Source organism: Peromyscus leucopus, chromosome 4 (assembly GCF_004664715.2).
Source record: "Peromyscus leucopus breed LL Stock chromosome 4, UCI_PerLeu_2.1, whole genome shotgun sequence".
Taxonomy (NCBI): Eukaryota; Metazoa; Chordata; class Mammalia; order Rodentia; family Cricetidae; genus Peromyscus; species Peromyscus leucopus.
Window position 1 is genome coordinate 46,577,358 of NC_051066.1, and position 288,358 is coordinate 46,865,715.

The following is a 288,358-nucleotide window of genomic DNA, read 5'->3' on the forward strand; positions in this document are numbered from 1 at the left end:
GTGCATACGCACACGTGCACACTCTCACACTCACACACACACACACACATATACACAAAGTAGAAGTAAATTTAAAAATTTTAAATGACTATATCCTTTGCCCCATGAGCTCCCATTATTTTTAAACTAAAGAATGATTAAAACATTGTAAATGCATGAGAATGTTTATGTCTGCACTCTAAATAGTAGCAACAATATGGAGAAAATCTGTATGTTAAAGAGAGCGTGCTAATGAAATAATGGTGTATACTGCCATGAGCATAACTATGTGGAAGACTATAGAAGTGTGATGTGTCTGTGCTAAGTAAAGTAAGCACAGTGCAAACCAGTGTTCACACTAGGACTGTCTCTGTAAAGCCTTTATGCATGTGGATGGTAATGTGCTAAATCAACTCAAGGTGTTAGTGTAAGGAGATGTGGAATGGTTTTAAATTTATTGAATTTTTTCTTTGTATTTTCAATAAAAATAAATAAGTCACTGTATATGTGGTGAAGACTGATTAAGTTTGAGCCAATTGGTTTAAAGCAGTCTGAATCGATGAAATAAATGATATCACGTTAAAATCTGTAATTTTTTTTTTTCTTTTTTGGTTTTTCGAGACCGGGTTTCTCTGTGTAGCTCTGACTGTCCTGGAACTCACTCTGTAGACCAGGCTGGCCTCGAACTCACAGAGATCTACCTGCCCTTGCCTCCAAGTGCTGGGATTAAAGTCGTGTGCCACTGCACCCTGGCTCAATGTGTTTGAATTTAAAAGCCATTACTTTGAGAAGGCAAACACCATTTACATTTGCAGAAATGATTTTACCCATTTTTTTAAAGTTGCCATTTCTCACAGGCTTTATTCTTGATCGTTTAGCAGAACCATAGGACAGTGAGGATCTAGGGTACTTGCTGCTTAAAGACATAATAGCCCTTGTTTGCATATCCATGTCAATATGTCCCATGTCCCTGAGTGTTTGTATTTTCCCAGTATTCATATATTAAAGCTGTAGCCCTCAGTGTATTTGAAATAGGACAAATACTCTGGTAGTATTTACAGTTATGTGATATCCTGAATATAGGCCTTCATCAGGTAGGAAAGTGTCTTTACAAGTCATTAGAAGACCTGCACCCCCTCCCTCATGCCTCACTGTTTACCTGACCTTGGTGGCCATTTCTTCCAGCCTCCAGTTCTTTGGAAAGTACTGCAGTCGCCTGGTCTCTGGTTTGTTGCTATGGCAGCCTGAGTTGACTGATGCAGCTTACAAAGGAGAGGGCTCTTTATATGATGGGATGGAGGTGCCAGATCAGCAAGAGGCAGACAACTCTCTCACCTGTCACCTGTCACCACCACCATCTGTTTTATCTGAAACTCACTGGGTGATGGTGGCACACTCCTTTAATCCCAGCACTCAGGAGGCAGAGGCAGGCCCATCTCTGAGTTTGAGGCCAGCCTGGTCAGAAAAAAAAAAAATCTCTAGGGGGCGGGAGGAGGGAGGACAGGGGAATCTGTGGTTGGTATGTAAAATGCATAGAAAAATCTAATAATAATAATGAAAAAAATCTCTAAAACTCAGAAAGTCAGCCTTGTTTCTTAGGTAACAGAAACACAGCATAACTCCTGCCTCAGAGAAGTCTTCTCAAAGACCAAATCTGCTGATCTCTAGCTCCCTCCCTCTGTGACATACATAGCATCCCATCCCCAGTCAGGGAGTCTGGAGCCATGGCTGGCCAAGATCTCTGGTAATTTGATTGACAAGAGCCGAGAGAAGATGCCATAGTGGCTAAAAATGAAAATGATAATGATAATGTCTCAGAGCCTAGATTTCTTGCAAACCCATCCCCACCTTCTTCAGTGTGGCTCTGTTAGCCTTTGAGCTGGGATTCTGACTTTTTTATTATTATTGTTGTTGTTTTTGAAACAAGGTTTCTCTGTGTTGTTTTGGTGCCTGTTCTGGATCTCACTCTGTAGACCAGGCTGGCCTCGAACTCACAGAGATCTGCCTGGCTCTTGCCCTGTGAGTGCTGGAATTAAATATGTGTGCTACCACCACCCAGCAGATTCTGACTTTTAGAACCAAAAAAGCATGGACTAGTATCAAAGAGGTTTGTCTGTGTGGAGCTCAGTGGTGGAGTCCTTAACTATCATTCGTGAGGCTCTGAATTCAATCTCTCACACCTCCCAAAATTAGAAAAGTACAATGCAATGATATATACTATATTAAAGGGGGGACTGCCCTTTTTTTTAAATTTAAATATTTTTGGAAAGTATTGTTTTTTGTGCTACAACAGTGTGGTGTTTTCAGCAGGAATGGCCCTCATAGGCTCATGACATTTCAGGGAGTCACACCACTTCAACTATTAGGAAGTGTGGCCTTATTGGGGGACGAGAGGGTGGACTCTGAGGTCTCACAAGCCCAGGCCAGCCCCAGTGTCTCTTCCTGCTGCCTGTGGATCTGGATGCAGAACTCTCAGCTCCGTCTCCAGCACCACGTCTGCCTGCGTGCTGCCATGTTCCCCACCATGATGAAAACGGACTGAACCTCTGGAACTGTAAGCCAGCCCCAATTAGACGCTTTCTTTTTACAAAAGTTGCTGTGGTCATGGGGTCTCTTTACGGCAATAGAAACCCTAATTAAGACAAACAGACTACAAATTTAGTAGTAGTCTTAAAACAATAACCAGTGACAAGGTGCCTCAGCTGGTGAAGACACTTGCTCCCAAACCTAACACCCAGAGTTGGGTTCTGGGGACCCACATAGTAGGAGCAAAGAGCTTACACTCATAAGTTGTCCTCTGACCTTTGCATATACACACTGGCCCATGCATGTTCACACATGTAAACATACACGCAAGTAAATAAGTAAATGTTAAAAAAAAAAATCAAGTGTGGGCTATTCATGTTTTATCTCAGCATTCAGGAGACTGGCAGGCCAACTTGAGTTCTAGGCTGACCAACAATGCAGAGTGAGACCCTGTCTCAAACAAAATAAAAAACAATAAAAATATTAATGACTCACTGTGTCAATGTTAGCAACATTTAAAAAATTATTTTATGCTGGGCAGTGGTTGCACACACCTTTAATCTCAGCACCAGAGGCCAGCCTGGTCTCCAGAGTGAGTTTCAGGACAACCAAGGCTACAGAGAGAAATCCTGTCTTGAAAAAAAATTATTTTACCTGGTGGTCTTATTATGAAGCCTAGGCTAGCCTCAAACGCAAGATCTTGTCATCGCTGTCTCCCAAAGAGAATCACAGGTGTGAGCCACCATACCTGGTGCAGTCTGAGCTGGCCTGCCATCTAACCTAATATATCCACCGCTCCCAGGCATTAGGACACCGGCATTTTTAAGGAGCATTTGATAAAATACTGCCTTCCCCTAACTCTAGCATTCCCCTTGGGTGTAGCATAAATCTTAAAAGTTCTTATTCATAAAAACAAACCTGGAGCTGGGTATTGGGTTAAATGCTTGAAAATCAGAGAAGCAGAACAAGTCACAGCTAACCTCACCTCGCCAGTTCCTCAGCTGATCCTGTTTCTCAGACTGGAAGCCTCTGAGTCCTCATCCAAATGGATCTCAGCTGAACTGCTTCTCGAAAGCCTGAAAGCTTAACCAGCTCTGGTTTTCTGGTCCTCACGTCTTATATACCTTTCTGCTTTCTGCCATCACTTCCTAGGATTAAAGGTGTGAGTCACTATGCCTGGCTGTTTCCAGTGTGACCTTGAACTCAGAGATCCAGATGGATTTCTACCTCTGGAATGCTAGGATTAAAGGCGTGTGTGCCACCATTTTCTGGCCTCTATCTAGTGGCTGTTCTGTTCTCTGCTCCCAGATAAGTTTATTAGGGTGCACATATTTTGGGGAACACAATATCACCACACTTTGGGTGAATTTATCTTATGCTTTCTGAAGAGATTCTGATAGAGGGGTTAAAAAAAAAGTCAAAACAAAACATGGGGAGCCAGGCACAGTCGAGAAAAAGCTGACAACATGAATTTCATGTACTACACAGCAGTGGACACAAAAATCTCAATGAAACATTCTCATTACCCGGTGTGTGTGTGTGTGTGTGTGTGTGTGTGTGTGTGTGTGTGTGTGTGTGGTCATTATTAGAATGACAGTTGTCGTTCAGAACGTGAGTCAGGAACTGTTACCTCTTACTTTGGCCCTGTGAGTCAGAACACAATATTCTCTTTGGAGTTTCGCTGGGATGGAAGCATGCTGCCTAACCCTGGGTGAACACTGTCGTTCTAACTGACTGCATCCTGAGCGCATTTTGTGCTGCTTGAGAAATCACGCTGTATCCATGATTCTGCCCGTGTTCCAGCTTTTGTCTGAAATCCAAACCAAACCACAAGACAGTACACCTACAAGTGCCTTGCCGAGGTTGTTGCTGGGCAAGCTGAAATGCCAGGGCTGTATAAAGCAGGCTGAATTAGTGCAGTCAGTAATTATCCGGCCCCCAGTCTTCACTCACCAGCATCAATAGGGCCAGCTGGGCGCATGTAATCTGTGAGCATTCAACAGAACCTGTCAGGCGCTAACTACATCTTTTGTTAGGAAGCCCACAGATAGTCTCTATTTCTAGTTCTTTTCTGGACAGATAGACCAGAAATGTGTTATTTGTAGCTTCCTGAATGTGTCTTGGGTTATTTGTGGCCCTTTGTTTTTGTTGAGACACAGGTCACACTGCCTTCCCAGTCAAGAGATGAGGCCTTTAAGCCATTTGAGACCAATTGGATATGGTTATTTTTAAAACTTTACTGTTAAATATAATAGAAATACGGAAATCTGTGTATATCAGTTATTTTTCTTAAAGGTTGGAAGAACCCCTGCTGACAGAGGAGAAAGGCTGTCATGATGGGAGAAGCAGAGGGGCAGAAGCTTGAGGCAGCTGGCGTCTGAGCCAGGCCACATCTCAGGCCTGCCTTCAGTGGCTACTTCCATCAGCCAGACCCCACTTCTGGAAGGTTCCACAGTCTCAAAAACAGCGACGCCAGCTGGGAGCGGAGTGTTCAAACATGAGTCTGTGGGGGTCACTTGCTCTTCTTGCAGGGGACCAGGGATCGATTCCCAACACTCACTGGTTGTGGGTACTGGGGATTGACTCAGTCCCTCTGTAAGAGCAGTACTTCCTCTTAGCCAATGAATCATCTCTCCAGGCCTTGGAACAGCAGGGCTAAGAAAAAGACGCTCTTGGGAAGAAAACCACACCAGGAGTGTGGGCACAGGCCTCTTAAAAGAGAGTCGCCTTCTCCCACTTTTCTGTTTCCTCCTTTACAACACAAGGCTAGAGTTCATGGAGGCTCAGCTGAGAGGTCATAGGAAGTTTCTACCGGGTGTTTTGGAAGACCAAATCAACACAAAAGAAAAATAAAATTATTTCCTAGCATTTTTAAGTCAATGGATAAACACAAAGTTGCCAAGAGCATTGGTACATACCTGTGATCTCAGTACCATGAGGCTGAGCCTTGAGGACCTCAGGTTTGCTCTCCTGGGCTTCACAGTGAATTCCAGGCCAGCCTGGGCTGACTCGTGAGACCTTGTCTCAAACAAACTAAAAAACAACAGCAATAAACTTGTGCTGTTGAGATGGTCAAAGGTACATGCTGCCAGCCTTAGTTCAGTCCCAGAACCTGCACGATGGAAGGAGAGAACTGACTCCTGAGAACTGTTCTCTGAATGACGTAAGCATGCATGTACACACACACAGAGAGACACACACTCAACACACACTCAACACACACACACACACACACACACACACACACAGTTACTGGTTTTAAACCTCTTTTTTTTTTTTTTTTTTTTTTTTTTTTTTTGAGATGGGGCTCACAATAATTCCAGACTGGTTCTGGTTTTGAACTCCTGAGCTCAAGGAGTTCTCCCACACTAGCCTCCAAAGTTACTGGGTCTCAGGTGTGATCACTTTCCCCAAATTACAGAAGTAAACCTTATTTTTCAGTCTTAAAGAGAAAGTAGCTGTCTGGAGACCTGGCTCATTTGGTAGCATGCTTGCCCAGCCTGCACAATTCCTTGGCCTTTATTCCCCCTGCGTTAAAATAGGCATGGCGGCACATCCAGGGGGTAGAAGCTGGGGGAACAGAAGCTCAGAGTCATCCTTGGCTACATAGAGAGTTTGAGGCCAGCCTGGGCTACATGAGAAAATGCCAAAGAAAAGAAAAAATGAAGAAGACAAAGTGATGAGTCATCACCTGTATCTCCTTAGCCAAAAGGCGGCTCTTGGAGGTTTGGAGCAGGGACGGCACAGGGTTCAGAAGCACCACACATGTAAACATTTCTTCAGCCTCACCAAAGTCGGTGGACAACCGGCGTAGGGAAGGTTTAGATGGCTCAAACCAAAGATGTGCCCAGGAAGAATTACCAGTCATCTGACTGGACACAGCTTCAATTTTTGTGGTTTTGTATTCCTTGTGTGAGATTATTATCCTGCATACCTATCTGGGCATCTTTCCACAATGGCATCTGCCTTCTGTGAACCTCTGTATTTATCTATGACTTATAAATGAAGATGGCCTTGGCCATTGGCTGCGGATGAACTGAAACTGATATTTTTTTCAGTAAGGAAGCTCAAAGTTCAATAAGAAAATAACTAAGAACTTGACAAAACGTCTGTGGAAGGAGCACTTCATCCTGTCTCATAACTCAGGGTCAGGAGACACCGGTTGTCTTTCTCCTTCAGCTCCAACCTGCTCCCACCTTTTGAAGGGTTCTTGGGTGAAGAAGAGAGGAATTAGGAAATATCAGAAAGATAAACCTAGACGACAAGGAGAAAGACAGAGACACAGGATAGCGTCAGGAGGGCCCTGGGTCAATACCCAGTCACCTCCCAGAGCTTTAGTCAAAAGGGCTTTTTATAATATACCAAGGGGAGAGGCAAAAGACCTCCCCCTTGCAAAATCAAAGCAGACTGTACAGCCAAGTGTAGACCCCTCCAAACACCTGGTTAACACACCCGTGACCAAGTCATCTCCTTATGCAGCCCTGCTGGGTAAAGCAAGCCCAGATTCTCTGACCCTGAGTAAGGTCTCACTAGATAGCCTCTGTGGGCCACCACAATATGCCTTACGTTCTTGTGTGACTCTCAACAATGGGAGTGTGTGTGTGGGTGTCTCTGACTCTTACTTGTGCTTGGGACCCTTTTCCTTCTCCTGGGCTGCCACGTCCAGATGTGATGTGAGGGTTTGTGACCAGTCTTATTGTATCTTGTTAGGCCACGTTCAGTGGATATCGGTAGGAGGTCTACTCTTTTTTTTTTTTTTTTTTTTTAAGGGAAACAAAGGAGGAGGAGTTGATCTGGGGAGATGGGCGACTGGCGGGGAGGGAGGGGAAACTTCTTCGATCTGGATATAATGAATGAGAGAAGAATAAACATTAAAAAATAAAAGCAAAAAACCTTAGGTTAAAAAAAAAAACTCGTACTGAGAAACTGGAAAACTTTGACTCTGTACTATATTTTTTAAAATATTTATTTTTATTTTTTTCTTTATGTGTATATGTTTGTTGGAGAAGGGACATGAGGAGGCCACAATAGGATGTTGGCTCTCTTACAGTTGGGCTTACATATGATGAGGAACTGCCCAAAGGGAGGGCTGGGAACCAAACTCCCTGGAAGAGCAGCAAGAGATCTTAACCACTGGGCTATCTCTCTGGCCTCATTATTTTATTATTATTATTATTATTTGTGTGTGTGTGTGTGTGTGTGTGTGTGTGTGTGTGTGTGTGTGTGTGTGTGTCTGGGTCTATATACTCACCTGGAAGGACTGTGAATCGTTTACATCTCCAAAGTCAAGGAAAATGTATTAAGATACAGGAGAGCTGGCAAGATGGTTCAGCAGGCTGGGCGGCGGTGGTGGCGCACGCCTTTGATCCCAGCACTCAGGAGGCAGAGGCAGGCGGATGTCTGTGAGTTCGAGGCCAGCCTGGTCTGCAGAGTGAGATCCAGGACAGCCAGGGCTGTTACACAGAGCAACCCTGTCTTAGGGGGTGGAGAAGGCTCAGCAGGTCAAGGTGCTTGGTGCCAAGCCTGACCCGAGTTTGATTCCTGGAACCCACAGGAAGGAGAAAACTGACCCTGTGGGGTTGTCCTCTGACCTTTATATGAGTGCTGTAGCCCTGCACAATCACACACAAAGCGCTTTGGATAGAGGAGTACTTGGTGAGGATGAGGATGCTCATGGTCCTGCTGGGCCAGAAAAATTCTTCTGCTATGACTCTCCTGGCTTCTCCCCATCTTGCATCTTCCTGGGGAAGAGGGGATGACTTCCTTCCTGATGGTTAAACGGTAAGGAACACGCCGAGAACCCTCCACACAGGTTTTCCTCCTCCTAAAGCCGACTCAGAAGGCTTAGCACTGTTTGGGCGCTGGCCGTAAAGCAATAGATGATCGAGGCTGTTCTCTCAGGGAGCGTAAGGCACGCTGATGCAGCTGGCAATGGCGGTCAAATCGACGTTACTCCAGAGTCACATTTCCTGGGATGTTCCAGGAAAGGGCGGGTGTTGCTGAGGGCACTATATTTAGGGGACAAGCAGAAGCCAGGCAGGCGGCAATAGCTATGTAAATTTTTACACAAGCATTCCCGGCTAAAGGAATCTTTGTTTTTTTAACTAATTACTTATTTTATCTGTGTTGGTGTTTTGCCTGTGTAAAGTTGTCGGGTAGCCTGGAGCTGGAGCTACAGGACAGCTGTGAGCTGCTATGTAGGTGCAGGGAATTGAACCCTGGTCCTCCGGAGGAGCAGTCAGTGCTCTTAACCGCTAAGCCATCTTTCCAGTCTATGGAATCTTAGACTCTAGAGGAGGAGCTGGAGCGCAGGAGTGAACCACACTTGTTGCTCTTTCAGAGGACCTGGGTTCAGTTCCCAGCACCTACATGCCGGCTCACAGCCACCCTTGACTCCAGTTCCAGGGGGTCCCGTGCCCTCCTCTGATTTCTGCAGATACCAGGCACTCCTTTGGTCCACATACATAGACACACATGCAGGCGAAACAAGCACACACGGAAAACAAAAATAAATAAATCTACAAAAATCTTAAAAGAAATAATTGTTTTTGGTTTTGGTTTTTGAGACGGGATCTCTCTACATAGCCCTAGCTGTCCAGTGTAGTTGGGTTATTTTTACTCCGACTCTTTTGCAGGGCCACCACCCAACTTCCATGGAGGCTTATTCTTACTTATGAATAACCGGCCTTAGCTTGGCTTACTTCTAGCCAGCTTTTCTTAAATTATCCTGTCTATCTCTTGGCTCTGGCTTTTACCTTTCTCTGTTTCTGTATATCTTTTCTTTACTTCTTTCTCCATGGCTTACTGTGTAGCTGGGTGGCTGGCCCCTGGAGTCCTCCTTCTTTTCTTGCTCCTTCTTCTCCTCCTCCCAGATTTCCCCTCCTATTTATTCTCTCTGCCTGCCAGCCCCACCTATCCTTTCTTGTGCCTTGCTATTGGCCATTCAGCTCTTTACTAGACCAATCAGGTGTTTTAGACAGGCACAGTAACACAGCTTCACAGAGTTAAACAAATGTAACATAAAAGAATGCAACATATCTTTGCATCATTAAAAAAAAAATGTTCCACAGCATAAACAAATGTAACATATTCTAAAATAATATTCCATAATAGTCCTGGAATCTGCTCTGTAGACCAGGCTGGCCTAAACTCACAGAGGTCCACCTGCCTCGGCCTCCTCCTCCTAAATGCTGGGATTAAAGGCGTGTGCCACCATGCCTGTCTTAAGAAATAATTGAATCTTCAAGGCTCCAGCAATTTATGGTGATTTTGCATTCTTATTAAATACTCATTTTTCATACTTACCTTTTAATTATTGTTTGTTTATTTGAAAGAGGGTCTTGTTAGGAAATTCAGACTGGCCTTAAAGTTGTAATTCCCCCAGCCTCTCATGTGCTAGGATTACAGGTGTACACCACCATGCCTGGCTACATTTTCTTTCTTTATTTATTCGTTTTATTTTCGGTGTATGAGTGCTTTGTCTGTGCACCACATGGCTACTGGTGCCTTTGGACATCAGAAGAGTAGGTCTGGGTCTTCCACAACCTGAGTTTCAGAGGCTTGTAAGCCTCCATGTGGGTTCTGGAAATAGAACTCGGGTCTTCTGGAAGACCAGTTAGTACTCTGAGCCATCTCTCCAGGCCCTACCTATATTTTGTTTCTCAAGGATGCCCTTAGCCTGAAGTTATATGAACTTCAAGTCTCCCCAAACTAGGATGTGTTCAAAAGATAGCAGGTACAGTAAGTACTGTAAAGATGATAGACATCACTGGGACACAGGTACTGTTTACAGGCGGTGGTCAGCCAGGGCCTCTCTGATAAGTTAACATTTCTGCTAAGACCTGTTAAGAACCCTGGAAACAGTAAGCACAGAGGCCCTGAGGCACATGCACTGTGAAGTTTGCTGTATACTTGTTATCCAAAGGGACTTTTCCTAAATTCTTTTCAATCTACAAAATCAAGGAGCCTATTAATAAATCCATGTACTCATTGAGTAATCAATTCATTCTTATTTTATTTTGTTTTATTTATTTTTATTTTATTTTATTTTTTGAGACAGGGTCTCCTCTCTTCATAGCCCTGGATAGTTTATAGACCAGGCTGACCTCTCACTCACAGAGGTCTGCCTGCCTTTGCTGGGATTAAAGGCGTTCACTGCTTGGGCCTTTCCCCATTCTTTAAGTCCTATAAAACATGGATTACTCAGAGACAAAGAGGCCAGGACAGGAAGAACACTCCCCTACCCCCCACCCCCACAACTCGTAAGCTGTTTCTACAGTAAACATGTCCACTTAGTGAAAACAGACAATGTTAGTGCCCAGAGTGTTATTGTAAGAGAAAAAGCTCTGAAAGGGAGGGAGTGGCTGAAAGGCTATTAAATGACCCAGAATTAATAATAATATGCTTTTTTTAAAAAAACAGTTTTAAACCAGTATATCCTGTTTGTTACCTAGCCACCTTCTATAAAGGAATGCTCATTAGAAGCACGGTGACCTGAGTAATCCAAGGACTAATTAACCTGAGGCACAGGGCAGAAGAGCCCGCTCTTAACCCTTTGATCTTCAAGGCCCAGCACAGAGTGGCAGGAAACAGGGCCAGCCTGACCGTGGACGCCACGAGCAAGCCAGGTTCAGAATGTGTGCCGTATGGCTCGGTTAGTGTCAGGATGGTCACCTGGCATGGCGACAGTGTTTCTGAGCCTCAAGCCTGGCATCCTCTGCTTCTGTGGCTTGATGGATATCCCGCTACACAGAACTGGCAAGAAACAAGAGCTGGGTGTCTACTCTAGGACACAGAAGAGAGGCGGTGGGAGCCCTGCCCTTCCCCCTGCCCACACCCCACTGCCCTTCCCCCTGCCCACCCCCCACTGCCCTCCCCCCCCCTCCCCCCCCCCCCCCCCCCCCCCCACTGCCCTTCCCCTGCCCACCCCCCACTGCCCTTCCTCCTGCCCACCCCCACTGCCCTTCCTCCTGCCCACCCCCCACTGCCATTCTTAGTTCATCCAGAACTAAGTTCAAACGACTTGAATGAAATCCAAGACTTTATTCTCTCTTTTCCTCAGACTCAGACCAGATTTCAGGTTTTAGCTTACATTATATTTTCCTGCTCTGTTTTAGAGTAAACACATAATAAAAGATGACAATCTGTGTACAGTGAGTGTTATTTTAAGAAAGTGTAAGCATGTGCCCTGCCCCCCAACACCCCAACAGGTGGAAATTAGCCTGTTCTTTTTTTTTTTTTTTTTTTTTTTTTTGGTTTTTCAGGATAGGGTTTTCTATGTAGCCTTGGCTGTCCTGGAACTTGCTCTGTAGACCAGGTTAGCCTTGAACTCAAATTATATTTTTATAGAACTGTATTTGTTTTCACAATAGTATTTGTATCTTGTCTGGTCTCTCTCTCTGTGTGTGTGTGTGTGTGTGTGTGTGTGTGTGTGTGTGTGTGTGTGTGTGTGTGTGTCGGGGGTGATTTCTGGGTACTGTAGTAATCCTGTAACAACCAGAGAACAGCTTACAGGAATGGGTTCTCTACCACGTGGGTCCTGGGGATTGAACTCATGTTGTTGCGCTTGCCAGCAGATATTTTTACCCACTAAGGCATCTCTCACTGATCCTAGAATTTTAAGATAGAACAAAAGATTATTCAATATAGAATTATTTAATCTATCTAAATGAGAATCTTTGGTGGTTGTTTTGGAGGTAGGTCCCATGTAGCTCAGGCTGGCCTGGAACTCACATACATAGTTGAGAAGGACATTGAACTTCTGATCTTCCCATCTCCACCTCCCAAGTATTGGGATTACAGGTGTGCATGACCACACCTGTCCAAGACTATCTTTATCAGCACACCATCATACCACAGACATGGTTTTCTGATGTTGGGGTGGGAACCCACAGTAATTTATTCTCTCAGTGATGTCTGCCCTGGCTCACTTGTTGCCGTGTAGATGTGGATGCTTTGTTTCCCTAGCAGCTACCCAAGATGTCACTGTGACTTGTTCTGAGTCTTTGGCCAAGTCTCAGCCTCTCAAGCTTTGGAAGGTGAAGGGTGAGTGTGCACCCTTTCATCAGGAGCAAGGGACATAGAGCTACAAAAGTTTGGCCTTTATACTGGGGAACCCAATAAGCTGGCCTCTGAATGGACGTCAGAGCGTCTGTGGGTGGATTCTAATAACACAAAGTGGCCAGAGGAGGAGCAGTAACTACAAAACAGTAGTGACTGCTTTCTCTGGGGATACCGAGGGTCATAGGAGATGGCAGCTTTCTCAGGGAACAATGTCTGAGGGCAGAACATGAGGCTTGATCTGTTTCTCCACCCTTTCAGAAACTCAGCAGCCTCACTCCACAGCCTCCAGAAGCTCAGGTCTCCCTAGCTGCCTTTACTCTTCATTCTATTCAGTTCCAGGTTCTCCTTTTTATGTGCCTTCCAGAGTCTGGAGTTCCAAGTGTGTAATAAGCACGTTTCCTTGTCTTTAGCCTTCCACAGTGTTTCCCTTGACTCTTAGGCCTCACTGTGATGGCTGGCACTCTCCCGAGGACACTGGCCCCCTGTGGCCTTTCTAAGGGGAGCAGTTGTTCCCCATGTTATCTGTGTCCTTCTGGGCCAGAATGTGGCCTGCTGATTTTTCCTCCCTGACACACCGTCGCTTTCTTCAAAAGCCTCGGCTCTGTGTCTCTACAGTCTACAGACATCTCAGCCCCTCGGCCCTTCCTCCCCATGGCTGTTCACACCCTGAAGACTTGGCGGTGACCCCCAGTCTTCCTTTAATCCCTGCTCCTGTCATTTTATTTTTTTTTGGCTTCTTGTCTCACATCCTAGGGTCTCCAGTCCACCAATTTCACTGCTTTTAAAAACTGTTTTGGGGGCTGGGAAGATGGCTCAGTGGTTAAGAAAGTGTGCTGCTCTCCCAGAGGAACCAAGTTTAGTCCCTAGTATCCACATTAGGCAGGTTAAAGGTGTGTGCCACCATCACATGGCTAACCTTTCCAACCTTTAAGCCAGGCGGTGGTGGCAGCACACCTTTAATCCCAGAACTTGAGAGGCAGAGGCAGGCAGATCTTTGTGAGTTCGAGGCCAGCCTGGTCTACAGAGGGAGATCGAGGAAAGGTGCAAAGCTACACAGAGAAACCCTGTCTCGAAAAACCAAAAAAAAAAAAAAAAAATCCAACCTTTCTTCTTTTGGTCCCATTCTCCTGTACTTGACTTGGGGGAAGGGGACAAAACAAAGTGTAAGCATCTAGGCAGACACTGTTCTCGCCACCAGATCCTCCTACATCTGCACCTCCCACGGTTCCGATGATGACACAGGGCAGCGTTGCAGCTTCCGAAGCCATCTCTTGCTTTGTCGGGGATGGAACATGGCGTTATCTCCACTCTCATTGGTTACTAGTCTGTAGTCAGACGTTTTCACCAGACCATCAACTTCCCAATAATGACAGAGACTTACTATTAGTTATGAAAGCTCATAATATCTTAGGCTTGTTTCTAACTAGTTCTTTTTTTTCCCTTTTGTTTTTTCCAGACAGGGTTTCTCTGTGTAGTTTTGGTGCCTGTCCTGGGTCTCACTCTGTAGCCCAGGCTGGCCTCGAACTCACAGAGATCCGCCTGGCTCTGCCTCCCGAGTGCTGGGATTAAAGGCGTGTGCCACCACCGCCCGGCCTAACTAGTTCTTATAGCTTAAATAACCCATTTCTATTACTACAGGCTGCCACTTGGCCTCCTCCTCATGCATGTCTTGCTTGTTCTCTGTCTCTCGGCATCTCTGCCCTCTTCTTTCCAGCTTTTTATTAAATCAATCAGAGAGACACAGTGTACAGAAAGATTATTCCACAACACTAGTTTCTCCTTTTACTATATGGACTTTACCATTCTTAAATTAGCATCCTAAAAACCCTGTGATTAAAAGACAAAACCGAACAAAAAACTAAAAACAAAAGCCACTCAGTTGATCTTAGACCCCCCTTTTAGAAGCATTCTGTTAATTCCCTTTTGTAGAAAAATTTCTCAAGAGAATCACCCGTCTTACTCTAGTTCCAATTCCTCACCCCTTGTTCACTGTTCACTCTACTTTAGGGCTTCCACCCCCACCACAACATGGAAATTCTTACTATCAAATCACCTGTGACTTTTTTTTTTTTTGAAACAAGAGCTCACAATGTAGTCCAGGCTGGCTTAGAACTCATGGTCCTCCTGCCTCAGCTTCCCAAGGGTTGGAGTCACAGGCGTGTACCACCACATCCAGCTGTGATGATATATTGTGTACCCTAATAAAATTTATTTGAAGATCAGAGAACAGAACAAGCCACTAGATTAAACATAGATGCCAGGCAGCGGTAGCACATACCTTTAATCCTAGCACTCAAGAGGCAGAGATCCGTGTGGATCTCTGTGAGTTCAAAGCCACCCTGGATTACATGAGATTGACTCAGTATAGGAGAGAAAACAGAGCCAGGCAGTGGTGGCACACAATTTTAATCCTGGTACTTGGGAATCACACGCCTTTAATCCCAGCACTTGAGATCTCATGTCTTTGCTTGGGAAGCACACATGCCTTTAATCCCAGGAAGTAATATGGCAAGGCAGAGAAAGGTATATAAGGCCTGAGGAGACAGGAACTAAAGGTTCTTTTTGGCTGAGGCCTTTTGGATGAGGACTCAGAGGCTTTCAGTCTGAGGATTTGTGGAAACAGAATTGGCTGAGAGTTGGCGAGGTGAGGTTGGCTGTGGCTCTGCTTCTCTGGTCTTTCAACATTTACAACAATATCTGGATCTTTTTTTTTTTTTATTAAAAGACCATTTTATCATTCATGTTACATCCAGCTTCAACTACAACTTTCGTATTAGCAGATTAATGGGGATGCTGCTCTCATTTTATGTGAGGTCTTGTGAAAACACATCTAAGACAAGTTTTTGATTACTAGATGCTTTCTGTAGCCTTGTAAAGAAGCAGGTGTGTGTCTCTTCTGACTCTGAACTGTGTTCTTTGTGAAGGGCATTCTTGCAGGCGGAGTTTCTCTGTGTCTTAGCAGCTGCTCCCAAATAACCACAAAGAGGCTTAATGTTAATTATAAATGCTCAGCTGATAGCTCAAGCTTGTTACAAACTAGCTCTTACAACTTAAATCATTCCATTTATATTAACCTACATTCTGCCACGAGGTGTTACCTCTCTTTCATCCTGTACCTCCTGTTTCCTCTCTATGTCTGGCTGGCGATTCCTCTGACTCCACCCCTTTTCTTCCCAGTGTCCTTAGTCTGGTTTTCCCACCTAAGCTTATCCTGTCCAGCTATTGGCCAGTCAATTTTTTTTTTAAGATTTTTTTTTCACTTTTTTAAAATTTATTTTTCTGTTATCAGCTTGATACAGCATAAATTCTTATCCTAATTGTGAAATGTTTCATTGAGGCTTGCCCAGTAATTGAGTAAAACCAAAACTTATTATAAGCCACAGTCATCCTAGGGTCCCCCCTGCTAGATAGCCTCTCTGGTTCTGTGGGTTGTAGTATGCTTGTTCTTTTCTTTATATCTAGAATCCACTTATGAGTGAGTACATACCATGTTTGTCCTTCTGGGTTTGGGTTACCTCACTCAGGATGATTTTTTTCTAGTTCCATCCATTTGCCTGCAAATTTCATGCTGTCATTGTTTTTCTCTGCTGAGCATTGTGTATATGTACCACTCCATTGTGTATATGTACCACATTTTCTTAATCCATTCTTCAGTTGATGGGCATCTAGGTTGTTTCCAGGTTCTGGCTATTACAAATAGTACTGCTATGAACATAGTTGAGCATATATCTTTGTGGTATGATTGAGCATTCCTGGGTATATGCCCAAGAGTGGTATGGCTGGGTCTTGAGGTAGATCGATTCCCAATTTTCTGAGAAGCTGCCATACTGATTTCCACAGTGGCTGTACAAGTTTGTGTTCCCACCAACAGTGGAGGAGTGTTCCCTTTGCTCCGCATTCTCTCCAACATTGGCCAGTGTACGCAAGGATTATTCCATAACACATTTCAACAAGCTACTACTACCCTCTCCTATGATCATGAACTCTTGCGCCTTTTTCTCCTGATTTACAAAGTTTCACAGCACTCAGGAGGCAGAGGCAGGTGGATGCTGTGTAATGTCTTTCTGTATGCTGTGAATATGTGTTGCTCTGATTGGTTGATAAACAAAGCTGTATTGGCCAATTGCAAGGCAGCTTAGAGCCAAGCAGAAATCAAAGGAAGAAGAAAGTCAGAGAAGAAAGACGCCAGCTTGCCGCCCAAGGAACAACATACCAGCAGACTAGTAAAGCCATGGAGCATGTGGCAAAACATAGATTAATAGAAATGGGTTAATTTAAGTTATAAGAGCTACCTAGCAAGAAGCCTGCCATAGGCCATGAGATTGGTAATTAATATAAAGCCTCTGAATGATTATTTTATAAGTGGCTGAGGGACCACACAGCCAGGTGGTACTGGAGAAAACTTCTGGCTACAGGTGATCTCTTGAGTTCAAAGTCAGCCTAGTCTACAGAAGTAGTTCCAGGACAGCCAGGGCTACACAGAGAAACCCCATCTTTAAAAACAAAAAACAAAAAATACAAAATAAAAAATTAATTAATTTTTAAAAAGTTTCATTCCAGAAATGTGAGTTCTGGCTATTCACTATGAGATTATGTTTCCTGGCATCTGAGATTCCTTCTGTGGCCCCCCTGTCCTTCTGGAGTAGCCTTATTCTTACTGCAGGTGCAGGTACACAACTAAATCCCTGGCTTTTCACCTCGTGGGCTCTCATCTCCAGGCTTGGGATTTATCATTTGTCTGTAAATGATAGATTGTGACACCTTTTCCAGATTGAATAAATTGTTGGGAGCTGGAGAGGCGGCCCAGCAGTGAAGGCACTTCCTGCCAAGAGTTCTATTCTCAGGACCTACAAGGTGGAAGGAGGGAACGAACTTCTGAAATTAAAATAAAGAAGTGAAAATGTACTAATAATACAAAAGAAAATTTCCCATGGGAAAAAGATTGTTCGGAGGCCGGGTGTTGGTGGCGCACGCCTTTAATCCCAGCACTCGGGAGGCAGAGCCAGGCGGATCTCTGTGAGTTCGAGGCCAGCCTGGGCTACCAAGTGAGCTCCAGGAAAGGCGCAAAGCTACACAGAGAAACCCTGTCTCGAAACCCCACCCCCCAAAAAAAATCTCATTCTAAAAATTGGTGTGGGGGGAAATCAAACATTTGTTTTCTATATCTACACATCAAGGAAAACAACTCAAGAAACTGGTAAACTTCTTTTAGTGTATGGAAGAATTCCAGCTAATGAATGCAGTAGAAATGACAGGCTATCTCCATTTTGACACCTTCATGAAAGACAATTTTAAGTTTCCAAAAAGAGACACTGCGTCTTCTAATGTAGAGAGACTACAACACCACCTGTGAACTATTCTTGCCAAAATACTCAGTGTAAATGGTGTCAAGCCTCTAGACTTGATTTTCAATAACACCTTGTGATACAAGCAGCCAAATCCAGAATGCAACAAACTCTATAGGAACAGGACCTGAGTCCATTAACAAGTAAATGGAATAAAAGTGGAAGATTCCATGCATTACAAACAAAATATATAGGAGGAAATAAAGCAGGCCTGGTGATGTAGGCCTATAATCCAAGCCACCTGGAGACAGAGGTAGGCAGATCAAAAGTGCAAAGGTGGCCTGAGCTACAGAGTGAGTTCAAAACCAGCCTGTGAAACTTAGTGAGTGCCTGCTTTAAAATAAAAAGTGATCTGATTTTGTTGACACATACCTTTAATCCCAGTACTCCAGAGGCATACAGGAGGAGATAGTGAGTTTGAGGCCAGCCTGGTCTATACAGTGCGTTTCAGGCCAGCCAGGACTACAGAGCTACTATGAGAACCTGTCTCTACATAAATAAATACTAAGTTTTAAAGGAGTATAGATATAGCTCTTTGGTAGAGTGATTGCCTAGCATGTTCGATGCTCAAGGTTCAATTCTGAGTTCAAAATACAAAAACAAAGAGCAGGCAACATGTGAAAGCATTGGGCTCTAGATCTGAATAAAACCACTGAAAAGGTATTTACAAGAAAATGAGGAGAATTTGATAACCACTAGATATTTGATGATGACTTCAAATTCAAACATTGTTATTTTGAGTCAAGGTCTTGCGACATACCCCAGGCTGCTCAAAATTGCTGTCCTCCTGCCTCAACCTTCCAAGGGCTGGGATTACAGGTGCCACCCTGACCAGCCTAATTTTGGACAAATTGAAGTTTTTTAATTTGATAATTTTAAATATAGTGACTTAAACAGGGATCCTTATTCTTAAACATATGGTCATAAAATTTTATGGATGATATCAAGATGTGTGCCATTTGGCTTGAAAGAGTCTAGTGAGGACTTTGGGGAGTGGGTAACATATAGATAGAACAAGACTTAATCACTGGCTAATGAATATATGGTTATAGCTATTCAGGGCCTTAGACTATTAATACATTGTACTTTTGAAAAATGCTTGGAAACCTCTACACTAAAAATGCAAGGGCCAGGAAGATGGGTTAAGCGCTTTGCAGTATAAGCCATGAGGGCTTGAGTGAATGTCCCTAGCACCTACCTAAGAAAGTGTGTGTGGTGGCATGCTCTTGTAATCTCAGAATTGCGGAAGCAGAGACAGAAGGGCCTCTGGGGCTCCCTAGACAGCTGGTCTATCCTAATTGACAAGTTCAGCCCAGTAAGAGACCCTGCCACAAAAACCAAGATGGATGCTGCCTAAGGAGGAATGAAGGATTCCTGAGGCTGCCATCTAGCGGGCACACACATGTGCACATGCACCCGAGTGAACATGCATAACACACATGAAAAGAAAAAGGAAAATTAAAAATAGTTTGTAGTTCCAAGTTCTCTCTGAGAATTGTTTCTAAAGTGTACAAATGGTTTATGACAATAATACTTCGTCTGGTTTTGTTCCTTGAGGGACCCCTGAAATTCTCTCAAAATTTACTATGGCCCCTTCAAGTTCATCTGTTGCTTCAGTTTTGTGTTTGAACCATACTCACAAAATAGATTGAGTTGCAGTCCCAGCCTACTAAGCCAGGATTAAAGTTATTTTCCCAGTAGGAGGCGCTGTCCTCAAGGCAAGGTTTAACCTGTGGGCTGAGGCTGCCAGGCCAGGGCTCCCTCCACTGCCCGTATGCTCTCTGTACTGCTCTCCTGGGAGATGTCTGCATCTTGGTGGATTTCTTAAAGTAAATATGCTTCTGGAATCATTTCCCACCTTTTGGCTGCTCAAGTATGAGCCAGAATGTCCTCCACATTTCAAAGTCCCCTCTTGCTCTTAAATTCTTAAATGCTATCTTTCCACTCTAGAAAGGGTGCTTCATTTTCTAATTTCATTACCTTGTTAATGTTCAAGCTTCGCTTGAGTCTGTTATTTTAATGCATATTTGAACACAGAGTATTAGAATTTATGGGGTGTAGTGCAAACTACCGTTTTGAAGGCCTTCTTTGAGAAAAACAATCCCAAATTATGAATACAAAATAAGTGAGAAGATGAAGATTTCCTTAAAATAAATGATAGATAAATTGCAACCAAGATAAACACCACAAATGGCACAAAATCCAGTGGGAAAAATGGATTAAAGTTACCACTAATCCACATCCCCAGCCCACCAAACCCATTTTTAACTATTTGATTACTGTGAATATTTTTATGACAAATTTCCCCAACATTTTAAGCTACGCAGACTTTGACTGTTTTTCCTACAATTGATTTCGCAATGCTTTCTACATCGAGTATAAAGGTATTCCAGTCATTCCTCTAAAACAGAAATCTTCCAGAGAGTTTTACAATCATTTTTACTGGTTTCTTGGGAAATAGTCCCCTTTGAGACAGTGTGTATTTTCCCCCTCTAACATCTTTACACATCTGTGGGCAGTTTCATTAAGCTGTAGGTATGCCTCAGTGGTTGAGCTCTTGCCCAGTGGGTAGTACTTTTGAACTAATAAAGTGTGGAGATCTTGACATGCCATCGAAGGCTAAAAATATTTTTGCCATGCTTTAAAATATAGTTTTTAATCACAATTTTTATTTGTTAGAATTGCTAAAGGATGCATAAATGGATAGCAGCTGAACATTGAATTGTTTTGACCTTGTATGAAATGGTATTAAGAAAATGGTGACTGGCTAGAGACTTGGCTCAGTGGTTAAGAGCACTTGTTCCTGCAAAGAACCTAGGTTTGATTTCCAGCACTCACATGGAGGCTCACAACTTCTGCAGGCATCATGCATGCATGTGGCAAATAGATATGCATGCAGGAAAAGCACTCATGCACAAAAAGTAAAGTAAATAAAAAAAAATTTAAAAAAGAGAAAATGGTGTCATTAGTAGTTAAAAATGCAATGCCTTTGTATGATTCCAACATCTGTACCTGTATGCCAACAAAGCATCTTATAGTAATGTCCCAAATAGAATGACCACCACTACCCTATATCAATTGTGCTCTATAGGTAAAGGGTAATGATCACTCAGACTGTTTAGAAATGTACATGAGGTGTTTCAGTCATGGTGACTGAGGAGTGCTACTTTTAATTCTTCCACAACCACTTTCTAAAAAAATTATGGGGGGCTGGAGAGATGGCTCAGCAGTTAAAAGCATTGACTGTTCTTCCAGAGGTCCTGTGAGTTCAATTCCCAGCAACCACATGGTGGCTCACAACCATCTACAGTGGGATCTGATACCCTCTTCTGGCATAAAGGTGTACATGCAGCTAGAGCGTGTGTGTGTGTGTGTGTGTGTGTGTGTGTGTGTGTGTGTGTGTGTGTACACAATAAATAAATCTTTAAAAAATTATGCAGTTTTCCTTATTCAAAACTGTAGAATCTTCAAATGAACATGCTGAATTCTGATTGTAGAACAATGAAGGTTAAGAGAACAAGACAGACAAACCCCTGAAACTTAACTGGTTACAATGATAGGTTGTGTGTGTGTGTGTGTGTTGAAACATATGTATTTTGAAGGTGATAAGGCGATAATTCACTTCCTTGAAGGTTTTTTGTTTTGTTTTGTTTTGTTTTTCCAGACAGAGTTTCTCTATGTAGCCTTGGCTGTCCTGGAACTTGCTCTGTAGACCAGGCTAGCCTCAAACTCAGAGATCCACCAGCCTCTGTCCTTCCATGAGCCAGTGCTGGGATTAAAGGTGTGTACCACCACTGCCCATCTTTCCTTGAGTTTTTTTTTTTTTTTTAAGATTTATTTATTTATTATGTATACAGAAGAGGGCGCCAGATCTCATTACATACAGATGGTTGTGAGCCACCATGTGGGTGCTGGGAATTGAACTCAGGACCTCTGGAAGAGCAGTCAGTGCTCTTAACCTCTGAGCCATCTCTCCAGCCCGTTCCTAGAGTTTTTTAATGGTGCCTTTTATTATATGCTCATTATGAGAATGGTAGAATGAAATAAGATATTTTTATTTGTATTATTATTTCATTATATTTATTTTTATCTTTTTTTTGGGGGGGGGAGCTGAGGACCGAACCCAGGGCCTTGCGCTTGCTAGGCAAGTGCTCTACCACTGAGCTAAATCCCTAAACCCCAATTATATTTATAATACTTGGAAAAAAAATGGTTACATTTAACACCTTTTCCCTCTGAGCGTTGTGCCTTCGAATTTCACAAATATCAATGAATGAAACTCAGTTTTCATTACTATTTAGTATTTAACTGTTTAATTATTAATTATTGTGATTCCAATTTCTTTCATTTACATAACATGCTACTATGAATGTTCCTCTCAAGTTATTTTTAAGTGTTTATTTGTATCTGCCTGAGTGTATGTCTGTGCACTATATACAAGCAGGACATAGCAAAATATTAGATCCCCCAGAAATGGAATTACAGTAGGCTGGGTGCCTTCTCCAGCATCATTTACACACATAGCACACAGACAAAACACCCAGACATAAAATAAAATAAATCTTTAAAAAAGGAAAATTTAGGATTTTTGTCTCACAGCTAGTATAGACTTGGAAAATATTTATTGAACTTAATTAATCTGAACTTAAAACTACCTGAGCATAATTCTAGTAAATACTTTCCCTTTGGTCAGAATGATGTCTATATTTAATCTATAGCTGCATTTTTTTCTTCCTTCAAATTTTAGATAGTCTATCTTTTTGGGAACTGCCAAAAAGCTCTGAGATAATGACATTATTTTATGAAAATAATTTTTATATTTCAAGAAAACTGAAGGGAAAAGACTATGCCTTAGGAGATAACATCTCTAAAAGGTTAAAGCTGTTTTGCAGAAATTGTACCACCAGGGAAGGGATCCGGATCCAGCAAAACAAAGGTTTTCTGTACTAGATGACCCTACTTTATCTTGAGGGACACAGAAATTGAATAATTTGCCAAGGTCACAGTTTGCAGCGCACAGATGAAGTCAGGCCTGATTCAAGTGTGAAATCTCCTGGAACCATCCTAAATGGTTTAAAAAATGCTTCTTTAACTCTTGGCTTCCATAAAACTATTTTTAAAAGTTGGCCTGTTTGCACTGGGGTGGCAGGAGGCAGAAGCATAGTTTGGGATCAGCCTGGGTTACTCACTGAGGCCCTGACTCAAAACCTTAACAAATAAAAACAGCAGCAGCAGAGGAACAAGAGCCAGGTGACATCTCTTAAGTGGTAGCACTGCTCTGAAGCAGGATTTCGAATCACAAGCCAATCTGTGCTTCAGAGAGACGTTCTGTCAGAAACCAAGCAATTGTTAGGTTTTTTTGTTTTTTTTTCCCCAGAACAACACGATGCAACTTATATACATAAAAATTATCAAAATAGGCCAAGCGTGGTGGCGCACCCCTTTAATCCCAGCACTCGGGAGGCAGAGGCAAATGGATCTCTGTGAGTTCGAGGCCAGCCTGGTCTACAGAGTGAGTTCCAGGACAGCCAAGAGCTACACAAAGAAACCCTGTCTCAAAAAACAACAAACAAACAAAAAAATATTTTAAAAGAAAAGTCAAACACTCCGGGAAGACTCGAATATACTGTCCAGAAACGCTAAAGACAAAGATCTCCACGAACAGACTTCCGGCCATCCTCCCCCCACCCCCCGCCCCCCCAACATTCTGCTGGGCGACTTAGCGATTTCTCGGGCGGGAGGGCGGGACTCCCGGGGATTGTGGGAGGCCGCCGCGCTAGGCGCACGCGCGGGGCGTCGCGCTGGAGGAGCGCGCCCGAGGCCACGCCCACCCGCCCGCAAGGACTGCCGGGAGAGCCCCCATCTTTAAGCGCGTTTGCCTGGCCCGCGGGCGCTCGCTCGGAAGTGGAGGCGCTCCCGTCGTTGTTCTCGAGGCGGCGGTGACCGTGGGGGTCCGAATCCTTGAGGTGAGCTTCGTGGCGGCCGAGGGGGAGGTCCCGAGGCTTGTGCGCCGCGCAGGCCTCGCCTCTCCCCAGTGCGCGGGCCGCGGCCCGTGGCGGTGTGCTGGGCTGCGGCCCGAGGGGGCGCGGGCCGCGGGGAGGCCGCGGAGCGGGCCCCTGCCAGAAATGCGGGCGCCCCGGGCTCTCCCACGTGGCAGGGGCCCGGGCGGGCCGGTGCGGGAGGACGCGGCTCTCGCGGGGCCCCGGGGTAGAGGCTGGCCGCATCCTTATGGCGTCCTTTCGGTTTGTGAGCTGCAGCTCTTCCCTGGCCGGCGGAAGGCGGATGTTCCGGACCTTTCTTTAAGGGTCTGGGATGGTCGGTGCGGGTTAGACGCTACGGGGTTCTGTGGGGACTAAAAGGAGGCCGGAGAAGGGGGGGGCCGCAGTTACGGTCCCAGCGTCGCTGTCTTGGTTTTTTTTTTTTTTTTATTGTTTTTTGTTTTTTTTTGTTTTGTTTTTTTTTTTAGAATTGCCATTCACTTCCTTCAAAGCTGCTTCTGTGTGAAATTCTTTGGAAGTATCTGGCAAAACAGTTCCAAAATTGGTTAGGCCACAGAAGTCTTGCAGGGGCTTCCTAGGTCGTTTTTGTCATTGTTTGCTTTGTGAGGGAACCTAGGTCTCTTGTTGATGGTGGTAGACAGATCGGTGCCTGAAACAGTGAATTCTGAAGTGGGATATGTAGCATGACAAGCTCTTCAGTGGGTCTCCAGGTTATAAGCCAGCATTTTGAGCAGTGTCTCTAGTATACCAACAGTAACTCATCACTGTATTCTAATACTGCAGCCATCCCTGATGAGCTCGTACACTTACTTGAGTACAGTGTAGCTGGGTGGTTTATTTAGTGGAGCGCTGAAAGCTAGCAGTCAGAAGATCCGGTTTTTGTGATTTCTGGCAAACCAATATCACAGCCTCTCTTTATTCCAGGATTGCTGTCAGGCTGTGCAACAGGAAACTGGCCGTAGAGTTAACCGGGATACCAGGCACATCCTCCCTCCCAGCGCCCCCATTTAAAGTTTTTGTGTATCCATGCTCTCGAGTACCCATTTTTCTTATATTCTGTTATATAGTGACTAATCACCATACCTTTTATTTCTAACTACTTTTCATTTTTGCCAGTAATGAGTTTTGGTAGGGCAGCTGTGACTAATTTGAAAAGAAATGCAAACTCCACCAAACAAATAGTACTGAGAGCTATAGGAATATGTGGACAGGCTGTAATATTGATCTGTTTAAAGCTAAACATGGTTGAGAAGTGGTTAAGTGGGTAGTTTTTCCTCTCTGAAGCTTGCTTTACCAACTCCATGAAGGTAACAAAATAGAAGAGGAGGCGTGTGATTTACTGAAAGGAATAGCAGGTTGTTGGCCTTAAGTTTCTTATCCATAATACAGGGTGTTGCTTTTTTGAGATATATGAGAATTCATAGGGAAACACCCTGTAAAATTAGAAATTCTTGAAATTTAATGAAAGAGTGGTGTAATTTTTAATAGTTCTCTTTCTTACCTGTTATATAAAAAATAACCTTTTTCTTCCAGTGTGAGAAATTTTACAGATAGCCACAATGGCTGAAAATGGAGATAATGAAAAAATGGCTGCTCTGGAGGCCAAAATCTGTCATCAGATTGAGGTATGATTTCCTGTGTTGTTAAATTGCAAAATTATATGTTGCTTCAAAAGAAATGTAGGGCCTTAAGATGAAAAATGGAACATTGAATGTCAGTATGTGGGCTTATTTAAACATTTGGCTTAGCTTCAATGTGAACATAGTCATATTATTGGGGTCAAGTTGGGAGACTCGAGAATTACAGGCGCACCCCCCCCCCAAAAAAAAAAAAAAGAAAAGAAAAGAAACAGCCTAGACAGAAAGCCACCAAGGAGAACTCTTAAAAGATTGTGATAAGGATGCTCTCCACAATTGATGGCTTCTGGCAGGGGTACAGGTGGGGAAGGACTCAGTTTCTTTAAGGGGCTGGCCACTGGGAGTTTTACCATGCTTCATTGAGTATAGGGGCAACACAAACTGGACATATTTCTTCCTTTTTTGGGGGGGGGGATTAATCGTAAGGGTGGGGGTCGGGCCTGGGAGGACTGGGAAGTAAATGTGATCAGGGTGCATGATGTGAAATTCCCAAATAATAAAGTTACTATGTTGGAACAAAAACAATTTACAGACATTCCAAAGGTAACACTGCAGACTAGTGTTGCTTTATTTTTGAGACATGGGGTCTCATAACCATTTCTCCAGTTCAATTCCCAAGTCTGTAAAACAGAGAATGGAGGTAATATTTATAAGATGATGTGAAGAATTAATGAAGTGTCTAATATCCAATAAGCTAGCATAAAATTCCATGGTAAAGTACTTGTCAAATAATAGTTTATTCTGTCCAGTTCTTTTCAAAAAGTTAGCATAACTTTAGCAAAGTATGTATTTTCAAAGTTCTGTTAGGATGTCAAATTTAGGCATGATGTTTAGATTGAAGTGTTGTAACAGTAATGGCTGTGTGGGAAATTGTTCATGAATTGTGGTCATGCTATGAAACATTGTTGATGGTGTGTTTTTTGCTTTTGTTTTGCGTCTCTTACCTGTTTTTGTTTTAAATTGTACTCCTTTGCCATTTAAATTATCCTGCTTTATTTTTCTTTTATTTTCCCTTTCTTAGTACTGGGGATCAAACTCAGGAAACTTAGGCATGCTAGGCAGGTATTCAACCAATAAGCTGCGTTTGTGGTCCCCATGTTAACTTTTTAATTACTTTCCTTTATGTGCATTGGTGTTTTGCCAGCATATATGTCTGTGTGAGGGTGTTGAGTCCCCTGGAACTGGAGTTACAGACAGTTGTGAACTGCTATGTGGGTATTGAGGATTGAACCCAGAACCTCTGGAAGAGCAGCCCATGCTCTTAACCTCTGAGCCATCTCTCCAGCCCGTTTGGTTTTTTGAAAAAATTTTTTAGTGTTTTCTTAATTGCAGAGACAGTGATATTTGCTCTCTTTAATGCTTAGAACAATAACAAAGCTGTTGTAGAAAAGAATAATGTTCTTTCCACAGCCTGCAGCCTCAGATCTCTCCCTCTTGAGATATTCAAGGTTAAAAATCTTTCACACTGAGTTCGAGGCCAGCCTTGTCTACAGAGCGATATCCAGGACAGGCACCAAAGCTACACAGAGAAACCCTGTCTTGAAAAAAACAAAAACAAAAACAAAAAAAGTTTCATACTTCATGTTCAAAATAATGTTTTTATTTTTAGTTTACTTTATGGGTATTTTGCCTGATATATGTCTGTGCGCCATGTGCTTGCCTAGAGCCCATGGAGCCAGAAGTGGACATTAGATCCCCTAGGACTGGAGTTATAGATGGTTACGAGCTCCCATGTGGATGCTGGCAATTGAACTTGGGTCCTCTGTGCTCTTAACCTCAGAGACATCTCGCCAGCCCCTAAAATAATGTTTTGTTTTTTAACTTTATTTATTTTCAAGAGAAGTATGAAATTCACAGTAAGATTACTCAGAGATTTTCTAAACATCCCCAACTAGAATAGTGCATAACAATTTTCCCCCTTCCCCCACCAAACATGAGATATGTTTTTAGGGAGTAAAGTTTCTTGTCATCATAATACACCATTAATCCATTCATCTCTAATGTGTAGAATCTTTTAACTGGAACAGTTCTATGATGGATGTTCTTCATCTAAATCTTAGTAAACAGGGCCTACAGGTCGTTCTCCCCCCACCCCACCCCCCTTTTGATACAGGGTCTCACTGTGCATCCCTGGCTGTCCTGGGAAATCTCTATGCAGACCAAACTGCCAAACTGGCCACAAACTCATAGAGATGATCATCTTTCCTCTGCCCCTTAAGTGCAAGATTAAGAGCATGAGCCACCACACCCAGCCTTTTTTTTAAATGGTGTATGTGTCTGCATATGGTTATGTGGACTTCAGAGGTCAGCGGTGTCAGATCCCCTAGAGCTAGAGTTACACTCTGTCCTGAGCCAGCTCACTAAGGTGCTAGGAATGTAACTCAGGTCCACTCTTAAGGACTAAGACATCTCTCTAGCTCCTCTACTGGTTTCTTTAAGATGGAATTCCTAGGAGGAGCTACATTGGCTCGAGCTATGTCATTTTATGCTAGTTTAGTTTTTGAGACAATCTCTCCCTATGTAGTAGTATCTGCTGGCCTGGAAGTTACTTCATAGAGCAATCTGCTCCCAAACTCATTCCACCTGTTTCTGCCTTCCTTGCACTAGGATTAAAGGCATTTTAGTTTAGGCTTCAATTAGTAATGATGTTAGACTTTTTTGTGGGGTTTTTGTCTTTTGCTTTTTTGATACAGGGTTTCTCTGTGTATCCCTGACTATCTTGGAATTTGCTCTGTAGACCAGGCTGGCCTTGAACTCAGAGATAGGCCTGCCTCTGTAGCTCAAGTGCTGGGATTACAGGTGTGCACGACATGTGGTACATGTTTGTATAATTTTCTAAAGTGGCTAGGTATTTTTAATCCTAGCACCTTGGGAAACAGAGGCAGGTGAATCTCAAGTTTCAGAACTTCAGGGAAATTCTGCCTCAGATTGGTAAATGCAGAAGTGATGAACATGAACCACTGCACCTAACTTCCCTTTTAATTTACAGGAATTTTTGTTTTTTCTTTTTTCCTTTTTTGAAGACTTATTATGTATGCAGTGTTTTGCCTGCATGTATGCCTGCATGCCAGAAGAGGGCACCAGGGCACCAGATCTCATTACAGATGGTTGTGAGCCACCAAGTGGTTGCTGGGAATTGAACTCAGGACCTCTTGAAGAGCAGTCAGTGTTCTTAACCTCTGAGCCATCTCTCCAGCCCCGAATTTTTGTTTTTTTCGAGACAGGGTTTCTCTATGTAGTCCTGGCTATCCTGGAACTTGCTCTGTAGACCAGGCTGGCCACCATCTCAGGGATCCCCCTGCCTTTGCCTCCAGGGTGCTGGGATTAAAGGTGTGTGTTACCACAGCCTGGCAAGAATCTTGCCTAAATATGTTTTACTTTTTTCATTCATGTTGCTTTTGACATTCCAAGTAGTCATACTTGGGGTTTTTTGTTTTTGTTTTTCATTTTGTCTGGGGATTAAACTCAAGTTCAAGTTCTCAATCTATTTTTTCCATGTTGATTAATAAAAAGGGTTTGTTTGGGTTTTTTTTGGTGGTTTTTTTTTTTTTGTTTTGTTTTTTAATCACTTATTTGCTTTTATATGCATTGGTGTTTTGCCTGTGTGTATGTCTGTGTGAGGGTATTGGATCCTGGAGTTACAGTTGTTAGCTGGCATGTGGGTGCTGGGAATTGAACCCAGTTACTTTGGAAGATCAGTGTTCTTAACCGCTGAGTCATCTCTCCAGCCCTGAAAAGATATTTTTAATATCTTAGATCTTTAATTATATTTGAGACTTTATTCTAGTAACACATTTATACTAGCTCACTAGCATTTTAGTTTTCTCTTTATTGGTTTGTGTTATACATGTATTATAGTTTATTTAGGAGAAATGCTTCTTAGGTCTTTTAAGTTCAAACATACGTTTTTAAAGAATAGAACTGGGTAGTATAAAGTAGTTTTCAAAATTTTTCATGATTGAACTCAGCATTATACAGTGCTCTAACATCTGAAATACATTGTAATTATTCACAGTATTATTTTGGAGACTTCAATTTGCCACGAGACAAGTTTTTAAAGGAACAGATCAAATTGGATGAAGGCTGGGTACCTTTGGACATAATGATAAAATTCAACAGGTAAGACCTTTTTTTGTTGGTTTGTTTCCATTTCTAAGGATCAAACCCAGGAACTTGGTCCTGTGCTATCATTGAACTGTTAGTTTTGGAGCTAATAAACCCAAAAATCTTCTAAAAGTCGTCTTAAGTTTTCTGTTATTGTTGATAGCTACTACTAAATCTGCTTTTACAATATTTTTATGTATGTACTCTTCAGGCTAAACCGGCTGACAACAGACTTTAATGTAATTGTGCAAGCACTGAGCAAATCTAAGGCAAAACTCATGGAAGTGAGTTCAGACAAAACTAAAATCAGAAGATCTCCAAGCAGACCCCTTCCTGAAGTGACGGATGAGTATAAGAATGATGTAAAAAACAGATCTGTTTATATTGTAAGTGGCTCTTCATTGCATTTCATATTACTTTTATTTAGAAGGAAAATACATGGAGTGAATAAAAATAAAGACTCAGAACATGTTTGGCCCATTACTGTATTTTTTTGCAAGTGTACTTTACTTCTAAACTTTATCATTGTTAATGTTACATTGTTAATTCACATATGTTCAACTTTGTCCTGTTAATAGCTGAATTCTGTAGTAATTTTCATTAGTTAATTTATAAATACATAGAAAGCTTTAAGCACAAAGAGGTAGATTGTATAGTATTATGTACCATTGCCACACTTCAGTTCTTACCATGTAAATAATGTTTTGTCTTTGCTCCAGCTGAGTTATTTTGGAGCAAATCTCAGGTGATTAACTTTATTGCACTGGAGAATAAGGTTGCTAAACAATTAAGAGAAGGGACAGAAAGTTAGATGATGGTTGGTCTTTGGTCTTGGGGGCTCTGCCACCCAGCTCTCAAATCACACATGGAACCTCATTATTACTTATGAATGCTCAGCCTTAGCTTGGCTTAGTTTCTAGCCAGCTTTCCTTAACTTATCCCAACTACGTTTTACCTCTGGGCTTTTCCTTTTCTCTAACATCTGTAAATCTTACTCTTATTCCTCCTCCTCTGGCTGCTCTTTCCTCTTCCCCTAGTTTTCTCCTTCTATATATACACTGCCAAGCAGTCCTGCCTTGCTATTGGCTGTTCAATTCTTTATTAGACCATCAGGTGTTTCAGACAGGCAAAGTAACACAGCTTCACAGAGTTAAACAAATGCAACATGAACAAAAGTAACACACCTGAAAATATTCTACTACAGTTAGACACGTAGGTTTCTGGCTTCATTTCAAAACAGAATAAAACAGAATTTATAGCCAGGTGATAGTGGCGCACACCTCTATCCCAGCACATGGGAGGCAGAGGCAAGTGACTCTGAGTTCAAGGCCAGGGCTGTTACCCTGTCTCGGGGAGGGGGAGAGAATTTATTCTGGCGAGAGTTGTTTACCCAGGAGTCATTATTTGTACTTCTTTTTCCACTTCTCACAGAAAGGCTTCCCAACTGATGCAACCCTTGATGACATAAAAGAATGGCTAGATGATAAAGGTCAAATACTGAATATTCAAATGAGAAGAACATTGCACAAAACATTCAAGGTATGATTATTTGATATAGGCTTTCTAGTTGTAAAATACCGCTTTAAAGAAAATGTCTTTTTTGTCCTTTTATAGGGGTCAATATTTGCTGTGTTTGATAGTATTCAGTCTGCAAAGAAGTTTGTAGAGACCCCTGGCCAGAAGTACAAAGACACAAGTCTGCTAATACTCTTCAAGTAAGTCTTTTTGTTTATGTTTCTCAGACCACATGATTATTTGGAATTGATACAGTGGGATAAAGTATAAACAGCAGCATCCCCTGTACAGTTAGTGCTATTTTCAGTGTGCTCTAGAAATAGTGTTTGTTTGGGTGATTATAATAGTCTTTTGAGACCTTCTGCCTTACATGGATTCTAGTGATTGAACTCAGCTCATCAGTCTTGTGCAGCAAATGTTTTTACCTACTGAGCCATACCCTTGGCTCCCAAGTTTATTGTTTACATTTTGTGTATATTTTTGTGGGGGAGAGCACATGCCATTGCACACGTACGGAGGTCAGAAGACGACAACCTGACAGAGTTGATCTCCTTCTACGTATGGGTCCTTAGGATCAAACTGTAGCCCCAGCTGTGCTGAAACTGGCTCTGTAGACCAAGCTGGTCTCAAACTCATGTAGATTCACCTGCCTTTGCCTCCCGAATAAAACTTAAAAAAAAATGAGGATAGGGCTATGGAGATGATGTAGTCACTAAAGTATCTATCTGCAAACAGAAGAATCTGGGCATGGTGTGGCACAGACAGGCCATTGCTGGAGCTCAGTGGCCATTTGCTGATCTATAGGTTTAGTGAGAGACATGTAGGGCTGGGTAGAAAAGGTAAGGTGGGGGTTGATAGTAGAAGACACTTAACCTTTATCCTCCACACATACAATACCACAAGGGATGGCTAGGCATGGTGATAGGTGCCTGTAATGCCAGTACTCCTATAGTCACAGGTGGGAGGCTGAAGCAAGCAGAGTTGAAGGCTAGCATGGGCTGCATAGTGAGAGCCTGTGGAAAAACTGTTGAACTCGACCATTTTCATGAAGGTAGTCATGGGGTCATCGTATCCTTCTTTGTATTACACAGCTTGTTATTTGATGCCAGCTTTTATAGCATGTGCACTTGGTAGAGTGTGTGTGTGTAACTTCCGTAGCATGAGTTTTTAGGTGATTGTGATGGCAGGAAATGTATGTAACTGCTGGGTGGGGCAGTGCATTCCTGTAATCCCATCTCTGTAGAGGCTCAGGAAGGATGATTGTTGGTTTGAGGCCTGGGCTACATGGCAAATTTCCTGGCTAGTGTGTAATAAGCAGTAAGACCCTGCCTGACTTAAAAATCCCATTACCCACCACCACCACCACCCCTCCAGTAATGTATGGTAATCTTTGTGTAGCTGGGATTTCAAATATTCAAAGTAATTTTTAGCTGGGCCATGGTGGTACATGCCTATAATCTTAGCCCTTGAGAGACAGAGGCAGGCAGATCTCTGAGTTCAAGGCCAGCCTGATCTCTACATAGTGGGTTCCAGGACAGCCAGGGCTACAGAGAGGAACTCTCGCTTGAAAAAAAACAAAAAATAATTTTCATTCTCTTGTCTTTATGAACTTAGTCTGTGTTTTGTATTTTTTAGGGAAGATTACTTTGCAAAAAAAAATGAAGAAAGAAAGCAGAGCAAAGTGGAAGCGAAGTTAAAAGCCAAACAGTAAGTCTGTTGAATTCATGTGACAGAGTTGAATTTCTTAATGCATTGAGGAATTTAGCTAGTGGTTCTGGGATGAGCTGAGGATGAGCTTTGAGCTGAGTGGTAATGGGTCTGTCTGTATTGATAGTGAAATGTTGGCCTCAAGATACCTTGATAACCTGGAAGCCATGTTGCTGGTGTTGTAGAATCAAAAGAGTTTAAGGACTTGCTTTGATGATTAAGTGGGTTGGTGGTAGTTATCAAGATTATTAGAATTCTTATGTAGTTAAGTTTAAACATAATTATAATCACAGCACATTTATTTTTAGAGAACATGAAGGAAGACACAAGTCAGGAAGTACTGAAACAGTAAGTATTGATACCTAATACATGAGAGAATGTCTTCTTGAAGTTGGTGTGTGTGTGTACAGATGCATGCCACTGTGGTTGTGTGGATGTCAGAGGACGGGTTGTTAAGCTTGGCAGCAAACACCTTTACCTGCTGGCCACCTAGATTTTATTATCTATAGATAAGGTCCATGTTAATTTGGCTGGCCCATAATTAGCTTTGTAGACCTGTTAGGTCTCAAACTTGGAGAGAGCCGCCTGTTTCTGCATTCCAGTTGCTCAGACTAAAGGTATGTCCCACTATACCCTGCTAAAATAACTTGTTTAAATATATTTTTTCTATTTTTTAAAATAATTTATTTTACATCTGCAGTTTCCTCTCCCTCTTCTCCCAACCCCTCCCCCATCTCCCCTCTGTTCCCACTCCCCCAATCAACTCCTCCTCTTCTGTTTTAGAAAGGGCGAGTCTCCCATGAGTATCAGTAAAACAGCATATCAAGTTGCAGTAAGACCAAGCACCTCCCCATGTATTCTGGTTAGTCAAAGAGACCCAGTATGAGGAGTAGGGTCCCAAAAGGCCGTAAAAGAATCAGAAGACAGCCTCTGTTCCCACTGTTAGGAGTCCTTCCTCCACAAGAGGACCAAGCTACACAATTGTAACATATATGCAGAGGGCCTAGGTCAGTCCATGCAGGCTCCCTGGTTGTTGGTTCAGTCTCTGCGAGCCCCAGTGAACCGTGTGTGTGTGTGTGTGTGTGTGTGTGTGTGTGTGTGTGTGTGTGTGTGTGTGTTATAATTTTTTTTTTTTTTATTTTGTATGTGTGTTAGGTACCCTCGGATGCTAGAAGAGGGTGTCCAATCCTCAAAATGAGTGGCATAATGTTGCTAGGAACTGAACTCAAGTCTTTGAAAGAACAAGAAGTGCAATTCCTGGCTCCTCCTCTGAGAATACTTTTTTTTTATTTGTGTGTGTATGTGAGAATGTTTGCCATATGTATACAAGTTCCTGGGGTGGGTAGAAAACAGTGCCAGGTCCCCTGGACCTAGAGTTAAGGTGATTGTGAGCCATCTGAGCTGGTAACTGGGTGGACTGGAGGGGTGGGAAGTGCTTTTTTGTTTTTTTCTATGGTTTTTTTCGAGATGAGTTTCTCTGTAGTTTTGGTGCCTGTCCTGGATCTCATCCCTATAGACCAGGCTGGCCTCAAACTCACAGAGATCCCCCTGGCTCTGCCTCCTGAGTGCTGGGACTAAAGGTGTGCACCACCACCGCCCGGCCGTGGGAAGTGCTCTTAACTCCCATGCTCCCTCTCTAGCCCCCTAGAATGAGTTTTTAAGTTATGAGAACTTGACTGTGTACGCATGTGTGGTGTGGGAGTGGACCCTCAGTCCCCATGGTACCCACACCAGGTACACCATGTGTAAGGACTCTAGCCTTGTGTAAGGACTTCTTAGAGAATGTGTGTAAGTGATTCTACCACTGTCATTGCGTTAGTGCTACACAATATTATTAGCAGATAGTTATATTAAACTATCACCTTTAGAAGAAACTAAATAAAGCCATTGCAAAATAGGATGGCAAAGAAAAATACACTGTTATATTACATTAAAATAGCACTGACATCTGTGTTTTCCTTAGTAGATATAGAATGGTGTGAGCCATTTTGGTGAGCTTGCCTTTAAGGAAACCTTTTGATGGTCTTGTATTATTTTTATAGAGATCTCTAGAAGGAAAGATGGGATGCTTACTGAAGTTTTCAGGTGACTTGGATGACCAGACCTGTAGAGAAGATTTACACATCCTTTTCTCAAATCACGGTGAAATAAAATGGATTGACTTTGTCAGAGGAGCAAAAGAGGTTTGTGAATATCTTTGTCCTTATTAGCAATCAGTTTAAAGTCTAAAGAATGTTATCTGTTAGAAGAAAAAAGTACTAGGAATGGTCTTTTTTAAAAAAATATTTAATAAGAAAGTATTATAAAGCATGTTGATTAAAATGGTTCCTACTTAGTCATTTACTTTTGTCTTTAAGTCCTTTTTTTCCCAAGACAGATGGGTAATGTGCTAACTTTGTAACAAGATTTGTAGGAGGCACATGTCATGAAAAGGCATGATGAACCAAAAAAATAATAATAATAGTATAAATAACTTGGTGTCGTTGACTGGAGTTTACTTTCAAAGCATTCCTTCCTAATATTCAGTAAGATGCATTGAAAATAGTAATAACAGATGTGCTAGGTTGGGGAATAGCTTTGAGTAAAGAAATTGTAGATAATTTGACTACAGACTGAAGAGCAAACATTATTTTTCTCTTTGTGTAGGGAATAATTCTCTTTAAAGAGAAAGCTAAGGAAGCACTTGAGAAAGCCAGAAGTGCGCATAATGGTAACCTACAATTGAGAAACAGAAAGGTGACTTGGAAAGTACTAGAAGGACATGTGGAAAAAGAAGCAATGAAAAAAATCATGGAGGATCAGCAAGAATCCCTAAACAAATGGAAGTCAAAAGGAGGAGGTCATTATTCTAATTTTTCATTAGTAGTTGGTTGTTTTGCCTCATCTTTGCTTGAGAAAAATCTTTGTGATGTTTTTGACTAAGTTCTCAATCTTGTTTCTATAGGCCGCAGATTCAATAAAGGAAAGGGGAAGGGAAACAGACCTGCCTATGCTGGGGCACCCAAAGGGAGAGGACACTTTCAGGGAAGGAGACCCAGATTTGATGATGATGACCATCGACGCGGTCCAGGTAAGTCTTTCTCAAGGCTTCTGGGAGTGACATATGTACTTGATGGGACATTGTTTTGTGCATTTATGCTGTTTGACAAGTGAGAGGCTAGTTGGAAGTCTGTACTCAATGAGAAAGAAGAAGCCTTTTTCTCTGAAGGGAAGTTGCTAATTTTTTTAAGTAAGCTATTATTAGTAATTGTAGTCAATATTAATACAGCAGTGGTTACATTGAATTTAACAAATTATTTGTGATTGTATAGGACCAATGAAAAGAGGGAGAGACGGAAGAGACAGAGAAGAACCTGCATCAAAACATAAGAAAAGAGAGAATGGTGCTAGAGACAAGTAGTTTAGTAACAACATTTTTATTCATCTTAGTTAGATTTTAAGCTGCTTTTTGTCTTCGGAAGCTTTTAAAAAGAAAAGCGAATTAGGTCCACTTCAATGTCCACCTGTATAAAAGGAAAAAAATTTTGTTTGTCTTTTTGTTGTTATCCAAATGAAAGTTTTTTAAAATGTATAGTTCTGTTTGTGTTTGGATGATTCAAATATGAAAAGGAAATTGCCTTTGTAATATGAGAATGTATTAGTACAAACTTGTAAAATATATGCTGTATAAAAATAGCCAACCGTTTATTATTTTTTTTCTTTTTTTGCTCTTAAAACTTCACAAAGAACTTCAACTAGAATATTGACTGCTTTGAGTATGGGCTCTTTCCACAGTTAACTTGTCTAAATTCTCAGTCTGGCTTTCTATTTACCCATGCAACTTGCTAAGAGTGGAAAGAGTTATTGCAAAGCTTTTGAATACTGAATGTACACAGGCCACAATTGGGAACTTACTGATTTCTTTTTATGAAAGTTGTATAATGCTGGCAGGTCATATCGAAGCTCTGTAAAAATACAAGCCAAACATTCACCTTTAAAGTGTTAAATGCTGATACGCATAACATTTTATAGTCATCACTTGGACATATTCTCTCTCAGATACTTACGTGTCAAGTTGTGCATGGTGTTCCTGCTGTTTTGATCACTTACACCACAATTTAAGGTTATGGAGAATAGTTAAAAGAATTAACAAGTGGGGAGCGAGTCCTATGAAAATATTATGTATCTATAGCAGACAATATTATGGTATTCATGCTTCAGAAATTTCTTGTCCACATTTTAATAATGCTTAGTCCTAGTTATTTTTTCCACTAACAAAATGAGAGCCCAGTTCTCACATTGCTTTCTAATTTATAACATAAATTCTCTATACTTTCACTATTGACTATATATTCACTACAGTGATATGTTCTATAGAGTCTAACCCTACATACAGGTCATAGCTCTCTATAATGTGTGATGAGGTCATCTAGGAATCTCATTTAGCTGCCAACTAATTCTGTATAGGCTCTGAGGTTGTTAAAGCTGATGGTGTGAAGACCACTTGTGGAGTAACAAAGGTCTGGATTAGTATACCATTGGGACTATTATAAAGAGCTCTGTTTACGTAAGGGACGATAACACCTAATATGACAGGAAGACAGACAGGTCTTTATGAACAATCTAGGTAGATGCTTTAACACCATAGGACCAATTCATGGTAAACTCATGGCTAGGCACGGTGGCATGTGCCTTTAATCCCAGGACTGGGAAGCAGCGGCAGGTTCAAGGCCTAGTCTACATAGTGAGTTTTAGGACAGCCAGAGATACACAGAGAAATCATGCCTCCAGAAAAATAAAAATGCTCCTTTTATTGCACATTTCCCCTGTTTTCTCTTGTGCATGCTAAGCAAGCACAGTACCATACCCCAGTCTTTATTTTAAGCTTCTCAAAATTACTTGGTGACTTTTCTAATAGTTTTCCTGTTGTGATGTTGGCAAACTTGGTCAACGTTGTAAAAAGGGGGAAAAAAGGCATCTCTTATTCCAGTGTGGATGTTTATATTCTGTCTCCCATCAGAAAAGGAAAGGTTGGTGGTGTTCAGTGATTTATCAGTCATAAATCACTGGCATTTTCTTTTCCTTGTGTAGTCTTGGCTATCCTAGAACTAACTCTGTAGACCAGGCTGGCCTCAAACTCACAGAGATCTGCCTGCCTCTGCCTCCTGAGTACTAGGATTAAAGGTATGTGCCACCACCGCTGGGCAATCGCTGGCATTTTCAAATAGTGGATTTCACAGCAGTCCTACCATGTCCAGGCCCATGTTTTTACTCGTCAGGGCCTGGACAACCTAATACCATTGTTTTGTTTGTTTGTTTGTTTGTTTAGAAAATGCAAAAATAGAGATGACACAGGTAAACCTTGGTTAATGTTTACCCTGAGTTTAGTGCATTTCCAACCTACTACGGAACTGGATAACATTCCATAGTATTTGGCCTTTTAAATAATTAGGCTTGTACCTGGGTGATGGTGGCTAATGCCTTTAAATCCCAGCATTTGGGAGGCAGAGGCTGGTGGATCTCAAGAGTTCCAGGACAACCTGATGTACAGAGTGAAACCCTGTCTTGGAAAAAAAAATAATAATTAGGATTGAGATAAAGCTTACCTGCAATAATTTCTATTTTGATTTTCCATTCTGCAGCTTTCTTTTGAATATGCTAAAGACAAATAATATTTTCATGAGTTGATATTAAGATATGATCTGCTAATGTTTGAGATTAAAATTTTAAAATTTTCAATAAAATTAGACTCAGAAATTTTAATTATATGCACACTTTTAAAAACCAGGAATAAGGGGCGGTGGTGGCACACGCCTATAATCCCAGCACTTGGGAGGCAGAGGTAGGCGGATCTCTGAGTTCAAGGCCAGCCTAGTCTCCAAAGCGAGTTCCAGGAAAGGCGCAAAGCTACACAGAGAAACCCTGTTTTGAAAAAAACAAACAAAAAATCCTATTCTAAAAGGGCTGGAGAGATGGCTCAGAGGTTAAGAGCACTGAATGCTCTTCCAGAGGTTCTGAGTTCAATTCCCAGCACCCACATGGTGGCTCACAACCATCTGCAATGAGATCTGGCACCCTCTTCTGAATACATAATAAATAAATCTTTAAAAAAAAAAAGCCGGGCGGTGGTGGCGCATGCCTTTAATCCCAGCACTCGGGAGGCAGAGGCAGGCGGATCTCTGCAAGTTCGAGGCCAGCCTGGTCTAGAGTGAGATCCAGGACAGGCGCAAAGCTTACACCCTGTCTCGAGCCAACCCCCCCCTCCCCCAAAAAAAAAGCTAGGAATAAAGTGATCTTACTGTTTAGCATCTGAACCAAATTACGTAATTGAAAACTGAAATATCCATCAAAAATCTGTAACACAGTGTAGCTTTATTTCATTAGGGAGTAACAGTTCTATGTCCACAGGCCATTCAGTGGCAGGATGGTAGAGAAAAGCATGGTGTGGAGCCAAGTCTTTGGAAGTGCAGTCCTTCTACTTAGTACCTAGTTATAGCAGCCCTGGCTAAATTATTCATTCTGGACCTATCTCATTTTCCTCATCTGTTGAACGATGTGATTTAATCAGAATCAAGTGTTCTAAACAGTGCTCCTACACAGTACCAGAAACACTAGCTATAAGTCTAAATTCTTGAACCTCCTCACATCTATGTATAGTACTCCAGAAAGGTGAGACAGATGTTGAAATTTGGTATCACATACATTTGGGCCATATTGGTAGTAATGTGTCATTTGTAATTGTCATCAAATTGATAAAATACTTTCCCCAATAGTTTAGGTTCAAAAATTTCAAATATTAAAACTTTTTGTCTATTAATATGTGTGTCATTGTCCCCCGTCCCCCGTCCCCCCCCCCCCCCCCCCCCCCCCCCCCCGCCGCCCCAAATGAGTTCTGGGTGTATTTCCTTCCACTGAAGATCAGAAGTTTAGGGGCTAGAGAGATGCTCAGTGGTTAGGTGCATTTGCTGTGTAATGGTGAAGACTGGAGTTAAGACCCTAGTTCCCACAAATGCCTCTAACTATTTACAAGGGGACAGACAAGATTGCTGGGGTTGGCTGGCTTCTAGGTTTTTTCTTGGAGAGCTCGCTTGAAAGGGGTAGAGGGAAGTGTTAAAGGAGAGCGGAGCATTCTCTTCTGGCCTCTGCACACATAGCTGTTGGTCCTCCCTCCTCCCCTCCCTCCTCCCTCCACACAGCTACATAACACAAGGCTTTAGATAGTTACTTAAAACACACAAAAACCATGTTGGACTTCTGTAGGATATAGACTTTAACAAATGATGGTATTATAATTTCGTGGGATCTTAGGACCCTTGACAAATTTGTGAGGAATGGGTTGTGACACTGCATTGAATGCTAAGGCTGGTGAGATTCTATCACAGCATATGGTTTGCTGTGGTAGAGATGTAAGAATGAGTGGGGTAAGTGGGATTAACACCGAAAGCTGTCCCAGGCTTATCTCTTCCACTACTCTGTTATGTCTATGAGCAAAGGAGCAAAAATTCTCCCCATGCTGCATGAGGTTTAAAAAAAAAAAAAAAAAGGCTGGGCGGTGGTGGTGCATACCTTTAATCCCAGCACTCGGGAGGCAGAGCCAGGCAGCTCTCTGTGAGTTCGAGGCCAGCCTGGGCTACAGGGTGAGATCCAGGACAGGCTCCAAAACTACACAGAGAAACCCTGTCTCGAGGAAAAAAAAAAAAAAGATTGAGGCACAATCTACTTTTTAAAAATTTGTTTTCATCAGTTACATCAAATCTATGAACAGCAAGTCAAGTACTTTTAATGAACAGTAAAGGACTGTCTTAATATTTGAAGAAAACTCATTCTTCCTTCCCAGTGTATACAATACTCACCAGATCAATCACTTAAATTGGTTACTTTTCTAAAGGAAATATTTTTTCCCTAAGTGAAAAGCTTAATTAAATCTGACAAAATAATGCTTATAACTTCCCCCCCACCCCCCATGGGGGGAATGGCAATACCAAACAGCAAAGATGGAAGTAACTAAATTATATTTATTTTTAAGATTTGTCTTGTACCACATGTGCCTGGTGCCCTCAGAGGCCAGAAGACAGCATTGCATCTCCTGGGACTGGAGTGACTGGAATCATCATGTGGGTACTAGGAATTGAACCCAGGTTCTTTGCAAAAGCAAGCAGTGCTATTTATTAACCATGAAGCCATCTCTCTAGGCCCTCTACCATTTTTAGGGGTGTGGGTGTGTGTGGACATATGAACATTGAGTACAGGTATATTCAAAGGCCAGAGGCATTAGATCTCCTGAATCTGGAGTACAGACTTGTGAGCTGACTCATATTCTCTGCAAATGCAGCAAGTATTCTTTAACAACTGAGTCACCCTCTCCAGCCCGATGAGGGTTGATTTTAATTGTCAGTTTGACATGCTCTAGAATCCCTCGGAAGAGATGTCAGGGATTATCTAGATTGTTTGCCTGTGGGTAATATTCTTTGTTTTTAGTCATTTTAGTCTGTTTTGCCTATGTGTGTCTGTGCTCTATGTCAGAAAAAAGCATCAAATTCCCTAGTACTGGAGTTAAGGATGGTTGAGAGCCTCATATGGGGTGCTGGGAATTGAACCTGGGTCCTCTGCAAAAGCAACAAGAGCTCTTAACAAGAGCTGTCTTTCCTGCCCCCAGGAGGATTGTTTTATGTCAAAGTGAGAAGAGAGCCCAAGCCTGTCTGGGCAGCCATTCCCTGAGTTTGGATCCTGAATTGTTTAAGTGTAGAGAACAAGCTGGACACTGACAAGCAGGCATTCGTTCTTTTCTCCTGCTCCTGTCTCTAATGCTTGAAGTTCCTGCCTTGACTTCCTGCTAGGATAAACTAAAACCTGGAATTGTGAGCTAAAATAAACCCTTTCTCCTCTAGGTTGCTTTTTGTCAGTATATCTTATGATAGCAAAAGAAAACGAATAATGCAGGGATTGAACTTAGGTTGACAGGCTTACTGGCAAGCACCTTTGTTGGCTGAGTCTTTTATTGACCTACTTAAATTTTTTGAGACAGGGTCTCATGTATCCCGGTTTGCCTTGAAACTCCTCATGAAGCAGAGGACCTTGAGCTCATACTCCTTCCTGTCTTTACTTCTTGAATGCTGGAATTATAGGGGTTGTACCACCAACTTTATGCTGTGATGGGACGCCTTAAATCTAGGGCTAGGGCTCGGTGAGATGGTCTGGTGTGTACAAGCCTAGGCTTTTTTTTTTTGTTTGTTTGTTTGTTTGTTTGTTTTGATTTTTCGAGATAGGGTTTCTCTGTGTAGCTTTTGTGCCTTTCCCGGATCTTGCTCTGTAGACCAGGCTGGCCTCGAACTTACAAAGATCCGCCTGGCTCTGCCTCCCAAGTGTTGGGATTAAAGGCGTGCACCACCACCACCACCACCACCACCACCACCACCACCGCCCGGCTAAGCCTACCCTTTTATAATTAAAGATGATCTGAAATTTATCATCCTCCTGCATCCATCTCCCAACTGCTGGGGTTATAGGCATGTACCAACAAGTAGTGTTACGCCTGTGCAGGGGCTATTAGATTACCATGTACCCCAAATGTACTCCGTTGACCTGGATTTCTTTTTGCTGTGGGTGCATGTGTGTACATGTATATATGTACATGGCATGTAGAGGTCAGGTGGTTCTTTGTTTCTTTCTCATTTGTTCTTTTTAGACAAGCGTGGGTGAAGACAAGGAGGGTGGAAAGAGGGCTCCGCAATTAACAGCACTTGCTGTTCTTCAGAAGACCTGGGTTCAATTCCCAGCACACTTGGCAGATCACAACTATCTGTAACTCCAGTTGAGGGGATCTGATGCATTCTACTCGTCTGTGGGCACAAGGCACACATGTTGTGCACAGACATACAGGCAAAACACACATAAAATTAAAACATCTGTATATATGCAATTTCAGGTAAGAATAGTAGATAACAACTAGCAAATTAAATATGTCAGACACAGATGTAAGTATTTCATAAATGTGCCACATATGGACCTAAGTGTTTCATAAATATTAACTTATTTAATCCAGAAGAGTGTACAAAGTACAGCTTGTTCTTACTTCCCAAGAATATAGGGTCATATAGTATAGATGCTGGTACTGAAGCTGAAGTGCCTTGGCCAGGATCACAGCTAGGATGCAGTGTTTATGTGTTAGTCCAGGGTACGCGGGGTCAGTGTCCTGAATTACATCTTGTACCTGGTATTATAGGTGCTATATGCTGGCAGAAACAATAATGGAGGTCTTTTTCTCTAGCATCTTGTGTGGCATGTGTCTGAATATTCTACAGCACACGTGGCTCTAGAGATCACATTTGGGTAGTCTTCCTTGGCAAGCAAGCCAGGCCGCTGCCCACTGAGCCATCTCACCAGCCTAGGATAGGTGGTTTCTGAACTCAGACCTATTTTGCTTTAGGCCATGTTTTTAAAAATCGACCATTGGGAAGCCAGGCAGTGGTGGTGCACGCCTTTAATCCCAGCATTTGGGAGGCAGAGCCAGGCGAATCTCTGTAGCCTGGTCTACAAAGAGAGTTTCAGGACAGTTAGGATTGTTTCACAGAGAAACCCTTGTCTCCAAAAATCAAAACAAAAAAATTCAACCCTTGGGCCAGTGAGATGGTTCAGTGGGTAAAAGTCGCTTGCTGCCAAGCCTGATGGATCCAAGATCCTCAAGGTGAAGAGAACTGATTCCTGGGGGTTGATCTCTGACTTCCACATGTGTGCCCTGGCACATGCATGCTCACATACATATTTGAAAATAAACCAGTAAATAAAAAGAAAATATGAATTTTAAAATATATATACACACAAGCATATATGTTGGTTTTTCAAGATAGGGTTTCTCTGTAGCCCTGGCTGTCCTGAAACTTGCTGTGTAGACCAGGCTATCCTCAAACTCTTGAGATCCACCTGCCTCTGCCCATCAAGTGCTGTGATTAAAGGTGTGTGCTACCACTTCCTGGTTAAAAATAACAAGATTATGATTTAAGCTTACTTCTCTAGTTGAGGATTTGTGTAAAGAATATACTGCTGTTCTTGCCATTTCCAAAGCAGTCTTCAGAAAAGCCATATCTGTCCCTGTGGAGAGAAAAAAGAAAATTCCTATTTATATTATGTATTTCTTATCAGAGTAGATTAAATGAGTAGGAATTAAGTAGCATTTTTTCCAAACTCCAAAGTTTCTACTTCAAATACGGCACCAATAAAATATTCTGACAGAACAGTGGCTGGAGCTCAGCTCAGCAGTTAAGAGCTAGTTTGCTCTTTTAGAGCATCCACATGGGAGCCCACAACCATCCATAATTCCAGATCCCAGTTTACAAGTAACTGACATCTTCTGACTTCCTCAGACACACAAAGCTACACACAAACATAGGCTAAACCCTCATAGACAAAATAATTCTAAAAACCTTAAACAAAAAGGCTATGGGCTAGCAGGGCTGGAGAGATGGCTCAGTGCTTAAAAGCACTGGCTGCTCTTCCAGAGGACCCAAGTTTGATTCACAGCAAATGTAGCAGAAGTTTCTCTGGTCCTACATGGCCCCACGGTTCTGTAGCTGTTTATAAAATAATCACTCAGAGGCTTATATTAATTACCAACTGGATGGCCTATGACAGGCTTCTTGCTAGCTAGTTCTTTCATCTTAACCTATTTATCTGTATCGCCATGTGTTCTGTGACTTTACCTGCGTCCCATTACTTGTTGCTCCTTGGACAGCAGTTCGGCATCTTCCCCTAATCTCCTTTCTTCTCGCATTATCTCTTTTTGATTTTCCTGCCTGGCTCCATCCTGCCCTGCCATAGGCCAATGCTGCTTTAATTACTAACCAATGGGAACAGCATATAGTCACTTCGTACAAAAAGACACCCTACAGCAGGCATCCACGAGGTGGCCCGTAACTGTCTAACAGTTCCAGGGAGCCAATGTCTTTGCCTTTTTGGGTACTGCACACATACGGTGCAAAGACATTCAGGCAAAACACCTATATACAGAAGTAAAATAAAAATAAATCTAAGCTGGGTGTGTCGGCACATACTTTTAATTCTAGAACCCAGAAGGCAGAGGAGGGAATTTGAAGCCAGTCAGGTCTACACAGTTCCAGGAAAGCCAGAACTACATAGTAAGACTCTGTCTCAAGTAAGTCTTTAAAATAAAATCTAATAAAACCAAAATTAGGCTGTTTGGTTAGAAAAAAATAGGACTAATGTAAATTTTAATATTCTAAGTGACTTAGAGGAATGATGAAGAATTCAAAGTAGTCACAGTAATCTTAGTGGTGTGGTGGCTTAAACTGCATGTTTTTTTCTTTTTCTCGCTGACTTCCTATCTTGCCCACAGTACACATACAACCACAGTAAATCCCTATGGGCATATTTTGAAACTCAAAGGCATTAATAACAAGTTTTAGAAGCTGAGAGTATCTGGCTTAGTGATGGGTAGCATATGTTCAGCATGTGTGAGATCCCCGTTTTAGTACTTTAGTTCCCACAAACAAAAACAAAAATCCAGTTTCTAAAAGAATATGTTTTCAAAGTTTCATAAGCATGGGGATGAATCAGATCATTCCAGTTATTAATCAGAAATGATAAGATACATGAACACAAATCTATGAAAATAAAGATTAAAGTTTCCAATCAAATACGAATTTTAATAAGTAGAAAAGTGATTGGCTAATAAACAGTAGTAATAAAATCACTTAACCTAGGTCACTGCTCTATAAATATGTGGATTTACTGCATTTTTATTACTAACCTTTGTTATTTTTGGTTCCAAAGGGAGGATTCATAATTACTGTATCAAATAATTTGGACATTCTGTTTGATAATGAGTGCACATCACACTGGATCATATCAACATTTGTTAATTCAAATTCTTCCACGTTCCTATTAAATATTTCCAATGCATCTTCATCTATGTCAAATCCAACACACAACCTATAAATATAAAATAAAAAAGACAACTTACAAGTTCCTAGTAAAAAAGTTCCTAGTTATTTTACCATGCAGTTTTCAACCCAATTAACAAAGTTTTTTTTGTTTTTCTTTTGTTTGTTTTGTTTTTTAAAACAGAGTTTCTCTGTGTAGTCCTGGATGTTCTGGAACTCGCTCTGTAGACCAGGCTGGCCTCAAATGCACAGAGATCTGTCTGGCTCTGCTTCCCAAGTGCTGGGATTAAAGACCTGCCCCTCTGCCTGGCTTGATTTCTTTCTTAAAAGTAAAGTTTTGATCTTCAGCCTACTCAGAATGTACTCAGTATCAAGTTCTCACCCTACCCAGAGAGTCCTATGATTACAGTGCTGCAGATCCTATATACATTTACTGAAGCCGCACCATATCCAAATAGCAAAAAAGGATCACTTACCCTGCTCCTAACATGGCGGCCCCGATGCTAAGTACTCCACAACCACATCCTAGATCTGCAACCACTTTATTTTCAATGTCATCATATGTATTATGGATTGTATAGAGCATGCATGCTAAAAACAGTAAAAATCAAATAGAATATTAGTCAATAAGCTAGCAAATGTATTACTAATGTCTAATACAAGTGGCTCTAAAATAATGTCCTCCCCCAGCATATAACTCCAGATTATTTGTTTTCCAGTTTATTTTTTAAAGATGCAATGTAATAACTTGGTATTTAGGAAGAGGGGCCAGAAAGGAAGGTAAATACACCAGTGGTTCCCAAATACTATAGGACTGTGTCAAGTTTCTGCTAGTAATGCCAAGACTGGAAACATTTCAGAACATCTGCTCGACACAGATACATAGATGCAGTTTTCCTTTGATGCTGAGATGTGTTGATGAAAGACTAAGTTTATGAACGATTAAATAAGTCTACCATTCTTGGTCAAAATATAAGTTCAGTGACCCTGTATTATGTCTCCAAAACTATTTTGAAATTTTACTGATCTGAGGCTGGCAACATGGCGCTCAGTGGGCAAAAGTACTGGATTCAAAGCCGAACAACCCAAGTTCAATCTCCAAGACAGATATGGTGGATGGAAGTAAATAACCAACTGCCAGAAGTTCTCCTCGGATCCTAATGAGGACCAAGACTTGTGCAACCCCCAATAAATAAAGGGCACAGAACTTATTTGTAGTATGTTTATCACCAGAATATGGGTATCACAAACTTCTACATCCACAATATAGACTTAGAGATGCTGTTTTTTTTAATTTGTTGTTTTGCCTACATGGATGTGTACCATGTGTCTGGTACACACAGAGGCCAGAAGATACTGGATACCTCCTGGGATTAGAGTTACAGACAGTTGTGAGCTGCCATGTGGGTGCTGAATTGAACCCAGGTCCTCTAGAAGAGTAGCTAATGTTCCTAACTGCTGAGTCATCTCTTCATCCAAACTTAGATGTAATATCAATAGATGCACATATTCATAACCTATAACAGAGACCTGATAATAGAACAGTGATCAGGGCAGAAATAGCTGAGATTACATAAAGTTATTAAATATAAGACTCTCAAAAATACAGTATATTAAACATGAATAACACCATCAATTTTTCCTTGTGTATATCAGAACTCAAGAAGGACTGCTAGCTCTTCCAGAGGACCCGTGTTCAATCCACCGCACCCACATGGTGGCTTACAACTGTCTGTAACTCCAGAATCTGACACCCTCACACAGACATATACGCATGCTAAACACAAATGCACATAAAATGAAAATAAATAATTTAAAAACAAAGAAACTCGCCAGGCGGTGGTGGCACACGCCTGTAATCCCAGCACTCGGGAGGCAGAGGCAGGTGGATCTTTGTGAGTTCAAGACCAGCCTGGTCTACAGAGCTAGTCCAGGACAGGCTCCAAAGCTACAGAGAAACCCTGTCTCGAAAAGCCAAAAAAAAAAAAAAAAAGGGGGGGGGGGGAGGCTCACCACCATGCCTGGCTTTCCCTCAAAGAAAACAAAGAAACTCTGTCTGGAAAAAACAAAATCTAAAACACCAACCAAAAAAAAAAAAAAAAGAATCCATAGGGCTGAAGAGTTGGCTCATTGGTTAGGAGTACTAGGTTCCATTCCCAGCACCCACACATTGGTTCATAATCTCTGACTTCTATAGGCACCAATCACATAAGTGGTACCCATAGATACATGCAGGAAAAAGTTATAAAATAGTTAATAAAAATTTTTTAAAAACCAACTATGGGGGGCTGGAGAGATGGCTCAGAGGTTAAGAGCACCGGCTGCTCTTCCAGAGGTCCTGAGTTCAATTCCCAGCAACCACATGGTGGCTCACAACCATCTGTAATGAGATCTGATGCCCTCTTCTGTGTACATAATAAATAAATAAATCTTAAAAAAAAAAAAAACCAACTATGGAATATTTGATTACTGTTGCAGGTACTTTGAAACTCTTACGAGCACACTACAAACTAGGTGTGAAAGAACTTTTTTTTTTTTTTTTTTTGGTTTTTCAAGACAGGGTTTCCTTTATGTAGTTTTGGTGCCTGTCTTTGAATCTTGATCTATAGACCTGGCTGGCCTTGAACTCACAGAGATCTGCCTGCGTCTACCTCCCAGTGCTGGGATTAAAGGCGTGTGCCACCACCACCCTGCTCAAGAACTGATATATTTACTTATTTATTCATGTATTTATTTGTTTTGAGACAAAATCACTGGCCTGGCTGGCCTGGCTATGTAGTCCAGGATGGACTTGAATTCACAAAGATCTATCTACCTGCTTCTGACTCCCAAATGCTGGGATTAAAGGTATCTTCCACCATACCTGGCCTCTAATTTTTATTTTTTAAAAATTAGATTTCATGACAAAACCCTATAACCAGAAGGCTGTAAGAAGGTACACTGAGAAAGCCAGGGACTTGCTTGGTAGGTGGCTGGCTCATTCTGTACTGTTCTTACCCTGCACGCATTAGAACCTGAGTTCAGATCCCCAACAATCATGTAAAAGGCCAGCACTAAGGGGAACAAGACAGGATGGTCTCTGAGGCTTGCTGGTCAGCCTTTTAGGCGAAGGGGTAAGCTCTAAGTACAGTAAGACCCTGACTCAAAAAAACCTATGGAGAGCAACTGAAGAAAACACCCAGTGTTGACTTCTGCCCTCCACACACGCAGACACACAAATGCACACTAATACAGAACAGAGAAAACTGGTCTTAATCTGAACACAGTTTAATGCAAATCTTTGGTTGCAGCTATGACAATATTTTAGAGTTAAACACATGTATTCTCCATGAGTTTTATTGGCAGCTTATGAACAACTATTTTGGAATTGAAAGATTTTCCCCTTGCAGGTATTTCCAAAGGAATTTGGTTTTCTTCCCTGCTACTCTGTAACAAGTGTCACATATGAATGGATTCTGCTGTGTTCTCTCCTACATTTTCAGTATCTATCTTTGGCATCAAGCAAGAGGCAATTTGTTAAAATCAAAAGGCACCCTCAACTTTACATAAGCATGTAACTGTGGTTTCTGTGTCTACAAGACAGAGAGACACAACACAGGAATCCTTGTTCTTGACGTCAGTAAGTAATTTATCCATATTAAGCAAATATTTAGTGAGCTCCTAACTGGTACCAAGACTCTGTAGACACTGAAAATTCAGGTATGAACAAGACTAACAAAATTCCTTGATCCTAATCGTTTACAGCGTGATGAAAGAAACATAAATAAATAAAAATAAAAAGCTATGTGACACTCAGAAAAACAGTAAAAAGATAGCGTGGTAGAGTTGGGCGGGTCTGTACGTTGTAATGTCAAAAACCTACTTCTCTAGAACATCGTTAGATCCAAATCACTACTTATTTTCATCACGAATTGGGCAGGAATAACCCCAGACGAGGGCACATTGCCCTACCTGCAATGTGCGGCCTGGTGGGATACTGTTCTAGAAGTAACTTGGGTTTTTCGAATCCGTCCACTTCCTGCAGGCGACTCTCTAGTTCCTTAAGCTTTAACTTCTTCATTGTTTTTATTTTAAAGTTTGGGCTCCGAGGGCTTCACAGCACAGGACCTGCAGGGAAATCTACCTAAGCGGACCTCTCCAGGGGCGCAGGCCGGGGGCGGGCAGACGATTTAGGATTCAGCGAGGGAATCAATCCCGGAGACCTGCCGAGGATCGCCGCGCCGCTCGGGCAGCGCAGGGCTGCAAGAACGCCTGTCGCACCCCTAGACGTCCGCGCGGGCCCTCCCGCAGCGCCGGAAGCGCCACCACCGCGCACGCGCACACTCTGCCGACGCCGAGCGGCAACCTCGGCCCGGCGCCGGGGTTCCGCCTGCGAGCCATCGGAAGAAGCGGCCTTCGTGGGCGGTCGCGAACCAGCCTCGACCTCCCCTCGGAACGCCAGCTTTGTCTCGAGCACCGGTAGCCGTCCAAAGCTTGGGGAAAAGGGTTGAAGGCCAGTGTGACCCCATCTCTGTGTTGCTCTCAAGTCTCAGAAAGTAGCGATCTACACCCACTTTGGCGACCTTCTCCATTCGAATGCTCGGCCTTAACGTCGGGTCCCTGTCCCTGAAGCATCGTGTTTCTTTTTCTTTTCTTTCCTTTTTTCTTTCTTTCCCCCTTTCTTTATTCATTCTCTCTCTCTCTCTCTCTCTCTCTCTCTCTCTCTCTCTCTCTCTCTCTCTCTCTCTCTCTCTCTCTCTCTCTCTCCCTCTCTCCCCTCTCTCCCTCTCTCCTCTCTTTCTTTTCTTTTTTTTCCGAGACAGAATTTCTCTGTATAACAGTCCTGGCTGTTCTGGATCTCGCTCTGTAGACCAGGCTGACCTCGAACTCATAGAGATCCGCCTGCCTCTACCTCCTGAGTGCTGGGATTTAAAGGCGTGCGCCACCGCTGCCCGGCCTGGCATGGTGTTTCTTAACAGTGATGTCAGTGAAGCCAGAAGCAAAGAAAAGTCAAAAGAGAGTTAAAAGAAGGAGTACGTCAGCATGGGTAGCATGCATTTTAGTCCTAGGACTCAGGAGGATCCCTGAGTTCGAGGACAGCCTGATTTACATAGAGTTCCAGGCCAGCCAGGGCTACACAATAAACAAATAACATAGTTGTGGTATCAAGTGAGGGAAACATGATAGGACTTGTTAAACCGGGGGGCAGAAGTTGTGGATTATGGGGAAAATGAAGTAGGCACATAACAGCAAATTTTAAAAATAATTATTGTTCTCTTTTAAAAGTGGCAAGGAGTCACACTATACAACAGGGCCCACGTGGGAGGTTTATTGAGGAGAGGGGGAGAGAAGGAGGCAGAGAAGGGAGGCAGAGACTGATCCCCGGGGACAAGAGCAAAGGAAGTGAGTGAGTGAGTTAAGGCCCACTTTTTGTAAGGAAACAGCGAATGCTCAGAACAGGTGCTCTTAGTGGCTCTAGCTGAAGATATATCTTGTCAGGACCCTAAGGGCAGGCCAGTACAGATGCCTAAATGCTAACGATTATAACTATGAAAAGAAGAATGAAAGTGATTGATGCTTAGTAAGGCTTTATTGTTGCCATTATTAGTTGTATTTTATTTATTTGAACCCAGGACTTTGTGCATGTTTGGCAAGCTATCTACTACTGATCTGCATTCCTAAACCCATCATCATCATCACCATCATAATTATCATTATCACTACTGTCTATGAGACAGCTGGGCAGTGTTGGCGCACACCTTTAAATCCCAGCACTCAGGAGGCAGAGGCAAGCAGATCTCTGTGAGTTTGAGGTCAGCCTGGTCTACAGAGCGAGTTCTAGGACAGCCAAGAAAAGCTAAGACTACACTGAGAAACCCTGTCTTGAAAAAGCCGGGTGGTGGTGGTGGCTCACGCCTGTAATCCCAGCACTTGGGAGGCAGAGCTAGGCAGATCTCTGTGAGTTCGAGGCCAGCCTGATCTCCAAAGTGAGTTCCAGGAAAGGCGCAAAGCTACACAGAGACTACACAGAGAAACCCTGTCTCATAAATAAATAAATAAATAAATAAATAAATAAATAAATAAATAAATAAATAAATAAATAAATAAATATAAATAAATAAATAATGCAGGAATGGAGGTGGTGGTGCCATACACTACTAGGCTATGCTGAAGAGACAATGACAGGTGAATCTTTGTGAAGCCAGTCTGGTGCATGCAGAGAGTTCCAGGCCAGTCAAGGGTTATGTATAGACCCTGTCTTAAATAGATAGATAGATAGATAGTAGTTAGATAGATAGATAGATAGATAGATAGATAGATAGATAGATATAAAAGCTGGCAAGATGGCTCAGCAGGCAACCTTAGCTAAATCCCTGGAACCCACGATGAAAGGAGAGATCGGACTCACTCTCCCCACAGAGGAAATAATAAATGAAATTAAATTTAAAAATAAAGAAGGCTGGAGTAAAAAAGGCCCAATGGTTAAGACCACTCTTCCAGAGGACCTGTTCAATTCCCAACACCCCCATGGTGGCTCCCAACTGTTTGTAACTTTCGATGCAGGGGATCTGATGCCCTCCTCTGGACTCTGAAGGCACTGCATGTATATGGTGCACGGACACAAGCAGGGAAACTCCCCATACACATTTTTAAAAATCTTAAAAAGAAGGAGAGAAAATATTGGATGCAATTACAATCTTTTTATTTTGTTCTTTTTTATATTTACTTATTTTTATTTATTGAGATAAGGTCTCATTCTGAGTCCCTAGCTGTCCTTGAACTCCATTTATAGATAGAGAATTGCCTGCCTCTGCCTCAGAGTGCTGGAATTAAAGGTGTGTGCCACCATGCCTGGCACAGTTACAATCTTGAGGAGTCAGGATCTAATATGTAAATGCAAGATTGCCCTTAAATGGTGTGATGACATCTCTTTTCATGATTAAAAGAAAGAACACAGGCCGGGCGGTGGTGGCGCACGCCTTTAATCCCAGCACTCAGGAGGCAGAGCCAGGCGGATCTCTGTGAGTTCGAGGCCAGCCTGATCTCTGTGAGTTCGACGCCAGCCTGGGCTACCAAGTGAGCTCCAGGAAAGGCGCAAAGCTACACAGAGAAACCCTGTCTCGAAAAAAAAAAAAAAAAAAAGAAAGAACACAACTTAAAAAAAGAACAGTAAAAGGCTGATGAAGTTGAGAATATATCTAAGATTATTTTCTATGAAACGTACATTTCACAGTTATTATAAGAATGAGTTACTATATATAAAATCTTTAGCACATTGAGCAGGTACATTAAGCTCTTTTTCTTGTAAGAAATGTCTTGAAAATGTTAGTTGGTGATGGTGTTAACTTTTGACAGGAAAGGGTGGTTGAAACTAGCTAGATGTACAACAACCACAGACTTCAGTCCACAGAGACTGAAGTCAACTTCTTTGTGTCCTTTTTTGTCTTGTTTTGTTTTTTGTTTGTTCGTTTCTTTGAGACAGGGTTTCTCTGTATAGCCTGGCTGTCCTGGATCTCGCTCTGTAGACCAGGCTGGCCTTAAACTCACAGAGATCCGCCTGCCTCTGCCTCCCGAGTGCTGGGATTAAAGGTGTGCACTACCACCACTGCTAACTTTTTTCTATTTTAAAAATCAAATGGAATCTATTTTAGATAATTGTATATTCATATATAAATATAAAATTATATATAGAGGGTTGGGGTGTAGATCAGTAATACAGTACTTTCTAGCATACACAGGATTCTGGGTTTGATTCTCAGCACCACAGACATGATTCTGTGTATCTTTTTAGTAACGTGCAAAAATGGGTTAAAACGTGACATTGACACATAGATTAATTCCAAGAGATAATAATGCTGAGAATGAGGCTAGGGTAGTGATCGATTACAATAGAACAAAGGGAGATAAATGTCTGGTGGATTATTGGCAATAAAATGTACATTATAATAGTAAGGAGTTAATTATAGAGAATGCTGTTTTCCCTTTTCAGTTTAAAATGTATTTACTTACTCTGTGTGTGTGTGTGTGTGTGTGTGTGTGTGTGTGTGTGTGTGCATACATGAGTGCTGACCTCCACACACATATTCACTATGCAAAGGTCAGAAGACAACCCACAGGAGTTAGTTCTCTTTTTCCACCTTGTTGGTTCTGGGGATTGAACTCAGGGCCTTAGGCTTGTTGGCAATTGCCTTTACCCTCTGAGCCATCCCCCTAGTCCAGAAAGCTGCTTTTCTATTGTTAAAACTTAAAAAAAAAAAAAAACAAAAAAAAAAAAAAAAAAAAAAAACGTAGAAGCAAGATCATTTGATCTATACAGAGCATTGATAAAAGGGGTTAAACCTTATGGGCAGGTACTATTTTGTTTGTTTGTTTCCGTTTTTTTTTTTTTTTTTTTTTTTTAAGAAGGGGGTCCTGCTATGTAGCTGTGACTGGCCTGGAAGTAGCTATGTAGACCAAGCTGACCTCAAATGTATGACAATCCTCCTTCCTCTGCTTCCCATGTCGTGAGATTACAAGTGTTAGCCACTACACCCAGGCTTTAGTTGGTGGGTTAGTAAAACTGTGTGATTACTTCTGTGGAATAAACACTGTTCCAGTGGTAATTGCATCTCCTTTTTAAAAAAATATTCATATTATTTTTATGTGTATGGGTGTTTTGCCTGCATGTATGTCTCTGAACCATGTGCATGCCTGGTGCCTGCAGAGATCAGAAGCGGGCATTAGATTCCCTGGAGCTGGAGTTGTAAGCCACCATGTGAGCACTGGGAATTGAACCTGGATCCTTTGGAAGGGCGGCCTGTGCTCTTAACCACTCCAGCATCTGTACAGCTCCAGCATCTCCTTCAGATATACAATTTCTTCTCTACACAGTTCACCATGTTCTTGGAGAAACCAAAAACAAACATTTGAAAAATTCAAGAACAACTGATAGCATCTTTTTAGACTCTAAAGTTTAGAGTATCTAAAGCTTAAAGAAATACAAGCTAAAAAGTTTTCTAAAAAAAATGCACGTCTTAACATTACTATGAAAATAATCTTGATATTTGTGGACTCCTTGAAAGTACCTTGGGGTTCCACTAAGGTCTGCTGACCTTACTTTAAGAACTGGCTAGCAGACTGGAGAGATGGCTCAGCAGTTAAGAGCACTGGTTGCTCTCCCAGAGGACCCAGGTTCAATACCCAGCACCCACCTGGCAGCTCAGAACTGTCTGTAACTCCATTTCCAGGGGATCTGACATCCACACACCAGTGTCCGCACTCCTATCCCTGGTTTTTGGAAATCATCACCTTAGGTTATACAATCTGTGTACAAAAAATATAAATCCTGAAAGAGATCATCATAAGCGATCTCTTCAGAATTCTAGCTTAATTCCAGAGAGCCAGATATATGGCAAAATAAATTAGTAACACCTGGTAAAGGACAGCCAAGAGTTACAGTGCTGTAGAAGAGCAATCGACAGAAAGCCAGACTGCTTTCAACCCATTACCTAGTGTTAGAAACACTCTGAACATAATTCATTCATGCCCCAGCCTTGTATATTGTGAGTAAAACATTTCACAACCATCAGTTAACAGTAATACATAATTTAAAGTTTGTTCAATATTTCTCCTAATGGATCATCAAATTATAAACCAAATAAGGGGCTGGAGAGATGGCTCAGCAGTTAAGAGAACTTGCTCTTCCAGAGGACTTGGGTTCGGGTCCCAGCACTCACACGGAGGCTAACAATCCAATTCCAGGGGATTCGGTGCCCTCATCTGGCCTCTGAGGGTATTGAATACACATAATGCACAGACATTCATGTAGATAAAACACCCAAACACATAACATTAAAAAGTAAATAAAAATTATTTTGGAAAACCCAGCTGGGTGTTGTGGCCCACACCCTTAATCCCAGCATTTGGAAGGTAGAGGCAGGTCAATCTCTATGAATCTAAGGCTAGCCTGGCTATATAGTAGGTTTCAGGCCAGCCAAGAGCTACATAGTGAGACCCTGTCTCAATAAAACAAATCAACAACAAACAAACCAACCCCCCCAAAAAAAATGACAAATAAAATCTAGGAACACTTTTAACTGCTAACTGTGTAGAAATGGTGTGTCCACCAGCACACACTGATCAGAGTCTGAATGAAAGCATGTACTGACCAGTTTGTGTGAGATATGTGTGGGAGCTCACAGAGGCTATCTAGTGAGACCTTACTCAAGGTCAGAAAATCTGGACTTGCTTTACCCAGCAGGGTTACATAAGGAGATGATTTGGTCACGGGTGTGTTAACCAGGTGTTTGGAGGGGTCTACATTTGGCTGTACAGTGTGCTTTGATCTTGCAAGGGGGAGGTCTTTCCCCTCTCCCCTTGGCATATTATAAAAAGCCCTTTTCAATGATGGACGAGATTGTTGGGTATTGACCCAGGCCCTCCAGAAGCTATTCTGTGTTTCTGTCTTTCTCCTCATCGGCTAGGTCTCTCTATCTATTTCCTCATTCCTCTCTCCTCCACTCAAGAACCCTTCAAAAGGTGGGAGCTGGACTCGCACAGATGTGTGCTGGTTTCTCTATAGGACCACATTCCTGTGGAGAAAAAACAAGGGCTTTTACCCTGCTCAGGCACGATGATGCCTGCTGACAAATGCAGCCTTTCAACATTCTTCAGGAGTCTCCACCCATTCATGCATTTCTACAAAATCCTAACACTTACCATCCATCTCCTCAGCACTGGAGCAGCAAAAATAAGAATGTTTAAATGTCACCTGCCCTTTTCGGTTGCAGGGACATAGCAGTACATGTACAGAGATCCGGGTATTTCCCAGGTGTCTTACCTGTTCTGGTCATGATCTCAAAATCAGAGAACCATTCAATATAATCATCAGTCACATGAAAGAAAAATACTCAGGTTTAGAGTTGGTTATGGTGGTTCACCCTTATAATTCCATCACAGGAAGTGGAGGCAAGAGGAGCAGAAATTCAAGATCATCTTGGCTATGAAATGAGCTTGAGGCTACTAACCTGAGCTACCCAGGACTCTGTCTCAAACAAACAGCAACAACATCCTACACACACAACAAAACAAAAACAGGCAAATTTTATTTTCAAGCTTGTAGACTTGTGCAAGTGTGATATAGATTGCAACAGAAACTTAAATACCCAAGATTTCAAAATGGACCAAAAATGGGATTAACTTTTTTTTCCCCCTTTGGTTTTTTGAGACAGGGTTTCTCTGTGTATCTTTGCCTCTTTTCCTGGAACTCACTTGGTAGTCCATCCTGGCCTTGAACTCACAGACCTGGCTCTGCCTCCCGAGTGCTGGGATTAAAGTCGTGTGCCACCACTACCCGGCGGGATTAACATTTTTTAAAAAAATTTATACTCAGATTTCAAAATGACCAAAAAAAATCAATTAGTATTTTATGAAAGAAGATAAATACATAAATATACATTAAACACATGAAATATGCCCAGCTAGTTATTAAAGAAGTACAAAATAAACTACAACAAGATGCCTACCCTTAGAATGGCAATAAGAAGATACACAATAACTGCTGGCCCACACCTCTAATCCCAGTACTCGGAGGTAGAGACAGGTGGATCTCTGAGTTCGAGGCCAGCCTGGTCTACAGAGTGAGTTCCAGGACAGCCAAGCAACAACCCTGTCTCGAAAAACCAAAACAAAACAAAACAAAAGTGGTGATATATTGTGTACCCTAATAAAATTTGCCTGAAGATCAGAGAACAGAACCAGCAACTAGATTAAACATAGATGCCAGGTGTGGTAGCACACACCTTTAATCCTCAGCACTGGGAGGCAGATTTTTGTCTGGATCTCTGTGAGTTCAAAGTCACCCTGGACTACATGAGATTGACTCAGTCTAGGAGAGAAACAGAACCAGGCAGTGGTGGCGCACACCTTTAATCCCAGTATTTGGGAATCACTCGCCTTTAATCCCAGCCCTTGATATCTCTCTCATTCCTTTGCTTGGGAAGCACACACACCTTCCTACCCCCAACCCCAACCCCCACCCCCTAACCCCTGCCACCAGAGACAGGGTTTCTCTGTGTAGTTTTGGTGCCTGTCTTGGATCTCACTCTGTAGACCAGGCTGGCCTGGAACTCACAGAGATCCGCCTGGCTCAGCCTCCCGAGTGCTGGGATTAAAGATGTGTGCCACCACCACCCAGCACACACATTCCAGCACTAAGAAGGATGTGATGGCTGGGCAGAGAAAGGTATATAAGGCCTGAGGAGACAGGAACTGAAGGCCTTTTCAGGCTGAGGAGTCCTAGAGGTAAGATGTGGCAGTGGCTTGTTCCTTTGTCTCTCTGATCTTCAAGCAAATTTTATTAGAGTACACAATATATCACCACAAAAAAAGGAAGAATTAGATACACAATAACTAAAGTCAGTGAGAGTCCCACAGGGCCGTGCATGCCTGTAACCTCAGATTTAGTGAGGTGGGAGCAGGAGCAATTGGAGCTTGGGGTCACCCTTGGCTAATTATGGGATCCCAAACCAGAGTGAGTTACTTACATGTCTCAAAAAACAACCCCCCCCAAAAAAAAATGGTTTTTGAGAAGTCAGGAGATGCCCTGCGTCACTGTAGAATGTAAAATGCTCCTACTTCTTTGGTACTTTCTTGTTCCTTTGTTATCTCACTCTGTAGTCCAGGTTGACTTTGAACTATCCATTCTCCTGCCTCGGCCTCCTAAATGGCGGAGTTACAGGGATGTGCCACCATGCCTTGCAGTTTCTTATGAAGTCAAACATAAATTTATCATACAGCCTTGTGACTAAGAGAAGTTAAAACTTATTTATACACAAAGAATTACAGGTAAATCTTTGTAACTATGTTATTCATAAACTCTTCAAATGACACAAAATCTTAACACTTTCATATGTGTTGGGGTAGACAAGGAGAAAAATGAGAAAGGAGGGAGATTATCAAAGATTCATCTTAACACTATGAAATGCTAATATTTCACTAAACAATCTTCCAACTGCTAGTCTCTCTTAGTTAAGCTGGACCATGAGCGAGGCAGTGTGGCACACATACATCTGTAGTTCAGCATCTGGAGGCTGAGCAAGGATAATGGGTTCAAGATAGCTTGGGCAACAAAATGAGATGCTGTCTCAAGAAAACTATTGTCGGAGGCTGGCGAGATGGCTCAGCAGCTCAGCTGCCATTGCAGAGGATCAGAATTCCGTTCCAAACACCGAATCACAACTGACTGTACTTCACAATCACCTGTAACGTCAGTGCCGGGGAATCTCATATATCTGGCCTCTGCTGGCTGAGTTTCAATCAGTCTCTCTCTCCTTCTCCCTCTCTCTCCCCCTCCCCCCCTCTCCCTCTCCCTCTCTCACACATCAATAATAAAATACATCTTTAGAAAAGATTTCATTTTTATTTACACGTATGTTTTGCTTTCATGTATGCATATACATCACATGCATGCAGTGCACAAAGACGCCAGAAGAGGGCATCAGAACCCTTGGAACTCACGTTCCACGGGTCTTGTGAGCTGCCATGTTGGGGTTAGGAATTGAACCTGTGTCCTCTGGAAGAGCAGCAAGTGAGCAAGTGTTCTTAACCACTGAGCCATCTCTCTAGCTCCTTCTTCTTCTTCTTCTCTTTTTTTTTTTTTTTTAATTTTTGAGACATGATCTCATTGTGTACTCTAAGCTGGCCTTTTCTGTGATGATCCTATTGTCTCAAACTCCCAAGTGCTGGGATCACAGTTGTGTACTACTACACTTCCCCACCCCCACACTCCCCATGTGTGTTTGTGTCTCTTTCTCTCTCTGAGACAGGGTCTCTGTAGCCTAGGCTAGTCCAGAAATTGTGATCTTCCTGCTTCAGTGTCCCAGCTGCTGGGATTATAAACATGAGTTATGATTCCAGGTGTAAAGTACTCTTATCACTTCCCACTCCTTGACAGGATCCAGGGCCTCAAGCATGCTAGGCAAGGATTCTACCGTGGAGCTATAGCCTTGTGATGTTACCAAGTTGCCTTTGAAATGAAAATAAAACAACACAGAAAAGAGGAAAGTTATAACTGAAAGATAAACACAGTTTCTTCCAAAATTAATAAAAAGGCTCTTAACACAAGATTTGCATTTATTAGAGTTCTTCCCTATGCAAGAGGAAGAAAACCCTATTTTAAGCCTACAATGAGAATGACATGTTGCGGGATATTTGTTCGCATTGACACTCTGAGACTGACAATAAAGTTAAACTTTTAATCAAGGGATGGAGTTAGCAACTGGCTGACTGGAATTAGCCATAGAGGTTTTGGAGGACCCAGAATACATATAGAGAGACTCAGGAAGTACTAGAGTGAGGCTAGAAAGATTCACAGACCCTTTTGAATATGGGAAGGAGAGAGAGAGGAGGTCACTGATCTCTTCTCTGCCACTTCTCTAATCAATCTGGTTTTTATCTCAGTATCTGACTCCTGAGTTTTATTTGACAATTGAACAATATAAGTAAATGCTTCATCTGGTGTCCAGTGTGGGGCAGAAGATCATGAGGCAGCTACCCACTGAAGTCACTGCTTGTGGCTGGCTCTGTCATTTGGGGGGCTCCTTGCTGTTGGGGTCTGTGTTGGAGCCCACTAGGTTTCCTAGTGGCTGTACCCAGCAGGATTGCATGGTAAGTTGATTGGATCACAGGCCTGGGGACCAGGTATTTGCAAGGGTCTAACTAGCAAGGGGGAGGTCTTTTGCTCCACCTATTAGCATTCTTATAAATAGACCTTTGGAATAAAGTTCTGGGCCAGTGGATAAGGATCCAGGCCTACCTGATGCTATCCTGCACGTCTCTCTGTTTCTTTCCCCCTCTATTTCTAAGTTTCGTTTCTTTTCTTTTTCTTTTTTTCTTTTTTTTTTTTTTTTTTTTCGAGACAGGGTTTCTCTGTGTAGTTTTGGTGCCTGTCCTAGATCTTGCTCTGTAGACCAGGCTGGCCTCGAACTCACAGAGATCTGCCTGGCTCTGCCCCGAGTGCTGGGATTAAAGACGCATGCCACCAACACCCGGCTCTACCTAAATTTCTTATCCTTCATTTCTCAAGAGTCTCTGGGGTAAATAAAAGCAGGAACTAGTCTCCCACAGGTCTGCAGATCACCCCACAAAAGACCACCACTCACGTATGCAAAAACAAGAGCATTTATTTCTCGAAAGAGTTCCTGCATGCAAGGGTCAGCCACACAACAAAATGGTGAGGACCCTTAGAGAGGCTCTCAGGCTCCTTTTATAAGGAGGGGATTAGGTCATCCTAAACGTGATTGGCCTAAACAGAAATTGAGACTGCTGAAACGTAGGCCTAGGGGAGGCTGGGGCCAGGAGAAGCCCATCACAGGGCTCCTGTGGCCTCTTGCTTGTCACCCGAGTTTCTCCTGCATGTCTCCCTGTGTCTGCTTCTCAGGCAGCTCACTCCCACTCCCCAGAGTTGCAGGTGGCCCTGGACCTCATCCCCATGCCACCTTGACATCCTCTTGTACCCGCTTGGGTTTCTGCTGCCGCTGCCGCTGCCACTGCTGCTGCCACTGCCGTATACCCTCAGTCCCCAGCCACAGGTGAGGAGTTGCAGGAGATCTCAGCCTGGCCCATGCGGCACAGTGGCAGCCGACTGAAACCCCAGTGCCCACCATGCTAGTCTGGCTGGCTGGCTATCTGGGCACCCCTACCCCCGACCCCCTGCCCAGCTCTGCCTTTGCCATAGTTGCTGCTGTAGACAAACTGGAAAGTCATCAGATCAGGTGAGACACCAGAGAATTCTGAAGGAGAGACTTGGATTTTATTTAAAAAAAGATCTTTCCCGCATTAAAAGGGAATATTATGATGCAGGGAGTTAAGACACCATATGGTTCCACAATGCATGGTTTAAAATTGGAAAAAAATAAATGAAGGAATAACCGATATAGCGGGATTGATATAATGTTGATTATAACTATTATCAATTTGACAATTCATATTTTATTCTTTAAAAAGTGGTTTGATATCTGTGCCAAATATGAAAAATTGACTGATAAGATACAAGCCCTAGAAAAAATGTACCTATGAAACTAAGAAAAGTATTCACACACAGACAGAGGAATTTAGAGCAGAACCTGCCATACCATGGCATGTTGAAACTGAAGAGGAGGGGTCCAAAGTTATTAGAAAACCAAACTTAGTTTATCCAGTTATCATACATAAATGACCATTCAGGTTGTACATGAGTAAGACACAGCGGCTGTTGGTCTTTCAAAGGTACCAACAGCCCTACCTTTAAAATGGTTACCTGGGGCTGGAGAGATGGCTCAGAGGTTAAGAGCACTGACTGCTCTTCCAGAGGTCCTGAGTTCAATTCCCAGCAACCACATGGTGGCTCACAACCATCTGTAATGAGATCTGGTGCCCTCTTCTGGCCTGCAGTCATACATGCTGTATACATAATAAATAAATAAATCTTTAAAAAAAAAAATGGTTACCTGGCAGACCTGTCTCAGTGGAAAAATCGCCTTTGACATCAGAAAAATTACAGGTATTACAACAGCTGGTACAGCAACAGCTCAATGCTCAACATATTGAAGAATCACAAGTGTTGGCATCCAGGCCCGCCCCTTGGGGACCCGCCCAGTGCCCTGACATCATCTTAAAACCCTTTAAGAGAGACACTCCTCCCCCTTCTTTCTTCTCTTTCCTGCCTTTCTCACCATGAAGTAGTGCAATCTCCACTCCCCCCCCTTCCCTCTATTCCCTGTCTCCTCACACCTTACATACCTTTCTGTGTCCAGTCATTTTACTTCCTGAGATTAAAGGTGTGTGTCCTTCCCAATCAAAGACATGAGATCTCAAGTCCTGGGATTAAAGGCGTGTGCCACCACGCCTGGCTCTGCTCCCACTGTGGCCTTGAACTCACAGGGATCCACATGGATCTCTGCATCCCTAGTGATAGGATTAAGTGTGCCACCACTGCCTGACCTCTATGTCTAATCTAGTGGCTGGATCTGTCCTCTGATCCCCAAGCAAGTTTATTAGGGTACACAATATATCATCACAGATATTTCTTGCTAATCTCTCGCCCCAAAAAATTACTGCAAGCTCTTTGCCAACCTTCATTTTCTGCCCATAATGAGGCAATTTCAGCATTAGTAAAAGGTACCACAATTTCTGTTCTGCTTTTCTGATCTTTCAGCTTTCACCTCAATATCTGGCTCCGGGTTTTCTATAAATAAGACCGTTTAAGATTTGTGTTACAAATATTCTCAAAGCAAGAGACTTCAGCTTATACATGATATGAGGAACACCAATTTCTGGATCCACCTCCATTCTATACTGATGCAAATAAATCAGGAAAGGCAGGTTATAAGTCAGTAAATCCAAGTAAAGTAAAGTCAGAATTATATGCTATTCTCATGGTATTACTACATTTTCCAGAAACTCTTAATATAGTTATTGACTCTCAATATGCAGAAAGAGTTGTTTTATATATTGAGACTGCTAAACTTATTCCAGATGATTTAGAATAAACTGTTATGTATTCAATTACAAGAAATAATCAGAAGTAGATATCATCCCATATATAATACATATCAGATCCAATATGGGCCTACCAGGCCCTCTAGCATAAGGTAATGATGAAATTGATCATCTATTGGTAGGAAATATGCTAGAAGCCTCAGAATTTCATAAGAAACACAATGTTAGTGGCAAAGATTCAAAGAAAGGTTTTTCTGTCACTTGGCAACAAGCTAAGGACATTATAAGAAAATATCTTACTGGTTCTTTATATAGCCAAACTCCACTACCTGCAGGAAGTAACCCAAAGGGTACTTAAAAAAAATAAATAAAAAAGGAAATTTTGCAAATAGATGTGTTTTATTTTGTGGAGTTCTAAAAATTAAAGTATGTGCACCATACCACAGATACCTATTCAGGATTTCAATGGGCAACTGCTTTGAGTTCTGAAAAGATTGATTCTGTAATTACACCATTATTAGAAGTTATGGTCATCATGGGTATACTTCTACAAAATAAGACTGACAACACTCCAGCATATGTCTTTGGTAAAATGAAACTTTTTTTTTTTTTGGTTTTTCGAGACAGGGTTTCTCTGTGTAGTTTTGCGCCTTTCCTGGAGCTCACTCGGTAGCCCAGGCTGGCCTCGAACTCACAGCGATCCGCCTGGCTCTGCCTCCCGAGTGCTGGGATTAAAGGCGTGCGCCACCACCGCCCGGCCAAAATGAAACATTTTTTTTTTGCATATTACAATATAAAGCATATTACAGGTATACCATACAATCCTACAGAACAAACAGTAATAGAAAGATCCAACCACACTTTAAAAGATATGCTTAATAAACAGAAAGAGTAATAAAGACCCTAGAAATAGATTGCACAATATTCTATTAGCTTTAGATTTTTTGAATGCTATTGAGAAAGGAACCACAGCTGCAGAGAGACATTGGATAGTAGAAAAACTGCTGAATTAAGTCAGCCTGTATACTTCAAAGATGTGTTGACCACAGAATGGAAACCAGGATATGTGTTACATTGGGGAAGAGGTTTTGCTTTTGTTTCCACAGGAGAAGAAAAGCTATGGATACCATCAAAATTGATAAAGATTAGATTCAATGGGGCTGGAGAGATGGCTCAGAGGCTAAGAGCACTGGCTGCTCTTCCAGAGGTCCTGAGTTCAATTCCCAGCACCCACATGGTGGCTCACAACCATCTGTAATGAGATCTGGTGCCCTCTTCTGGCCTGCAGGCATACATGCTGTATACATAATAAATAAATAAATCTTTTTTAAAAAAAAAAGATTAGATTCAAACAGGAGAGACCTCTTGATTAGGAGAGGTGATTTATCAAACATTGTGGCCATTCAATCTAAATTAACTCATAAGACTAACAAATGCCTTTCATTTGATCAGATATAACCTGCCAAAAAAGGAAACTCCCCAAAGTTAGAATTGGGACAGGATTTTGTTTTTGTGTTTCCAGCAGAAGAAAAGCATCCAACTAAGGAATCTGAAGACCACTGGACAAATGAGGCATCTGAAGAAGGAGAACAAATCATCTAGAGAAAATGTCCCAAAAAAGAAATAAATTGAAAAAGAATAAATTGGCCTAATGGTATAGCACATTTCCAACGGGATAAAATTTCATAAATCTTCCCTAATGTTTATTTCTTCTGTTCTCTACAAACATATAATGCAAATGGTCTTTTTGTAGTTCCAATTCAATTAAAAATTAAAGCTGGCTTTGGAGTTGGAGTGTGGCTCTCTCCTTCTCTAACCCAAGCATGCTTGTTAAAGAAAAATCCAAAATCTCTGTCTCATGTTAGAAAAGCCACTTGGTATGGGACAGAAGAAAAGCTAAAATTAAGGGGCTATTATATTGCCAATAATCTCTTAATCCTTTGGTTTGATTTTGACTCTTTAAAACTTTTCTTAAGGTATAAATATTATCTCAAACTCTATCAGATTATTATTTATATTTAAACTTTCTGTCATGATATTAATGGTCATATAGAATACAAATTCTAGAAATAGGCTTCATCTAGCTTCCTGTACTTCATTTCAGACTTGAATCTGAAACAGATAACTTGGAACTAAGTTTGTATACCCCAGTTGTTCTTAACAAATTGTGGTCCTTAACCTCTCTGAGATCTGCTGCATAGGACGTTTAAAATGTTTACATTTTCTGCACTGAACTGTGACCATTCCTGGCAGTGACCTTTGAGGTCTCCAGGATGATGGGGCCCTGCAATGACAAATCTACCTGGACTGTGATAATGCCACTAAGCTGACAAACACCACCCAAAAATCAGCTTTGGACTACAAACTTCTCAGGACAACTTCAAAGCCGTTAGCTAAGATGGTCCAGCCTCATAGACTACTCCATCTAGGACTTCAGATAAGCCCTGCACATTCCCATCACAGCGAGACTGGACAACAGCCAGCTCTCCCAGGATTTGACTATTATCTCAATTTTCTCAGAGTCTCCTAAAGATGCCATTGTCCCCATACTGCAGAAAGTAATTTTAAGAACACAGAGCCCATATTCCCAAGAGGTGAGGTGAGTGGTTTTTGGTCAGTTGGTAGATTACGGATGTTTGTCATCATTTAGGGAAGTTGATTGAAAGTTGTTATTGGTCATGGTCAGGGAACAAATTAAGCAAAGGAGATTAGATTCAGGGATCTCATTCTGAAAAGAAAAAAAGGAGGACTATAGGAATTACAGGAAAAAGGATATCTTATTGAGTCTACTTTTAAACTATAATAAATTTCAAATAGTTTTGAAATATTTGAAACTATAAAAAATCTAGTTTCAAGTAATTTACATTGGTATAGATTTTTATATATTGATACAAATTTAAGGTTATTTTTGTTATACTGTATATATGTTTCTACTCTTGTTTAAGGTATTTTTAGTATATTGATACAAATTTAAGGTTATTTTTGTTATACTTTTTATATGTTTTTACTCTTGTTTAAAGTATTGTACATATGCAGTTCATTTAACAATGTAATGTAAAGTTCTAGTCCTTAAAAATCATTATTAAAAACTATTTAGGATAATTAAGAAATACAAGTGAGAAGTTAGTCATCTATAGCAATCAAATTTGTGACCATGTTTGGTATGTTTTACAGAGATATATTTTAGATAGATAGATCATCTTTAAATATTTCAGAGACCTACAGAATATGGCATTTAAGATGCTTTAATAGCATAAGGCTTTTCATGACAGCAAATCAAGTCTGCTCCTGGTAGCTCCAATTTACTTCAAAAAAGGATGATGGGTATCAATGAACCTCATTTGGAGTTTGCTTTTATTGTGCAAAGTTAGCCACTGGGCAAGAAACTGCCCTTGCCTTGACTGCTGTAGTATGCTGTCCAAATTGGACAAGCCGAACTCAAAAGAAGGTGACTGCCAAACTTTGCCAAGACAATGTAAGACAGTCCTTCAAAATTTCTGCTTCACAGAAAAGTCTGTCAGATATTGTAGGCCTCTAGGCCAAAGATGGATGCCCCAACACTGCAGTGGAACCTTGGGTGACTGTCCAGGTAGCCAGATGTCTCTTTCTATTGTTTTGGAAGTTATTTGCTCTACACTTCCCATTTACTCAAGTATCATTATATCCTTTTCAGATCTCTGATGGGGTCAAAGACTAGATAGTTTTAGTTATAGTTTTCCTTGTTACAAATTCAGAAAAGAAATGCATAAAAGAGATGTAAAATGTATAAGGTTGAGAGACACAAAAGCTTAAATTGTTCATCTAAGAAAATGTTTTTAGGTCTAAAAAGATATTTCTAGGTTGGTAATACAAATTATGATAGAAAGTGAATTAGGTACAAAACTTTGTCCTCACCAAGAGAGGGTAGATAATGGTGTATTTTCTCTGAATTTGCCTATTAACAAATGGACTGGACATTGTGAATATAATTCTTACTTGATAATTATTTCTATTGTATATATTTTTACTATGTTAGAGTTAAAACTTTTCCTTTTTATTAAGACAAAAAGTGGGAAATGTTGCTGGAGATTTGTTTGTATTGCTCTGAGACTGCCAATGGAATTAAACCTTGATTTAGTGGGTGGATTTCACATTCAGCTGGCCTGAATAAACCATAGAGTTTTCTGGGGAACTCAGATGAAGACAGAGAGACACAGACAGGAAGAAGGAGGGGCTTGGGTAGATTCCTGGGCCCTTATTTGGGAAGGTGGAGAGAAGGGCAGCTGATCATTTTCTCTGTTGCTCTGTGGATCTATCAGGTTTATATCTTAATATCTGACTCTTAAGCTTTCTTTAATAAAACAATAAAAAAGCCACTATAATTATATCCAACCTTTCACACAGTGGAGGAAGAAGAGCTGTCTGTAGGCACCCGTGTCTGTGATCTGAGTACATCAGCTCCTATGTCTCCAATGCAGCCTCTGCCCACAGACTTCTCTTCACCCCAGTTCCATGCTGGACCCTCTACAAAGCTGAAGCATTTCTTTTCTGCCAGGTCCACTCGGAATCCTGGGGAATAAGTGACCACCCTACTTAGTGGCCTGTGTCTCTCTCGCAGCAAAAGGCAAGGAGATAGTCATGGAGCAGGATGATCACAACAATATTATCTTCTCAGTTTCTGTTTGGACTCCAAATGCAGGTCATCTCTTCCCAGTGTGCATGGTACATTCACCAAATCTAATGGCAATTTTTGAAATCATACCATAGGAACCATTGTGCCTGCCACATGGCAAGTTATTCAGCTAGATGATCTCACATTAAGCCTTAACCTACAGAGGTCATTGTTTTTTTTTTTTTGTTTTTTTTTTTTTTTTTTTTTTTTTTGTTTGTTTGTTTCTAAAGGGTTTCTCTGTGTAGCCCTGGCTGTCCTGGAACTCATTCTGTAAACCAGTCTGGCCTCAAACTCAGAGATCCACCTGCCACTGTCTCCTGAGTGCTGGGATTAAAGGCATGCACCATCACTGCCCGGCACAGAGGTCATCGTTATTTTACCTGTTTTACATGCAGCAGTAATACTCATCACATAGCCATTAAAACAGCTCTTCTCTTGTCTTTTCCTCATTTTCTGAAATTTTTTTTTTTTTTTTTTGGTGAGACAGGTTATCTTGTAGCTGAAGCTGGCCTTGAACTTGATTGTGTAGGAGAGGATGATTTTGAAGTCCTGGTCTTTCTGCCTCTACTCCCAAATGCTGGGATGAAGCCAGGTGTGGTGGTGCATGCCTCTGATCCTAGCATGTGGGGAGGCAGAGGCAGCCACATCCCTCTGGGTTTCAGGTCAGCCACAACCTTGTCTCAAAACAGAGAAACCACACAAAAACAACCACCAACAAACCAAAACCTAGTGCTGGAATTATAGGCTTGTACCACTCTCAGCTCCAGTGTATTTTTTTATTAGTAAATATTAACCTTATTTGCCATATCTGTAAAAATTATTTTGTCAGTTTTCTCTTTCAATATTAATTGCTGCCTAAATTTTTGTTTTAAATTTTTTTTTTTTTTTTTTTTTTTTGTTTCTTGGGGTTTTACTATGTTGCCTAGGCTAGCCTCAAACTCCTAAGGCCTGAAAGGATAAGAAAGAAAGAAAAAAAAAAAAAAAAAAAAAGCGAAGCGGGTACCTTTCAGTGGGCCCTGCCAAGGTGTGCCATGAAGGGAACATGCCACTCACAAGAGAGTTAGTGCGTGTGAAAAAGCGAAAGGCCTTCTGGGAGTGGGGGCATGAGAGAGGCAGGCAGGCAGGCAGGCAGGCAGACAGACAGACAGACAGCAAAGCAAGAGGAGCAAGAGAAGAGAGGAAGAGGGTAAGAGACAAGAAAGGCCAGAGAGGGCGCTGTGCCTGGTGGGCACTTTTAAGGGGTGGGCATGTTGACAGCTGATGACATGATTTCCCGGGCACTGAGGCTGGCTGCTGCCACCGTGGGAACTGGCAAGGCCCACGTAGTGCTCCTGCCTCAAGTGTCTGGAGCATCTGGTACCTTCCCGTCTGGCTTCATCTTTTGATCTAGTTTCAGACAGGTCCTCCGGTGGTAGCCCAGGGTGGCCTGGACTTCCCTACGTGGCTGAGGATGACCTTGAACTTCTGAGCTTCCTGACTTCTCTTCGTTGCCACCACGGACAGGGTTTGTTTTCTTTGGGAACAACTGAGTCCTCTAAGACCTTGCCGCCCGCCCGCCTGCCTGCCCGCCCGCGTTACCTCCTGCAGTTTCTCCCATCTGTGGAACATTGAAACAAGAGCATTTTTAGTAAGTTTCTCAGCTCATGTTTTAGGATATTTTTGGGAAATAAGCATGACAGTGCATTTAGGGTTTGGCCTACATTAACTCCTCTGCAGACTGTTCCTCAAGACATTTGGAAGGTACAAATGTAGTTCTCAGGATTTTTTTGTTCATTTGCTATCATTTAATATCACTGCATGCCCCCCCCCCCCCAGGGCCCTTCAAAAAATTCCAGCAAAGTGTCTGTATCTGCAGCTCTCAAAGCCCAAGGATTTCTAGCCTGCCTTGTTCACGCAGTTAACAGGACCCCAGACCTTAGCACTCCATGGCGGAAGTGCCACTCAGGCTGTAAAATTCAGCACGTAGACAGCACCACCTGCCAAAGTGAAAACAAAGACCTCATCCATCACAGTCCATAGTTATGGGAATGTCTCTAACTGCACTAGCCTTGGTTTTCTTTTTTGGCCTCTGTGGTTCTGCTCTGGCTAGCTGCTCTTGTTAATTGAAGTATGTCAACCCAGAACATGTTTTTTTGTGCTCCTGACAAAAACTCAGTGCTATACTGGGATCCCAAACAGCCAGTGTAGTCACCAGCCAGCTAATAAAGACCTTCTGTTGGCTTAAACCCATGTCCAAGCAGTCTTTTCTGTGAATACCCTACAACAGCAACAAATTAGTTTCCCAAATGTCTGCCAGGTTGCTACCAGTTGCTCCCTGGGACGTCTGAGGCTAGTACTGGGAATCGAACAGATCTGCTGCCTGCCGTGTGTTTTTGGGCATATGAATTACTTAAAAATTTGTTTCCTCTACTGCTACTTAACAGGCTTATCGAGCAGGTTAAAAGAACATAGCATTAAAGTACACACTAGAAATTCTAGGAGTGTTGCTTATTGGAATGATTTCCCATTTAACGATAATCAGACAGACGCTTGAGTGCTTCCCAGCAGAAGTAGAGACTGGTTCTTTGCCCTCAAGAAGTTTACCAGCTGGAGTAGAGGAAGAAGCTGGCAATCCTGGCACTAGGGCAGGAGGCTCTGGTTTGAAGGTAGCCTTGGTTACACAGTGTTTCGGAACAAACAACCCATTCCAACCCCTAAGGCTACAGGAAAACGACCAATTCACAGTAACGCGGTGGGGATGAGAATTTTCTGCTCAAGATAGTTATCAAATACATCATAACCTTTTATCTTCCATTTAAAACTTTTTTTTTTTTTTTTTTTTTTTTTTTTTTTTTTTTTTTTTTTTTATGTATGGGTGTTTTGCCTGCATGTATTTCTGTGCATGCCTGGTGCCCACAGAGGCCAGAAGAGGTCTTTGGGTTCCCTGAAATTGGAGTTAAAGATAGTTGTGAGCTGCTCTCTGGGTGCTGGGAATCAAACCGGGGTCATCTGAAAGAGCAGACAGTGCTCTTAATCACCGAGTCATCTCTCCAGCAACTCCTCTACCCCACTAAATTAAGCGAGAGCTGGGGATGTGGCTCACTTGGTATAGTGTTTACCTAGCATGCACGAAGCTCTGGGTTCAATCCCTGGTACTCTATAAACCAGGCAGAGTGGTAAACCCAACACTGGGAGACGGAGTTCAAGGTCATCCTAAATTATATAGAATGCTTGAGGCCAGTCGGGGCCACAGGAAATCTTGCCTTAAAACAAACAAATAAGCAACCACACAAAACTAACCCAAACCCTCTTGATACAGTGACCAGGTCCAGCGGTTGGTTTCTGTCTGTCTCTGTCCGCTCCGGGCAGTGAGAAATCGTGATGTTGGCGGGTTTAAGAGACAATTTAGGGAGCTTGGTTTTTCTCTCCACTAAAGAGTTTGGGGTAAGAGAAAAAAAGAAAAAAAAGAAAAAACCCTACTCTTACTAAAGCTTGTCTTTGGGCCGAGTGCCTGCGTAAGTTAGTTGTCAAGTTGTGAAAGTTGGGGAGCCAACAGGTTGAGAGGGAATTCAAGAACAGAGCCTGGGCCCCAGCGAGGGGGGCGGAGCCCGGCGAGGGGCGGGGCATGTCCGGAGGGCGTGCGCGCGCGGGGGGGGGGGGAGGCGGGGAGCGCGCGGAGGTGCTCTGCGGCGGCCGCGTATCGCGAGAGTTGGGCGGGCCGAGCCATCGCAGCAGTCAGTCCCCCACCCTCCCGGGAGGAGCCGCGGGCCCTGGACTCTCCAAATTCTGAGCTCTCATCATGGCGGCGGCGGCGGCGGCGGCGGCTGCGGCGGCCGTCGGGGGCTCGCAGCCGCCCCAGCCGGAGGAGCCCGAGCAGGGGCCGGCCCTAGACAAGGCGGCCACCGCGGCGCATCTGAAGGCCGCTCTCAGCCGGCCGGACAACCGTGCGGGCGCCGAGGAGCTGCAGGCGCTGCTGGAGCGGGTGCTGAACGCGGAGCGGCCGCTGGCGGGGGCTGCGGGCGGCGGGGAGGCGGCCGGCGGCGGCGGCCCAGGCGCGGCCGAGGAGGATGCCCTGGAGTGGTGTAAGTGCCTTCTGGCCGGCGGCGGCGGCTACGAGGAGTTCTGCGCGGCCGTGCGGGCCTACGACCCCGCGGCGCTCTGCGGCCTGGTCTGGACGGCCAACTTCGTGGCCTACCGCTGCCGGACGTGCGGCATCTCCCCCTGCATGTCGCTGTGCGCGGAGTGCTTTCACCAGGGCGACCACACCGGACACGACTTCAACATGTTCCGCAGCCAGGCCGGGGGCGCCTGCGACTGCGGGGACAGCAACGTGATGCGGGAGAGTGGGTGAGTAGAGAGCTCCGGTGAGGCGACCCGGGGTCGGGGGAGGCCGTAGGGGGGACTCGGGGAGCTGACCCTCATCTGTCTCGGGGGAGGCTTCGGGGAGGACGCCGACCCAAGGGGCTGGAGGTGACTGAGCTGTCACTGGTGGGAAAGGGGGTGGGGAGGGGTGGAGAGCATGTGCGGGGAACCAGGCTGGGGATTTTTCGAGGAGGTCAGGGTGGGCGAGTGACGGGGAACAAGGGGTCAGTGCGTGGGGCGAGAGGGCAGGGAAGAGGAGCGGATACTTGGGGGGGAATCTGGCGTGGAACTGTGTCAGTTGTGTGCTTGTTGGGAAAGGCTGTTACAGCTGCCTGCCTGATGATTCTGGAGAAGAGCCTTAGAAGTGATTCCGATTGACTGGGAGGGAGTGGTTCAGGATCTGAATTGGGTCACGGGAGGATGAGGGAGGGCCAGGGAGATGGTCTTGGACTTCAGGGAAGCCCTTAGGGGGTGGGGAAGCTGTACTGTCTGTGTGTCCGTCTGTGGGAAGGACGGAGCTCCGGAGCTGATGGGGATGGAGGGAGAAGGGAAGGGGAGGGGCTTGCATAAAAAGGGACTGTTGAGCTGTCAGGAGAGTATTTGGTGTGCCGGCGTGACAAGTGACATCGAGAGCAGTCAGCGACAGAATACCCCTCACACCCGGAGGAGGAGGACTAGCTTTCTCTAATTAAGGACACCTTAATCATTAATAGGAGAGCATCCGTCTGAAGGAGACATTCAACATATGCATCTTTGGCAAACACAGGCGTTTTTTTTGATATGTGCAGTGCACCTGGTGTTGGTACCTATGCCTTAACCCACGTACACTCCAGTCGTTAGTGATAAATTCCTTAAATAGTCAAGAAGTTAGTGGCCAGAGAAGAGGTTTCTGAGCAGGATTAAGAAAAAGGATTTAAAGGAGATAGTAAGAGCTTGCAAATAATAGTCAGGGCTAGCAATTAGACCTGGAATTTTTTTTTTTTGCTTCACTTTTAGCATTTTAATATTTATATATTATTGAATATAAAAGCCAAAACATAATAAAGAGATGGTTTGAAGTTTCCCTCCTTTTGGTCTCTCATCTGCCAGTCCCTTCTCACCGCTGTTAGTTTCTCTCCGCAAAGCAAGCAGCAATAATGTTTTCTACTCATGCAGTCTTCTTTCACCCAAAAGGTAACATTGTTCTACATCTTGTCGTTTTTCACTTTGATGTCTTTTCATGTCAGTCAATCAGTTTCCCGATCCCATTGTGTGAAAACTACTACACAGTGTCCATGAATTTGCTACCCTTGATTTAATAATGCCATTTGATGGGCATGAAGATTCCTAGTACAAAATAAAAACCTTGGCCTGCCAGTCTTCCCTCACTCTATTAAGACTATCAGTGGGCTAAATTTACAAAGGTGGGATTTTAAAATTGGCCTTCCCAAGGCTTGTTATAGCTAATGTCGGAATGGCCTATTTTCTAGTAGCCTCTTTAACAGTGTTACTAAAACTTTGGGTTTTAACTGCTTTACATAATTTAACTCATTTAATCCTTAACAATTTCGAGATACTCACTGGTTTTATTCCCATTGAATTGGAGAGGAAAACAGGGCACAGATTTTTAAAACTTGCTAAAGAGCCCTCAGGTATAGGTTAGGCCTGCTGGCTATAGATCGTGACCTCTTAGTCACTTCTCCCTACCACCTATATTAAACAGTATTCTTTAATTTGTTTGGTTTTGAGGATTTATCTGGGTGTTGTGCATGCTAAGAAGGTGCACTTCCACATCTGACCTCTAAATACTCCTCTTACTGGTTTTTCTGTTCAGTACTGTTTTGTCTTTTTGATTTTAAATGTCATTTTTTAACCTCCAATTTTTTTAAATCAATTTTTATTAATAACACATACAGAGCACACATGCAGATTTCAGAAGATGACTTTGAGTTGTGGGATCTGGGGATTAAATATAGGTAGTCAGATTTGTGTGACAAGTTCTTCTTATACTGAGCCAGCCTACTGGCTCATCATCCTCCCTTTTAAAAGAGGGACATCAAGTGATGGAGGACTTTGAGCTAGCTTTTACAAACACTGAGATGTTTTTACTTCTTGTTCTAGGTTAGCATTCAGGGGAAGTAATAATGAAGGAAATAATGTTGGTTCTTGCCTGAAATTTGGAACAAAGCGGCAATTTTCAGGTTGTTCTGGATGAAATGCAAACCTGACATTTTAAAATTATGATGCTTCATTCTGGAAGTGGAAATAATATTAGTAACATTTTCTGTTTTGTTTGAGATAGGGTCCTGGAACTTGCTGTATTGACCAGGCTGGTTTTGAACTCTCAGTGACCCTCTTGCCTCTCTGTCTCTCAAGTGTGATTATAGGTGTGAGCCACCATGCTGAGGACTCAATCTCTCTCTCTCTCTTGAGACAGGATCAGTCTAGATATCTAATCCCAGCTGGTTGTGAATTGTCTTCCTGCCTCATTCCTCCAAATGCTGGCATTACAGGTGTGAGTCATCATGCCCAGCTTCCAATGATCTATTTATTTATTTATTTATTTATTTATTTATTTATTTATAGAATACAAACACAGCCGGTGGTGGTGGCGGTGGTGGCGGTGGTGGCGGTGATGACCTGCGCCTTTAATCTTAACACTTTGGAGGCAGAGGCAGGTGGATCTCTGTGAGTTTGAGGCCAGCCTGATCTATAGAGAAACAGCCAGGCTACACAGAAAAACCCTGTCTCAAAACAAAACAAAAATCCCAAACAATCCCCCCCCCCAAAAAAACTAAACCAAACCAAACCAAACACACAGATTTAGGGCATCCATGCTGTAGATAAATAAGTCCATGTATTTTTGTATACAGTTGCAGACCAGAAGAGGGCACTAGATCTCATTACAGATGGCTGTGAGCCACCATGTGGTTGCTGGAATTGAACTCAGGACCTCTCGAAGAACAACCAGTGCTCTTAACCACTGAGCCATCTCTCCAGCCCAAGTCCATGTATTTTTATTGGGATTTCAGGAGTTTATTTTGCCCATGGTAGCAGTTGTATCTGAATTGACACCTAGCATTTACTGATTTAATTCTTCTCTCAGAAAAACATAACTGTTGCCTGTATGTTCCAGGAGTTGCCATGTCCAGTTTCATGGACAAGACTAAAACAGTATTAGAACCATATGATTATTCTGAAATTTTCACAACTTAGTGGTTTAAGATAGACTAGTTCTGGGCTGAATACCTACTTGGCTCCCTCTAGAGAGAGAGATGATGATGGCCAGGAATGTAGGCTCAGGTGCAGCTTCTGGAATTATTTTACAACTAGAAATCAACGAGTTATTGCAGTGTTCCAGGTGGACAGAGCTGTGTTACCCTGGTGTGGCCAGCAGTCCCTGCATGTTGCTAGAAAATTGAGAATTCATATATTTTGAAGTTGCTCTTTTCATTAGTATAAAAGCGTGTTAGTCCCATTGCACTGCTCAGGAAATCTTAGAAAGAGCCCACCTTCCCCGTGTTCTTACTACTGTATTGATTAATTGCAGTGTTGGGGATTGAAACGGGGAGTTGTAATGAGGAATATGCTCTATCCCAGAGCTATACTTTATCTTTGTACCTGTGTACTCAATAAAAGAAGAAATCTTGCCGTGCCTTAATCCTTTTCACATGTCTGACTGTTGTGGTAGCATGTTGTATGATTGGAGATGGTCCATCACAACAATATTAGCATTTCATTTACAAATTTGCAATTACAGAAATATGGAAGAGATTCATTTTTTTTTTCTTTCTTTTTGTTGTTGTTTTGAGACAGGGTCTCTTTATTTAGCTCTGGCTGTCCTGAACCTCACTGTGTAGACCAGACTGGCCTTGAACTCACAGGGATAATCTGCCTGCCTCTGCCTCCTGAGTGCTGAAATTAAAAGCATGTGCCACCACTCCTGGCTTCAATTATTTTTTATTTAGTAACATTGATATTGTCAGTGTAGTAGTAGTATTAGCAGATACAGGAAACAAAGAAAGGAAATAATTGAGGACTCATTTGTGAGATGATATCACAAAGGATATGGGAATGATGTATTATAACCATGTATAACTGGGCTGGGGAGATGGCTCCATGGTTAAGAGTACTTACTGCTCTTGCAGAGAACCTGGAGTAACACTGTTACTCTAGTTCTAGGGGACCCAGCATCCTCTTCTAGCCTCTGGGGATACTGCACACATGTGGTGCACATAGATGCAGCAAAACACATACACACAAAAATAAAAATAAATCTTGAAAAGAAAAACAATGTATAACTATGTTTTTGTCTGTAGGGCTGGAGATTGAAGCTATGTTTCCCACATGCACAAGAGTCACTATTGAATGAATGTAATTGTTGCCAGAAATGGTTGATGGGTGGTTGAACTTAAAAACAAGAAAAAACAGTGTGATGAAAAATCTAAAATAATTTCTGACTGGCTGGTTTTAAGGCTATGATGGGAAACTAAATAGAACTGGGATTTTAAATATTTCTCAAATTTTGATGTAGTTTGACTATTTTTAATGTATTATCATGTATTATAGATTTTTTTTTTTGCCACTTTGCTTACTTTCTCTCAGATTCTAAGGTCCTTAAAAAAGGCACCCTAGAGACCAGCGTAGATGCATTTAACAGATGCTCCCTAAATGTCAAGTTGGGCTACATCTGAAAAGTTGCCCTAAGATTACATTGTTTTATTATCAGGAAATGTCATTGATTAACAGGTTCATAGCACCTGTTTTCAGAGTGCTTAGGAAAGTCTTCCCCCCACCTTTAAAATGTCAAAAGTAGTCCATATGGGGTATAACATAGAAATGTGTGGATAGAGTAAAAGGTCAAGGTTCCTTTTTTCATATGTTCCTCAATGAGGGATTTCTTTCATTTTCATTTGACCTTAATTATGCACTTAAAAGATGTTAGCACAATGGATCAGTACTTCTAGCTGTTTCATTGAAACTATTTCGGTAGTTTGGTTTGTGACAGTGCTGAAGTGGAGGCAATGAGTATCTGGTTAACAGTCTTTCTTTTCATTATTTCCCTCAACGATATTGGACAGTGTCTCATATTAGCACATAGTGCACTTTATTTTTTATTCATTTATTTATTGTTTTGGTGTTTCAAGACAGGGTTTCTCTGTGTAGCTTTGGTGCCTGTCCTGGATCTCGCTCTGTAGACCAGGCTGGCCTCCAACTCACAGAGATCCACCTGTCTCTGCCTCCCAAGTGCTGAGATTAAAGGAGTGCACCGCCCGGCTCACTTTCTTTTAAACAACACTTTTTCTTTCTCTTTTGTTTTCTGTGTTGTGAGTGTTTTGCTTGAATGTATGTCCTAGAACCACATGCATGCCTGGTGCTAGAAGAGGGCTTTGGGACTCCAGGAACTAGAGTTACAGATGGTTTTGAGTCACCATGTGGGTGCTGGGAATTGACTGGATCCACTGGAAGAGCAGTCAGTGCTCTTAACCTCTGAGCTTCTCTCTAACATCCTCCCTTCCCTTTTTGAGACAGGTTTTGACTGTGTTGACCAAGTTGGCCTTGAACTCATAGGGTTCTGCCTGCCCCTGCCTCCTGAGTGCTGGATTTAAAGATGTGGATTACACTCTCACCTATTTCTGTTTTATAGTTACTTAGTATTCCACTGCATTTTCATGGGGCTGTTGTAGGCAGTATAGCCATATAGTTTGTGTGTGTACACACACATATGTATAAAGATAAACTCTCAGAGACTACATCTCAGTTAAAATGGACACTTAATCTTTGATCTATTCAGAGAAATTAAGTTACACTCTCCCTATTGTATGAGTTGGTTTCTTTCCATCCTTGCCCATGTAACATGCGTAACATTTTAGTTTTGATTTTTTTGCAGGCATTTTTATTCCATACAGAAAACTCAGCAGTGTACATTTAACCCACACTAGAGCTAGGTTCTATATAGCCTTTTCCCTTTCCCAGCTTGGCACTGTGGCTTTTCCAGCAAGCTGTGGATTTTTTACCTGAGATATTGCCTTTCCATTGATGGCAGATGTTATCATGCTGTTACCATTGGTCCTGGGAACTTGTACCAGCTTAGCCAGGGCTCCTCTTTTTCTCAGTTAACCTGTTGAAGCAATGGTGGTACATACCTTCCTGTGGACTAAGCATCCCAGCCTGCCTTCTTTTTGATGATGCTGTAGGAAACCTCTCTCTTGAGGTACAGAACTAGTTTGTGGCTAGTTTATTAGTGTCATTGGGTATCATACTTTTCATGAACTATTGTTGCATGACTTTGTGACTTTTGTCCTATGTCCTGGGAAAACCAGATAAATTAATACTGCCGAGTTATCTATCAGTGTCTGCTTAGTGTCCTTGATTTTTCCTTTTTCTTATGCTGCCCTCTTGTACCAAGACTTGGTACCAAGTCTTGTTCTTTTGTTTTGTGTCTACTTGGTCCTTCCCATTGTCTGTTACCATCAGAGTCTAGGGCCTTCATCACATCATACCCTAGTCCATAAGGTACCATTGTCCTGCCCGCCTCAGTCCTATATCTGCCTACATGCCATTATTTCTGTGTTTCCCTTGTGCTGTGGGCTCCTCTCTCCATTATCTTTAGTGGACCTTTTACATTCCTATCCTTGAAGAAGCTCAATGTGAGTCTTAATTCCACAGCAAATGGAAGGCGCACATAAGGCAACATTTGTATAGCATAAATGTGAAGCTGTGGTGCAGGGTTGGACTTTATTAGTTGAGAGTTTCTATTTAGCCTTAGTTTATAGGTTGTCCCCCCCCCCCCACAGGGTTTCTCTGTGTAGCTTTGCGCCTTTCCTGGAACTCACTGTGTAACCCAGGCTGGCCTCGAACTCACAGAGATCCACCTGCCTCTGCCTCTGCCTCTGCCTCCTGAGCGCTGGGATTAAAGGCGTGCACCACCACTGCCCGAGAGCTAATGTCTTAAATTATATATTGCATACATTTGTATGGATTGCTTGTTAGATTTCTTCCCTATGAACTTGGAATTTTCTCTAATGAAATAGTCATCTAACTGTGAAGTTACCAATTCAAAGGAACAAAACACCTTTCGTGATGTAATAGCTTGGAGGAAGAAAAGCTGAAGATAACTTCAGTTCCCTTTCTGTATTCCTTGTCCATTTTTCCTTACTAATTTCCTCAAAGAAGTATGGACATGATTTCCTACTTCAGCTGGTAGAGTACTTTGTGGCATCTTCATGGTTATGAAATTTAAGTACAGCAGCAATTTGGAAGTCCTCTTAGTTGTAATTATTTTTTCTCTTATCATTACAATACTTGATAACTATTTTCAACTGTGAGACAGTTTGAATAGAGCAAAAATAGGAAGATAAACACATGCCTTTGTACTCACCATTGAGAGGCCTGGACATGACTGTCATGCCTGCTCTGGAGCTGCTTTAGTAAGACAGCTAAAGCCCCCCCAGCCCCCTTTTTTCTGTTTCTCTGGAGTTTGCTGTTGACCTCCAGTCTGCCACATTCGTACAGGTTTTTAGGGCTGAGGTCTAGTGTGTGGCTTTCTCAGGCTGTGGTCAGTGGGAGGACTTGAAGCAAGGAGCACTGTGACAAGGAAAGGGGAAGGACCCTTACCTGAGTTCTGGATGGAGCCTCTTGTTAGCTTAGACTCGAGAAGTCTTTGACGTCAGCCTTGCTGGGGGCCTTTCCCCAGAATTCCCTTCAGGATTCCCTTTGCATAAAGATCCATGCCCAGCTTTCTTGTTGAGTCTGTGGCTCCTGTTTGCACCTTACTGCATTTAACCTCATTCAGGGTGCTTCCAGAGCCACCCTGTAAGCTTCTATCAGAAAGGAAGAGAAAAGAAAAACTTTTTTAGCCATGCAACATGAAAGTTACCAAAATAGACAGTGGTGGCACAGGTCTTCAGTCTCAGTATTCAAGGGAGGCAGAGGCAGGAGAGTCTCTGAATTCGAGGCCAGTCTGGTCTATAGAGTGAGTTCCAGGACAGCCAGGGCTACACAGAGAAACATGTCTTGAAAAACAAAAAACAAACAAAAAGTTGCCAAAATTGTATATAAAGCTAATGCTAAGATACAATTACAAGTCTCTTGATTGACAGGCCACATCTGGCTGTGTCTTATTCTTTCCTGGAAAGTCTCTGTGCTTAATCCCTCTACTTAAAAACCATATTAAAATGTCTTTTTTAATATAGTGTCTTTTTAATAAATTACATCTCCTCTCTGAGAAGCCTATACCTGTGCTGTCAGTTGAGTCTTATTCTTTCCTTGATTGACTTTCTGTTTTAATAAACCCCAACTCTGCTTCATATTTGCTGGTCCTGTAATTAGTTTCTGTGTCAAACCCAACAGTTCTGGATGCCCCTGAGTAGAGAGTTCTCTGTAAAGAACTCAGGCTGCTGTGGGCTGCATAGAGCTATGTTTCCTCCCTGCCACTGAAGACAGACCAGCTTTTGGTTTTATTGATTTTTTTTCTTCTTTTTCCCCATCCCTAGAAATTCATTAGTATCTGTTTCTTATATTCTTTCATATTTTTGTTTTAATTTTCTCCTAACAGTATAGATCACTAATTGGTCTTTTCTGGCTTTTTTTTTTCTTCGAGACAGGGTTTCTCTACGTAGCTTTGTGCCTTTCCTGGAGCTCACTTGGTAGCCCAGGCTGGCCTCGAACTCACAGAGATCCGCCTGGCTCTGCCTCCCGAGTGCTGGGATTAAAGGCGTGCGCCGCCGCCGCCGCCGCCGCGGGGGGGGGGGCCCTCCCCCCGCTGGCTTTTGTTTTTGTGTGTGATGTATGTGTGATGTGTGTGTGTGGTGTATGTACTTATCAATGGATGTTTGCACGTGTGTCTGCAGGTGCATGTGCACAGGCATGTGTGCGCTTCTTGCATGTTGAAGCTAGAAGTTATCATCAGGTGCCTTTATCACGTGCTACATTTTTTTCACTTAAAATTTTGTTGATATGTATGTGTGCATATGTGGAGGTCAGAACAGCTCGTGGGAGGGAGTTGTTCTCTCCTTGCACCATGTGGTCCTCAGGGAAGGAACTCAGTTCATCAGGCATGGATGGCAGCAGTCACTTTTACTTGCTGCCCCTCCACTTTTGGTTTTTGAGAGAGGGTCTCTCACTGCACCTGAAGCTTGTCAGTTTGGCTAGGCGGCCGTGAGCTTCAGGTCTGCTTGTCCCTCCTCCCCTGCTGGAGTTACAGGCAGGCCCCACTGTGCCCAGCTCTTCCGGGAGTTCCCAGTCCTGGTGCTTGCACAGCAGCACTTTACTGCTCGGCCATCTCCTCAGCCCACCTTGTGCTTTCGGTTACTAGGCTTTTTTTTTTTCTTTTATGTATATGTGTGACCTGTCTTCATGCACGCCAGAAGAGAGCATCAGATCCCATTACAGATGGCTGTGAGCCATCATGTGGGTGCTGGGAATTGAACTCAGATCCTCTGGAAGAACAGCCAGTGCTCTTAACTGCTGAGCCAGCTCTCTCTCCAGCCCCCACTAAAAAGCTTTAATGTTAGGCATTTCTCTAAATTTTAGAGTCTAAAAATAGGTTTAGAGGCATCTCACATTTTTAGTGTATTTTTACTTTTTATTCAGTTAATATTCTCTGTTATTCAGATTTCTTCTTTGATTCTTGGGTTATGTAGAAGTTTTTGGGAGTTTAGGTAATATTTACTAGTAAGTTTTGATCTAATTCTGTTATTGTCATACATTAATAGAATATACTGCTCAGTCTTGTTCCTTGTGCATTTGGAAAGGGTCTGGTGTTTTGTAGTAGTTGGTTTGTAGTGGTGCCCAGGTCTTCGAGATTCTGAGAGGACTTTTTAATGTTCAATGGCTCAATGAATGCTTTGCAAGCATTCTGTCATTGAGTTACATATGTAACTCTTAAATTTTTAATAATTTTCTGACTACTTGTTCTAATTACTGAGGAAGTACTGAGCAAATATCAAAGCTTGCAAACCCACGTGACCTGAGTTCAATCCTTGAGACCCACATGGTACAAGGAGAGAAACAACTCCTGAGAGTTGTCTTCTGACCTCCATACATGCTCCACGGCACAGGTATGCCCTCCCCATATACATACACATATAATGAAGAAAAATGAAGAAGCTGCTTTCATTGGGTCTTGCTTTTTAACTCAGTCTAAAACTCTGATAGTGATACCTGGATCTTACATACTAAGAACACTGGAGCTGTAGTCATATTTAAGTCTGTTGTCTTGTTTTCTAATTATCATGTCTGTTCTTTGGAGAGAGGGGGGGGGCGGAGGGAGGGAGGGAGGAAGGAGGAGGAGGAGGAGGAGAGAGGAGGAGGAGAGAGAGAGAGAGAGAGAGAGAGAGAGAGAGAGAGAGAGAGAGAGAGAGAGAGAGAGAGGAGAGAGAGATGAGAACTCACTCAGTAGCCCAGGCTGGCCTGGAACTTTATGTAGCCTAGGCTGGCTTATGACTGTCCTCCTGCCTCAGCCTACCAAGTGCTTACAGAAGTCAGTTCCTATGCCCAGCTTGATTTTTTTTTTGGGGGGGTTAACTATATATTTCCTTTGCTAGTTTATGAGCTATAATTTTTACTATACTATGATATGGAACAAGGGATTGGTGCCCAGTGCCTATACTGTGGTATAGGTGTTTGCCAAAAGAAAGAGCTTTAGTGTAGGTCATTTGATAAGGAGATAAAAGAATGCTAAAATCTTCCCTGACTAGCCAGTAGCAAAGGAATTTAAGTGTCCTAGGAGAAAAGGAAACCAAGGACTGAACTAATTGGTTGAAGCCAGGAATTTTGGTGGAATAATTGATTCCAGATATATCAGACTAGATGGAATTTGTGGATCCTTTGTAATTGAGGATGTCTGGTCTATCCTGCAACTGTGGATGGTACCCCTTACTTCTAATCTATGAATGTGTTAATGTGCACACACTGATGGATGTACTAGCATGCAGGTAGGTGTTGAAGCCAGAGGTAGATGCTGGGTGCCTTTCTCTTCACCTGTTGTTGAGACTGGGTCTCTTGTTGAACCTGGAGCTTGTCTGGGCTAGACTTTCTGGCACTGAGGCCTTAGTTTGCCTGTTTCCCCTCTGCCATTGCTGGGGTGCCAAATGGGTGCTACTTTGCCTCGCTTTTCTGTGAGTGCTAGGGATCTGAATTCAGGACCTCATGCTTGCTTAGCAAGGACTTTACCCACTGGGCCATTTTCCTGACTCGTCTGCTTTTCCTTTGGGCTTTTAGCGATTTTTGCCTGATTCTTCCATGGGTGTTCTGAGTCCATTGCGATCGATGATTCTCGTAGTTTTGGTTCCTTCCATCTCTGTTTGTGCGCTCGGTGCCTGCCGTTGTTGTATCTTGTTGGTCGCCCTATAGATTGTTCAGATAGTGTTCTTTTGAGTATTTTTTTTTTTAATTTTTTATTTTTATTTTTTTAAAGATTTATTTATTTATTTATTATGTATACAGTATTCTGCTTACACACCAGAAGAGGGCGCCAGATCAAATTACAGATGGTTGTGAGCCACCATGTGGTTGCTGGGAATTGAACTCAGGACCTTGGGAAGAGCGGCCAGCGCTCTTAACCTCTGAGCTGTCTCTCCAGCCCCTCTTTTGAGTATTTTTAACTATTTTTTGTATAAAGTTATTTTCTTTTGGGTCTTTTATGATTTGTTAAGAGGGTCTGATTTTTATCTTCTGAGGAAAGATGCTTTTGAGTCATTGACATAATGCCTCATGAATCAATGTAATTTTGGCTGAGGATGTAGTTAAGTGGGAAAGTACTTGCCTTAAAAATTACTTCTTGTCTGAATTTCTATTCATTTATTTATTTTTATTTTTAGACAAGGTCTCAACTGTGTAACCTTGGCAGTTCTGGAACTCACTTTGTAGATCAGGCTGGCCTCTGTCTCTTGAGTGCTGAGATTAAAGGCTTGTTCCACCACATCTGACTTTTTGAATTTTGTAACTTCCAGTGTGATTATGAGAACAGATACCATTCTTGATCCAAGTACTTGTGAGTGTGTGTGTAGCACGAACCTTAAAAGTTCTTATTGATAAAATCAAACCTGGTGCTAGTTATTGGGTTGAATGCTGGAAGATCAGAGAAGCAGAACAAGCCACAGCTACCTCACCTCTCCAGTTCCTCAGCTGATCCTGTTTCCTCAGACTGGAAGTCTCTGAGTCCTCATCCAAAATGAATCTCAGCTGAACTGCTGCTTGAAAGCCTAAAAGCTTAATGAGCCAAATGCTTCTAGTTTCTGGTCCTCATGCCTTATATATCTTTCTGCTTTCTGCCATCACTCCCTGGGATTAAAGGCGTGAGTCACCATGCTTGCCTGAATCCTTGAACACACAGAGATTCAGAGGGATTTCTACCTCTGGAATGCTAGGATTAAAGATGTGTGCTACCACTGCCTATCCTCTATGTCCAATATTGTGGCTGTTCTGTTCTCTGACCCTAGATAAATTTATTAGGTTGTACAATATTTTGGGGAACACAATACCACCACAAGTGTGTACTATGCTTTCAAAGGTGTTTATTCCTGGCCTTGGGTAATTTTCTTACATTTATGTGCTGTTTGTTTAGTACTCAAAGACTCAGGCGTATTTTCTATGCATTCAGTTGACAATTTGTCTGAGTTTTTTCTCTTTGATGGTTGTCCTGCAAAGTATAGCTGCATTCATCTTCCTAGACTAAGTTCTGTCTTCCCAACAGGAAATCATCCTGGACCATTTTGATTCTCCTTTGTGTTATACCCTGCAAACTCTACTAAGAAAAGTAAGCTGACATTGGTAGACCTCACTTTGTTTCCTGTCTATTAGAGATTATTGTCTTTCTTTGATGTCTAGTGTGTTGAAAAATACTGCTTTATACTTTAGATTTTGGTTGTTTTAAATGAAGGAGTTAATTTAGTGTCTAATTTATCTTGAGCAGAAGTTAATATCCCAACTGTCTTGTTATCTTTTTTCCAATGTAATATTTTTATTGATTATTTGGGAATTTCACACCATGCACTGTGGTCCCACTACCTTCCCAGTTCCCTTGGGTCTGCTCCCCTACCCTTATGACCTTCCTCCCACCCCAAAAGTAGAAAACCCTCCCCCAAAAGGTCCAATTTGTGTTGCTCATATACCCTGGAGCATAGTCAAACTCCCAGTGGCCAGCCCCTTAAAGAACACTGAGCCCTTCCCTGTCCACACCCCAGCCAGAAGCTATTAATTGTAGAGAGCTATGCTTCAGCATCCTTATTTAAAAAAAAAAAATTTTTTTTTTTGGCTTTTTTCGAGACAGGGTTTCTCTGTGTAGCTTTGTGCCTTTCTTGGAACTCACTCTGTAGCCCAAGCTGGCCTTGAACTCATGGAGATCCACCTGGCTCTGCCTCTGAGTGCTGGGATTAAAGGTGTGCACCACCACTGCACTGCTCAAAATTTGTAAGAGTTTTCATCAATGACTTTCTGTCTAGGCTGTTTTTTTTTTGTGGGGGGTGGGGTGGGGTGGAGATAGGGGTAATGACTGTCACAGAAGAAGCCTTCTATGCTCCTCTTTCTCAGCTATGAATCTGAAATCATCAATACCATGGCAAAAGTAGCTACTTTGCCCTTTACAGTCAGTGGGAGCACAGATCATTGACTTGTACATGGATTTTGGGATAGCCCATGGACAGCCACATGGTCTCTGGTGTCAGCATGTGCCACGGATCTCAGCATGTTCTCCTGTGGCAATACAGACTATGGACATCAATGTGATCCTCTGCTTCAGGAGGATCACTGGCAGCAGCTCAGACCACGGCCATCAACATGGTCTCAGGTGGCTCCACAGGCCATTCACATCAACATGGCATCAGGCAGTGGCACGGCCCACATACATCAACATGGCTTTGGGTGGCAGCACAGACCACTGATATTGGTGGTACACGGGCCACAGACATTAACACAGCCCCCAGGCTGCAGTGGGAGAATGGACCCAAATATGGCCCTCAATGGCAGCATGGACCACAGACATCAACATGGCCTCCTGTGGCAATGTGGAGCACAGACACTAATATGGCCTCCTGGAGTTGGCTGTCAGCATGGCCTCTAGTGGCAGCCCAGACCACAGACATCCACATGAGCCTGGGGCTTCAACAAGGTCTGGGGCAGTGGACTATGGATAGCAACATGGCCTCCAGGAGCAGGACAGACCACAGAGGTCTTTCAAGGAGGTCCAGTCCAGAAAATGAACTGACTTCCTGTTGTTGCTCAGAACTAGGTGGATCATGCAGCTGGGCAGTATTTTTGGGGCCTGAATCTGTGCAAGCTCCAGGCTTTTTGGACTTCCTCAGCAATGACGTGTTCCCCCGTCCACTGCAGCCTTTCATACCTGTCACCGCATTGCGTCTCTAGTTCCCCCTCGCTCCACTGCTCACTCACCGCTCTGTTCCTCCATCTTTCCCACCTCTCCATTGAATATTCGTTCATTATAGTGGCATTGGAAACTAGCGTGTCACACACACACCAACAATAACAACAAAAACATGGTTAGATTTTGTCCTATAGCTACAGGTTTTTGTGAACTTAAAAATTACTTTTCTTTCCTAAAGAAGTAAAAATTTTAGGAAACATGTGGATACATGTTAATTTAAGATCTCATCTAAACCCAAGTGTAATGAAAGAATGAATACAAATAATATACTCTTGGTTTTACTATGATATTTTTTAAAAATCATATACTAGTCTAAATGTAGCAGTCACTTAACCATGTACATTTCATGCTGGAAGTTGAGAGGAAAGAGTTACTTATGAGTGCTTGGGAAGATGATGCTGGTTTAGCTGCAGTAAGGAGTCCAGGGATAGTTAACAGGGTTCGTGGAGAAGAGCTAGGTGGTGGCACATGAGTTTGTGGCCTGCCTTCCCCCTTTTGACTAGCAGTGACTTATTATTAGTCAGAGTTTGCTCTAAGCTACAAACAGGATTTTGGTCAGACAGTTCCAAAGATATACAGTTTCTTATGATGTGCAGACACCCCCATTCTTCCTTATAAAGGGACTTAAGACTTCTTTTTTTTTTTTTTAAATCTGCAGACATTTAATTCTGGGTATAGTATATGGGAAGGGAAGAAAGAGAGTAAAAAAGACAAAATTGATTAGGAATTGTTGTCATAAAATTCCCTGAATACACACTGGCAAACATATTGTAAATAGTAGGAAAAGCTATAAGGTAGGAACTCTATTTCTGAAATTATAAGTATATTGTCATAATTTTGATAATTTCAGTTTTTTTTTTTTTTTGGTTTTTCGAGACAGGGTTTCTCTATGTAGTTTTGCGCCTTTCCTGGAACTCACTGTGTAGCCCAGGCTGGCCTCGAACTCACAGAGATCCGCCTGCCTCTGCCTCTGAGTGCTGGGATTAAAGGCGTGCGCCACCACCGCCTGGCTAATTTCAGTTTTAATATCTGCTCAATTACTCATTTTCTAATTTACTCTAAAGTAAAAGAGGGTTAGATTTCTACACAGTGGGACTTTAACGCTGCAAATAGTGTTACTCTTTCTTATTGAGAAAACAGGAAGTGGTCGATTGCTTATGTTTAAAGTTGCATGCATACATGTGATATATTTGTGTATATGGACTTCCTCCCTCCTTACTTTGGTACTGGGAATCTAACCAGGGTCCTACACATGCTGAGCATGAACTATACCTCAAGCTTGCAGTAATAGTGAGTTGGGATCTTAATATAAGTTATGAATTCCTATGTTAGTAAATCTTGCATTTTTTTTTTCTGGTTACCTAATTTATAAACAAAGGAGAGAGTTTATAAAATGTCTGTGTAGTGTATGAGAGTTTCTGGGACCATGTGAGGTGATATGTACCTGTAATCCCAGCAATGGAAGGTGGAGGTAGGAAGATTAGGAGTTTTTTTTTTTTTTTTTTTTTTTTTAATATTTATTTATTATGTATACAGTGTTCTGCTTCTGCTTGCATATATCCCTTCAGGCCAGAAGAGGGTGCCAGATCTCATTACAGATGGTTGTAAGCCACCATGTGGTTGCTGGGAATTGAACTCAGGACTTCTGGAAGAACAGCCAGTGCTCTTAACCTCTGAGCCATCTCTCCAGCCCAAGATTAGGGAGTTTTAAGGCAACTTCAGTTAGTTTAGGGATTTTGAAGCCAGTCTGAGCCTTGAGACCTTCCCTAAAAAAACCTCACAATAAGCCCACACCCAAAACAAAACAACAAACCCCTACAATATGGGTATTCATGTATCACTGTCCTCTTTAGGAAGTGTCACTGTGCTCTTAGGAAGTGTCACAAAATATTTATCTCACATCTTAATTCTAATTTAAAATGAACTCAAATATAGTTAGTTTGAAAGTAAATTTGAAAGTAAATTTTTTCAAAAGATTTAAAAGAAGAATGTCTGGAGAGATGGCTCAGCAGTTCAGAGTGCTTGGGAGGCAGAGGCAGGTGGATCTCTGTGAGTTCGAGGCCAGCCTGGTCTACAGAGCGAGTTCCAGGACAGCCAGGACTGCAGAGAAACCCTGTCTCAAAAAACACCACCACAAAAAACTAAAACCAACCGAACCAAACAAACCAAAAGGAATGCTTGCTGTTCTTCCAGAAGGCCCAATTTGATTCCTAGCATGTAACACCTGACGGCTCACAACCACCTCTTAGTCTAACTGCAGAGGATCTGGTACAGGCCTCCTCCACCACACACTCCCCACACCCCCAATGTGGATACACACAAGCACATAAATTTGAAAAAAAATTTAAAAAAAAAATCTTAGAAGGTAAAGGATTGTGTACAAGATTAGAAAGAGTTTAGAGAAGTTCATCCTTAATGTTGGAATGGTAAGCTGTACTGAGTCCAAGTCTAAGATGGGGCAGTGTGCCATTCTGGGGCTAAAACACAGGGTTGTATTTAGGTAGCCCTTTGGCTAGTTATGAATTATAAACATTTTTCCTGTTGTATCACTGACAAATGAACAGGTGTGGTATTTTTTCCTGATGAAGCTTTTCCTGATCAGCTTTTATGTTTATTAATTATCAATGGCAACTAGATTTTTTTTTTTGAGATAGGGTTTCTTTGTGCAACAGCCCATTCCATTGCACTTTAAATTTAATGAATTTAATGACATTTAAGTTTAGAAGAATTTCTGTGTTTTATGAAATAAAATCATTTTTTCACTTAAGTATGCGGTTTGCTGTCAGTATTCAGATCATTCATTTTTTTTTTTTTAGCCAAAATAGCTTTTGTATTCTTCCTATTAAGTTTATTTTTGGACATTTTTTATGTGTTTAATAAGTAATTTTGTGTTTGGAAGCAAAATAAATTATTTGTGACAATTTGGATTGTGAATATTTGCCTTTGTTGCTCAAATGTACCAGTGATTTTTTTCCAATAATGTATAATGAAGGTTAACAAGAATATATACACTTGAATGTATAAACTTTTAAAATAAACTTCAATTACTTATGTCATTGATTAACTCATTGAGGTCGGATTAGAAAATGTAATTGCTTCAGATAACATCAAGTTGTACTTACAGGCTTATCTTATTATTTATTTTTTTATTTATTTGAGACAAGGTTTCTCTGTGTAACAGCCTTAGCTGTCCTAGAACTCGATTTGTAGACCAGGCTGGCCTCAAATTCACAGAGATCCATCTGCTTCTGCCTCTGTCTCCCGAGTGTGTACTTACAGATTTATAAAGGATAGAAATAATAAAATAGCACTTGGAAGTGATATATTGCAGTCATAAATGTAAAACTATGGTTATTTTCTTTTTGTGTTCTGTTTAGGATATGGCTATTACGGTCTTTCTCAGAAAAAGACTCTGGGTACCACTTTTAGTTTAAAGGCATACTAAAGCTATATTCTTTTAACTTGGTGCTTTAAAAATCACAAAGAAGGATTGTTCTGGCTTTAGTATTTGCTTGTATTTTCTTTATGAATATTATAAGTAGAAATAATACATTTTTGCCTGGTTAGACATTTTTTTCTCTCCTTTTCTTAGTTCCTTTTTTCCCCCATTACAGGTTTTGCAGAAGACATCAGATTAAATCAAGTTCAAATATTCCCTGTGTCCCCAAAGACTTACTGATGATGTCTGAATTTGTTCTTCCAAGATTTATTTTTTGTCTTATTCAGTACTTAAGAGAAGGCTATAATGAACCAGGTATGTTTTAATATGTTTATTGTAATACTCTTAAATGATCACATCATAGAATTTTGGCACTAATCATAAAGTGAAAATTTAAAGCTATCACTGAAAGTTTTATATTTTTGACTATATGTATATGTGTGTGTTGTCTGTTAGTGTGTTAGTGCATATGAGTGCAGGTGTCAGATCTAAAGTTTGAGTTATAGGAAGCTGTAAGCCTTCAGATGTGGGTGCTGAGAACTGAACTCAGGTCCTTTGTCAGAGTAGTGCATGCTTCTAACCACAAGCCATCTCTCCAGTCCAAGATAACACTTGTTTTTATTTAACGTTTTTGTTGTTGTTTTTTTGAGACAGGGTTTCTCTATGTAACCACCCTGGCTGTCCTGGAACTTGCTCTGTAGATCAGGCTGGCCTCGAACTCAGAGAGATCTGTCTGCCTCTGCCTCCTGAGTGCTGGGATTAAAGGTGTGTGCTACCATTGCCCAGATTTATTTAACATTTTTAATACTTAAAAAATAAGAAATTAATAATGGCATACAAAATAATGGGCTTTCATGATGGCATCTTTTATACATTACATTTATCCCCTTTCTGCACTGCTTTCTGCTGTGTTTTATGTTTCTTTGCTTAACATTCAAGTAATGACTATGAAATATAGAAAAATACTGATATGTACAACTTTATAGATACATTGTAGGAGGCATAGTTTGGTACTTTTTGCCTCTAAATAAGGAGTGATTTGCAATTAATTATATTATGATTGAGCAAAATTATATAGTCGAGAAATGTTTGAATTTAACAGATTTTTAGATAATAAATTGCTATTGTTTTCCTCCCTGAGATATTTTATATAACAACTTACGATAGACTTAAATTGTTTGCTTTTATATTAGTGTATCAGTGCTAAGTGTGCATAAGTTAGTACTAAAAAAGAGGAAAAACACTCAAGTTACACTTATTGTATTAAGATTTTGTCATAATCTTGAAAAATGTCCTTTAAAGGGTTGATTAAGGCATGTATTAGAGTTCATTGTAAGATGTTATGAATTAGAGATGGTAGTAGTATAGAACAAATTTATTAGCTTTTTATGTCTTCTGCCTTTCTAATGATAGTGATTTTTTTATCCTGTGGTACCAGCTTTTATATTATTTTTATGTTTTCAGCAATTTAATATATAAATTTTATATTCAATTTGAAACTAGGATATGACAAACATTTTTATCTTCTATTCTCATTCTTAAATTGTGAAAGAATAATAGACCTTTTGATTTTATTTTATTTAATTTTTTGCTTTTTGGGGCAAGGTCTTGCTTTGTATTCCTGGTTGGCCTGAAACTCGCTTTGTAGACCTGAAACTGTGTAGACCTGAAACTCACTGTGTGGTGCTCCTCTTGCCTCTGTTTCCTGAGTGGTGGGATTACAGGTCCATCACCACAGCCATCTTATAATGTCTTCAACATTCCTGAGACTCTGTTGTGAGCAAGCTATTACACTTTCTTAACTGTGTTTTAAACAACAACATAGAATCATTTATGAAGTACTTCTCTCAGGACATGTATCTTTCTAAAAAGAAAACTGTTACTTAGATTTAGTCCCAGACTGCTGTCTCTTTAGGATGAAGAAACTTGTTTTCTGTATTATTTCTCATGAATTTGCTAAGCTTTTTGGAAATTTGCATTTTATATTGCAGGCATTCTATTTTTAAAAAGTAATAAAACATCTTTTTTATGAGACTCTTAAAATTTACAATTAATTTAATGACTATTTCATACAAAAGTGTGTTATTGATTTTTCCTGCAGTAACATTCAGTGGTTAAAAAGGTAGGTATTATAAGTAGAGGCATAGCTGTGATTGTTATTATATACTATTGTTATCTGCTCTGTGTAATTAATTATTTAGACACTGGGTCTCACTATGTAGCTTTGGCTGACCTGGCTCTTTATGTAGACCAGGCTGGTCTTGAACTTGGAGATTGCTTGCCTCTGCCTTCATCCTGTTGGGACTAAAGGCATGTGCTACCTACCACACCTGGCTTTTTTTTTTTTTTTTAATCTGAAAATATGAAGAAACTAGTGAAAGCATTTTTGTCTAAGGATGAATTCCATGAATGTGCATTCATTAAGTTTTCTTCTTTTGCTCAGCATTAATTTCTTACTTAGGCCAACAATCAAAAAAAGAAAAAAAACTAAACAAACAAAACCCCCAATCTGTGTTTGTGTGTGACCACACTAAAATTCGAGGTCATGGAAGCTTGTGGATTCACAGAAATCTAGTGAATTCACAGATGTTTTGGGTTCTTTTCTCTACCCTAAATGTGTAGCCTATTATTAGATGTTGCCAGAGCCCCTGGAAACTAAAACAACATCAATTACAGATCTCCTGTGTTACTGTGTGAGTCACTGGGGAGGAGGCACACATTCGTCATAGCTCACAGCACTTGAATCCAACTGAGAAAGTGAGGGCTTGGGTGCTGAGTATATCTCTCCTTTCTGGGGCACGCAGACCCTCCTTAGCTCTCTCATGGGTATTCTTTTAACCAGTCATTACTAAACTTGACATCTTTGTCTTTCTTTTAGTCTTTAGGGCAGAGGTTCTCAACCTGTGGGGCGCAACACCTTTGTGGAGTGAGAAACTCTTTCACAGGGGTTGAATATCAGCCATCCTGCACATCAGATATTTATATTACAGTTTGTAACTAGTGAAATTACAGTTATGAAGTAGCAATGAAATAATTTTTTGATTGGTGTCACCACAACCTGAGACGTTGCATTAAAGGATCTCAGCATTAGGAAGGTTGAGAACTGCTGCTGTGAGGTTTTAAAACATTGCTTTTCCTTTCATCTTTAATATTTTTCTCATGTACTGGCCAAGGAGGTTTTTTTTTTAAAAAACATATTTTTAGTTTTTATAATCTCTATTTCCATTCCTCTTTGAGTGTGCACTCATCACAGAACTCTTGGTGAGGTCCGGGGACCCCATATATGTTTCTGGGCATTGAAGTCTGGTTTAGAGGCAAGTGTTATCTACATTGCTATCTTGCCAGCCCCACAAATTAAATTCTTACTGTGTCACTAATCATCTCTTTTTATCATCTTTTTTCAAATGACTGATTTCCAGAGTGAGTCAGTTGTAGGGTGGGTGCTGGGCAGATGCTAGTTTTCTAATGGAATTCTTTATTTTTTGAAACAGGGTCTCAGGTAACCATGTAACTCTGGCTGGCCTGGAATTTTCAGGCTGGCCTTGAACTCACAGAGATCTGCCTGCCTCTGCCTCCTGAATGCTGGGATTAAAGGTGTGCATCTAGCAGTCTAGCAGAGTTCTTAAATATAGTGACTTTCTTGGCTATAAAATATCATCAAAACCACTAAAATTGTGAAAGAATAAAATGTTATTGTTCTGAACAAAATATTTTAAATTATTCTTCATTATATAATTATGTATATATATGCATTTATATACACATATAAAACATATGTTATAAATACATTTTTTTTTTTAGCAGCTGATATACCATCAGAAAAAGATCTTAACAAAGTCCTACAGCTTTTGGAGCCTCAAATTTCCTTTTTAGAAGACCTGACTAAAATGGGAGGAGCAATGAGGTCTGTTCTTACTCAGGTGTTAACAAACCAACAAAACTACAAAGATCTGACTTCTGGTAAGTGAAAAGTTAGGAGAAATGTACAATTTACTTATTCATTGAAATAAAAGTAGCATCTTTAGAAAATAAAAATGAAGTTAATATTTTTCATAGAATTCTAAAGCTTGAAATTATTAAGAAAACTTAAAGATGAGGAAACTGAACTTCAGAAAAATTACATGGCCTTTTAAAAACTTCTCAACTAATTTCTGTTGCAGCATCCAGTCTCTTCATTAGGTCTGATGAAACTTAAAGGAGTTCAGCTCAGGTTGCTGGTCACTGGCAAGTGCTTTTACCTGCTGAGACATCTAACCAGACTAGAATACCCGATTCCCAGGTGTTGGGGTTGGGAGATGCTAGTACTTCACTAAGAAGGCAGTATTTATTCAAAGTAAAATCTAACAGCAGAAGTTGTGAGCTAGAGGGCCATGGAATTGGGTGATAAAGGGGTTAGATTCCAGGTAGATGTTGTAGTGTTTGTCATAATCAACCACAATAGAACAAAAGATGAGGCTGCTGTTTGGAAGTAGAAGAGTAGTATACACTGTAGACTCTTGGGAAAAGGAATGGTGTGAGATGAGTCTCATGATGGTTCTGGGAGACTTCCTGACTGTATACAATGGCCCTGAAGCAGGTCAAGGTGATCCTGCTGAGTTTAAAAAAACCGCACAGATCATCATAGTGGTCTGCTGAAGATGGTGGAAACTGGAATTTTGGGGCAGAATACCAAGGAGTAGTGGGCAGACCTTTGAACAACCAGTGAATATCCAGTATGAGACTACCTAAGGTTTTGTTTGTTTTCTGTTTTCAGATTTATTTATTTTATATGTGTGAGTGTTTTGCTTGCATGTGTGTATATGCACCACATGCATGTCTGATGCCTATGGAGGTTGTCAGATCCCCTGGAACTAGAGTTACATATGGCTTTGAATTGATATGTGGGTGCTGGGAATTGAACCTGGGTCCTCTGCAAGAACAAATGCTCTTAACTGCTGAGCCATCTCTTACCCCCATTTAGGATTTGTTGGGGATTAGCTATTATGGGTTAAAAATAGAATAAACATCTGTAGGCAAGCAATGTTAGGTAACTTTGAGGTTTTAGTTCAACCACCTGAAAGAGACCTTTCTATTGCTATAATCATCTGGTTCTGAGTTACCAGAAGATCAGACCTTGAGTAAGTAATGTCAACTGTAGGCTAGTCTTGAGAAAACTTATCATCAAAAGCGGAAAAAAAAACATAAAGGAAGCTACGATCAGAGGATAGATATAGCTTAGGAGTTGAGTGGGGACTGCTTTTCCAAGGGACCCGAATTTGGCTCCTAACATTTGTATTCGGGCTGCTTACAGCTGGTGGTAACTCCAGCTCCAGGGGCATCTGACATTTGACTCTGATAGCACTGCACTTGTGTACAAACCCTCATTTCTCTGTCTCTGTCTCTGTCTCTCTCTCTCTGTCTCTCTCTCTCCTCCTCTCTCTCTCTCTCACATACACACACAAACAAACACCCCCTCCCCACCTTAAAAAAGCTCATAATCTAGACGGTACAGATGACTCAGCAAGTTGAAGAACTTGCTGCACTAGCCTGACAACCCCAGAATCCACAGTGAAAGAAGAGAACCAATTTCCTAAGTTTTCCTTTGATCTCCACATGTATGCCATGCCGTGCACAAAGTACCTGCACTCACATGTAACACACACACACACACACACACACACACACACACACACAATTTAGAAAGAGCCTCATCACCCAACTGTACCTGCATAGAAGACAGACTCTGAGGTGGTTCCTCTCAAGGTAGAGGTCCTTTCAGCACATTGACCTTTTCCTAGAGGTGCCACATAGGAAGTGTAAAACAAAGCCTTTATGATTTTTTTTTCCTTCTGTACTGGCTCAAAGTATTCAGCTTGTGGTTGAACTGTGTTATAGAACAAAATTTAGTACTCTGAGGATCGAGAATCTTCTATATTGTGTTGGTAGACTACCTAGTACGTAATAAAAACAAATTGGGCATGCCAGGAAATAAGAAACTGTATGCTAGAATCAAGAGGTGAAAAGCCCTTGTAAGTTGACCAAGATGATGGGATAGATGCTGCATTTAATAAAGACATGAAAACAACTAGTATACATTTGTCCAAAAAATAAAAGGAAAATGTGTCTAAAGAATTAAAGGAAAATCGGTATCAGTGAGTGAATCTTAACAAAGAAATGTAAACAAAAAGAGCCAAAGTGAATTTGTATAACTGAAAATTACTGTAAAGTACAATGATGGAATTGAAAACTTGAGTCAGTAATTAAATAACAGATTGGAAAGGGTAGAAGAGCCCATGTGGAAGACATAATAGCAGATCCACCAACCTGGTAAACAGCAAGAAATGGCTGAACAAAATGTATTAGTCTCTGGAACTTCTCAGAATACAATAATCTAGCACAGTGGTTCTTAACTTGTGGGTCGAGACCCCTTTGGATGTCAAACAACCCTTTCATAGGGTCGCCCAAGACCAACAGAAAACAGATATTTACAATATGATTCATAACAGTAGCAAAATTACAATTATGAAGTAGCAAAGAAATAATTTTATGGTTGGGAGTTACCACAACATGAGGAACTTTTATTAAAGAGTCACAGCATTAGGAAGGTTGAGAACCACTGATTTAGCACATGTGTTATTTGAGACCAGAAATATTTGAAGATTTTAACTGAATTTCCTCAAATTGCATGAAAAATATTGATTAGAAGATACAGGGTACTTAATAAACCCCAGCTAGGATAGACACAAAGAAAATAATACCTACATACCTCCAGATACCAGGTAAAGAGACTTACCATGTGAGACTTTATGAATAAGGATGAACTTAATTCTTTGGAGGGACTAAAAAGCCCAGGGTATTGATAAGAAATTTAGGGGGATAGTGACTCAAATAAGGCTCACATCAGAGTACATCCAAATGCTCACAGGTATGTGCAATTTTATATTTTATTCTGAATATATTGGCAAGTTCTGTGTATTAGTTATTTTTCTGTTGCTCTGATAAATACTGATAAAATACTGAGACCAAAAGTGATTCATGGAAGTAAGAGTTTATTTTGACTTTGATTTTAGAGGGAGAGCCCATAATGGCTGGGTAGTGTTATTGTATTGTGGCAGCAGGGAGCTGGAGCAAGAGCCTGAGAGATGGTGTCTTTAGCCACCAATACGAACCAGAGTGTGAACTGAAAGTGGGACGGAGCTGACCTCACAAAGCCCACCCCTGTTATAAACTTTCATAAACAGTGCAGCCATCTGGGGAGCAAGTGTTCAAATGCTTGAGCCTACCAGGGATGTTTTTCATTCAAGCCACTATATCATTCAAATGCTTTAACCTCAAGAGTAAGATGATCTTACCCGCTTTTGGCCAAGAATTAATTGGAAAGAATATGAAAGGCAGCTCAGGCAGAGTTTCAGGGAATGATGATGGTGGCTTCTGTTTGAGCTTGGTGATGAAATTGAAGATAGGTGAAGATCATACTTTTAATTGGATGTGGTGGTTCAAAACTATAATCTCAGTTACTTGAGAGGTTGAGGCAGGAGGATTTCAAGTTTGAGGGTAGCCTGGGCAACATAGTGAGAACCCTGTCTTAAAAAAAGGGGTGGGGGCGGGATTTTGCTTGGACATCTGTTATTTCCTTAAACTAGAAATGGTTCTTCTTTTTTCTCCCCAAGACAGGGTTTTTCTCTGTAGCCTTGGCTGTCCTGGAACTTGCTCTGTAGATCAGGCTAATCTCGAATTCAGAGATCCACCTGCCTCTGCCTCCCAGGTGCTGGGATTAAAGGCATGTGCCACCACTGCTTGGTTATAAATTATAATTTTAATTTCTTAAATGTGATAAGATGATTTAAAAAAAACAAGAATCAAATGTAATTTCATTTGTAATATTTGAAAATTTCTATTGAAGCTTCTCTGGAAAGCCTTTCTGAGTGCTCTTCTCTGGATAAATCTTACGTGCTTGATGTCCTAAGACTACAGATGCTCAGGTCACCTGCGGATGTCTGCTTAGTAATTGTCATCTACAGCATTTTTTTTTTTTTTTGGGTAATATTTAACTTTATATGCATTGGTGTGAAGGTGTCAGATCCCCGGAGACAGTTGTGAGCTGCCATGTGAGTGTTGGGAATAGAACCTGGGTCCTCTAAAAGAGCAGTCAGTGCTCATAACCACTGAACCATTTCTCTCCAGCCCATCTACAGCATTTTCTCTTGCCTTTCTTTAACACTGATTTTCAGGTTTCTGGAAGATTAGATCATGCTTTAGCATGCCTTGTCTATAGCTTTCTCATGTATTTAGATGCTTAATAGATTTCAGTCCTGTTATAAACTGCTGTTCATTCTGGGATTGTTAATGCCAAGCATAATCACAAAATATTATATGAAACAAATTTTATGTTTATTATAGTTTCTTCTTCCATTAGAATATTTACTTATGTGTGTTCACGGGATGACTATATTTAAATTTTGAATGCAATGTTTTCTTCTGACTCTAACTTTGTTTTAAATATTAGGTCTTGGAGAAAATGCTTGTGCAAAGAAAAGTCATGAGAAGTACCTTATAGCTTTGAAGAGCTCTGGACTCACATATCCTGAGGATAAGCTCGTATATGGGATGCAGGAGCCAGCTGCTGGTACTAGCACTCTGGTAGTTCAAGGTGTGTTTAAATATTTAATTTGAATCATAGTGATGTTACTTTATTACAGTGTAATGCCCCTCAAACTTCCCTTGTGATTGAACAAATTTATTTTGAGCTTTAACAGTGTCATTCTTTATATTGGAATCAAGAAAGAATAGATTGGCCTTTCCTTTCCTCACAGAGGAAGGGGTGGGGGCATGGTTGGACAGTGAAGAAACCTCACTTGTTCACTTTCCTTAAATACAAGTTGTTCAGTTTTTTGTGTTGTGGTTCAAGTGTATGAGAAGTGTAGCTTCAGACTTTACCACAGTGTTTTAGTCAGGGCTTAGACCTAAAAAGCAAGCTCCTTCAGAAACACCATTTGTAATTATTAAATTTAGGTTTTCACTGGAATTTTTCTGTTGGAGTATCAACCTTTAAAGTTGAACTCTGCAAGGTAACTTTTAGATGGGATGTCTTCACTGATAGAAAGTTCTGATTGTTGCATGTCTCAAAATAATTTTCAAGTACATTGGTATGTAACTATTACGATGGACAACTGTTTTTTTCTTCCATCTGAAGGTTTTGCAGGCGCTCCAGGAGCACTGGGCCAGGCAGAGTCCTCAGATGAGGTGAGATTGAAATTTTAAAACTTTTTTAGAAATGAAATTTTAAATGTTTTAGAGCGATAAAGATTCATGGTTTGGGGTGGGGGAACTTCTCAATAGGTAAAATGTTTGCTGTGCAGTCATGAAGAAAGCCAGGCATGAACTTACACTGGAAACCCTGGATCTAGGAGTTGGAGATAGGGGTGGGGGCCTTGCTGGTCCACCAGCCTAGGCAAAATGTAGAGCTCCAGGTTCAGTGAGAGCCCCTTACCCCCAAAATATGATAGAAAATGATAGAGGGAGGTATGTACCCAATTTTGATTCTGGCCTTTGCAAGTACAGGCATTAGCACACACCTGCACATGCATGTATACATCCCACTCCTCTAATTCAGAATTAACATAAAATCAAGGTAGGATTTATGGGGAAAAAAAGGTTTATGGTTGTTATCTAGTATAAGTTCCTTATGCATCTCCATACATACTGGAGCTCAAGAGTAGCTTCTGTGTATCTAGATCACAGGTACTTTGTGACAGGACAAGGGCTATAATAGATTGTTATTCTTTATATATAGAAAAACACCTTAAAACATTTAGTTAAGGAGCTGGACAAGGCAGTGCATCACTGTAATCCTAGCACATGGGAGGCAGAATTATAAAACGTGGTGTGCTAGCTCATGCCTGTGATCCCATCACTTGGAAGGTAGAGGCAGGAGGATCAGTTTAAAGTCATCCTCAGCTACATCTCAAGTTTGAGACTGGCCTGGGTTATATGAACTTGAGGCTAGTCTGGGTTACTTACCACCTTGTCTCAAATAGTAGCAAGACAAGACAAAACAAAAGGGGACTGGAGGTGGTGCTTAGGAGTAGACTACTTGCCCAACATTTGGAAGGCTCCAAGTTTCATCTTTAGTACCCAGTATACACACACACACACACACACACACACACACACACACACACACACACACGAAAAAAAACCAAGCCCTGAAGCCAGCATGGTAACATATGTCTGTTTCTAGTATTGACAAGATTAAAGCAGGAAGATTGTGAGTTGAGGCCATTCTGAGTTAAAAAAAAAAAAGTAAAGAAAAAAACTGTATTTTTTTTCTAGTTAATGAACCCAAAATGGCTTTCATTATGATATTTTTACAAATGTATATATCATTATACTTTGCTCATAGTTTCCCTCTTTCCTTCTACCAGCTCTTGTCCCCTCTCTCCCCTACTTCTGACAATTCTACTTTATTTTCCTGAATTGAATTTGATTTCTGGCTATGGAGAAAGACAGCTTTTGAAAGAGGTGTTTATTCCTCTAATGAGGAAAGAAGTAACTTCTGTTTAAACTCTTAGAATTTCAGTTGCAACAGCATAGTGTCTTCTGGTTGGATGCTAGAATGACATCCTTTGAGAGAGAAATTACTTCCAGAGTAATTTCTGCAGTTGTAGCAGAGGATTTGAATTATGGCTCTTCGTGTATTATTGCCTGGCTCTGTCTTTCAAGGCCTCTTGGAGTCATTCCTCTTAGAATTTCATCAACTTCTATATGTATTAATTTACTTGCTTCCGAACTAGTTTAATTTTCACTGTTAGAGAATTTCCTACGTTCGTGATGTGCTTTGAGCAAGCCCATCTCCTTCCCTTTCTGCACTTCTTTCCCTAGTCACTACCATTTCCTCCCACCTTGATGTACTCCTTCTTAGACTCAGAGGCCATTTAGTGCTGCTGGGGTATGTCTGGGTGTAAGACATCTACTAGACATGCTCTGGTCCCTCAGGGCTGCATCCCTGAAGAGAAAGGGTTCTCCCTCTCCCCAGCAGCTGTCAGTTGCTGGTAGATGATCCTCAGGTGGTGGTGGGGGACACAAAGTGTTTGTATGGGGACTTCATGAGCCCCTCCCTGTCTATCCTGGAGTTTTAGCTCTCTTGATCATATGGAGGTCTTGTCCATGCAGTTACAGCCACTAGGAGTTCATGTTTGCAACAGAATTGTCTCATCTGGCAAACATTGTTTCACTGCAGACATCCACTCTTTCTTCCATGATGGTTCCTCAGCCTGTGTGTGTGTGTGTGTGTGTAACATATCTGCCCCATTTAGAACTGAGCACACCATAATCTCTTATCTTCTACATGTTGGGCAATTGTGTGTCTCTAAATTAATCATCATAAGAAGCTTTTCTGATGAGGGTTGAAAGATGTACTAATCATAGGTATAAAGATAAGAACATAGGGGTTAGTTTATTATTGTCTCTTTTTGTTTTTGTTTTTTGAGACAAAGTTTCTCTGTGTACCCCTGGCTGTCCTAGAACTCACAGTTCAATGGCTGGCATTGAACTCAGAGATTTGCCTACTTCTCCCCCCACCCAACCCCCCAGTGCTGGGATTAAAGGCGTGTGCCACCACTGCCCAGTTTATTAGGTCCATTTAGTAGAATAATAGTATTAGGTTCTCTTCTAGGGCCAGTGATCTAGCCAGACATGGATTTGGACTAGGTACCAGGCATGAGTTCCATCTTATAGAACAGGCTTTAACTCCAATCAGAAAGTGGTTGGTTACTCCCATAACATTTCTACCTGGCATATCTGCCAGGCCACTTGTTGTTGTAGCTCCCCCAATTCAGAGCTGTGTAAGACTGTTGTAGGATGCATAGCACCTTCTAGTATGATGACAATAGGAGTGAAACTTCCAGCTTGGTATCAGCCTGATAGCTCTATGACTTGAGTCTTTGACCCAAGCGTGTAGTGTCTTAAGCAATAAGGTCTTACCATCACATTACAAGAACAATGGCAATAACCAGTAATGTTTAAAATTGTATAGCTGAAAGCAGACTGAATGGATATCTACACAACGTTTTCTTTATGAGAATTTTTAGGAATACCACTTTGTTTCCTTTTACTATACAGTTAATTTTTCATGTTCTCAAGGGTGGCATACAATTCATCCTAAAAAGAACTTGGACTTCAGAGTCAGGCAGATCTGTGTTTAAATCTTGGCTCATTATAGCCTTATATGCCAGATTATTTTTTTTTTTTTTTTTTTTTTTTTTTTTTTTTTTTTTTTTTTTTCGAGACAGGGTTTCTCTGTGTAGCTTTGCGCTTTCCTGAACTCGCTTTGAGACCAGGCTGGCTCGAACTCACAGAGATCGTGCTCTGCTCCGAGTGCTGGATTAAAGGCGTGCGCCACACGCCGCTTATTTTATTTTTCAACATTAGTTTTCTTACAAATAAAATAGTGATAATTTTAATGTTAGAATTAATTGGGATAATATATATAAAATCACTTTAATGTGCCTGCCACAAATTTATACCTATTTTCTTTCCACCCTTTTCTTTTTTCCCTCTTTCTCTTGAGACAGGGTCTCATGAAGTATAGGCTAGCCTTGAACTTATGTAGCTAGGGATAACCTTGAAGTTTTAATTTTCCTATCTCTACTTTCCTTTTTTTTTTTTTTTTTTAACAGTAATGTAGAAGTTACCATCTTTTTTTTAAAGATTTATTTATTTATTATGTATACAGAAGAGGGTGCCAGATCTTATTACAGATGGTAGTGAGCCACCATGTGGTTGCTGGGAATTGAACTCAGGACCTCTGGAAGAGCAGTCAGTGCTCTTAACCTCTGAGCCATCTCTCCAGCCCACCGTCCTATCTCTACTTTCCAAATACTGGGATTGCAGGCATGTATTACCGCACTTGGTTTTCTTGGGAACTGGGCAATGAACTGATTGATCTCTTCAGGCATGCTACAGGCAAGCCTACCTCTTAGGCAACATCCCTAGCCCATAAATTTGGGTCTCATAAATGTTTCCTATTCTTTAGTCTTATGTGTAGAGGGGTTAAAATATATAAGTCATACTACAGAAATTTTAGCTTATCTTTCCTGAGAAATAGTTACTAAAGCATGATTTAAAGGAAATGAATTTACCCTTCAGCTTTGAATTGTTTAAGTACTATGCAAATACATTTTGGTGTTTCACTGGCAATTCAGATGAAAGTTCTCGCGTGTACCCCCTAACTCCAGTCCTCCTCTAACACTGTCATTTAATAGTGTTCATGCTTTGACAGAGCCATTTCTGTACAGCTAAATAACACTACTGTTAGTGAGAACGTCAATAAAAAGTGTGTCACTCCTTTGTGACCTGATTTTGTTTGCTCAGTAATAAACTATGCAAATCTATCTTTGTATGTTATTTTCATTGGTGGTGTAATATTGAAAATAATGGAAAAAGTACATATTGTGCAATCACGTTCTTGATTTCTGATTCTGATTATGTCACTGCTTCCATTTCTTTTTCTTGTTTTGCAGGTATACAATAGTTCTCTAAGATGGAATTGCTCAGTAACAGGGCATACACACACACACACACACACACACACACACACACACACACATTTTAATAAGTTATATCTATTTTTGATTATAAAAGTCACATGTAAATATTTAAAGTAAAAAGTATAAAGGCAAGCTGGATGGTGGCACACGCCTCTAATCCCAGCACTCAAGAGGCAGAGGCAGGTGGATCTCTGCGTTCAAGGCCAGCCTCATCTATAGAGTGAGTTCCAGAACAGCCAGGGCTACACAGAGAAACCCTGTCTTGAAAAACAAAAACAAAAAGCAAACAAAGAAAAGAAAAAGTATAAAGGCTACCACTAGAGCTAGTCACAGAAAGATCTTAGTGATTATTTCAGGGAAATTACTATTTGAAGATGATAAATTTTTATATAAAATTATATTTATTTGTGTTTTATTGATATATATATACACACTCCACATACCCATTGTCTTTGTTTTGTGATTTTATTTTATTTTGAAATATTGACTTAGTATGAAAGTCATGTGATATAGCAAAAACAAAAAATGAGAAAGAGGAGGCAAATAAAGGTTCTAAAATTATGAATGCTCAAAAAAAAAAAATTATTAATGCTCTAGCTAAAAGGACCTGAAGGTTCATGAAACTGAATTGCTGAGAATTAACTGATTCACTCAGGATAGTGAATTTTATGCAGTCAGTGGTGGAGTTGAAATTAGATGCCAAGTCTGTTAATCTGCTTGCTCTGGTATTGCTATGAAGTTAATAGGCCATTGTTCATTTCTATCACTACTGTAGAAACTATTGTTGTTGCTGTAGGAGTAGTTGTTATTGCTATGGAGCAAATTTGTCTGAAAATTTTATGGCCTAAAAATAACCATTTTAATTTGCTTGCATTTTATGGCTTAGAAATTTGGAACTGGCAGCTAGATAGTTCTGTCTTGGGTTATTTCTTGTAGTTGCAGCTAGTTTGTTGGCCAGAGCTAAAGTTATCTGAAGGTCAAACTGACATGGAAATTAAGATGGTTTAGTCACAGGGCTCAGCTGATGCTGACTGTCCAGAAGGAGCTCTGGTTGTTGATCAGAGTGCTTACATCTGGATCCGGTCAAGGCAATCTCAAGTTGGACTTTAATGGTGGCTGACTTAACAATGAGAACTAGTTGGAAGTTAGGGTTTCTTTTACTGCATACTGTTAGGTACAGGTAAGTTGCTAGGATGGGCCCACCCACATTCAACTGAAGGAGAGAAATAAGATCCTACCTCTAGATGAGAAAAATGTTAAGGAATTTATACACATGTTTTGTAAGTTCCATAATCATGATGTGCCATTAGCCATTCTTTTTCTTGAGTTCTCTTAATATTCGATAATGACTAGGAATTATAGTTAAATAGCATCCAGTAGTTGGTACCTATCCTTTGACAAACACTGTGAATATGAAATATTGTAGCTAGTAATGACTATTGTAGAGTTTTAATAAGAAAGTTTTATGTATAATGACTGTTATTATACATCAAGAGAATGAAAGCTTGTATTTAAGATTGGAAAATATTTTGGAAAGGCACTTCAAAGTACTGTTTATATGTGTACATATGAGCATGTGTGTGTGGGTACTCATGAAGGACAGAAGAAGCTGTTGATACTCTAGACTTGTAGTTATAGGTAGTTATGAGCCTCACATCCTTGGGGATACTAGAAACTGAACTCCAGTCCTCTGCAAGAGCAACAAGCACTTGTAAATAGTTGCCATCTCTCTATCCCTCTATCTCCCCCCCCCTTTTTTTTTAAAAGACAGGTCTCACCCTGTAGTCCTGGCTGGCCTGTAACTTTCTGTGTAGACCAGACTAACTTTGAACTCAGAGAGAGCTGCCTGTGTCTGCCTCCTGACATGGCACACATGTCCCACCATGCCCAGCCCCCTTTTTTGGGACAAGGTATCTTAGTTAGGATTTCTCTTGCTGTGATGAAACACCATGACTAAAAAGCAGATTTGGAGCTGGGTGGTGGTGGCATGTGTCTTTAATCCCAGGACTAGGGAGAGAGAGGAAAGGGCTTATTTGACTTATACTTCCTTATCACTGTTCATCATCAAAGGAAGTTAGAAGAACTCAAACAGTGTAGAAACCTGGAGGCAGGATCTGATGCAGAGGCCATGGAGGGGTGCTGCTTGCTGGCTTGCTCGGCCAACCCAGGCATGACACTACTCACAATAGACTTAACCCTCTCCATCAATCATTAATAAGGAAAAAAATGCCTTACAGGCTTGCTTGCAGCCCACTTTTTATGGAGACATTTTCTTAATTGATGTTCCCTCCTCTCCAATAACTTCAGTTTGTGTCAAGTTGACATAAACTGTCCAGTACACAGGGTCACTCTGGGTATCCCTGCCTGTCCTGAAACTCTCTATATATACTGGGCATGGCAGAGATCTGCCTGTCCCTGCCTCTTGAATGCTAGGATTAAAGGTATACACCACCATGACTGACAGAATCTTATTTTGTAGGTCAGGCTGGCTTAGATTTACTATGTAGTGCAGATTGGCTGGACTCACAGCATGCCCCTTGCTTCAGCCTCCCATGTTGCTGGAATTATAGGCATGAACCACCACACCTGGCTTAGAGAGTTGATTTTTTACCTTTCTTAAGTGAAAAGGAATGTATTAGAAATTGCTAGCCAGGCGGTGGTGGCGCACACCTTTAATCCCAGCACTCGGGAGGCAGAGGCAGGCCGATCTCTGAGTTCGAGGCCAGCCTGGGCTACCAAGTGAGTCCCAGGAAAGGCGCAAAGCTACACAGAGAAAGCCTGTCTTGAAAAACAAACAAACAAACAAACAAACAAACAAACAAAAAAAGAAATTGCTAGTATTCTTTATAGCTTAAAGAACAAAAGGTTTTTAAATTTAATGAAGAGCCAAGTTATAATGTTATTAATCTTATGCTAGTCTTTTGAACTTGCCTGTTCTATTTTATTTCTGCTTTTGTTTCTTATTTTTTAATGGGAAATATTGTATTAGGATCATTGGCTTGCATGAAAAAAATATCACTGGGAGCTACTTTATAAGCACAAAATGTGTTGAGTTGTATTGTGATTCATTTAGAGAGAAAAAGAGGCATTTCCACCCACTCAAGAAAACTAATGGCATACTTTAAATTTGTATTGTACTTTTTTCAAAACATTTTTTGCACATATTACTAGAATGATTAAAATTAATAACTCAGGAAAGAATAGACTATGCAAATAAAGGAGGAAATTGATGAAAGGATGAGCTAGAGTGTAGTGCCTAGATGGAAAGCCTCTTGAATGAGTCACTTTTGCCATTTGAAAATTTCATTAAGGCTTTTAAAACCTGCCCCCACCTCCTTCCTTTTCTTTTTCTCTTATATTTTTAGTGTCTGGCAACCTCAAGTGCCATAGCAAATTTGCTTCAGTGTTCATATTGAAATTTAATGAGGCTTGATGATTGGAATTTCTATACTTTTACCCTATAGGCTCACAGATTAGCAAGTCAGCCCTTTCATTATTTCAGTCTGGTAATCTAACAAATTATAAGTAAAAGACAAAAGGACAGTTTCATTTTAATTACCCTAAATCAAGGTAGTTATAGCAATTAAAAAGTATTTCAACGACGCGGTCTGTAGCTAACTAGTAGGGCAGCTGTTCAACATGCACTCCCCCTTGGGGTTGATTCCCAACGTGTACAGAAATAGACCTCAAGTCCAAATCGACAAAAGTAGAATTTCAAATTGGAAGAGATATTTAATTTAACTTTCAGTTTTAGGATGAAGAAACAGGCTTGAGAAATGGCTGAATGGTTAAAAGCATTGTTCTTCCCGAGGATCTGAGTTTGGTTCCCACATCCACCTGTAATTCTAGCTCCAGTGGTTCTGAATCTGATGCCCTCTTTTGGCCTCGAGAGCACCCACACACATGTGTGGCATACCTACATACATATAGATAAGATAAGAAATAGACTACACATATCTTTGTGAATCAAGGAGGACAATAGAGACTTCTGAAAACTGACAACTGCAATAGTAGCAAGATTTGTTTCTATTTTGGAGTTTTATTTGAATGAGTGTGTGTGTGTGTGTGTGTGTGTGTGTGTGTGTGTGTGTGTGTGTATTACAATCCACTTAATTTTGATCATGTCAGTGTGTTAGGTACTTGTCTCTGTTGTCTCCAGAGTAACAGAACACTGTGTACTCAGCAGTGCTATTTATATACATGACATTTTTTATAATATTACTTCTTATCCCTTTCTTGTATAGCTCATCTGAAATAAGAGAAAATGTTTATGCTATATGGAACAAAAATAAAATCAAGAACACATCTATATAATTTTTATGAAATACTTTAAAATTTAGTATATATATATTTAAAATTTGTGACTATCAGATAATCCAGTTTAATAGAAAATCATCATCAGTCTAATATGTGAGTGGGACTAATTATAATTAGATGTTTCTGAGAAGGAAGAGAGTGTGTTGTAGGGTAAGGCATTTTCCTTTTTTCAGTCAGGATTTGTTTTGTAACCCAGGCTGCTTTAAGTCTTTGACGCTTCTGCCATGGCCTTCTGAGTACTGGGATTACAGGTAGGCATCACCATTCCAGCATACAGATAACTTCCCAAGGGAACCTTAGCTAGACTGAGGGTCATAAGCAGTGTCTATGTGTACCATAACCAGATCATTAGTTTCTGTGACTTTGAGGTACAAATGAAATAAAACTCTTTTATCCCATAAAATTATGACCATCTGCCAGGTGGTGGTGGCGCACGCCTTTAATCCCAGCACTCTGGAGGCAGAGGCAGGCGAATCTCTGTGAGTTCCAGGCCATGACTGTTACACGTAGGAACCTGTTACACATCTGGAAAAACCAACCAACCAACCAAACAAACAAACAAAGCACTAGCTGCTCTGCTCTTCCAGAGGACCTGGTTGGTTCCCAGTACCCACATGGCAGCCAACAACCCTATGGAACTCCAATCTCGGGGGTTTGATGCCCTCTTCCCATTGCACACGTGCACAGAAATACATTCAGACAAAACACCTGTACAATAAAATTAAACAGAAAAAAAATCTTAAACTCAAGTTCCCCCAAAGACCTTGACTCTTCCAAATTATATTCTCATTCTCTCTCTCTCTCTCTCTCTCTCTCTCTCTCTCTCTCTCTCTCTCTCTCTCTCTCTCTCTTACACACACACACACACACACACACACACACACACACACACACACGCAAATGTTAAAAAAAAGCTGGATGTCATGATACCTATTTGTAATCCCAGCACTCCTATATTGAAATGGGAGGCAGAGACAGAATGATCTGGAAGCTTACAGGTCAGCTAGCCTGTAGTCTGGCTCAGCAATGAGAAATCTGCTTCAGCAAGATTGGAGAAGAGAACTAACTCCTAAAAGTTGTCCGCCTGACTGCCGCACACAAGTTACTGTGTGCATATGCCTGCATTCACATGTGTATCCATTCCTTTCTGTCTCTGTCTCTCTGTCTTTCTCTGTTTCTCTTCTCTCTCTATCTCACACAGTAATAAAGAAGAGAAAAAGCACAGTGATGAAGTGATAGATATGGTTCTTGTTTGTCTCCTTATTTCTTTGGAAATATTATTAGATTTGAAATTTTATAAATGCATTTTAAAGACTACTGACTTGTGCATTGTCAAACTGCATTTAGGAAGAGTGTACTACTGTAATGCTATCAACCATCAGTTTGTAGGAGTGCTCATTTCCCCACAAGCTCAGATGGCAGTCTCCCTTCCTAGCTGTGTGTGATATCTGCCATGTTGGTAAGTCCCATTCAGTGAGAAGCCCTGTTTCCAGATTTTTGTCTGTGTTTTGACCCTAGGTTGTCTTTTCGCATCCTCTCCTTTTCTTGTGTTTAGATAGAACCTAGGCCTTTCCCAGGCTGTGCAAGAGCTCTGCTAGTGAATTATGTACCGCCCTCATGTTCTCTTTCTGAATGACCTTTTCTTCCTAATTCTGCTTGTCCTTTAGGACTACACGGCCAGGAAGTGTGGGGAACTTCATAACACTCTGTCACTTGCTCATGGGTAACCTCTTTATAGGAAGTTTACATCTGAAAACTATGAAGCAGTTCTGTTAGAAGGTGTCAGTACAGTGTAAAGTTGTTGATTCCTTTGCGGTATTTCCTGTATTCCCCGACTTAGGAGTGGTGAATCATAACCTTTAGTTAGAGAGAAAAACGTCCCTTAGTTCATAATGAAGGGAGCAGGAACCTCCTTTCCAGCTGTATTTTAGGAAGATTGATTAACAGTATTAACTACTTGCACTCAGGACCCCTCTCCAAGAGGCACACCTGCAGCTTTTCCTTGTTCTCTCTCTCTCTCTGTCTCTCTGTCTCTCTGTCTCTCTCTCTGTCTCTCTCTCTCTCTCTCTCAGTCTTGCTTTCACAGAGCTCTGGCCTCTGTTACTCTTCCTTGGACACAGGGGTCTGCACTGTCTGTACTAGTTAGTTGTCTTATTCTATGGTACAGTCTTAGCATCTTCTGAGACAGTCTAAACCATCCCATGATATTTTCCTGGCATACAAATGAAATCCCCAGGTATCAATTATTGTTTATGTACTTCTTTAGCTCTGACGTTGAATAGGTTGTGAGGGACTTGTCCCTTAGTGTTCTCCCTAATTAATCCATTTCATTTGTAAAGTAAAGTTTTTCACAAGTGTATGCATCATAAGTGAGCAGAAGTTGCTTGTATTTTTTAGTGTTTTTCCAAAGCATATTATTATTTTTACAATGTCAATTCCAGCTTCTAATATGTTAGGCTTATTTTTTTGGAATTCAATCCTTCCCTTTTCCCTTTTTGTATGTTTGCTATGCATATGTCCTGGTTTGCTTTTTATTCCTGTGTTAAACATAATTACCAGAAAAGTAGGAGAGGAAATGGTTTATTTGGCTTAAACATTCTGATCATAGTCAGCCATTAAGGGAAGTCAGAACAGAAATTCAAGCAGAAACTGGAGGCAGGAACTGTAGCAGAGACCGTGGAGGAGTGCTGCTTCCCAGCTTTGCTCCACAGGAGTTGCTTAGCTGCTGTTTGTTTCCAGTGCAGGACTACCTGTCCAGGCTTGGCACTGTCCACAGTGGGCTGGGCACTCCCACATCAGTATTTATTTTCAGTAAGAAAATATCGTGCATAGTGGCCCACAGGCCAGTCTGATAGAGGCAATTCATTAATTGGTGCTCCTTCCTAGATGATTCTAGTTTATGTCAAGTTGGCAAAACAAACTAGTATAGTGTGTGTGTGTTTGCATGTGTGTGGGTGTATGTGTGTGCATGTACCTGTGCTTGAGTTTGATGTTGGAATCACCTTCCATCATTTTCCTACCTTTTTCAGGATCTCCCTGTTAAACCAGGGATTACCCATACTGTTAATCTTAGCAGTCAGCTTGCTCTGAAGAATTCTGTCTCCTACTCCAGAAAGCTGGGGTTACAGAGAGGCTACACATCCATCTGGCATTTATGTTGAGTTCTGGGTATCTGAACCTTGGGCCTCCTATATGGCAAACACTTGAACCACTCAATTTTCTCCCTCCCTCCCTCCCTCCCTCCATTCCTTTCTTCTCTCTCTCTCTCTTTTGGTTTTTTGAGACAGGGTTTTACTGTGTAGCCCTGACTGTCCTGTAACTCACTTTGAAGACCAGGCTGGCATTGAACTCAGAGAGTTCTGCCTACCTCTGCCTCCAGAGTGCTAGGATTAAAGGCATGTGCCACCATCACACAGCCTCTCTTTTGTTTTTAGTTTTGAGATAAGGTCTCATGTATCCTAGGCCCTGAATTTGATTTGTTGCCAAAGATAACCTCCCAAGGGCTGATCTTAGTGTCACCAAGGCTAATTTATGCAGTGGTAGGGATTGAATTCAGAGTTTTGTTCATGGTAGGCAATTACTCTACCAACTGAACAAATTCCTCAGTATTGGAATTTGATTTCTTTAAAATTTTTTATATTTTCTATTTATTTATATAGTTGTTTTGTGTGTTTGTGTGTAAGGTGGTGCACATGCCAGGGCGTGTCTGTGGAGATCAGAAGTCAAATTACTGGATTAGGTTTTGGAGATTAAAGTCAATTTGTCAGTCTTGGTGACTCTGTCCACTGCATCTGTGGCCTCTAATTTGAATTTTGAGCTCATTTTGTGTCATTCTCTATGAAGTCTTTCCTCGATTTGCTTTGGTCTCCCTTCCTTTCCTCCCTTCCTATGGAAATTCCCCTGTTTCTCTAGCTTCTTTGTGCCTTAATGTTATGTGTGTAAGCTTTTTACAAACATTTTTATTTTAGCATTTTGGAATGCTCAAGAGTCTTTCTCCATATGGATGGTTATATTTAATAATAAAGATATTTTAGTGTGATTTCAATAAAATTGTTACATAGAAGTGAGTTATGTTAGTCAGTAGTATGTAAGAATATATTTGTTACATTTATATAAAACATACATTTATGAGCATGGCTATGGATAATGTTGACTTTGTTTCTTCCAGGAGGACCAGGACGGGAGTCAAGGCTTGGGCAAGAGAAAGAGGGTAAAGCTAAGCAGTGGCACCAAAGGTATTAATAGTTTGCCTAGATAGGGCTTCACTACATCATCTAGACTGGCCTTGAAACTCACTGTGTGTCCATGTTGACCTTGACCCCACAATCTCCTTGACTTAGCCTCCTAAATTTTACTGGGATGACAGGTGTGTGCCACTATACCTGGTTATATTCTCTTTTTTCCTTAAAAATGCTTAAAAACAAACAAAACACTTAAATTTTAGGAATGTCAACTACATAGTGAGACCCAAGACTCTGGGTTTATTTAAATTAACATAAATTTAAAATGTAGATAACTTTGAATTTGATGTTTTCAGTAATATTTAGTTTTAACTTCAGATTGTTTTAAATTTGTACCATGATATTATTCTTGTTAAGAATGGCAGTTCTAGAATGTCTTATCCAAAACACTTGGGACCGGTTTCTGATTTTATGATTATTTTCCATGTGTGGATATTTGGGCTATACTTATGCCTGTGCACTATGTGTGTGCCCAGTGCTTGCCAGGCTAGAAGAAGGCATAGGACCCCTTGGAACTGGAGTCGTGGATGATTGTGAGTCACTATATGTGTGTTGGGAATCGATCCTGGGTCTCTGAAAAGGCAGCCAGTACTCTTAGCTGCTAAGCCCTCTTTAGCTCCAGTTTTAGAGTTTTTTTTTTTTTGTTTTTTTTTTTTTTTTTTTTTTTGTTTTTTGTTTTTGTTTTTGGTCATTTGAGACAGGGTCTCATTGTGCAGCCTCGGCTGTCCTTGTGGTCTGTGTGCTACTCAAACTGGCCTTGAACTCACTGAGAGCCACCTGCCTCTCTGCCTCCTGAGTGCTGGAATTAAAGGCCTGTGCTACTATTGCTACAATGCTTTTTAAATTTTGAAAAACATTGAAAAATTTTCATAAAGTTTTCTAGTTATGTGCTCAAAACATTTCAGATTTTGTAGCATTTCACATTTTTGGTTAGTGATGTCAAGTCTAAACTTGGAAGCAGTAGAAATTTTAGCTAGATGGCTATGTTTAAGAACAAGTAGTACTACTGGGCATGGTGGCCTACACCTGTAATCCCAACACTCAGGAGGCAGAGGCAGGTGAATCTCTGAGTTCGAGGCCAGCCTGGGCTACAGAGTGAGTTCCAGGACAGCCAGGGCTACACAGAGAAACCCAACCAAACCAAACAACAACAACAAAAATAGTAATAATTAATTTTTGAGTAACTGCTTTATATTAAAATTTTCAGGTTAAATGTTTTGTTGTTTGTGCGCTATGGGAGTTGGTAACAGTGTTAGCATCCCAGTGAGAGGGTATCTGAATTATAGGTTCTTTCAGGTGTGTTGGATGGGCTGTTGGATTGCGTGGTAAGGTTTAAATGAGATGAGCAACTGAATTAATGATACATTTTCTCTTTCTTATGCAGATCAATCCATAATGGATGTTTTGAAACATAAAAGTTTTTTAGAAGAACTATTGTTTTGGACAATAAAGTATGAGTTTCCCCAGAAGATGGTAACTTTCTTACTCAACATGCTTCCAGATCAAGAGTATAAGGTACCTATTGCTTCCTTTTGGAACTTTGCTTTCATTGTTTTTTGTCCTTACATTGTTTTCTTTTGTTGCATTTCTGAGCTGAGGCTCATTATAATGTAAGTACAAGGATATACCATGAAAGGGCATCAGTTATTCTGTTGCTTGTTCAAGTCTGCTCAGAGTACACAGAATCCAGCTTTCCCTCAAAGTAGCATTACTCAGCAGAATTCCAAAGCATTGCCATTTTTGAATTTAAAATTTAAAACAATTATAAATACTATGGTTTAAGACTATAAAATTTTACTTGCTCACAATTACACACCAAATTTTTGAAAAATTATCTTTGTTCTGTGAGCTCTACAATAAAATCTAAAGCCTTAGCTAGAAACTACCAGAGTTATATTACTAAACAAGTGAGTTTTGGGTTCCAAACAAGTGAAACTAGGTGTGAAGGGAATGATGGGAAAGGAACAATAATAAAATAATTCGAGAAGCAAGTAGTATGTAAAGTGTCAAGTCCTCTGAAGAATAATGACAAGGTTCTGTGAGAACTTGTAATGGAGTGATTGAGTTTAGATCATGGAGTTAGCACAGGTTAGTAGCTGCTGGTTACATTGCTAATGGGAGAATAGTTATTAACTCAAATACAAGTGTAGGGAGCTATAGTTTCTAGTTCCAAAGGATGTGGACCCATCTCTGAGCAGTATATGGTTATGGCAAAAGGACATAGCCCAATATATGAAAACAGTAAAGCATGCAATGGCCCTGTGTACATTAGGAGAGACACTCTCAAGTAGCACTATTTTGTATGTCTTTATACACACTAAAAAGTGCAACAGGAAATGTACCTGTGACATCGAAAGGAGATTGTGCCAATTGTAATTATTTATACTGCACAGCGTTTGCTCAGACTGCTGGTCAGCTTTCAGAGCAGGTGGGGGCAACTATTTCCAGTAATGTTGCTGTGGGGGTTTCCCGCCAGGACTTCAGATTTTACTACTGTGGTTCTCACAGAACTGTGTGGTCTGCCTTTGAACTCACTCTAGACCAGGCTAGCCTTGAGTGCTCGGACTAAAGGTGTGTGCTACCACCTCCTGGCTAAAGATACTTTTTCAAAACATTAATGTAATTTTAAGCAAGTAAAATTTTATATTCTTTAGCTAGTTTGTAATTGTTTTAAAACTTAAATAGGTTAACATTTTTAATTAACTTTTTAAAACTATCCAAGTATTTTACTAATGTTCCAAAAAAGGTATAATACGACTTAAAATTATCATTATTTAATTACCTTTTCATTTACCTTGCATAGCATCATAAGCTACTAATAGCTTTAAAAGCTGATTATAGTAGAATGTCAATTAAAGATATGCTTTAATTGATTATTAATACATTTCAAATTTAATAATTTGTTTCTGCTAGATACATATTAATAAAAAAAAAAAAAAAAAAAAAAAGCTGATTATAATATGCAATGTAGAATACTAACAGTAGTTTAAATTTGGAGTTAAACTGATTTTTTTTTTTGCTATTTAAAATTTTTACAGGTTGCTTTTACAAAAACTTTTGTTCAGCATTATGCTTTTATTATGAAAACACTGAAGAAGAGTCACGAGTCAGACACAATGTCTAACAGGATTGTGCACATTAGTGTCCAGTTGTTCAGCAATGAGGAGCTCGCTAGACAGGTGACAGAAGAGTGCCAGCTCCTGGACATTATGGTCACTGTGCTCTTATACATGATGGAGAGTTGCCTTATTAAAAGTGAGCTGCAAGGTAAACTCAGAATAATAGTCATTTGTTCGTTGGTAGTAACTTTTATGTAACAAGTTTTAAAAATACTTTGTATCCTTAAAGATAACTTAAAAAATACTGTAAAAATAATGCATGTTTAGAAAATAAGTATTTGACAGTTTGTAGTTGTGTAGAGAAAAAGTTAAAATCATTCCTAGTTTAGCCATTCCCAAGTAACTTCTGTTAACATTTTGCTGTATTTTTTATATTTTAATTAATTAATCAATTAAAAAAAAATTTTTTTTTGAGACCAAGTTTTTCTGTGTAGCCCTGGCTGTCCTGGAACTCACTCTGTAGACCAGGCTGGACTCGAACTCACAGAGATCTGCCTGCCTCTGCCTCCCAAGTGCTGGGAGGCATGCGCCACCACGCCCCACTCAGTACCTTTATTTTCGGGATAAGAACTTAAGTCATTTACTGTTGAATTCAGCAGGTGACAGGTGACAGTGCGAAGAAGGATTTCATGTCTCCTGATGTCAGAGCTTTCGTTCTGTGCCAGTACACAGGCAGGGCCACACTGGAAACCTGGGTCTTCACTTATTGACCCTCAGAGCTAAACCTTCAAAGAAGTGGGCAGGGGAGGTGGCTCAGTGGTTAAAGCTCTTGCCACAGAAGGTAGCATGAGGGCGAGCGTTAAGATCCTCAGAACTCGTGTAAACACCAGTGGGTTTTATGGTGGCCCTCCAGAGGTCAATGCTATATGGCTTTCTGCTCACAGATTGGTTTGACTTGCTGGCCTGTGAGCTCCAGGGAGCCAGCTGTGCCCAGCTCCACCTCTTGCCCTCCTCCTGCATGGCTACACCTGACTTTTCACATGGGTACTGGGATCTTTTCAGGCTGCATGTTTTTGTAGCAAGCACTTCACCAGCTGAACCTCTTCCATACCACCCCAATAGCTCCTTAACTCACGGTGTGACTCTTCCCTCCTATTGTAGGTACAGAGAAAGCGCTAGTGTATGATTGAACAGCATACTATAGTTTTTAAAAATATGGAACACTTCACGAATTTGCGTGTCATCCTTGTTCAGGATCCATGCTAATCTTCTCTGTATCATTCCAATTTTAGTATATGTGCTGCCGAAGTGAGCACTAAACATTATACTATTGATGTTAAACAATATACTTCTTTTGCTTTTTAGAAGAAAATTAAAAAACTGTTATGGATTTTTACTTTATGTAGCATGGCCTTTGAGTGTTAGCTGCATAATTCATAGTTTCTTTTTCCCTTTTTGAGAGAGCATCCATCATCTTTCATCTGTATCAGTGGCATTCTCTACAGAATTATACTTAATAAAAATTTACAAAAAAAACAAAACAAAGTGGTGCTTAGATTCATAAAGTAGAAAACTTAGAATTTAGAAACATATATATATATATACACATATATATGTATATATGTACACACACACATATATATATATATGTATATATGAATGTTGTGTACCCATTTTAGTGTATACAAGTGTGCCTGTGCATGCAGAGATCTGAGAGGATGGTGAGTGCTGAGGTGACAGACATGTGCAGTCATGCTCAGCTTTTTCCGTGGGTGCTGGATATTCAAATTCACGTCTTCATACTGGCAGAAACAGGGGTTCTTGGCCACCCGAACTATCTCTTTATCTTTATCTTAGCCCATAAAGTCTATTTTCTTGACTAACTGATTCAGCTGTTCTTCTGTGTAGTTTGCATTTGGCTTTTAAAGAGGAGTATTCAGGAAAAGGATATGTGAGTTTGTCTCCCATTTGTTTTTTCAATATATCGTATTGAAACTGTTCTTCACAAAAACTGTGTGACTCATGTGCCTGCAGGTTAAGTATGTCACATCAATTACATTACCCCAGCCAAATTCTGAAGCTACAGAATTTAGCAACCTTGAATGCTTTGCAATGATTTTTAAAATCACCTTCGATAATAACATACCATTTCATAATGCATATTTTTGCTTTTCCAAAAGTACCATAAAATTTGTACATTTTTATGTTAACAGTATTAGAATGTGCCTAAACTTCATTGAGTAGCTACAGATACTACAAGATTTGTTTTTAAAATTTTTAACTATTTCAAATAGCTTCTGTTTAGCTTTTATATGAATTGTTACTAGACACTATTCTTCTTTATTTAGTTTCTTACAGTACTTGAGATTAAATCCAGGACCTTTCTGTGTCAGACATATGTTTTACCACTGAGCCAAATTCTTAGCCTCTAGATAACATTTAAAAATTTCTTTATGGTTAAATATTAAAGACAATACAATGGGAATTCACAATGCCACAGCAGTAGCTAAAGAATAAAAGGAAAAAGCCTTCTAGTGGTCCAAGATCCCTATCTTATATGTTTACTATGTTATATACACATTTATTTTGTATACTTTTAAATTTCTACTGTAACTCATTTTTCATGTCTCTGAAATTTTTTAATTTGCCTTATGGAACAGTTTGTGTAAAACAGAACTTATAACTGTGCAGCATATAGCTATCTATAGAAATGTCTGCAGGTACTGATAACCACTGATTGATCTTGCAAATCTGACTACATATTGGAACATATATGTGTAGCTAGAGTTTTCCCGCCTGGCCCACAGTCAGGACAAATCTTTGTCACCCGCCAGTCCCACAGCCACTCAGACCCAACCAAGTAAACACAGAGACTTATATTGCTTACAAACTGTATGGCTGTGGCAGGCTTCTTGCTAACTGTTTTTATAGCTTAAATTAATCCATTTCCATAAATCTATACCTTGCCACGTGGTTTGTGGCTTACTGGCATCTTCACATGCTGCTTGTCATGGCCGCAGCTGGCAGTGACTCCTTTTCCCTTCCTGTTCCCTTAATTCTCCTCTCTGTTAGTCCCACCTATACTTCCTGCCTGGCCATCAGTGTTTTATTTATTGACCAATCAGAGCAACAGATTTGACATACAGACCATCCCACAGTACATATGCTTTGGTTGTTTGCATTGTCTCCAGTATGTAATGTGCATAGGAAAATCCCCACCAAGCTTATGTCCTTTTCCATTATCCCATGTGAGTATATATGTATGTACATGGACATGTGAATATGTGTCTTGATACACTGACAGAATTGCCCGGCCCTCAAGCCTACAGGTTATCTTGACTTCTGGTTTACTCTTTACTCTTACAGCAAACATTTGGTCTGTCTCTCTCCATCTCTGTGCTCACTATTACCACAGGCCAGACTCTTGCTGTCTGTGGCTGCCTTTAGACTCTCGGTGCTGCACAGCTGACCACATTCTTTCTCTTACCCTTCACTCCACCCCAGTGACTTTACTGACTTCTCCTGTTAACCCAACCATTGAAAGTTTATACCATTGCCTCTGTATACCGTTCTTCCTCTACGTTCTGTCCAAGTGATTGTAACTTTCCCCTAACTTCAAGAATATCGTTTATTCTCTCTCCCTAGTTTGTCTACTGAATCCTAATTCATGTTTCGTAGAGTAGCTCTTAGTTTAAATGCTACTCAGTCAAGAGAGTGTTCTTGAATTTAAATCATCTGCATTTGTTCATAAGACTCCCTGTACTTCTCTTTTTATAGCCTTATCACACTGTCTTCCTAGGTGTGTGTTGGGGTGCGGGGAGAATTTATTTTAGCATTTTATTCTCCAAGATCAGTAGAATACTCACCATAAATGCTCAACAAAGTGGTTTTTTGTTTGTGTAGTCCTGGCTCTCCTGGAACTCACTCTGTAGACCAATCTGGCTTCAAACTCAGGGATCTACCTGCTCTGTCTCCTGAGTGTGCACTACCACTACCTGGCAACAAGTATTTCTTTGTTGTTCTTTTTTTTTTTTTTAAGATTTATTTATTTTATGTTCATTGGTGTTTTGCCTACATTCATGTCCGTGTGAAGGTGTCAGATCCTTGGAACTGGAGTTACAGACATTTGAGAGCTGCCATGTGGGTGCTGGGAATTGAACCCGGGTCCTCTGGAAGAGGAGTCAGTAGTGTTCTTAACTGCTGAGCCATCTCTCCAGCTCTAGATTTATTTTTATTTTATGTGCATTGGTGTTTTGCCTGCATGTCTGTGTGAGGGTGTTGGATCCCCTGGAACTGGAGTTACAGACAGTTGTTGCTGCCATGTAGGTACTGGGAATGAACCTGGGTCCTCTTGGAAGAGGCAACCAGTGAGTACTCTTAACCACTGAGCCATCTCCAGCTCCAACAATTATTTCTTGATGAGTGCATTTCATTTAATCCTGAATCATTGCTCTTTACATCTTTAGTCAGGAAAGTACCAGCTTGGATAAAAAAAGAAATTGTAATTGCTTTACTTTTCTAAAGATGACAAGGTGTTTTTTCACAAGAACAGTTATATTTAAAGCACTGTTAGAAAAAAAATGTGTTCTTTTAAAAATTATTGTTTGTGCTTATTCATTTTCTAGTTTCAGTTAAATAGGCCAGCAATTCTAAATTTTATTTAGCTTTTTATTTTGTTATTCCCAACATGCTGGAACACTGTCTCATCAGTTTTCATTGGCAAGAGTTTTTATTTTTTAAATTGGAGGTGGGAATCTTCAGAATTTTGAATGTAGGCAATTCTTCTTCCCTAATGGAGTTAGTTTCCCCTTTTTTCATTCATTGGGAATCAGGGAGAACAGGCAAACTTGACTTGTAATGGTTCCTGGTTTTATGATATAACTCAAAAGTAGGGTACAGGGGGTGACTTAATAGATCACAAAATTCGTACACCATGCTAAAATATAAAAAAAAAAAAAAAAAAAAAAAAAAAAAAAAAAAAAAAAAAAAAAAAAAAAAAAATAATTCCATGAACTAAAATATAAATCTAACATAAAAAAGTTCAGTAGCAGCCCTCCTTACTGATGAATTTGGCAAATACATGGTTAGATGTAAAGTCTGATAAAGTGAAGAATCATTTAAAAGTGATACATTGTATTTTAACTTTAAATATAGAAAAGCCTTTTTATTTTCTAGTCCTTAATAAAAAACCTATTATTGTGGATGTGAATGAGTGCATTAGTTCTGGTGCATGTGGAGGTCAGAAGGCAACTTTGTAGAATCAATTCTCTCTTTCTACCTTTCCATGGATTCCAGGGATGGAACTCAGGTAGCCAGGACAAGCATCTTGATCTGCTGCGTCATCTCATTGGTTCCCATTCTCCAGTCTTTGAATTTTGTGGGCAAAATGTTTTTAGAATGTGGTTTTCTTCATTGAATTTCATCTCATATATACTGCATCTGTAAATTTTATTTTCAGTCTGTTTAAAGAAAAATTAGCATATCTCAGTGAAACAATCTTTTTTTTCTGCCCTGAGGTTGTTGGTTTTTTCCTTAAGATTTATTTATTTATTTAATGTATATGAGTGTTCTATCTACATGTATGACTTTATGCTAGAAGATGGCATCAGATCCTACTGTAGATGGTTGTGAGCTACTACCGTGTGGGTATTAGGAATTGAACTCAGGTCTTCTAGAAGAACAGCCAGTGCTCTTAACCACACAGTCATCTCTCTGGCACTATCCCTGAGATGTTTCTCCAGCACTATCCCTGAGATGTTTTTTAAACTTCTGTATCCCATGCATTTATTCTTATTGAATCTCAAATCATATGATCTAGTTTCTATAATACTTCCTAATATGAATTCATATTTCAATATTTCATATACTTTTTGTTTGAATCTATAATTATGATAAAAAGAACATTAGCATGAACAGAAAAAAGTGGACTTTTGGTAACTGTACCTCATTGTGTACTAGCAAATAGTACTGGTATTGAGCATTTGGTGTGAATATTGTGTGTTTCATAGTGGGAATGGAGGTTCCTTAGTCCAGTATGTTAGTTAAAAGGATTAGTTACTAAAAACTGGTATTAATGACAAAAATTGTTATACAGCCTAATTCCTTCCATTCAACGATAATTTAAACTTGGAGGATTTTTGGGAGATCTTAAAGAGGTTTCGGTGTTTATTTCTGAGATAATACTGTTTGGTAAAAAATTGCATTTACATAAATTCTTTGACTAGAAGATAGCAATTAATACGTCTCACTTGAAATGAGCAGACTTGAATGCTAAGTTAGAATGAAATTAACCTAGTGATGATGTTTTTGGTTGAAACAGAAAATACATTATTAGAATCCAGAAAATGAGGTTTTCTAAGCACATAGCTAGCCCAGTATCAGCAATGAGGAGGACATTTAGTATGGAGTCCTGTCACAGTGTGCTCAGTGCTTTATGTTAACATTTCGTTGACTGCCTTTGAGATACACTCCCTCCCTTATTTTAAGTCTAAACAACATGTCTAGAACCATACAGATTTTAAAAGGTATATTGGGGTTAGGATTGAAGTGTTTCTGATTCTAAAGTGTATAATAATATTCTGTGTAATTAGGGAATTTGTTTTTAAAAAAGTAATTTTTGGACTTTTTAGATGAAGAAAATAGTTTACATGTTGTGGTGAACTGTGGAGAAGCCTTACTGAAGAATAACACTTACTGGCCTCTTGTTAGTGATTTTATTAATATTCTTTCTCATCAAAGTGTGGCGAAGAGATTTTTGGAGGATCATGGCTTGTTAGTTACATGGATGAATTTTGTTTCTTTCTTTCAAGGTATGAATTTAACTTTTTTTGGTTCAAAAGATACCTAATGCAACTATTAAATACTAATTAAAAATAATAGCACACCATTGAGATTATAAATCAGATGTCTCATTATTTGAATTAATTATTATTTGTAAGAAGTTTAATATTTATTCACAGTAACATAGCAGGATTTATTAAGAAACGATTCCAATTTTCTGGTAGTACATTAAAACATTAGAAACTTGAAATCTGTTTTCTCATATTTGTAACATGTTCATAATAATTTGAACAATAATTGTCAGCAATTAAAATTGTTTTTGATTTTCTTATTAAAGAAATTCAGTTCTGTTTGTGACATTTACAAAATGTTTCTTAGGAATGTTAGTTTGTTAAAAAATTCTAAAAAAAAGGACCTGCTGTTCCTGTATTTCATTGTAAACTTATTTATATATGTTCTGTGTAGTTGGTGCTACTTGATTCAAAGGTGTTGAGCATAGGGAAATGTTTGATTTTACTTTACATCCTGTGTCTGTTTGATAAAGTTGCGTATGCTTTCTTTTCTACAAGGCATGAACTTGAACAAGCGAGAACTCAACGAGCACGTGGAGTTTGAGTCTCAGACCTACTATGCTGCTTTCGCTGCCGAGCTTGAGGCCTGTGCACAGCCGATGTGGGGACTCTTATCACACTGTAAAGTTAGGGTAAGTGCGAAGCAGTCTTATGAATTCTGCATTTTCAAAATAATGACTTAAGAAAGAAAACACACCTGAAAATATCATATGTAATGTGCAGTGTTTAGTTGTTTCAGTTTGAATTCACCTTTGTGGAAGCTTACCTGAAACAATATAATTCATTTATATCATCAGACCTCCTCAGCTGCCCCTGTTTTGAACAATTGTCAGAACTTCATAATATTTCACCTTTAGCATTATTGTTTCATATTAACTGTTGCTGGTTGTCTAACACCTTGTGTCTTTCAAAAGATAAAGATGGTCTTCAAAAAAAGTTCATAGTTTGACACAGAGTTTTGTTCTACAGCCCAGGCTGGCCTTCAACTCAGTTTGTCTTCCAGCGGTCTTGACTTTTTAGTCCCTTGGCTTCAGCTCTCTGGGTGTTGGCATTACAGGGGCATGCTATCATGACTGGCTGAAAACTTGTAATTTGAAGATGCTAAGCACAAATAATTTTTATACAACTTGCAAGTGTTGTTATATATCAAATCATTAGTTTGATGGGTCTTTAGAAATCAGAAAGAATCCTCTAAATCTACTAAATGAAAGATTTTATGAAAATTTTGATATAAAACCCCATGAAGCTTCACCCATTAGCCTGTGTCAGTAAAAAATTCTTCAGGTCTCACTACATAGTTTTGACTAGCCAGGAGCTTGCTCTGTAGCCTGGGCTGGCCTGGAACTCACAGAGATCTGCCTGCCTGTGCCTCCTGAGTGCTGGGATTAAATATGTGTGTGCCACCACTCCTGGCATAGCTGAGATCTTACAGTGGGAATATTTCGAAGCCCATTGTTTTAGTCTCTGCTCGTTCTCTTTATACAGGGTGACTAGGTCAACCCATGAAAATCTGTTTGAGATTTGTGTCTTTGTGTGTGTGTGTGTGTGTGTGTGTGTGTGTATCTTAAGTCATTTTACAAATGTGACACAAGAAAATGAAACAAAAAAGGGACAGCAGGGTAAGCTTTTCCTCACAGGTGGTAATGAGGTTTCTTTCCATCATCTATCCTCTAAGTATCTGTGTTCCTTTCCGTGGTTTTTTGAGTCTGTTTTCTCCTGTGGATTTACCTATTCTCTAAATGCGGTGCCTCACAATTTAGTGTGGTCTAATTTCAAATTTCAAAAGGTCATGTTGATTTTATAGGCATGTAAAATGTCTCAAATCTCTAATAATCGTGTCTGTGTGCATGTGAGAGAGAGAGGGAGGGAGGGAGAGAGGGAGGGAGAGAGACAAGATTACGAATGAATGAGTATGTATATGTTTAGTGGTAGGGACTTACGTGTGTTTAAAAAAATCCAGGGTCTTACATGTTTTAAAAACTAAGACAAAGGCTGGAGAGGTGGCTCAGTGGTTAAGAGCATCTGGCTGCTCTTACAGAGGTTCTGAGTTCAATTCCCAGCAACCACATGGTGGCTCACAACCATCTCTAATGAGATCTGGCGCCCTCTTCTGGCCTGCAGGCATACATGCAAACAGAACACTGTATACATAATAAATAAATTAAATCTTTAAAAAACAAAAAACAAACAAACAAAAAAACCTAAGACAAACCTCGATTACCCGCTTCATTAGATTTTGTTTTTATTTTTGACATACATTCTCACTGTTGAGTCTCAAACTCATGATATTCTTGCCTCAGCCTCCCAAGTGATGGGCTACAGATGTGTACCACCATGACAGCTTTCAAAACATCTCCTTGTTGTGCTGCATTTCACTTTGTGTTTTTCATGCCATTTAATGGTATCTTCAATGATTTAAGTATCTCTACAGTTTGCCTTAACTTATATGTATAATTAGTCCTCTTATACCATCTCCATGCCATGATCTATGACTGTTCCTTTTTTTAGTTTCCAAGCTTTGGTTCAGGCTAGCCCCCACTCTCCCATTTGCAGTATATGCTTTCTTGAGGGGGTCCCTGCAGGTGTCATATAGGGAAACAAACCCCACAAAGAGAGAATGAAAACCCAGTGCAAATGGACTTCCTCAACCTGGATCAGACTTCAGGAAGTCTACCAAGTGGTTCATTGTCAGCATATTTAAAACAGGACACTTTGTTTTAAATTAAAAACAAAAGGTTTCCCAGCAGCAATGAGTCCAATCAGTCCAGTTCCAGGAGCACAATAAAGCTTAAGGTGTGACTACCTAGGAACTCTTTACAAAGTGCATGTGACCATGAGGATGGTTCTATAGCTAGAAGGCCTAGGCTCTCATGTGGTCTCCGACTGACAGCATAGAGGTCAGCAGGCCATGAAGAACATTGGACATCTCCCCTAAGGATGGGTAATGGTCTAGGGAGGGAAGAGTCTGGATAACCATTCTGGGGAATTAGTGTGAGGTCTGCCTCCACAGATAGCAAAAGGATCACCAGGTTGTTAACAGAATCCACTCTCAGCTTTCTGGATGGAACGCAGGCATTTGATTTTATCTCCTCCAGTGAGGAGACATCCCTGCATGATTAACATCCCTGGTTCTCTTAGTGCTTCTCTGTGAGTACAAGGACCTCTGTGCCTCCAACACTGCCTCATTGTCTTTTCTTGTTTCCAGTGCTTTTCTTGCATGGAAAGTTATCTGGGAAGTAAAAAAGAAAAAAAAAAAAAGGACAGATTTTGATTGATTTGATATGCAATTGAAGTTATCTGGGAAGTAAAAAAAAAATACACGTTTAAGCCTTATTGTTAGAGATTTTGATTGATTTGATATACAGTTGAATCTGAGTAGCAGTTCTAGCTAGAGTGAATAACTATTAGAGTTAACTTTTGAAAAAGTCTGTAAGACTCAAGCTGATGGCTTAATTAATGTCCTGTCATCAAATAGCATTCCCTGTGTGTTCATAGTTCCTTGTTTAATCTCAGCTGCAGCATTTATTTAAGAACTCTTTGTTTGCTAGTTTACTCAAAAGGTTTGTTAAATGCTGGTCTATGTTAGACACTGTCTACATGTTAGGTATTTTGGTATTGAACCAGATAGACATGGTTCTTATTCTTGCGGACACAGTGTAAACATATGGACTTACTTTGTTACTATACTCTATGGCAAAGTAACACTGTTTTTGTGGGAGAGATGTTAAATCTGAAAACCAGAGAAGGCCTTTCTGAAAAAAGAATATGAAGGAACCAGCTGTGTGAAGAATAAAAGAAGGTGGGTTAGTGGTGGCCATGGGGGAGGTAGATGGGAGTAAACCATCTCCTGTGAAAGTGTTTGCTTGTATAGGGAATTTGTGTCTAGTACTAGAGTAGATAGGATTCACTGGAGAGAGAGGGATCAGATTTCAATTCAGGTTCTTATAGATACATTGAAGAATCTTAGGTTTAATTAAAGAGACATCTGTGAAGATTTTAAAAACAGTTTGGGATCAGATTTATATGTTAAAGACTAAGTATAACAGAGTGTAGCATGGTGGTAGAACTCTTGTTTAGCGTGTGTGCACGCATACCACAACTAGGAATAGATAAATTAAGATGTTTTGTTAAGCCAATTTCTTGGATATTTCACTTATGATTCTTAAAACGCACTTCTAGAAGTGAGGAGAAGAATGATGGTCTCTGGAAACTGATAGTTGAGGGAGCTTTGGAAAAAGAAGTTTTCAGAATCAGTGCTCTTACCAAATTGCTATTATTTATTTTTCAGTGAGAATGGCCAGAGCTGTTTTTAGCAGTCCTGACAGTTTTAGAAATGGAAAGTAGAAGAAGCAGTACTATTTAAAGTTAAGCATCTATTTTGTATCTACATTCTCCATTATAAAATCTAAAAGGAAAGGATTGAGTATTATAAAGTAATGGCTCATATGATTTATTGTCTTTGTATATAATTGCTTTCATCTAGTGGCAAATTTGGTTACTGCAGACTCAATGAGTCCTTGATTCTTGGCGCATACAGCTACGTGCTAATGAGGCCTAGTGCTAAACAGACATAGAGCATTTTATACGCATAATTTCATTTGTATCTTCATGACTTCTGGGAGGTAGGTAGTGTTATGCCCATTAATGGAGAAACTCAGACAAAATTTAAGTAACTCATGGCAGGTTATAAAATGATGAATTGCCAGTATGTATACTAGGGTGGGGAATGTAGGTGGGAGAATGAGAAGAGATTATCTGAACACTATGTTAAAATACACTGTGTTTAGAAGTGGAATTAATAGGTCATCTTTAAAAGCATTCTCGGTACCTTTGGCTAAGTTCTGTGGTAAGTCTAAGTTTGTTGTTGAGACTTGTACTCACTCATGGAACAGTCTGTCCAAACTCTGAAAATGGCATATTTGGTTTTCAGAGTTTCTTTTTCTTAACAAAAAACTTGCTTCATACTTTATGTGTTTATTGATTGACTGAATGATTGATTGATTGTTGGAGGGGTGTTGTATGTGTCTGAGTGTATCACAGTGTGGGTATGAAGTTCAGGAGTCAGTTTTCTTCTCCCACCATTTGAGTCCTTGGGGATGAACTCGGTCAGGCTTGGTGGCAGTTGCCTCTACCTACTGAACTGTCTTCTGGACCTTCAAGGTTTCTTTATACATGAATTAACTTCCACATTAGTTTGTTTAAGACAGGTTATTTATTATTAACTTGTGTGTCATTAAATTTTTTTTAGTGAGAGATGGGGAGCAGAATGTGTAAGATAATATTTTTATAAAGATAAATCTTATACAGGATAGATTGGGACAGAGTGAGACTGTTGGCAAGGTGACCAGATAAGTGATGTTTGGACTGGATGGTGGCAGCAAAATAGGCGAGGACCTATATGATAATGTCATGAAGAAGTGACAGGACGTGGAGCAGAGCAAGGTAAAGGAGAAATGAAGACTGAATGGGAAGTGCGGTGTGGTAATGCAGAGGTGCAGGAGCTGAAGGCCAGCCTGGAACACATGCGACTCTGTCTCAGGAGAGGGAGGAAGGCAGGAAGACAGGAAGGCAGGAAGGCAGGAAGGCAGGAAGGCAGGCAGGAAGGAAGGAAGGAAAGAAGGAAAGAAGGAAAGAAGGAGTGTGAGATTCGCCTGGTGGTTTTAAAGGCATGGGCCGTTTATATAGGTAGCTGATGAGGGTAAGCTCTTTGACTTCGATGCGTCATGCACCTTTATGTTATACGTTGTTTCCTGAAGGACATTTTGTAATTGTCTTAATTTAGATAAATTTTGCTATTCTAACCATTTTAAATTATACAATTCAGTGGTTGATAGTGTATTTTCAAAGTTGTGCAACCACATTACACTAATTCTAGAACATTGTCATTATCCACCAAAGGAACCATTTACTTTCCAGTTCTGACCTCTCATTATCTCCTGGGAACTATACATACTTATGGAGGAAAGGAGGGAAGAAATTTTTATTCCAGTCCTAGCATATATATTTCTCTTTTTGGTAAGAGCCTGTTTTAGAGTTACATTTTCATTTAACTTAAAACTTAACTGAGTGGATCCATTTTATTATAAAACATTGTAATTGCTTTTCACAGTTCTCATACTGCAAATGGCTCACACCATTTTTCTTTCTAAGCCAAGATATTACAGGCTAATTATAGCATGTGCATGTTCTGTCCTCCTTTTTATTGTGTATATCCATTAAAAATTGCTCTTTCACCATTTTCAGGTGAGCAATTCAGTGACAGTGATTTTTAACCATCACCAGTACTTTTTCATCATCCCCAAGGAGACTCTGTATTTGGTGAATAATAGTAATAATAGTAATGAATTTATAGTATTTTGGGGAGCCATTGAAATAGAGTCTGCATTTAATTTATTTAAAGCATTTGCCAACTTTGCTTCACTTTAAAGAATAAATAGAAGGAAGCACATTGTATTCTGTAATTTTAATATTTGTCATTGGTTGCTACTTTTATTTTATGAAGGAATGGTTTCTTGAAACAAAATATAGGTTATCTTGAAAATATATACATTTTACCATTATATATGCAATGCTTATAATTTTTACTACATGTAATTTAATGTTCAAACTATCTATGTTTATGTACTATGAAATTTTTGTAACTTTTTTTTTGTTTTAAAGGAAACTCAAGAGTATACCCGAAATGTTGTAAGGTACTGCCTTGAAGCTCTTCAAGATTGGTTTGATGCTATTAACTTTGTAGATGAGGTAAGTTTATGTATTTATTGTATATGCTTAAAAATTGGTTGTGTTGGGGATTGAGCCTAGGGCTTTGTGTATGCTAAACAAGTGCTATACTACTGAACTACATCTCTAACCTGTCTAGGTATGGATGTTTTTTTGGCATATATAATAGCATTTAAGGAAAAAGTGTTAGGTTTCATTTAACATTGAAAATTATGAGTACCTTTTTAATGGGATAAGAGTAGAAGAATTGGTTTCATAAAGACTTCACAGAACAGGTGGAAAAGGGATGGCTAGTTCTTTGGCATTTAGGAAATTGCAGAGAACCTTAATTGTATTTGCTTGTCTCCTTAGAGGACAGAGGCATACTTTTTCCATTTTAAGTGTGTATGTGTCATTTCTCAGGAGTGAAAATTAGCTTCAGTTGAAGAAGTAAAAGTGTTGGCATAAATGTGAATGGGGCAGAAGAAATTAATGAAAAGTATATTCCAACTTTATTATTTGAGCAGTGTTCTTGATAGAGAATGGAAGAATGAGCTGGAACCAAGGTGTGTTTTCTTAATAATGAACAGAGCTGGCACAGGGCACACTCTGTTGGCACTGAAGAAGTCACTCCTTCTATTAGAATGCAGAAACAGAAGAAAGAAAGACTAGACAGTGCTCCCCAACTGCCCAACCCCCAATTTAAGCTCTGAACCTTGGGCAGGTAGGACCCCTGTTGTGTATGTGTGTAAGGGTGGTGAATAATTCTTCTTCTTCTTCTTCTTCTTCTTCTTCTTCTTCTTCTTCTTCTTCTTCTTCTTCTTCTCCTCCTCCTCCTCCTCCTCCTCCTCCTCCTCCTCCTCCTCCTCCTCCTCCTCCTCTCCTCTCTTCTTCATTAGTTTAGTGTACAAAGTTAGGGGTTTCATTTTCTGAAAAATATTTTAACAGAAAATTTACTGAAAAGTTAGGAATATAAAGAACTTTTTTTTTTTTCAGGAATCTCTGAGTTACTGATTCTATTCCCATTTCTACCCAAAACTTTAATATGCATTTACCATAAGTTAGAATATTCACTTATATAAACAAAATGCAACTTTATAATCATTCATGTATTCTAAGCATCTAATTCTTAGAAGTCATTTATGTCTTAGTAGTTGCTCACTGATATATTCTTTTATTTTTGGGGTGTGTGTGTTTTTTTTTTGTGTGTGTGTGTACATACATATGTACATGCAAGTCACTCAATTGCCTGGGGATGTCACAGTCAACTTTGAGTGTCATTCCTTAGGAGCTGTCCATCTTATTTTTGAGACAAGATCTCTTATTGTTTATAGCTCACCAAGTAGGCCAACCTGATTGACTGGCCCTAGGATCTGCCTTTCTCTCTTTTCTCAGTGTTGGGATTATAACAGGATACCTGGCTTTTTACATTGAGCTCTAGGGGGCTGGAATGCAGTCCTCCAGTACACTCTACTGACTCTCTCTACAGCTCTCATTGATGCTCTTCTTTGCAGAATGATGGGGTTCAGTCACCTGGGGAATTTTGTTACCTTGTCTCAGATCGCTTTCTGGAACACTTTTCTCAGTGTTTGTTTCTCTCCAGACAGTGGCATTTTGAAAGGTGTAGGTTAGTTATCTTGTAGAGTGTTGCTCAGTTTAGGTTTGCCTCCTGATTAAATTCAGGTTATATATATTTTCCAGGAATATCACAGAAAGATGGTTGGAGGCTTTCATTGTATCTACTCTGATGGTCTGTGACATGTTTGTCCCAGTGTTTGTTCGCTTTGATTACTTGCTTAGTAGGGTGCCTGCTGGGCTTCTTCAGCATAAAGTTGTTCTTTTTCTCACTGTAATTAGTAAGATATTTTTGTGAGGACATACCTTGAAGCTGCAAATATTTCTGTGTTCTTATTCAGTTTTCAGTTCACTGACTTATATGATGGGGGTTCATAGTTTCTGTTTTTCTCAGTATGCTCTATTCTGTTTGATGTTCAGATGGTCTCGGGTGGGTGTATTGAATTTGATGCCAGTGAGAGCCCCTTCAAGTTGATTTCTGTGTTTTGCTTCTCCATCATTTCTGAGTACATGCATGCTTATGTCCCTTGTATATATAGTTTCCCTATTCCTTTCCCGGAGTCAGTATTTGTAAGGCTGTCTGATGATTTCTAGTGAGGAAAGTGTTTAGAAAGCAAGAATGGGTGTGGGGCGTCCCTTTCTTTCCAGGGTTAACCTAGCAGTAGGAGTGTAGACAGGAAACAGATATGTCTGTCTGTGTTTTATAGCTGCATCTGTAACGAGGAGTTCAAAGTACATTTTAACACCAAAGAGCTGATTCTAGTTTGGTATTTGGAACTTCAGAAGCTCCTGTTGAGATGTTGTTCTTTTCAAAGCTATGCTTCTAAGATTTTAAGTGTTGATTAAAAAACAGTGTAGGAATTAATCTAGGTAGGACAATGTTTACAATGTTTGAAACCTTGGAACCTGTGTAAAGCATTGATCTGTGCATTTTGTTTACTCCAGCCAGCTCCTAACCAAGTCACCTTTCACCTGCCACTACACCGTTATTATGCTATGTTTCTAAGTAAGGTGAGCCTGCCACTGACGGATTCTTTTCTGGATGTTATTTATAATTTCGGGGAGAATATTGAATTACTAACTTTTTGATCATGGATTTCTAGGCTGTGAAATGTCAAGAATTAGACTTGGATTCTCTTTTACCGGATCAGGAGATGTTAATGAAACTAATGGTTCACCCACTCCAAATTCAAGTATGTATTCAGGCTTCTAAAACAGCTTGAATGGGATGGCTTGGTTTTCTCATCCTCCTTTAGCTTTAGTTGATGCTGGACATGAAGAATTAAATTCTAATAGAGTAAGTTCTAATCTAATTTTCGATTTTAGTTCCAGTTACTTACAAGATTTTTTTTAGGTTGAAAGTTGAGTTAGGTTGAACTTAAATGTATAGTATATTCATCAACTTTGACCAATTAGATTTGTTTTATGCTTATGTCTTTAAGCATTATGTATATATATATATATATATATATATATATATATATATATATATATTTGCATGGCAGAGGTTGAAAGAAAAATAAGCACTGATTTCTCAAAAAGATTTCAGTGCAGTTATTATAAATGTATCTATAGTGAAAAACTAGCTCGTTTTTAAACTTCAAAGATGAGAGCTGTATAAAATACAGTCATTAGTTTGGATATTTAAAAATAAACCTACATAGTGGAACAGAGGCCAACCTGAGGAGCATAGTGAATTTATGGTCAGCCTGGGCTATATAGTGAGACCCTGTCCTAAAAACAAAAGCAAACAAAACCAAACAAACACAAAAGGTTTATTTAAACTGAATAATGTTGGACAGAATGCTAAGCTCATACTATGATTAAGTGAAAATATTTGAAATGATTACTTAATACAATATAATTTTATTAAATTTAGATGACCTATTTTCTAATTCACTTTTTATTAGGCTAGTCTTGCTGAAATCCACAGCAACATGTGGGTAAGAAATGGTCTGCAAATCAAAGGACAAGCCATGACCTATGTCCAGTCTCATTTCTGCAACTCCATGATTGATCCCGATATTTACTTATTACAGGTGAGTCAGCTCGATAGCCAGATGTTGTACTTTAGAAATGCCTCAATGTGTGTCTTGATGTAGTCAGGAGGCAGCAGGCAGAAAGCCCAGGCAAACACTGTTTTGAGGGTTTCTGTTGAAAAGGCAAGATAGAATGGAGGAAGGAATTGAAATGGTTCTGGCAGACTTTGCTGCATAAGGCTGTACCTACTTGTGCTGCATGAAGCCCTAGATTCATTGTGGGCTCGGGAAATACTGCATTTTTATGTGAGTTAGATGAAGTAGGCGGATGCTTGCGTGGGGCTGTGCTCCTAAATGAATTTTCTATTGTTTAGGAATTTAATATCCCCAGCTATCCTTAATATCTTTTACTAGTCCTTGGTGCTTTTTCTGGGTTTGTGTGGCTTGCAGTTTATAGAAGAAGATACAGAAAATTTAAAAACATGACTAGTATAAGAAGCAAAACTGAAAAGCTTTCCTCATGTTTTTAAAGGTCTGTGCTTCTCGACTTGACCCAGATTACTTTATATCGTCGGTCTTTGAAAGGTAAGCATAAGATATATATGAGAAAATATCTGGGATTTAACTTAATTTTCTTCTATTCTCTAAAAATGTATTTGCACTATTCTTATAGGTTTAAGGTGGTGGACTTACTGACCATGGCTTCACAGCACCACAATACAGTACTTGATGTGGAGCATGAGCGGTCGATGCTGGAGGGCGCACTCACCTTCCTTGTGATTCTTCTGAGTCTTCGTTTACACTTAGGTAAACCATAAATCGGGATGTTACCTGCTTTTTCTTTCTCTTTCCCTATTCCTGTTAGTGTCTGGTTTATGGAGGAAGAAAAAGGATGTGCATATATTTAAACATACCTTTAAAATCTGGACATGTACAATTAATACATGGTTTAGAATAATCTTTAAAAAATTTTTTGCTTATAGGAACTACAGTATTAAGGTAGTGAAACTGCAGTTCAATTTGGGCCTTGTAGTTTTTACTCTTTAACTTAAGACATTTCACATTTTGTAGAACATCATAATAAAATATGTGGTGAATTCTTTATAATCCATCTCCATATTGACTAATTCTGTTTTTAATAATTTTAGGAATGTCTGATGATGAGATTCTCAGGGCAGAAATGGTAGCCCAGCTGTGTATGAATGACAGGACGCATAGCTCTTTGCTTGACCTCATATCCTTTAAAGATGCAATTTTGTGCTCATAGTAGAAATTACTGTTATGGATTAAAAATATCTCAATTTTTAAGGATTTTTTTCCCCCTTAGATTTGAAAATATGCAGAAAAAGAAAAATCTCAGTTGTTTGCTGAAGGATATGTTCAGGGCAGGTGGTATGCATTTTTGTCACCTTTACTGCCGCTTGGAAAGATTTTCTTAGACTTTAGGTTGACCTCAGGACTGATAGTTCTGGACACATAGGACCTGATCCTCTCAAACAACATTAGGGAGTGGAAGGTGGACATTTTGTAAATGGTACCTATGTCTTCTTATGTAGCCAACCTGGAATTCATAGAGCTTAGAGAGAGTCCTTAAAATTACCACTACTGGGCTTTTAAACATTCTAAAGATTTTTGTTAGAATTGAGTCTTAAAGAATTTTCAAGTTTATGGATTACCCTCTACCTACTGGAAGCATGGTCCTTGGTATAGAACTGATTATTCATTCAGTGGTAGACAGGGTTTCTCTGTGTAACAGCTCTGACTGTCCTGGAACTCACTCTGTAGACCAGGCTGGCCTCAAACTCATAGAGATCTGCCTGCCTCTGTCTCCAAGTGCTGGGATTAAATATGTGTGTGCCACCACTGCCCCGCTCTTACTGGGTTTTTGAAGAGTGCAGCTATGCATTGATGAAAATGGAGATAATTAAAATTGTTTTCCTCTCATTTAATGGAGTTTGACAATTTTTTTTTTGGGGGGGAGTATACTTAGGACTACTTCATCATATAGTTTTTTAACTGGATTCTAGATTTAAATGATTGAAAAAGACAACTCAATAAAGTTAATACTGACTTATTATGTGGCCCTCTTGTGGCCAACTTTATACATTACTGCCAGTCATTTTCTATTTTGGTAAAATGAATTAGAAATGAGTAATTTGCAGACTTTGAAGCTTGTTCTAGTGGTTAATATTGTTTTTTTCTTGACACATACATCATATCCCAGAAAATCCCAACCCAAAAAGTGGCATTATTCCTGGAAGTTACAGCTTTGAATCAGTTTTATCTGCTGTAGCTGATTTTAAGGCTCCTGTTTTTGAACCTGGAGGTTCTATGCAACAGGGCATGTATACTCCCAAAGGTATGTTTAACAAATGTAAATGTATACTTTCATGTGTACACTGAAAGAAAATGCTTATCTGTGTATTTATTTATTTAGTGTGCATGCGTGTTTGTGTGGGTATGCAGATCCCGGAGCCAGAAGTCACCTTTGAATGTATTGTTCATTCCTCAGATGCTATCCACCTTGTTCTTTGCAACAGTTCTTTCATTAAAACTAGAGCTTGTTTAATAGGCAAATTGTTGGCCAAACAGCCACAGAGATTTGCCTGACTCCACCTCTCGGCTCTGGGATTCTAAGTGCATGCCCCCATGTCTTTTCCTGTGTGTTTTTGGATGAGACTCAGGTCCTGTCCTCTAAAACAAGTGCTCTGCTAACCTTATCCTAAAAACCTTTGTCTTGTAGTAATCCAGTTCTGGTGTTCTTCTGCCAAATTTCTTATAAATTTATGTTTTTCCTAGTAAACAGTGCTATTACTTCTATTTAGGAGGCAGAGGCAGGCTGGTGGATCTCTGAGTTCTAGGCCAGCCTAGTCTATGTAACTAGTTCCAGGATAACCAGGGCTACATAATTAAGAGACTGTGTCTCAAACAACAACAGAAAGTATTTCTGTTACATTATGACCTTCTAAAATAACTAAATTACAAAAACAGCTTTAACTAGGAACTCTAGTTCATTCTGTAAGTGACCACTAACCATGAATGAACCATAAATTATAAAAGAAAAAGGCATCTTTCTTAATTCGATTCGAAACAGTTTCATCATTTATTCATTTATTTTGTTGAATTTTTTTTAAAGACAAAGTCTTACTATGTAACCTTGGCTGACTGGACATTTCTGTGCCCCCCAGACTGGCCCCACACTCACAGAGATCTACTTACTCTGTCTCCCGTGTGCTGGGATTAAAGGCGTTTCCCACAATGCTCACTATCTAATTTTTAACCTGAGACAGTTTAAAGTCTGTCTAGGATGCTGATGGCATTTACAGCGTAATATGTTTAAATTCATGGAAGCCTTTTCCTTAAGTGATTGGCTTTCTAATGTTTTTCTCCTACATTTATAGATGATTTGATTGACAAGAGTGAGAAATTGGTGAAATTTTGATTGACAGAGGGGTCTTAATAAGAAAAAATTTTAGTTTTCACAGTAAAAATTTGAAGAGGTTGAAGTTTGTGCTCCTTGACCTCTTCAACATTTTTTTTTTTTATTTAATAATTTATTTAACTTTATTTTATTGCATTGGCGTGAGAGTGTTAGATGCCCTGGAACTGGAGTTACAGACAGTTGTGAGCTGCCATGGGGGTGCTGGGAATTGAACCTGGGTCCTCTGGAAGAGCAGCCAGTGCTCTTAACCTCTGAGCCATTTCTCCAGCCCTAAACATTATTTTCTAAATGAAAGTCTAGTATGCATTTTGAAGTTACATATAGCATGTACTACAGTTAGCAAAGGACAGAAGAAAAGCCTTACGTGTTATTTCCTGGGGTATTCATAAGTAGAAGGAATAATCCAGTGTCTGGGTGGAATATGATTCCACTAAAGGGAAAGCAGAGTGTGTCTTTATTATGGAAAGAACACACTGTTTCCGAAATCTAGATGAACTTAGGAATGGAGTGGAGTTCCTGTCTGATGCGATGATTGACAGACTATACCAGGCTCACCTGTAGGCATGGCTCCAAATACTCACCTCATGCCTCATTCCCTCTCTGCTCTCATCAGATTCTTTCTGGGTAAAATCTGGGAACTGTTCGATAAACAGGCTCTTTGGATGGTTGTTATGCACATTCAAATTCAAGGCAGACTGGGGACTATACTCAGCAGTTTCCTTTGGTAGAAAGTGAGATAAGCTTAAGCTCTGTGTTTGCAAATGTTAAGGATTTTGCTAGAGAGAATGAGAGTAACAAAATCGTTTAACTTAGTGTAAGAGACCGCTTCTAAAATCATTCTCAGGTCATATTGTAGTATTTTATTCATTTCCAATTTAAAGCATTTTGAAATTAAATATAATTACATAATTTCTCCCTTTCTTTTTCCTCTTTTCAACCTCTTTCATGTTTCCTCTTTTTTTGCTCTCACTCAAATTCATAGCCTCTTGTTCTTGATTGTTTTTTTTTCTCTCTCTCTCTAAATATATAAATACAAATTCCTTAGTCTACCCAGTGTTACTTGTATATGTTATTTCATGGCTGACCAGTTATTTTTTTGAGGCAGGATCTCATTATGTAACCTTGTCCTGGAACTTCCTATGTAGACTTCATTGGCCTCGAACCCACATAGGTCATCTGCCTCTGCCTCATGAATGCTATGATTAAAGGTGTGAGCCACCACATGTGACATTTTATTATTATTGTTATTATTATTTATTTATTTTCATTTTTTTGTTTTTTTAAGACAAGGTTTCTTTGTGTAGCTCTGACAGTCTTGGAACTCACACTATAGACCAGGCTGGCTTAGAACTCATAGAGATCCACCTGCCTCTGCCTCCCAAGTGCTGGGATTAAAGACATGTGCTACCACTGCCTGGCTTGTGACATATTTTTTAATTTTTATAACAATTTTATGAGTGTTTGCCTGCCATGTATATATGTGTACCATATATGTGTGCCAGGTACCCTCAGAAGTCAGAAGAGGGCATAAAATCTTCTGGAACTAGAGTTATAAGTTTCTGTGAGTAATCATGTGGATGTTAGGAATTGAACCCCAGGCCCTCTGGAAGAGCTATCTAGCTTTTTAGGCTACCTTTTAGACATTTGTCTCATCTAAAATCATCTGTAAGATTACATTCTTAAGATTTTACTGTTTTCCCCCCCAGTGAGTTCTTTTTTTTAACATTACTTTATCCTAACATGATTATTAATAAGGTGATGAGTTTTATTTGTATCTTATAGTTACATATTAAATCTGAAAATTACATGTTGAAAATAATGATATAAGTATTAAAAGAAAATGGTATATATACACTTAATACTTAGAACCATCCTATGCATCACCAATTGTATACACAGTACATAGGATAGTGACTCTTAATTGTACAGAAGGGAAGGAGAACCATGATTAATTTTTAGTTGAGGGGTAGAAAACCACAATTTATAAAGTGACCTTGCAAATCAGCTGATGGGTACATTTTTAATTTAGTTTGCATAATTTTATAGTTGAATCATTTTAAAGGTATTTACTGTTTCTAATATACACCTTACCAAGAAAATAAGAAAAAAAATACTTAAATCCAACAACAATGATCTAAACTTTATAGTGGGGCATTGTTACATTATAAACCTTTTGCTTGCTGAGGCTTGTAGAACCCAAGAGGACATTCCTAAGGTTTAAATTATGGCTTTTAACTTAGTAAAAGTAATCACAGCTTCAAGCTCTTGTTAAGACAAATTAATTAAGTTTAACTTCCAATTTTGAATTTAAAATGTTCTCAATGAATATAATAAGTAATTTCAGTTTGGTTTATTCTTAAGAAGTCAACTTTCTGTTTCTGCTTCCTTTTGTCTAATAGCTGAAGTCTGGGATCAGGAGTTTGACCCGGTCATGGTCATTCTTCGAACAGTTTACCGCAGAGATGTGCAGTCCGCAATGGACAGATACACAGCATTGTAAGTCTGATAAGTTGATTAATATTATTATGGAATAATTTGTGTTTCTATAGAAAAGTTTCAATTGTAACACATAAAATGCCTCATTAAAATGTATTTAAGAGAAAATATCATCTGAAGATTCTTAAAAAACAGTTTAGCTGAGATTTATTTTCTCAAAGTCCTTATAAAAATTAGCTATAAAGCTGGACGTTGTAAGTCATGCCTGTAATACCAGCACTCCAGAAGGATCTTGAGTTCAAGGCCAGCCTGGGCTGTACAGTGAGAGCTTGTCCCCCAAAATAAAACAACAAACAAAATTTGATGTTTACTTAATTAAGTAACTTTTTATAAAACATGATTCCTAAGTTAAAAAAGAAAAACCTAGTTACTATTTGATCAATCAAATTTGAAGTTTGATTTTGTGTTGCTCTACTTTGAACCAGTAGAGGAGACACAGGTATAAAAATAAAATAGTGTGACATTGGAGATAGTGGCTATCTACAGAAAGTATGAAAATATTGCCGTGCTTGACAGTTGAGTAACTAGTCAAAGCAAAGTGAATTTTACTTATTTATATGCAAAAATATTATAAAACATTGATTACAGAAAAAAAAATTGGCTGTGTGGTGGTGGTGCATGCTTTTAATCCCAGCGCTCAGGAGGCAGAGCCAGGTGGATCTCTCCAAGTTTGAGGCCAGCCTGGTCTACAGAGCAAGTTCCAGGACTACACAGAGAAACTCTATCTTGAAAAAAAAAAATTGGTCTTGAGAAAGTCTTTATTCAGATAATATTCAAATAACTGTTAGTGTATAATATAGATGTTAGGTGTAATTGAAACTTTCCTTTTGCCAAGATTTTTACTAGATAATAATCCCAGCACTCGGGAGGCAGAGCCAGGCGGATCTCTGTGAGTTCGAGGCCAGCCTGGGCTACCAAGTGAGCTCAGAAAGCGCAAAGCTACGCAGAGAAACCCTGTCTCAAAAAAAAAAAAAAAAAAAAAAAAAAAATGTTCACTTTAGCCTCCATCATAGGCAATACTTGAAAAAAACAAACTTAACCCAAACAAAACAAAATTCCCTGAAACAGTAAAAACCAAACTTAACTCAGCCATCATCTTTCTGCCTTTCTCTAGAATCTTGGAGGAGAAAATTTGAGGTTTTCCTGTCTCTGTTTACTTGGCCACCTCCTTTTGCATATTTTACATCCTTTTGTTCCAATTTGTTTGCTCGTGGGCATTTATTTACTTAGCTCCTTGAGGGAAGATGTTTTTGCTTCTATATTTCTTACATATCTCAGGATCTATGGCAGCTCAATACTGTCTCCTAGTAGACATTCATCTAGTAAGTATTTGTTGGATAAGTAAAATTGAATAGTTCATGTTGAAAAATTGGAACATGCCAGGCACGATTGCACACAACCTTAATCCTATCACTCAGGAGTCTGAGGAAGGCAGGTCTCTGTGAGTTTAAGGCCAGCCTTGTCTACATAGCCAGTTCAAGGACAGCCAGGACTATATGGGATTCTGTCTCAATGAACAAGCAAACCAAATCAAAACAGAAAGAAAGAAATTGAAAGGTAAACCGGGTGGTGGTGGTGGTGGTGGTGGTGGGTGGTGAGTGGTGCATGCCTTTAATCCCAGCACTTGGGAGGCAGAGGCAGGCAAACCTCAGTAAGTTTCACGACAGCCTGATCTACAGAGCAAGTTCCATGATAGCCAGGACTGTTATACAGAGAACCCTGTCTCAAAAAAAAAAAAAAAAACCAAAAAAAAAAAAAAAAAAAAAAGAAATTGAAAGATGCAAAATTGATGAGAGGAAACATTTGCTTGGAAAAATCTACAAGTTGACTTGATAAGTACTGTTGTTTTAAGTTTTTTTTTTTTTATGACTTTTTGAGTGGTTATGGTTGTTAGTCATTTTGAATATATAAGAAGTAAGTATATAAATAAATTTAATAGCTTCTATTACTTTGTAACTAATAGGAATTAATACTATGATTGGGCTGAAAAAAATATAAAGCTTTGAAAGATCTATTAATTATAGATTATTAATTTTCACATTGGGGCTAGAAAGATGGCTCAGTAGTTAAAAGCACTGGATGTTCTTCCAGAGGACCTGGGTTCAATCCCAGCACCCATATGGCAGCTCACAACTGTCTGTAACTCCAGTTCCAGTGGAACTGACACTCTAATACAGATGTACATGCAGACAAGACACCAGTGGACATAAAATAAGAATAAATAAATTTTTAAAAATTATTTCACAAACAATTTGGAAGGGAGAAATTTTATTTTCTACTATGTATCTATTGTCACATGCTGGGTACTGTGATAGGAAAATAGTTATCTCTGTACTTTTTCTTTTTTTTTTGAGACAGGGTCTTACTATGTAGAACAAGTTGACCTAAAAATCAGAGATCCTTACCTCCAGAGTGCTGGGGTTAAAGGAATACATCATCAGGCCAACTTTTCATATAATTCTGAGCAGTTTATTTCTTTTTTTAGAGCAAAAGTTCTCAACTAGTCATAGTCTTGTCTTCCAGGGAGTTTGGCTTTACCTAAAGACTGTTAGAATTGCTGCTGACACCTGATCTCTACAACCTGATTATCTTGACTCTGGTGTCATGGTTACAAGTGCAGAGAAACGTGTTGGCACAAACTGACTTAGAACTTTGGAGGAATAATGTGTCTTCTAATCAATGTTCTGTCATTAGCTGTTTAGGTCTAAGGTACTACTTTGTACAATCAAATAAAATCATATTTCCAAAGCTTTTTTAAACAATTATTTTTTCCTTTCCTATTTTATTCTTTGTCTTTCCACATTCCTCCATTTGCCTTTTTAGTTCCTGTTCCCACCCTCCATGTGAGTGTGTAGATGTGCTCACCCATGTAGGCATATCTGGAGGTCAGAGGTTGACATGAAGTTGTTTTCCTTAGTCATTTCTCCAGCTTGTTTTTTGAGATAGGATCTCTCACTGAACTTAGAGCTGACTGTTTTGTTGCCCAGTGAGCCCCTCCTGGTATGAATTTGCACAAGTAGGCAACCCTCAGCTGGCCTGGCCAGGATATCCCCCGTGTGAGGGAAAACATGCTGGGCAGACGCAGCAGGGGCGGCGACACGTGGGAAGTCACTCACACCCAGGCACTGCAGCCACGTGGAGAGTTTATTATAATGGAGAAGTGAAGAGAAAGATAGGAAAGAGAGAGACAAGGAAGAAAGAGAAGGAGAGAAAGCGGAGGTGCACACTTTGTGGGAATGGAGTGGGGGGAAGGGGAGGAATTTTTCCTTTACTTCAGGATGCAGGGCAGCCCCAAGAGGTGGGATTTCAAGTGGGAGGGGACAGAATATTAACCCCTGGGATCTGCCTGTCTCTGCCCCCTAGCACTGGAGTTCCAAGAATGTCCCAGCACTCCTGGCTTGTATGTGGGTTCTCATGTTTATCCAACATGTGCTTTACCCATAGAGCCCTCCTGTGCACACGCTCATAGTACGACTCATTTTGATGCTGTGTTAATGATGTTTATTTTAATCCCCATCTCCCCTCTCCCCAAGTATTTCTTACCCCTGAGATATGTTACCTATTATTCCATCTCTAGCTTTCAGGTCATGGGCATTCCTCAGGTTCTGATGATTCTGGATGTGTGTGAATAAGAGTTTTTACAGACTGTGTTGTAGGTAGGTTTGTTAAGAAGCCTTATGTCTGGTTGTTTAGGTTAGCCTTCTCCAAGAAGTTGCTTCAATATTGCCCCAAAGGTAATGGCCTTGCTCTCTTTAGTTTGTGAGCCAATGGGAGGGAGACAAGGTGTGGTGGTTTGAAAGAAAATGGTGCTCAAAGTGAATGGCACTATTAGGAGGTGTGGCCTTGGAGGAAGTGTGTCATCGTGAGGGCGGGCTTTGAGGTTTTTTTGCTCAAGCTTCCCTCTGTGATATTCAGTCAACTTCCTGTTGCCTTTGAGTCAAAATGTAGCACTCCCAGCTCCAGCACCATATCTATCTGCATGTCACCACCATCCCTGCCTTGATGATAATGGACTGAACCTCTGAAATTGTAAGCGAGCCTCCTCAATGAAATGTTTTCATCTATAAGAGTTGCTGTGGTCATGGTGTCTTTTCATAGCAATAAAAACCCAAACTATGACACAAGACTTAGTGGCTTTGAATCAAATTCAAATCATAACTTTAATATTCTGTCTTTATACCTTTTACTGTGCTTGGTGTTTTATCCTCAGTAGAGAGGAATCCTTCCAGCAGAATTCTTTTGCAGTGGTGAGGGGAAAAGTCCATCCTTATTTATTTTAGCTTTTACTGTCTTGCCTGTTATTATTGATATAGCAGATAGTAGTAGTGTCATTGTGTATTTAAAATTGCTAATTAAAAATTTATTATATATGTGTGTCTGATGTCTGTGGAGATGTGTGCATACCATGAAGTGTGGAGATCAGAGGACAACTTTGTAAGTTGGTCTCTCTTTCCATCTTTATATGGGTTACAGGGATGCAACTCAGGTCACTAGACCTGTGTGGTAGTGCTTTTACTTACTGAGCTATCTTGTCAGTCTCTTCTTCACAAAATTATTTTGCTTTTAGTTATGTGGATGTGTGGGGGTATGTGCACTTGAGAGATGTTGAGTCCCCTAGGGCTGGAGTTACAGGTGGTTCTGAACACCTGATGTGGGTGCTAGGAAACAAACTCTGGTCTCATTAACTTCTGGGCCCTCTCTCCAGCTCTTATTGTCTCATTTTTAAATAGACTTTTTGGATAGACTTTAAGAATTGTTTTGTTTAGCTTTTAAAAAGATTTATCTGTTTATTTATTTATTTGTTTGTTTGTTTGTTTTTCGAGACAGGGTTTCTCTTGTGTAGCTTTGCGCCTTTCCTGGAACTCACTTGGTAGCCCAGGCTGGCCTCGAACTCACAGAGATCCGCCTGCCTCTGCCTCCCGAGTGCTGGGATTAAAGGCATGCGCCACCACCGCCTGGCAGATTTATTTATTTTTATTGTATGTGTATGTGCATGAGTGTTTGCCTGCATGTATGTAAGTGTACTTCATGTATGCCTGGATTCTGTGAATGCCAGAAGAAGGTGCTGGATCTCCTGGTAAGCTGCCATGTGGGTGCTGGGAATTGAACCCAGGTTATCTGCAAGAGCAGCCAGTGCACTTGAGTGCAGATGCCCTTGGAGGCCAGAAGAGGATGTCACATCCTCTGGAGCTCAGGCAGTTGTAAGCCACTGGACATGGGTGCTAGAAAACAAACTCTCCACAAGAGCAGCACTCACTCTTAACTATGGACCATCTTTCCAGTCCCCTTTTGTTGACTCCTAAGGATTCTCTATATATTTTTGATACTAGACGTAGCAGATACATGATTTACAGTTACTTCTTAGTCTCCTGTAAATTGAGTTTCCACTTAGTTGAGAGGTTTTTGTTTTTTTCTTTTGCTCCTGAGGCTTTCTTTTAATGTCATGACTCTTGCTTGATCCAAGGTTACAAAGATTTAAACCTGAGCTGGAGAGATGGCTCAGCGATTAAGAGCACTGGCTGCTCTTCCAGAGAACTCAGTTCAGTTCCCAGGAACTACATAGTGGCTCACAACCATCCATAATGAGATCTGGTGCCCTCTTTTGGCATGCAGGCATACATGCAAACAGAATACTGTATACATAATAAACCCTTTTTTAAAAGAGATTTAAACCTATGCTTTCCTCTAAGAATTTTATAGTTTTGACTTTTACATTGAGTCTTTGATCTGGTTTGTGTTAACTTTTATGTGTGCTGTGAGATAGTGGTCCACGTTTTTGCAAACTTTTGAAATTTATTTCTTGTGTGTGTAGGGGTCACATTTGCATGTATGGAAGTCAGAAAACAACCTTGTGTAGTTGTTTTTTTTTTTCTTCTGCCTTCACCTGGGGTCTGGGAATGCACTCTGGTCTTCAGATTTGACAATAAGTGGCTTTACCTGCTGAGCCATAACTGAACCCTGTGGTGATATTTTATTTGTATATTAATAAGTAAAGTTTGCCTGGTGATCAAAGGAAATAGAAAGTCAGTTTAAGTAAACACAAAAGTCAGGCAGTGATAGCATATGCCCTTAATCCTATCACTTAGCAGGCAGGGTCTCTGTGTGTTCAAGCCCACACTAGGGAACAGAGCCAAGCGTGGTGACACATGCCTTTAATCCCAGTACCAACCATAGAGACCTAGAGGTCTGTACAGACAGGCAGTGACAAGGAAGTGAGGTAGCTGGGCTAAGAGCCAATGAGAGGAGAACAGCAAGGCAATAAGAGCTCAGCCAGCTCAGTCAGTAAAGCATGGGACTCTTAATCCCTGGGTTGTGGGTTTGCGCCCTACGTTAGGCGCCATTTTCTGTGTCACACCCGGTGTGCGGTCAGAACAAATCTCTCTCACCCACTGGTCCTGCAGCTGCTCGGACCCAAATAAACACACAGAGGCTTATATTAATTAAAATTGCTCGGCTATTAGCTCAGGCTTACTATTGACTAGCTCTTACACTTAAACTCAGCCCATTTCTGTTAATCTGTATGTCGCCACATGTTCTGTGGCTTTACCTGTGTGCCACTACATGCTGCTCCCTGGTGGCAGGCTGGCATCTCCTCACTTAGCCTTTCTCTTCCCAGAATTCTCCTTGTCTGCTTATCCCACCTGTACTTCCTGCCTGGCTACTGGCCAATCAGCATTTTATTAAACCAGTGTACAAAAGCATTATCCCACATCAGGACTCAGAACTAACTTTTGATTTTCTTGTTTCTTTTCTTTCCATTTTTTCTATTTCATTCTTTTTCCTTTTATCATCATCTCTTTTCAGCTGGTTTGGCTTTTCTTTGTTATCCTTTCTTGTATATTTAGTTTTGATTTTTAAAAAATATGCGCTAAGACCGTAAGTTTTCTTCCCAAGTATTGTTTGGTTTCAGCTCACTTTTTTTTTTTTTTAGTTTATATTATTTATACTTTAAATTCTAAATATTTTCTGTTAAGATTTTTAACAAACCTTTGATTTTTTAATTTAACAATATTTAAAAATGTCTGCATGTGTGTAGTTTTGGATTTTATATTTAAGTTAGTTTTAGTTTTATTTATTGTATGACAAGTGATTATAGTCTATTTGTTGGCTTGGTAATTTTTGAAATTTGCTGTGTAATGTTTAGCTTTTTTAAAATTTAAATTCTTAATCACTACTTGTCTTACTACCTTAAAACTGAACTGGTCTCTCACTGAACTGGAAGCTCTTGGTTTCAGCTAGGCTGGAGCTTGATAAGGAGCCCTGAGGATCCCCCCTTTTCCACCCCCAGTGCTTTGGTTACAGGCAGACACAGCCATGTCTGGCTTTTATGGGTGCTGGGTATTCAAACTCAGTTCATTATGCTTGAAGAAAAGACATTATTTCTTATTTAGCCCTGTTCCTTAAATTAGTTTAGTCTGAATGTGGGCGCAGGCTGGTACATGCTAGGTGCTTGTGTGCTTCTACCCACCAGACCTCTTGCTCCCTCCACCTCCATTTCTTTCTTTCTTCCTTCCTTCCTTCCTTCCTCCCTCCCTTCCTTCCATCCATCCATCTTTCTTTCTCTCTCTCTCTCTCTCCTCCCTCCCTCCCTCCCTCCCTCCCTCCCTCCCTCCCTCCCTTCCTTCCTTCCATCCATCTTTCTTTCTCTCTCTCTCCCTCCCTCCCTCCCTCCCTCCCTCCCTCCCTCCCTCCCTCCCTCCCTCCCTCCCTCCCTCCCTCTTTCTTTCTTTCTTTCTTTCTTTCTTTCTTTCTTTCTTTCTTTCTTTCTTTCTTTCTTTCTTTCTTTCTTTCTTTCTTTCTTTCTTTCTTTCTTTCTCTTTCTTTCTTTCTTTCTTTCTTTCTTTCTTTCTTTCTTTCTTTCTTTCTTTTCTTTCTTTCTTTCTTTCTTTTTCTTTCTTTCTTTCTTTCTTTCTTTTTCTTTCTTTCTTTCTTTCTTCTTTCTTTCTTTCTTTCTTTCTTTCTTTCTTTCTTTCTTTTCTTTCTTTCTTTCTTTCTTTCTTTCTTTCTTTCTTTCTTTCTTTCTTTCTTTCTTTTCTTTCTTTCTTTCTTTCTTTCTTTTCTTTCTTTCTTTCTTTCTTTCTTTTCTTTCTTTCTTTCTTTTCTTTCTTTCTTTCTTTCTTTCTTTCTTTCTTTTTTCTTTCTTTCTTTCTTCTTTCTTTCTTTCTTTCTTTCTTTCTTTCTTTCTTTCTTTCTTTCTTTCTTCTTTCTTCTTCTTCTTTCTTTCTTTCTTTCTTTCTTTCTTTCTTTCTTCTTTCTTTCCTTTCTTTCTTTCTTTCTTTCCTTTCTTTCTTTCTTTCTTTCTTTCTCTCTTCTTTCTTTCTTTCTTTCTTTCTTTCTTTTCTTTCTTCCTTCTCTTTCTTTTCCTTTCTATAGGTTTCAGATAGCTTAAGCTAGCTTCAAACTCACCATAAGCTGAGGATGATCTTGACCTTCTGATCCTCCTGCCTCCATCCCACAAGTTCCTGGGGAACAAGTGTGCTTCTCTGTGCCCGGCTCTATGTGGTCCTGAGGGCTGAACAGGGCATCCTGCATTATTTGACAACTTTTTATAAATCTTCTGAGCGCAGTTTGTATAAATGTATTAAGTTCACCTAATTGTCGTGTGTTATAGACCTGGGCTTTTTAATAGTTTTGTTAAGACTCTTCCTTCTTTTCCCCTTGAGCTCTGAGCAACGTGGGTCTATAAACTTTTCTATGTAATTTTCTCGAATTTTGCTTATTGTGCTTTGAGCTTGTGATTATTTTTGTAAAGGATTGTAATTACTGTCTTCCTGCTCTTCTGTTCAGATACAGATAAACTTACTTCTTCTTGAGAGTTATTCTCCTCATTTAGATGGGACACTTTCTAGATCTCAGCAATAGAGGGAATCTTTTTTCCATGTCTGGGAATTTCCAGTCTGCTCCAAGACTGCATTTGTTTAGTGTGTGTGCATGTGCATACACAGGCACACCTGTTGCCCCTGGTGAGGATGTCAGAGGACAACTTGTAGGACTCAGTTTTCTTCTTCTACTATCTGAGGTCAGCAGATTGAACTTTGGTCATTAGACTTTGATGACAAGTGCCTTTACCTCGTAAGCCATCTCAGTAGCCCTCAAAGACTTCAAGACTATCACCACAGTATTGGTGACTATTGGTAATCCTGTTCCTCCCGACACCTCTAGTACACTTTCTCTTTTAGGGCTCAGTATGGGATCAGAAGACTGTGCTTCTTCTCATGTGCTTTCCCGTTGTTAGTAGTGGGAATGCTTTCGGATTACTGATTTTGTCAAGTGTTAGAAGAGGAAATTACTTTGCTGAATATTTTACTGTGGTCTTTTTTAAAAGTATTTTTAAATTCATCTTTCTAGTTTTTAGACTAGCTTTTTTTTAAAACTAATTTTTATCCAATAGGAAAGGAAAAAATAATGTTCATTGTATAGTGAATAAATGTCTGGCATTTAAAAACATTTATATCAGTTAGTAATGTTTAGAAAATGTGACAGAAATTGATGCCTATAAATCAGTTTATACAGTAGTTTAAATTTGAGTCTATCATGTATTTTTGATTTTGTTTTTTTTCCTACAGTTTAAAACAGAGTGGAAAATTCCCTGGCAATCCCTGGCCTCCTTATAAGAAAAGGACATCACTCCACCCCAGCTATAAAGGTCTCATGAGACTTCTGCACTGTAAAACCTTACACATTGTGCTATTCACTCTGCTTTACAAGGTATAGTAGTAGTTTAATTAGAATGACTTAGATTGTAATTTATTTTCATAATTTTCAAGTCAAAATGCTAAATGATAATATTTATTTGAAAGCACCACTTATAAAGCAACGTGTGTTTATGAATTTTTTTAATGTGTGAGGATAAGTTATGATTACATGTATTTGAATTCCAAATTGAAAAAGTATGAAGTAGTTATACTTCTCTGTGGAAAATGTTTGTTTCCTTCCTCTTCAGACTGTAGTATTGGTTATAGCTTCTCTAGAATGAGAAGTATTGTAGCTATAGGAATTATGTAGTAGACTGAGTGAGCCTCTGGCATGACAAACAGTGCTGTGGGAGCCAGTGACCTTACTTCAGAGTGGTTTTCTCTGCCTTTTACCTCTTGGAGAGAACTTGACAAAGAAGAATGTGTATGTGGGTTCTTTAGAAACTTGGAACATCTTCCATTTTCTGTTACCCATAATTAGTTTCATTTTGGGGGTGTTCTGTCACAAAACTGATTTATCTCATTGTATTCTAAAAGTTGCATTAAATATACTATGGAGAGAGAGACAGAGACAGAGACAGACAGAGAGAGACAGAGAGAGAGACACACACAGAGAATATATGGGTATGTATGTTTGTATACACACACACACACACATATATATATTTACACATTAAAATCTGGGATTTTTTAATGATTTAAACTGTATAAGAGATAAAAGATCAGATAATCATACCTGATAATCAATTAAGAATATTGCTTAAATAAATAAGCATTTATAAAATTATAGGCATAGGTGTTATATAATTAGAAATAAAGAAAATGTATATTTTTTCCTTCATTTGAAAAATTAAAAAAAGAAACCTAAGCATATTATGTATATAGATCTCCGTTGACTGTGTACAGATAATTTTTAATGTTTTAAGAAAGCATGCATTAATTAGTTAAGTGGAACTTTTAGGGCTAGTGTTTGCTGCAAAATGAAACAGTGCTTTTAGATTTCTATACATGTCTTTCCAGTATCACCCATGGCCATTTTTTTCATTTTACTTATAAAAGTTAGAAGTTATTTTTGGCTAAGATTTTAGATCAGTGCCTTCAAAAATCAAAAGGATTATTCAGAAAAAATGATTTAAAGTGCCCTTTTTCCATTAAAATACGTAGACTATGCTTTTATATTGGCAAACAGTTTGTGTTGAGTGTTTGTTGGGTTCCCCAGGGCAGGCTACCTCTGTTACTGAGTTGATACCACAGATATTTAGTGTGTCAGGAAGTTCTGTGTTATTCCCAGTTTTTAATGCAAGAATGGAGTTTTAGAGGTTAGATAACTAGTTCAAATGATGACCTGAGTACTGTTTCCAATAATAATTAAGAATTCATGATAAATGAAGGAAGCCTTACTGAAAATCTCTTTCAAGTTACTCTTTTTCAATTTTAAAAATTTGCTTAATATAGCAGAGTGGATTTTTTTTGTTTTTGTTTTTGTTTTTTTAAATCAGAGATGAAGGATCAGGGTTTTGGTTGTTTCAAGACTCTTATGACGAATTTTTTGAAATTCCAAATTTGTTTAGAAGAGCTTTTTTTAAAAAAAATTTTATTTATTTTATTTTACAATACCATTCAGTTCTACATATCAGCCACGGGTTCCCCTATTCTCCCCCCTCCCACGCCCTCCCCTTACCCCCAGCCCACCCCCCATTTCCACCTCCTCCAGGGCAAATACTCCCCCGAGGGCTGCGATCAACCTGGTAGACTCAGTCCAGGCAGGTCCAGTCCCTTCCTCCCAGACTGAGCCAAGTGTCCCTGCATAAGCTCCAGGTTTCAAACAGCCAACTCATGCAATGAGCACAGGACTTGGTCCCACTGCCTAGTTGCCTCCCAAACTGATCAAGCCAATCAACTGTCTCACGTATTCAGAGGGCCTGATCCAGCTGGGGGCCCCTCAGCCTTTGGTTCATAGTTCATGTGTTTCCATTCATTTGGCTATTTTTTTTCAATAATTGAGTAAAACCGAAATTTATTATAAGCCACAGTGTCCTAGGGACCTCCATGCTATATATATAGCCTTCATGGTTCTATGGGTTGTGGTCTGATTGTTCTTTATTTTATATCTAGAATCCACCTATGAGTGAGTACATACCATGACTGTCCTTCTGGGTTTGAGTTACCTCACTCAGGATGATTTTTTCTAGTTCCATCCATTTGCCTGCAAATTTCATGCTTTCCTTGTTTTTCTCTGCTGAGTAGTACTCCATTGTGTATATGTACCACATTTTTTCATCCATTCTTCCGTTGACGGGCATCTAGGTTGTTTCCAGATTCTGGCTATTACTAATAGTGCTGCTGTGAACATAGCTGAGCATGTATCTTTATGGTATGAATCAGCATTCCTTGGGTATATGCCCAAGAGTGGGATGGCTAGGTCTTGAGTTAGTTCGATTCCTAATTTTCTGAGAAACCGCCATACTGATTTCCACAGTGGTTGTACAAGTTTACATTCCCACCAACAGTGGAGGAGTGTTCCCTTTGCTCCACATCCTCTCCAACATTGGTTGTCATTGGTGTTTTTGATCGTAGCCATTCTGACAGGTGTAAGGTGGTATCTCAGAGTCGTTTTGATTTGCTAGAATAGCTTTTCTGATGCACTGCAGTTGTCAGGCACTGCCAAGCCAGCTTTGCAGAAGGTCTTGCAGCAAGCCACCATCACTCCTTGCCATGTGTGATGACACTTCCAGGAAAGGGCTTCCGTTTTGTCTCCAGGATCTTTAGCTTTTATTTTTCTCAATTGAATATCTAATACCACTGGATTTCAATTCAAAATTTCTTTGGATTTAGATAGTAATGCTAAGTTATTATTGAGAGGAGACAGAAATGGCAGGCGTTGGCCTGGGCGGCTGAGAGCTGTGTGTTGTGCTGTTTAGACAACTGAGTCTGATGTGAGCATTGGTTTTCCTCCATGATGTGATGGGTCAGAAAGGGTGACCTTAGCAGCTCCTGCCTTCAGGCTCCTCCGTGGCTCTTTCTAGTCTTCATACTCTTGGCACCTACTGTTTGTTAGACACCAGCTGCTAGGCACTGTTCTAAGCAAATGGCAGATGCTAAGGGAAGCCAACATCAGATAATTCTGGACTTGTTTTTTGCCTTTAGACATGGGAACATTAAGACCAAAGATTGTTGCTGCAGGTCAAGTGGGGGTGTAAACAGACTAAGAGTGAGGTTTTACAAGAGAAAATGGAGACACCCTCCTAGCTGCCACATAGTAGGAAGTCAGTCAGTAAACGTATGCATTCTTTAGTTACAAAGAATTGGACTGTTCCTGTGAGGCTCAGCTTAGCTGACCATCGTTTTCAGCTCACAGGGCCCCTGTCTTGTTGAATCCTTTCTTCTGTCCCTTCCCTCATGTGTCACACGCCTATTTATAATGAGGACAAATGACAGCTGCTGTTCCATCTTGTTCCTGTAGTAGTTTAGGTATCTCCCAATCACTGGTCTGTTACAGCCCTGAAATCCTGTATAAGATAAGGCTAGAGTTGTATGATCTATGTATAAGGTCAGGTTCATTGCATTTCCCTTTTTCCATTCTTATCATGTCAACCATACATTGGGTTACATATTTATATAGTCATACTCAATATTTAGAGACCCGGAACTTTAAAGACAGAATCCATGCTAATATTTCATATTGTGTTCTATCTGTTAGCCAACTGCAGTTGCATTTAAATAAGTGATCCTGGTTAGCTAACTCATGTATTTGGCATCCTTGTCTTCAGGAATGTATCAGGAGATTAGGATGTAAAATATTCTTGGTAAATTATTTTAGTAAATACTGCTATATTTACATTAGTGACTTTTGTGGACTGTTAAATGTGGTACTCTTTAGGAAGTCATCAAACTGCTACTTCTAGATATTACATACTATTCCTTTATAGGGGCTAGAAAGATGGCTCAGTGGTTAAGAGCACATGTGCTTTTGCAGAGGACCCGAGTTCAGTTTCCAACACCCGCATTATGCAGCTCATAACCACCTGTAACTCCAGATTTGGGGAATTATGAGATTGTCTGATTATGATAATGTCTGCAGTTACCTGCACACGCACCCCATACACATAATTAAAAATAAATCTAACAAGAGTTCTGTATAATCTTCAAAGGAAACCTAGTTTTGTTTAGTTTGTATTTTCACTAAGATTTGCATTTATATATCTGATAATGGTTTTGTTCATAATAATGTTTTTGTATCTTTAATTACAATATATATTGTGAAAAAATTAATTCTTTTTTTTTTAAAGATTCTGATGGATCATCAAAATCTGTCTGAACATGTGCTATGCATGGTATTATATCTGATTGAATTAGGTCTTGAAAACTCTGCTGAGGATGATTCTGAGGAAGAGGTAAGTACTGCCTCTGTCTTAGAACGTTTAAGAGGAAGCAACCCCTGTCTGTCTTCAGGCAGTTATTTGCAAGAATAATGTGAGTTTTGTTTTGTTTTGTTTTTTCGAGACAGGGTTTCTCTGTGTAACAGCCCTGGCTGTGCTGGAACTCCCTTTGTAGACCAGGCTGGTCTTGAACTCACAGAGATCTGCCTGCCTCTGCTAGGATTAAAGGCGTGAGCTGCCACTGCCAGGCTAAAATTATTTTATTTTTTATGTATATGGGTGTTTATCTGTGCATCACTTACATGCAGTGACTGTCAGGCCAGCAGAGGGTATCACATTCCCCAGAATGAAGTTACAGATGGTCTTGAGCTGCTAAGGAGTGCTGGGAATTGAACCTAAGTTTTCTGGGGAGCAGATGGTGCTCTTAACCACTGAACTCTCTGTTCAGCCTCTAGTTTTGTATTCTCAATTCTTAGCTTTGAAGAACTGACAGGAAGGTACTGTTTATTTATGTAGTGTGGGTGTGCACCATGATGTACTCGAGCAGGTGGGCGACAGCTTGCAGGAGTTGGTTTTTTTCTTCTACTTATGGGACCTGGGGATTGAACTCAGGTTGCCAGGCTTGGCAGATAGTGTACCTGCTGGGCCAACTCTCTGGCCTAAAAAAGGCTTTATTCTTAAAATACATATGGTCCTTTGAAGCTTTCCTTTACATGAAATTACATTTCATGTGGAACTATTGAAAGTGAAGATTTGTCATTCAGATGACTAACATTAAATAGAGCTGTTGATGTAATTTTGGTGAGAACACTAATTATGAATAAGCAGTCACTGCGTTAGAACTTCATTGTATCTCAGACTTGAAGTGACAAGCTTCTGGTGTGCATGCATGTATTCATGCATTCATTTATTCATTCATTTATCTATGTCTTAGGTGTCAATGGGTGGACCAGAACGTTGCCATGACAGTTGGTTCCCTGGAAGTAACTTGGTATCAAACATGCGACACTTTATCAATTACGTTAGAGTGAGAGTCCCAGAGACTGCTCCTGAGTTGAAAAGGGACTCACTTGCTGGCACGAGCTCTGATGGATTGGGCGCTTTACAAGTAAGTGTAAAAGTGAGGGAAATGGAGAGGGAAAGGTTTCCATTATGCTGCCATATTGCTTAGATGACCTATGGCATTCAGAAGAAAACGTGGTTAGGGGAGCTTTAAGTTGTCATTTATTCCCTGATATGTCTAAGTGTTGTGGTCTTAACCAGTCTTTTTCCTTCAACCTGCTAGAGTTCCCGACGGCCTAGAGTTCTTCAAAGAGAGGTAGATGTGTATGATATTTGTATTAACTAGCAACCTCACTAATTGGAAATGAGGAAAAAAGAAACCACTGAAGTATTTGTGTGTGTATGTGTATGATTAATATGAATAAATTTAAAACATTTCTTGAATTTATGTTTTTTTTTCTTTTAATAAAGTTATTTATATTTAATTTAAAATTTATGTTTTTGATAAAAAAATGCTGAGTGGTTACTAGCAAATTTTTCTTATTAGTGCTAAAAGTATTCTGGACCAGTTACAGGTGGTCCGTTTGGACCTGCTTACATTTAGCGTTGCAGTTGTTTTACTAACATCTTAAAAATGACTACACTGTTTCCTAAACCAAAACAGATGTAATTGCTTTCAGCATGCCCATTAATTTTTTTTTTTTTTTTTGCTTTTGTGGCAATTAAGTGATGAAACAGGCTCATAAATACTTGTATTCTATATATTGTGTTTTGAGACTCATTGTGAAAAGCAGCTCTTTGCATGATGCTTAATTAATCTTTAAATATAAAATGAGAAGTGGATCTGGAGAGAAGGCTCAGCAGTTAAGAGCACTGACATATCTTCCAAGGGACCTGGGTTCAATTCCCAGCACCCATATGGCTGCTCACATCGGCCTGTAACTCCGGTCCCAAGCACCAGGCATGCATGTGATGCACAGACATGCATGTGGCCAAAGTACACATATACATAAGTAAGACCTTAAACAGGAAGAGTACTAAAATGACATGCCAAATAATTAAGTAGTTTTATTTCCTATAAACTAAGTATCATGTGAGTGGAGAGAGAAAGAGAACTGGATTAGATGGTTTTTGTAGTCAAGTCTGTTTGTTAGAATATTCTTGCTTTTGACAACATGCTTTTGTTGTGAACACTGTAAAGGGCTTTAATTAAAACTTAGAACCTCTATCTGAGGTTCTTTTGCTTCCAATGTTACAGAGTACTTTAAAAATCTTGTATATTAAAAAAAAAACACTGTATACTATAATTTAGCTTACAAAAGCATAATTTTTTATACTCATTTTAGAAAAATGAATGGAATTCATTAAACTGATTGATATCTTAATTAAAAGATGATTTCTAAGAGGCCTGATGTGTTTCCTTTAGCAAAAAGACTGTTTAGGAGACAAATTATTGAGAAGAACACTTGACTAAAAATGTCTATTTAAATAATATACAGTGATACGCAGTTTGAAGCAAATTAATATATTCTTTTATCCTTACATTTCAGTTTTATAACTTGAAGTGTTTGTAATTTTAAAACCTTTGAAGTCCCTTAAAAGTGAAATTAATTTTTACTATAGATTTATTGTCTTTAAAAAAATGAAGAAAGCCAGGCAGAGATGGCACATGCTTTTAGTCCCAGCACTAAGGAGGCAGAGCCAAGTGGATCGCTGTGAGTTCGAGGACAGCCTGGGCAACACAGAGAAACCCTGTCTCGAAAAAACAAAAAAAAAGAAAAAAGAAAAAGAAAGATGAACTTTTTTTTAAATGTTAAAGCAGACTTTCAGAAGTTAATAAAGAGTACATGTAGTTTCTTGATGAGTGGTGTATAATACAGTAACTTCCCTTAAAATGGAGAAGCTTAGTTTATACATGTAATATGGCTGCAAGTATGACATAAGCTTTGTTTTTGTGGAACGTAGGCTCAGGCGGTTACAGAGAGGTGACTATGGTGAACTCCTTTCCCTTGTCCCTGTCCCTGTAAAGTGGTGCTGTATCTCTTTGAGAAAGAAGTAAAAGAAACAGGTTTCTCTGCTGGAGAGAGTTTTGGATGAAACTTTAAGCATTTCCTTTGAAAAAATACAGTAATAGATTTTAGAATTGGTATTGAGTAACTTGTTGATTTTTCTGTTTTTCTTATCTTTATTGGTAGAATTCTGGTACAGCTCAAGTTTTCAGCTTAGTAGCAGAGCGCAGAAAGAAATTTCAGGAGATCATCAATCGAAACAGCAGTGAAGCAAATCAGGCAGTCCGGCCCAAAACCCCCAGTAAATGGTCAGCTCCTGGTTCCACTCCCCAGCTAACCACAGCCATTCTGGAGATTAAGGAAAGCATATTGTCTTTGCTAATCAAACTTCACCACAAACTCTCAGGAAAACAAAACTCTTACTATCCTCCGTGGCTCGATGACATAGAAGTTTTAATACAACCAGAAATTCCTAAATACAGTCATGGGGATGGTATAACTGCAGTGGAAAGAATTTTGCTAAAAGCTGCAGTGCAAAGCAGAATGAACCAACGCATCATTGAAGAGATCTGCAGGAAAGTGACCCCTCCTGTGCCACCCAGAAAAGTCACCTCGGCAGAGAAGAAAACTCTGGACAAGGAGGAAAGGTAGTTTTGTGTGTAGTCCTTTCGATATGTATGGTACAGTTGACAATTTGTGTTTTTCTGTTTTTCGGTCATTCAGGGATAATGACCTGGTTATTTCAGTTACAACAATCATAGCTACTTACTTTGTAAGGTAAATGATCGAACATAACCAGTGCTTGTGTGTGTGGTATGCTGAATTCTTTGGGGAGTAAAAAGATGAGTGTGCTGGTCCCAGTGTTAAGTTACTGTTGAAAGTCGGAAGTTTCTTCAGAAACATTACTAATACCATTATTGCTGTGTGGTACCCTCAGAATTTTCTTGCTGCTAAAAAAGCTCTAACAAATTTGAATAAAAATAGAAGTATTTTAGATATCTTTAAAAAAAAACATTTTTTTTTGTGTGTGTGCATGCATGCATATGTACATGTCAACATACATGTAAGGTCAGAGGACAACCTTTGGAAGTCTATTCTCTTTTTCCATCTTGTGGGTCCTGGGGATTGAACTTAGGTCCTCAGGCTTAGTTGCAAGTGTCTTTCCTGCTGACCCATCTCACTAGCCCTTAAGTATTTCTTAAAACAGAAATCCAGCTATTTGAATTTTTGGTACTTGTGTTTATTTATATGATTGTCAATTATTAGAGAAAGCAATGTTTCTTAAATTTTTCTTTTGCCAACATTTGTTTCCTATTTTTTTCCCCCCTGAGACAGGGTTTCTCTGTGTAGCTCTGCCTATTCTGGAACTCACTCTGTAGACCAAACTGGCCTCGAACTCAGATCCACTTGCCTCTGCCTCCTGAGTGCTGGGATTAAAGGTGTGCACCACCACCCACAGCCCGGCTGTTTCCTAATTTTTTAAAGTTAAAATTTTTAAATTAGATTTATTCATTTTATGTGTAAATATTTTGCCTGCAGGACATATATGCTTGCTGCATATGGAAATCAGAAGAGGTTCTCAGGGTATCCGATCCCCTGGTTTTGAAATTACAGAAACCATGGAGGACTGCTCCTTATTGCTCACTCACAGGTTCTTGCTTAGCTGGCTCTCTTATATGTACAGCCCAAGGCTACATTCCCAGGGAATTGTGGTAGCCTCAGTGTGCTGGACCCACCTACATCAGCTAACAATCAAGGCAATTCCCCACAAACACGGCAGTAGGCCAGTGTGATCTGGGCAATCTTTCAACAGAGGCCCCCTTCTCAGGTGACTCTAGACTGTGTAAAGTTGATAATTAAAACTAACTAGTAAAAGTGGCATTAAAGAAGATGTAAGAGGCCAGAAAGGCAAACCTGTATCAAGATCGTTTGGTGTTATGAGTTCAGATAAGTTTGGCAGTCCCATGTGATTTGCTAGTTTTGAAGGAGCTCATCCTGTGATAACTGTACGAGAAGCCATTTTAGTCACATATATGGTTGAACTTCATCTCTAGTGCAAGAAAAATTGTGTTTAGAGACAGTATACATTAGTAATGTACATAGGGCTGGGGGTGGCCGTTGGGTATGTGCACTTACTATGCAAGCATGAGAGCTGAGTGCCCAGCACCAGCAGAAAAAGCTGGGCATGGCTGTGCCTGCCTGTGGCCCCCTCGGAGCTCACTGCCCAGGGTATCTAGCTGAGACAACGAACTTCTGGTTCAGTGAGCGACCCTGTGTCAAGCAAACAAGGTGGAAATGATAAAGCAAGTCCCCATTGCTACCACTCACACCTGCATGCATGTGTACACACCAAAAACAAAACCACAAACAAACCACAAAAGACCCACAAAGGGATAAAATAGATTAATAATTAGAAGCATTTCTATTTCTTTCTCATGGTATTGTACTTTACCAATAGCAATTATAAAGAACTAATGTGTAATTTAAAGGGCATTTAAAGTGGAAAATTGAAAATGAAATGAGACATATTTCTGCTAATCTCTTTAAATTGGAGGCCTGTCCTCCTGATTATATAATAGGCTGTTCTTTTTTAAAAAGGCAAACATACAGTGAATCAATCATTTATTTGCTTAGGAGTATTTTGTAATTATTGCTAATAATAGATATGCTACTAGAAGACATAGTTTAGATACTATTTCTACAAAAGTCGTTTTAATTAATAATGCTGTAAGAACTGGGGATATGGCTCAGTGGTAGGACTCATGCCTAACATCCAGGAGGTGTTGAGCTTAAGCCCCAGCACTACAAAAATGTGAAAATAAAAATTAAAAAAGGATTACTATATACCACATACAACACACGCATACACAGGGAAAAAAAAAAGCAAAGCAAAGGAGACTCCTTTCATCAGTGGTGTTATTGATGACCATTTGGAACTAACTCTACAGTGGACAGCTAAGGGATTGAGATGAGTTTGAATCCCGCTGTGTTTCTGGTCTCTTCTGTTTTGGATTAAGTTTCATGACCAAGACAGACAGTTTATAAACTTAATATTGGGCCATTCTTACCTGTAAAAAAAAACCTGACTTCATTTCTATAACTGACTGATTCCATAGAAAGAAAACAAGGTACAAATGGAGGTCTTAGACAGTTGTAATAATTGCTACTTCAGGGTCCTCAGCCTCTGGGATAATTCTGAAATGTACTGAATCTACCAGAACCTATCGTTTGTTAATGGCCCCTATTGACGTGTGCCTAATTTAGAAAGCAATAGTACAGATTGTTTTAAAGCTGGTTCACAGAAAGCTGATAAACACATTAAAACAAAATTCAATTATTTTATGTGCATGGGTGTATGTATGACTGTGTACCATGTGTGTGCCTGCTACCTGTGGAGGCCAGAAGAGCATGTTGGATCCCCTGAAACAGGAGTTACAGATGGTTGTGAGCTGCCACATGGTGGTTGGGAACCAAACCCAGATCCTCTGCAGGAGCAACAAATGCTCTTAGTTACTGGCCCATCTCTCCTGCATCTGAGAAATGCATTTTGATTTTAGTTATACCAGAGATGCTCTTATGTTTGAGATACAGATTTATTACTTGGACTGTTACTTTATTGGCACACATACTCTAGGTGTATATGCTTAGAAGTGAGATGTAGAGTGACGTTAGAAAGAAGCATCCTGAAACTTGAGAGCTTACCTAGTAGTGATTAAAGAGACCACACATAGATTGACCAAAGTTACTGTCTATCAAAACATTTCTGCATTACTCTTGGAGTGCTTTGAGCATCCACACAATAATTTTATTTATATCCCTTAGTGACAACATTTCTTCTTTGAGGATACACTTAAATTTTTATGAGCTTTTATTTTAAAGTAATCTTAAATGTAAAGAAATGGTTTAAGGACAGTACCAGGAACTTGCTGAAGGTTCTTTAGTGTGTAGTTCCTAGAGGTAAAAAGCCTTTTCTTATATAATCACAGCAGAAAGAACTACAAGATTCAGGAGTTAACCTTGTATTTAAGTATGATCTCATGTTTAAACAGTTTAAAGTTTCTCATCAAAGAAACATCCAGTCTACAATTGCTCATTGAATTTAGTTGTATCTTTTTGGTCTCTTTCAAAGTGGAACAGTTTCTCCATCTTTCCATTATTTTCCTGACCTTGGAACCTCTGAAGGGTTAGGACAGTGGTATGTATCATTGTAGACTGTGCCTCACTATGGGCTTGTCTGTCACCTGGCAGGAAGATTGGTGAGATGTTGCTGCTTCTACCAGGTCACTTGGTTTCCGCTGGTTTTGTTAGTGGTGTTTGCAATTGACTGTTGGCTAGAGGGTTGCCTGCCAGACTTCTGCACTGTCTGTTTACTTTACTCCTTTTTGTGATTAATATATCATTTGTAGTAGAGTGATACTTTGAGGTTCTGTAATTTCCTATTTATCACCTTTGAAGGCACTATTCATTTATTTTCAGTAGTCATGGACTCATGAAGGTCTTGTTTTATTTTATGAGTTTATATTCATTCTGGTGATTCCAAGTTTAGCCACTAAGAGTTCCTTAATGCTAAGATCTTTATCCCTTTTGAGCAGTTCTTATCACTCGTTGAACATACTCCTCTTTGTAGGCAGAGAGATCTTCCAGGCTCATCTTGCACATGGGAAGCTAGCCATTTCTCATGGAGTTCTGTTACTTTTACTAGAGAATGGGATTTAGAAATTATAATCCTTGTACTTTTTCTAATGAAATATAGTTATTTTCAGGTCCTCTTAGTGAATAGAACTGGAAAAATTTATGTGTGAGTCTTTTTTTTTGCATTAGGGGCTGAAGAAAGAGAAGACTTTTTTTTTTTTTTTGCTTGTCCTTATGTATTCAAAACTATGAGTTTATTATTTTTTTTAAAATGTGCGTTGGTGTTTTGCATACATGTGTGTCTGTGTGAGGGTTGTCTGATCCTCTGGAACTGGAGTTACAGACAGTTGTGAGCTGCCATGTGGGTGCTGGGAATTGAACCTGGGTCCTCTGGAAGAACAGCCAGTGCTCTTAACCGTTCAGCCATCTCTCTAGCCTTGAGTTCATTCTTTTACTTACAGTTTTAAGCTGATGTGTTAGAGTAATTCTGGACTTTTATATATTTTATTCTTCAGTGAAAAATACGGGGTCTCCCTTCATGTTCAGTGGGTGGGTGGATTTATTTTTTTGAAATGATCAATGTTATTGAGAATTAAGTTTGATGAATAAGATAAATGATTAACCCAGATAATATTTGGGTTAAATTTTTGGCTCAAAAATAAATATTTGGTTCAAATTAAATATTTGACTCAAAAAACAATGCAAAAGAGATGTAGATATAAAACAACAAAGCAAATTTTCTAATGTAGCTCTTAAATTATCTACACAGTAAACAGAAATCTTTTTAACATTGACAAAACTGTGTAACTTTTCCAGTGCCGTAGTCCTTTCTCTGTAGGTGCTCTTGATTACCTCTACTGATTGGATGGGGGTGTGGTTGAGGGATTTCAAAACTGCTGTGAGCAGTTTCTTTTTTTTTTTTTTTTTTTTTTTTTTGGGGGTTTTGTGTAGGGTTTCAAAACTGGTAGCCAGCTGTCACAGGATGCCTACTCGCCCCTTGAGCAGTTCATCTTTTGAGGGCCATATATTATATCTTTGCTTCATTTCAGATCAACAGAAAACTGCTTTTAGATTTCCATGGAAATGACTATGCGTGGTCTCAGTTTACCATAATATGGGACTTCATAGTGCTTAGCGGTAAATTGATATTGGAAGTGTGCAGTATATTGTATTACTGTGAGCTTTGTATCACAAATTTTGATCAGTTTCTGTTTATGCTCACACAAACTTAAACAATTGTTTGTCTTGCCCAATAAACAACTTACCATTTTAACCTTTTTCTTCCTCATCCTCCTTGATAAAATTATTATTTTAACCTTCCTTAGTAGAAGTACAGTTTTATGGTAGTAGTATTGTTTCTATAATACAATCAGGGGAAGCCCATGTCGTTACAAGTTAACTTTTATTTTTGTATTCATATGTACAGTCCTACTTTATTTATTTTTTATTGCTTGCAACCAGAAATAATTATTCTTGGATTTAGGATGTTTCTGTTCTTTGCTAACTTCATGACTCAGTCTTTTACTTTGCACAAAGTAATCTTAGCAATAGCCTGAGTTGTTTGGGGATTTTCATGGGACCCTTTTGGCCAACACTTCAATTGAATGCACCCTAGTTGCACCACTGGAAGGAAGCCTTGAGATGGCCAGTGGAGACTGAATCCCCCATTACTAGGAGTCATTAGGATCACCTTCATAGATTCAAGGAAGTTTCCTCTGCACTGTTTCCGCACCACCCAATTCCAGCATTTCTCTCCAATCTCGCCCCCCCACTCTGCTCTCCACTTCCTGCTTCCATCCGCAGAGCACTCATGAAATCTATTCTATTTCTCTATCCCAGGGAGTTTTCTGTGTCCCTTTCTAGACTCCTCTTTACATAACCTTTCTAGATCTATGGATTATAGCTTGGTTATTAATTAGGCTAATATCCACTTATAAGAGAGTCCATACCATATTCATCTTTCTGGTTCTGAATTACTTTACTCAGGTTGATTTTTTTTTTTTCTAGTTCCATCCATTTGATTGCAAATTTTGTGATGTCATTTTTTTTTTTTTTAAATAGCTGAGTAATACTCCATTGTGTAAATGTACCATATTTTCCTTATCTGTTTTGTGGTTGAGGAACATCTAAGTTGTTTGCAGTTTCTTGCTATTATGAATACAACTGCTGTGAACATGGTTAAACAAGTGTCCTTGTGGTAGGATGGAGTGTCCTTTGCCCTTTTTTCCCCCGTTTTTCGAGACAGGATTTCTCTGTGTTGTTTTGGTGCCTGCCTGTCCTGGATCTCGATCTGTAGACCAGGCTGGCCTTGAACTCCGAGATCTGCCTGGCTCTACCTTCTGAGTGCTGGGATTAAAGGTGTGCACCATCACCACCCAGCCTGTCTTTTGGGTATATGCCCAAAAGTGGTATAGCTGGGTCTTGAGGTAGATTGATTCCCAACTTTCTGAGGGACTTTCTGAATTTTTGATTTCCATAGTGGCTGTACAAGTTTGCACTCCCACCATCAATGGAGTGTTTCACTTGTTCCATATCCTCTTCAGCATGAGCTGTCACTTGTGTGATTGATCTTAGCCTTTCTGACTAGTGTAAGATGGAATCTCAGAGTTGTTTTGATTTGCATTTCCCTGATGGCTAAGAATGTTGAACATTTCTTTATGTGTGTCTCATCCATTCGAGTTTCTTCTAATGAAAATTCTATTTTAGATCTGTACTACTCTTTTTAATTGGGTTACTTGTTTTTTGGATACTTAGTTTCTTGAGTTCTTTATATATTTTGGAAATTAGTCGTCTATCAGATGTGAAGTTGGTAAAAATTTTTTTCCTTTTAGTATGCTGCTGTTTTGTTCAATTGGTGATGTCCTTTGCCTTACAGAAACTTTTCAGTTTCCTTTCTTGAGGTCCCATTTATTTATGGTTGATCTTAGTGCTTTCGCTATTGGTGCTCTGCTCAGAAAGTTGTCTCCTGTGCCAATGCAGTCAAGACTATTCCTCACTTCCTTTTCTATCAGGTTCAGCATATTTGGTTTTCTTTTAAGGTCTTCGATCCACTTGGACTTGAGTTTTATGCAGGGTGATAAATACAGATTTATTCACATTCTTCTACATGCAGATGTCCAATTTGATCAGCATCATGCTGTCTTTTTTCCTGTGTGTATTTCTGGCTTCTTTATCAAAACTCAGGTGTCCATAGGTATGTAGATTTCTGTTTGGGTCTTCAATTCAATTCTATTGATCAACATGTCTGTTTTTATACCAGTACCATGCAATTTGTATTACTGTAACTCTGTAGTACAACTTGATGTACTAAGGGATGGTGGGATAGCCTGCAATTTTTGTATTGTTCAAGATTGTTTTAGCTATTCTGAGTGTTTTGTTTTTCCATATAAAGTTGAGAATTGTCCTTTCAAGGTCTGTAAAGAATTGTGTTGGAATTTTGATGGGAATTACATTGACTCTGTAGATTGCTTTTGGTAGGATGACCATTTTTACAATGTTAATCCTACTGGTCCATGAGCATGGGAGATCTTTCCGTCTTCTGATAGCTTCTTCAATTTCTTTCTTCAAAGACTTGAAGTTCTTGTTATACAAGAACTTCACTTACTTGGTTAGAGTTATCCCAAGATATTTTATATTATTTGAGGCTATTGTGAGAGGTGGTGTTTCTCTGATTTCTTTCTCAGTCTGTTTGTCATTTATATAGGAAAGTTATTGATTTTTTTTTTTTTTGAGTTAATCTTGTATCCAGCAACTTTGCTGAAAGTGTTTATCAGCTGTCAGAGTTCCCTGGTAGAATGTTTAGGATTTTCTATCAATTTCATTTATTCTTTCATACTCTAGATACTGCCCCCCCCCCCTTTTTTTTTAACTTAATGCAAACAGTGGGTTTGAAGTCTTTTGGAAGGGATAGAATTGTTTTAGGGCCATTCAAATCTTACATGATATTTAATATGTAATATATGAAACAGGTTGTTCTTGATTGTGTGGCCATTTGTTCGTCGTATACTCCTGACAGGCTGTAGATCAGTGTTGAACAAACCATGTACTTCAAATTTTATTTCTCTTAGGCGACAGAAGGCTAGAGAAAGGCAGCAGAAATTGCTTGCAGAGTTTGCCTCACGACAGAAAAGTTTTATGGAAACTGCAATGGATGTTGGTAAGTCAAAAGTTTAGTTTGAACTTCTCACAATTAGTTATTATTTATAGAGATAATTTGGTTTAAACTTTCAGCAGCTCTAAATAGTACAGATAATATACAATTTTTATTTAAATAGTAGAGTAATGGAGTGATCAGAGTAACTGTTTAATTATGGTGTGTGCACATGGGTACAGATCAGCCGCGGTCACAGTTGATGTGGAGGTCGTAGGACAACTGTGTGGAGTCAGTTCTCTACCTCCACCATGGGCTTCTGGGGAGGAACTTGGGTTGTCAGGCTTCTTACCCATTGAGCCATCTCACGGGCCTCGGCTCAGATCGTTATCCTAGCCACTTTGTGGTTAACAAAGGCAGTGGTGAGAAGAGCCCGCTTTGTCCTTTGTGAATCTGTCCCTCACATGTGTCAGGTCTGTCAGTAAGTATTTGGTTATTTATTTTGATGCTCTTCTCTGAAGTTACCCTAGGATCCTTATAATGATTCTTTAAAACACTTTTGGGTGTCTCTTTGTGCCATCACATTAGTATTTCTAAAAATCATGCTTACCTTTTAATTCAGTTCATATTGGCTTTAGGATTTTTATAATGAGAAGAAATACCATTTTCCTATATGATAGTAGATCTATGAATAGTCTTTTAAAAATATATTTATGCTTTCCTTTCCCCCCTTCCTTTTCCTATTACACTTCCTCTGTTTTTAGAATATCATCTTCTAAATTTGTTGTTTTCTGTACATATGAAAAAATACCTAATACTTATCCTTCTGTGTCAGCTGGTATGTCTTTATTTTTTTTTGTTAATGATATATTAACAGATCACTTATTTTCTGTACCATTTATTAATATATAAGAATATACAGTGATTTCCATATATAAACATTGATGACTATTACTTGAGAGATATTACTGAAACAGAGAATTAGGAAGCAAATTTTCCTGTATTATCCCCTAGTATATATATTACTACCAATTTTTAAAGAATTGCTATCTTGTAAATTTCTTCTCTTCAGAACCTCAAAGTAAATTAAAACAAATGATCTATTTGTTCCTTAAAATGTAATTAAAATGTTCTCTTACACAGATTTTTAAAAAGACTTTTAATGTATGCATATGAGTGCTCTATCTACATGTATGCTTTTGTGGCAGAAAAGGGCATCAGATCCCATTATAGGTGATTGTGAGCCACCGTGTGGTTGCTGGGAACTCAGGTCCTCTGGAAGGACAGCCAGTACTCTTAATTGCTGAGCCATCTCTCCAGTCCCTTACATAGATGTTTTTGTTTCCATTTTTTTTTTAGTATCAATTTCTACCCATAATTTGTACAACATCAAAATATTGAATCATATATTGCTCAACATTTTTTTTTTTTTATCAACTTCACAGTTTTGGTCTTAGAGCTAACATTTTACTTGAATAAGTAGTTATATTATGATACAACTTTGTTAGTATTTGACTTAAGTATTTGAAGTAGATCTTTGGGGGGAGGGTTTATTGAAAAGGGACTTTTCTTCTAAGAACTATAGCTTTCTCTTCCAGATTCTCCTGAGAATGATATTCCTATGGAAATTACCGCAGCAGAACCGCAAGTTTCTGAGGCTGTGTATGACTGTGTTATTTGTGGACAGAGTGGTCCTTCCTCTGAAGACAGACCTACAGGACTGGTTGTACTGTTACAAGCATCATCAGGTGAATTCAAAGAAACTTGACAGAAACATTTTAGATAATGGCATCTATAACAGACAACTGTGTGTATTAAATGAAAGCTAATATTACAGTTCAGTTTTTTTGTTAATTTAACTTTTCTAAAATCTGTAAACCTCTGAAGTCTATCATTGCTTGTTTAAATATTCTAATTACATACGGCATGTCCTGCCAGTTGTGCTTTGGTTTTTTGAGTTCTTAAAATAGTATGCAGAAGTAGTTCTTGACACAGCATGCAGAATGCTGTTTGCCAATCTGTCTTTTAAAATATTCTAAAAATTTGAAGAATTGGTCTGAACATTGTCCTTCCTTTCCCATTCTGAGGTATTTTGAAGTAGTAATAGTTCCTAGACAGTTCTTGATTGGTTTAGTCCTTCTGCAACAGGACAGATGAAGAAATGAGTCTGAAAAGAACTGTATATCTAGATTTTAAACCCAGTGTTAGTGTTTCTCACACAAAAAGTGTAGGCATTTACACAAACGCAGAGGCAAAGGTGGAGGCTGGAATGGGAAAGAGGTTGATATGTTATCGAAACTAAGTGGATATTAATTCAAAAGTCACTATTGCAAAGTGAAGATGTTAACTCTATCGTCCAGGTAACCACAAAACAACCTCCTCAGCAAAATAATAATAACAAATCCACATTACAAGAAATGGGAAAGGACTCAAAATCCCACACTAGAAAACTTAGTTGTGGAAGAGAGCAGTAATGAATGAATTAAGAAACAAACAGAAAACAAACAGCATAATTGCAGAATCAAGTTCTTTGTTAGTAATCACTTGAAATACAATGAATTTAATTTTCTAGTTAGAAGGTGGAGATTGACAGATTTAAAATGTGACCATACTGTATGCTATGGATAAGAAATTCACTTTAGGACTGGGGAGATGGCTCAGTGGTTAAGAGCACTGGCTGCTCTTTCAGAGGTACTGAGTTCAATTTCCAGCAACCACATGGCAGCTCACAACTGTCTGTAATTTCAGTTCCAGGGGATCCTACACTCTTACCCAGACGTATATGCAGGCAAAACACCAATGCACTTAATGTAAAAATAATTTTTTTAAAAAAGAAATTCACTTTAGACTTAAAGATACAAGTAGATTGAAGACAAAAGGTTTGAACTCAGGGTGCAGCTTGATTGGTAGAATACATGCTTACCTGCACAGAACTCTGAGTTGAATTTATAAACAGGAGGTGATGGTGCATCCCTGTAATCTCAGTACTCAGGAGATGTGGAGGCAGCAAGATCAAAACCCTGTCAACAAAGTACAGGGTAGTGAATTTTGTTGAATATTAAAAGAATTAATGCCAAGCCATCTGAAAACTTGTCCAAAAAAATACAGAAGAAGAAACATTTTCAAAAGTACCATGTGAGGTTAGTATTCCCAAGCCTTCGTCAAAATTCTAGCGAGTGAATTTGGGAGTGTGTTAAGAGGATTGTACATTGTGCTGTTTCAGCTGTGAGAATCCTCTTGATTCTTTGCTTTATTTCCACAGTGACTTTAAGTCTTTCCAAAACTCAGCTGCACCCTGATAGACCCTAGATTCCCATCCTCAGAAGCAGCTTTCTCATGCAAATGCATTTAAAAAAAATGCCATTCTTATTTCAATGACACATTGAAAACAAACACACACACTGTGGTGCTGTAGTGTTTTGGAAAGTGTGTGCACTGTGTGATGTTCTCATCTGTGTTTGTAGTCCTTTTGGTTTTTGATGTTTTATACTTAAATTGTGGCATTAGTTTTTCCCTCCTTCTGTCATATTTATGTCTGTCTTCTCAAATTTTTTCTCAGTGTTTTCTGTCTATAGAAAATTGAATAGCTTTTACCTGCTACTAGTAGTTTCCATATTGCCACAGTTGATACTTTGTACCCCCCAGAAAGCACATGCATGCATAGACATGTGAGCGTAAACATCCTTTTCCAGAAGAAAATCAGGGACATTCTCTTATATAATAACAACACTACTATCATACTCAGTAAATTTAAAATTAATATTATATATTATGTCTATATTCAAATTCTCCCAATATCTGAATTTTTTGCTTTTTGTTTATGTGACTAATAGTTGTGATGTTTTGATACATGCATATATTATAGAGTGAGTATGTACAGCTAACTGATATACCTTTCACCTCACTTAACCATCATTTCTTTGTGGTAGGAACCAGTAGTATCTTGTATAGCATGTATTTCTTCTCTCTAGTGTCCATTTGTGTCTTCATTAATTTAAAACAGTCTCTCAGAGCCTTTCTCCAGATCAGCTGTTTCATAGACAGAACATGTGGATTTGTGTGATTGTTTTCTTACTGTGAGGTTCAGAGTAAACATTTTTTTTTTTTTTCCCAAGACAGGGTTTCTCTGTGTAGCTTTGCGCCTTTTCCTGGAACTCACTTGGTAGCCCAGGCTGGCCTCGAACTCACAGAGATCCGCCTGGCTCTGCCTCCCGAGTGCTGGGATTAAAGGCGTGCGCCACCACCCCTGGCTTCAGAGTAAACATTTTGGAGAAGGGTATTACACAGCATGTTCTTTCTGATGGCATTGCTTTAGGGGCGCTCCATCCTAGGTGATGCCTATCACTAGGTGGTAGGTAACCAGAAGGTGACACGTTGAGACTTTGCCCCATTGGCCTTTTATCTTTTGCTGGGTGTTTCTTGACTGAGTTGTGAGTGTAACATCTGATACTGGCATCATTCTCTCTGATGCTAAATTCTTTAATTTGGCCTGTCCAAACTTCCCTAGGTTCTTATAGGTTATCTCCTCAGTGATGGCACATGTCTCTTTGTCACATGTAATTCAGTCTTACCCCATGCCTTTTCCCAACCTTGGGTCATTGCTTTCTCCAAGCAGCTCTGCTTCCTTTTAGTAGCATGTTTAAAAATGAGGTAGGTTAATATGGGAAAGTCACTGTTTCTCAAAACTAGAAACAGTTTTTGTTTTTGAAAGTGACAGATTTAGGAAATCATCCACCATGCATTCACACTCATATTTCATTTTTTTTTATTGTGACAAGGTCTCACTTTGTAGCTCAACCTTGAACTCACAGAGATCCTGCTGCCTCTACCTCTCAAGTGCTGAGATTAAAGGAATGTGCCACGACACCTAAATATTATTTTAAATAAATGCTATTATATTTGGGCCCTTATTTATAAACTTGACAACTAAAACACTATCTTTTTGTTTTGTTTTGTTGAGACAGGGTCTCTTTACGTAGTCCTGGCTATCCTGGAACTCACTTACTATGTAGACCAGGCTGGCCTCGAACTCACAGAGATCTGCCTGCCTCTGCCTCCTGAGTGCTGGGATTAAAGGTGTGCGTCACCAGACTTGGCAATGACTCTTTTTTTTTAAATTAAAGTCTTCAGAATATTTTAATAAGAGATTTAAACATTAATGCTTGATATTTAAGTAGAATTTTAATTTTTGATATTTAAAAATGTTTGAAAAATTTTGAATTTACTATTGGTTGTTGTGAATAACCTGGGTTGTTATTTTAGATCGTTGTGTTATTTAATGAACTTTCGTCTCTATTGTTACTTAGTTTTAGGGCAGTGCCGGGACAATGCTGAGCCAAAAAAGTTACCAATCACTGAGGAGGAACAGATTTACCCCTGGGACACATGTGCAGCAGTTCATGATGTGAGGCTTTCTTTATTGCAGCGTTATTTTAAAGATGTAAGTATTTTAATTATAAAACTATTTCAATTTTTTTAAAATCGTGCTAGGGATTGAACCTAGGGTCTTACGCCAGCCTAGCAAGAGTTCTACCACTGATTTATATCCCCAGCACTTGGATAGCATGCGTTTATTTATTTATTTATTTATTTTTTTATTTATTTATTTATTTATTTATTTATTTATTTATTTATTTATGTTTTATTTATTTATGTTTTATGTGTACATCTGTTTCACCTGCATGTAATGTAAGTGCACTGTGTGTGCCTGGTGCCTTTGGAGGTCATAAGAGGGCATCAGATCTGGAGTTGTGGATGGTTGTGAGATACCATTTGGGTGCTGGGAACTGAACCTGGGCCCTCTATAAGAGCAACAACTTCTCTTAGCACCTGTGCCATCTCTCTAGCCCCTTGTATAGTAATTTTGATGGCAATATTGATGATGATTTGCCTCCAGAATTTTATATTATTTTCTTCTATTAAAATGGCATTCTGACTTCAAACCATGAAGTTTGGTAGAAAAATAATAACAATAATTGATACGTGGGTAGTGACACAATAGAAATCTGTTAATAAAAATATCATGCAGCCTGGCAGTAGTGGCACACACCTTTAATGCCAGTACTTGGGAGGTACAGGCAGGTGGCTCTCTGAGTTCGAGGCCAGCCTGGTCTACAGTTCAGAGTTCCAGGACAGCCAGGACTACTCAGAAAAACCCTATCTCGAAAAACTGTGATGTGCATTTTAAATGTTGCTTATTGTGAAGTCTACATAATTTACTTTAATAAAATAGTATTAACTCTTAAAATAATTTACATAGTGTATGAATATTTTATGCAGATTTTTTTACCACTTTTACTTTTGTGTAAAGATGCCCAATAGAATTTCCATGTGGTACTTTTAAAATGTACCAGAGAGACTGTCTTCTCTCGCTTCCTGTGAGCTTGGTCGATTGTTTTCCAGCCTCTTTACAACTGCAAGCTCTTGCACTCGGTCAACTTAACAGCAGCAGCATTATTAACTTCTTTTGAAGATCACTAAAGCACTTTCTTACCATGTGTGAGGCCATGGCGTCTATCTCCAGCACTGAAAGAAAAAAAGTAAAATTGCTGTATCAAGTTTGATATTTTTTTGAGGAGATTATCAAATAAGATCCCCGTCCTTTTGTAGATTGAACCTAATAAATTCTGAATTTGATAAACATACAACAGTTTAAAATACTTATAAGGTAAAGCTTTGTTTTTAGTTAACTATAGATTATTGTTTTGATTGCTTTCCAAATAGATCTTTCTTGGCTGCAAATCTGTTGATTGAGATGTGCGATGTCAGTAGCACAGATGCAAGACACACTGCTTGCTTCCTTACAGCCAACAGTAACTGACAGCAGTTTGCTCCCACAGTCCATGGAAGTGGAGTTTCTCAGGGCGTCAGGAGGAACTCAGTGCTCTAGTCAGGGAGGCATTGTGTACATTAAAATGAGTCCATGGGCAGTGGTGGCACACACCTTTAATTCCAGCTCTGGGAGGCAGAGCCAGGTGGATCTCGAGGTCAGCCTGGTCTACAGAGAATGAGTCATAGTCCAGAAACAAATGGGCTTTGCTCTGGTCATGCCATTTCTGAGCTATGTGTGTGTGGCCAAACATACTAACCCTCAATTTCCTTACCTGTGAAGGGTTCAAATGGTCCTTTCTACTGTAGCCCTGTGGGGTAGTCAACATAAATGTGAAATGAACCTTATAATATTTAGGGTGCCTAATTAGGACATCTCATAGCAGGCCTTAGAATGCAATTTGGATAAGATAATGGAGGATCATGGCTCTATTTATTTTCAGAGTTTCAAAAGTGAATTTATGGGGTTTTTTTTTTGTTTTTTTGGTTTTTTGAGACAGGGTTTCTCTGCGTAGCTTTGCGCCTTTCCTGGAGCTCACTTGGTAGCCCAGGCTGGCCTCGAACTCACAGAGATACGCCTGCCTCTGCCTCCCGAGTGCTGGGATTAAAGGCATGCGCCACCACCGCCCAGCAATTTATGGTTATTTTAAAAGTATTATGTTTATATGTTTTATTGATATCTGTATTATTAGTGTGTTTAAGAGCACATATGATGTGTGTGTGGTAAGGCATGCAGACCGTGATGTGTTTGTAGAGGTCAGAGGACAACGTTGGAGTCTATTCTCCCCTTAAGAAGTTTTTTAAAAGATTTATTTTGTTTCGTGTTTATGAGTGTATTAGTTATTTTTCTATTGCTCTGAAGAGGCAAGAGCCTTCAGGGAAGCTGATTAGCTAGACACAAACACCACACATCACACATGCAAAAAAAAAAAAAACGTTCTGTTTGGTTTTGACATTCACCTTTGTGTATTTACTTTAAAGTGGTTCAAATAAAATGCAAAGTATTATAACAAAAATGCATCTAATAAGGTGGCAACAAAATTTTACAAAACAGAGTGTTGGAAAGATGGATGACTCAGGGGTTATGAGTGCTTGCTAGACCTGAATTTAGTTCCCAGCACACAAATCAGGTGGCCTCTGATTCCAGCTCCAAAAATCCAGTACCCTTCTTCTGGTCTCCATGGCTATCTGTACACATGAGGCACACACACATTCATAGACACATGCACATAAATAAAAATAAATATTCAAAACAATGCACACAAAAAAGATCTTAGCATAATCTTACCAACAATTTTTCTTGAAAACACTTATTTCAGGGCTAGAGAAATGGTTCAGCAGTTAAGAGCACTGGCTGCTTTTCCAGAGGACCCAGGTTTATTGCTAGATCCACATAGTAGCTTACAACTGCATATAATTCCAATGCCAGAAGATCTGACATGCTCCTCTGACGTCTGCAGACACCAGGCATACACGTGGTGCTCAGTTGGTGCTAGTAACCTGTCTGGCTTTTGTGTGGGGATCTGAACTGTGGCCTTCAATGCTTGCTGAGCCATATCAGTCCTGAAAAGTTTTTTGTAATTCAATCAAAATAGAACACAGGCCAGGCGATGGTGACGCACGCCTTTAATCCCAGCACTCGGGAGGCAGAGCCAGGTGGATCTCTGAGAGTTCGAGGCCAGCCTGGTCTACAGAGTGAGATCCAGGACAGGCACTAAAACTACACAGAGAAACCCTGTCTCAAAAACAACAACAACAACAACAACAACAACAAAATAGAACACAATTTGATAATTATGGAGAAGAGATCTAATAAAAGAAGTTGATTGGGTATCTTTCTAAGCCAAAATAAGGAATTTCAAGATAAAGTGTTTTGTTTGTTTGTTGTTAAATAAAAGGCTCTGAACTGACTGGACTGTTGTGTTCCTATGTTAGTGACTATTAGATTTTTCTTCTGATAGATAGCATGATTTTTTTTTTTGTGTGTGTACTTACATAGTAGGCTTATGGTGTGTTCCCTGCACTATGTGCCTTTGAAAATCAGGTTTTATATCCTCCCTCAGGGTTAGGTAGCCCTTGATCTCTGGGGTATAGATGCTTCCTGGATTTCTTACTGAAAGACTTTAAAGTAGAGGACAGGAATTTTGGTTAGAACAGACTTCGTGGGTAGAAGAATAACTTACTTGTCTTTGATACGGATCATAGAATTAAGCTGCACATGTTACAGAATTTAGGTACCGAGATTGATTCTTGTAAAATAGTGCATATGTTCACTGTGGAAACCCATCGCCAGTGTGACACAATGGAGGCAGGAACCTGAGCCTTGGGGCTAGTTACCTTTGGATTTTGGCCTCTATTGCTTATAACTTAATGACCTTAATAGTGGTTTATTCTTGTCTTATAAAAAGAGACAGCACTGTTACTGTATGAGTTTTCACCAATACTGACTTAGGAAGACAAGTGGTAAGCACTTAGCACAGCAATGAGTGGACATTGAGTTAAATATCTCTAAATAGAGTTAAAATCTCTCTAAAATATTTTCTCATGACAGTTTTCCTGTGCTTTTGACTCTAGCAAACTCAAAGGAGACCTCTGTTACGTAAGAGTTACTATTATCTCCTGTTTTTAAGCTAACCACAGGCCAGGGGCTGGGGGCATACCTGTAACTCTAGCACTTTGAAGGTGGAGGTATGAGGATAAAGAGGTTAAGGTCATCCTGGGCCACATAGTGAGTCAAGAACAGACTGGGCTACATGAGACCCTGTCTCAAAAGTACTTGATAAACAAAACACCTAGCTCCTGTCACTAAGAGTTCAGATTACTCCCGTCGTCGTCTTTCTAATGCTGTGCCGAAGAGAACATTGTACTTGTTAACTGACTGCTCGCTGACTGAGTGATCTGGCCTCAAATCTGTTTCTATTTTAAGGGTCTCCAAAAACATAAAACAGAGATGAGTAGGCCTCCTGTTTTGTTTTTCTGATTTGAAACAGTAGAGCCTTGCTTACCTGCTGTGAGTGTTTGGTTTATGCTTCTGCACACTGTGTCTAGGGAGGCAGTTTATACTGTGCAGTCTTGTCTTTGTGGTTTTTAAAATGTCTGTATGCATATGTGTGTGTACATTCCATCACTTGTGAGGAGGTCAGACTTTGGGGGAGTCAGTTGTCTTCTTTCCACTGTGGGTTCTGGAGATTGAACTCTGGTCCTCACACTTGCATGGCAAATACTTTGCCTGCTGAGCATCTTACCAGCTCCTTTGTAGTATTTTCAACTTCTGTGTTCTCAGGAAGAATTTTGATTTACTATTGGAACATTGGATTTAAAGAACATTTAGGTTACCTTGTGTTATGATGTATAAATTTCTTTTCAACTTTAAAAAATGGAAAGATTTACACTATCTTTTAAGCATGTGGAAACATTTTTATGACAGCTGTCAAATATTTGATCATGTGACTGTCACCATGTTGTCCCTTATGCCTCATATGACTCTGCCTGTCTTAATACAAATCTTACAGGATGGATTCAGACTTCGTCCCAAATGCTGTTTGGGATGGATTCAGACTTCGTCCCAAATGCTGTTTGGGATGAATTCAGACTTAGTCCCAAATGCTGTTTGGGATGAATTCAGACTTAGTTCCAAATGCTGTTTGGGATGAATTCAGACTTAGTTCCAAATGCTGTTTGGGATGAATTCAGACTTAGTTCCAAATGCTGTTTGGCAGACCAAATGATAAAAATAAGAGAGGAATGCAGATATTGAAGGGGCGGGTAAACAAAGAAGTGTAAGAAAAACAGGGGATGGAAACTTAAGAGAGATTGACATTAAGGCAGTTAGAGGGAGATCTGCATTCCAAAAAAGAAACTGTTAATGTTAGAAATGGAGAGGTTAGTGCTATGCAGAACATATAAAATGATCAACATCAGTGTAGTTCGTCCTCACCATACTGTTTTTGTATGTGAATGTGTGTATGTGTGCAGGTTGATGTTGAGTGCCTTCCTTAGTCACTCTCTACCTTATGTTTTGAGATAGAGTTTCTCATTGAACCTGAGCTCTTCTATTCTGTTGAGCTCCAGGGATCTATCTGCCTGTAACTATCTTCCCAGTGTAAGTAAGGCATGTACTGATGAACCTACCTTTGACATGGATACTGAGTCTAAACTCAAGTCCTTGTGTTTTTATGGAAGGCACTTTATGAATTGAGCCATTTTCCCAGCCCCTGAACTATAATATTGAGAGCCTGTATGTTATTAGATAGAAAAAATACTGTCTGTGATGTTTATTCTCTTTTATAGTAAGCATAGATATTTGGAAACTAAAACTTACAGTATTCTAATTTTAGAGATCTTGCTTTAGGACTGTCTAGTCATATATTAATTTATATCATAAAGTGTATTAGGCTATGCATGAAAACATCCAGTTTTGGTTGGATGTATTTCAGTATGTTAATAATTCATTTTTATGTTAATAATTCTTTAAAGTTAACTTTCTTTTGTTCTTTTTTTTTCTCTTTGAAGAGTTCTTGCCTTTTGGCAGTATCAATTGGCTGGGAAGGAGGTGTTTATGTACAAACTTGTGGCCACACGTTACACATAGATTGTCATAAATCCTATATGGAATCATTACGGGTAAGTTGATGAGAAAAAACAATTAAAGGAATCTGTTATCTTTCCAGACATTAATTTTGTTTTACACCATACACATTCCCAGTTCCCCTCTTGAGTCTGAGGGATTGTGATTTTTTATCCTTTAGCAGCTAACTCCCACGACTCCCATTAGTCTTGGCTGTCATTGCTCTGAAGTGCTAAGCTCCACTGCCTTATGGGTCATCTTTTTACATGATCACCCTGTCTTCTTTCCCCTGTGAGCAGTACTTTTAACTTCTGCATCCTAGTTCATTAGCTCTTTCCTAACCTCACTGTCTTGTCCTGAGCCTAGTCTGTCTTTATTCCCAAGCGTTAGTCAGCTTCCTTTGATTTGACATAGAAGTGAACCAGAAGACTGTAGAAAATCATAAAACAAGGTGAACTATTATCCAAATTTAGGATTTCCTCTGTCGGTGACTGAGATTATGTTTATGTCCTTAAATGCCATATCATTTGTATCCCTGCTTTCATCAGGTTTCTTTCCTGTTTGCCTCAGCAGCTCTTTCAAGTCTGCCTTCCTCCATCCAGATACTTCACCTAAGTCCTAAGAACTTCACTCATCAGATTCTGTTTCTTCTTATGTCACCAAGAAATCAGTGTGTCTCCATCACACATACCCCTTCCAGTTAAAGTACAGTTCCCTAGTAAGTGTCTGTATTCTAGCCTGTCCTTTCTTTTCTGCTTCTGTTAAGGACTAGCTTCCCTGTCTGTACTCTAGGAGTCCTTTGTCTCCAGCACTGCAGAAGCCATGACTGTTTGCAGGTGACATCTTTTTCTTTACATAGCCTTGCTGTCTCTCCTGTCCCTTCTCAGTGTATAAAGATATCCAGGTCTGCTTCATTCAGAATCCTTCCCTTGACCTTGCATTCAGCTGAAGTCTATTTTAGCCTTTCAGTTCAGCTTCTTCAAAATATTTCTACTGTAGAAGTAAATTTCCTGTTTTTATAGATCTTTCATTCAGAAGCATTTCTCTCCTTTCTATTCTTCATGGCTCATGTTCAGTCACTAGCCAGGATTCTACTGGATGTTCTTGAGTATCACTTGGCATTAATTCTGCCTTCACTGTTCCCACTGATATTTTGTGTAAGCCTCCCTTTTTTGTTTGTTTGTTTTGTTTTGTTTTTTGAGACAGGGTTTCTCTGTGTTGCCCTAGGCTGTCCTGGAACTCTATGTAGATGAGGTTGGCCTTGAATTCACAGAGATCTACCTGCTTCTGCCTCCAAGTGCTGGGATTAAAGGTGTACCTGCCACCACTGCCCGGCACGTGTCTGCCCTCTTTTGATTTGACTTTTGTGATTGCTTTCAGTATTGATTTCCTTACTCTAAGTTGTCCACTCTCTTCCTGAAATGTAAATCTGATGACACGTGCTGTGTCAGTGGTTTACCAATACTTTCTTGTTTTCCTCTTGATAGAAGGAAGCTTCTTTTTTCTCTGAATGCCATTCATCCTCCATGATCTGAGCCTGTCTGTTGTCAGAATTAATAAGCTAATACTTCTTAAGCATATTACGCATTTCAACAACTATTAAGATTCTAGAGTATTGTAGATTCTGTGATGAACTTGGGGATACAACAATAAATAAAACAAGCCATCCTTTCTTCAGAGAATTTATGATGTATGTTAGTTACTTTCTCATTGTGTGATGATATACCTGACAATAGAGCAATAGAGGGAAGCAAGGCAGGCAGGCAGGAGTCTTGGGCTCACAGTTGGAGAGTGTAGTCTAGCCTGGCAGGGCAGGCATGGTGCAGGAACAGAAGGTACTGACCACACTGAGCCACAGTCAGAAAGCAGAGAGATGAACGCTGGTGCGCTGCTTGTTTTCTCCTTTGTCCTCAGCGCAGAACCCTAGTCTCTGGAGTGGTGCCGCTTCTGCTCAGTGGGGACTCTCCCCCTCAGTTGAGTCACTGTCAGCACTCCATCAGAAGCATGCGAGAGGCCTGTCTGCTAGGTGATTCTAGCTCTGTCAGGTCGACAGTCAAATTAACCACCATTGTACATGTGGTGGACAAGGAGTGCTAACTGGTTTAGGGTATGCGCAGGATCGTAGTGACATCTGCAGTTTACCAGAACATTTCATGAACTAAGATAAGATACTTTTGAGTCATTATATCTACATCTATATTTCTGAAGAACTAATTAGAAATCAGAGTATAAATGGCTTTGTGGTTCATGTAAACCATTGAGACTTTATATAGCTTCTTCAAAGAAAGATATTAAAGTTTTGTATATAGAGAAAAAAATGTAGCATTACTTAGGAAAGAGGATAGTGTCTTATATGTGATTATGACATAATGCTGTATTATAAGAAGTGCTTCAAGCCAGGTGGTGTTGGTCCACACCTTTAGTCCCAGCACCCAGGAGGCAGAGGCAGGTGGATCTCTGAGAGTCTGAGGCCAGTTTGGTCTACAGAGAGAGTTCTGAGACAGCCAGGACTGTTACATGGAAAAACCCTATTTCAACCCCCCCCCCCAATGCTTTGGTAACCTTTGACAACTAAACCAGAGATTTCATTTCCTTGTGACATTTTAGAGATGTTCTTCTTTGTATGATATGTATGTTAGTTTACTGTAAAATCTGGTAGTGTAATTTTTGTTTACTGCAAATGTGTGCATCAGACATCTACATGTTTATTTCATCTTTCAGAATGACCAGGTTCTTCAGGGCTTCTCAGTGGACAAAGGAGAATTCACATGTCCCCTCTGTAGACAGTTTGCTAACAGTGTTCTTCCATGTTATCCTGGAAGCAATGTGGAAAATAACCTTTGGCAACGTCCTAGTAACAAAAGCACGCAAGATCTCATAAAGGAAGTGGAGGAGCTGCAGGGACGGCCGGGAGCTTTCCCAGTAAGCATCAGTGTAAGGCAGAAATATCCTGGCTAACTTACTCACTTAGTGTGCTTTTCAGCTCCCTTCCTCCCTCCCTCCCTCCCTCCCTCCCTCCCTCCCTCCCTCCCTCCTCCCTCCCTCCCTCCCTCTATTCCCATCTCTTCCCTGCTACCTACACTCCTTTCTTTTTTTTCCCTAAATTACTCTGGCCTTTATATATTTAGTAGATTTAGATTGATTTTTAGAGGTTTTTGATTTCTGCTTGTGCTTATTAAAAACAGAATGAAAATAACAGAAGAAATTATCAGACACTATACTTTTCCTTAGTCAAAAATTGTAATTTAATGTATTAAGATTGTCTTCCAAATTGTGAACTTAAGGTTTGTCATTACTGTGACGAAACACCACAGCCAAAAACAACTTGGGGAGGGAAGGGTTTATTTGGCTCACACTTCCACATCAGTGTTCATCACTGAAGGAAGTCAGGACAGGAACTCCAACAGAGAAGGAACCTGGAGGCAGGAGCTGATGCAGAGGCCATGGAGGGGTGTTGCTCACTGGCTTGCTCCCCATGGCTTGCTCAGCCTGCTTTCTTATAGAACCCAGGACCACTAACTCAGGGATGGCCCCACACACAATGTGCTGGGCCCTCCTCCATCTATAACTAATTAAGAAAAATGCCCTACAACCTTTCCTGTTGCCTGATCTTAGGGAGACATTTTCTCAACTAAGGCTTCTTCTGTTCTGATTATTCTAGCTTGTATCAAGTTGACATAAAACTGGCCAGCACAAGCTTAAATGGCTTTTTAAAGATGTTGAAATGTTTAAAAACAAAGCCAAACAAAAAGTATATATGTTACATTGCTTATTTATCAGTAGATACATTTGGAAAATGGCATCAATAGATAATTTTGCCATTGTGTGGACATTAGAGTGCATTCATACAAATCAAATGGCTCTGATGTCTCTAGGTACTATAATTTTAAGGGACAACTATGATATATGTGGCCCATTCTGTATGATTGTGTGATATGCAACTCTCTCTTTGTCTCTATGTACAAATATAATATAGCACATAAGTGTTGAATACAATGTAATCATTTGAAAATATATTCTTTAGTTACATTAAGATTAATCTTGATAATCTGAGTTTAATCCCTAAGGACCTACATGGTGGAAAGAGAGAATTGACTACCCCAATTTGTCCTCTGGCCTCTACCCATGTGCCATAGTATGCATAAGCCCACTCAGATGTACACGTGTACACACACCAAATAAATGGATGTAATAAAATTAAGAATGTATTTACACACATCTTTATTTACTCTGTGTGTATGTTAGAAAATACTATGTGACAATTCACTATAAATTAGTCTACTATAATGTGAATTTGGCATAAGTGAGTCTGTTTTTTAATTCTCACCAATGGAATTTATGTGATTTAAGTACTTAAAATGATTTACCTATATTGTAGAATTCTGTTATGGTCTCTAAAGAAGGGACAGCTGTGCCTACTATGAAAGCCATGCCTGCCACCTTATGTTTTTGTAGTGCTGGGAATTGAACTTAAGGCCGACCTCTCATGTGCTAGGCAAGTGCTCTATCACTGAGCTATATATTTCCAGCCCCTCAACTAAAGACATTGAGCTTTTGGAACAAAAATTTGTGCATTAAACCACTCAGATTCATCTCTTGGCATTTACTTTATCAAAGGAAGACTATCTTTAGAATTTAGGGGGTGTGTGTGTGTGTGTGTGTGAATTTTATGTATTTAAAATTTGCCTGGAAACTAATCTTAAATAAAGTCAGGCTTTTTGTAAACCTGAAATGGTTCTGAAATATTATTTAGTGTTATATACTCATTCCATGAAAATGTAGTTTGTGTGGCTAATTCATAATAATTCATAATTAAGTTTATCATAATTGGGTATTTATCAACTTCATCCAGAATATTAATAAACAATTGTAAGACAGATTAATTTTTGATTCATTTTCTTTGCATACTAAATTGTGCAAAATTGTTCATTATTATATCTCCTTTGACTTATGCTAATTTCCTAGTGTGTTCATATCATAAATATTTTAGTTTTAAGCTATTATTAAAGAAAATGAATATAAACTTTACATGTATGTTCACTTTTTTTGTATAGTCAGAAACAAACTTAAGTAAAGAAATGGAATCTGTAATGAAAGATATAAAAAATACCACTCAGAAGAAATACAGAGACTACAGCAAGACCCCGGGCTCACCAGACAATGATTTTCTCTTTATGTACTCTGTTGCTAGGTAGGTATGTGTAATATATGTTAATATTTCTGTAATATTAGTTGTTCTTTATTGTTTAGTAAATCTTTGTTTTATCTGTTACTGTTTATATTTGTTTTAAAAAAGGATATATATCTTTAATATTGGTTAAAAGTATAACTAGTTACTCGGGAGGCAGAGGCAGGTGGATCTCTGTGAGTTCGAGGCCAGCCTGGACTATAGAGGGAGTTCCAGGAAAGGTGCAAAACTACACAGAGAAACCTTGTCTCAAAAAACCAACAAAACAAAACAAAAGTATAACTAGTTTTATAACTTCCCAGGAGGTTATTTCCTCAAGTTATTTTTAAAATGACTTTGATGCACAGTTTGGATGCTATTGAACATTATAGAATTTATTTGGGACAGATAAGTCCCTCAAAGTATGACACATTATGTATGATAAAATCCTGGCAAGTGCTGATGCCAACACTTAAACCATAATGTTATATTCCTTCATTACAGAAACTACAGCTTCGAGAGTAGACTTAGTTCTTTGTTGGCCCTTATAGTAGTTAGGAAATAACAGCTTATCTAGAAAACCAGAGAAAGAAGAGAAAGCAGGAAGGCGGCAGTTGCTCCAAGCTTGCCGGAAGGCTCAGGGAAGCAACAAGTGCTTCTCACCTTTGAATTAGGGAGCATTAGTCTAGTTGTTGAGTAAGTGGACCATCACCAGTAAACACACTGAAGCAGGAATTTTGGAAAACGTGCAAAAATGGAGAGCCACAAAAGAAGTGAATAGGGAGGAAGCAGGTCCATATGGCTAGGCACCTGCAAACACAGTCTTCAACACGATAATGTAGAGCCTTGGATGTCTTTGCAGTCATACTTCTTATTTTGTTCAAATAGTATTGTAGTCAGTAAGATTTAGAGATGGTGTGACTCAAAGCCATGCACCAGCTTACTGCAGTCAAGACCTGGAAGTCACATCATTTGAGTCGAGATGCAGTGGTTTTGTTTTTCAATAGTCATCTCTTTTCCTGTCTTGTGTTCAGCTTTCGTAGGTTGTGTTATGTTTTCTAATCTCTTTGCCCCACTCCTATAGCACTGTAACAAAACAGTAAATGAAAGAGTATATGTAACCTTTAAAAACCCAGGAAAAACAGATCGAGACTTAGAAGATTGCAGCAAGCAAGTTAGAGCTCAAGATAAGGAACCTTACTCTTGAGTCTGAAAATATAAATGCTGACCCAGGTTGATATATAGAAGGATCTGCTGGATTAGAAAATGACTTCCTAGTCTGTGTTCCTAGGCTGTGTTTTTTTTTTTTTTGTCATGATGGTGGTTAAGGTATACAATAATTATTTTGTTTCTTGGAGTTACTGATTATTGAATACGTACAGCTAAATATACTTGTAAAAACTAAATATATTTAACTTTACTAAGGATCTAGGATCATGCTTATCTTCTGAATAAAATGTAATAATATTATAGAAATTCAATTGAATGCAGATCAGCTAACTATTCTACCTACACCTCCTCTCTCTCTCTCTCTCTCTCTCTCTCTCTCTCTCTCTCTCTCTCTCTCTCTCTCTCTCGTCACTTGTGTATTATACCTTCACTTTTACTAGAGTTGGCATTATTGGAAAATCCTGGGATTCTGACATGGAATTTATCCAAATGATTGATTTTCTTTGTACACTAAATTGTGCAATGGAATGCAATTCCAAAGATGGAATTTTCCTATAGTATGGTAAATTGGATTAAAATTTAGATCCTTGTTTCTCGCCTTAAAATATAAGTAACTTATGAAAAAAGGCCGAATGCCTTTAATCCCAGCACCTAGGAGGCAGAGGCAGGTGGATCTCTGTGAGTTCGAGGCTGGCCTGGGCTACAGAGTGAGCTCCAGGAAAGGTGCAAAGCTACACAGGGAAACCCTGTCTCGAAAAACAAAACAAAACAAAAAAACAAAAAAAAAAAAAAAAAAAAAAAAAAAAAAAGAAAGAAAGAAAGAAGAAAGAAAAAAGGCCGAATAATATGAAATGGACTAATCGTGGTTTTCTATTTTATAGAGAAGCAAGGACAGGTATCAGATACTAAAGGTGTAGGTAGAGAGACAAGAAAATCCTTCTGCCATCCCCGTCCTTCTCTGAACCCTGGTAATAAACTGAAAGAGTGAGACAGCGATGGTCTGATGGTCAGCATCACCAGGGCGTTGCCGTCTCTCCCAGTGAGCCTGCGCACTTGGTCACTGCAGTGGGACAAGCGAAGGCCGGGTGACTCGAGATTCAAATGGGAGTTGAAGGGGAAAGGCTTTTTTTGATATTCGGTAATGTCAAGATTTGATACTAGGTCTTTACCTAGTCTAACATGCAAATTAGTTCATTATTTTATTTAAGTATTTAAATTCTGCTAAGTATTTCAGTGCCTACCTTTCAGGAAAAAGTATTTCTGAAACTAAATATTTATGAAATAAGTTGCAGTAAACTTACTTTGAATTACTTAATTTTTCAATTAATTGTGATTCTCAGAACTTGAAGATATATTTGGCATTTTAATAACACAATTCTAGTTTCTGAGTTGAATTTCTAGCTGTGTAAGTAATTTTATCTGTTCTTTAGGTAGTGTTAACAGTTCTGCTATTTGGGAAGAGAGCATCCCTTAGGATAGCTGTAGAACTCAATCTTCTGAAGTAGAGGGCACAATTCTTTGTTTTTAATTTGATTTGTATAAGGACCCTTTGGAAGATTTTTTTTTTCCCTGAGGGAACAGGAGAAATTATTGTAATATGTTTTTGAAAATTAATTCTCAAATTAACTGTACCTGCTTTATTCAAATTTCAATTTGTTTTTGAAATTTTCATTCTATTGCAAATATTAGTCATAAAATTAGATTATGGAATGATTATAATGGGTAAGAAGGTATCCTTCAAGAATAACTCATTATTTCATTATTGAAACTAAGAAAGACATGATTTTTAGTAATTGATTTTCCCCCAAAGGACTTTTGTATCTAAGTCACAAATAGTTTAGAGCTATTGGTCTATGGCTCTTGGTGTCTATATTGTAAGAAAAATGGAAATGGTAGAAAGAAGAAATAGGACCATTTGAGTTGAAGATGAACAGATATCTTTCAATCATGAGTGGATTGGTAGTTAGTAGAGTGAATATGTCTATCTTCAAATACTGTATTGTAATTCTAGACCTTTAAAAGTAATTATATTGAAAATAAGAGGAATTCTTTCTAAAATGCCAAGTGATAGGCCTTTTGTTTTTCTAAGTAGACTCTGACTATGGTGCTTAAGCAGTCCATCTGAGTTTCTTGAGTAGCTGACACTTTGGGCATAAACCAATATCCTGTGTCAAACTGAACCCTTTGAGTTTTTTGTTTTTATGTTATAAGTCTCTTTTTAGGGTAATTCCCCCTTGTAAACACTCTGCTCTCCTTTAGTTGTTGTTGCACTGAGGAATTGTAAGGGTCAGCAAAAGGAGATCAACTACAAATCAAAAAATAGAAGGTGGTGTGTGTGTGTGTGTGTGTGTGTGTGTATGTGTGTGTGAGGCCTGCAGTTGATTTGGAGTTTCTTCAGTCACTCTTCCCCTTTGAGGCCAGTCTTACTGGCCCTGGAGCTTTCTATTTAGGCACTTGGCTAGCAGCTTGCCCCTGGGATCCTCTCTCTTCCCCTCCTAAGTGCTGGGCTTTCAGGTGGTCTGCTCAATCTGTTGGCCTTGATGCAGGTATAGGCGAGCTTAACTCCAGTCCGCGTGCGTGCAAGGCAAGCCCTTACCACTGCGCCATCTCACCACTCTTCCAATGGCTTTTATTGTTTTACTAAAGCATGCTGATAAGTATCATTGGGGATTTAGACACTAAGACATGGTCCCTGTTCTTCAGGAATTTACAGTTTAGTTGGAGAGCTAAAATTAAGAAACACTGTATTAAAAGAAGAATAAAATAGGTTCTTAAAAAATGTTATATAGGCAGAATGCTATAGAACTTCCAAAGGGAATGTCTTAGTTAGGGTTTCTATTGATGCAACAAAACACCATAACCAAAAAGCAAGTTGAGGAGGAAAGGGATTATTCAGCTTACCCTTCCACATTGCCGTTCATCACCAAAGGAAGTCAGGACAGGATCTTAAACAGGGCAGGAACCTGGAGGCAGGAACTGATGCAGAGGCCATGGAGGGTGCTTCCTGGTTTGCTTCCTGTGGCTTGCTGAGCCTGCTTTCCTATGGAACCCAGGACCACAAGTACAAGGATTGTTCCACCCACAATGGGGTGGGTCCTCCCCCATCAATCACTAATTAAGAAAGTGCCCTACAGATGGAAGCATTTTCTAGTTTGTATGACAAGTTGACATTAAGACTAGCCAGTACAGGTAATATAAACAAATTGAAACTAAGTATATGAAATATTTATTTCCTGTCTCAGAAAGGCTTCCTAGATCTGCAGCTTCAATGTAGGCCATGCTATGGATGAAAGTATGCCTCCCAATCCTGGAGAAAAACTGAGTAACCCGCTCAGACAATAAAGTGGCAGGTTCAAAGCCTTTGCTCTGCTGTTTTCTAAAACCTTTGCCCTGTCTATTATCTCGGTTTGGTTTCATTGTGTGTGTGTGTGTGTGTGTGTGTGTGTGTGTGTGTGTGTGTGTGTGTGTGTGTGTGTCTGTCTGTGCGCGCGTGCGTGTACAGTTTTTCAGATTATTGCTCTAAAAATAACAGTAAGAAGGGGAACATAACAGGAGCAGAAAACTTTGGTCAAGGAGCTGATTTGCAGTTCAAGGACTTTGTAATCACAGTGTGTGGAAGTGGCCAGTGACAGCTTTCGGCAGTCTTGTCGGTCTTTGAAATGCAGAGGTTTTCTCTGCTGCCAAATTCACTTGGGTATATTTGTGGTAGAAAGTGCAGAAGATAGAATCTACTTTTCTCCAAGGATAAAAAGCATAGAAAATTCACTCCCAAAATACCTTTATTTTTGTATTAGCCATTCAGGAAAGAAAAGCAGATTGCTGTGGTTTTCAACAGTGAGCTGTAGTTGACAGAGGGTACATGGCCACCTGGATGGCTTACTCTAGTGAGTCTTAAAGGACCAGTTTGGGTATAAAGGAAGCAAGGAAATGTTGATGGTTAGGGTTTGTGACTGGTTTTTTTTTTAAATTCTGGATATTATATATTAACCCTTTGTATAGATAGTTTTAAAAAATGAAATAGAAATGTTGTATAGGAAATCTTCCAGTCATATTTTAAAATAATGTCAGACTTAATAGGTTTATTTCCTTTAGAATAAAATTCATAATAACTTATTTGTTATCCTTTAAAGTATATTTGGTGATCCAATAAACAGAATTGTTTTATAACTTAGTGACCATTTTTGGAAATAGTGAGATGAAAGTTGACATTCATTTGTAAGATTTGTTCGTGTGTTTGGTTGGTACTTTAAAAAGTACTATCTAGGAAATCATAGTTTTTATAAGAGAATATAGCCATTAATTTTTTTCTACAGATTAGGCAACAGAAGATTTGTGAAAACAAAATGTATTGATCTCATTTATATTCCCTTGATGAAGGAACACATGCTGGTCTCCGCGCTCGCTTTCTGTCCACTAATATGAAATCCTTGTCCCTGCTTCCTTGCTGGTAGGTTTTTAGAAGTTCAGTGAGCATTGCAAATCGCCTGAAGGGTGGAAAATTCCCTTGTCACACAGATGCCCTTATCAGCAGCAACCAGACGGAGCTCTGAGCAGGACCATTATCAGGGTTAAAGTGCACCTTCCCACCCTGAGAAGATTAACTGTTCTTTAGAAATGGGTGGCAAATGTACTGACTCCAGAATAGGAATATTTTAAAATTTGTATTTATAAGTTATATGTGAAAATATCATTTCAAAATATAGCCAAAACCAGTTTATATGTTTTGTTTTTAAATAAAATAGGATATAGTCTTTCTTAAGTTCACAGTAGAGTAAGCTTGAAGCCTCGCCTCTCTTTACGGCAGGGTGGAGGTGGGAGATAGGTGGGTGACATTGCATACTTTGGATACAAACTAGTTAATTCAATTTTGTTGAAGATAGGTATTTAAGGTGATAAGTACTATTGAAATACACACAATTGAAATAAGCACAATTAAAGTTATAACTCAAAATTTAATTTTTTATTTTGGTAAAATCTTTCTACTATTACTCTTTTTGAGTAAATATTTCAGTTCTACATAGGTTTGCTTTTTGAAATATCAGTTTACTAATAGTTGCTATTTTGTAGGCTAGTAAATGCTAAATACCTTGTAATTTCAGATGTTTGTGAGCAATACTTATCCTTACCACTCTCAATAGCTGCATAATGCATTTTAATAAAACTGTAATTATAGAAATCCTTAAAAGAGACCACGATTAATTAATTATGTGTTGATCATAGTCACTTCAGTGTTGGTTTTGTTCCATGATACTGATTTCCAGATACCATCTAATCTCCAATGAATGAGAACTATTTCTTTGATAGAAAAATCGGTATGTCTTTTAATGACAGTAATTATCTACCTGGTGGATGGCAGTTAATGTACATATTTTTTCATGTAATTTATAGATAGGCTGATGAAGTACATTACAGGATTGTTGTTGTTAAGGCCTAGTTTGTAGTATTTGCCAAGGGCTAAGACTTTGCAACAATTACATAGTTGTATGTGTAATTTTTTTTGCAGGTATAAATTTAAACCTCTAAGTAAAGATGGATAAATTGCTACTTTTAATTTCTAAATATAAGAAAAAAGTCATTACTGCATAAGCTGTATGTATGATTTTGCAAGTAATAAAGTTGAAGAATTTTATTGTTTAGCTTGATTGAGGTATGTCAATAAAGCAGAAGGAATCTCCCTAGCCTGTGACTGAGATGGATTTTAATGCTTTGCTTACAGAACCAATTTGGAACTCGAACTGATTCATCGAGGAGGCAGCCTGTGCTCGGGCGGGGCAAGCACAGCTGGTAAAAGATCTTGTTTGAGTAAGTACCGGGCAGGGTTACATTGTAGAGGATCTCTGTTTAGGTCAGGTGTGAGTAAGTACTGTGCAGGGTTACATTGTAGAGGATCTCTGTTTAGGTCAGGTGTGAGTAAGTACTGTGCAGGGTTACATTGTAGAGGATCTCTGTTTAGGTCAGGTGTGAGTAAGTACCGGGCAGGGTTACATTGTAGAGGATCTCTGTTTAGGTCAGGTGTGAGTAAGTACCGGGCAGGGTTACACTGTAGAAGATCTCTGTTTAGGTCAGGTGTGAGTAAGTACCGGGCAGGGTTACATTGTAGAAGATCTCTGTTTAGGTCAGTTTTGAAACCCTAGATAGGCCAACAAAGTCTGTTCAGTTAAGTTCAATTTTCAAATGTTTGGAAGGCTGCTATCTTTAGAAGAACAACAGGGATTAGCCTTTCCTATATTACCATAGGTCAACAATATAAATGTCTAATTGGTCAGGTTTACATTAGTTCAAACTTAAAATATTATTCTCACAAATAAAAAAATTTAAGTTTTTGAAAGAAATTTTACATTGAGTTGATTAAAATATAGCTTTATAAAGATAATTATGTTTATAGATTCCTATTGTCGCTGATAATTAATGAAGATAATGTGCTATGTTTTGTTTTATATTAACGTATTAAAATAATGTTATTTATTTATTTATTGAAAATAAAATACTTATTTCCTTTATGTATATGCTTTTTATTATAGACATACTTCTTCAACACCATTTGTAAAGATATACTTAAGTGTAATTTGCAACCTAGACTAGGTTTTTCATGAACATGACTTTTCATGACTGTTTACTCATTGATTAGAGAATTGATGTGAATACTAGGAGTAATATTACTTAATGTCACAATATTCATTATTAGCCCCAAATTGCTAGAGTTGAAATGTTACCTAAGGTACTAGCATAGGAAATAAAACTTGTTTAAAATACATAGTACATTGAAAAATTAATTTATTTTGTTAAGTATTAAAATAATATTTAATAGCAATACATACCAGCTTTTAAACATAATATATGTAATGTAGTATTTTGAAAAGCTATCTATTAGGATGGATTTAAAAGCAAAGTACCTTAACTTTTGTCCCATAAAAATATAAACATGAAATTTTGACAAAGTTATTTAACAATATTTAATGTTTATAATATGGGTATTTTATTTTGGACTATCATTTGATTTCTAGAATCAAAGATTTGGGAAGTTATTTTTGTATTAATTGTTTAATGACCTCTAATGTATGCAGTTAAACCCTCTGTGTGCACTGTGCTGTAGTAATATGTTTTAAATGGGAATTGTTGAGATGAAGAAAGTATAGTTTATAATATGTTTGAGTTAGTACATAGTACAGTTACATACGTTAATAGTTTGGCACTATTCTAGAAACTGTTGTTCTAGAGGGTTTTCAGGAAAGGAATTTCAGGGTTTTTGCACATTTTTCTTCTGAGACATTTACATTTACTCAGAGGCTTAGAATTGATGAATTTATCCGTAGTTTTGACAAGAGTGAATAAAACTCTAGGGGCATTTTCCCAAGTTCTTCTTTGGCTTCCAGTTGTTATCTCTGTTTCTTATCACTTTTCTGGTTGCTCTCCCTTGATCCTGAAGAGTGTCGTCTACAGATGGCCATAGCAGCTCCTTGTGTACTGTTTCTCCCGATTCCTAAGTCAGACCTCTAGGCCTCCTCATCCACCAGGGACGCCAGACACCTAGGGCACTATCTCCAGCAGTTGAGACTAGTTCCTCATCGTTGACTGGAAGACAGGTTGTTGCCTGTGACTATTGTTCAGGAATTTGAAGGGTGGGGATCATTTCGGTGTGGTGGAACCACATTTTAGTGGATATGACATTTCAACAAGGCTTTGAAAGATAAATGAGAGAATTTCTGTTGTAAATTAGGCAAAGAAGAACTTTGTATCTATATGCCTTCAATAGATGTAGGACCAAGCAAATGTAAAAAATAGTGCATAACTTTTTATTAAAAGAAAGTTGTTACTAATGTTTATTCTGCTCACCTCTTTATTAAAATGATTTGAAAGTAGATATGAAACTTCATAGATTCTGGTGACATTATAGGGTTTTAGGTTTTTCCTTGTTAGAAGTAGAAATTGTTGAAGTAGTTATTAATAATGGAGCATCAAGTGAGAGACAGTTCTCTCTCAGCAGGGAAATGAACACTCTTCTGTACCTGGAGCTGAGACTTTCTCCTTATTACTGTAGTTGAGAAGCCACAGTTTGCATCTCAGGTGGATTCCATGACTTCAGAGAGGGTAAAAACCAGACAGTAGGAATATAGCTCAAGTGGTAGAGCAGTTGCCTGGCATATTCAAGACCCTGTACCACACCAGCACCATAAAACAAGAATGGAACACAAAATTAGCCTAAACTTTAGTCAAGAAGGTAACCACTTTTTCTGACACTTTCATTTGGGAAAGTTCTAATAATTTAGATATAATTTATGATCTACAATAAATAACTTCCATCTGTGCATGCTATTTCTAACAAGCAAGTTAAAATGTGTAGACAACTTAAAATAGTTTAGTTACTCAAAGTATAAAGACCTGGGGGCGGGGAGATTTGCTAAAGAAGAACTTCACTGATATCTGAACTGCTAAGGATGTTGTTGTCTATAATACCCAGGCCGGGAGTTGAAGGGAGCAGAGTTCAGTTAGGAAACGACCGCAATACTGAGAAGTACAAATGGGCATAACTGCGGCATGAGATGGAGACCACTTCTGAGTGGAGAAGAAGATGGAGAAGGTTGAGCAGAAGGGCGATCTGGATCCTATTAGGAATCATTTGAGCTCTGTTTAGAGCGTGCAGAAGGGAGTGAAGTAGTTGCAGCTTGTGATGGCTGATCTTGGCTGTACTGGATGGTTTTTGTCAACCTGACATAAACCTAGACATCGGGGAAGAGGGGATCTTAGTGAGAAATTTCCTTTGTAAGCTTTGCCAGTAGTTAATTCTGTAGGGCATTTTCTTGATTAATGATTGATGTCACGGGCCCAGCTCATTGGAGGCAATGCCATTCCTGGGGAGGTGGTCCTAGATGCTGTATGAAAACAGACCAAGCAAACCACAGAGAGCAAGCCAGTAAGCAGTATTCTTCTATGGCTTCTGCTTCAGTTCCTGCTTCCAGGTTCATGCCTTGACTATTCTCATTGATGGAGTGTTACCTGAGAGTTGTAAGTGGACATAAACTCTTTCTTTCCCAAGGTGCTTTGGTAATGGTCTTTTGTTACAGCAATGAACACCTAAGCAAATACAGGGTGAACTTGATTAATTATAATGACTAATCAAAATAAAAGGATCATGTTTCCTTATTAAAAGTAACTGGAAGAAAAGTTACTAGAACTTTTGAGAACATTTTGTTCTGGAAGAATTGTATCAACTTTCTCATTAGTTTTTTTCCCCCCAATTTATTCAGATCAGCTGTTCCACATATTAGCCTTGCACATGCGGCTTTATACCATTGATTCTGAGTATAATCCCTGGAAAAAACTCACCCAGTTAGTAGAAGATATGAATTCACAGTAAGTATTATTGAAAGATTAAAATCAGCTAAAATCCTTCTTAGAAAAATAGTCGTTAAATTTAAAAATGGTATTAAATTTCTATATGAATACATTTCCTTATGAAACATTAAGTGTATAATAAAAATTTAAAACAACTCACCATTATACTTTCTGTAAAAATTGCACAAAAGTTTCTACCAAGTGAGACAATCTTTAGAAGAATTCTGTTGGCTTTTATGCCAACAGTGAAACATTCAATGAGAGGTACAGAAAGATTGATTGCTGTTTTATGTTAAAGTTGATCAGTGCGTTCATTCAGCCTTTCACTCTTCTTTGTAAAGTTTCACGTTAGTCTTCATCTGATGGTTTAACTGCCCCTCTGCCGGATTGTTTCTATAAAGACCTTTCTTTCTTGTATGGACTCTTTGTTGGCTCTGAAGTGCAGTTTGACAGGGTGAATGCTTGATTCTTTCCTAGTTTATCAACTTTGAAAGTTAGGAGTTGGTGCTCTGGCAGCTCTCTTTGATGACTAGGAAGTGCATTTGCTTGTTATTTTATATTAGGGTATTTGTATACATTTCATGTGTTTCATTTCAGTCATTATTTTCAGTGCACAGTGTTCCTTTTAGCGAAGAGAGACTCCTTCTGGGTTGACTTTGCACTTTTGACATATTTTCAAGTCTTTTATAGTATCTTTTGTTTTCTGGTAGTGTTCATTTTGAACACTTTATACCTGGAACCTGCCATTTCTCTGTGTAATTCTCTTTAATGATATTTAGAAAACATGGTCTGGGTCCTCAGGGGCCTAGCACAGCTACTGGGGTATTGTTTACAGGCCATTTCTGCCCACTTGCCTCCTTAGCTGCTAGTCTGTCTGTCTACCCATCCACCTTTTCTTCCCTCCTCCCTCCCTAAGATTTATTTTGTATATGTATGTGGGTTCGAGTGAATGTAAGCTGAGTATGTGGAAGCCATAGAGGTCAGAAGAGAGTGTTGGGTTCCTATAGGTGGGAGTTAGGGGAGGGTAGTGAGTGCCTGATGTGGGTCCTGGGAACCAAACCTAGGTCGTCTGGAAGAACAGCCGGTACTCTTGACCATTGAACCATCTCTCCAGCCCTGTCTTTTTTTTTAAGGATAAAAAGTTCTTGAGTTCTTACTGGTATTTCTAATTCAGGCATATTGTAATATTGCAAAATTTTTAAGTCATAACATTTTGTCATTTTTATCTTTTTTGTTTGGCAAAAAAACTTTATTCTTGATGTTAATGTTACTGCTCATTTGCATAACTGCAGTTGTTGATTTTAAATATCACTATTACTGCTAGACAGGTGAATTAGTTACTTTCTTCACTGCTATGATAGAATACTGGACAAAAGGAGGAAAGGGTTTATTTCAGCTCTTAGTTTACAGGCACAGCCTGTCGTGGCAGACAGGAGTGGGCGGGAGCTGAAGTACATGCACAGTCAGCAATCAGCCTATTGGTGATCTACTTTCCCTTTCATGTCTAGGACCATGGAAAGGTGCCATGCACATTGAAGGTGGGTCTTTCCACCCCATTTAACCCAGACTAGAAACATTCTTACAGACACATCTAGAGCTTGGTTTCCTCAGTGATCTGGGTCCTGTCAAGTGGACAGTCAGCGTAAACCACCACCAGACACCCCTTTGTTCTTAGAATGTGTGTCATCAGGAGTGTATAGTACAAAAGTAGTTAAAAAACAAACTTCATAACAGTCTTGTTTCACTATGCCATCAGCTGCATGGATAGTTCAGTTCATCTTTTTCCTCAATATCTAAAGACATTTTCTAGCCAGGCGGTGGTGACACACACCTTTAATCTCAGCACTTAGGAGGCAGAACCAGGCGGATCTCTGAGTTTGAGGATAGCTAGGGCTACACAGAGAAACCCTATCTGGAAAAACCAATAAACAAACAAACAAATAAATAAACAACCCCCCCCAAGTAAAACCTCAATAATAAAGAAAATTTAGCTCTGTCTGTCTTCTGCATCTATCCACATGAACTACTTGTTGTGAAGCCTCTTATCTGTTAACTTCTTCTAATTTCCTGTTATGCTTATGTAGTATGGGTGCTAGGCCTTTGTGTTGTGAGTAGAAAATATATGTCACCAGATTCTCAGATGTCTTTTTACCTGGCTTATTTTTTGTTAAAGTTTTAAAATTAGCAATTTATTTTTCATTTTGAGTCAACAGGTTTTCTCCCATTCTATTGTTATAACACAGTTTGCCCACACTTTCTTCTAGTACTTACATGGTTTTATTTTTTACATTAAGGGTTTCGATCTGTTTGCAATTTATTCTAGTATATGTTATCGGTATTTCACAGAATTTTATTTTTTTTATACTGCTGTAAAATATCATTTACCTTTACATAGTAACAAATTTAAATGGACTTAAAATTTATAAAGGAGCCGGGCGGTGGTGGCGCACGCCTTTAATCCCAGCACTCGGGAGGCAGAGCCAGGTGGATCTCTGTGAGTTCGAGGCCAGCCTGGGCTACCAAGTGAGTTCCAGGAAAGGCGCAAAGCTACACAGAGAAACCCTGTCTCAAAAAACCAAAAAAAAAAAAAAAAAAAAAAATTTAAAAAGGAAGAAGGGGTAAGGTGCTTTTGTTATTGTCACAGAGTCCAAAGAGAACAACCAGGAGAAAAGATGGAGACTATGTTTCCATCTGTGTAATGAAGGTTGAGGGGGATGAAAAAACTAAAAGACTAATGTTTTCTCGTGGAAAAAAGGAAGTAAACCAGACCCCACATGTCTCTCTAGACAGTGAGTTTATGGCAAACGAGCTTATGAGCTTACGGAGCAGCCGGGAGCATATTCTTTCTGATAGTGTCCTGAGTTAATTGGATAGTAAAAACAATATTGACTACTACCTCATACAAATTCTGTTCAGATTTACTAGTTGCTTTGATAATGCATGTAGCAAAAGAAAATTACAGATTCCAAGATCATGCTAGCATCTGATTTTGTCTCTTTAATTTTTTGTAATTTGACATTGATTCTGAATGTTTCTTTTTATTTAATGACATTGACCTGTCTCTTTAAAAAAGAGCTAAGGCTAGTTATTTTATAGGTTGTTTTTTAAATTTGTTTTTGTCTAATATTTCCCAGCGATCAGATTCAGATTATAAACTTTTTGTAAAATCACCACACTGATGGGTTCTTAGTGTGTAATATCAGGAGTCATGATTTGTCCTATGACTTCATTTAGCTATGAGAGTAATTTCCAAGCTTCTCCCCTTTGGAGTTAGTTTATTCTTTGTATCTACAAAGTATCATGTAGTAAAATGCTTTGAGGCAACATATCTGTGTGTGTGTGTGTGTGTGTGTGTGTGTGTGTGTGTGTGTGTGTGTGAGAGAGAGAGAGAGAGAGAGAGAGAGAGAGAGAGAGAGAGAGAGTCTCAAACATAGCAAAACTTTGTATATGTTTGTATTTAATGTTTTTAGACAAGCTTAGCAAGCTATGAGTATTTTGCACATTATAGTAAGAAAAATCAGGCTTTCTGCATTTAGTTGTACTTTTCTTCTTTTAGCCAGACTTGGAAACTCAAGGACAAATGAGCAGTAAATACAAATGAAATCTGAGAATGCTTTAGCTTTCTCAGCCTAAAGGCTGCTCAGCCAACAGAACTTCTCTAGGTCTAACGTTGGTGTGCTAGAAGGTTAAAGATATAAGTAGGACTTTACTGTCCGTAATAATGCTGGGCGGTGCTCCTTTTCAAGCCCCAGAATTTAGGGAGCCTTAGGGTAGTAGCAGTGCTGCAAACACTTCTCAGTACTTACTTTACAGCAGGCACTTTGCTTAATCATCACTATTAACTCTCCAACTTTGGCACATAAGAACTTTGAGGCTTAGAAAAGTTAGTCCTAGTTAGGGGCACACTGCCCATAAGAGCAGAACTAGGACTTAGCTTTAATTACTCCGTGACTCCCTTTCCATACTAGGACATTTGGGTATCTTCAGGAAAGTCTGATTGACACACCCTATCCCCATATTTACTTTCATTTTTATGGTTCACTAGGTCATTAGATTGTAACAAAGTTTGTTGTATAGTACATCATCTATATTTTGTATATTTTTTATTTTTAAAATTGAAATATTTATTTTCTCACCATAACCTTTCCAACATAAACTTCTCTGTCTAATTTGGTAGATTTTTAAATATATAATTTTATTTTATACTTCTAATAGAAATTATTGCCTTTTTTATAATCACTGACTTTTTTAATGGGAAAATTATTTCTGTTAGCAGTATTTTATGTATTTTCTGTTATCATTCATAGAAGTAATGGTGTTATTTGCGTGCGTGCATGTGTGTGTGTGTGAAGCATGTGTCTGTGAAGCGTGTGTGTGTGTGTGTGTGAAGCATGCGTGTGCAGATATATGTGCATGCCTATGGAGACCAGAGAACAAACTCAGGTATTATTCCTCAGGTACCTTCCGTGTAGGATTTGTTTTGTTCAGACAAGGTCTCTCGCTGGCCTGGGCCGTGCGGGTGGCTGGTTAGCCCCGGGGACCTGTCTTTTGTGCCTTCCCAGGGCTGGAATTACGAGCACACACCACTGCACTTGTGTTCTTTCCACGGGCGAGTTTTGCCACCTCAGCTCTCTCCCCCAGCAGGCTCTCCTTTAGAGTTTAGGTTTAAATGACTTCCTAAAAATCCTGGGATAAAATTTTTTTTGTTGTTTGAGAATTTCATCGAGTATGACATTTTGGATAAAAAAAAAAAAATGAATCCCTCTTTCTCTCTCATTCTAATTTCTCCCCTATGACTTTTTTCCCTCCCAACTTCATACAATCCCCCTCCCTTATTGATGCCTGTATGTGCATGTGTATAAGACCATCTGCTGGACATGTTGCAGCTTCTCAAGGCCTGCATCTCTGAAGAGAACTGATCTCCCTGCCCCAGTAGCCATCAGTTACCAACAACTCCTCGGCTGGGGGTGGGACTTGATGAACTCCTCTCTCCACTTCGGGATTATGGTTGGCTTGATCTTCGGGTCTTGTACACAGAGTTGCAGCCGCTGAGTTTCTGGCCAGTGGTGCTGTCGTGACTCCACTGCCTCTTTCTCTTACTTACATTCTCTCTGCCCCTCTTCCATGATGATCCCTGAGCCTTAGAGAGAGGGAATGTGGTAGAGCTGTACAATTCAGAGGTGGGCACACCAGTCATTTGTTCTCTGCACCTTGATAAGGTGCTGGTGTCTGTATCAGTCACCATCTCCTGTAAGAAGAAGCTTCTCTGGTGAGGGAACCAAACCTGGATCCTCTGCAAGAGCAGTAGTAGCTCTCTACTGAACTATCTTTCCAGTCCTTCTTTTATATTTTGAAAGGATAATATAAGTGCAGTGTAGCCAAGGCTGTCCTTGAACTAATAGATCTCCTGTGGTAGCCACTGAGTACTAGGATTATAAGGCATGTACTATTTTGCCTGGTTATATGGTCTTTGTGAATTGTGTATTCAGGATCCCTGTTCATTTTTTCTGTTGGTGTCTTGTTTTTTATTGTTTGGTTGGTTTTTTTGAGATAGGGTTTTCCTGTGTGGCCCTGACTGTCCTGGAACTCACTCTGTAGACCAGGCTGGCCTCGAACTCAGAGACCCACCTGCCTCTGCCTCTTTTTGCTTTTTGTTTGTTTGTTTTGCTTCTCTTTTTTTTTTTTTTTTTTGAGACAGGGTTTCTCTGTGTAGCTTTGCGCCTTTCCTGGAGCTCACTTGGTAGCCCAGGCTGGCCTCGAACTCACAGAGATCCGCCTGGCTCTGCCTCCCGAGTGCTGGGATTAAAGGCTTGCTTCTCTTTTTTTATTTAAATTTTTTAAATTCACTTTACATACCAACCACAGATCCCCCTCTTATCCCTTCTCCTGCTCCCCACACCCCCACCTAATAACCCCACCCCCCACCCCTCATCCCCTCCTCTAAAAGGGTAAGTTCTCCCATGGAGGGACAGCAAACCCTGACACATTCAGTTGAGGCAGGACCAAGTCCCTCCCCACCTCAAGGGTGAGCAAGGTGTCCGACCATAGGTAATGGGATCCAGAAAGCCAGCTCATGCACCAGGGATAGATCCTGATCCCACTGCCAGGGGCCCCTCAAACAGACTCAGCTGCACAATTGTCTCCTGTATGCAGAGGGTCCTAGTCTGGTCCCATGCAGGTTCCACAGCTGTCAGTCTAAAGTTCATGAGTTCCTATGAGCTTGGTTCATTTGTCTCTGTAGATTTCTCCATTATAATCTTGACAATCCCCGCCCCCTTGCTCATATAATCCCTCTTCCCTCTCTTTGACTGGACTCCTAGAGCTCAGCCTGGTGCTTGGCTGTGGATCTCTGCATCTGCTTCCACCAGTTACTGGATGAAGGCTTTATGATGACAGGGTATTCACCAATCTGATTACCAGGGTAGGCCAGTTCAGGCACCCCCTCCACTATTGCTAGTAGTCTAATCTGGGGGTCATCTGTGGTGGTATTGTGTTCCCCAAAATATTATGTACCCTAATAAACTTATCTTGGGTCAGAGACAGAACAGCCACTAGATACAAAGGCTAGAAAATGGTGGCACTCACGCCTTTAATCCTAGCATTCCAGAGGCAGAAATCCCTCTGGATCTCTGTGAGTTCATGGCCACACTGGAAACAGCCAGGCATGGTGACGCACGCCTTTAATCCCAGAAAGTGAGCCTTTAATCCCAGGGAGAGAGGCAGAAAGCAGAAAGATATATAAGGCGTGAGGACCAGAAACTAGAAGCTTTTAGCTGGTTAAGGTTTCGGGCTTTGGAGCAGCAGTTCAGCTGAGATTCATTCTGGATGAGGACTCAGAGGCTTCCAGTCTGAGGAAACAGGATCAGCTGAGGAACTGGTGAGGTGAGGTGGCTGTGGCCTGTTCTGTCTCCCTGATCTTCCAGCGTTCACCCCAATACTTGGCTCAGGTTTGATTTTATTAATAGGAACTTTTAAGATTCGTGCTACAGTCATCCTTGTGGATTTCTGGGAATTTCCCTAGCAACAGGTTTCTCCCTTACCCCATGATATCTCCCTCTATCAAGATATCTCCTTCATTGCTCTCCCAGTCCATCCCTCCCCAGCTCGACCATCCCTTTCCCTCATGTTCTCATCCCCATTTCCTACCCTCTATCGCCCCCCCCATCCCCAGTTTACTCATGAAGCGCTCTGTTTCCCCTACCCAAGGTGATTCCTACGTCCCTCTTAGGGTCCTCCTTGGTTCCTAGCTTCTCTGGAACTGTGGGTTGTAGTCTGATTATCCTTTGCTTTACATCTAGTATCCACTTATTTTTTAAAGTATCTGAATAATTCTTTATGGTTTAACATTGAATTTTATTTTGTCACAGTTGGGCTGAAAGGTACATGTCAGGGTCTGGTTTATGTTATTTTTTTCTTCATAGTTATTGAAAAATTTCCCAAAAGTATATTTACCTTTTGACTTTATAATTACTTTGCTCAGCATTTAGAAAATTGAAATTTTTATGGTACAAATTAATGGTCTTTATCTTTTTTAAATGCTTTTATACTTTTAAATCCCCATTCCATCCAAGATCTGTTGATTACTTTAATAACCAGTAGTCTGTTCCCAGTCTTAAGATTTATTGTATTTATCTATATTTTTTCTTAGAGTCTTCTCATGGGATTATATATAATGTTTAATATATTATATAAATATATGTACATACAACTTGGAATTAATTTTTATCTGCACTATCAGGAAAGATAAAAATAATTGCAGGTAGTTGTATTCAAGTGTGTCTAAAGTAAAGGTCAATGAGATGAGGACTTAGAATGTCCACTCAACTTTATAAGAGATCATTATTGATCATGTGGAAAATTATTTCCATGAGAGATTTGGTAATGAAATGGTGCTCTCCCTCCTTCCTTCCCAGGTTTGAGTTTTATGAAGTTGGGGTCAAGGAGCATAGCAAACTGGGGAGACCACATAATAGGAGCCATGGACTTAGAGAGGAAGACAAGTATGGTATATGAAGAGATATTTGTCGGGAATAGAGAAATTCAAAGAGCTGTCTTTCATAAAATTCATAGGAGCATGAACTGACTTATCCAGCTGTTTGTCCAGTGCCTGGCACATAGTAGGAACCAGCACTTACTGAGTACTTTGCTGAGTAACAGAGCCTAATCATAGGCTTAAGCAGCATAGTTCAAGCCTAGACAGAAATATAGCTTCAGAATTTAGTCAGTTTTGGAAGTTTGAGCTTTACTGTTTTATTAAAATTTAAACCTATAATAAAAAGAATTAACTCTGTAGTATTAAGGCTATAGATAGAGTATAGTTTCTTAGATATGTATGAGCACTGAGTTCAATTCCAGACAGGCAGACAGATAGACAGACACCCTTCCCTCTCTCTCCCTCCCTCCCTCCCTCCCTCCCTCCCTCCCTCCCTCCTCCCTCCCTCCCAAAAGGGCATTCTTTAGTGTGAGCTCTGCTTTGAGGTCTGTGTTTTCATAGCACTGTGCATCTCTAGGTCGATACATTCTCTTTTGTAGTGTGTAAGATGTTCTGCTTTGGTTATCCTGTGCTGAAACTACAAATGTTATGGCTTTTGTTAGAATTTGTGTCAGGAATAAAGTTTCAACAGTTTTTCATGAGACTATTAAGCAGAGCAGATTTCTGATCTGTGCCCTGCTTCCTTGTAAGGTGAGCACTTCCCTTCAGCTGGTTGTGATGGTGTCTGACCTGCCTCTTCTGTCTGGGTTTCTTGTGTTCTGTTCAATGCCTTGCTTAGTTTCTGTACAGTGATCCAAAAGACTCAGTGTCACGTTAATGCAGCTGAGAGGTTTATTTGGTAAGGCTTAATAAAATTCTTGTGTAGTGTTTTCAAATTAGAAAAAGGAAATGTATGCATTACTAAAATGATCAAATTATTAGTGAAACAAAGTATGGCTTTTGAATACTTCTGTTAAGATTTCTTTCTTATTTTTTATTTCTGTTTTGTAGACATATGTGTTAGATATGAAATGAATTAGAAAGATATGTACTACACTAGAATGTGACCATGAAAATTTTCTTTTAGGCTGGGGAATGAAGAACAGCAGCCTGAAGTTCCAATCCTTTATCATGATGTGACATCCCTTCTGCTCATCCAGATCTTAATGATGCCACAACCCTTACGCAAAGGTAGTTCTTTAAAATTCAGACTGTCAGATTACATTTGGGGTATTCTGGAGATTATAGGGGAAAAAAGGACACCCAGGTTGTTAGAATGACTGAGAATGATGCAGAAAAGCCTTGACTAAGCAGTTGGGACCAACCCTTGTGTGGACTGGACTCCAGCTGAATGTAACAGAGAGAGCAAGCTCAGCACCACTGGGCACTTGGCTCTGCCTACCTCCACTGTCCTTCACTGCAGATGGAGTGAGACAAAGTACCTGTGCTTCTGCTGCCTTGCTAGGAGGAACTCTTCCTCAAACTGTGAACTACGTAAATACCTTTCTTTCTTTAAAAAAAAATAAAAGAAAGAAAATTTTTTATGATAAATAGCATTTTATTAGTAGCATATTTTAATCACAGTCAAGAAGTGTGAGAGAGAAATAAAGGTGCCTTTTTTTTGTCTTATGAGTTTATTCTTTATTCTTTTTTATGAATAAGAAATCAAATGTGTGAGGAAAGCACTCTGAATATTTTTTTAAAAGAAATTGAAATATTCCTATAAAAGAAACTTTGAAAAACAAAGCAGTGTTAGCTTTAGTGTCTCCACCTGATCTACATACACAAGGAATTAATTATAGATCTGTTAAAATGTGATGGCCTAGCTGGGCGGTGGTGGCGCATGCCTTTAATCCCAGCACTCGGGAGGCAGAGGCAGGCGGATCTCTGTGAGTTTGAGGCCAGCCTGGTCTACAGAGGAAGTTTCAGGACAGCCAGGCTACACAGAGGAACCTTGTCTCAAACAAAACAAACAAAAAAATTATGTTAGTAAGTGTTCCCTAAATCATTCCTAAAAGTAGTTTTGTGGACATATTTAATAAGCAAATGCTGGTTAAGTACTAAGTCGTGAAGTCATTGCTTGCTCAAGAAATATTTTAAAGGGTTATGTTGTGATTCTGTGTGCTCACGTGTGCACTGGGTAAGCTACAGAGTAGAGGAGAGCCTACAAGAATCAGTTCTCTTCCTTCTGCAGTGGGAGCTGGAGATGAAACTCAGTCATCAGTCTTGGTAGAAAGCACCTTTGTCCACTTAGCCACTCCAGAGGCCCAAGAAATGTTTAGTGAACACCTACTATGTGCCATGTTGAAACACTGCTTTACTGGATACTAGAAATGCGAAGATGAATAAAATGTGGACTTTGCTCTTGGGGAACCAGATAGATGAATATCTAACAGTCATTAAATTTACCTGTACTTAAATTGCTCTCAAAAGTTGGGCTTTAAGATTTCATAATAATTTGTCTTATTTATCTGGGTTAGCCAGCTTTCCTTGTTTGTGGCAAAGCACTGGGACAGACAATCAACTTTAAGAAAGGTTATCATGGCTCATAGTTTCAGAATCCACTGTTGCTTGACCAGGGTGCCCTGCTTTTGGGCCTGTTGCAAGGTAGCACACATCAGAGAGGGGATGGAGGTCAGGGTGGGAGAGAGTCCTGATCCCTTCCAAGGGGGACACCCTTTCTGCCACCTCCCACTACCCCCACAGGCTGGCAACCAATTCTTTGCATATTAAACTTTGGGGGATGCTTAAGCTCTAAGCCATAATACTATTTCTAAAAGCTGTCAAGAAGTATTTAAAACAACAACAAAACCTGAGCAACAGTGGCATTATGTAGTGTGTTATATTCTTTATATTGACTCACATCAAGTTGATGTGACCCCATAAATCTTTGAAAGCTTCTTCTCCTGGGGAATGTTGAGACAAGATCTCTCTACATAGCCCCAGCTTTCCTGAAACTCACCGTGTAGACCAGGCTAGCCTTGAACTCACAGATCTGCTTGCCTCTGACTCCCAAGTACTGGGATTAAAGGCATGCACCACTACACTGGACCTTTCATAGCTTCTTTAGACGAGAGCTTTTAAATCTGTGGTTCTAGACTTTATTGTGGACTTCGATGAAACTATGAATCTTCTAAAACTGTCTGGAAAAGTTCGGTTGTGTATACATACATTTTCTGAGCAGTTCCATAGTTCTTACCCAGTTTAAAAGGATATTGAAGAATTCTACTGAGATTTCTGGCCATAGACAAAGAAATAGTTCTATAATAAAGACTAGAAGTAAGAGATTGTGTTTTCAGTTATAGAAGCAACAGATTATAGTGGAGTAAGTTGTGAGAGGTGAGAAAACAAAGCAGAGAATTGGTGAAGGTGGTGGTGGACAGGGAGGGTAGTTACTGTGTTTACAGGACAGGCACGTGGTGAACACCTTGAAATGTTGGCTTTTTTTCTCCTTTCTTCACCTGCTCACTCCCCATGTTCCAGCCTTTCTTTTAGACAGCCATTTCTTTTTCCCTCCATTGACACTCATGTTGTCACTGTGTTTTTTGTAGGCTGAGTTCCTCCAGGGTTGTATATCCCTGTTGTTGTTTGTTTTTGTTCTTTTGGGGAGCCTACCACCCAGCTCCCAAATAAATCACACAGGGAGTCTTATATTTAATTATATTAGGACCTTTGCATTATATATTTACCCCATCCTAAAATGAAACTTAGAGCCTTTTGTAATATTTTAACTCTAAAACAGTGTGTGAGAAAAGAGCTTTTGTAATTCTTCAAGTACTATTTTCCTTACCACCTGCACAAAGCATTGTACCTTCAGGTAATCCATTAGATCAGTGTATATACTGGATAGGTTTCCAGAGGGTTGTAGATTCCCTGGAAAATGCATATAAAGTACAGAAGAGAATAGTCACATCACTAAATATTCAAGTATGTGGTTTGAATAAATATTCAGCCCAGTGAATACTCAGGTTTTCCAGTTCTCAGTGTGGTTTCCTGTCTTACCCAGGAAAGCAAATGTGGTTCAGTCAGACTTTGCTGGTATCATTCTAGAGTCAGTCACTTCCCAGTTAATGTCAACACCCTCTGAATTATTCTAAGATTTCATCTTTATGAAGAAATAGGAAATACAGGCAACATTTAGCATAATACTTATTTAATATGTTAGTTTCCTGAGTTATGACATTTCCTCTGAAATAGTGTAATGGTTGGGTATGGCAGCTTATTCTTGTTTGATCACTTTCAGCAGTCAAGAATAGGAGGTTAAAAATGTAAATGATGTGTAACTTTAAGGAAAAACTCACTTTTTAAGTCCCAGGTTCAGAGTTCTGCCTTAGCATCTCCTTATCTCTTAGGTAAATAGTAGGAGCAGACCTTTTCTCCTTAGTGGATGTCTTCTGCTGCTCTTGAACCCCAGGCTTGTGCCTGCTCTGTCAGCACTGTATCACTGTCAGCCTCCCCAGGCCCTGCTCCCAAGATGGGACACCACTGTGATGGCTGAAGTCCGCACCATTAGCAGGAGTCTGTTTGCTTCAGAAGCATTTTAAGTAGGGACTCATCTTTTGTTCAGCTTGAGTTTTCATGGTGATTTTTCTGTTTTAGAAACATTTACTTAAGAGTACATGACAATCCTTTTTTCTCCTCCTCCTCCTCCTCCTCCTCCTCAATTTTGGGAATTACATTTGAAGGGCTTTACTTGTTTGGTCTGTATTCATCTCTGAACAGTGTTTCCTTGTTTAAAGTCCCTGAAAGATGTTGATTTCCAATGTAGCAATATTTCATCAATTGATAATTATGAAGTTATTTATGCAAATGAGTGTGAAAACTTGAGCTACAGTTGTTTAAAAACTGTCGGGTTAAGGATTTTTTAAAAAATGACTAAAAATTTGGAAATAAGACTTTTTTCTTCCTTTTCTTTTCTTCTTTCTTTTGGTTTTTGTCTGTCTTTCAAGACAGGGTCTATATAGCCCTGGTTGTTCTGGAACTTGCTCTGTAGACCAAGCTGGCCTTGAACTCAGAGATCTACCTGCCTCTGCCTCCCAAATGCTGGGATCAAGGGTGTGCGTCATACCCGTTGAAATAAGACTTTTCTATAACAAAAGGCTAAAATACTGTTTATAGTAAGTGTTACTTCTCTTGGTGGCTTACTTTTTAATTTTAAAAAAAGTTTACTATGAGAAGAAATTGTACTTAAGTAGTGTCTGAATGGCTTCCCGGTTAAGATCTCTTTATTGGCTGCTGAGTGTCTCCCTAAATTTGGCTACACTGGCTGGTTATTGAACTCTGATCTCCCTCTACAACCCAGTGTTGGTGGACAGATGTGCCTGGCTTAGAATGGATGTAGAGGATGTAACTCAGGACCTCATGTTTGTGTACCAAGAACCTTACTGACTGATCTGCTGCCCCAGGTCCATCTTTTTTCTTTTTCTTAAGGCAAGGTCATTAATTGCTCAGGCTGACCTTGGGCTCACTCGACAGGCAGGGCAGGCCTGGAACTTGCAATCCTTTTGTCTCAAACTCTCGAGTAGCTGGGATCACAGCTCTGCTCTACCAGGCCCAGAGGAGAGCACCTTCTAGAAGACACTGCTTCTCAGTGATACAGCCTGTAGAGATGTATTTCGTAATTTCATAGTAGAGGTGCTTTCTTAATTTTGGGATTTGTTGGGAAGTGTGATGGGTGATTTGGGCTGCCAATTTGATTGAATTTTAAGAACTGCCTAGCAGACATAGTGAGAGCCTGTCTGTAGGAGATTAGGGAGTTACAATTTGGCTGCGTCTGTGCAGGTGTTTCTTGGGAGGAGAAAGCAGTCCTGAGTGTGGGTGGTAGTATCCCACAGGCTGGGTGCCAATGGGAAAAGAGAAGCCGGGGAAAGCTGCTGAGAGTCCAACAGTGTGCTCTCCTGTCATCCTGACTTAGGCTACAGTAGATCTTTCGTCCTTTAAGGTATTTATATCAGGAATTTTGGTCACAGCAACAATAAAAACAATAGAAGAAATACAGCACATTATAATTTCATTTTATTAACCACACAAAGGCTGAAAAATTAGACATGCAGGGAAAGGTATATACATGTGAAATTTTCTTGGGTTCAAAATGTCTGCATTGCAAACCAACAGTGTGTTGCCTTCCTGTTGCAGAGCACTTCACCTGCATTGTGAAGGTCCTCTTCACCCTGCTGTACACACAAGCGCTGGCAGCACTTTCAGTCAAGGGCAGTGAGGAAGATCGGTCGGCCTGGAAACACGCTGGAGCTCTTAGAAAGGTTGTCTTCCCTGAATTCCATTTCACTTAGTAGTTGGGGATGCAAGATCATGAGAGTATATATTTCGTGTGTGTGTGTGTGTGTGTGTGTGTGTGTGTGTGTGTGTGTGTGTGTGTATTTTTTTGTTTTGCTTTTGTGGTGCTGGGGGTTTCAGGCCTCCTGAATGCTCTACCACTCAGCTAGCTGCAGCCTAGTCCAAGAGTGATTGTTTGAGAGACAAAAATCAATTAAAAATTGTTTTATGTAGAAATGGAACACCTATGGGGCAAAAAAGAAAGAAAAAAAAAAGAAAATGTTTGATTGCATGTCTTAAAGGGTTACTATTGCTATGATAAAATGTAATGACCAAAAGCAACTTGGAGAAGAAGTATTGATTTGGTGTATGTGTCCCGAGTCACAGTCCACTGAAGGGAGCCAATGGGAACAGGAGGCAGGAGCTGGTGGGGAGGCCGTGAAGGGTGCTGCGTGCTGGCTTGCTCCTCATGGCGTTGCTAAGCCTGCTTTGTTATGTTTTATTTTTCTTAGAACCCAGGACCAGGACAGGGCTGTCTCCACCCACAATTGACTGGACCCTCCCTATCAATCACTAATCAAGAACATGCATTACAGGCTTGCCTGCCTGCAGCCTGATCTTATGGAGGCATTTTCTCAGTTGAGGTTCCTTCCTCTCAGATGACTTTATCTTGTGTCAAGCTGACAAAAATCTAGCGAGGACACTGTACTGTTGGGCTTTCTGTGTCTCTAAATTTGGCCTCCATCAACTTAAATTTAACAGTTTTATCTTGATTTTGTAGTAAGCCTTAAACCTAGAGAAGTTATTTTAAAAATGTGCCAGTTTAAATTGTATCTTGTTTCAAAAGAGCTACATCCACTTATAAGTGCATGAAATATATTGAATGTGACTTTCACTTTTCTACTAGTTCACTCCCAAATCACTAATGTGCACTAAAATTTGACATCGTATACCATAAAGTGCATTGTGCTTTAATTTGGGATATTGGTCAGTTGACCATCAAACTGAAGTAGTATGTCAGACTGCCTTTGAGGACAAAGAATTGAAAACTGTCTGAGCCTCAGCTTTCTTAACATGCTGGACTGTAGGATTTATTAAAGGCACCTGCCAGTATTCCTAGCAAGGGGAAATTGGAGGCAGCAGGATTACAAGTTCAAGCCAGTATGGGCCAGCCTGGTTCATATAAGGAGCCTGGGCCAGCCTGGAGTGCTCTCAAAACAAACAAGAAAAAGAATCTTTATAGCAGAATTCCTTAATGTAGACCTTTGAATAATTTTTGTTGTTTGTTGAAAATATCCTCCATAGGTTATCTAATCTCAAGTGGTCAGCCCTAAATACATGTACATACGCACAATACTAAGTGAACCCAGAAATTAAAGAAGAGGTTGTGAATTTGAGAACGAGTAGGGGTACATGGAAAAAGTTAGATGAGGAAGAGGGAGAGTGAAAATTATGTAAATTAAATACAGTGTAAAATTCTCAAATTTCCAGTGCTGCTCCAGTAAGAATTGTCAGTGCAAACCAGCAAGCATTACATCATGTGAACTTTCTAGTGTGATGTAGAGCTTTCTGAGTGCGAAATACTTTAAATGCATTTGATAATGTTCTTAAAACTTACTGTCACTCAGTAACTTACTTCAGTGATCTGAATATAAAGTTATTCTTTAAAACTTTTCTTTTGTAATATTCTAGAAATACTTAATTTGAAAGGGTATATTAAATTTAGGAAGCTTTCGGGGCTGGAGAGATGGCTCAGAGGTTAAGAACACTGGTTACTCTTCCAGAGGTCCTGAGTTCAATTCCCAGCAACCACATGGTGGCTCACATCCATCTGTAATGAGATCTGGTGTCCTCTTCTGGCCTGCAGTCATATATCCTGTATACATAATAAATAAATCTTTAAAAAAAAAAAAAAGAATGACATTAAAGAAAAAAAAATTTAGGAAGCTTTCAAGCTGGCTCATATACTAGAAATCTCTTTATTAACAAATATCAGATCCATGCTCTCTCTCACAGAGAGAGGAAAAGAGAGAGAGATATAAAACTTTTGGATTAAGTGAGTTCTGCCTAAATATTTAAGAGGTAATTTGATTAAATCATATTTTAATAATATAATATTTTACTGTTTTGATATTTGGTAAGGTATTTATTTGTGTAAATTATGTGTAATATATAGTGATCATATTTGGGAAATAATTAATCATTCTGTTAATTGGGCAAGAATGAGTCAGGCCACACTGTTTTAGCAGTTGTAAAATCAGGAGTGTTTTGTAGTTTATAGTTAGGGCATAATATACATGACTAGGTATAATAGGAAGCATAAAAGAAATCTTTAAATAAAAATTTGGTTATTAAAAAAAAAAGCATGTTCGGACAAGTTCTAAGGTCCAGTGCTCCAAAATTATCAAGAAAAATTCCATTCATCAGCCAGCACCTATTGTTGGAAGTTTCTTTATGAAGAAGAATTTGTGGAAAATAGAAAGTATAGTTATGGACATTTTGGAATTCACAGTCTAGGTGAAAAGAATGCAATAACATGGATGAAACAGTGAGGGTAAAAGAACCAAGTATCACCAATAACAGATTCTGTTCTCCAGGCTGTGAATGCCATCAATATTCGGGATGGCACTGGAAGTGTAGCTCAGTGGTAGAGTGCTTGCTAGCATGCTCTGACCCCTGAATTTGATCCCTGGAGGGAAAGTTTGAATGTAGGGAGGTGGGAGATGAGAGTGGACAGTATGTATTGCATGCATGCATGGATGCAAATTAATTAATTTAAAATTTAATTAATAAAAAATAACAGAGTTCAGAACAAACTTATATTTCTTGGTGTTTATTCAGTTATTCTTTATATTTTAAAAGTATAGTTAATAAGGAAAATGACATCATAGAAAAATACTTCTTCTGATTTACACATTATTATAATTTATATATTTATATTATTCTTTAATATATAGTAAGAGATACATTTCTTTGATATAAAATTATTATTGAAAATTTTTTTGTTTGTTTTTCGAGACAGGATTTCTCTGGGTAACAACCTTGGCTGTCCTGGAACTCATTCTGTAGACCAGGCTGGCCTTGAACTCACAGAGATCTGCCTGCCTCTGCCTCCTGAGTGCTGAGATTAAAGGTGTACAGCACTATGCCTGGCTATTGAAAAGTTTAATTTATAACTTTTCCCTTTCTTATAAAAATGTAAATGGTTATTAATCTTCATTTATATGTCATTATTTAATGCAGTTATTTACATATTGTAGGATAAATATTATATCACGGTTAGATTTTCACACTAAACTTTTAAAAAAACCTCTTTAGGGAATTTGTAGACATTGTGGCCCTTCTTTTTTTATTACATATGAAAAGATTTGTACCACTGTCAGGAGGCTGTTTATATATACGTTTATTTGACTCTTCAGATTGCAGACATTTTTTATATAGTTCAGATTTGTTGTTTGTTGCTTGTGGAGGATCTCTCTAAGTCAGTGTTGCATAGTTTAGGGAACTCCTCTTCAGGAGGAACTCTCAGGAGTGGAAGTGTTTTTGGATTTTATATATATAAACATTACATTACATTCTGTCTTTTAAAGACATACTTGGGATATTTTATCCACTTACTCAAATTTGTGAATACAGTAGTTAACATGGATTTAGGAGAAATGAAATTCACACATTTGAGAAAAAAAATACAATTGTAATTTTACTACATTAAAGGGGATTATTTCCACTGAACTTTTGTTTTAGTGCCCAATATAAAGTTGATATTTTAATTTGTTTCCCAGAATACATGTGATGCAGAAAAGTCTTACGAAGTGCTGCTGAGCTTTGTTATCAGCGAACTGTCTAAAGGGAAGTTATATTGTGAAGAAGGATCCCAGGAGTGCTCAATGGTATGTCTGTGTTAGGTTAGATTTTGTTGCCACTAAGAAGGAACTTTTGAAAAGCTGCATCTATTGCAGAATGAATTCTTGCATTTTCCTCTTTTAACTTTAGGTTAGTCCTATGGCTTGGTCTCCTGAGTCCATGGAAAAATATGTCCAGGCCTTCTGTTTACCTTTCCTTAGGATCAGCAGCCTTCTTCAGCACCACCTCTTCGGGGAAGATCTACCAAGTTGCCAGGTATAATTTGGGTTAGAGGGTAGGGGGCCCTGTTACAGTAGGCTAACTTCTAAATCACACTGATGCATAGTGGAATACTGATGTCTCTTAATGTGCAGAACTGTGCTATGAGCATATGTCAGTATAGCTCAAAGACTAGATGTCCCTAATATTGCTGTTTTGTGTTTATTAGCAACCACTTATTTTTTTTCTGAAAACATTACTAATTTTGGATGGTTGAGCAGTTTTAGATCAATTTAGTATAAATTTAGGCCTAATACTTGAATAAGAATAGTGTCCGCTCTGCTGATATTTTTAATACTCTTTTAAAGGTTACATTGTTCAGAAGAGAGACTGTTAGACGCTGTGGCAAGATTTACGTTTTTATGGCAATGAAATGTTTGCTTTATAAATGCTTTATAGCCAATTGTGTTAAAAATTGGATGCCGGGGTTACTGCTGGTTTAACCTAGTTCACAGAGCTGTGGGTCAAAAGAACAGGCAAGGGAGAAAGAGGGCAGGAAACCGAAAGGTGAGTAAACCCAGAGCATGGGCACTGACTCGGTCCTGACCTGAGCCGGGCTGCCAGCTCAAGAGTGGGATGAGGAAATTACAAGTCACTCTATTTGTGGCCCTTGAAGCCTGAATTATATCAGACATAGATAACTGTTTTGTTCCTTCTGTCCTAAGAAGTTGAATATGATAGTTTGGTTTTTATCAAGTGCTCCAAGGGAAACTATGTATTTGTTACCAGTATCATCTCCTTAGAGTTAAGGAGATGTTGATCATATATAAAACATTCAACCATGAGGCATTTCCTTTGTTTCCTTCTTTCTTTCCTTCTTCTTCTTCTTCTTCTTCTTCTTCTTCTTCTTCTTCTTCTTCTTCTTCTTCTTCTTCTTCTTCTTCTTCTTCTTCTTCTTCTTCTTTTTAGATTTTTGGCTTTAAAAAAATCTCAACTTTATAGAAAGCTTCATTTTATAAACAGCATCATTTTTAAGCATGAAGATTGCCCAAGGAAAGTTAGCATCTCCCTTAGCAGTTCTCCCTGCACACTTCCAGGCTAGGAGCCGGCCCGTTTCTGTGCTCACGGCTCAGTGCTTCTGCTTCCATCTGGTTTTATGAGCGGGGCGTCCTCTCATAACTTGGAAGGTGCCTGAGGCAGAAGCTCTGGAACTGGTGTGGCACTTGTGTAGCTACCTATTCTAGAGCACCAGATGCATAGGTAGACCAAGAGAGAAAGAAACAGGCTGAATTAGGTGTATGAAAGAGTAAGAAATGAAAGCCAGTGCTCTTGACTGCTGAGCCATATCTCCAGCCCAAGAAGTAATTTTTAAAAATTACTAGAGCTAATGAATAAGTTTAACAAAGTTTCAGGATATAAGAAAAGTGTACTAAAATTCATTTTATTTCTATGCTTTAGGAATAATTAATCTAAAAATGAACTTAAGCCAGGTGTGGCAGTGCATTGCATGCCTTTATTCTTAGCTCTCGGGAGGCAGGGGGCAGGTAAATCTCTGAATTCTTGGTCAGTCTGTTCTACATAAAGAGTTCCAGGCCAGTCAGGGCTACCTAGAAAGACCCAGTCTCAAGATAGAGATAAATGAGTATAAATACAAATGAAATTAGGAAGGAATTTCATTACAACAGGGGATGTAAGCTGTCATAGAGTTAGAGTGCCAGTGGTGCTGCTGCTGCCCTTCTGAGCATGCCATGGCCATTGTTGGAGTTACAGGCTATATCTCAGAGTTTTAAAACTCTATATGATGAAGCACTTGTATCCAGCATACATCAAAAATCTTGAAACTCAGTAATAAAGTTAAAAAATCAATAGAAAACTGAGCAAAAATATTAAACATTTTGTGAAAAGATTATCTATGAATGACCAAGAAGTCGAAGGAAAGTGTTCGATGCATTACTCCTTCAAGAAGCACAAGCTAAGGCAAGGGATGGCACCAAGTTAACACCCCAAGTGATAGTCAAGTACTGCCGAGGATTGGGGTTAGCCAGGTTGTCATTCACTGCTGGTAGGGATGTAGAATGGTACATCCAGTTTGGAAAAGATGTCTTAGTTTCTCTTAAGAATTAGGCATATGCTTGCTTTGCAGCTCACCTGTTCTGTTCCTAGATGTCCACCAAAATAAATGAAGGCATATAGTTAGTTGCATGAAGACTTAAAAGCATACTTAAGACAACCTGATCCATGATAGTGAAAAAATAGTTCAGTCATCTAGTAATACACTCATGAAATTTAGTATGTCTATATAGTGGACTGAGCAATGAAAAGGAATAGCTGGTTGTCGTGACATGTACTGGTAGGATATGCCAAAAGGTAAAGGCAAGACTGTAACACGAATCTTAACAGTTCTTATTCATAAAATCAAACCTGAAGCCAGGTATTGGGGTGAATGCTGGAAGATCAGAGAAGCAGAACAAGCCACAGCCACCTCACCTCGCCAGTTCCTCAGCTGATCCTGTTTCCTCAGATTGGAAGCCTCTGAATCCTCATCCAAATGAGTCTCAGCTGAACTGCTGCTCAAAAGCCTAAAAGCTTAACCAGGCTCTAGTTCCTGGTCCTCATGCCTTATATACCTTTCTGCTTCCTGCCATCACTTCCTGGGATTAAAGGCTCTTGTTACCATGCCTAGCTGTTTCCAGTGTGGCTTTGAACTCACAGAGATCCAGACGGATCTCTGCCTCTGGAATGCTAGGATTAAAGGCATGTATGCCACCATTTTCTGGCCTCTGTGTCTATCTAGTGGCTGATCTGTTCTCTGACCCCAGATAAGTTTATTAGGGTGCACAATATTTTGGGGAACACAATATTACCACACAAGAGGATCATGCATTCTAGGCCAGCCTGAGCTAGATGTAATGGCTCACTCCTTTAACCCTAGTACTTGGGAAGCATAGGCATGCAGATCTTTGTGAGTTCAAGACAAGCTTGCTCTACATAGCGAGTTCGGGGCCAGCCAGGACTACATAGTGAGTCCCTGTCTTTATATGAAAAAATTTAAAGCCAAAGCTGTGATGGTAGAAAGCATATCAGTGGTTGCTTGGTTGCCAAGAATACAGGCTAGGATGAACTGTATAGGGACAGGAAGGACTGTTAGAAGTGATGGAACTGTTCAAGATTTATACTATAGTGGGTGCATATGAAATTCACCAAACCACACCTAGAATGAGTGTATTTCATGGCATGCAAGTTATACTTCAGTAAAGCAGATTTTTAAAAGTCATTTCTTTGTGTAGTTAAAATGGAAGCTCTATAGTTTCAGCCTGCATATCAGTATGATTTTTTTCAGCTTAGTTTCTTTGTGGTAGAGTTTGGAATGATATACTAAATACATAAAATTAGCTCAGTTATAAAAGTTCACTTTGTGCCAAGCACAGGTGGACCTAGTCATGTCGGGAGGCAAAGTTACTTTTAATGTTATTAGTAAAAACATATATGCAGGATTGAAGCATCTGCAAGGTATGGAAGGGTCGGTTTGTTTACCCAGTGAAGCTGGGTGCTTTGAAGTGTCCTTAGTTCCATCTCTGGGAAGATAAGCTTTGGGAGGAATAGGAATTGACCCAGCATATAAGAGAGAGGGGATTTGTTAGCCTCCAACACAGTCTTCAGTAAATAAAGAGGGTCTGGAGAATCTCTGTTTGTGCTTAGAAGACTAACAGACATCTTTAAAAGTAAGCTTAAGAAGGCTGGTGTTGTGCCTCAGTTGGAGAGTTCGTGCTTAGCATGCACAGAGCCTGTGTTCAGTCCCTGGCACTGGACATGGCGTTTAATCCCAGTACTTAGGAGTTAGAGGCAAGAAGACCAGAAGTTTAAGGTCTTAACTACTTAGGGAATATGAGATGAGCCTGGGATGCTCGAGACATTGTCTCAGAAAGAAAATAAAACTTTTGAAGTCAATCTGGTTTGGAGAATCGAGGCTAGCCAACGTGATGTAGTGTGAGCCTGTTTCAAAAAAGGAAGAAAAACAAGCAAACCTAAAGAATATATAAGTTATTCATTCTCATTTCTCTAATTTTATTAGTGAACAGAGCTTCAGATCTGACAGATCATTCTATGGATTAAAAAAAACACACACCATATATACAATATTCTATGGATTAAAAAAATACACCATATATACAACGCACGCGCGCACACACATTAAAAAACAACAAAAACAAAAAACAAACTTTGTTTTATGTGTATTAAGAATTCTATGATTTTTGTTGTTCTTTATCTACATTGGTAACCAGACCCCTCACAGCCCTATTCCTTCGGCTGTGACCATATGCAGAGCCTTGCAAGCACTCTACCACTCAGCTCCAGCCCAGCCCTCGGTTTTTGAGGCAGAGTCTCATTGTTTATAGTCCAAGCTGCCTTCAAACTCTCTTTCTTCAACTGTGAACTTTCCTGCTTTCTGCCTCCGAGTGTTGGATTGCAGTGTACCCACTGTACCCAGCTCAATGTATATGCTTTTCAAACCCCAAATAGCTCTTTTGTTTTCTAAAGAGCTTTTATAAAGTTGCTAACTTCTCTAAACTATTCATCAGATACGTGACACCTCTATCAAAGAAGCAGATGTCAAGATGTTTAGGAATTAAATTTTAAGGAAAAAATATTTGAAGGATCCTTGAATTAAAATATAAAGAGAAACCTTATCTCCTCTTTGATATTTCTGCTTCCTTCACTTATTTTCAGTTGAGAAAGTTTCCTACTGTCCCAAAGTTCTTGGTGAAGATGACAGTTAAAATATCTTGAGATTTTTCTGTTTCCTATTTAAAAGGAAGAAGAAGAATTTTCAGTTCTTGCCAGCTGTCTGGGACTTCTACCAACTTTTTACCAAACAGATCACCCGTTCATCAGTGCTTCATGTCTGGACTGGCCAGTTGCAGCATTTGACATCATAACTCAGTGGTGTTCTGAGATAAGGTCGTTTACGGAGAGGCATGCAGAACAAGGAAAGGTATGTAGAAAGAGTAAACCACTTGCTGTGGTGGCAATGTGCTCACAGCTTAGAGACTAATGGGAATGTTCACATTTCAGGGCGTCTGTGGTAGCAGGTTTAAACTGATAAAGTTGAAAAAATCATTGACTCATAAGTAGTAAAAAAGCAGAAATATGTCAGTTACAAAGGTGTATTAGTTGTTACTTTTAGCTTAAGCCAGTAGATTTTGATTAAAAATCATTTAAGCAACTGTCACAGTAGTGTTGAAAGATAAAAAAATTAAAGTTAATAAATTATGTTTTTAGTTGTAAAACTGTTGTCTCATGTTTAAAAGTATTTGGACTGAAAGCTAAAAGATCATGTCTAACTTCTAAGTGTGGGTTTATGCTTCCAGCTGGGTTGGTCAAAGGGGTTTGTGAAGAAGACATTGAGCAGTGACTTGAGAGTGGAGAAGGAGGCAGCAGGGGGCGCTGCTTTCGCCATGGTTTCTGTACATACAGCCTTTTTTTAAAATAAAGGAATTACTGTTACTGAGAATGGAGTGATACATGAAAATATTATTCCACAGGGCAGTTCTGTTGTCCTTTGTAGATAAAGTAAGGTGATAAGACACCAGAAATTATTTAGATGTGAAGAGACCCTAGACTCTTCTTCTGATAGTAAAAGTCGGAAAGTAACTAGTGCAAGAGTCCATGTATATGACTTTCTTAGATGCGAATGCTCAGCATCTTCTCGTTGTCATGGAGCACGTTCCTGCTTCTGTTCATGGAGGTGCTGTCTGCATATCTAGGAAGACTGCCCCACTTGGTGGTCAAGGGCCTTTATGGTTTTGCTTGTGTTTCCATTGTTATTATAACCACTCATCTGCTACCTTGCTCAGATTTGGCACAAAAGAGTTTGAGTGTGGTGCAGACTTTAAAATGCCTTTAAATTGGCCCATTGGGGCCACTTCTGTCTCAGGCAGCCCTACTATCCTTCTGTTGAATCTGCTGGTCCCTCTCTATAGTCCTAACCCCCTCCATCTCTAGTGCTGCGTCTCATCATTGCTGTGTTTATGGACAAGATTCAACCCAGGGCCTCAAGTGTGATGAGCTCTGAATCCCCAAGTGCCGCTCAACTCAGCTTCTGTTATCACATTTGTTTCTTTAATGTATCTTTGCTTGCTTTTTTGAAACAGGGTTTCTCTATGTAGACCAGGCTGTCCTGGAACTCATTGAGATCCACCTTCCTCTGCCTCCCAAGGACTGGGATTAAAGGCCTACACCACCACTGCCCAGCTCTTTAATGAATCTTAATGATACATTAAGATCTTTTTTTTCTTTGAACTTCTCAATTTCTGTAAGTGTGTTATAGAAATTAGTCACCTAATAAACATATGGAACTGAACTGTGAATGTAGTAACATCTAGAAAAAATATTACCAGTACCTTTTTACAACTGCAAATCGTAAATAAAGTTTGCCCTGCAGGAAGCTTTAACACTGAGAGTTTTTTTTCCTACATAAATAGGAAGTTTATTCAAAGAGTTATTAGCTAGCACTTACAGATACAAATAACCTTGACAGCCTAAAGTATATGAACGTTGCCTGTGCTAGGAGGAGAATTCATGTAAAGCATTAAAATAGGAATAATGACTTACAGTTCTGACTTCTGATAAAGAAAAGCTTAAGAATTGTTTATGTGTGACAGGTTAAGACCTGGTGTCAGAAAATGTTTAACTATTTTAATGAACACTTTTGCATGTTTACAGATATATTTTCATGCATGTTCAGAAATACTAATACTTTTTTTCTCTTAAAAATAACATGTTTTAGGTTACTTACTATAAAATCTTACATCTTTTACAATTGAAATCTATATGGAAATAAAGAATAATAATTGTTAAAGGACCATTTTTATTGTTTGTAAAATGGGAAAAGAAAGATTTTTAATAAATAAATCACATTCTTGAAGGCGGATTTTCCTTCCTAAAATAAAATCCTTTTAAAATTGAATGTGTAATTTTAGAATCCTATATACATGGGACTGATGACTATATTTTTTGAATGTTTTAGGCTTTGCTTATCCAAGAGTCCAGATGGAAATTACCACACCTGTTACAGTTGCCTGAGAATTACAACACCATTTTTCAGTACTACCACAGAAAAACCTGCAGTGTCTGCACCAAGGTTCCCAAAGACCCAGCTGTGTGCCTGGTGTGTGGCACGTTTGTGTGCCTGAAAGGCCTGTGCTGCAAGCAGCAGAGTTACTGTGAATGTGTGCTGGTAAGCACATGGTGGGTGGGAAGGCCAGCCTTGGGGATGATGGGGTCCAGTGAAACCGCATTTCATCTTCCTCCCGTCTGTGAGTTCAGTAGTCCGTTCAGAGGTAGAACGCAGGCTGTCTGTATTTAAGACACCAAACCTTTCCTAAGTACAATTGCAGTTCCCTTCCTCTTGCCCACTTTTCAAGGCACTGGGAAACAGCCTTCTCTGATGCCCCAAGAGTGCTAGCCTCTGAGCTAGGCGAGCTCAAGCTGCTTCCCACACAGCGCTCCTCGAGATTCTTCCTAACGTGTTAACGAGCTGTTGGGGCTGGGGTTATGGGTTTAAATAGATGAACTCTTTCTGTAAAATTAAATAGTTTTATATTATTAACTATTAATTAAGATGTTCTTGATTTTTCTATAAAGGCCATTTGACTTAAAGTGCATTGTTACATTTTTTTTTTATTTTTTAAAGCATTCTCAGAATTGTGGTGCCGGAACCGGAATTTTCCTTTTAATCAATGCATCAGTGATTATCATCATCCGAGGCCACCGCTTCTGCCTCTGGGGTTCCGTCTATTTGGATGCTCATGGAGAAGAGGACCGGGACCTTAGGTTAGCCCTGCTTGGGTGTGTCAGGTGTTGTCCTGAAGCGCCAGTGTTGAAACCAGTGTGCCATACCTGGTTTTGCAATTATAACTGTTCAAATATTACAAAGTCTGACAATCATTAATTTAAATAGTTATTTCTGGCTTTGAGATAGTTTTCCTATCCAAAATACAGACCACATAAAATAAAATCATAGCTGTCTTTGCCGAGGTGTCTTAAAGAAGAAATGTGTGTGGAGACCAGGCTGGAGTGTATGACCTTTAATGCTGGTGTCCTTTGTTTGTGTTGCAGGCGAGGCAAACCTCTCTACATCTGTGAGGAGCGCTACCGAGTGCTCGAGCAGCAGTGGGTTTCGCACACCTTTGACCACATCAATAAAAGATGGGGTCCACACTACAACGGGCTGTGACACACGCCTCAGCACCGCATATATTACCATCTTCATTGACATTGATTTATCAGTAATAAGCTTTAATTGGGGGGGTGATGTCTTTGCTGAGGGATGAAAAAGAAAACATTATGAAGCCTTTCCAAAATTAGGTGCTTGGTAACCACATTAATGGTATAATAATTTTTCTCAAGTATCTGGACAACAAATAAGTTAAATCATTCTTTAGTGGTCATTTTTTTAAGTGCACAATTAATAAAAAAGCACAACTTGTCCACAGAAATCATTCAGAAATGATTTTCCCTATAATGCCCTTATCGGCTGTTCACTGATAGAGGGGATGTGATTTATTTGAAGTTTTACTGCTCTTTCTGTGTTTTCATTTGCATCTGCTAAACATAATGCATCTTTTTCTTTGTCACCCTTGTATTGATTTGAGATTTTTGCTGTATGTAATTAGAAAAAATGTAAAACATGATTTATGTGAAATATTGTATAGTAAAAATTGGTCTAATAGTAGAACTTTAAGATTTTTTCTTATGAGGAATCTGTTAAAAGTTTAAGGCTTTGCTGAAAACTTAATTCATTCTCAGGAATTTCATAAACGCTTTCCCCGGGTAAATCATTGAAGTAGCTGTAAAATAGGTAGCTGCTGTCAGGATAGTGCAGTGCACTGGGGGGGGGCATATGTGTGGTTGGGGGTTCTTAAAATAAACATTTGTGGACTGAGGGGTCACTCAGTGGTCCACAGCTAACGTTCACAAAACCGGAGTTTCATCTTAAGCACCATACACACTCAAAAATCAATTTGCCCCTTCAATTGAATGAATTCTTAAAGTTGTTAGTGACAACTAGATTGTACAATAAAATCAAAAGGGTTAAGAATGTATACATGGCAGAGTTTTGATTCTGTGCATGCCCACCTTTTATTGCCAACCAAGCTTGTATTTCTATGATCAGATTGAAAATGCTCATTCATCCCAACAGATGAACTTTAATTTCTGGAACTTTCCTACCAACTGAAGCACTGGTCTGTACTATGCTCATGCAGTATAATCACTGCTCTTTCTGTGTGGGTTCCTAAGAGGGGAAAGGCTTAGAGAGTGCTGACCCTTGTGAATGAGTCATGCTTCTGCTTTCAGAAACTGCTGTGAAGATCGGCTTATGTGTTAGGGAGGGGTTTGTAGTTCAGAATGGGAATGACTGAGCTACAGTACACTCGGTAAGAGGAAGGAAGAGGACAGAAAGGCACGTTCAATTGGTTCTGAGAATTTTTACAGGTGATTCAATAATTTGATGGTTATTTCACACATATAGTACTATCATGCAATTCCTGGTACTTTGGATTACTATGGCTTGTTATATAAAATTATATTTTTACTTGTAAAAGTAAAATGGTGGTGATGTACACCTTTAATCCCAGCACTTGGGAGGCAGAGGCAGGTGGATCTCTGTGAGTTCATGGCTAGCCTGGTCTACAAAGTGAGTTCCAGGACAGCCAGGACTGTTACACAGAGAAACCCTGTCTCAAAAAAACAGAAAAAAAATAAAGAAAGAAAGAAACATTGAATGAGAAAATATAAAAGTAACATCAGAGCTATGTTGTAAACTTTTGGAATGACATGGCATTACAGAATATGAAAGTTAACATGAAAGGATGGGATGGCGTTGCGTTAGAGTAAGGGAAGCAGAAGAGTCCACACTTAGAGGAGTTCTGAGTGTCAGAAGATTACCTGGAGCGCTTTAGATGTGGAGGAAATGGCTCGCTATTTTTATATACATTTCCAGTAGTAAGATAATTTTCTGTAAAACTAGAATGATTTGTTCAGGTGAATCACTGTCCCCCGACAACTGCTCTTTGAAACAATATTGTGTTTTAAGTTCAGCCTGTTACCTTTTTTGCATCCATCATTATGAATATCAGACCATTTGTAAGTGTGGTTGAGGAGCAAAATGCTAATTACATCTCTAGTAAATACTGTTGCAGGATTCATGAACTTGAATAATTCTACAGTTTGGAACTCTGATGCTATATATACATGGTATAATGTATTCCGACTTTGATCACTACATATTTAAATGGAATGTTTTGGTTGTGCATATGGATGTGAAGTGAAAATATTAGCCTTAACTTTAAAATTTGGATATTTGATAGTGTTTATTTTGATATTGGTGAATTAGTCACCAGTAAATTTTGAAAAAGCACTTGGTTGAAAGTTGTACTTGAATACATACATGCATGCTGCTAAATTAGAACTTCCATTTCCTTCAACTTTTATAAGTCCCATTTATAAACCTACTTTTAAAATAACAGGTCCAAGTTAGAGTGATGTGTGTATATTATTCAAAAACATGTACTGATGTGATCTTGTATGAATGATCATTTAAATACAGTACATTACTGTAGAAGCGAAATCAACCTTTATAATTAAGCAGAAATTACAAAACTAGGAATAAGTGACGTTGTAAGATATGTTAATAAAACCTATTGTCATTTGCTTTGTGCAAGATCCTTAAAATGTTGAACGTTTGTTATTTTTCAATGATATTAACAGTGACACATGTGAGTGATGATATAATTAGAAACTGCCTTGCAAAAGGTCAGCAACAGCCTGTGTGTCCTCTTGCTTCCTCCTGCAGGACAGGTCCTGTTTCTTTTGTATGTTCTCATAACCACACCTTTGGTAAGTGTTTGTGTTCAGGGGAATGGAAGAAAGATGCATTTGTAGACCTGAGGCACACTGCCCTCATCCCTGCTTTCCTCTGGGAGTTCCTGCCTAGGCCTGGAAATTGCTTCCTAAGGGCATTTGTTGGGAATGGTCTGTAGTCCTACATGAACTGACAGTTCTCTTCAGTGCACCTGTCTCGTAAGTTCACCAGGTAGTAATTTGGTTTTATAATTCTGATATTTGTTGATTTCTATAATCTATACAAGATGCTGACCGTAAGCACTGAAGGGGATGTTACTAAACCAAGACCCTCCATATCTATCACCTTTGGGATTGTAACTGCTCATTCTCAAATTCCTTCTGTTGACTTTTTTGAAGTCATGTTGGAAAACAACAAAATAAAGCATCAAAAAAACCAAACCCCTGATTTTAACCACTAGAATCAAATCACCAAGAAGCATCTTGTGATATACTTGATAGCTTTAGCTGTGGGAAGGGGATGAATGAGGACTGGCCCCACCCCTCTGTTGACACAGTCCCTTACTCAGGCTTTATTGTCTCGCTGGATTATATTAAGCACTCTTTAACTCAACAGCGATGAGCTGGAATGGGCAGAATGCGAGCAGTGTGATCACTTTTCTGTTCACAACACTTTAAGACTCCTTGTTAATCAGGCATGGATTGAGGGATGTCATGAAGTCACAATATGAGTTAAGGGCCAGATTAAAAAAAGAATATATTTGTTCACACATGTGTAGGATGTTTCTGTGTGTTGGGGCAGGTGTAACAGCATGCATAGAGAGGTCAAAGGACAACTTTGTAGACTTGGTTTCTCTGCCTTATGTGCGTTCCAGGGATCAAACTCAGTCATCAGGTTCTGGACAAGCACCTTTACCCACTGAGATTAGACTGAATGGGAACTTTCAGTTTTCTTTGGAAATGTAAAAATAGCTTTAGTGCTGAAATGTTTAAAGTTCATTTATTGCTGGGCAGTGGTGAAACACACCTTTAATCCCAGCACTCAGGAGGCAGAGGCAGGGGGATCTCTGTGAGCTCGAGGCCAGCCTGGGCTACAAAGCAAGTTCCAGGACAGCCAGAGCTGTTACATAGATAAACTCTGTCTTGAAAAATGGTACATACACACACACACACACACACACACACACACACACACAAATAATGTTCATTTATTTAATACATACTTATTGGATTCTTACTATGCAGTGTGATAAATGTTGGAAATACAATGGGAAAGGAGTCAGATTGTGATACCGTGTTCCCCAATATATTGTGCACCCTAATAAACTTATCTGGGGTCAGAGAACAGAACAGACACTGGATTAGACATAGAGGCCAAAAAATGGTGGCACACAAACCTTTATTTAATTCTAGCATTCTGGAGGCAGAGATCTGTCTGGATCTGTGAGTTCAAAGCCGCGCTGGAAACAGCCAGGCATGGTGACACGAGCCTTTAATCCCAGGGAGTGATGGCAGAAAGGTATATAAGGCATGAGGACCAGGAACTAGAGGCTTTTTTAAGCTTTTAGACTTTTAGCAGTAGTTCATCTGAGATCCATTCGGGTGAGGATTCAGAGGCTTCCAGTTCAAGGATTCTTTTTTTTTTTTTTTTTTGGTTTTTCGAGACAGGGTTTCTCTTGTGTAGCTTTGCGCCTTTCCTGGAACTCACTTGGTAGCCCAGGCTGGCCTCGAACTCACAGAGATCCGCCTGCCTCTGCCTCCCGAGTGCTGGGATTAAAGGCGTGTGCCACCACCGCCCGGCCAGTTCAAGGATTCTTGGAAACAGGATTGGCTGAGAGGTTGGATGTGGCATGTTCTGTCTCTCTGATCTTTCAGCATTCATCCCAATATCTGGCTTTGGATTTGTTTTTATTAATAAGACATTTTAAGATTCATGTTACAGTCAGATGGTCACTCATAGTTTTGTGTTTGATAAAGGTTAAAGATATGTGTGGGAGGGGGGTTGGGGCAGAATGGAAACTGCACTCTCAATCAGAATAGGGACATATGAATAGGCTTCTGGGCACTAGGGATGTAGATGACCACTAAATACCACATGACATTATGGGAGTGTGAGGAATCATTTCAAACAAGTATCGGACTTACTTCAAAGATTCAGAGTTGGAAGAATTCCTGCAGCTATGGGCCTGAGAAGAACCATCCTGACCCTGAGCGTAGGTGGTTTTGAGAGGAAGGTAGAACAAACTGCAGGAGTGGTTTGTAAGCCATTCTGATGGTTTGCTATTTTTATCAGAGTAGCAAGCTGTTCTTAGGGCTTTAGACAAATAGTATGATCGTTTTTATGAGTCAGTGGCTGTACTGTGTAAACAAATCTAGAGTGGGAGACTGGCTGCTTCCTGTATAGGTGAGGTGCAGCACTCAGCAAGTGGACATGTGATGGAGACAGGGATGTGGGCAGAATCAGAAGAGACTAGACAGGACCAGACTGGACAAGCAACAGTTTGTCCTTCTATAATTTATCTGCTGGTCCTTGGTGTAAGGAAGAGCTGGAGCATGGTTCAGAAGCCACAGGAGAGATGAAGATGTTTTGTACTGGGAAAATGACAGAAAAACCACTTGTGTTTCAGTCATTGTTGGCAGTCTTTGAAGAATTAGGAAGCAGCTGGAGGGGGCTCAAATTGGATGATGTACACAGATTTGGGCACTGAATGTGAGACTTGGTTCTATTGGTCACATACAGCTGTTGGTGAATGATGTTTGAAGTTGAGGTGCTCTGTGTTAACATTAGAAGATGCAGAGCTAGAAGGGGAAATCTATACGAGTTGTCCCTGAAGCTTCTATCATGGACCTCATCTGGAGAGAGGATGGCCTAGATAATACCCTAATAGTGTTTTCATTTAAAGGGTGGGGCTGAAGAGGAGAGTAGATAAGGAAAGAAAGCTGGTGTGTGGAATCCTGGAAGGAAGAATACCTGAGAAAAGGAAGTTATTTGCAAGCATCAAGTGCTGGCGAAAGGTTAGGACAGAAGCCCGAAGGGTATTGTTGGATTTCTGTGACAAAGGAAGTGATTGATGCCTGTGGTGAGTTGGCATGGGTAGAAGCCAGAACTTAACTACTGTAACCAAAAAGCAATGAAGTTTGAGAATACTATGGAGGAATAGAAAATAATTTTCTAGCGCTCTCAAGCATAACCAGGACTTAACCTGTTTGCATAGTATCTGACCATTTGTGTATCAAAACCTACTTCCCCTCCTTTGTGCTTAGTACAAAGGGAAAGAGGAAGACAGAGACTGCAGAAGAGTCAAAGTAGACAGCATTTTAGCCAAGAATAAAGCATTTTGATTTCCTGATCCCCTTAATGTGATTTGATAATAACACATAAGGGGCTCAATAAGTAAAAAGCTTTCCATGCAAATGAAGACCTGTGTTCAGCTCCCCAGCACCCACAATCAAAACCAGGTACAACAGCACATGCTAGTAATCCCAGCCCTGGGGGCAGAGACAGGAGGTTTGAGGTCTTAGTAGGTAGTCAGACTAGCTGAAATGGTCAGCTCTAGGTTCAGAGAGAGCCTGTCTCAAAATTGGGTGGAGGAGCCAGTGAGATGGCTCAGTCTCCATGGCATACCTCACTTTCCAAATTCTCTCTCCCTGCGCCCGGTCTGTGTGTGTGTGTGTGAGAGAGAGAAACAGAGAGAGAGAGAGACAGACAGACAGACAGACAGAATAAAATGTAAGAGTAAGGTCGGGAGTGGCCTCCACACACCCACAAGTGTATGAACACATAAAAATAGTTTTTTTCATCATAACTTTTTTCCGACCCTCTAATTGAAGAACCATCAGCCTCTAATTGAAGTTTGTTCCATAAGGCTGACTGTCAGTACTAGTTCTTAGAGTGCTACAGCTGGAAAGAACTAAGGAAAAATACCTGAATACAATGAGAAATCGTGACTAAAACTCCAGAAATGGATACTAAGGAAATTGGCAAAAATTCAAGTAAGGACTGTTTAACTAGTGTTGAGATATTGCCAGCTGATTTTACTAATTGTGCCATGGACATGGAGTTATGAGCAGGGGAAGGAGAACTAAGGATATATAGAAGATCTTATATTGACCATGCAACTCTTCAATTCTAAACATTTAAAAAGGGAAATTTAAAGGTGATGGTGGCGAATGTCTTTAATCCCAGCACTCGGAAGCACAGGCAAACAGATCTCTGTGAGTTCAAGGCCAGCCTAGTCTACATAGCTAGTCCCAGGACAGCTAGAGCTACAGAAAAACCCTGTCTCAAAAAAACAAACCAAACCAAACCAACAAAAAACCAGGGCAAAAGTGAGTGAGTGGGTCTCTAACTCTTGTGCCTAATCTTAGGGCTATTTTCCTCCTGTTGGGTTGCCGTGGCCAACTTCATCTTTTATTTTGTCATGTTTGGTTATCTCTCAGATGACTGTTCTTTTTCTTTTTCCTTTTTTCTAAAAAAAAATTTAAGTTTTTTAAAAATTGATTATTTGGGAATCTCACCTTATGCGCTCACCTCCCAGTCGTCCCATGTTGCCCCGATCCCCGTGACCCTCCCCCCAGGAAAAAAAAGTCCATTTTGTGTTGTCCATATATTTGGAGCATGGTCAGATTCCTAGTGACCAGCCCCCTAAGGGAGGATGAGTCTTTCACACCAGAAATCATCAACCGAGGAGAGCTCTGCGGCAGCCTGAGCCAGCTCTCCTGCGTCCTCACCACCAGTGAGGGGTGGGTCCACTGCACCATCAGAGCTACCAGGTAGCTGCCACTGAGAGTAGCATCCAGTTCCCTCCACCCTGCACTGTCAGCCAGCCAGGGGCAGGCCCACCTCTCCTGAACATACAGATCTTAGCATGGCTTCCAGAGGCAGACCAGACCGTGGACATCTGCATGGACTTTGGTGGTAATCACAAGCTATAGACATCAACACAGCCCTTGGCTGTATCAGGACCATTGACCCACTCATGGCCCTCAGTGGCTGCATATCAAGAACCTCGACATGACCTCAGATGGTTACACATGTCACACATCAGCATGGCACCCTGAGGCAGCCAAGCCCAAGGACATCACCAAGGCATCAGGCAGTGGCACAAACTGTATAGGTCCACATGGGTCTCAGGTTCATTAGGGCCTGGATGATGGGGAAAAAAAGTAGGACAAAAGGGTCTATATTGCTGGAATGAAAGAAAGCCTGAGTTTGTATTAAAAGAACATACTTGAATACCTGGAAGAGAGACTCTCAACACTCACTTTAGTTACTGTTGTGAACACTGTGACCAAGGCAGCGTATAAATGAAAGCATCTAGTAGAGACTTGCTTACAGTTTCAGAGTTTGTCCATGACCAGCCAGGGAGCATAGCGGGCCGGCTAGCATGGCACTGGAGCTGGAGCTGAGAACTTACACCTGTAGATGTGACCAACTGTCTTATTAAATAAGAAACACAGAACCAATGTAAAGAAGAAAGCCAAGAGGTCAGAGCTCAGAGCTAAAACCTTACCCTTCTTCCTGTGGTGGGCCTACCTCTCCAAAAGAGACCTACTTCCTGTGTGTTTGTCTTGATATAGTCTTTCTGTTCTGCCTTCTCATTGGTTGTAAACCCAAACACGTGACTGCCCTCCAGGTCTTAAAGGCTTGTGTCTCCAATGCTGGCTGTATCCCTGAACACACAGAGCTCTATCTAGCTCTGTCTACCAAGCGCTGGGATTAAAGGCATGTGCCACCGCCGTCATGCTCTTGCTATGGCTCTAATAGCTCTGACCCCCAGGCAACTTTATTTATTAACATACAATTAAAATCACATTTCAGTGCAAATAAAATACCACCATATACACCCTTATCCATAATTAGAGGACTAACTGGGAAATGGCTTGGGCTTTTGAAACCATAAAGCCCATCGCCAGCGAAAGACCTCCTCCCTCAAACACACCTCCTTGTTCTTCCTGAACAGTTCCACCCACTGGGAATTCAAACACCTGAGCACGTGGGGGCCGTTCTCATTCAAACCACCACAGCTGTCAGTTTCAACGCCGAGCTTGAAAATTTTCTGACTGTAAACTTTCAGGGCCCACAGGCCAATGAAGATAAAATTAACTGGGGTTAGGCTTCTCAAATGCAAAAGGCAAGACAAAACTGATGGAATGAACAATAAAAACCCTCGGATTTTATTTAAAGTCATGCTGACCTCCACATATCAAGATCATAGAAAAGTAGTTGTCAACATGAAAAATGTCAGCCAAAAGGCCCGAGAGGGGGTTGGTAGTGTGGCACAGGGGTAGAGAGCTTTCCTGGCAGACTCAAGTCCCTGGCATGGCATATAATAAAGTCTTGTAGCATGAATCTTAAAGGGTCTTATTAATAAAAAACTCAGGAGTGTGGTATTGGGGTGAATGCTGAAAGATCAGAGAAGCAGAACAAGCCACAGCCACCTCACCTTGCCAGTTCCTCAGCTGATCCTGTTCCTCAGCTGATCTTGTTACCTCAGACTGAAAACCTCTGTGTCCTCATCCGAATGGATTTCAGCTGAACTGCTGCTAAAAGCTAAAAGCTTAAAAGGCTCTAGTTCCTGGTCCGCACGCCTTATACACCTTTCTGCTTCCTGCCATCACTTCCTGGGATTAAAGGTGTGTGTCACCATGTCTGACTGTTTCCAGTGTGGCTCTGAACTCACAGAGATTACAGAGATCCAGATGGATCTCTGCCTCTGGAATGCGAGGATTAAAGGCATGTGCTACCACTGCCTAAACCTATGTTTAATATAGTGGCTGTTCTGTTCTCTGACCCCAAGATAAGTTTATTGGGGTGCACAATAGATCAACCACAGTCTCATGGAATTTCAGTGGCTAGTGAGGCCTAACTAGGCTGAAGTTTATCTTATCAGGAGAATTACTGACTGGAAATGAAAGGGCAGGGATGACTAAATTCCCAGTACAAGCAATAGTAATACTAGTCATAATAATAATAATAATAATAATAATAATAATAATAATGCCCAATGGAGCCAAGGTGCCAATTATATTGTAGCCCAAGAACAAAGGGGCTGGAGAGTGATGACATCTTCTAAATTCTTGAGTTGTTTATTAACTGTTTGGTTGTTTTGTTTAATGGTACTGGGGCTCAAACCTAGGACTTTACATACAGTCCTCCACCATTGAACTACTCCCTAGCCCTGAAAGGGTTTCAAACAGAGTGAAGGGATCCAACGAGACAATAAACATAATAAGCCAGCATCCATAGGAAAATAACAGATCACATGAACTCAAGATGTTGAAGCTATTGGACAATTGTGACTTTATTTTATTTTTTATTTGAGAAAGAACAAAGGAGCAGTCATATAACCAAAATTTGGAACTTGGAGGATGTGTTTAATACCTGATGCGAAGTGGCTAAGGAAAAACTTCTCTGGATCATAACTTAGAAGGGACTATCCAGAAGAGGGCACAGAAGATAGAAAATTAATTAAAAAGTAGGAGCCACAGAGCCACGAGAAGCTGTCACACACTTGTAACTAGGGTCCCAGGAAGTGGGGCAAGGCAGTTGTGGTGGCTGAGGTCATCAGGGAGGAAGGCTTTCCTGGAGTGATGATGAGTGGCGTGGGCCATAAACTCACAAAACCCAGTAGGTCCCAAGCAGGAGCAATAAAAAGGAGCTATGCTTAGACGCACCAGAATGAAAATTCAGAACAACCAGGCTGCTCTGTGGAAAGGGACGGGTCACCTAAAAACTCCTGTCCCCCAATAACACAAAACATAAGAAGACTGCAGGGAAATACAGTGTTGAAAGAACTTTTGAACTGAGGATCTTCATGGCAAGTACTCAAGAATGAAGACAAAGATGTGAAGTACAATGAGGAAAATCTGAAGGCAGCTCTCCAAGCAGATAGAAAATGGAACTGATAGGAGGTTAAGTTTTAGCAAGAAATGAGAACAAGTCTATGGGAAATACAGCTAACTGAACAATTACCACACCACAGTATGAAAATGTATTATATGCCATTTCAGTGTATGTATGTGTATTTGTAAACAATAGAATATAAGCCGACCAAGTTAAACATAGTTGAAATCCTCCAAATTCTTATAGTAGCTCTGAATGAGACAAGCTTTAGTAAATTAGTCATGAATCTTTGTGACCTTGGATGAGGCAATGCTTTCCTAGATACTACTACACCTAAACTAAAAAACAAAACAAAACAAAACAAAACAAAACAAAACCATCTTTACTGGGAAAAGGTAAACTTTATCAAAACCTAAATCTTTTATATATATTTAATTTTATTTTACAATACCATTCAGTTCTACATATCAGCCACAGGTTCCCCTATTCTCCCCCCTCCCACTCCCTCCCCTTACCCCCAGCCCACCCCCCATTCCCACCTCCTCCAGGGCAAAGCCTCCCCGAGGACTGTGATCAACCTGGTAGACTCAGTCCAGGCAGGTCCAGTCCCTTCCTCCCAGACTGAGCCAAGTGTCCCTGCATAAGCTCCAGGTTTCAAACAGCCAACTCATGCAATGAGCACAGGACTTGGTCCCACTGCCTGGATGCCTCCCAAACTGATCAAGCAATCAACTGTCTCACCTATTCAGAGGGCCTGATCCAGCTGGGGGCCCCTCAGCCTTTGGTTCATAGTTCATGTGTTTCCATTCATTTGGCTTTTTTTTTCAATAATTGAGTAAAACCGAAATTTATTATAAGCCACAGTCGTCCTAGGGACCTCCATGCTATATATATATATATATATATATAGCCTCCATGGTTCTATGGGTTGTGGTATGATTGTTTTTTATTTTATATCTAGAATTCACTTATGAGTGAGTACATACCATGACTGGCTTTCTGGGTTTGGGTTACCTCACTCAGGATGATTTTATATATTGTGGAGATCAATCTTCTGTCAGATGTGGGGTTGGTGAAGATCTTTTCCCATTCTGTTGGCTGTCTTTTTGTCTTATTGACTGTGTCTTTTGCCCTGCAAAAGCTTCTCAGTTTCGAGAGGTCCCATTTATTAATTGTTGTGCTCAGGGTCTGTGCTGTTGGTGTTTTATTTAGGAAATGGTCTCCGGTGCCAAAGCATTCAAGAGTGCTTCCTACTTTCTTTTCTATTAAGTGTAGTGTAACTGGATTTATGTTTAGGTCTTTGATCCACTTGGACTTGAGTTTTGTGCATGGTGACAGATATGGATCTATTTGTAATCTTTTACATATTGACATCCAGTTATGCCAGCACCATTTGTTGAAGATACTTTCTTTTTTCCATTGTATAGTTTTGGCTCCTTTGTCAAAAACCAGGTGTTCACATGTGCATGGATTAATGTCAGGGTCTTCAATTCGATTCCATTGGTTCGTATGTCGGTTTTTATACCAGTACCAAGCTGTTTTTATTACTATAGCTCTATAGTAGAGTTTGAGGTCAGGGATGGTGATGCCTCCAAGGGTTGCTTTATCGTATAGGATTCTTTTAGCTATCCTGGGTCTTTTGTTTTTCCATATGAAGTTGAGTATTTTTCTTTCCAAGTCTGTGAAGAATTGTGTTGGGATTTTGATGGGGATTGCATTGAATCTGTAGATTGCTTTTGGTAAGATTGCCATTTTTACTATGTAAATCCTACCTATCCATGAGCATGGGAGATCCTTCCATTTTCTGATATCTGGGAAGGAAGAAATGGGAGTGACTGCCAGGGGTGACAATGCTTTCTTCAGGGGAGATGAAAGTTTTCTAGACTTAGTGATGATGGTTGTGAAAGTCCTGTGAACCTCAGAAAAACCACTTAATTTTATACTTTTAAGATGAGGAATTTTCTGTTGTGTGAGTTACATCTAAAAAGCCATATATTCTTAAAGTACTCATATGTTTTACAGTTTTTCTATCATGCATTTTTGACAGATTCTGCCAGTGTTATGGTGAGAAAAATCTAAGTACTAGAAACAGGACCTGGGTTCAAGTCCAGCCTGCCACTTCACTGGCTGTGTGGTCTTGGGAACACTGGTTAAAGTCACAGAACTCCATTTCCTCCTCTACATGATGAGATAGATGATGCGTTGCCTCAAGGCTGCTGTGAGAATGGGCTGAATGTGTGTAAGATGCTGCTAGGTCCAGAGAAGCTGGATCCTTTGAAATATTGAACGCACACACACACACACACACACAGAGAGAGAGAGAGGAGAGAGAGAGAGAGAGAGAGAGAGAGAGAACAAACACACGGTGTGTGTGTGTGAGAAAAAGATTGATGCGACAGCTGACATTCTCTACAATAAGGTGATAAAATATTATTATGAAAATATTTGCATAATGAAAAAATAGTAGTGGTTTGAACCTGGAAGATGGGCAATTCTTAAGTTCTTCAGTGCTGGAGTTAGTAGTTGTAATCTTAGCTCTGTGACTTCGAACTTCAGTGCATGTGTGGGGTATTCCATTCATGCAAAGTGAAAAGTGCATTATAACTTCGAGACTTGGTTTCTGGAGAACAAAACAAAACAAAAACTCTTTTTGAAATAGAATAGAAAAAATGTAAACCTTCCAAACCAGTGGGAAATGGAATAATAGATACAAAATATATAAGGGAGTTAAAAAGCAATATAGGTAGTAGAGAAAAATGAAAGTATGTAAGAAGGTATGGATTTATGGTAATCCTTAGAGTGATTACATCAGTTGCAGACAGTCTGAATCCTAATGAAAGGCCAAAGGCCGTCAGGTTAAATAGATAAAAGAGAAAGCTGGTGTGTGTTGGTTATCTATCTATCTATCTATCTATCTATCTATCTATCTATCTATCTATCTATCATCTATGTCAAATTGATTCAAGGTAGAGTCTATTGAGAAGTGGAACCTCAATGAGAAAGTAAATGCCTGGTAGACTGGCCTGTAGGCAAGCCTGTGTGGCCTTATCTTTTTTTTTTTTTTTTTAAGATTTATTTATTTATTATGTATGCCTGCAGGCCAGAAGAGGGCGCCAGATCTCATTACAGATGGTTGTGAGCCACCATGTGGTTGCTGGGAATTCAACTCAGGACCTCTGGAAGAGCAGTCAGTGCTCTTAACCTCTGAGCCATCTCTCCAACCCCAGTGAGTGGCCTTCTCTTGATTGATGACTGATACAGAAGGGACCACCAGTTCACTGTGGGTCACGGTACCATCCCTGGACAGATAGTCCTGGAGTGTATAAAAACGTAAATTCAGCGAGCCACGTTCCAGTAAGCAGTGTTCCTCTCTGACAATGGCTGAATGACCCCTTCACAGGGGTCACACATCAGACATCCTGCACATCAGATGTTTACATTGTGAGTCATAAGAGTAGCAAAATGACAGTTATGAAGTAGCAATGAAAATAATCTTATGGTTGGGGGTCACCACAGCATGAGGAACTGTACTAAAGGGTCACAGCTTTAGGAAGGTTGAGAATCACTGCTCTATGGTCTCTGCTTCAGTTTCTGCTTCTAGGTTTCTGCCTTAGTTTCCCTTGATGACAAATTGATCTGGATAAGTAAGACAACTAAACCCTTTCCCCCTCCTCCACAGCCAAGCTAAGACATAGTATAAACAGCTTCCAAGAAACTCATCTGAAATAATGATGGCTATATCGTTGTGTGTGGTGTATGTATTTGTACATGTCTCTGTGTTCATACTGTGTGTTGCACATGAAGGCCAGAGATTGATGTGGACATCTTCTCTGATCTTTACCTTATTTTTAAGACATGGTCTTTCACTGAACATGGAGATCACTAGACTGGCCAGCAAACTCTCAGGCTCCTCCTTGTCTCTGCTTCCCTAGTGTCAGGGTTAGTGGTTGCATGTGGGGCATTTTAGATTCTGTGAAAATGTATGTACTAGAGATCTTCTGTAACACATTATGATGAAGTTGGGTTTATACCCCAAATAATATGATAATGGTATAATGTTAAAATCAAAATGTGATTTGTCATCTTAATATATAAGGAACAAAGATCTGAGACTCCAAGGCTATTCTAGAAAGCATGTCACAGTAGCATAAATGTTTCACAACTGGAGCATCCAACCATGTTAATGATAATCACACAGGTACAGAAGTTATAAGCAGATCTCTCAGCTACTTTTCTATTGCTGTGATGAGACACCATGACCAAGGCAACTTACAAAAGAAAGCATTTCATTTGCAGTTCATGGGTCCAGAGAATTTGAGTCTATGATAATGGACTCATAATGGCAGAGAGCATGGCATGTGCAGATTGGTAGTCTTGGTCCTGGAACAATAGCAGAGAACCCACATTTTGGTCCATAAGCATGAGAGAGAGAGAGAGAGAGAGAGAGAGAGAGAGAGAGAGAGAGAGAGAGAGAGAGAGAGAGAGAGAGAACAGGCTGGGAGTGGTGTGGGGTTTTAAAATCTCAAACCTGCCCCCAGGAACACACCTCCTCCAACAAGTTCAGACCTCCTGATCCTTCCCAAACAGTTCCACTAACTGAGCACCAAGTATCAACTCCATGAGCCTATGAGAGCATTCTCACTCACACCACCACGGCAGAAGAACTATTTCACAAGTTAAATAAAAAGTGAAATGTGTACAGGGATATGTCATTGTGGTTGGCAATTACATTTACACAACTTTAAGACCATAGTCGTAAGAAATATTGTGTTGGACAATTCACATCTTTGGACTACCATGGGTCATCCCAGCATATGTAATGGCCACAGGGCCAAGATCTAGAAAAATCTTAACTTTCACAAGTACAGATGTTCCAAAAAGAAAAACAGGGACTTTTTTTTTCATTTGTGAGGAAGTGTCAACATGTTTTTAGTGGTGCTGGGAACTGAATACAGACAGAGCCTTTGGCAAGCTGGGTTAACATCCTACCAATGAGCTAACATCCCCAGACAGGCCCAACATTTTTATAGACATACACAATGATATGGTACCTCTGTGTAGCCAACTTTGAAAAAAAGTGAATTAGAACTCTCTAAAAGTCTTTATATAATTTATTCCTCCAGTATCATAATGATTCAAAGATGAAAAACAACATCGACAGTTATTTTTATTAAGATGCTAATTTAAGTAGGAATAAAATGGTACGAAGGAAGATACAAAAACAAATTATTTGACAGATGAAATGTACATTATAGGGACGGGTGAACAGCAGCAGCACAGGTCTAGACCCTGAGAGCAGACTAAAACTTCCACAGCTGCCGGTTGTAATTTAAAGCCTTGCTTGGAGATGAACAGCTCCTGTCTTCTTTTAGGTCATGGCTCCCCTCCAAGAATACATCCATTTTCTTTGAGGCGCTGCTCATTTGAAAGTTCTTCTGATTTGACATGGGCTCTGTTGTTAGGGGTGTGTGTACCCCATCCCGTAATGCTCACATGTAGGTTTGGTGTAAACAGTGCAGGTATCGGAACAGCACACTTTCTCATGAATGTCTTCTTGTCTGACAAGGGACAGACGTATTTGGAACCAGTCAGTAACTCCTCTCTGTTCCAGGCAAATGCCGCTTGGATTCATTAAGAGGTCCTAGGATTCTGCTGGAAGGAGTCCAGGAAATGCCAGTGGAGATTTCCAGCATTGGTGTGTCACATGTCACTTGCTCAGAACTGATTTCTTTGCTCCTCTGATGTTGCCATTTGTGAAAACAGCATTTGCGGCTGGAGGGGTTTTGCTTCCAGGCGTTAGTTCCACATTTAGGATTTAAATCTTTCAAGATTGTGGCCTGGGGGATTTCAGGGCTTAGGGAACTTGTCCATTTGGGATTTTAGCATTCATTCTTGTGTCTTGGGGTTGTGACACTAGTGTTTTACAACGGTGCCATCTCCACCGAGGGAATGTACTCCAGAGACACTTTCTGCATGTTCTCCAAGGTGTTCCCTTGCTACTCATCATAAGAGGGAAATGTTTATAAATCAAGCAGTAACTGCACACTGAGGAGGCCCATGCAGCTGTCAAAAAGCCCATGAGGAGGGGAACGTACACAGGGCAAGGGGTAACCTCAAAACATGCAGGGTGAGAGAAGAAAATGGGTAAGATCTACAGTAGAAACCATTTATGGACATTTAAAATTTGTGTCTAACAAAAACTACACAGTTTAGAAGACTAGGTTCATATCTGAGGGTAATCTTGAGGAAATTCTCTAAGTACCTATGTTGATGGACAGGGAGGATGGGGTAGGATGGAGAAGGAAACCAATGACAGACTCTGTGTGGATATGGTCTGGTTATCCTGCTCTCTGACCCTAAGGCCACCACTCTCCAAATGGAAGCCCCTGTCATGAGAATAATTTATGTCACTCATGATGCCATTGGTGGGTAAGGATAGGAAAAGGCGGGGCCAGATGACCCAATATCTGTGAAACAGGCTTTTTGAGAGGGCTGATGATTTTTCTAAGTTAGGTGAGGTGAGATAAACACATTACTCAGCTCATTCTGCTAGCAGAGAAGGCTAGGAGGATGCTTCCAGGAACACCTTCCAGTTGTGGAGACACAGTAGTGTGGAAAATGCACACGCGGGAGGCTACTTAAGTCAACTGCCTCCTGCTTTTCCCTCCAGTGTTTTGCCGGCAGTGGACACTAAAGCCCATTGAGTACAGGCGCATCTCTGGGCAAGCATCCTCCTGGGTGGAATATAATGACAAATAATAATAATATCTGCCACCTCTTTTGACTCCAACACTGTGAGTCAATGAAGGGTTCAAAATTTCGCACTAACTTGTTTTTCCATCTCCACGGAGAATAGAACAGGAGTTGATGAGTCTTGCAATGAGAGAGTTGATTAAATTTAAGGAAGAACCTTCCTAAACTGAAGGGCTATTAACCACTGGAATGGCTTCACATGGAAGCTGGGACTCTTGCTCCCTTGTGATCATTTGGGAGAGGCAGCAGCTGCTGTGGGCAGCATGCGCTTGCTGTCCCACACACTGTAGAGCTAGGAGCTCTGAGGGTCCAGATCCTGGGGTGACTGCTATTTGCTGTACAGAAATGGAAGGAAATGTCTGGGAATAAAGTGTCTTTTGTCTCAGAGGACTCTTGCCTCCTCAGCCACTTGCCTTCTCTCAGGTTGATGCAGGGCAGGCAATTGGCCTCCGGTGCCGTTGACTCCCCTCCCCAGTCATGAGGATCAGGCTCTGCCTGACCCTGTCTCTAAGTGTGCCATTCAATTTTGGGGGGCAGGCAGTGGTCCTCGTCACCACTGAGGTCACTCAATAAGGTACTTCTGCCGAAATGGGCTAACACACCACACCACATGTTCAGGCTCACAGACAGAGTTTGCCGCACTCTTAGTTTGTGGCCATCCCAAACTGATTCTAAGAGTTTCTCCGGTAGATTCCCACAACATACCTTGTTCCCTTTCCCATAGAAGATCTTGCTTTGATTTGGATTATTTGACTACAAAAGCCCAAAGGCCAGCATCTATTTAGAAATATTAAGAATCTGCAGCAAAATGAGACTGAGATTTTGTAGAAAGTTCAAGATTTCCCATTTAGGGAGAGAGTTCACAAAAGATCCCACTAGCCAAGCCACGCCAGTGGTTAATCTGATTTTTCAGGCCAAAGGCAAAAAGCCATCCAAAATGTCCAGAGACTCTTTAAACTGACCACCCTGTGAGAAATGTTTATGAAGAACTCCTGCTGTGTCTGGAGTATTTTCTATTAACTGAATGTTCACACTGAGATCAACAGATGAACTTGTGAACAGAATGACTGGTTATAAATGTGTTGTTGTTTTTCAAATGGCAAGTCTTAGGTCTGTTACTTATGACCCTCGATGGCAGAAAGATGGAAAGGGCTTGATACTAACACCATGAGATATGAATTATGATCCAAGAATAATAGATAAAGCCACAGGGGCCCAAAGAAGGGCAATAGCTTTTCCCCAACACACAGTGATTTGGTGGCAGAGCTGGGATTCACTGGGCTGAAGCAAATGTGGATCTTGGAAAGGAAACGGGATTGTACTGGGAGTGATGGAGGCAGGCTGGCTGTCAAGAGAACTGCAGGATGATGTGGTGTCCGGTGTCCCCTCAGGCTGGAATTCACTAACCAGCTGCTAAATCTGAACCCAGAGATTTGGATTTGGTGGGCCTGGTGTTTGGAGTTGGATGCTTCATTTGTAAGGAGCTGCTCTTCTGGCATGGATTGAGAAGCACAGTGCAGGGCCTTCGAGCCCTGACTGCCTGTGAGGTCTTATGGAGCAGGGCAAAGCTTCTGTCTCCTCACTTTGTGTTCTAGACAAGTACCTGGAACAGGGAGACATCAGCAAACACTCCTCACAGAACTGCTATTTTGTTTGAATAGCATGTTCCCCCTGTGTTAACTGTTGTCCTTTCACGGCTGGTGATTGGTATTTTATCTAGGGCATCACATCCGGAGCCATAGGATAGCATCTGCCCCATAGAAATGTAGTTAATTTTGATTACTTAGTTAAGGTGTCCTACAGTGTCTCCATTGTCTAGTGAGTGCTCTGGGTGCTTTTTCCCCTTGAAAATAATAATAACAATACAAAAAATAACAATGTGTGGTGATTCAGTTTAAAATGATCCCACAGAACCCCCCACAGCCTCATGATGGAGAGCAATCACCAGCTTTCTTTCTGAACCCCAAGGGAGCCATGTGATCTTCTGTACAGACTCCAAACTGTGCACAGCCATTTCAGAACCTAGCAGAAGGCAAGGAGTCTGACAGAACTGAGCTGTGCTGGGAACACTGTGCTGGGAACGAACCCGTCCAACCAGTCACTGAGAAGTTCTGCCCAGGTCACCAGGGTTTCCTCCAGCGCTTTGGTGAAACCCAAAAACAAATAACAGAATCTTCATTAATTCACTCTGTTGTACTGACCCCTAGCTAGGCTTAAGATATGTCCTTTGATTGACAGGTCCTGAATAAATGCCAGAAAACATTGCAAGGATTCTATACATTGTTGAGGAGGTGCCTGGAAGATAGCGACATAGACATGTTTCCATCTGTCTGTCTATCTGTCAGTCCATCCATCCTTTGGACCAGTGGCTACTTCTTGAGTAGCCGTCTCTGTGTCTAGAGACCCAGACACAGAGCCAGGGAGGAAGAGAGGATGAAACTCTCCAGTAATAAAAGGAAATGTAGTTCTGTCCTGATGGTGAATAAGGAAAACGCTTAATATCCTGGCATACATACACACACATATATATATAATAGTGGTATTTACAAATACAGAATCTACTGGGAAAAGGTAATTTTACTTTTGTTATAGGGAAAGGAAAACAAAGAAATACAAGTTGGTCATTTATTAGACATGAGCACAAGCTTGGGAAGTGAGGGGCTGCTCAAGGTGGTGTTTCATAACGACAGTGGGATTTGTAGCTGACGTAGGACACAGACCATGCAGTGGCTGGATACCGTCCTCTGCCTTGAGCTTGCGGAATTAGGTCAGATGAGCCCGAGGGACCCAGTGAGAAAGAGTGGAGAGTTGTTCACAGACCAGCCTGTCCAAGGAGCAGAGTCTGCAGACAGGAGTCCACCCTGTGCCCACAGGAGCAAGTCCCTGCTACCAGGGGAAGCCAGGGTCTTGGCAGTTCGATGCCAGGGGCTGGGAAGGCACTGAAGCATCAGGACTCTTTCTGACTCAGTGCTCAGGCTCCTGGGAACAGTTGGGATTTCTGCTGTTTAAGGAACTAAATTGCTGGAATCTCACTCACCCTTTGATAATGTTCCCCAAGACGGTACTGAATGTTGATCAGGGGAGTTTCTCCTGGTGTAGAGAAATGGGCAGCTGAGGGGAGAGGACACGGAGGAAGGAGCTCATCTTTTGAGCCCTTTCTTCAGCACAGAGTCTGACAGCTGGCACCCCGGAGTCCCATGGGCAATGAGCCCACTTCAAACCAAGCCTGTGGAGCAGGGTTTTCTCTGGGGTAGGGAAAAGTTTCATGTTCCATATTTTTTGTAAGGAAAAAAACATTTAAAATTTTTTATCTATCTATCTATCTATCTATCTATCTATCTATCTATCTATCTATCTATCTCTCTCTCCATCCATCCATCCATCCATCCATCCATCCATCCATCTATCATCTATCTATCTTCATCATCATCATCATCATTATCATCTATCTATCTATCTATCTATCTATCTATCTATCTATCTATCTATATCTATCTGCCTCTCTCTGTCTATCTATCTATCTATCTATCTATCTATCTATCTATCTATCTATCTATCTAGTTTTGTGAGGGAATCTTTCTGCCTTTTGTGAGAGGCCTTTCTGCCTTCTGTTACCGTCACCCAGGAATCTTTCTTTTTCTAAACTAGGTCAGCTGATCCAAGTGACTAGCAGCAGCGTATGCGTTCACGTGTTGCTGGATGAAAGAGTGAAGCACGGGGTGGGGGTGGGGAGAGCGCCTAACTGGTGTCGAATATGACGAGAGTCACCAAGTCACAGAAACATGGAGAAAAACAAAGCAAGAACAGTAAAACATCCAAGAAGCCAGTGCGGATGCGACAGGAGTTGCGGCCTTCTCCCTCAGAGCCGGCTCATCACCAGAACAGAACAGCTGCAGCTTACCGCATGTGAAACACACCACACCCAGAACTCATTCATATGAACTTCACATGAAACTAAGAAAGAGTCTAAACTCGCAGATACACAGGATAGCAAATAGATAGGGGGGGAGGAGAAAAAAAAAAGGATAGAAACTGTTGCGTTTTAAACCCGGGACGGATGGCTAAGGTGCCTATTTAACCTGTCAAAGCGGACCTGCAGCCTCCAGGTCCTCCCAGCATCCCTCAGTCCCTACCTGTTACAGGCTATGGCTGGCATACTGCCTTCTCTGAACTCTCCAGTCCAGGGGCTGGGCTGCCCTTCCTCTAGAGGCTCTTTTCCTGTATAACCCAGACATTTTGGCTACCTGCCCCTTTTGTACCGTTGGCTGACTGCTGCACCTGGGGTGTCCCCGGCCCCGCCCACCATGGCACAGCTCAGTCTGGTCATGCCCACTCTGGACTCTTCCAGATGCCCCTGCCTCTACCTATGATCTCCTTTTTATCTACAATAACCCTTCTCCTCCACCCTTCCTAGGAGCAGTCATGTCCTTTTCTTTCCTTTTTATTTCTTTTTTTCATTCAAAACAATAATTGCAATGGTCCCAAGGACTCCCAACCAACTTTCTGGCCTATTTAATATAGAGTTAAATGATCCCTGTGGACTTAAGTCTGTTCTAGATGGGACAAGTTGTATATATATTTTAACTCTGAATTCCTAGACTAGAAGTTATGGTCTGTTATTTATTTATTTATTTTTTTTGGTTTTTCGAGACAGGGTTTCTCTGCATAGCTTTGCGTCTTTCCTGGAGCTCACTTGGTAGCCCAGGCTGGCCTCGAACTCACAGAGATCCACCTGCCTCTGCCTCCTGAGTGCTGGGATTAAAGTCGTGCGCCACCACCGCCCAGCCACATGTTGTTGGTTGTTTTTGCTCTTTTGGGGGGCCCGCCACCCAGCTCCCAAATAAATCACACAAGGAGGCTTATTCTTACTTATAAATGCCCAGCCTTAGCTTGGCTTGCTTTTTGCTAACTTTCCTTAACTTAAATTATCCTGTCTACCTTTTGCCTCTGGGCTTTTCCTGTTCTCTTACTTCTGTAAATCTTCCTCTTACTCTGTGGCTTACTGTGTAGCTGGGTGGCTGACCCCTGGAGTCCTCCTTCTTTTCTCGCCACTTCTTTTTACCTCTTCTCCCAGATTTCTCCTTCTATCAATTCTCTCTGTCTGCCAGCCCCGCCTATCCTTTCTCCTGCCTTACCACTCAGATCTTTATTAGACCATCAGGTATTTTAGACAGGCACAGTAGCAGAGCTTCACAGAGTTAAACAAATGCAACATAAACAAAAGTAACACACCTTAAATAATATTCCCCAACAAAAGTCATTTTACTTTGTTGTGGAACTTGGGATATATTTGTTCAGAAAGCCTTTTGCCTCATAGAACTGCAACTAATTCTAAAGTTTCAAGATGAAGCTTGCAAGTACCCGGAGACTTACTTATCCAACATGCATGACTTGGGGGACAGGCTTCAGCTGGAGCACAGGTGTGTTTGGGTTTAAATCAGTCTATTCTTGTTACAAATTATGTTTCCTGTCTTGAGAGCTATAATCTGAGATTTCACACAGACCTTTGAAAATAGCATCAATATGATTCATGCAGAAATTATCCAGAGCCACAAGGGCCAACTTGCCACCTGGAATCCATGCAGGTTACAAACAGGTGACTGAATGCATTTGGTACTTTTCAAATGAGAAAGAAAACTCTAGAAATAGAATTTGAAGCATTTGAGCCAATCCCAAGGCTGCTAGACAGATTATGGTTTTGTTCTGATTGGTATGTTAGACTTTTTGTTAGTGCGACCACACACCTGCTGGAAGCAACTTAAGAAGAGAAGGATCTGTTGGGGTTCACAGTCTCAGAAGTTTCGGGCCACCACAGTACAGGGCTGTGGCAGAGTCAAGCAAGCAGTTTACTCACATCATGGCAGCCGGAGAGAGATGCCACACTGCTCGGCTTCCTCCTTCCAGTCCGCCCAGAACCCTTCCACCAGATGGTGCTGTCCACATTCAGGGCAGGTCTTTCCCCCAAGTTCATCTTTGAGAACACAAACAAAACGGAACTCTGCTTCTCTATCTAACCAAGTTGGTGGTCAAGATTAACAGTGATGATTACGCCCTCCATTTCCTGGACTTCCTCCGGTACAGTGAGCACTGGTTTGGGCTTAGGATGGAACTCCATGGAGATGTCACAGAAGACAAGAGGGAAAGAACAGGCCACAAAGGAAATAGAGCGACAGCCCCAGCATGGGGACCAAAAGAACACCAGGTCCTGGAAAACGAAACAGGCAAAATTACAAAGAAAGAGGAGACTGAGCAGCTCTGTGCCACTAAGGACCAAGACTGAGAATATAGTGATCATGACTTCTACAGCAAAACGGGATATGAGTAGGCCTCATAGTATATGCTAACAAAGCATGTTAATGAGATAATGTCAGCCACACTGCTGGCTCCAGCTCTCTCCGTACTTCCAGGACCTGCCTCAAAGGGCACCTAAAGGGCCAGCACCTGCTGGCTGTAGTTATCCTCAGAGCTCAGTCCAGCTCTCTGGTACCTGCCTTAAGTATATTGGATTAAAATAATAGTAATATTGGACTTGCCAGGCATAGCGGCTTATTCCTGTAATCCCAGCCCTTGGGAGGCTAAGCAAGAGGATTAGCCACAAATTCAAGGTCATCCTGGACCACATAGCACCAGCCTGGGTTGGAGAGCAAGCCCCTGTCCTTGGTTCACCCAGCCCTGAACAGAAGCTACCTTTTCCAGTGGCCACCTCTATGATCACCTTGGAGTCCCCCCATTTGTCTTCCAGACAGCCTATGCTTTGTAAGGAATAGGAAACTCCCTGTGTTGGAATCACTGTATGAGTTCTGTTTCCAAAAAGACTCTTAGCACAAAAGCACGATTTCAAGAAAGAACTGAGCCCGTGAAACCCAGAGTTGCCCTTAGTCGAGACACACAGGGCCACGAGGGGAACAGGCTTGGAATCCGGCTTTGGACATATAAGACGAAGGCTGGACATGAACTACTGGGGTGGGTTTGTGCTCACAGGCAAAACCTGGGCTGACAAGGCATGGGCAGGCCCCAGATACAGGGCCTTAGCCACCCCAGACTCACTGTCTGGAGACATTCTGGGCCTTCCCCCCCCCACTTAGTCCTGATGACAGCTCGGAGAAGGGCTTCATAAATATGTTACGTGAAGGACGTATGGTCACCCCTCAGGGTTTGTTGAATAATTGTGCTTACAACAATAAACGGCTTTGAACACAGCCTTTGCCAGGAACTAAGCCATAGGTCAGGGAGGGACATTGATGAAACCTCCACATCCCCTAGCAGGTCAAGCGGGTCCAAGCGGTCCCTTGGAATGTTTGGGGCTCTGAGGCCTGGTCCCCACCCAAAGTTGGTGTTGGGATGCAGAGCTTCAGTTTCAGCAGAGCATGGACCCCCTCTCTCTGAGCCCCCCAGGAAGAAAGGACGGTTTTCCCACCTAGCATTCTTTCCCGTTTCCACCGGGGCCTCCTGCTTCCCAGCCGCTCCAAGTTCTGGTGACTTATTCATTATTCATCTCTCATCTTTGTTCTTAGGAGCAGGGCTCCCCCGAGGCTAGTCCCGTCTCTGGGCTGCTTGGACAATGGCAGGTAAGGCCCTTCCTGCTTTGGTCAGGAACTGAGTGAAAACTAATGCCCCGACCCTGGTGTCCCAGGCGACCCCGGTGGGGTGACACCAGTCAAGGGCCTCTGGTGTCAGGTGTCTGTCACGATTCTGCTTTCGCTTGTCCTCTACAGCAGCCTTGGAGGTGAACAGTGAACACACCGAAGACAAAACAGGGTAAGGAAGGATTGCTCACGCTCCTTTTTCTACTTGGGATAACCAGGCTGAGGCCAGCTGGACATGCAGAGGGCACAGGAGGCTTTTTACTATGCTTTACTTGTTTTCGTCCTGAAGAATTTACACACACACACACACACACACACACACACACACACACACACGCACATGCACTAGTCTGTGACCAAAATCATGTCAGCTGTGGTACAGAGTTAAAATTAGTGAGGTTCAGTAGATTTGGTTTAAATATGATTGAAAAATTTTCACTGTGTATCCCACCTTTTTTTGAGGTGTTCTTGTAAAAAAAAAAAAAACAGCTGAGAATTTTAGTGCAATTCCAAGTGAGTACTAAGCATGTAAAATTATTTGCCATTTAACTAAATCCCTGGGCAAAAGAGTTGGTTAAGTTCTTTCTCTTCCTCCCTCTTTCTGTCTCTGTCTCTCTCTCTCTGTCTCTCTGTCTCTGTCTTTGTCTGTGTGTGTATGTGTGTGATGTGTGTGTGTGTGTGTGTGTGTGTGTGTGTGTGTGTGTGTAGTGGGGAAGAGTGAGACATTGGGGATCGAACCCAGGGCCTTGTGGATACGAGGCAGGTACTTTTCATGACACCAACATTCCCATCCCTTTTCTATTGGATCTTGTTGAGACAGGATCTTGCTATGTGGCTCAGGCTAGCAAGGAACCCACTACATAGCCCAGGCTAGCCTCAAACTTCTCATCCTTTGACTTCTGTCTCATAAGTGCTGGACGATAGATGTGTCCCCTAGTGGCTCAGCTCCTCCATGTGCCTGCTGCTGCTGTGGACTCGGGAATTTCAAAGTTTCTCCTCTCCAAGGCTGTTTGTGACCTTCCTGCCTGTAAGTAGTGTGCTGGGAACCTGGGTGCACAAATTCTCCTTTGGGGGCTCAGACGAGGTAACGCAGAGCTTTTCTCTGTAGTCCAAAGTTTTGGCCTGCAATCAGTCCCACGACATATCTCACGTGGTGGGAAGCGAGGAAAGGAAGGAGGTCTTATCTCTTTTCTGGGGACCCATCCCTCCTCCCCCACTTCCTCAATACTGAGGAACAACAAGCTTATGGAAGGTCACATGGGTTGTTAGGGTGGTGATGGTGAGATCACTAGGTTAGGACAGTGGAGGAGAAGAGAGGCCGGTGGGTCTCATTCTTTTTTTTTTTTTTTTTTTTTTTTTTTTTTTTTTTTGGTTTTTCGAGACAGGGTTTCTCTGTGTAGCTTTGTGCCTTTCCTGGAACTCACTTGGTAGCCCAGGCTGGCCTCGAACTCACAGAGATCCACCTGCCTCTGCCTCCCGAGTGCTGGGATTAAAGGCGTGGGCCACCACCGCCCGGCTGGGTCTCATTCTTATTATAATCGCTGCTCTAGCATGGCATTACGTCATTATGCTTGGCAACAGAGCTGGCCAAGTCTGCCTTTACTTGTCTGTCAATCCCCAGAAGAAATGAGGTGAGCAAGAGCAGTCTCCATGCCATGAAGTCAGGAAGCTTTTTAAAAGATAATGCTTTTTAGTCTTTGAAAGTTACATACCGTTATACAATGTATGTTTACCACGTCCATTCTACCGCTACCTCCCTCTTGTATATCCCCCATCTCTCTTCCAGCGCCACGGCCCCTTTCTTTGTTGTTATTAATAACTCCCTGGGTCCCATTAAAGCTGCCCTTATGCACATGGCCGCGTGGCCATCAGAGTGACCGTGCCTCCCTCAGCAGCCACCAACTGCCATCAGCTCCTTTGATAGCCGTGGGGTCTCAGGTCCTCTTCCTCCAGCCATGCTGGAATTTCGACTGGCTTGATCTTGGGCCGGTAACCACTGCTGCTGTGAGTTGATGTGGATGATAACCATGTCTTCTTGTGCAGACATCAGCATTTCCCAGCTCTCCGCCCTGTCTGCCGGCTCTTCCAATTCTTTTCCCGTCCTCTTGTGCCAAGTTCCCTGAGACTTGGAAGTGGTTGATATAGGTGAGCACTGAGAGTTATTTCTATTTAGTACTTTGACCGGTTATGAGTCTCTATGTTAACCACTACTCACTTAAAAAGGAAGCTTTCTGTCCAAAGTTGAGAGCAGCCCAAATCCATGGGTATAAATGTGTGTATTTAGAACACAGTCTGAGAGCATGGCCATTTAGCATAACAGCGGTAAGGTCTGCCCTCAGGACCCTGGTCTGCCTAGTTACAGGCTTTTGGCCAGGTTTACAATCCCGGGCACAGAATCCCTTCTGTGGCTCAGGCCTCATGTTTAATCAGGAAGCAATTGGTTACCCCCATAACCTTCACACCACCCTTGCACCAGTGGGTATATCTTGTTAGCAGGCCAGTGTTGTGGCAGGCAGGGGCCAGCACTGGGTAAGACCATAAAAATTCAGTTAGAGGGGGAAGTAAAACCAGTAATGTGGAATAAGGGGGGGGGGCTTTACTTGGGGCTAAAGGTTTAAGTGGTGTCAGAGGAATTGTGGAGATGACAAGGTAGAGGTTGGGTTAATCAAATCTAAGGAAATATGAAAAGACACTTTATGGAAATCCACTAGTTGGTAAAATAATTAAAATATGTAAACAACAGCCGAACTGCCCATGAGTGGCCGAGAACCTGCTGGTTGCTTGGTCCTTGAGGCTGGGTGTCTCAACAGTTTACATCTGATTCTAAAATCCTTAAGGATGCTTGGAGAGCTGCTGATTCTTAGCGATAGAGGTCTGATGTCAGTGAAGGAGTCTTCATCATCATCAGCAGCAGCAGCAACAGCAGCAGTCCGGTAGATCAGCTCCTCAGCAGAAGGGAAGGCCAAGCAGGCAAGAGACAATCTTCCTTCTGTGAGTGTCCTTTAAAAAAACCATCTGGGCTGCTATGGGGAGCTGCCACCCACATTTGGGGTGGGTCTTCCCACGTCAGTTAAGGGGAACAGGACAGTTCCATAGTGAAGGTTCCCCATGCCAGCATTTCTAATTTGTGCTTAGATGACATTTAACCAATCATCCAACTGGGTATCACTGAAGACTTTGCTCTGCCCTTTTGACTAGAATGAAACACACTGATTGTCCACTGATGCAAAAGCCACTGTGGCTTTGTGGGGACAAGTCCATGCCTGTGGGTATTTCTCTGACTTATTACTCACTAGTACTTCCTAGCCAAAAACTCTTGCCCTGAACATTTGACGACCCCCAGTCTATTTTCCCACAGCTCTGGTCATGGGCTTGGCCAGAATCTTTCGACAGATCGCGAATAGGCATCTTCTTTGTCTTTTTGCCAAATACACTTTTATGTAAAAAAGACAGAGGCTATGAGAAGGTAATCCCAGACCGAGGAAAAGGGAATACACAGATACATCAACTGTGGCACTAAAATTCCACAATAGACGTGATTCTGGTGTTCCTAACCCCTTATTTTGAAACCGGAAAACAATGACGCCTTTTCCAGTTCTCTCCCGCCTCGCCTGGCCCTCTCTTTCTTCCTTTTACTGTTAGTAAATCCGATGTCATGTTCAGTGGCCTTGTGCCAATGGGCAAGAGGTTACCGCAGGCTCAGGTGCATCTAGGACAGTGTACTGAAGAGCCATAGAACAGGGGGGGGTCCTTAAACAGGTGTCGACTGAGCGGCCATCAGTGGGGAAGGAGCCCTTAAGATGATGTAAGGACACCCCACCGACTTGTCCCAACCATGTTACACTCCTCTCTGTTTCTTTCATCTTTTTCCCTCCAACAGTGAACTTTGCATCCTAGAATGTTAACTGTGTGGACATTCATTGAGAAGGTTCTGGAAGGATGTGTTCCTTGCTCTCCACACCACTCTGTTTTAACTGCAGTGAGGAGACTACACAGGAGTTTTTCCTCCTTCATCAATGTCAATACTTTTGAATTTTTTTAAGTGAATACATATTTCATACATATATGTATATATAATTCTTAAAAATGGAAACAAAAACATGGTCTTAGTCATCTTACAGGGAAAGGTACAAGCTCGTGCAGCGTGGACTGAATTCCCTGGGGGATGGAGGCTTGTTCTCCGTGGTTTGTCAGGACAGTGGCACAGACAAGGTGGGATTTTCTATGTGCTCCTGGAGCGAGCAGTTAATCAGACAAGGTTCTGTGTGGAAGGGAAGGCAATTCTGAAGGAGACAACGTCCCATTTTCCAAATGACTTCCATTAAAATTCATTCCACTTGACATTAAATAAAATGTTATAACTAAAAGGATACAATTTAGACCGGACCTAATATATATGTCTCTTGTTTTAAGCTCTAAGAATCTTTTATTAGAAATAACGTTAAGAAGAAAGGTCCAGAAGTGGTTGTCTCCACACAAAAATAAATCTGATTTTTTTTTTTTTAAAGCAAATGTGTATTCTGTGGGAACACTAAATATTAACATCTGGTCTCGTGTTAAACGTATCTGTAACAGCCAGTGTGGAGTGTACGGAAAGTTCCCTTCTCCCTCTGATACCCTGTTTCTTTCTAGGAGAAAGGCTGATGGATCTCTCTGGAGGTGGTGGCTGCCTGTGGAGGGTGGGGGGGGGCGGGGGGTGGTGGGCTGGGATGGTGGGGGGTGGGTAGGGGATGGTGGGTGGGTGGGTAGGGGGACCTTCTTCTCTCCCCACTCCACACAATCTTGGTGTTCAGCCAGGCGAGGCAGAGGGGCCAGCGGTGAGGCAGCCAGCCACCCGCGGGTTAGCCAGCTAGTAAAACGCTGTGCTGCTTCTAGCAGGAAGAGTCAAGTCAGCTGTGGCTCCCCTGGATAAAGGAGTTTCCCGAAATTCTCTCCGTGGCTCGGCACTCTGAGACATTAGTGACGAGAATCCACATCCATATGCTTTCTCTAAATCTCTTTTCTAGCTGTCAAGTCTCTATTATAGCCCGCTGATGTCCGTAGAGGATTTTTTGCTGAATGAATCTTCTCTTCCTCTTTTATTTTATTCGGGATAAGAAATCATCAATAGTGAAGGGCTGCAGTAGTGACGGTTGCTTGAGGGGCCGAGGCATGGCTTTTGCTTACAGAGTAGTGACTTTACTCACTGGGCAGCTTGAGAATAATCTCGGGAGGGAGTAACCTTTATTTTGGTCCAGTGAAAGGACTTTAGTTTTTTTTTTTTTGTTTTGTTTTTTTGTTTTTGTTTTTTTAAGAGAAGCTCTTAAATGGATTTTTTAAAAAAATGTTAAAATAAATATTTCAAAAGCCTGAAATTTCCAACTCGGGAACTCCTCGAGCAGCTGATGTACCAGCTAGAACATGCCCTCAAGTGTGAGCAGTCTGCTGACTTCTCTACGTATGTACGCTGCTCCATCTATGATCCTGTTACCATTCCTGGAACAGCACTGTTTGTGAATGGCTTGCCCCGTGGGGACAGTGGGTTAATAGTGATGGGTGACCCTGTGTGTCCCTGCTACCGTCCCTGTGTGCCCATGGTGCTCACATCAGCCTCTTGGGCTCATTTGAGAAACTAGAGCCCCAGACAGCGAATTCAGAAATGACTGACCTTTGGATGCTTTGGGGGCCAAAGTTACCTCTCCAGCCTTCCTTCCTACTTGGTCCTTCCTTCGTCTCATTCAATATAGATTTGATAAAACGGGTAAGGATTACTCGTGAGGTCTGTACTGCCCCCCGTGCAGAGATTGCATGCCGGTGTTGATGACGGCCATTTGTTTATTAGACGATCGGCTGCGTATTAGATTGTCTCTGCAGTCTGCTGGCCACCTTGATTGGATACTAGCAGGAACTTATTTCTTAATGTAATTTTATGCTTAATTTATAGATTTGATGCCTATGCTTTCTATCATTATTTCTGCTAGCTCTGAAAACTCTATTAATGCTTTAATTGTGATTTTTTTTCTTTGTTTTTTCTAGCCTAAGGCTATCTGATGGGTAGACAGAGTTTTGTAGATTAAATAAGTAGATGTGGTTCAGTCACAGAGAAAAAGAAAATGAGAGAAAGAAAACTGTGTTTTGGGGGGGGATAGTTATAATCAGCTTCCTAATTTAAACAAAGATCCATGCGCAGCATGGAGCTTTGGGCTCTAGACTGTACCATCGCTTTTGGAAATGATGGAGTCTTATCCCTCTAGCTTCCACTGTGCTGACCTTGGACATCAGAGACTTTTCACCCTCATGAGAAAAAAGGAGTGAAATAGTTCAGAAACCCGAAGGCATGTAGACGCTGCTCTGGCCGCTTCTCAACCAGGTATAGGAACCTGGGCAAGTGATCGGCCTTCTCTGGGCGTCGGTGTCGATAGCCCCAGGAGCGTCAGTGATGATATCTATTTCCCCCGCCTTTCTGGGATCTTCATAAGAAATGGCAAAATGGCTGCAAAGCTGTTTGCTAAACTGTAGGGCAAAGAGAAGGAACAGGCCTTCTGGCGGCACTCCCCTGCTCACACGCTGCGCACATGTTATATTGACCTTTATGTGTCTACATATGTTGAGACAGGATCTCACTATGTGGTCCTAGCTGGTCTGGAGCTCTCTACATAGCCCAGGCTGTCACTGAACTTTCAGATATCAGTCTGCCTCTGTCTGCTGAGTGGTGGGATTAGAGGCGTGTGCAACCATGTGCTGCCCTGACTATTGGGATTATATCGCCAGCAATCCACGGAGCCTGCTTAATGATCAAAGGAATTTATTTGGGGGTTAACAAGACAGAAAGGAATTTGTCGCAGGATTCTGGAAGGGTGAGACACAGTCCAACCCTGTTCTCTGGCAAGCTCTGCTCTGATTCGTCCCAGCATACAAAACCACGAGGTAGTGAAGGGAGAGCCATGCATATGCATCCCAGGTATTAAAAAAATTGCTTCATACAATATATTCTGATCATGCTTTCCTCTTGCTCTGATCCCTCCCAGATCCTCCCTACCTCCCCACCCACTCAATTCCTTGACTTTTTTCTTTAAAACAAAAACAAGTAAAAAACAAGAAACACACACAACTCCCACCTCAAACAAACAAAACCACAGAAACCAAAATATACAGGCAAAAGACCAATAAGAAAAAAAAATGCCCAAACAAAGCAAAATGAGATAAAATGTCTACAAAAATACCACTGTTTGTTTTGTGTTGCCCTTTGAGGTCATGATACTTGGTCAAGATTTTCGATGGATATTGAACTTTTGAAGCAAAGCACACTGGAGGGTAGGGGTCAAAACTAAAGCTTTTGTTCTGGCTGAGACAGGGAAAAGCAATATGGGAACATGGAACACAATCTCCCTTAACACTTAGGGTCAGAATTGTGGGTATCAACACTCTGGACAGTGGGAGAACATGCCCGCCCTGGCCCCTGACTACCTGTAGGTGCATCTGAATGGACCCGACTAAGGTTCCCGTGACCACAGCCTGTAAAGCAATTCTCCAGGGCAGTCTGCAGGATGCGGCCTGTGTGTGGCTAAGGAAGAGTGGAGGGGTCACCGCTCTGGCTGCACACATGCACAGCTCTGCTCACTCACCTTCGCTGTTTCAGTGACTGTTCATGTTGAGATTGCAAGCCATCCTGGCATCTTTATAAAGAGAACAGTACCAAGGGCCCAGGATGGGGAGAGAGCCTTAGCCAGAGTGGGGGCAGAAGCCGGAGGTCATGGCTGCCATTCTGCTTAATCTAGAAGAGAATGGGGAGAGGAATAGAGAGGTGGCTTGCTGTCTGCTTTGTGGGCCTGTAGTACTAGTTCATCTCTGGTGCACTCAGCTGACCGGGACCCGAGTTACCATGTTAACCTTGCTCCAAGTGACTTCCAGTGGTATGGTGCGGTCAGCTACACACGGTGAGCTGTACGTCTCCCTCGCAGGACTGCTTTCAATGTGTCACAGAGGTTGTGCTGCGTCGTGTTTCATTTTCACTGGGTTCCAGGAGATGTTTTCTTTCTTGATTTCTTCTTTGACCCATTCATCATTCAGCGATGACTGAATCTCCACGGGTTTGTGTGTTTTACCAGAGATTTGTTTGCCGTAAATTTAGACTTTAAAGGCATTGTGTTCAGTTAGGACAAACGAAGTGATTTCAGTCTTCTGAACTGTTAAAGCTTTGTTTTGTGACCCAGGATGTGATCTGTTGTAGACAAGCTTTCATGTACTGCCAAGTAAAATGTACACTCTTTGGTGTTTGGGTAGAATATTCTGTTGGTATTTACTAAGTCCATTTGATGTGTGATGTCATTTAATTCTTGTGTTTCTCTGTTTATTTTTGGCCCTGTTTATTGAAAAAAGTGGGGTAGCAAAATCACTCATTCTTAATGGGCTGGTGTTAGTCTGTGTCTTTAAAACCAGTAGTAGTACATTTAGATATTTAAAAAGATTTATTCAGGGCACTGGAGAGGTGGCTCACTTGTTGAGAGCACTGGCTGCTCTTCTAGAAGACACAGGTTCAGTTCCCAGGACCTACATGGCAGCTCACAATTGTCTGTAACTCCATTTCCAGGGGATCTAACATCTTCACACAGGCAAAACACCAATATACATAAAATAAAAATAAATCACTTTAAATTTAAAAAAAAGATTAATTTATTTTTATTTTATGTGATTGGGTGTTTTGCCTGCATGTATTTTTGTGTACCACTTGCATGCAGTGCTTACAGGAACCAGAAGAGGGCATCAGATCCCCTGGAACCAGAGTCACAGAGTCCATGTGCATGCTGGGAACCAAAGCCAGGTCCTCTGGAAGAGCAACCAGTGCTCTTAATCACTGAGACATCTTTCCAGCCCATATTGATTCAGGAATATTGGTTCAGTGTATTCCCTAGGGCAGTTACTAAAAACTCTATATGAACAGCTACAACAAGAACACAAAGTAAAGAAATTTAAGAAATAATGAAAAACGTGTGAAAATTCAAAAGGAGGTAGGAAAAGAAAACTAACTCCAGGTAATATCAACAAAAAAAATTTAGATCTTCCAATGGATTAAACAAAAAGTTCTAACCCAGAACAATAATAACGACAAAACAGAACAAAAGAAAACAAAACAAACCCTAGCTAGACCAACGGAAACTTACCAGTGATTATGAAGGGTCAAGTGGCCGGTGGCATGTACTGTCTCTGAGACACTCAGTTTTTGTCATGACATGAAGGTGGGAAAAGAGTGTTCCTTTCCTATGTCCCAGAGTAGATTATCACACAAACTGGCTCAGGACAGCATGCGCTCACAGTCTTGGAGTTCTATATGTTAGGAACCTGGCATGGCTTAGCTATGTTTTCTACCTTTGGGTCTCACAGGTTGCATTTGGGACATTGTCTGGGATTGTGACCTAACCAAAAATTCAACAGAAAAAAATGTAAATTTTCTGGCTGAATTCATTTCTTTGAGGCATTGGTTTCTTTACTTTTTAAATTATTTGAATTTCATACATCCAAACAATGTATTTTGGTCATATCCACTCCCCACTCCTCCTCTTAACTCCTCTGAGATCCACCTGCCATCCCTCCCAACTCCAACTCTGTGTTTTTTTGTTTTTTTTTTTTAATCATCCACTGAGTTAAATTTGTGCTGTCCATATATTTATGGGTGTGGTGCCATCCACTGGAGTGTGATTGACCATCCACTGGAGTGGTTGACCAGGGTCCACACCCTTAAAGAAAGTGATTATGGTAGTTTGAATGTAATTGGCCCCCATAACCTCGTAGGGAGAGGCACTATTAGGAGGTGTGGCCTTGTTGGAGGAAGTGTGTCACTGTGGGGGTGGACTTTGAGGTCTCTTTTGCTCAAGCTTCCCTCAGTGTGGCTGTTAGTTGACTTCCTGTTGCCTGCAACATGCAGAACTCTCAGCTACTCCAGCACTGTGTCTGCCATGCTCCCTGTGGTGATGATAATGGACTGAACCTCTGGAACTGGAAGCAAGCCACCCCAATTATATGTTTTCTTTATAAGGGATGCCATGGTCATGGTGTCTCTTCACAGCAATGAAACCCTAACTAAGATGTTGTCCCTTCCCCAGAAGCCATCAACTGTTAGTGATTCCTCAGCTAGGGGTAAGCTCATATGCCCTCCCTCTCCAGAAGCACTGGTTTCTTATGGACAGACATTTGTTATCCTAGATGAAACACACCAGTTCCTCAAAAAACTAGGGATTACTAAAACTAATCCAAGATTAATCAGAGAAACAGAATAGTCTTGCAACTGTAAAAGTAGGCACTGGAGAGGTGGCTCAGTGGTTAAGATCGTTGGTTGCTCTTCCAGAGGAGCCGGGTTTGATTCCCAGCACCCACATGGTGGCTCACAACTGTCCTTCACTCCAGTTCTGGGGAATCCAATTCTTTCTTCTGGCCTCCTCAGGCACCAGGCATCCACTACGATTTATAGACATACACGCAGGGAAAACAGGAATGCACATGAAAATAATGATAACAGTTGTCAAAAGGAACAGAAACCAAAATAAAAATCCTTCCTAAGTTTTTATTTCATTAAACACATCGAATATTAGAGAAACCAATCCTATACAGGGTCTTTCAGAAAACAGAAATGAAACTCATTTTATGAGGCCAGCTTTACCTAGGAACCCAAACTGGATAAAGATAACATTAAAAACAAAAAACAAAAAACAAAAAAACAAACCCAAAAAACCCAACCCTACAGACAATGTTCTCATGTCCATGAACACAGAATTCCCAGCAGAAGACCCAGCATGTTCCATCAGGCAGTCTGAGAAAAGACTAGCTCACAGCATGGGGAACTTGGGAATGTAGCAGGACTCGTTCAGTGTGTGAAGCTCAGCGGCTGTATTCTGCCTGGTGAACGGTCCAAAGAAGAGCACCTGGCCATCTGTCGATGCAGAAGAATCACTTTGAAAAAACTCCACAATATCCATTCATAATTAAAACAAAACAGACAGAAAACTAGAAATAGAAGGGAAATTCTCTGACAAAGACATCGACAGCAACCTTGGGTAACACCAGCAGATTCCTCATATCGCAGGTCACTTTGCACGGGACGGCTGCTTTTTTGTTGCTGTGGCTGTTCTACCATGTTCCGGCGACAACGTTCCAAGGCACACTATTCCCCAAACTGTGCTTAATCATCCCTGACCCAGAGACCAGCAGTTGTTTCGAGGACAAGTGAGCTTGGGTTCTTGGGACACATGGCCCTGGCCCAGGGCCTGCACTACCTGTCTATCTCCACGACATCGGGCGGAAGTGAGTCTGTGAAAGGCACATCACGCTGGTGGAGCACAGGTTTGCTGAACAAGGATCCAGGCTCTGATAAGGCTGTGCAGCCGGAAGCAGGCAGAGAACTGGAGCTTGGAAACCTCTTGGGAAAGAAAGCAGCAGGGACCTGAAATGAGATTTCTGACAGCCAGGAAGCTGGCAAGTGGATCCAGGCTGAGAACTGCAACTATTACCACTGAGAACAAAGCACCAAGGAATGAGTGGCTAAGGAGGTCAGGAAGGCTTTCGTATTTCTATTTTTAGTGAGGGGACTCAGAAATAAAGTCTTTGGTTTAATCAGCATTACAGCCTGCTGGAGCTATAAAGAAACGTTTCATGGAGATTATTCTCTCCTGCAGATGGCAGTAGTTGAAGCTGTGGACCAAGGTTTTGTTTTTTGAAATGACTCCTATTGACTCGACATCCCCCCCCCCCCCAATTTCTTCATAACGATCTGGAACTTCTGGTTTCCTGAAACTCATATCCAAATCAGTTCAAAAAGAGAAAACTCGAAAGTTCAGCAATGAGGCGAACAGGGAGAGTAGTGCTGGGATCGCCCATGTCCATGGCCCATTCAGTTACTGGTATATATGGTGTCGATTTCCTTGTCTCCCCCGAATTGCTAATAAAAGCATCATTGTAATCCCTCAAAGGATGTGTGGGCTAAAGCTAAGCCTAATCTCGGTGCTGAGGTGGGGCTTCTCTCTCACGGTGCCCTAAGCAAAGTGGAGAGTTCAGTTAAGAGGAAGTAGTGCCGAGGGAAGTCTGAAATATGCTAGCTCTTTCCAGAAAGATCACTCAGGTTCCCCAGAAACAGCAGAGGGCCCCCCAGTTCTGACTGGAGAGTTACAGCCTTCAACACAGCATTCTTTGGGAAGAACCGTTGTTTGGGTAGCAATCACCTGGATTCAGATGCACACGTGACGCTGTGAGGTAGTAACTATGGTGGGCACTAGTCTCAAGAAGTCTGAGTTCAAGGTCAGTGTGTGACCTGGAGAAACTTAGTTCAGGTCCTCAGGTATAAAACAAGACAACAGTCACATCCACTTTTGAGAGGACTGAACGGATCACACCTGTTTGCATGTGTCCATCATCTGGAAGTGTACTTGGCTTTTAACAAGCGTCACGTAAGTGTTTGCTGTCTTTACCCACTGCCCAGGTTCTGGGGAAACTATTCTGCATTTCAGTGTCCCCAGGTGTGAGGTTGGAAACATTGGGCTGTATTTCTCCAGATGTGGTCTGGAGAGCCCTAGTGTCAAAATGGTATCAGGGATACTTTAGACAAAAATCTCTTCGAGTGGAGTCTGGGTTAATTATTACTGTTGTTTTTGTTATTATATTTTTTGGTTATATTGCCCAGACTAGTCTTATCCTCCTTGGCTAAGGTGATCCTCCTTGTCTCAGCTCCTGAATGACTGGGACTACTAGTGTACCACTCTACTTGGCTCAGAGCAGGGCCTGGGAAGGGCTTTTAAAACGTTTTCAAAGTGCTTCTGATGTGTGTTTAACAAGAGCAGGACCCACGCGTGTGAGTGACAGCTGAGAGAGTGGTGTGAGAGACCACATCACTCTCTGTGACTCTGGACTCCCTTCCTCTCTCTGAGTTGGCATGGGAGCCCTCATCCCTGGTTGAACTGTCTTCTTCACACAGGTCCCCAGGCTGCTCACGGAATTCCAGGACAAAAGTGTGGTCTCAGGAAGACCTGCTGAATGGTTGTGACAGTCAACATAAAAAAGTCAGCAAGAACCACCCCGTCTTGTGCTCTGGTTGACGTTATGTCTATCCCATGGTCACTCCTACCGTAGTGTAGCACAGGGATGTATCTGCATCTCCCTTTCAGCCCGGACTTCCCAACTACAGGGTACACACATTATTATCTAAGCATTCCTCTCCTCCTTCCTCTGGTCCTTCCACTTGGCTCAATGATCTGCGTGAAGTGGTCCTTTAACACAAGTCGGTGGAAGGAATCCACAGAAGAACCTCTCCCAGCTGCCTCCCTGGATGTTTATAACGGAACCTAGACAGGAAATGAAATAATCAGAAACAAAGGCGGCGGCGGGAAAACCTGTCTCCACCACAAAGGCCTTTGCAGCGTTACTATGGTGGAAGATACAAATCTTAATTAGTGTCTGGAAAAAGTCATGGTGTACCAAGGTTCTCCAAATGTCAGCTGGTGGATGCTCAGTCCATTCATTTCTAGCTGCAAACCAAGACCCGGTGCTCCCGAAGCCAATACTGCTAATTAAAGGTGTAATGACAATCAGCCAGCTCACTGTTAATTGATTCTTAATACTCCAATTACTTGTTTTTATGCCAGTTGGATTCAATCAGAAGGGGTCAGAAAAGTCCTCCAAAGCTTACAATTTTAAAATGATTCACATATATTAACATGCACATGCGTCATTGCCCCAGTCCAAGCAGAAGCAGCTCATTCATACATACCTCACTTACTCATTAAAGCTTTTGAAAAGTGAAGTCAATGCATATAAATATTTCATCAATGAGAGAAAAATGATATTGTACCTTAGACTTTGGCTCCCTGATCGGTGTCTTTATCCTTTGATGGAAAACGACTCTGAAGTTTTGTAATTTCAGTTGGTCATATAACTCATTCTCCAGCATCTTAATTTTCCCTTTTTGTCTTTGACAAGATGTGTGTGTGTGTGTGTGTGTGTGTGTGTGTGTGTGTGTGTGTGCTTTCTATTTATCATCTCTACAGGCTGGCTTCTGCGTCAGCCACTGTCAGGCCATACCAGCAAGGTCAATGGCCTTTTTATGGTTCCCAGCCTTCTTCGAGCCTTTAATTCTACTTATAGCTCTTTGAAAATTTGCTCTCTTGGCTGGGATCCCTGCTAGACGATTTGCTAGGAGTGTTTTCTAGAAGCCGATTAACATAGCCTGCCCAACAGCAAGCCTAGAGGCCTCGTGGGCAGAAGGAGGTAACACCACTGGGACAGAAGTGATGGGTTCTGGTGGATTAGCCATCCCACACGAGCACCCAGACCAAAGGGAAGAGGAAATCCCAGTCCAGTTCTGAGCCCTGGCGGGCTGTAAAGGAGTGGGTCAGGAGCAGGTGCCTGGGAGGGTGGTGTGCACACATGGGTAGGGGTAGTGTGCACACACGGGGTGGAGGGTGGTGTGCACACACATGGGGTACAGGGTGGTGTGCACACACATGGGGTACAGGGTGGTGTGCACACACATGGGGTACAGGGTGGTGTGCACACATGGGGTACAGGGTGGTGTGCACACACATGGGGTACAGGGTGGTGTGCACACACGGGGTACAGGGTGGTGTGCACACACGGGGTGGAGGGTGGTGTGCACACACGGGGTGGAGGGTGATGTGACACAGGGGGGGTGGTGGCACACGGGGTGGAGGGTGGTGTGCACACACATGGGGTTACAGGGTGGTGTGCACACACGTAGGTGGTGTACACATGGGTAGGGTGGTGTGCACACACATGGGGTACAGGGTGGTGTGCACACACATGGGGTACAGGGTGGTGTGCACACACATGGGGTACAGGGTGGTGTGCACACACATGGGGTACAGGGTGGTGTGCACACACAGGGGGTGGACAGGGGTACAGGGTGGTGTGCACACACATGGGGTACAGGGTGGTGTGCACACACATGGGGTACAGGGTGTGCACACACATGGGGTACAGGGTGGTGTGCACACACATGGGGTACAGGGTGGTGTGCACACACATGGGGTACAGGGTGGTGTGCACACACATGGGGTACAGGGTGGTGTGCACACACATGGGGTACAGGGTGGTGTGCACACACATGGGGTACAGGGTGGTGTGCACACACATGGGTACAGGGTGGTGTGCACACACATGGGTACAGGGTGGTGTGCACACACGGGGTACAGGGTGGTGTGCACACACATGGGGTACAGGGTGGTGTGCACACAACAGGGTGGTGTGCACACACTGGAGGGTGGTGTGCACACACATGGGGTACAGGGTGGTGTGCACACACATGGGATACAGGGTGGTGTGCACACACGGGGTGGAGGGTGGTGTGCACACACATGAGTACAGGGTGGTGTGCACACACGGGGTACAGGGTGGTGTGCACACACATGGGATACAGGGTGGTGTGCACACACGGGGTGGAGGGTGGTGTGCACACACATGGGGTACAGGGTGGTGTGCACACACGGGGTACAGGGTGGTGTGCACACACATGGGGTACAGGGTGGTGTGCACACACGGGGTGGAGGGTGGTGTGCACACACATGGGATACAGGGTGGTGTGCACACACGGGTGGGTGGTGTGCACACACGGGGTGGAGGGTGGTGTGCACACACATGGGGTACAGGGTGGTGTGCACACACATGGGTACAGGGTGGTGTGCACACACATGGGGTACAGGGTGGTGTGCACACACATGGGTACAGGGTGGTGTGCACACACACGGGGTGGAGGGTGGTGTGCACACACATGGGTACAGAGTGGTGTGCACACACGGGGTACAGGGTGGTGTGCACACATGGGGTACTGGGTGGTGTGCACACAGGGTGGAGGGTGGTGTGCACACACGGGGTACAGGGTGGTGTGCACACACATGGGTACAGGGTGGTGTGCACACATGGGGTACAGGGTGGTGTGCACACACATGGTGTACAGGGTGGTGTGCACACACATGGGGTACAGGGTGGTGTGCACACAGGGTGGAGGGTGGTGTGCACACTGGGTACAGGCTGGTGTGCACACGTAGGTGGCAGATGCCCTGTTTGGTTAAGTCCGTATCCAGGCAAGGAGAGGACCTTCAGGAGAGCAGTCAGCCTGGGAAACAACAGGACAAGGAGAAAGCAGTCTGAGTGGCTAGAGCAAAGGCCTCTGTGTGGGGCTGACAGCGTGAATTAGACCCCCATGGTCTCCCCCAACTACTGCTCGGCTCTACATTTGACTTGCATATTAGATTTTTAAGTGCTTCAAACTTAGGGGGAAGAAGTATAAAGTTTAACTGCAACACAAGAAGAGCCTAACCAGAAATTCTGTCCCTGGGCATTTACCTACAAAACAGGAAAGCGTTCCCTCCTGCACACGACATAGCTTTGTACAAGACTCGGGGCAGCCGTCATAGTTCCTAATGGGAAGCAACGGAGGGTGAGCAAGCTACAGCAGATCTGCTTATAAAATGTGCTGAGTGAGACACTCACACACATACGCTCTTTCACGCACACACATATACTTTCACACACGCATAGACTCACACACATACTCCCCCCCACACAGTCACACACATTCTTTCTCCTCTTTACACACACACACACACACACACACACACACACACACACACACGCAACAATGAGAATCAATATCAAAATATACTAAATGAAAGAAATCTATTTCTTTTCCACTGTTTTATCAGGTTGCCATTTAAACTGCTGAAGTCTTTCAAACATTTAAAGGTGTTGTCCAACAAATGCACTGATCTACTGTTCAACTATATTTTCTTCATTTACTTTATCAGTAACCAATCTCATGCCAATATAGTAACAATCATAATGTAGTTGGTTAGTTACAGGCTGCTGTACCTTTAAATGTGCAGGCAGAGCAGGCGGGGCACTCACGTGCCTTCGAAACCTACAGTGGACTGGGAGCCAGGTGTCTTATGCTCATCCTTTCTTTCATCTTTATAACCATGGGCTCCAATTTACAGACTAAAAACTCAGAGAGTTTGCGTCTTTGGATCAGCTTCCCGCAGCCAGCAAGTGGCCAAAGCCAAGACTCAAGTAGTGGTCTCCCTCACTCCCCAAATAAGTTTCTCCACAGCGCCTCCTGGATAAGGGTCAACACTACATGCCAACCGTAGATTTGAAATGTGTAGTGGAGAGAATGATGACTACCAAATGCCTCTATCCTATCTGTAAATATGCCACCAGATATGGCAAACAGCGATGCTGGTGTGGTTAGATGAAGGACAAGGACGCTACACTGGAGGGTTTACTGTCATCTCACGGTGTGAGGAAGAGGAGGACGCCACAGTTAAAGGTGCAGCCAGAGAACTGCTGGCTTTGAGGATGGAGGAGCCATGAGCTGAGGAAGGCTGGAATGTAGCAGGAATCTTAAAAAGTTCTTATTAATAAGATCAAACCTCAGCCAGGTATTGGGGTGAACCGGAAGATCAGAGAACCAGAACAAGCCACAGCTACCTCACCTCGCCTGATCCTCAGCTGGTCTTGTTTCCCCAGACTGGAGGCCTCTGAGTCCTCATCCAGAATAGGTCTCAGCTGAACTGCTGCTAGAAACCTGAAAGCTTAACCAGCTAAATGCTTAACCAGCCAAATGCCTCTAGTTTCTAGTCCTCACGCCTTATATACCTTTCTGCTTTCTACCACCACTCCCTGGGATTAAAGGTGTGAGTCACCATGCTTGGCTGTATCCTTGAACACATGGATTTCTGCCTCTGGAATGCTAGGATTAAAGGCGTGAGCTACCACTGCCTATCCTCTATGTTTAATATTGTGGCTGTTCTGTCTCTGACCCCAGATAAGTTTATTATGGTCCACAATATTTTGAGGAACACAATACCACCTCACTGGAAAGGCAGACAGATTCTCACCTGAACCTCCAGGAGGAACATGGCCCACTCAGATCCACTGCCCTTCAGACCCATATGGGAGTGAGTTGGCATTGTTTTAAGGCGTGAAATTTGTTTTGATGTGCAGCAGCAATAGAAACCAATGGAAGAGATCATCATTAACCCATCTAAAGCAAACTTCATTTTCTTTTTTGATAGCTGTGTCTTAATTGGGAGTCCTTATGGCCAGTGCCAAGTTAAGACAATATTTGTAGATGGGAGGAATGTGAGGGAAGTACATGATGTGCTTGTGTGAAAACGTCACAATGCAACCCATTGTTAGGAGGAGTACATGGTAGGTAATGTGTATTTGTACCACAAGAACCTTTAGCAGGGCAGGAGAAATCAAACTCTACGCAGATTTTTCTAGAGAAATGGCACTAACAAGGTTGGTTATATTAAAATTCATAGACTAACCAAATAATTGGATAATTTATTGCTCTCTCTACCACAGTGGACATTATCTGATTTGTCATCTTAAGCCACAAAATTTATTACACGTATTCATCATTCAATAGCCACCATTATTCATTTTTCCTTTATGGTCATTTTGATTCACAACGTGTCACATGACCACGCAGACACAATCATTTTAGTGAGCAAGCGTATATGCAGGTAGACAAAGAGACACAAATTCTGCAGGGCCCCCAAGATTGCCAGTATTGGTTTACTTACCATCTTTGAGTTAAGTTGATGCATAAATATTTAAAAGTTTATCAGGTATCTTATTACAAGAGATTATAAATAATTCAATACAGAGAATTACCCCTCTGGAGTTGGTATGCATGGCGCACAATATAAATTTAATATAAATGAGGAGTTTCAATCTTAGACTAAGTTACTTTGATCATTAATCTTTTCTCCAAAAAAGGATTAGAACTTCTGCTGGGGAAAGAACACCCGGACATCTATTAGATCTTATAAAAGCTTGATTTATTTCTCTTCTATTAGAGTTAATTTTGAAAGTTAGGGGGAAATCTTGATACTAACATATGTAAAATCCTCTGGTGCAGTGTAAGGGTCCTGCAGGAATTCAAGTCTCAATTAAATTGCAAAGCTGCTCATTTATCATTAGACTTTTTTTTTGGTGGGGGGTTTTCAGACAGAGTTTCCTTGTGTAGCCCTGACTGTCCTGGAACTCATTCTATAGACCAGGCTGGCCTCGAACTCACAGAGATCTGTCTGCCTCTGCCTCCAAGTGCTGGGGTTAAAGGTGTGCTCCACCACTGTCCAGCTAGACTTTCTCATTGGAGACCTAACAGCTGGTCCTATAGGATGCTGAAGTGTTATTTGGGGTCTACGCTAACACAAAACTCAATTTACCCCTGACTTGGCCAAGAGTACTCTTCCTGTTCTAGAAGTTTATGCGACCTATTTGAACTTCTTTTTCCTAGTAAACGAGAGGAAGGAACATTATCTGAATTCTCCTGAAATGCTAAAGTGATATTTGATCCCAAATGAGTGAATCACAATTCTACGGAAACTTTCCCTCCCTTCAAATCATTTCTTAATATCTATTAGCCGCATCTTCATGCAGTCAGGCTACTGTGTATTGATGTAGCACCTGCCATCTTTAAGGGTGTTGCTACATTTGGTTTTGAGGGAATATAAGATACAAAGGATGTGCCTTGTCCAGTGCTTTCATGGGAATTAGGAAAGACTGCCCAATCTGGTGTGCAGCTACACCTGTAGGATGGTTTGAAAGAGTGGTCCTCTTCTCTAGGCAGATGAGGCCCAGGTGAACTGGGGCTCACACACATGCAGTGAGCAGAGCCTTTGACTGAATTTCCTAGCTTCTGTTATTTAATTTTATTTTTTTTGGCTGGGCGACTTTGGGCAGTACATAACCTTTCCAATTGTCGCTCGAAAACCGGTGTGAGACAGTATTCGGTTCTTAGGCATCCCTCCCAACGACACTGCTGAGTCTTTAAATGGAATCGGAGGAAGTAGAATGTTCACAGAATGCTCACATTTTTCACATCTCTTCTGAGGTACCACCATATGGCTGTTTGCAAACTGTTTTGTCAAGTTTGTTTTTTAAATACCCGAAGTGCTTATGAGTCTTGCTAAAAGGAGCTTGCTAAAACCCATCCGTTCACCCAGCAAACATGTTTTGGGAACTCTTGCCAGGCGCTGGGTTAGGAACAGTTGGTGCTTAGGCGCAATCCCCAGTCTGCCCGGAGAAATATTCCGGCAAGGGGGTGGGCCTTGTAAAATGGAACGTTCCAGATCCCAGATCCCGATAAAGAGGTCTTGTTCTTTGCTAACACCAGGGCTTACTGAGCAGGAGGGGTGCAGGCAGTGATGTGGATGGTTGCCAAGGAAACCTCTCTGGGTTGAAAAATAGCAGGTGTGGGCTGTGCAGACGTGCGTGTCCTCACGCTTAGCCTTTTCTGACCGGAAAGGACTGGGAGATGGAAGCCTCCCTGTGGTGGGACGGGAGGGGCAGTTAGAGAAGGCCAGAGGTGCTTAGGAGAATTAAGAAGCTAATTAGCCCATCCTCCCTAGATGACGGGTCTTTGAATCGGTGCTGATGGGAGCCCCTGGCGACAAGTCTGAGGTGCTTAGCGCCCATGTGAGAAAGAGAAGGATAGCAGAGCCGGTGGCTGAAGACGGCTCATCCACGAGAAACAGTCTTCAGATATTTAAACGTTTTTATTTCTTTTGATCATCGTCTAGCCATTCCGTGTCTTTTTCCAAACGAGTTTCAGAACCCTTCCGCATGTTCAATTCACGTTTCCAGCCGTCAGGCTTTACTTGAAATCACTAGGTAGGGGAAGGTGAACGTAAAGTGTTGCTGTCCTGCAAACTGTTCATAGGGGTTAGCTGACTCGACTTGGGTCAGAGCACACAGTGGAGGCACATGGACTTCCTTCCTTCCTTCCTTCCTTCCTTCCTTCCTTCCTTCCTTCCTTCCTTCCTTCCTTCCTTCCTTCCTTCTTCTCTTCCTTCCTCTCTCCTTCCTTCCCTCCTATCCTCCTCTTCCCCCTTCCTCCTTCCCTCTTTCTCTTTTTCTCTTCCATCACTGTGGTGGTCTGGACCCACACAGTGACACTCTCAGCTCTCACTCCAGGAGTTGTATAAGAACTGGAAGAGGTGGAATTTGCAAATGGATCATGAAATGTAGTGTGTTATCTGTCTTTCAAAAATAAACCAACCCAAATTTTGAAAAATCAGAGAGTTAAGGGTCAACCAATGGGGCATCACTGCTGTGTGGATTCCTCTGGAAAGAACGGTTTTAAACCACACCTGCAATCCCAGCTACTCGGGAGATTGAGGCAGGAAGCTTGTGTGTTCAAGGCACACCTAGACCATAGAGTGAGCTCAAGGACAGCCTGGGCAGTTTAGTGAAGCCTATTGCAAAGTAAAAAGTAAGACAGGCAAGAAGGGCGGGAAGGGTCGGCCTCTTTCCCTGGAGGGGCCATTTCTCCAGTCACTGAGAACTACAGAGGTCAGAACCAGGTAGACGTTCACCTCCATTATACAGCTAAACTGGCCCTACAGGAAGTCTTTTGGCTCCAGGAAGTTGTTTGCCCATATACTGTCTCCTCTTTGGGCCTTTCAATGGTGTTCCCCTCCACAGAGCACAGATCATCCTCCCTCTCTCCCCCATCCCTGGAGCACTGATTCTCATGGTGTGGTCCAGCATCTCCTGATAGCTCCTTATAGATGTACAGTATGAGGGGATGTCATCCTCAGGGAATGTCAGGACTGTGTAGCCTAAAGTCTGTTTAACAAGCCCTGCAGGGACCTCTCCTGCTGGCCAGGGCTGAGGAACACACCAGGATGGATCCTCAGACTCTGTCCTTTAGCTAGGAGGCTTTAAAACCCAAAGGTTCAGCTGGGTGGTGGTGGTGCATGCAATCACAGCACTCTGGAGGCAGAGGCAGGGGAATCTCTGTGAGTCTGAGGCCAGCCTGGTCTACAGAGCTAGTACTAGGACAGCTGAGGCTGTCTTGAAACTCTGTCTCAAAAAATAAAACAAAACAAAAAACCCTAAACAAACAAAAAACCTGAAGGTACTCAGTGTTATAACCCAGACTACACTTGAGTCACCAAGGGTGGGACCTGGGGATCAGGATGCTAAAATCTGCCCCAGAAGGCTTCAGTGTGTACCCCAATGGGATAACCACCAGGGGGGCTTTTGTCCCAGATGCTCACAACACCCTGTATGTCTTTGTTTTCAACACTTATGTCAAGAGCCGGGTGATGTCGCTTCCTAGACACCACCACGCGCATTTGTTGACAGAATAAGTCACAATGTACTTCGATTAGAGGGTGTGTTAGAAGGATTCATTTAAAACACTAATTTTAAAAGTGTTTTGACATGGTCTCATTCAAAGTATGATTAAGGAACTGGTAGGACAATATCACATAGTTTTAAGTATTCAAGATGATGGGAGCTGTTCTTCCTTGTAGCAAGAGGTATAGAAGCTACCTTAGGGGGACAGGAACCACAGCAAAGCCACAGCCTTCAGCTTGTCTCTCGCCCTCCAGCCCTTCTTTCTCTAGGTCCTTTTGAGCACGGGGGTGGGGTGGGTGGAGGTGGGTGGGAGGTGGAGGGGGGGGTGGGAGGATGGGTGGGGTGGGTGTGTTGTTTCATGTGCCTAGTACTGTGCATACACACATGTGGGTATAATGTGTCTGATTCATACAGTTTTTAATCTCTCACTGGATACAGTGCCTGGATGGTTTCCATTCAGGACAGATTTAATACCCAGTGGTCCTCTTTTCACCACCAAGATTTATTTATTTGTTTGTTTTTTAAACGATTAGTTGGTGACTTTGGTTAAATTCTCATTTGACTTAGAAAGTCATTTGGAATTGAGGGATAACATCCATGAAATGAAAATGTGGGTATAAAAAAATAGAGCAGAAAATGGATGATTTGGTTCTGTCTGAAATGCATCTGTTTAGAGCAAAATGTAATAGGATGTTCTGGGGGAAAATTACCCAGAGGAAGAAAGCCAAATGTTAACGCTTTTGTTTACCGCTACAGATTTTTTTAGCCACTAAGTAGCTGGTATCTCATAAGTGGATGTGGATGTTCATTTAAAAATGTTCTTCCCTTTCCATTTTTTTGTGGGTGGGATGCTCTTGTGCATACATGTGGGCATATGTGATTGTGAATCAGTGTGATGAAAAAAGTCTATTTTGTCTACTAGGAAAACAATGACTCTTATGCACACTTTTTTCAGGTCACTAATTATCTGTTTTGTGGAATAAAACCACACCCACTCATTCATGTATTTCATCATTTATTTATTTATTTATTTTAATTTTATGTGGTCCCATACCTAGCACAGGGTCTGGTTGGGTGTGGGGGGCATGTGATAGGCATGACAGGTCTCTGTTGGTATGATGCTAAGTGTGTGGTGTTTTGGACATTTTAAAAGCTATGTGTAGTGTTCTTCTGCTTCTGGATTGTTGTTGTTGCTGTTGTTGTTAGTGCGTGCGCACACGCACACACACATACACACATCTTTAGGATGCTTTTATTTTTAGCTCCATCAGAGTTAGTAGCCCAAGTAAATCTAAGATTAATAGACTCTATCTGGCTTGGTCTTAGAGATGAGAAACTAGGGATATGGCTGTCAGGCTGCTGCTGCTCTCACACTGGGAATGTGAGATAACTCAGTTCTCAACTTAATGTGGAGCAGAACAGACTGCTAGCCTCATTCAGGATTATGCCCCCGTCTCCAAAGGCCCCTCTGAGCTAAGCAGTACTGTCAAGATTAAGGTGAGGGGTGAGGAGAAAGGATGTACTGCCAGGCCCACACCCTCGGGAAGGGCAGGGACAAGTCCTGGTACAGTCAGTACCAGGTACACTCCTTTGCAGGGGCACCTGGTGTTTTGCCCTCAGCCTGAGAAGGCTTTCCGTGACCCTCTGTGTCGTTTCACAGGCTGTAACTCCCCGCTGAAGTGGGGCCCTGTGCTCTTCTGTTCTGCCCTCCCCCCAATAACTGCTAGAACAATTATTCTCAAAGCAAATTCCCAGCATCCATCCACTGGTATCACTCTCATCACTTCTGAGAGATCTCCCTACACGCCGTTGGAAAGTTCTGTCCTAATTGAGACTGTTGTACACTAATTCAGCACCATCTTTCAGAGCCCTTATGCTCCTTCTTCTGGAACCAGACTGGTCTGTTTAACATCCTGCTCATATTCATTAGCTCATCCACCCATCAAGTAGGTGGGATGGCGAGTATGTTCATCCCACTGATGAGAGTCTGAGTCTGTGAGTGACGATTGTGTGTATGGTAGCCACTACAGAGATGGGGAACACATCTCTTTCTTTTTACACTTTTTATTTTATGTATATGGGTGTTTTGACTGCATGCGTGTCTATATAGCGTGTGTGTGTGTGTGTGTGTGTGTGTGTGTGTGTGTGGTGTGTGTCTAGTGTCTGTGGAGGCCAGAAAAGGGCACTGAGTCCTCTGGAACTGAAGTTGCCTCGTGGGTGCTGGGACTCAAGCCTGGGTCCTCTAGTAGAGCAGCAAGTGTTCTTAACCACTGAGCCATCTCTCCAGCTCTGACATTCCCTGTAAGATCCCCAAGGCAGTTTATGGAAAGGCAAAAGGTCATTCCTGACCAACAGCAGCAAGATATATGCTCTCATAACCACGGCCTGGTTTCTGCATCCTCACGTGCTGTGCTGGACCCGACTTTCCTCCTACTGTGGGAGCACTAACCTTTCCCTTACTTCCGCCAAAACCGCATCTAGATTCACCTGCTCCAGGAAGTTCTCTAATTGGAGTCTTGATCCTGGCCTGATCTGATGCTTCCTGTCAATATGTGGGTTCAGCGGACACAGCATTGTTTGGCTATCTTTAGCTTCTACTTCGGGCTGACAGATAACTCTGATGTGAGCTAAAACAAAAGATTCCTTGACTTTCTTGTGCTGATCGAATGGGAAGATTCCTTGACTTTCTTTTCCTGGCTTCCCTTCTCTTTCCTTACCTCAGTCCTCAGCACACAACCCAGGGTGTGGCCCTGAAGGCTACAGCATGCTTCTCCAGCTTCAGAAACTAACCCCAGGAAACCATGGTGTCTGTCCTGTCCTCTAAAGGGTGAGCCTGGCTACTGTACCGGAAGCGACTGAGGCGAGCACTCAGAGAGATGATTTGTTTTGGTTGGGCAGGGTTTGGAAGGAAGGGCCTTTGCAGCCTGAAGTCAGGCCATAAAGAATCATAGTTATCAAAGGACATGGACAGGGAGTCCTCAAGAGTGGCTGTCATTGGGCCTGGTGTGCTGATAGGAGACGCACATAGATCAAGTTCACTGGACACCAGTCAGCATCAAGTTAGTCTTGAATAAGAGTAGAGTGAAGTCAGCCAGGATTTGAGGGATTTGCCAGCCCCTCCCATAATAGTTACCTGAGGCTAACCCACTTGAAACCTGGATGGGAAGAAAGCGCTTTCCTCTGGGGCTGGAGAGATGGCCCAGCACTTCCTGCACTTCCGGAGGACTGGAGCTCTGGCAGGTGGCTCACGTCAAGGGGTCTGATGCTCTCTTCTGGTCTCTCCACAAGCACCTGCCCACGGATGGCGTAGCATTTACACAGAACGCAAAGTGTCTTTAAGGAAAGCCCTGTTGTGACGTGCGCCCCACATTCCCATCAACGCAGCCCGCTGTGCTTTGTGAAAAGGTCTGCGGTTCTCGGGAGAAATGAAAGCCGCACAAAAGCTGGATTCAGGAAACAGGTCACCCGTGTGAGCCGCTGGTATTTTCCTTCCAGCTTTCTTCTGGGCTTGCTTGAGATTGCTTTTCTGCAAAGGGCAGATGTGGCCGCCCTGGCTGAAAGGCAATTGAGGGCGGTGACAGGCTTTGGCCTTGGGCCCCTGGCTGCCACCACTGATTTTGGGTCCTCAGAACCAGCTCTGCTCCTGCCTGGGCTGTTGGACTCCCACCAAATAGAGGAAACACCCTCTTTGAGTACTGATTCTCACACGGACACACACACCCTCACATCCACACACTGTAAGGTTCATGATCCCCACCTACATCACGGACACAGCACACACAGAGCACACGTGTGCACCACACACACACAGGCAGCCCAGTTCACAGCCACTTGATTTGTCTCCTGCAGTCTATAATAGAGCAGGCCTGTGGGATTATAAACCACTTTATTTCTGCACACAATCTCTCAGCTTGAGGCCAAATTGAAGGGCATTAGTCATCAGTAATTTGCAGTTGCTTTTAAATGTATTTCGCTCAGAGAGGTTCAAGGCAGCCACAGCTCAGATTTCCCCAGGCTTTGGTAAGGAAGTGAAAAATCTGATCATTTAGTTAATCATTGTCATGGCTGTGGCTACGTATTGTTCCTTAGTGACTGCAGCATCGTGACTGGCCTGTGAATTAGGTAGCAACTGGAACAATATTAAGTAAATTCCATTATGCCACAAATCTTTCTTTCTCTCAATATTTGTTGATGTTTAATATCTCAAATTCATTGACCACCAGACAAGGAAACTCAGGTCAGTCACCCCAGGCCTCAGTGGCTCTAACCCTGGGTGTCTCCCCAGGAGGTTCAAGGTCAACAGCCCCAGGTTTGACCAACTCAGCAAGGATTGCCAGCCACAAACTTTGAGAGGCCAGTTCACAGCCACCTCACCCTTCGTAGGTGGGGGGAGGGTGGTCAAGGGGGAGAGACCTTAGAGAGTTGCCAGGCTCTAGATGCCTGCTGCTCCAGGCTGTCCTGGTCTCAGTGCTCCCTAGGGAAGGAAAGGTTCATTTCCCCGCTCTAGAGACAGTCTGCGTGGTCATTAGCCCTCCAGAAGCAGTGCGGACATGGAACCATGCTGTTGAGACTGTGGCCTCTTCTAGCCTCATTGGCTCCTTGTCAGAGGGAGTCAGGCATGCCATCCCCTGTCCCCTCCTCCCAAAAGTTTGGCCTTCTGTCCAACCAGAGGTCTAGGTTAGGAGTCAACTATTGAAAAGACAAGACAAGCCCACACTGTTGAGGTCCTGGGCAGCTCAGCCCTGCAGGAAGCTCTGCTCGTTCATTTAGGGACCTCTCCACCCTCTCCTGCCACGTAGGCGGTCTTCCTCCTCCTCACGTCTGTGCTAACCTTGTATTTCTGAGGAGGCATTGAGACAGGACTGCAGCGCCAGCCCACACCTGCAGTCTCACACCTCAGAATCCACACTAAATACAACGGTTCTGGAAGCTTCCTCTGAAGACGAGTTAAATGGGGCTGCCAGGAGGCCCTGACCAGAAGGGGAGGAACAGAGATTGGGGCCAAAGGGATTGCAAGAGGGTGTATTGGCTGCAGGCTGTAGCACTCCGCCTGGTGAACCAGATACAAGAAAGGCTGAAGAAGGGTCAAGTGCATGAGGGGTTCAGAGGGAGAGAGCAGCGGATCAGAAGGGCCTGTGTGGGTGGCGGGAGATGGTTGGGCCCTGTTGTAAAAGCAGAAGTAATTTTATGGACTGTTCACAAACACCCCGTTATAGCTGTGTGAAAATGAGATGGGGGGGAGGGGCAGGAAGAGAAGCTGACGGAGGGGCAGCTGAGGTGATGGGGTCCAGAGTCAGCCAGGCTCTGCTTACCAAGCCATGCACCTTGCAAAGGATTACATTCCTTTGCCTCAGGGTCATCTTTTTCTGATGCGACCTACGGTGGTCTAAGTGGCAGTGATGACAGGTACCTGAATTCGGGATGTATCTTCATTCTTCTGATGGTTTCCTTCTGTCTGTCTTGATGTCTTCCTCCTAACTTTCCTTCTACCTCTTCCCTGGTTGTTTCTGTCTCTCGTGTCTTTATTTTTCCCTTACAGCTTATGTACCCCAGTAGAATCTTTCAAGCAATATAAAAATTAACAATGTGGCTACACACTGTTTTTCAAGTGAATGATTACAATGAATACAAGTAAAAAACAGCATGTTTTTCATATCCCTTACGTGATCAAACATTTTACATATTACAGATGAAAAACAAGTTGTCCCAATAACCCACGTACATTCATACCCAAGCAACTTGTTATAGATTAACAGAGTGTAAGCAGGGAATTTTTCTCAGCCAGTTCTTTTACTGGCGGCCTGCATTTTGAGGCTATAAAGAAAGGATCAATTATTTTATTACTTCCCTCAAAAGGTAATCTTATAAGAAGTCTTAAAAGAATCACAAATCCAAACTTCTATATATATGAAAAAATAATCAGTTAGCTCTACTTTAAATCTTCAGGTGCACACCCACTCATGTACAATTCTTTTCTTTTTTATATCAGGAAGCTGAGGGCAGAAATGGGTACAAGGAATTAATAATCACCCTTGATCACCAACCCATCCTAGCAAGAAAGGTACATCAGCCAGCAATAGCCAGGCTACAATTGTTCTTGTTTCCTGACCTTAACGAGTCCCTCACTCAACTATGTGCCTTTCTAAACTTTAAATTGTTTCTCAAGTTCTGTTTTCTTAAATCTCAAAGCTATTAACAAAAATGTCTTAACCCAACCTTAAGCCATTATTTAAAGCTTTGTTTTAGCTGTGATGCACACTGAAACCTGTGAACACATTTCCCAACATTAAAAGAACTTAAGCTAGCTGGGCTTCTGGGACTCAGTTGTTTTCTTTGATCACTAACCTAAGCCATGGTCTATATGGCTCCTCAAGAGAAACTAGCTGTGTGACATCTCCTTGTTCTTATTTTCTATCCTCTGCTGCCCCTGCTTTATCAGGCGTGGGGGCAACACTCTATCTTGCTTTTACCTATATTAGTTTTCTCACTAAGCTAACCTCTATCATAATCCCTTATTACATTTATTAAAGACCCTCAATTATCAAAATCTTATTTAAACTAAGACTATTATTGTATACAATCATTGCTTTAGTTAAACAGTACAGCTTTAGAGAAAATCATCTTCATAATAATCCACAGGTAAAAATGCCCAGTAGAACAGGATATTTCCATGAGATAATCACACTACATTAGAGGCAGTGGGGATCTCCCCACCTCCATTCACACCATGCTAGATACCAGAGAAAAATGGCCTCAGCAAACATGCAAAGACACAGCAATAGCAAGAGACATTCTGGGGCCAAAGCCCTCAGGGCTTTGCCTATGGAGATTCACCCATCAGTGCCTTGCATGCTGGTGGGCTAATTCCCGAAGTCAAATGCCACCTGTGGTTCCTCTGGCCACAGACAAACCTCAATTAAGAAAATGCCTTCATAAGATCAGGCTATAGACAATCCTATAGGGCATTTTCTTAACAAGTGATTGATGAGGGAGGGCCCAACCCATTGTGGGTGGTGCTACCCCTGGGCTGGTAGTCTTGGGTTCTATAAGAAATCAGGTTGAGCAAGTCATGAGGAACAAGCCAGTAAGCATCACTCCTTCATGGCCTCCGCATCAGCTCCTGCCTCCAGGTTCCTGCCCTGTTTGAGTTCCTGTCCTGACTTCCTTCAGTGATGAACACTGATGTGGAAGTGTAAGCCAAATAAACCCTTTCCTCCCCAAGTTGTTTTGGTCATGGTGTTTCATCCCAGCAATAGTAGCCCTAGTTAAGACAGATTGTAGGTAAGATAAATGTCAGGCAATGTGACGTAGTTATAACGTAAGGTTTATTCAAACACAAATACTACAGTACCTCAGTAACTAAGTAACTAATGGGCTGATACTGTACACAGTGTGGCTACAGTGGGTAGAAGGATGATCTATATGTCAGGTTAGATAGGATGGGATGACAAGAGAGTTCATTGTGTTACTAAGAATGTCATGCAACTTAAAGCTTGTGAGTTGATTCAGAACGTTCCATTTAACACTTCGTTGGACTGTAGTTCACTGATAGTAACTACAGCTAAGGAAAGATAAGAATGGAGTAATTATGACCTTGGGTTGGAGATGAAGAAATGAACTAGTGCTATAGAGAGAAGAAGCCACATACATACTACGATGAGCGATAAAGTCTTAGGTGATGATGACGTGTGTGGCGATCCAGTGGAAGAAGAAAGCCAGGGCTTTGCCTGACTGTTTACTCTTAAGGAGGATGGAGTTGGGACAGGAGACGGGAATGCATAAGAGAACCCAGGGAAGTAGGATGTAAAGACACAAAGGAAGGGGGTGCTTTAGAATGATAGACCCACTGAAAAGTGGCTAATATTGTAGTAGACGACAAGGATTGGGTAAGTACATTCAGTTGTCTGGCTATTAAAAACCTTTGCTGTATTAGGAATCAGGTCCCACACACACCCTGTGAAACAAACAAGGATCCATATGTGCACATATGTGTGCACATGTGTGTGCTCATAGAGGTCTATCTATCTATCTATCTATCTATCTATCTATCTATCTATCTATGGCAAGGTCTCACAATGTAGCCCTGGCTGGCCTGGAAATTATTATGATTAGACTGGCCTTGAATTCATAGAGATCAGCCTTCCTCTGCTTCCTGAACGCTGGGTTTAAATGAGTGTGCCACCATGTCTAACAGTAAAGATATTTACATTAAGAAAGATTGTATTTGAATTGTAGGATTTAATAAATGTTGTAATAGTCTTATTTATCAATAATCTATGAAACCATACTTTTTACAAAGACTTTCAATTTTTTTTAAATTGTGTGTATATGTATTTGTCTATGTGTGGGTAGGAGCATGTGAAGGCAGGTGCCCTGGTCAGGAGTGAGCATCAGATTCCCTGGAGCTGGAATTACAGGTGGTTGTGAGCTGCTTGATGTGGGTGCTAGGAATGGATCAGGCCCTCTACAAGAGCAGTAAGTGCTCGTAACCAGTGGGCCAGCTATCTAGCCCAACAACTTTTTCTTTTCAATTAGAAAAACTTAATTGGTATTTATGTGTTTATTTGAGACAGGGTCTGTCTTAGTGTGGGCTTCTGTTGCTGTGAGCAAACACCATGACCAAAAGCAGCTTGGAGAGGAAAGTGTTCATTTGGCTTACATGTCATAGACTGTAGCCCACTGAGGGAAGGCAAGAACTCAAATAGGTCAGGATCCTGGAGGTAAGGGCTGATGCAGAGCCCATGGAAGAGTATTGCTTACCACCTTTTTCCTTATGGTTTGCTCAGTCTGCTTTCTTATAGAACCCATTACCACTAGCACAGAGATGGCTCTGCCCACAATGGACTGGGCCCTCCCTCATCAATCACTAATTAAGGAAACGCCCTATAGGCTTACCTACAGCCTGATCATATGGAGGCATTTTCTTAGTTGAGGTACCCTCTTCTCAGATGACTCTAGCTTGTGTCAAATTGAAATAAAAACTAGCCAGCATGGTATTTCATGTAAGCCTGGCTGGTCTTAAATGCCCTACATAGCCAAGATGACCTTGTAGTTCAGATCCTCCTGTCTCAACCTCCTGAACCCTAAGATTCCAGGTGTGCACTGCTGTGGAATAATCCTTATGTACACGTGAAGATGTGCTGCTCTCACTGTTAATAAAAAGCTGATTGGATGATGGGTAGGCATAATTTGGGGGGCAGAGAGAATGCTGGGGAGTAGGGTGGAGTCAGAGGAGTTCCATGAGATGAAGAGCAAACAGGATAGGAAGGACATAGATGAGGTAAACGAGCCTGGGGTAGCACATAGATGAATAGAAATGGGTTAGTAAGTTATAAGAGCTAGCTAAAAACAAGCCTGAGCTATCGGCCGAGCATTTATAATGAATAATAAGTCTCTGTGTTCTGTGTACTTATAATGAATAATAAGTCTCTGGCAGTACAGAAAAGTCCACCTACAGTGCACCATCAACTTCACAGGTTTTTATTCCAGTATGGAACATCTATTCAGCACTAGTTGAATGGGTATTTATTTGCCTATAGGTCAGAAAAGCGTACTAAGGGATGGCCTCTATGTTCAGGGAACTCGCTGGTGAAGACCAATGTGTGGACAATTAAATGTCAGACCATGTAGTAAGTACTGGAAAAGAGTATCTAACTAGTGGGGCCATCATGAGGTCATTGCCAGCGGGAAAAGGAGGGCAGAAGTGAAGGCATTTGAGCAGTACTCAAGTTGGTCCTGGCTATCTGTGTGCAGACAAGTTGTGATAGCAGCTCCTACTCTGACAACATGGTGCTGGCTTGTGTTTAGGCCAGAAATTCCCTCCTGTGTTCACGGTTGCCAGGGATGTGTGTTCTTACTGTGTATATCTCTGGATGTTCGCTATATTTAATATATATTATTATAGATGTGATATATGATTATATACGGTAATATATAATGTATAGGCTCCCTCTGGCTTTTAAAACTTTCCTCTTCCTAAAAACTCTGCAGGTTTGGAAGCATTCTTTCATTTGTGGCTTGTGTATATCCAACTCTACCATCTAGAAGAGGCTTCTGAATAGCATATTCAGAAATGGTATCTTCCTCCAGAGTACAGAATGTTGCTGGACAGGTTTCTATTTATATCCCCCTGGATATGCTTGACCAACCCTAGGAGGTCCAGGGCACAGGCTGCAAGTTGCTTTGGTTTGATGCTGGCGCAGGTAAGGCTGCACTTCCATTAGGGACTAAATGAAGGTATTTTTGCAAGGGTTGAGGCCAGGCTACCCGGGATAGTAAGGAAAAAGCCAGCTTGTGAGACTCTCACGTTGGTTTGTGTGTGTGTGTTGGGAGTGGGGGGTGCTTCCGAGAAGATTGCCCTAGGAGGTGTCCTGGGGTCTAGAGACCGAGCCTATGGGATCTAAGGGTCTAAGGTGGGAGACCCTGAGAGGCCTAATTCGGAATTCCTAGAGAACTTGCCTGTCCCCTCTGTCTCAGGTGGGGTCTGTTCGGGTTCCTGCTTCTCTGTCCCTTCTCTTCTCAGGGAGGTCTTCTATTGAGTCCTGTGGTTCCTGATCCTCCCAGATCTCACCACACACCTGAGGCAGGAAGACTCTCTTTTCCAGACATTACTTATTTGCTCCTCCTTTAATTTGCTTTTCCTTAATTTACCCTTTAAAATAGAGTAAATATGTGCATTGCAGGAAAAAAATGACTTTTAAAGAAAGACAGATTTTAAAACTGTTATATCATTTTCCTCCTTTTTCTAATGTCTCTTATTCCTGGTGTCACTAGCTAAAGTTTAAGAGTTTTTGTCTAAGCTGGGGATATGGCTCAGGGGAAGAATGTGTGCTTAGCATGCATGAGTTCCTGGACTTGATGATGAGCCTTTCCTCCTAACTTTTCAGTCCCTTCCCCCCCAACCTCCCCCAAAAAAAGCCATGTAAAATTATTATACCCTATAAATATATTTATTCTAAATTATACAGATTTGCAGAGGCACAAACTCAGAAGCATACACTTAAGTTGGCTATAAATACAAACACTATTTATACAACAGTTATCATCCCCTGTATAGTTTAAGAAATGGGGGAAAAAAAGCTTTTTAGGGTGGTGTCAGACAGTTGGAATTACAGCAGGGTTTGTTTGGTGGAGGCAGGAGGATTGCAATTTGAAGGCTAGCCTGACTTATATCGAAAGATCCCATCACAAACAAACAAGGTGCTAGATGGTATTCACTTCATGTAATAATTATAACAGATGATTTGGGTTGTATCTCATTTCTTTATTGGAAACAATGTTACAGTAAACACCCTTATACAGTGACCTACTAGAAATTATACTGTTTTAGCTTTTGCATTTATTCCATAATTAACTTAATTTAATGCTTATGTGTTATGTAAGGACATGTTTTCATATTTCGGTATAATTTTTTTAGTACTGTTTATTGAAAAGTTTTCCTTCTAGTGTGTAGAAAAACAATTGAGTTTTAAAAACTGGCCATGTGCCCTTAATTTCAACACATTCCTCATTTAGATTTCATAGTTTCCAAAGAAATTCCATTAGGGTTTTAATGCTAATAATCCCCTCATCTGCAAGCAAAGTCCATTTTACTTACCCCTGTTCATTCTGGAGGCTTTTAATTTCTCTTCTTGTCTTATTGCTTTGGGTCTACACAGTACTCAACAGACAGGATGAGAAGAGACATGTTTGCTTTGTTACTGATCCTAAAGGCAAACATTCACTTTTTTTTCTTAACCATTAAGCATGATTTTAGGCATTTCTAAATGTCTGTATCAGGTTAAAGAGATTTCCTTTTATTTCTCCTGTGTAAGAGTTTTATTATTTAAATTATTTTTGTCCTGACTATATTTGTATTTCTTTAGATATTATTTATTTATTACATTAAGGGAGGAAAAATCTGTTTCTCATTTTCTAAGTTATTTCCTTTTCATGAGTGGATGTTCAGTGTTATCAGATAATATTTTTAAAAGTTTTTTTTCTATGTTTTTAAATACTATTTTGATTTATTTTTGGTTGATTTGAAATGCTACTTATTATCCTATTCCAGTATTTTGTCTGGATTTCTTTTTTTTAATTTTTATTTTTTTAGACAAGGTTTCTCGGTGTAACAGCCGTAGCTGCCCTGGAACTCACTTTGTGGACCAGTCTGGCCTTGAACTCACAGAGATCTACAAGCTTTTGCCTCGAAAACGCTGGGATTAAAGGCGTGTGCCACCAATACCCAGCTCTTGTCTCAATTTCTAAACTAATTTTATTTCTTGTTTGTGTTTTGTTTGTGTGTGTGTGTGTGTGTGTGTGTGTGTGTGTGTGTGTGTGTGTGTGTGTGTATGATGGATTGAGTGTTCATGTATGGAGGTCAGAGGTCAATTTTGTGGAGTTAATTCTCTTCTTTTACCTTTAGGTGGGTTTGGGAATGGAACTCAGGTCATTGGGTTTATATAGCAAGCCCCTTTATGCGCTGAGCCGTCTCACTAGCTGGATTTGTAGTTTTAAGTGCCCGTCTGTATCTATTGAAATAGTTGAATATGCTTTTTTTTTCTTTGCAGTTTATATGATGAATTATTCTGTTTAGATCAATACCATGATTTTGTTTTTTAGTAGACTTACCTGGTTTATGGCTGGCTTTTACCATTTTTTAAACAATCCTAGATTTTTAACCTTAAAGCTTTTGGGGTGGGGAGAAGACAAGAATTAAACCAAGGGCCTACGTGTTCTACCACTGAACTACGTGGCCCTAGCTGCCAGTCTTGGTACTTTCTACACTATATTATGTTTTCCAGTTTTAATGCTTTGTCAGTTTCCTTCCCTGTAACTTGTGCCAACTCCTGTCTTGTGGACTGTCCTGTTTTTGTTGTGTGTACAGAGTGTGATTCCCTTATGATGATAAAGTCCAAGTTTTATAACCTATTTGCTGATCTCTTAGAGACTTCTTTAATAATTTTATATAGTAGATCTAGCCTCTGTCCTTTACCTATTGTCTACTTACTGACATAAACTGGACATATTGACAGGTATGTGTTTCTCCTTATTGCTAGTTCTACTATTTTGCTTTGCAAACTTAATAATTTCAAATAGGATAATTGAATCTCAATTTCATTACAAAATTTTGAAACATTTATTTACTTTGTCTGCATGTGTGTATGTGCACATGACAAGGTGCATGTGTGGAGGACAATTTTCTAGAATCAATTCTCTCCTACCATGGGGGTCCTAGGCATTGAACTCTGGCTGTCAGGCTTGGCAAGCACCTGTACTCACTGATCTGTTTTGCCTGTCTACTTCTGGTTTCAGTTTTAAAGTGTGTGTGTGTGTGTGTGTGTGTGTGTGTGTGTGTGCGTGTGTGTGTGTGTGTCTTAGATACTTGAAGAATTAGAATGCCTTCTCATTCAATAATTTCCCCAGGAAATGTCTGTTCACAAAACTTACTCATGCCCCCTCAGTCCCACAACTACATAGCACTAGGGCCATCGTGGTTGCTGTTGATCAATGGCTCTTCCTTTTGAAATGTTGTCCGAGTGCTATGCTAGGTCTTCCTGCTTGGTGGATATCAGATCCAAAGGAAACTTGGGACAAATGGCTCACTGTGGTGCCTATTAATGTACCAAAGAGCATGCTGCTCTTCAGGCTCTTTCAGCATCCACAATATCTGTCACAGAGTCCATGCTGGCATCCTGCTCCTCTCAGCTCTTTTCATCCCATCCTACCCTAAACTTCTCCAGCTCATAGGCTTCCCTTCCCCAGCTTCTCATTCCTGCACAACCCTGTCATTTTGGCCATGTGCTGTCTTGGTTCTCCTGGAACTCTTCTCTTACTTGCTCTCTCCTCTCTTGGATTGATTCAGTCCACTGGTCATGTTTAGTCTACTGCTTTCTCTTCCTGCTCTGGACTCTTCCAGATGCCTCTGTGCTGACAACTGCAAAAATATGAAGTAGGATTTCTGCTATTATGACAAGCTAATATCTGGAAGAAGCCAAGGGCCTTCCTGAGGTAAAGCCAAGGCCCAAGGAGTCTTGGTGATATTAGCTCTTGGATGTTAGTCATTTTTCTGCAATGAAATTTCTTACATGCTATCATAGCTTTTCCATTCAATGCTTTTCCCAAAGAACAGTGTGTATTGATCATTCATTGCACACAATTCTTCCTCTGCTAATAGAATATTTAGACAGCCTTCTGTGCTGACAGCAATAACACAGCCAGAAACCCAGTTTCAAGCCTCCCTGTAATTATCGTCATTAGCAACATCCAGCCAGAACATCTCTGGTCGAAAGTATCTTATCTGAGAAACTTCCCAGACTTTATAAGAACAGACCATCTGTCAGAGAAGGTAAAGATTTATGCTGATTATTACCCAGAGCAGGCAGATGTGCTAATTAAGTTTAATTTTCTCCTTTTTCAAACCTTATCTCTAGTTCCAGATTTCCCTTTAATAATTTCTAGCTACATCTAGTTGTGACTCAGGTTGCCTAGCCACTGAGTGCACTTCCCACCCTGCCAGAAAACAACAGGAGCCAAGGTAGGTTGGACAGATAAGGAGCTAAAGGAAAATAAGGCAGTTTTATTTTTATTTAAACTCCTAGCATTTTACCTAACCACTTCTAAGAACATAGTTTGAGCACATAAATCCCCTTTCTCAGATCTATTGACCAAATTTAGCCCTCAGTTGATTCATTAGTCACTTCCCTTTTGGGTTGCGATTGATGGCTGACAGCTACTGCTCTTTTGTGGGGATCTTGTTGCCCCTCCTTTTGATCCCGAGGGAATTCAAGCCTGATGACCCTGCCTTAGCCAGAGCATTGCTATTGCATGGGTATATAACTGTAAACCTCAGAGACTTGAGGAGAACTAGATTGGAGGACTAGAAGAGAGAACTAGAAGAATGAGATGGAAGATGAGGAAGAGCCAGGTTGGGAAGAACAAGATGAGAAAGGAGGATATGGGAAAGAACTAGAAGGATGAGAACCTAGATGGGCAGAACTAGATGAAGGAATTAAGATAGCACTTAGAGGGAACAGCAGAAAAATGTAGAGAGAAATCAGGCGAGAAAGGAGCTAAATAAGAGAGCAGAATAAACGCTGTGTAGAGAGAGAACTGACTCAGAAGAATAAAGTGTATGGACTAAAGAGTTTCGTGTATGTAGATTTATTTCATATTATCTAAGATTAGATTATCAGCTGGTTGTAGATTCTTCCATGGACCCTGGGAGAGGACTATCCAGGGAAGGACCCCAATAGTCTTTGTTACCTCTGGCTGTCCTTTCCTTCATATCTAAAAAACCCCCAAAATCCAACACCCCCCAAAAAACCCTTCTTCTCCACCATACCTTGGAGTGGTCATGTCCTCACTTTATACAGCTGGTGTCAAAACCTCGACTTTATCCAGTGGACATGGCTTTGGTAATGTTCCTTGGTTAGACTGGGACCTACTCATCTCCTTAGGAGCCTCAGATTGGGCCATACAGGTGAAGGGGTTTTAATAAACTCCTGTCCTTGCTCCTTTACCTGGGCCTCTCAAAGGTCTGGGAGCTAACCCCCGTACTAGGTGAAGAGAGTAGATGAGCCCATCCTGTTCCAGGCCCCACTGAGTACTTAACAGACTCAGACAAGTGGTGGTTCTTCTGTGCACTGATTTCCTGACTCATTTCCCCACTACTAACTCATTCTCTCTCTCTCTCTGTCTCTCTAACAAGGGAGAGTTGTCTCTTCACTGTCTCAAAACCCCCATTCTGGAAGAAGAGGCAGTGGGTGGATCTACTTTCCAAGAGGACATCCTCTTCTGTGTGGCAACTGCAGCTGCCTCTTGTGCTGTCTGCTGCACTCGAGGTTTGTGTTGCTAGTGCACATTGGTCTGGTTCCAGGGAAAGGAGAGCCCGAGCTCTTATTTGTCAGCTTGCTCCAGGAGTCATGAAAGTATGCTAAACAAACAGACTCATTCCTCTTCTTCTCCTCCTCCTACCTCTCTCTGTCCTTCCTCCCCCTTCCCCTCCTCTTCCTCTTCTCCTCCTCCTCCTCTTCCTCTGTAAGTTTCTTGTAGAGCATTTTATAACTGAATACAACTGGCAATTAATACCTACTCACTGAATGCATAAGTGATATTTTAGCTAACCTGTTGTTGAAAGATGGGGAGATGGAATATTATCTATGAGCAACTTAGTTTTATCTTTAAGGATTTATTTGTTTTTATTTTATATATCTGAATGTTTCGCCTGCATTTGTGCCTACGTACCACGTGCATGTCTGGTGTCCACTGAGGCCAGAAGAGGGTGTCAGATCCCTTGGAGTTAGAGATGTTGAGCTATCATGTGGGTGCTGGGAACTGAGCCTGGGTCCTCTGCAAGAGCAGCAGGTGCTCTTAACTGCTGAGCCATCTCTCCAACCATCTCTCAAGTTTTGGTTTTTGATTAACCTGAGAGGTGATAGGAAGGATGCAGCAGCATGTGGAGGAATTGGTCACACATCTGAATGAGTCTGTTAAGCACTCACTATGATCTGGGAAGCATTAGGTCTCTTTTGCTGCTTTTGATCCAGCATGGGAGAGTAGTGTCAGGTCTTTGAGAGGGTCCAGGTGAATGAGCAGGACCTCCATCAGGGGCACCTTTTCCTCTGGGTTAGTTTTCTTTCTTTCTTTCTTTCTTTCTTTCTTTCTTTCTTTCTTTCTTTCTTTCTTTCTTTCTTTCTTTCTTTCCTTTCTTTCTTTTTCTTTTCTTTCTTTCTTTTCTTTCTTTCCTTTCTTTCCTTTCTTTCTTTCTTTCTTTCTCTCTCTCTCTCTCTTTCTTTCTTCTTCAAACACATCAGTTTTAAGGGCACTATGTGGAATTTGTTTCTTGGACTCCTTTACCGCTAAAATCAAGGTTTCCTTTGGACCATTTATCTTCCTCTGCACCCCTCCTTGGCTGCTGAGGGGCATCTACTAGTGAGGTGATATGCAGTTCTGCTCTTTTCTGTGATGTGTCTAGCTGTGGGTGGACCCACCTGCATGACAATGGGAAGTTACTTCTTAGGGACAAGAGGAAAGTGATGATATTGCTCTGTGGTGATGTCATTCACCACAGTGTAGATGTTTGTTCTTCTGCTTCCTTTGGGAAGAAAGGACAGGAGCCCACAGGCAGAAGAAGGTCACTCCATTCTTCTGACTATTGATTTTCCATGGGCCATTCAACCGTTAATGAGTTTTTCCTAACTACACTTCTGCATTTAGCTGGGACAGCAGCCCCATTGGGAGAGGGCTGTGTCCCAGTGATATTGGAGGAGGAAGGTCACTTTTGATAATATGACTGTAGATGCCATGACACTCTTTCTTCTCTCTCAATTCCTTACTACAGAGTGAGGGTAAGAAAGGCTCTGTTGGTCTTCTAAGAGTAACTTAACTTTCTCCTTTGTAAGTAGAGCACTCATCTACACTTTAAACTTTGAGCTGTCCCACGGTGCTGGTAAGAAATGCTGCAGGAGATGGGGGTTTTCAACGTGTGTGAATACCAGAATCTACACTCATATATACTAATTACACAAATTAATTTTTTATGACAAATGAAAAGCCTGTAGTATCCTCGGGAGGCAAGATAGAAATAGAAAGAGAAAAGATACCTGGGAAGGAAAGAGCCTTGTCCTCCTGAGACATCATTTACAGTCTGACTGCCTGAAAGTCCGGAATCTTTGAGACAACGAATAAAGCCAAGATCATCTATGGAACAGTATTCATTCTCTTAAGGATGTTTCAACAGGGATGTTAGAAATAGATAGCATACATGCTTGCTTAGGGCCAGAAGGTCTGGGCTGTGACTTCAAGTTCAAATGGGTTAGCAGTCTCCTCTCATTCCTGAATCTAAAAAACAGGCACCAATAAAACCCCTATGATTCATTTACAAAAGAAAGTTTGTCAAGAGAGGAGAAATGAGCAAATACTCCTCATGTGTGTCTAACTCTAAAAACTCTTTTTTTATTTTATTTTACAATACCATTCAGTTCTACATATCAGCCACGGGTTCCCCTATTCTCCCCCTCCACGCCCCTCCCCTTACCCCCAGCCCACCCCCATTCCACCTCCTCCAGGGCAAATCCTCCCCCGAGGACTGTGATCAACCTGGTAGACTCAGTCCAGGCAGGTCCAGTCCCTTCCTCCCAGACTGAGCCAAGTGTCCCTGCATAAGCTCCAGGTTTCAAACAGCCAACTCATGCAATGAGCACAGGACTCGGTCCCACTGCCTAGTTGCCTCCCAAACTGATCAAGCCAATCAACTGTCACACCTATTCAGAGGGCCTGATCCAGCTGGGGGCCCCTCAGCCTTTGGTTCATAGTTCATGTGTTTCCATTCATTTGGCTATTTTTTTTTCAATAATTGAGTAAAACCGAAATTTATTATAAGCCACAGTCGTCCTAGGGACCTCCATGCTATATATATAGCCTCCATGGTTCTATGGGTTGTGGTCTGATTGTTCTTTATTTTATATCTAGAACCCACTTATGAGTGAGTACATACCATGACTGTCTTTCTGGGTTTGGGTTACCTCACTCAGGATGATTTTTTCTAGTTCCATCCATTTGCCTGCAAATTTCATGCTTTCATTGTTTTTCTCTGCTGAGTAGTACTCCATTGTGTATATGTACCACATTTTTTCCATCCATTCTTCCGTTGATGGGCATCTAGGTTGTTTCCAGGTTCTGGCTATTACCAATAGTGCTGCTATGAACATAGCTGAGCATGTATCTTTATGGTATGAATCAGCATTCCTTGGTATATGCCCAAGAGTGGGATGGCTGGGTCTTGAGGTAGTTCGATTCCTAATTTTCTGAGAAACCGCCATACTGATTTCCACAGTGGTTGTACAAGTTTACATTCCCACCAACAGTGGAGGAGTGTTCCCTTTGCTCCACATCCTCTCCAACATTGGCTGTCATTGGTGTTTTTGATCGTAGCCATTCTGACAGGTGCAAGGTGGTATCTCAGAGTCGTTTTGATGATTAAGGATGTTGAGCATTTCTTTAAATGTCTTTCAGCCATTTGTGTTTCTTGTTTTGTGAATTCTCTGTTTAGCTCTTTAGCCCATTTTTTAATTGGACTGTTCAGTATTTTGATGTCTAGTTTCTTGAGTTCTTTATATACTGTGGAGATCAATCCTCTGTCAGATGTGGGGTTGGTGAAGATCTTTTCCCATTCTGTTGGCTGTCTTTTTGTCTTATTGACTGTGTCTTTTTGCCCTACAAAAGCTTCTCAGTTTCGAGAGGTCCCATTTATTAATTGTTGTGCTCAGGGTCTGTGCTGTTGGTGTTTAATTTAGGAAATGGTCTCCAGTGCCAATGCGTTCAAGAGTGCTTCCTACTTTCTTTTCTATTAAGTTAGTGTAACTGGATTTATGTTCAGGTCTTTGATCCACTTGGACTTGAGTTTTGTGCATGGTGACAGATATGGATCTATTTGTAATCTTTTACATATTGACATCCAGTTATGCCAGCACCATTTGTTGAAGATACTTTCTTTTTTCCATTGTATAGTTTTGGCTTCTTTGTCAAAAACCAGTAACAAGCTGTTTTTATTACTGTAGCTCTATAGTAGAGTTTGAGGTCAGGGATGGTGATGCCTCCAAAGGTTGCTTTATCGTATAGGATTCTTTTAGCTATCCTGGGTCTTTTGTTTTTCCATATGAAGTTGAGTATTTTTCTTTCCAAGTCAGTGAAGAATTGTGTTAGGATTTTGATGGGGATTGCATTGAATCTGTAGATTGCTTTTGGTAAGATTGCCATTTTTACTATGTTAATCCTACCTATCCATGTTAGCATGGGAGATCCTTCCATTTTCTGATATCTTCTTCAATTTCTTTCTTTAGAAATTTAAAGTTCTTATCAAAAAAGTCCTTCACTTGTTTAGTTAGTGTTATCCCAAGGTATTTTATATTATTTGTGGCAATTGTAAAAGGTGATGTTTCTCTGACTTCTTTCTCAGCCCTTTTATCATTTGTGTATAGGAGGGCTACTGATTTCTTTGAGTTGATCTTGTATCCTGCCACTTTACTGAAGGAGTTTATCAGCTGTAGGAGTTCCCTGGTAGAGTTTTTGGGGTCACTTACGTATACTATCATATCATCTGCAAATAGTGAAAGTTTGACTTCTTCCTTGCCAATTTGTATCCCTTTGATCTCCTTTTGTTGTCTTATTGCTCTAGCTAGAACTTCTAGTACTATATTGAATAAATATGGGGAGAGTGGACAGCCTTGTCTTGTTCCTGAATTTAGTGGTATCGCTTTGAGTTTCTCTCCATTTAATTTGATGTTTGCTGTTGGCTTGCTATAAATTGCTTTTATTATGTTTAGAAATGTTCCTTGTGTTCCTGATCTTTCTAAGACCTTATCATGAAGGGTGTTGGATTTTGTCAAAGGCTTTTTCAGCATCTAAGGAGATGATCATGTGGTTTTTTTCTTTCAGTTTGTTTATATGGTGTATTACATTGACTGATTTTCTTATGTTGAACCATCCTTGCATCCCTGGGATGAATCCTGCTTGGTCATGATGGATAATTGTTTTGATGTATTCTTGGATTCGGTTTGCCAATATTTTGTTGAGTATTTTTGCATCAATGTTCATGAGGGAGAATGGTCTGTAGTTCTCTTTCTTTGTTGCATCTTTGTGTGGTTTGGGTATCAGGGTAATTGTAGCCTCATAAAAAGAGTTTGGTAGTGTTCCTTCTGTTTCTATTGTGTGGAACACTTTGAAGAGTATTGGCATTAGTTCTTCTTTGAAAGTGTGGTAGAATTCTGCACTGAAACCATCTGGTCCTGGGCTTTTTTTGGTTGGGAGACTTTTGATGACTATTTCTATTTCTTTAGGGGTTATTGGTCTATTTAAATGGTTTGTCTGGTCTTGATTTAATTTTGGTATGTGGTATTTATCCAGAAAAATTGTCCATTTCTTCCTGGTTTTCCATTTTTGTGGAGTACAGGTTTTTGAAGTATGATCTGATGATTCTCTGGATTTCCTCATCTGTTGTTATGTCTCCCTTTTCATTTCTGATTTTGTGAATTTGGGTGCTCTCTCTTTGCCTTTTGGTTAATTTGGCTAGGGGTTTGTCTATCTTGTTGATTTTTTCAAAGAACCAACTCTTTGTTTCATTGATTTTTTTGTATTGTTCTCTTGTTTTCTATTTCGTTGATTTCAGCCCTCAATTTGATTATTTCCTGGCGTCTATTTCTCCTGGGTGAGTTTGTTTCTTTTTGTTCTAGAGCTTTCAGTTGTGCTGTTAATTCATTGGTATGGGATTGCTCCATCTTCTTTATGTGTGCGTTTAGAGCTATGAATTTTCCTCTTAGCACTGCTTTCATAGTGTCCCATAAGTTTGGCTATGTTGTACTTTCATTTTCATTGAATTTTAGGAAATCTTTAATTTCTTTCTTTATTTCTTCCTTGACCCATTGATGTTTCAGGTGGGCATTATTCAGTTTCCATGAGTTTGTGGGTTTTCTATAATTTTTGTTGTTGTTGAGGTCTAACTTTAAGGCATGGTGGTCTGATAAGATACAGGAGGTTATTCCAATTTTTTTGTATCTGTTGAGATTTGTTTTGTGGCCAAGCATGTGGTCAATTTTTGAGAAGGTTCCATGGGGTGCTGAGAAGGTATATTCTTTTGTGTTAGGATGGAATGTTCTGTAGATATCTATTAAGTCCATTTGAGTCATAACATCTGTTAGGTCCTTTATTTCTTTGTTAAGTTTCAGTCTGGTAGATCTGTCTTTTGGTGAGAGTGGTGTGTTGAAATCTCCCACTACTAATGTGTGGAGTTTGATGTGCATTTTAAACTTTAGTAGTGTTTCTTTTTATGAATGTGGGTGCTTTTGTATTTGGAGCATAAATGTTTAGAATCAAGACTTCATCTTGGTGGATTTTTCCCGTGATAAATATGTAATGTCCATCCTGATCTCTTTTGATTGATTTTAGTTTGAAGTCTATTTTATTAGATATTAGGATAGCTACACCAGCTTGTTTCTTAGGTCCATTTGCTTGGAAAGCCTTTTCCCAGCCCTTTACTCTGAGGTAGTGTCTGTCTTTGAAGTTAAGGTGTGTTTCTTGTATGCAGCAGATGGATGGGTCCTGTTTTCTTATCCATTCTGTTAGCCTGTGTCTTTTTATAGGTGAGTTGAGACCATTGATATTGATGGATATTAATGACCAGTGATTGTTAATTCCTGTTATTTTTTGTGGTTGTGTTGTGTTGTCCTTCTTTGGTATATGTTGGTGTGGGATTATCTATTGCTTGATTTTTCATAGAGGTGTTTAGCTTCTTTGGGTTGGATTTTCCCTTCTAGTGCTTTGTGTAGGGCTGGGTTTGTGGACAGGTATTGATTAAATCTGGTTTTATCCTGGAATATTTTGTTTACTCCGTGGTGTAATGTAATCTCTATGGTGATTGAGAGTTTTGCTGGGTATAATAGTCTGGGTTGGCATCCGTGGTCTCTTAGTGTCTGCATGAGATTTGTCCATGATCTTCTAGCTTTCATAGTCTCTATTGAGTAGTCTGCTGTTATTCTGATGGGTTTGCCTTTATATGTTACTTGGTCTTTTTCCTTTGCGGCTCTTAATATTTTTTCTTTGTTCTGTGTGTTTAGTGTTTTGATTATTATGTAGCGAGGGGACTTTTTTTTTGGATCCAGCCTATTCAGTGTTCTGTAAGCTTCTTGTATCTTCATAGGTATTTCTTTCTTTAGGTTAGGAAAGTTTTCTTCTATGATTTTGTTGAATATATTTTCTGTGCCTTTGAGTTGGTATTCTTCTCCTTCTATCCCTATTATTCTTAGGTTTGGTCTTTTCATGGTGTCCCAAATTTCCTGGACGTTTTGTGTTACGACTTTTTTGTCTTTAGTGATTTCTTTGACTGATGAATCTATTTTCTCTATTGTGTCTTCAGTGTCAGAGATTCTCTGTTCCATCTCTTGCAATAGGTTGGTTATGCTTGTTTCTGTAGTTCCTGTTCGTTTAGTCAGGATTTCTATTTCCAGCATTCCCTCAGCATGTGTTTTCTTTATTGTCTCAAATTCATTTTTCAGATCTTGGAATGTTTCTTTCATCTGTTTAATTGCTTTTTCTTGGCTTTCTTTGATTTCTTCCCATTTTTTGTTCGTTTTTTTCTTCCATTTCTTTAAGGGAGTTTTTTATTTCCTCTTTTATGGAGTTTTTCATTTCCTCTTTAAGGGAATTTTTTACTTCCTTTTTAAAGGAATGTTTTATTTCTTCTTTAAGGGCCTCTCTCATCTTCTTAAAGTCGTTTTTAGGGTTGATTTCTTCTGTTTCTTCTGTCTTAGTATGTTCAGGTCTTGCAGGTGTAGAATCACTAAGTGCTGATGTTGCCATATAGGTCTTTATGTTGTTGCCTGTATTTTTGCACTGGCGTCTACTCATCTCTTCCTCTGATCGGTGCAGGTGGTGTCTATGTCTGAGAGTGCCTCCCTTGTTCTAATTTTTAGTCTTGGTTCAGTAGGAGTTTTTGGTTAAATTGGTGCTATTGGGCTGTTTCTTCAGGGGCAGCTGATCTCAGTTGGTGAAGTGTATACTTATGATTCTGGTGATCTGGTTTGGTGGCTGGGCAGCGCCTTCTGTGATCCCAGGTCACATTTTGTTCATTCGTCAACTCCTCAGCTGATCTTGTTTCTTCAGACTTCAAACTATAGGGATCTGAATCCTCTCCCGGATGGATTTCAGCTGAGCGGGGTAGTCTCACCAACACCTCCAAGTTGTTGGGTTTCGCAGGATCAGCAGCTGGGCCCTGGGTTGTCCTCAGACGGAGTGTTCAGATTCGTTCTGGTTCCGTCCCACGAAGATAGCTTCTTCCCTTGGTGTTGGGGTTAGAG

At 40.7% G+C, this 288,358-nt stretch overlaps 4 protein-coding genes, 1 long non-coding RNA gene, 1 other non-coding gene and 1 pseudogene across 16 annotated transcripts in view; 4 read left to right on the top strand and 3 right to left on the bottom strand.

The window, feature by feature from the left end:
- The window catches only part of LOC114701799 (kelch-like protein 23), a 14,631-nt gene extending 14,063 nt beyond the window's left edge, over positions 1-568 (top strand). For all 4 annotated transcript variants that reach the window (XM_028881983.2, XM_028881985.2, XM_028881984.2 and 1 more), the window contains exon 4: positions 1-568. This exon is cut by the window's left edge and continues 1,935 nt beyond it. The gene's annotated coding sequence lies outside the window, so the exon portion shown is untranslated.
- A 23,168-nt stretch (positions 569-23,736) lies between these two features.
- On the top strand, positions 23,737-36,549 carry Ssb (small RNA binding exonuclease protection factor La). Its single transcript, XM_028881978.2, has 12 exons — positions 23,737-23,878; positions 25,445-25,536; positions 29,564-29,667; positions 29,864-30,038; positions 31,084-31,191; positions 31,267-31,367; positions 32,803-32,874; positions 33,183-33,222; positions 34,917-35,057; positions 35,521-35,713; positions 35,819-35,944; positions 36,186-36,549. The coding sequence occupies exons 2-12, from the start codon at positions 25,471-25,473 to the stop codon at positions 36,272-36,274; spliced, it is 1,215 nt and encodes a 404-aa protein (XP_028737811.1). The 5' UTR covers positions 23,737-23,878; positions 25,445-25,470; the 3' UTR covers positions 36,275-36,549.
- LOC114701828 lies at positions 35,246-35,341 on the bottom strand (annotated as a pseudogene).
- On the bottom strand, positions 36,275-50,050 carry Mettl5 (methyltransferase like 5). Of its 3 annotated transcripts, XM_028881980.2 has the most exons (7): positions 49,701-50,048; positions 46,226-46,340; positions 45,617-45,798; positions 43,859-43,941; positions 38,460-38,511; positions 36,769-36,818; positions 36,275-36,377 (listed from the first exon to the last, which is right to left on the bottom strand). In XM_028881980.2, the coding sequence occupies exons 1-7, from the start codon at positions 49,807-49,809 to the stop codon at positions 36,339-36,341; spliced, it is 630 nt and encodes a 209-aa protein (XP_028737813.1). In that variant the 5' UTR covers positions 49,810-50,048; the 3' UTR covers positions 36,275-36,338. The 3 variants fall into 3 exon arrangements, with proteins under 3 accessions (XP_028737813.1, XP_028737814.1, XP_028737812.1); XM_028881981.2 differs by lacking the exon at positions 38,460-38,511 and having other exon boundaries at positions 49,701-50,050; XM_028881979.2 differs by having other exon boundaries at positions 36,276-36,818; positions 49,701-50,049.
- A 21,545-nt stretch (positions 50,051-71,595) lies between these two features.
- Positions 71,596-218,452, top strand: Ubr3 (ubiquitin protein ligase E3 component n-recognin 3). Of its 6 annotated transcripts, none has more exons than XM_028881970.2 (40): positions 71,596-72,162; positions 90,154-90,293; positions 93,783-93,938; positions 98,464-98,607; positions 99,151-99,200; positions 111,990-112,056; positions 113,447-113,577; positions 115,101-115,329; positions 121,751-121,930; positions 122,471-122,604; positions 128,633-128,719; positions 131,198-131,263; positions 131,356-131,445; positions 132,163-132,291; positions 132,764-132,816; positions 132,905-133,038; positions 133,380-133,465; positions 134,449-134,590; positions 138,073-138,169; positions 147,736-147,877; positions 152,154-152,258; positions 153,178-153,351; positions 153,529-153,561; positions 155,441-155,901; positions 163,954-164,042; positions 165,575-165,724; positions 169,283-169,416; positions 175,317-175,427; positions 178,093-178,305; positions 180,426-180,562; positions 187,425-187,510; positions 190,954-191,059; positions 200,101-200,204; positions 205,149-205,273; positions 209,069-209,176; positions 209,280-209,405; positions 214,162-214,341; positions 216,376-216,585; positions 217,042-217,181; positions 217,467-218,452. In XM_028881970.2, exons 1-40 carry the CDS (start codon positions 71,615-71,617, stop codon positions 217,582-217,584), a joined length of 5,715 nt encoding a protein of 1,904 aa, XP_028737803.1. In that variant the 5' UTR covers positions 71,596-71,614; the 3' UTR covers positions 217,585-218,452. The 6 variants fall into 6 exon arrangements, with proteins under 6 accessions (XP_028737803.1, XP_028737802.1, XP_028737804.1 ...); XM_028881969.2 differs by having other exon boundaries at positions 71,597-72,162; positions 93,780-93,938; XM_028881971.2 differs by having other exon boundaries at positions 71,597-72,162; positions 93,780-93,938; positions 178,093-178,293.
- On the bottom strand, positions 116,331-116,437 carry LOC114701825. Its single transcript, XR_003735878.1, has one exon. It is a non-coding gene; the product is annotated as a U6 spliceosomal RNA (small nuclear RNA).
- Positions 187,520-189,479, top strand: LOC119087847. The gene is made up of 2 exons (XR_005091337.1): positions 187,520-187,769; positions 187,824-189,479. It is a non-coding gene; the product is annotated as an uncharacterized LOC119087847 (long non-coding RNA).
- Positions 218,453-288,358: the final 69,906 nt, after the last annotated feature.

What these genes read in the sequence shown, in the direction of transcription:
- Ssb (XM_028881978.2), top strand. Translation starts at nt 25,471, where the DNA reads ATGGCTGAAAATGGAGATAATGAAAAAATGGCTGCTCTGGAGGCCAAA. An exon ending in AGTCAGGAAGTACTGAAACA is followed by an intron (nt 33,223 to 34,916) that starts GTAAGTATTGAT and finishes TTATTTTTATAG; the next exon opens with AGATCTCTAGAAGGAAAGAT. An exon ending in ATGGAAGTCAAAAGGAGGAG is followed by an intron (nt 35,714 to 35,818) that starts GTCATTATTCTA and finishes TTGTTTCTATAG; the next exon opens with GCCGCAGATTCAATAAAGGA.
- Mettl5 (XM_028881979.2), bottom strand. Translation starts at nt 49,809, where the DNA reads ATGAAGAAGTTAAAGCTTAAGGAACTAGAGAGTCGCCTGCAGGAAGTG. An exon ending in GCCGCCATGTTAGGAGCAGG is followed by an intron (nt 45,799 to 46,225) that starts GTAAGTGATCCT and finishes TTATATTTATAG; the next exon opens with GTTGTGTGTTGGATTTGACA. An exon ending in CAAAATAGAAATTATTGCAG is followed by an intron (nt 36,819 to 38,459) that starts GTAAGCTTTATC and finishes GTATTTTTACAG; the next exon opens with AGCTTCGATATGACCTGCCA.
- Ubr3 (XM_028881969.2), top strand. Translation starts at nt 71,615, where the DNA reads ATGGCGGCGGCGGCGGCGGCGGCGGCTGCGGCGGCCGTCGGGGGCTCG. An exon ending in AGGCAGAGTCCTCAGATGAG is followed by an intron (nt 99,201 to 111,989) that starts GTGAGATTGAAA and finishes TGTTTCTTCCAG; the next exon opens with GAGGACCAGGACGGGAGTCA. An exon ending in ACTCTGGACAAGGAGGAAAG is followed by an intron (nt 155,902 to 163,953) that starts GTAGTTTTGTGT and finishes TATTTCTCTTAG; the next exon opens with GCGACAGAAGGCTAGAGAAA.